The sequence below is a fragment of the Aulonocara stuartgranti genome, assembly GCF_965226115.1.
Source record: "Aulonocara stuartgranti genome assembly, chromosome: 1".
Lineage (NCBI taxonomy): Eukaryota > Metazoa > Chordata > Actinopteri > Cichliformes > Cichlidae > Aulonocara > Aulonocara stuartgranti.
The window spans coordinates 24512504-24786624 of NC_138939.1; the positions used below are offsets into that span (position 1 = coordinate 24512504).

Below are 274121 nucleotides of genomic sequence, written 5' to 3' on the forward strand. Positions count from 1 at the left end.
GTGGCAGACATGCTGCAGCCCAGCGTGAAGGCCTTGGGGTATTCTTCTGTCTTATTCACCATGTGAATGACTATCGAGTGACCAGAGGGACTTAGAGTTGAGAGAGAGTCCAAAATCTCAGGTTTCTGCTTTATTCTGTTCCAACTCTCACAACTACTCATGACTCATCACCAAAACACTGCAGATTCAAGGTGTCGACATGAGGCCACAGTGCTGGACAGTGAGGGGCTCTCACTGTGAGCTCCTCAAACCACCAAAGCCAAAAATGTCAGCAAAACTGTTTTACATAAACCTGAAAAAAGTAACAATGTTTACTTTGATAACTTTATCATAAAGTGTTAACATGTGCTCTCATTTATATTTAAACGTTAGACACTTACAGACACATATGGATTACTTTTCCAAATGTCCAGGGATGGTTGGAAGTTACCGTAAGCCTGGTGAGGAGCAAAACAAACTGTATGGATGACAGCTGAAAGCTGGAAAAACATGCTTTAATTTAAGTCATGTCGTTGAGTAATCATTTCATTTTTTAAACTGCTGATATTTGTAAAGACAGGATTGTGGTAAAAAAAAAAGCAAACCAAGAGAGCCACAAACACAAGCAGGCAGAAAAAACAGACAACTTGTAAACAGTCCAAGACTTTATTCAGAGCTGAAACCGAGTAACTCGTGATCACTGCAAAGGATTGCGGTGCAATAACTATGGCAAGTACAGTAGGTCAAAGCTAAACCTGAATCTATTCCGTTAACAGCGATTGATGTATAGTATGGACATTTAGTTATTTTACAGTTCGACTTCAATCTCTTGTTCTTCTCTTCCAAACCCATTTCACTTGACCTGATGGTCCGACTGGGATTCTCGTAACGTCTGACCTATTTTTAGAAATGCAGTTGAATTCCAGTATCTAAGCAGTCACTTCAGTGCCTTATTATAACAGAGTGAACTGACAACATGAAAATTAAGCCCCAGATGTAATGAAAAACGTGTTATTTTACATGTCGTACACACATTTCATTTTGCAAATTACACATTTTCTCTCCAAACCGGATATTAGAAAATAAACATGTTATTCAAGAGGTTCTGGCATGTTGCAGTGACAGCTCAATGGCACCTCGTTGGCATCACTATCAGCCTCTGGCCCCTTACCTCCCTCCTCTGGATGCCAGTCTCGCTATGTAGCAATAAAAACTATATAAGACATCCTTATATATCAAATCCTTTCTTTAAGTAAGGAGAACCAGTATAATCTGGCATCTCTATTTAGCCTCAAGGCACCTTTGTCTCTGCGTCTGCCGTATGTCATTACGAGGCTGAACACATTCTTCAGGGGTGTCATTAACGACAACAGTGCTAACTTTGAGGGAAGTAACCTGTGATATAATTGGTTTGAGGCAGCAGTTGTGACTTATTATGAAGTCAAACGACTGCCTCAAGTTTGTTTCCAAGTGCAATTGTCATTTGGGAATCTCGCCCAAGATCAGAAGCCACAAGATAAGACACTAAATCGATGCAAGAAATGATGAGTAAAATGTATACATGTTTATTAATCTTGAGACTCAAAGCTTCCAGCTAGTTAAACAACCTTGAATGCATTAGAGTCTAACCTGGCGTATAAAAGGTGAAAATGGCCAATGAAAGCAATTAGTGTTCACGCTTCCTCACAGCCGCAGTCTGAGCAAGGTCGCAGGCTTTTAAAATATGACCGTATATGATCAAACAGAGCACCCAAGGAAATTATATTTCAGCTGGAAAATAAAAAAAGCTGCGACTGAAGAGGGGATTTAAGGTGAAGCTAAAGAGAAAATCCAATTTGCACTTTGCGCCGCTAAGTTCCACATTAAGATGAGCGGTGAACAGTCATGGGTCTCACATACATTTCTCAGCACAAATTAATTGTAATATGACTTCATAAATTAATTTCACATCCTCCTAACAATAATCATTATTGGTTATTACTCCTATTAAAGTATATTGTGGTAGAAATCTTTCTGTACACTCGAACCATTGGAATGCCTCAGTTACACCGCGATCTATATTTACAGTAGCAGCTTTAAGGTTTACCTTTACTTCTGCAATGTGTACTGTATGTATTTATGTGCATATGCTAAATATAGTAGTGACATTTTAGATATAAAAATGATCATTTTAGCCACTGGAGAGAGCTCCCTAGGATATGTGAGCAAAGAGCCTTTATTCAGCACCACTTTTCTCTCTCAGCCACTGAGAGACCTGCATGGCATATGTGAAACAAATCATTTTACTTTTCTCTGTACGGAAACCTGTCAGCGGCACAGCGACGGTATGCAGGCAGGTAGAAGGTAGAAGCAATTGGATTCTTCCTCACCAGCGGCTCCAGGAGCTATCAGCCCCTATCCAGGCCTATGAAGGCAGAGGAGGATTGAGTTTGAAAGATGATAATAGACTCCTGAGGAAATTAATCTATTTCTAAAGAAGAAAGGGGTATAAATTCTCTCACTTGCCCCCCACGTCCACCTGCTCACCGTTTGCCTTTCATTGTTTCTCTCCGCATAGCATCACAGGTCAGTTTTACAATTGAAGTATACCAATTAAAAGGATCCTGGACAGCAAGGCAGCTATTATTGAAGAGAAGCAGATATTTCGAGTTCCTTTTTTGTATTTGTTATTAGTAAGATGTAGAATATGTAAGTTATTGAAGGTTTCAACAGTGATTTGAGCACTTTTATATTATTAAAAAAAAGACTGCTTTTAAATGAAATACTGCATGTACATGTAGTTTGATTCTTGTAATTAAATGCTTTCCACACACCTTATGTTGAATATACAGAAATCCAACTTTACAACATATGCGGTAGCCGTTAGTTTTTTGACATCACCTTTTATAAATAGGTCATGGTTAGTGTTAATGAATGCCATGTAACTGATAAAAAATAATTCATACATTTCAAAGCCACCATATGCTTATAGGAGACACTGAGTCTTGTAGTTTCCACACAATCACTCCTGCCCTGTCCTCCTCTGTGTGGAAGTGAAGGTCCATGATTTATTAGAGCTTCCACTGGCCCTTTTTTGGATAAATAATCTTGAAATCAAGTCTGAAAGTTTCAAGCTGCAAAACAGCAGCTGTTACAAGGCCAGGAGCACATGTAAACAAGGCAATCCCAGGACCCAGATGGCTCCTGTCAGTCTGAAGCTCCTGGATCTGCCCTTCACTTCTGAATCCTTGGCAGGATGGTGATAATGAAGATGATGTTTGTGATTACCGGTCACATCCGGGCTCACTGAGGAGAGAGCACAAACCAAAATGCCAGTCAGAAGGAAGCTCATTAGAAACATGACATCATTGGAAGGAATGATGCGGTTTGTCAGTGAAAGGATGAGACTGATATATTTCATTTGCTTTATCATCAACAACTGCCATGAAAAAAAAACAACAACAACAACAAACCAACAAATCATCTCCCTGCCTTATAAAACTGCCCAAACCTTCTCCCTTTTTTGTGTATTTTCCCCTAAATTCATTTAATTCTGCTGGAGATTCACAGATACACAACTGCATATATGTCACTGTTTAAGTACATAAGCACTAAATTTGTTGTGGAGTATTTTCAGCAGTAAATTAATGCAGATTTGTTGAGTTCTAATGCCCTCATGTTCACTGCAATAAAGTAAGACGTAGTGTCGCTCTGTTTTAGGTTTTAATAGCTTTTGGAGGGCTATGGCATAGAGATGTCTCGGGCTTTGGATCTACACAAAATAATTAGGATCAATTTGTTGTTTATTCAGTGTGCTGCTTGCTGTTCTTTAGCTAGCAATGAATTGATTCTGCATGGGATGTTTTTTCGAGCAGCAACTTCTGGAGCTACAAAGTAAGGCTAACATGGAAGTGCCGAAAAATGGACACTTCAAGCTGACTGATAGGTATATGCTAACACAGGTGGATGTATGAATCACAAGCTAATTCCTGTCACTGACCTTGAATTATAACTGTATAACTTATAATTGTAACTGGAGTGTTTTTTGGTATTTGCCTGCTGGAGAAGTTTGTACGGCAGTTCTGGTAAGAAAGATTATTTAGTTTTATTTTAAATGTTTATGTTAGCAAACACTGATTGGAAGACTCTTTGGTAGTAAAAACTTTACAGTCTAAGGAAGCACTCTGCTAACCAAATCTGCTAACTTTAATTTTAATCCAAAAATACTTCTGCCTCCTAAAAGCATGTTACTTTCTAAAGAAAATGTCGCTGGCATTTAATTATAAGTCAAGTTTGCACATCTTTATATTATATTGTCAATATAGACTACATTAAAAGATACATTATTACCTGAGGTCTAATGTCTTGCATACATCTAACAGCTGCAATACAGCAATGCTCGGACTATGTCATTAGGGGAGTTGGTTAATTTTCCACTACCCTATTTATAATCAGCTGATGCAACTACAGTGCACCTTCAGCCTCTGTGTCATCCCCCCCAAAGGTGCTTTAAAAGGCATCTTGGGTGTTCCTTTGTGTCAACAGCCATTAATATGTTTATGTCAATGTTTTAACGGTGAACGCATCATCATCATCATAACACGCTATAAATAGTAATCCTCAGATGGATTACAGGAAGTTTTTTTCTTCCTTCAGTTTCTGTGTGCACTCCAATTTGGGGCATCTCTAAATTACCTATAAAATTCTTTAGAGCTTTAAACACACACACACACACACACACACACACACACACACACACACACACACACACACACACACACACACACACATATATATAGTAAAACATGCCATAGTAAAACAAAACAAAAAGTACAGATACAAAAAGTTAGAGTGAGAGAGGCATAATGTGCACACAACAATGCAGTAATAGGGCATTTGTTTCAACCATGAAGCTATCAGTTTGAGTTTACACACCACCCCAAATAATGATAACATGAGTCTAATGATGTCATATTTGGATGCTAAATAATTTGTAAATACATACAGATACGCTCCATAGACGACTTACTTTTCCCCCCCACTTTTACACATAGTGATCTAGTCTACAATTCCTGATACATCCATCCCTTTTCATGACTGCTTCTCCTCTTTGGGTCACACAGATGCTGAAGCCTATCCCAGTTGACACTGGGTAAGCAGCAGAATTTGGTGGGCAGGTCGCTAGTCATTCAAAAGGCTAATACCAATTTAGAATAACCAATTAACCTCAAGTGTCTTCAGACGGGAGAAACCCCAAGCAGCCACAGGAAGCAACCTCCACTGTGAGGCAACAGAGCTAACATCTGCACAACAGTGCCACTCACTTTACGATGCAAATCATGCAAAATTAAACATAATTCTAGGTATTTAGGATTTATTTTGCACATATTGTAGTGACATTGTTTATGTGTATCCACATGCTATATATTTATGGCATGTGTGTGTTTGCTGATTGCATGATACTGTAGTCCTTTGCATGTTGTAATATCTTTTATTGCCGTTATTATAAGCGTCACAGTGATTTTTGCTACTGCTAATACTGCTGCTTATTTGGACACTATGTCAGAGTCTCTATTATATTGCACTTTTTCATCTAAGTAATTAGAATTTTCACTCAGATTGTGCATAAATCAGAAAGCTGTAGAGCAGTATGCCTGTGGTATTAACCCTCTGGCTGTTCACGCTGGTTTCACATTTTCTGAAAGGTGTATCATTAAACTCAGTCAAACCGGTGAATAATACTGAGCCTTTAAAAGTAATATCCTGGATATCAATCCATCACAGTTGGGCAGGTTAGTGTAATGGTGATCAAGTATCCCCGATAGTGGGCCTATGGTACAGTGTGCAGGATCATAATTTAATAAACTTTAAAAATAGAACAACAGCCCCTGGATCCATCTTTTTTACCCCTACCTTTAACATCATAGAACTTAAATATCCTAGACACCCCCTAAACACCCCCCTGTGTGTACACCTTTAAAAAAAATTACACCTCAACAGATATCAGTTCAGACAACTGCACCATGCCATCTGTCAGCGTATATCTTGCTGTTTACACCTCTCTTTGGAGACTTGAAGTGTTCAGGGGGGAAATTCAATGTCCCTTGCCAAGTGAAATAGAGCATCCTCTTTAGCCTAGCTGAAGTTACTTCAGGATACCTCAGACTTCATCCCGGTTCATTCCCAGAGGGAGAGAGTGATGCTGAACTCCAATAGATGACCAGCTGCCCCAGGACTTTCGAGTTTCTTGCTTAGGCCCAAGAGTCATAAGTCTGTCACGGGCAGGATTAGTCTAACCCAGACCTTTTCAAAGTCTATAAAGGCTGTGCTATCAGAGGGTATCGTACAAGCAGAAATATAAGACTAGCTCCAGAGGCCATCTGTACTCTGGGGATTTAATTCTGATTTTTATGGTGCAGCAGAAATTGACTGCAGCTCTTTTCCCCATAGCAGCAGCACCCACAAAAATTACTAGTTTCTTTACCAGCAATCATAATCTACGAGTTTAGTCTTATTTCGTAAAATAACAAGAAGATAAAGGTAAAAACATATCATTATAACTAATATAAGATTATATCATTATATTTTGTATCTTTATGACCAGTTCATTATTCTAACTTGTTGGATTTCACCAATTTTTTTGTCATGTAATGCAATGTTGCAGTAAGTGACTACACCTACACACAGGAATGACTTTTAAAGCTGGCTGTGATATGAAGTTAAGTATGCATTGATTCACTGTCCCCAGGATAGCTATTTGATGGTATACAGCTTACAGATAAGTCTTTGTGCCCAAGAGGACCTCAATCAATTCCTCTTACTGTTCAGACTGCTTCCATCAGGAAGGAGGTTCTGCAGCATCCGGTCCCGTACCAGCAGACTGAGAGACAGCTTCTTCCATCAGGCCATCAGACTGCTGAACACTTCATAGACACCTCAGCTTCACTACTGGAACTTCAACATTTTGCACATATTCAACTCTGTATATTTTATATATTTTATTATTATTATTATTATTATTATTATTTTATTTTATTTTTTTACTATTTAATTTGTAAAAATGTGTATACACACACACACACACACACACACACACACACACACACACACACGTAGGAAAATATTTAGTATACACATCCAGAAATGCATACACTATTATATATTGTACATATATTTATTAGTTTCAGGTTGGCCATTCTTGTATTTTGCTCGTTTGTGTTGTTGTGTTTGCACATCTCTGTTGCTTGTGGGGCTCGCACACAAGAATTTCACTTGCATGTGCTGTGCCAGTGTGCCTGCACATGTGATGTGACAATAAAAAGTGATTTGATTTGGTGATTTGATTTGAAGCTTCAAGGTTCAACTGCAGCAACAAGCTGCAGACTAAATCACAGAATGTCTTTCTGATGAATAAACCGTGCTATGCTGAAAGCACTCTTTACTTTCTTTATTTTAGCTGCAGAGGAAACATCCAGAGACTTATTGTATATAAAAACTTAAAGGTACAGACATGATGTCAGATTTCAAGAAGCATCAACAAACATAAATGTAAATAAGTAAATACATAAATGCAGTGAATATATGTGAGGATTCAATTGAGAACTGAATGTATATAAGAAAAAAAAAGGAACCAAAAGAATATGTCATAAACTGTAAATTTAGTGGATATACGTTATATTTTGTAGAGCAAAAATACTTCAGTAGTAAAGCAAAACTTTAAAACATGATTTTTTTTCATTCCTTAACCAACATACGAAAATAAATGGAAGCAACCATATAAATAAGTACCCTCCCAGAAAAAGAACAGTAACATCAGTTATATAACAGCCCTCAAAAAGCTGTAAGAATGACCTGATCTTGTCCAACAGGAAATTTCCTCACCTGCAAAGGTGCCTTCCTGACTCCAAAAATGAGTCAAATTCGAGGTAAAATGCCTTCGCAGCAGACATAAACATGTTTATAGACAGGTGCAGGACAACAGCACAGGTGGAGAATATTTTATTCAATGAATTACTCATTCAAATTGTAGACATGCATATTTTTAGGCCTGGCCACAATGAGTGACAGTGGTTCTGTCTATTATTATCTTGCTCAGCAGGATTCAGTTTTACCTAAAGATACTCTGGTAAGTATATTTGGTTTATACTTTTGTTTTGCTAGCCAAAATATTTCATATTCACATTTAATATCACAGTGAATTTGAGATAAGCTCTGCTAATCAGGCTAGCTGTCGAGAACTAGCATTAGCTGCTAACCGAAAAGTGCAAAAATCAAGGCTCCTAAATCCTAGCTGACAAACCAGCACCACCTTAACATGATTATGTCAAAACATAAAAGTTCAAACATACTATGTTTGAACTTTTTCTTTCATGCTTTCTTTTTACCATCTGATTATTATTGTAACTGTGACTGGAGAAGTCCTCTAACGTTAACAAAGCAATAATTTCATGTTGTGCTTCAACCAGCAGCCTCAGATCAGATATATCTCTTCCATTAAATGTGCAAAGTTTACAACGAAACAAATGCGGTATTTTTGTTGACGTTGTTAGAAACCAATTAAATTATATATCTTATCGCACCTTATTGTGTATTCATGAACTTGTAAGGCATAATGAATCCTGGTACAACACAACAACTCAGTGCAAAATGTAACTGAATTCACTTTGACAGAATGAGCAAAAGCTGAACAATGTGGAAAACATAAAAGTGGGATTCAGAACAGAACTAGACTGTATTAGGATGCACAGGGGTACATAGTGACACAGTCAGTGGTTGGATTGACTATTATGGGATGTGGATGAGGTTTAATTTGCATTACTGACTTAATCACAGGGTGCTGTGTGTGTAGTCTGTGATGCCAAAAGCAATGGCCAGAAATCTCTTTTGGGGGAAGGAATGAAGAAATGAAGACGCAACAGGCATTTTACATTGCCAAGTTTTGCAAGACACTGTTAGGTTTCATGTGCAAATACAATCAGACAAGGGAAGGTTGAGGCTGGGAAACCAAAAAAGGGAGCAAAACTAAACAGTTTCATGTAGCTGGAGTAGATAATTCTGCAGTTTAACAGTAAAATATACATTAAAGGTCATCTTTAAATTCTTGAAGTAAATTCTCAAAACTGCTTCTTCACTTTGCACCCACATACTTCATTACAAAAAGACTAATACGTGTTACTTAATCGCTCATATATGCACAAATATTGACTTTGACTGCCTTCCAGCTATTAATATCCACCATTATCTGGCTATACATTAAGTAGGTTCTTTTTATGAACAATAAGGAAGGCCTACACAAAAGAGCAAATTATGGCTCTAAAAGGAAAACTACATCCTCAATGTACAACAGACAATAAATATTTCTTGTGGTCGGTTCAGGAGGCAGCCTATCTAGTCTCCAAAAACTATTGGATGAAAATAGATATAATGGGCTGCCTTTTTTGGAATCCAAGCAGAGATGATTTTGGAATTTGCTTGGAAACTGCTCCTGTAATGACATGTTTTACTAAACCCACAGAAGAGAGGTTAGAGGGTTGGAAAAGGTGCTTGGGCTGAAGAGAGACATAGGGCAGAAAGAGAGGCTTACAACTGAAGTGAAATCAATACAAGCTGATTTCCCGAGGACATGGACCAGCAATGATCAATACCACACTAACAGCACTAGGAAAAAATACCTAACAACTGCAATGATAGAAAGCGCCTTTTGTATTATTATAAGCGGTTCAACCTTCAGAGTTTTTACGTCCAAATCTGGTTTAGTAACAAAGTTTTATGTACAGCCTGATTTTGACAAACTCCATCAGAGCTTGCTGTAGTTTAGAGGTCTTATTACTATGTAGAGTTATCTTCAATGGGAAGTGTCAGTTCATCCATCACTCCAGTTCTAACCTGGTGGCCAAACAATTCAATAAAAAAAAGAAGAAAACATCAAACTTCTCACAGGGTGGCACGATAGTGAGTTTGTCAAATTTGGTGAAAGAAAATGCTCCAACTGTCTCCTGTTTTCAAACTTAATGACAGATTAGAACTTCAGTGATGCTACTAAGATGTTTTTAAGTAGATATTTAACTACTAACTGAAACTAGTAAGAGCAAAGTTGTGTGGGCAAGAGTTCAGTGAATTGATTTTAAAATGCATTTTCGTAAAATACGTCAAATAAGTACATCAAAGGTACATCAACATCGAGAGATTCAATTTAAAGCTCAATCAGGGATAGCCACCTAAATATTGACCGTATAGATGTTTGACAGTATACAGCTCACAGATAAGTCTTTGTACTAGACTATTTGTGTGTGTATGTGTCTTGGGTACAAAGAAATTTGTGTGGAAGCACAGTTCCCCGAAAACATGATGGATTCCAATAAAATGACTCTAAACATACTTGAACATGAAATAAATGTAAATATCAGTCAATGTCAGTTTGTTTGAATTGGAGCCTTTTCTCTTCTGAACTTATCTTTAGCTAAGTACATTTCATCTCACTTAGGTGCATCACTACCTTTTAACCACATTGATTTCTGTTATTGGGCAGTGCTGCTAGAAAACAAGCTGCCAGATGGAACAGCTTGTTGTTTATTTTCAGTCTGTTGTGAAACTGTAAGTTTATAGAGATTACACCAGCATTACAGAAAGGCAGGAGCAAAAACCAGTGATTCGGTGTTCCAGTGTTTTACCACCACGCCCATACATGCTGTTATGGGTGAGTAAACAACTATTCCCCTGAAGGTTATTTCTGAGTATTTTCAATAAATAATTAAGAAGCCAGCATCTAAACTATTACTTATATGAGATTATATGATGGTATCCTATACTATACTATAGTGAAATATATATACTATATTACACCATAATGACAACTTTCATTTATGATTTGAGAGAAGTCTGGATATGTGGAGTGTAAAAATGAGTATGTGTGTGGTTTCAAATACATGTGTAAGTACCTGTGTTTTCAAAGCTAGCTGGTCTTAAGTGTTTCCCCAACGCCTCTTCACACCTTCTTCAAAGTCTCTTAGAATCCTCTCACCAGCAGTAAAGTGTGTGATTACGAATAGCTAAATCATATGTAGTGGTTAGCCTTGGGATCAAGCCTTTACTTCTGGAGGGAAAAAAATCAAGCTGTACAAAAGTCATTCTTCTGATCAGAAGCAGATGATGTGGGTACAAAATGAACACAACAGAACTAAGTAATAAAGTATTTAAGCAACTAGAAAAAAACAGGTGTAGATTTTTTTTCCTGAGGTAATAAGTTGTATAACTCATGCGTTTGGATATTGGTAAGGCTTACAGTTATGGTTGTGGCTCTTTTGATTGACGTGTGTGCCAACAAAGGGAGCTATAACTATGTCCCTAATGTTTTGGAAAAAGATGCAGGTTTTAAAATTTTGCCTTGGTAAACCACCACAGTTGATTTTAAATCAAACAGTCAATATGTGGATGAAGTGTAAACTGTAAATTTTAATTCAAATGGTTTTGTTAAAATTTTACATCAACTGCTGAATTACAGCAGGTTTATACATATTTGACTGTTTTCAGTGGATCAAAATCAACTGGACAAACCAAAATGATCTTAAATACCAGGTGTGTGTTGATAGTGTGTAGTGTGGATCCCAAAACTTTTTCTTTTTTGAAAGATTCAGTTTTCTACAAAGGTGTAGTGATTAACACATTCACTTTGTGAGGGAAAGGTTGCTGGTTTAATTCCATTTACAGACACAGATCCCCACTGGGGTACCCAGTATAAAAGTCTGCCAAATCCACCTTCAACCAGCAGTGGCGACCCCTTGTGGCATGGAGCAGAAAGTGATGTAGACCAATACCAGCAAATTTCACTTCAATCAGCATTTAGCACAAGTTAGCTATTCCAGTAAAACAAATTCAGTCTCTTCAGCTTGGTTAATTTATAATAAACACAAGTGTATCGACATTAAAACCACCTTTCACCAACTCCTTTCAACCTGGACCTGCATCTCCAACCTGAAAAGCTGAAGTTTGTGTCCCAGTGGCAGGTGAGTCACAGAATGGCCTTAACACTTAAGATATGACTGGAAAGCATTAACAATTCATAACCGACAACCTGTCTTGCTTGTGTGTGTGTGAGTTTTTTTACATAACATTTTCAAGGAAATACACCACTTTCTTGTATTTTGATTAGAGTAAGGATTTAAGATTGGGTTTTTTCTACTTTTTAAGTGGGCCGCAGCACTCTTGGCTTTGGGAATTGTTGCTATAGAGGCTTTTTAGAATTCACTGTTTTGTGGCTAAACCTTTTCGTTTCACATCGAGTTCCAAAATTGGCCTCCCGTGAACTCCACTCTGTTGTTGACCTTTGTGATATCTCTATTAATCTTGAAGGTAACGGCAGCTTCCAGAAATTTCTGGAACCTCTCTTTTATTTGATAGAAGCCTCTTTGTGAAAAAGAGGCTTCCATCCCCCAGTTTTGTGTGTACAAGATGAAATGATATCGATGTGTGCTGTCCACATATCTCCAGTAAAACGATGTTTATCTCTTGTTTTAGCTCCTGGTGTGGTCGTAAATTTTCTCCTGACCAAAGGCTGCTAATCACACCCAGAAGACTCAACAGCTGTGAGTGTCGATAGAAAGCGGATAAGCTAATTTTTCAAAGTGTGAAACCCACACAAGTTACGTTAGCCACTCTCACATACATATGGATGGCATATGAACGATTGAAGAGTTTGCACTTAAGCTTCGTACAATGAATTTCAGTGATTGCCGTAGAGCCCAATCTACAATATCAAGCATGACAGGCAGGATATGTGGAAATAATAAGACGTATGCATTTTTCCAGCCAGTTGTTTTTTTCCTCCGGAATTTTGTTTACACAAGAATGAGATCAACTGAGGAGAGAAACTAAATGAAGAGAAACCACCTGAGACCTCTTGCAGGGAAGGCTGAGTGCTCCCATTCTCAAACAGAACAATTGAATATAGCTCTGTGCCGGAGACATCATCCTCTTTCAATTAGATTCAGACTCCCACAGAAAACGGAATAAATTACCTCTTTATCCACAAAAATAATATCATTTAATAAAACTTAATTCATTTAGTTTGCCCACACAATTAATGATTAGCTAGTTTATGATCACTGATCTGCTATAAATGCCACTTTCTTCTTTTTGCATTTTTTTCCTACATCTGATTTTGTCTTTATCTGCCACACATCTTCACTTTGGTGTCTAACACCTCAGTCACAATTAAATGGCATTGAACAAGTGGTCTCGCAAGCGCTTTAAAAATACAACAAGAAATGATGTATATTTCTAGGCTATATAATGAACCTACAAAACAAAAAAATAATGCAAAGGCAGCTTTTTTGGCACATAACTCTATTCTGAAAGAATCAAATGTTGCTTCTCTAATTTTTTAGCAGTGCTGATTGTGTGACTTTTGGGATGATTCATTAATCGGGTCACCAGTTTGGTTCGGACTGAAATGTCTTGTTAACCATTTGGTAGACTGGCATGCAATTTTGGAAAGATGTGGTATTTAGAGGACTCTTAATGACCTCCCAGGTGATCCTATGACAGTACCTCCAGCATCACCTTGAGGATGATACATGTAGCTTTTTAATCGTACATTTTTGACCTGAAATTTGTTTGTCAGACCTTTATGTTCCTCTTCGCAACTCTGGGGATACCTTATTTTGTTTTTATGGCCAGGTAAATACTGTCATTCACATAAGCCTCAACTGCTTTGTGTTTAATGGCAACAAGAAAACATTTGCATGCCAACAATTTGAAGTCAATGTTAACACTTTATTAGGTTTGTCACTCTGATTATGTTGGTATACAAAAATGATAATTTAGCTTAGAGCATTGGCACGCACTACATCTTCTGTCAGCTGCCGGTATTGTCTAAGTCTAGATTATGTTATCAGTAAGTACTGAGAGTAGAACAGTAAATCAACAGTAAATCTCAATCAGTCTTTTTCAGTCTGTAACATATAGTCTCAGCCTTAATGGTTTCTAAACAACTTTAAATCTTTCACTGTGGGTATCTAAAATAATAATGACCAGTGTAGTTGTAGCGTACATTTCCAGACACAAGAAACTGTGTATCTGTTGGGAACTATTTTCTCTAGATATACTGAGTATGAATATTATATCGTAACGATCTCCGCTACGTGACCCAAAGCTCCAACTTGTCCAAATATAGACACATGACCCTTGAGGGAATGGAATGTGGAATGAGGCGCCAACATATTAGCAGCAATCCTGTAAGTCCGGTTAATTCGAGGGAGATCTCCATGGATCAGACACATTTTCCCTGCACATCCCAAAGACCAAATTGGATTGGCCAACTTTAGAATTCTGAGGTTAAGTAAACACCTTGAACTCCTATCCCACAAATCAGTCCTGAACACTTTCTGACATGTGGTAGGGGGCATTTCCCTGCTGTAGGAGGCCCCTGGTGTAAGCAGATATGTTTTCCATAAAGGGATGGACACTGTCTGCAACCATGTTTGAGAAGGCTATCTGTCAATGTATCATCCACTTAAATACCAAAACCCAACATTTCCCAGCAGAGTCATACTGCCTCAACATGATGAATGATGAGAAGATGGCATCATACTGCCTTGTTTGTTTGTTTTGTAAAGCAGCCTACTGTCATACGTTTCCACATAAACATACATGCAGACCTCTTGATATGAACTTTAAAAAGGGGAATTCAACAGAACAGGCCACCTTCTTACTCTTCTGTGTTATTTCCAGCATTATGTGCTATAGTGGGTGTTTTGTGGCATCGGACCACATAGGCCAGCCCTAGCTTTGCCCGCAGTGAACCTTGGTTGCCCATGACCCGGTTGCTGGTTAACCAGTGGTCCTTTCTTGGACCGCTTTTAGTATCTGCTAACCACTGCATGCTGGGAGCACTCCATAAGATGTGCTGAAGAAGTTCAACCCAGTTCAGCCATCACAATTTGGCCCTTGTTAAAGTAAAGAATCGACTGTTCACTTGCTGCCGAATATATCCCATGCCTTGACAGGTGCCATTGAAACAAGATAATAAGGGTTACTCACTTGGCCTGTTTGTGGTTGTATAGTTGTGGCTGCCTGGTGTAAGGCAGCAGATGAGTGACTCAAAATAAAATACAGCATGTGTAAGGTCATGGTAATGAAGATACAATGCCTGCTGTAACATAGCTCTATATTTTAAATGAAATATTTGTTATGATAATCAGTTAATTGTTGGTTTTTTTAAATAGATTTGCTAGCAAGAGGCAACAAATCAGATATTAGCAAGCTTATATTTTGACGCAGACATAGACTATGGTTATAACATAAATCATACGTCTTAGGAATGACTGAAGGAAAAGTAATGTCCTCTCTGTTTGAAGAGAAAGCTAGACTATTTGATGGTATATTTACTTCCTGTCTCGTAGCCATAGTGAAATGCAATCAGAGACTGGCCAGGCTGGTAAACACAAACATACTGTGTTTACTGACCACACATCGCATGGCTGTTTGGAAAGCAACGATATAAACAGATACCTATTCCCCTTCCTTGCTTGGTTGTCATCATAGCAGAATTAAACACACAACACTGTAGTACACTGGCACAATTACATTATCAGTGAAGCAAAGACAAATGATGAGTAGCCACGTGCACTCTTTTTAATGACTAAACTAGAGAGAGAAGTTAGTTCTAAGTTAAGCATCCCTTAATAGATCAATCACTTTGAATCAGCTGTGCCTCCCTTTTGTCTGATTTAATTTACTTTCTGTAGTTAAAGCTAAAGTATTTGATATGTCTGGTCTGACCCCCAATAAAGCTAGCATCCATCCTGTTTGCACAATTATAGAGAAAAGGAGGATCAATGGGATCTAATTTAAGACAGAAGCATTATTCTAAAACACAGAGCCCAGTGCATCGCTACATGGAGCCAGCAGAATGATTAAGTGCCTTGGTTATATCCTGTATGGCTCTGCTGCACATGCCACAGGGAGAGTGTTCATGTCCATGAGCTCATCACCCCAGCCTCTATTACATCCTCAGAGCAGTCAATACTGGGCTCTGACCACCAGTCACTCTCAGGTTGCACACACAGGCAGAATACAAATCAGCTTGGAAAACTGCGAGCTCTGCTGTGTCCAAACCTTTTCTTAGCAGACTGCTCTTTGGAAAGACATGTTCCTACAAAGCTAGTGGGTCACACAGCAAACATATCCATTAATGGGGAAATAAGTAACAAAATCAACTAAGGGTAATATTGGCGTGATAATGTATAAAACCATAAAGTTACCGATTGGGGCCTGAGCAGCAAAGCTGCACAGTCGCTCGTGTTACTTCAACAATTTCTCAGATTTTTTTCAGAATGGCCAAAAACGTACCCACAAACTAAGACTTGTAAAAACCGTTAATGGCTTTTAGATTTTGACTGTTAATAGCCCAACAAAATAAGCACCAAAGACACCCACACATTAGATCCTAGACAATATTTTATCTGGTAATGCTAAATGTTGATATAGACAGAACCTGCCATCCTGAGACTGTCCAAACACAACATACAAAATGGAAAATCTTTGTATTTGTGTTAGCTTTCCAAAAGTTTTCCTTCTATCTGGTCATATCTAACTGTAGTAGATCCCATAAATAGGACCCAACAACCAATTTGTTGATTGGTTAGTTACCTATCTGTTTAATGCATATGCAACATGCGCACAGCGCTGCAGGCAAATACTTGTGCACAAGGTCACAGCTTTCTCCTAACATATCATTAGCATGTCATTTGCAGTTCATAAAGTCAGAAATAAGCATCTGCCAGTTGAAAATAAACACCATCAAATCTTTCTCCAAAGGTGGCACAAATCATCCTCTGAGTAGTCCCCACAAAAGTAATCAGACAGACATTTATTTTCAAATTATTTATCTGTTCCACACAAGTGAGAGCACATCGTAGCATCTATTGATCACAACACTGGAAAACATTCATAGGTTTCAGCTTTTTTGTCACAGATGAGAGCGGCTCCATATCGTAGTAGTTTATATTTTTTAATATAAACCATATATATAACTATATTCAAAGTGAATGCCTTTAACTGATGTTGGTGTATCAGCTTGAGATGTTGGAAATATTTGACTAATTACAGACATTTTGTAAACAAATTGATTGAGCCTTGATGAAAATTGTTGTGACCTGGAAGATCAGAGTTCCTGAAAATAAAATCTCAGATAAATTAAACAAGAACAGTTTAACTGGCATAGGCAGCAAGGTGGCACGGTGGTTAGCACTGTTGCCGCAGTGCTATAACCTGAGTTCAATTCCACCATCAGGCCGGGGTCTTTCTGTGTGGAGTTTGCATGTTCTCCCCGTGTTTGCGTGGGTTCCCTCAGGGTACTCGGGCTTCCTCCCACCGTCCAAAGATATGCAGCTTGTGGGGATAGGTTAACTGGATAATCCAAATTGCCACTAGGTGTGAATGTGCGAGTGAATGTGAGTGTGAATGGTTGTCTGTCCCTGTGTGTTGGCCCTGTGACAGAGTGGCGACCTGTCCAGGGTGTACCCCGCCTCTCGCCCTATGACAGCTGGGATAGGCTCCAGTGCCCCCCACGACCCTGAAAAAGGATAAGCGGAAGCGAATGGATGGACTGGCAAAAGTAGAAAAAAATTCAAGGGTTCATTCCTGCCAACTGATAAACAAAAGGTTGAAAACAGCCCTGTTAATATTGTAACAGAAGAAGTCAGAGAGTGTTAACAAAGGGAAGAAAGTTTTCAATTTTTCATGCGTAGTTCCTTTTTTCAACCGAGGAAAACAAAGCACAGTGGTCTGCTCAAATTGACATGTGCTGGTAAAGGTCTCTGCAAACTTGCCCTTCACTATCTTCCCCTTCTTTCTCTTTATAAGCTCACCTCACATCCTCAGAGTTAACCCTAAAGTCAACTTTATGCAAGAGCAAACCGACCTCCTCGGCTGCCTTATAAGAAACAGAAGGTCATCCAACTATTTCTTTGCTATACTCAGAACTCCTATGTATGAGCTTCGAGTTACTAAAGTCTCTTGCAATTTTTCCTCAGTGATCTTCAGAGCAGAGGAGTCCCACATGAACTCTACAATCTTGGCTGTTTTGTGAAAGAGATTCTCTGTCATGTTTCTGTCAATCAAATCACTTCTAACCAAAGCTATTTTATGAAGACCAGACAGACTTCTGATTAATGTATCTGTAGCCTTAAATATTGCTATACTACAGAGAAATCTTTGGGTGCTGAATACAACCAGCCTTGCTAAAACTACTTTCTGAATGATTAAACATTAATCAGTAACTCAAATGTAATCGAGTTCGTTTGAGGAAGGCATATGAGCGCTTTGCCAGTGTATCATTTCTCATCTGGTTGTATTTGTTGGGAACGTTGACTTTTGATTGACAATTACATGATATACGCGTTAAATGCTGAGCTCAGCATGTGGTTAACTGTATCAACAACCTATAGGAATGCACTGGTCCCAGTTTAGATTGTATATGTAATAAAGTCTGCACACAGAGTCAAAAAACAGTTGATTAAAAAAAAGACGAGATTGCTAAGTCAAGCGTGTCTCTGTCTCTTCAGTAGGTGTTGATGAAACACCTTGATCGAGACTTATCTGATGGTGTCTGTAATCAGCTCATGTAAGCTTAATATAAAAAAAACGGTTATTTTTCAACAAATTATACCTCAGATGTGTCTCTTTCAACCAATGTGGTGACAATCTGCTAATTAGTATGGCCAGATCACGAGCAGATACAGTATTACTCTTTTCACAAAACACAATTTCCATAATAAGGGTTTTGAATTTGCACCGTTCCTCTTATTAACCTTCCATTAACCTTTAGATAAACACAGGGAGCTCTGAGCATTATTCCCTGGGATCACACACCAAAAGCCTTGGCCGAAATTCATCAGACCATCTGTGGAATTGCTCATGGGTGATTAGGCCACTGATAGCTGCTTGCCTCAGTGAAGATGAAGATCTCATAGAAACTGCTCGGGAGCAAGTAGACTGCAGAATAGCAAAAACTTTGGTCCAGCCTGCATGTTTTCCTTTACATTAGCAATTTAAGATAGTCAAAGGTTTAGGATTGCTGAACTATTTTGAGGGGAATATCTGTTTATTGCAAAAAGTTATTCAGCAGAAATATATATAAGTACATGCTCATGCTACAGTATGGTTTGGTCTGTAATTTTAGTCTGTCTGTAGGTGGTTGCCAGGTACAATGATGGCCCAATTAAGTACCATGCAAAAGTCACGTTTTGTGGATACAGACTATGTTAGCATAATGAAATAAAAAGGATGCAATGAGTTTATAAGGTGTTACAGGTGCATGAACGCCACTAATGGGCCATTTTATTGGTTGCTAGGTGGTTGCTATGTAACATATTGGCATCATAATGTGTGATATAGATAATAACCTTCTGGCTAAGATGTACTCAGATGTACTTGTTTGTCAAATTTGACTGCTAAACGCCTGAGTGTGTAGAATGAGTTTGCAGACAGGCAGAGATTATAGTAAGATTTAAAATAAAAGCAAATTATTTTAAAGAAAGAGGCAAAAAACATAGCAAACAGTTACGTATTCTACAATTATCAAAAAGAAGATAACATATAACTTGAAAAAAGTCTGATTATGAGTGAGGGCCTTAACAATTAAAAAACACATACATGTTTGGGTCTCAGCAGAACTTAACTCATAAGAATGATTCATTAAGCACAATGAGACAATTCATCAGCGTCAAAGCCAAAAGAAAAGTTGTTTTTAAAGGAGAAATTAGCAAGTCAAAAAATCATCAACAGCTTCGTCTGCAGAGAAACAAACCAGTCTCTAATTCTGATCCATCAGAGGGACTGAGTGCAGCTGTGGCTGCGTACCACAGGCTTTTAAGGTGGCTTTAATTAAATTATTACTTGAAAAGCCTTTACTTGACCCAGGTGTCTTAGCTAATTATAGGCTCATTAGTCATCTTCTTTTTATTTCAAAAATTCTTGAAAGTAGTAGTTGTAAAACAGCTGGGTGATCATCTGCAGAGAGATGGTCTAGTTGAAGATTTAGTTCATCACAGCACTGGTGAAGGGCACTGATCCTCCTGTGGCCGACAGTGGAGTCATCTCTGTGCTTGTCCTGATAGACCTCAGTGCAACATTAAATACTACTGATCACAATATTTTTACCACAGAGATTAGAATAATTGGTGCTAAAATGTAAACCAGCGCACTGCAGTGGTTTCAGTTGTATGTATTGGATGGACTCCAGTTCTTCTTCACAAATGAAAGCTGGTCAGAGTTCTGCAGGGTTCTGTGCTGGGACCGATACTTTTTACATTATACAAACTTCCTTTAGGTAGCATTATTAGAAAACATTGCCTACATTTCTATGCAGATGATAAACAAGATTATTTATCCACAAAACGAGACAACATAAACCAATTACTTAGGCTGCAGGCATGACATAAAGACATAAAGGCCTGGACGACCTCTAAAGTCATACTTGTAAATTCAAACAAAACTGTGAGTACTGTATTTAAAAAAAAATCAGTAAAATGGCGTTTAGTAATTAGTGATTATTAAGTTTTGGCCCTCTTCAGTAGTGTCTCTTTTGTTGTGTCTGCTTCTGCAGTCTTCTCCTTCCCCTCAACCCTGTGTGACTGATGCTGCCTTCCCTTAAACAAGTTCTGCTGGAGGTTTCTTCCTTTCAAAAAGGAGTTTTCCCTTCCCACTGTGTCATACGTGGTTGGGGGTGGGTTATCTGATTGTTGGGGTTTTCGCTTTAATACTTTAGGGTTTTTACCCTATAATATGAAGGGCCTTAAGGTGACTGTTGTTGTGACTGGTGCTATATGAATAAAACTGAATTGAACTGAATTAAAATTAAGTGAACAACGTGAAAGACGACGTCACACGTGTGACTCGACTGCTACTTCGAAAAACATGAAAAAAAGAAAGATGAAAAAGTGTTTGCTACTAAAGAATGCACAAAATAATAAAAAGATAATTAAATAAAGCTGAAGAAAGGTTGGTCCCATGTGCACTTCCTTTTATAGAGTGACGAATTTCATGCTTGGTGGAACAGATGTGCGCATCTTTTCTGCTACCATTATGGCAATTATATGCAAATCTTACAGCTTTGAATGCAAATAAGTATTTGGTTAAATTTATTCATTCCTTGTTTTAGCACACACAATCACTACACTGACAACATACAAAGGCTGCAGACACTTAATTGCTGAATGCATATATAACTTGACTGCAGCACCTATACGTCCATCACCCCAGTTTTTGTACTGAACATCTGCGCTTCAGTGAATTTCACCGATAGTCTGCCTCCTGTTTTATCCTATGTTATATTTCACACTTTAAAGCCTAGCTACTAATTTTTACTTACTGTGTTGTATTTTTTTATGCTGTGTGTATCTTTGTTGCTTTTCACAACAAGGGTTCTGATAAACATTATAGGTATTCTTATATATTATAACAAAAAAACTGTACCAGATTCAGTTAAGCTAACATTTACATTAAATTTTGCATTCATAAAGATTATGAAGTTTATTCGTGTGTGTGTGTGTGTGTGTGTGTGTGTGTGTGTGTGTGTGTGTGTGTGTAGGTGTGTGTGTGTGTGTGTGTGTGTGTGTGTGGGAGATGAATCCAGTCTAATGGTTCAACCTCCTCTCCCTACGGTTGATTAACTTTGTGATGCATTAAGTGGCTTCATCCCCTCAGTAGGGAGAAAGTGCCCTCCAGCCTACCCTCAGAGGATTAGGGGAATCCCTTACACATCATCAAAGGAACTCCAAGGTGAACCATGCCACTGACTTTCTATGAAGTGTCAGTGAAGAGAGCAGCAACTCAACTGATTAGGCTCAGATTTTAGTCTCTATCCAATGCAAGTGTGTTTGAATAATGTAGGCGGTGTTAGCTGTAACGCATTCCAAAGTAATGGATTACTGTAATCACGTTACATTGCTCAGTAACCCAGTAATGTAATGTGTAACAGTATAAAATTCAGTAATCACATTATAGCTACAATTACATTGTTACTTGTGTTTTCAGTGTTCTGTTCATACATGTGTCCTCATTAGGATAGGCATTTGATTTGTACTGAGAACTCTGAAAAATTAAGGATTTATTGTGACCTTTTGCTTATAATTCAAGATTCAGTGCAATATCATCCTTGAAAAGTCAATATAAAATAAGTATGAGCTGTGAAAACCTTACATAAATAGAATATTTAAGAAGATATTTCTTCATTTTAACCTTATTGGCACAGTATGAAAGTATTTATTAACTCATACGTTCTCTATGTAGAGCACTCACAAAGTAAACTGTTGAAAAGTAAATGTGTAAGTTCTCTATAGGTTGTGTTCATCAAAAGAACAGAAGCTTTATTTTTAACAGTTACACCGAGGAAAAAAATAATCACAAAACAATTCCAAAAAATATTGAAAATACCAAAAATAATTTCACATTGCAGTATTTCGCATGTCACTCACATGATCTAAGTCTTTTTTTTTTCTTTTAATGCTGACACTTTCCCAAACCTTGTGTGTTATTATTGATAACAATGTCATTTATTATTGTTATTTCAGTACAACTATAAAAATGTGCAACTTAGTTCTGCTCTAATGAGGACGGGATACCAAAGAAAAAGATCAAAACAACAGCGAAGGTCTGATTAGTGTAAGGCACGCACTGAAGTAAAAGCACTTTGATGATGTGTGATTATGAGGACACTGCAATTAACTGTAATTATGTAAATTTGATTAAGTTCGTAATGAAGGCATTCGTATTTTTATGAAGTGTGAACTTTTCACAGGTAACACCTTCCCATCTAGTATCTCACCAGGCATCATGTACACTGTCTTGCACAGCCGCATTTAAAATCACTAAAGTTCATTAAATCACATATTTATTTGCTTCTTATTTCAAGTGTTTCATAATTTTGTCAACAGAATGATCTAAATTTGCAATCAGATACAATCTCTTTTTATTCTTTCCTCGCTATAAAATATTACTGTGTACAGTAATAAAACTGTAGTTTTTCCTTGTGCACTCCCCGTAGAAATGAAGTCAGAATTCATAGGACCCACAATGCTTCAGTCGAGCAGTGCTGTGAGTTATATGAAACTGCAAGGCCACAACTTTCATTTTAACTTTCCCTCAGCGAGCCCAGACAAGGTGTGAATGTGGCATGAAATGAGGTACGGAAGCAGGGCCAATTGATATTTAATTAATGCTAGGCCTGACTGGAGGGCCCAGGCTCATCTGCTGCATGTCTCATCCAATATACATGATTTACAAGCAGGCTTCTTGCCACAGCAAACTTTCCACGCAATAAGGAGCATTAGTGTGAAGTGGTGTACACAGCCAGCACAGATAGAGGAGTTCTGGAGCGCACGAATCATGACAAATTCCATGTGAACTCTGCCATCATGCTGCACATGCAATGCAAAAGAATCTGAGAGCATCAAAAATGTTAGAGGATTCCTGCTGCTCTCTGCCCTACGTCATCACTGTATTTTAGGATTAAAATTTTTGCTAAAAAGCCTGAGTAATTTTATTTAAAACATTTATAAGCAAAGCACAGCATAAACACCGTTGCTGTTTTGGGAAGCTCTGAGTTGCAGAGGACACCTTTTTTTTTTTTTAAGGGGAAGCCTCCTGTTTTATTGATTCATGTGCTATATTAAAATGAAATTGATGTTGACTGACTCAAGATAAGATTTTACAAATCCCCTACTTACAAAATACTATCATTAAACTGTTTGACACTCATTTGGCAATAAACCCCTTTCTGATTCTGATTCTGATTCTGATTAACCCAACTACTGTTATTGTAAGCACTCTGGATCGCCTTTCCTTACATTATTGTGGATAGAAGGCTGCAAAAGGATAATTTCTGCAATATTTGAGAAAAAATACACTGAAAATACAGAAGAGATACAAAGTTCCTATCAAACAGGACTAGAAATTTAATCACAGCTACATGTTGAGAGCTTTATTTATTGGATCAATTTATGTTTCTATCATGTCATCCCAAACAACCCAGATGTTCAGCCAGTTTGGATGACTTTTCACTTTAAAGGTGTTGACAATGACCTTTAAAATGAAGGGGAAAAAGACAATGTAAAGTCTAATTATACAATAACTTTGGAAAGCACTGCATTGTTTTAATAATGTTTTATCAACTGATAGCCAAGAGAATTTTGGATAGATGTACACCAGGATTTGCGTGATGCTATCACTAATGTAAAATGTTTCATCTGAGCGAGTACTGTGGGTTCTAGAGTATGCTTCACAACACATATTTTTCATGTACATATTTTATTTATGCCGCATATTCAAGCCTGCTCAGGTTTTTCTGTGATTTACCTGACTGAAAATCTAATGTCTTCACATGGATAATGACGTTAAAGATGAGTTTGCAGTGATAAAAAAAGGTTTCAATGTTCTTGAACACAATAAAACAGATATAAACAACCCCAGTCAAACAAAACCCCAAAACATTATTCTATGTGTTACGTTTCCCTAAAAAAGTACAAGTGATGAGGGAAAGTAACAATGTGTCCAGGTTGAAAAAAAGGAGACAGAGAGGCAAAATGGTTAAAATAAAGAGTTTTGATACTACTTGTATTAATAACTGAACTAAAAGAGATGGACAAGCTGCTATCACTATTTATAGAAACAAAACGAAACGTAGGTGTTGTCAGTAAACTGAAAAGAGTAAGCTCACTAGCTGCAAAGCAACAAAGCTCTCACCCTGGAGCTCACCTTTCTCTGGCCTTAAATGCTTCTAATTGCTGATGGGAGTCAGCTGTGTAGAAAAAGGGTGGCACCTAAGGCAGGAGAGACAGCAGGACACACCCACCCAAGGGCCCTGCTGGGGCCTTAACAGCTACTTTTTAAAAAAGTAAATAATGCATCAAAAATAATGAATGATCAGGCTTTACAGCAACATATGTTATCAACAATTAACTATTGTGTTATTATCCCAAAAAGTTGGTTCTGTTCATCTGGACGGAGCGTTTTCAATGGGAGAAATATTTTGTCACTCATCCAAGTGACTTCTTCATTGTAATTAAGAAAAATATAACAAAATGGAAACATGAAGGAAAGAAGAAGCCCTCAGAGGCCTCATTCCCACAGGCCAACAGTTAGTGATCTCTGGTTCCTGGAGAAAATGTGTATTCCCCAAAGTTGGCAGAGAGAGTGCTGCGCTAAAACTCTTCTTGCGACTGCTTTGGCCAATAGCAAATTATAGCAAATAATCAGCAACTGTTGGCCGAGCAGTAGTAAAAGTTGAAGGAGTTCGATGCACACCAGAAACAGAGCTTTTCAAAGACTACTTTCAAAATAAAAGCTTTGCCTTACCACTGCTTGGTGTCTAACCAACACATTTCCAAACTTGTGTCATACTTCACAGTTTCACTACCACTCGGTGAGTAGTTGGTGAGTGTTTGCAGAGAAATCGGCTTCTTCTATGCAAACTACAGGTGAGCATAGCAATATGTTGGCAACTAAAGCAGTTGCAATGTTATTTTCAGCACTGTATATCTCTTTGTGAGCAATTTAAACTAGGAACTGACAGCAACCACCACCATCTGCTCGGGGAATACATTTTTCTCTAGTGACTGGAGGTTGTTAAAGCATCGCTGACTGGTCTAGACTTGTCTAACTGGGACTATAGAAACAGATTTCCTAACTAGCAACTATTTGTTGAATGCTATTCTCTAGGCCTGAGTGACTGACATTCTCCATTACATTATCCCAGTGTTTCAAGGAACAGGTTTTTGTTTTTTCATCCAGCGACCTCCCTCTGAATCCTTTGTGGTAAAAAGATGATATCTTTCAAATGTTCAAATGGTTGTAAATGCTTGAAGCAATAATTTCCGAGTCCATTTAGGAAAGCTTATTAGTAGTATGAAAAAAATGGAGAATGAATATTATAGTATATTCTTAAAATTAACTGAAGTTAAGCTAATGTGGACCCTGATTTATATTCTCTACCTGGATTCAGTGGATGCCTGTGGAATTTAGAAGTTTTATAAGCCTTTATCATATATCACATTTCCAAACATGCACACAAAGAAAATAAAAACTCTTAATTTACGTTTTGATCCCTACAGAACGTTAAAGGGAACAGATTCTTTTTCCTCCTCAGGCTGATGTCCTGTGAATTCAGCAGGCAGTGGAAACAGGACATCGTTTTTCCTGCCTGGGCCATCTGTCAGCCCCCCAACATTGCCCATGTTACATTAAATAAATGCCTGTTTTTTTCTCAGGAGCCCATAGCCGGGTTATTAAACTGCCTACCTGTATTATGATGATAGATCTCCCCAAAACTTTGGATGCCCAGCGAGCCCTGGTTACCCATAAATGCAGAGTATAAAGAGATTACTTGTGCGGACAACCACTGTAAGCAATGAAATCAGGCTCCACACAGCTGACTGAGTTTGTATGTGAACCGAGGGCAAATGGATGGGATAAAAAGACTTTCATAGCATTCATTTTGGGTGGAACTATGCAGTACAACACAATGCAACACAGTTACAATAACAGTACAGCAATATAAATACAGGCCCCAATAGTAAATTAAGCACATGGAAGGAGAAATGTCTTTGGAAAGAAAAGCTCACATTTATAATGACTGAGGTAGTTGAAAGGTGTTGACATTTCAAATGTACCAAAATAGATAATTGCCTGGAGGCCACACAACCAAGAGATGGCATTACATGTCAAATACACCTCTGCTTGAGTAATATTTCTTCAAAATTTAAAAGGGCAAACCAAAAAATATTTGCCTTTTGGCTTCCTGGCTTGCTACTCCTGGCATGATTGCAGCAGATCCATGTGCACGTCCCATAAATTTTTAACTTTAGTTCAAAACGCCCAACTTAAATACATATATATATATATATATATATATATATATATATATATATATATATATATATATATATATATATATATATATATATATATATATATAAACAGTGCTCAAGACACACATAAAGAAAAAACAACACTCCAAAAGTGAGTCTTATTCCACAAGCTTAATGTAAATTATTAAAAAATATATATATTATGGCTGGCACACAACAAAACAGCACAAACCTTGTACATATTCTCAGTAGCAACCCATACAGTATAGACTATGGCTGATTAATTATGCAATAGCTTGCTGACAGAAACTGGAGAACCTAAGTCTGCCTCTGCCTCACAGTCACAATCATGTCTGCTTGCCAATTTCCCACCAGGCCTTAGTGACACGGCTGTGGACGGCAAGTGTGATAATGGATCGTTCTAATGGTCAAGCCTGGACCGCACATTAGGAATCTGGTCGATGCTTGGTATTGCAGAACAGGAAGTGCTGCCAGCAATCAATGCTAGGCTAATGTGCAAAGAGGAGTAAGTTGAATGTCAGTGTTGCTGATCAATAACTATTCATTTTCAGCAACCACATTTCCACAAATAGGACACTTAATATTGTGTGATTGGATAATTACCATGCCCAATTAAGGATGTGTGACACTAAGCGATGAATAGTGGATGGAAAACATCTGCCATGAGGCGCTAATGGAGACACGCGCCAGACTCTGATCGACAGCTGGGAGATGGATCTTGATGTCTGTAAACTGTGGGACGCCAGCTGAACCTGCAGGAGTCAGATAATCCTCTCTCTACCTCCACAGCACCAGAGATAATGGATGTCCATCCTCTCAAATTCTGCTCTAACAGGAATACCCTGCTCCAATGGATTTTCAACTATTGCTGACTTTTTTCATAGAAAAACAAGAAATGTCCTCAGAATTTAGTCAAAACAGAAAAAGAAATCATCTATGAGTTCTCCCTATTTAAGCACTATTGTTTCCTCTTATGGTGATAAAACGTGAGCTGATGCAAACATATTTTGGGACCAAAGCAGCAGAAGGTCAGAACAGATTATCTTGTAAGGGAATCGAGTGACGTCTCCATCTCGTTCCTTCCAATCCAGCTGAATCCAGCTCTGTCCCTGCTGATAATATTAACGTATTTAATCTTTATGAATCCTCACAGACACATAAAGTGAAGTACTGTAGGCCAGCATGGCATTCAAGCATTTGATAAAACATCTAGCCCACTCAAACCATCTGACTTTGTGACTCTGGACGCAGCGAAACCTTTGCACATCATGTTTTGCCAATAATCCTCACAAAAAGGATTTGTGTCTGATGAAAGGTCATTGCCGCATGACATCTTTCAAGCTCCTTTGCAAACTCTGAACCAACGTGATCAATAGCCTTACTTTAATGTAACAATACTGTGGGATAATGCTCTTAAATGCACAAACTGTAAACACACTCTAGCTTCATAACTCCAAAGCAGCAGCTACTTCACTTTAACTGTTTATGTCATGTGGAGCAGAATAATTTAAACTGTACATCTTTGACCAGTACTCACAGACAAGTGAAGCAAAATACGTCGGCATTCAGAGAAAGCCTAAAGAGGCCCATTACAATTGTGATAAGAGTAATTGCTATTTTAGTGATATCATCCTTTGGGTAATCTAACTCTTGATTGTTTACTCTCAGCTGAAATGTAACTGGATTAGATGCCTGATGTGATGAGCGTTTATCCGATTGTGAGACAGGAAGCACTTTGATGGACCATTACTGCCTGATCCTCTATGGAGAACGCTCTTAACAAATAAAATGTTTATTCTATATACAAAAAGGTTTTTTATGAATTGTGGGAAACATAGGTGCAGACTTCAGTGATGCATTTGACATTCTTACTACTTACATACTTAATGTACTTTTTTTGTCAGTGTTGTTGTTACTTGACATTACACTCATACAGTAAACGATGATTTCATACATTATTAAAATGTAATATTACATTAAATTATTATTATTATTATTAATTATTAATTAATCACATGTAATTAGTAAATTACATTTCATAAACATTTCTATAACATTAAAGATTCGTTACAGTGAAGTTCATGTGCTAAATGATGTACCCTAATAAGGATACTGTAACAATCACAATCTACAGATATGAAAAATTAGTTTATTCAATATTTGCTAAATTAGATTTTTGTGAAATAAAATGACATTCTAACCCAGGGGTGGGAAATTCCAGGCCTCAAGGGCCGGTGTCCTGCAGGTTTTAGATCTCACCCTGGGTCAACACACCTGAATCACATGATTAGTTCGTTACCAGGCCTGTGGTGAACTTGGCTGTATCCCAATTCAGGGTCTGCAGCCTTAAAGTACGCAGCCTTAACGGTCCACAAGGGCCGCGTACTCAAAGACCGCTAAGGCCGGAAGTGCGAGGCTTGTGAAATGGGACGGTCTAGCCTCCGTCGCGCTGCCCAGGTTGCCTAGCAACCATGAATCTAACAGCTGGAAACGTGTCATACAGCTTTGTTTGACAGAAATGAAGGAGAAAATCTTTTGTTTATTTGTTTGTTTGTTTCTACATGAGCTTTGATCTTTCTCTGTAAGATTAAGGTCAGCTATTGAACGGCGTATATTTTAAAGTAAAGGCTTTAAAACCAAGTTAGTACAAACGTCACTAATGTCACATAACTTTGCCGACATGTGGCCAACAGTAATGTTTTAATGTTCTTCATTATTAAACATTTGCACATAAATAAGTGACATAATATTCAGTACTTAAAGTTTACTCTTCGGGCGCCCCTCATCCGCCGTTTTTTTCAGCAAAATTATCCACACCCACCGCCGCGCTATGCATTCTGGGATATGTTGGGCCACGAAGTCTACACCGCCACATCCTTAAAATTCAGGGAAATGAAGGACGCATTTGAGGGCCGCATTTCGTGCAGCCTTTGAATTGGGACAGCCTTCGTCGCATCGCTGTGACGTAATCGGCCTTAAAATGCAGCCTTTAAGGCTGCAGACCCTGAATTGGGATACAGCCCTTCAGGACATGTTGAGCAGTTAATTTAGCCATTTAAATCAGCTGTGTTGGATTAAGGACACATCTAAAACCTGCAGGGACACCGGCCCTCGAGGCCTGGAGTTACCCACCCCTGTTCTAACCCACTGGCAGCAACTAAGATGTCACTGTTCACCACATTTGCTTAACTCCGAATAGTGTAGAAGGAGTTTGTGGACGAAAAGTAGGACAGATTAAAATTTCATCTATTAAAGCAAGATTTAGAATCAGAATCAGGACCTTCTTTACTTTTAAAATGTTCATTTTTCAGCTCTTATGAATGTAGATACCAAAAGACTGGCCCACCAATAAATCGGCCAGGCTCTAAATTATATAATAAATTACTTTGATTTATTGTATAACACAGACTTTGGAGGCTACATCGTGAAGCTGACTAAAACAGTGAGTTTTATAACCAAGTCTGTCCTAAATCTCCACAAAACAAAATAAGAAATAATAATTGTATTGGCCAATTCAAATACAAGTATTTGAATTCAATCATAGCTAAAGCAACATCATGTAGGTTTCACATCCACACACCACCTAAAATCCTCATTATTTTGAGTTGCATCATGGAAATTAAAAAGAGAAATCGCACACAAAGAATATGATTAGAAATCTGTGAGAGAAACTACAGTAGAGGTTTTCAGGCCACAACTTCACGTACTTCCAAGGTGCACAGAGAGGAGATTACGATTTGACCGAGTTAAAGCTAAATCAGCACAGGCAGAATAAAGAATGTTACTCTTTCACCAATGGGTTTCTGCTTCTGGCTTTATCTGTCATCATAAAACACATTACACATTATGGTAATGCATTTCCATAAAAGCAAAGATGCTACTAGTCCCATCCCTCCCTAAAAAGAGCCAATCATCTGCTTTATAACCGCCAATCACAAAATGTAAGTGAACTGTGTTTTTAGACTTCAACTGGCTAGTTGTATATCTGCTTGTTACAGTATTAAAGTATACTGACGTATATGTCTCATTTTTTAAATTTTAATAAGCAATTCTAAAAATCTGTTTAAGCCAGGAAACTTACATGTTAGGTTTGATTGTTGGCAGGAAGCAGGTTGATGCTATTAAACAGCTTGCCATCGTTGTTCCTATTAACAGGTTTTTACTAACACACAGTTTTATTACTGAGCTTTTTCCTGTTATGGATTTGGCAGAGGTGGACACGAGAAGACTAATTCTCTAATTCAGTTCTTTAGAAAAAGGAACTTTGCTATTCCACAATGTGTTAGACGCTCAAAGTTAATTGAAATGGAATTTAAAAAACCTATTGAAGAACCCATAAAAGAAAAGTCTTCTGTGTATGCCAACTGCTTGAGTTTTGGTTTTTTGCTGCACATTCATTCACTGGAGGCAATCAATTGAAAATATGAACGTTGGCCTGAGATGCAAAACATTTTCTCTGACTCCAAGAGGAAGCACAAAAACAAGTTAAACTGTTTGCTTTAATAAGACTGATGGGCTGCTCAGCTTTGCAGTTAAATTATTTATAACCCTACTTAAAGTCCAGCTTCTGCAAGAACCGTTAATAGTAAAATTTTAAATGAATGTAATCCCAAAAATATTGGGAAATTTTTTTTAGATCACCAAATACAACTACATCCTTACTGATTCCATAGGAATTAAGAGAGTAAGTAGCAGCCAGGTGCAGCTAATCATCTCTATAAAAGAAGTCGTTTTGGTAGTTTGCTTTCTGAACCATTCCAGTATAACACAATACCACAATCTTTCCAGGAGTTGAAGTCCTAGCAATCATTCACTCCAACGTCAGACTGTGGAGGTCTCAGTGAAACCTCAAAAAAAAATTAAAATAAAATAAAGAGCTACATTTCAGACTCTGCAGGCCTCAGTTAACGTGTTAAATGTTAAAGTTCTCGACAGTACAATAAGAAAGAGACTGAACAAGTATCGTTTTATTTGGAAGGGTTGCCTGAAGAAAGCCTCTTCTCTCTAAAAAAAAAAACATAGCAGCACAGCTTAGGTTTGCAAGGTTGCATTTGAAGAAACCACAAGACTTCTTGAGCAAATACCTTTGAAACCAAAGTTTGCACCAAGTTTGGAGAAAACCAAACAGCATATTAGCACAAACACCTCATATCAGGAGTCGAGCACAGTGATGGAAGGATTATGATTATGGCTTGCTTTGCAGCAACAGGAGCTGGGTGTCTTCCAGTCATAGAGTCCACCTGAAACTCCTCTGTATGCCAAAGTATTCTGTAGTCGTATGTGAAGCCATCTGTCTGACAGCGAAATCTTGGACCAAACTGGGACATGAGGATAATGATCCCAAGCACAGCCACAAATCTTCAACAGAATGGCTGAAAAAGAATCAAGGTGTTGCAATAGCCCAGTCAAGTGTCAACCAGATTAAAATCCTGTGCTTTAATCTGAAAAGAGCTTTGAATGGATGAATAGCCACCAATTTCTGAAAATGAACTGTGAACTGAAACATTGTTGCCAACATTCCTCCACAATAACGTAAGAGATTGAAAAAGTCGTAAAGAAACCGATTTCTTCAAGTTATTAGTGCTATAACTCGTTCTACAAGCTACTGAATCATTGGGGTCTAATTTACTTTTCACAGGACTCCAGTGGAGTCTTTTTTCATATCACTGTATATTTATGTGTGTGTATATGTGTCTGTTCACATCTGTGCTCCCTAAAAGAGTACACACAAAATTAAATTGAAGAATTCAATTATGAGTGACTTTTCTTCCAACAAGCACCCAAACCGTTCAAACCAAAATTTCTAACTGAAATGAAATCACTGCAGTTCCAGCTACTGTACCATGATCTCTTTTATATATCAGCTGGGGAAGATTAGTGAAACTTGCAATCCAGTCCCACCAGCTTATCTGAATTAAGCAGCAGTATGTGAAACATATAAATGTAAAGCTAAATGTAGTAAAACTGGCAGTGCGAAAGAGACAAGGAGATGAGTAAGCAAATGTTAAACAGATTTTTTCCACATTAAAATTTGAACATAGTTAACATTCTTCACTACTGCTTATGTAACATGTTTATAAATATTTTACTTGTTGTTTCTCCTATTAGGTAATGCAAGTACAAATTTCCATATCAGTGTTTGCAAAATGGAGAGGAAGACTTCATAAGCACCTATTATAAAACAATATATCAATATGTTTACTAGTTCTACAAGAAGAGTGAGACTGAAGGCTTGTATATATAATGGTTGGCAGTAATAAATCCTCCTTCAGCGCTGAAGCATGAAATGATGAAGGTGAGCTTTGTGCAGTTTTCCTCTTCATTTTCATTTTTCACTGTTTCTTATCACAGGAAATAAGCACTTGTTTGCAAAGTTATGTAGTGACAAATTATATTTTTTAAAGAAGTGTTTTTCCAATGAGCAACTTTGACTTAAAACTCAGCATAAGTGCACTCACATCTTAATCTCAAATGTATTATTTAAGATTAATATTTAGTCAAGGCTGAGTCATTGTGGAAATTTTTATAGTTTATAGTTAGTGTTACTTGAATTAGCCTTTTATAAAATGCATTTCAATGTAGTATAAAAAAAACTAATATCCACGTGCTGTGTGTGTTTATGCATGTGTGTGTGCGTTGTGAAGTGAGAGGTGCACACAGTGTTGTGACATTCAATCACTCTGATGTTGGAAAATGAGTAATTGTGGGTCTTGAGGAGGCAAACCCAGGGAAAAAAGTGTGACTCCCAAAGGGGGATCACAGATCACTGACATATCTGCTCGCTGGCACTCTGATATCTGACTGATAGGATCATGTGGTTGCAATACTGTTGCAATACTGCACACTTTCTGTTCTAGATTGTAATCACTGAGAAATGTACAGTCTTGTTCGCAGTCCCTGCAGATCAAGGAGCAGATGTTTTTTTTCTTTTCTGGTTCATTTGTGAATTTCACATTTTGAGAGCTTTTGCATAAGTACTGGACCAAAATAAATGGCTGCAAATTAACACAGTATTAGAGGACGTAAAACGTGGCCGTGAAGTATAAATCAGAAGAGCGTAGATGCAGTGACAAATGTGCAAGCTGTTTCCTTTTCTGAGATATTTATTCAGCCCGTTAACTACAGTCTGAAGCACCTGGAATGGTTAGAAGGGGGGAAAATGTAGCGTGATGTCAGTGGCAATTTGGTACAGTGGGTGAAAACATCTCATCAGTAAGTGAGGTCAAAGGAAATTGGCAATAGTTGTTCACACTAACAGGAAGGACATGAGTTAATGAATAAAAGTGCAGTACAACGGCAAGGTGCAGGGGAGCATTCACTGCCACATCTTGTTGAACCTTGAAAATGTGCGGGTCGCCGCACCAAAAGACCCTACAAGGTTCAACTGCTGTCTGCTATTGGGGAGGAAATAAGGACAGAGAGAGTCTATGTTCGCCAGACCTACAGTACACTGCGCATGATGGCATAGAAGTAAACATTTCTCACACAGAAAACCTCTGATTTCTGTTGCACCATGTTGCTGTGGGATGAGAATTTATTGCAAATAGCATCCTGGAACTATCCAGCCTGTGTCGGAGGAGCAAACAATGGTGCTGTAATTCTGTTAGCACTGTTTCTTGGCATATACTAGGCCACCTAACGCCAAGTGAGCATCATTTAAATGCTACACCATTCTTAGCTGCTGACCAAAAGCATCTCTTCATGGCTGCAGTCTACCCGTTTTCAATAGGACACCTCCAGCAGAATAATGAACTATGTTACAAAGCTTCCATTATCTCTGCAAGCTTCCAGGGAAATCACAATGACTTCAGTCTACTCAACTGGCCAGGGATCAGCCCAGCACAGCACCTTTAAGCTGTAATAGAAGATTTGCCACATGAATGTGTAAGGGACAAAACTTGGAGGAACTGAAAGATGCTATAACCTGAGCATTAACTCAATTTCTTTTCTTTTTTTTTTTGCCTGTCCCATTTGGTTCTTTAGCCGTCAAAAAAAATGGATTTACTTTGTCAAATGGATCATCACGGCCTTGCCGTATTGGTCCATTTGATCGACCTTTGTTGTTATTATTTATTTTATTTTATTTTCAGTTGTTACAGATGGGACAGACATGACTGAGGGATAGGAAAGGGGGAAAGAAAGATGAAGGAAAAGAAAAACAGAAGGGAAGAGGGACAGTGAGAAAGAGCACTTAAAAAGAGAAAGAAAAAAAATCTCCTAGATCACCTGTTGAGAGAAAAAGAAGAGAAAACAAACATAAAAAAAACACAGCAACATACTAAGCACAACACCATCACGTTAATCTAGCTAAGTGTAGACAGCAGTAAATACTAAATATTGAATGTTGTTGTGTAGCAAGCAGGACCGACAGCGCTTTATTGGCTGCTTGGAAATAGCCAATAAAAGTGTAGTTTATGTCTATGAACAGTGAACACCCGTGTGCACACCTGTGTGGATCAGCGCGCTTGTATTCAAAAGGTTTCCACATGTAATGGTCTGCTAGAAGATGTAGAGAGCCATAGCCCTGTCCCCCAGGGCATGAAGCAGGCATGGAGGAGATCCAGGCTCCAGACGTCCAGAGGCCCCAGAGTGCAAGAGCCCAAGGAGGACCACCGGAGGGGCATCTGTGCCACCCTCCCGGGAAGAGCTGTGGAGAGCCCCAGATGAGGGGTCACCCAGTAGCTACGGAGCAGAAGCCAGAGGGGGCTGCAGTGGCGTGCCCGCCAGGCTCTCAATTTCTATGAAAATTCCTTATAAATTCATTTCTATGGAGTGTTTTTTTCCTAAAGATAAAAAAAATAAGCTCTGAATAAAAATAAATAGTAAATTAAAAGCCTCTGGCTCTAACTCCATTTGCACATTTCACAATAAAAGCCTTGTTAGGAAGACATTTCCATCCATTGCAACTGTAGAGATTTAAATTTGAAATTGTCACAAGAAGATTTTTTAAAAATTAGCTTAAATGTGATGCATGCCCTTGCACAATGAGATGCTAAATATCTGCAGCGTTTACAGTTGCGAGGCTTTATGTGTCTGTGCATGTGTGATATGAGCAAGGAGACAGGCAGACGGTCTGTTGACAGTTTTTTTTTCCAACGCCGTAGTGTCAAAACCGTGCAATCGAACTGCACAGGTGTGTGCTGACATTAAAATGAAGGCCAACTTCAAAGGAAGGACTTCATGCCCCCGTACCGCTTTTTTCTTATCTGCGAGTTGGTTTGAAACTAAGAAGTTCACAGTTAAGAGTTTTATAAAGCATCTCAAAGGCCACAAAATTAATTTTTTTAACGTCATTTCGCTAACGTAGACCTTGAAAACAGGCAATTACAAGCAGATTATTTAATTTGTGTGAATCTGCTGAAGCTAGACAACAGTGAAATTGGATTTTGTGTTCATAGCAATAATGTGTGTCTATGTGATAAATCTCAACCACCATCTAACCCCCAAAAATGCAACATCAAAGCTGTCGTCTTAGCTCATGGCCATGACAAACATCAAGTTGCTTCACCAATGTTTCATTCCTGGATATCAGCTTTTTCCATTATTTCTCATCCATTATCACTGAAGGTCAACACAGGACACCAGTCTGAGTAGATTCAGACACCTTGTTCCTGTTGGGCGACTCAGATTTTCACCGGTTCACCTGGCTTGTCTCTGTCAGCGAGTGTGCATAGCGTATGTGTGGGAGTGTGTGTGTGTGTGTGTGTCCATGCATGCCTGTGTATAGATGTGGCTGTGGGTGTGCATACTATTGGAAATGAGGGTGAGCAGAGGGCTTCTGCAACACATAGACTAGTTTTCCTTTCTGCCTGGCAGGGCAGGCAGACGGAGAGGAGGGATGATGGGAGTGCAGTGCGTGGGTCTGCCAGGGCTGCTGAAGCACATCTAAGGATGACCTTGAAGGTCCAAAGATGAAGGCTGAGCGAAATTTTTAGAGGACATGAAAAGGAAGGAGACAAAACTTGCCTGTCATGTCACTTTGCTGACACGCAGCGTGGGTCTACTTTCATGTCCCGCAAACTGCGATTACACTACACTGTAAGAACAAAAAAAAATGATAACATTCGTATTCAAAATGATGACTCATGTTTTTGGAGGTGAAGAGTATAAGTTAAGAGTGCAATAAGACGTCCTCACATGCTGAGAGTAGAAGTCCTTATGCAGTCACCACAAGTCAACAACTGTCCATGTAGAAAAGCCGCCATCACTCGGGTGAGAGTTTCTGCATGGAGAGTGCTGGAGGGTATACAGGCTCTCTGCTCTCAAAGTTAAAGGTAAAGTAACAAATTTTTTGAGATTGTTTAATAGAAAAAAGAATACTGTAGTCATAAATACATACTGAATAGTGTTTAATTACGTCTCCCTACAGACTGATGCACTCTCATAAAATTAGAATTAATCCATTAACACATTAGAGCAGGTGCCGTTTTGTGCAAGCCGCCATGTTGCCCGCCATCTTGAATACAGTGACCGAGATGGGCATTCCACCTTATCATGTTTTATGACAATTTAAAGGTCACAAATGGTTCTTTCTAACTAGAGCTAACCATTTAACATTTGTACATGTATATTTTCATAATCTCCTTCTTATTATGTCTTTCGCCTCCACCTCCTCCCTCACTTCCGCCTCACCTCCAGAACTGCAGTCAGGGCTCTATAAAAATGTGCATAAACACGCTAATTTATTCTCACAGTTACTTATTGTCAGCAGATTAGACATGCAACCCTCCCGCCTCCGGACGGCAGACAGCGAGCTGGCTAAACAACAACAACAGCTGTTTTAATCTAATTTTATTCCAGCTAATGTTAGGCTCGGCTCGAGTGTCACAAAAATCACACTTTCCCTCTGATAAACCGCTGATTAATTCTCACACCACACCGAGTTTATTCGCCGACTGTCTGAGTCCAGCAACGATCTACTTTAAAGAAAGTTTCACTAACACTAGCTAAGAACCGCTAACAGAGGTTAACAGAATAGAATAGAATAGAATTCAACTTTATTGTCATTGCACATGCACAGGTACAGGGCAACGAAATGCAGTTTGCATCCATCCAGAAGTGCTTTAGCCAAAAAGATTTTTTAAAAAAACCCGCTAAATAGCAGATTCTGGAGAGACACTGAGCCTCGCGCTGTTCACGCGCCGCCATCTTGAATCAGAAGCTAACCATATCACTGTTATCAGTGTTGCCAACTCCTCAGTAAGGAAAATCGCTATTGGCTGTCCCAAAAATCGCTAGAAGTCGCTAAAGGATGTCATCGCCTAATTTGCATAATAGGTCATGCTAATGTAATTGTAACCTACGTTGTTAAAGTTAAAGTGAGTAAAAAAAGTCCTAAATGCATTTCAGCAATTATTGTTTTTTTAATGTCACAATTCCAACCCTGCTCCTTTACCCGGGCTTGGACCGGCAAAAGTGACCCGAATTGGCACTCTGGGAGAGTTACTTTGTGTGTGTGTGTGTGTGTGTGTGTGTGTGTGTGTGTGTGTGTGTGTGTGTGTGTGTGTGTGTGTGTGTGTGTTTATTAGTAGTTTTAAACCTTGTGATCCACAAAACAGCATAACAGTAAAAGAACTGACTGCATTACAGTCGTTGCTCCCGCAACGAAACATCTCCTTCCCTGATAGCAGCTGGGGGAGGACTATCCTCCACCTGTGGGCGCTTTGCCAAAGCACTGCTGCTTGTTGAGAGTAAGAGCCATGTGCGCTTTCACGTCAAAAAGTTGTCATAAATATGTCTCCAATAACACCAGAAAAAGTCGCCAGATTTGTCGCTTTTTTAGAAAAAAAAGTCGCTAAGGGGTCTGAAAACTCGCTAAATATAGCGACAAAGTCGCTAAGTTGGTAACACTGACTGTTATTGGTCTGTGACACCACTTAGAACTTGAACTACAAAACAGACTGCACACTGACAGAGAAGAAGTAGAAAAGCACAAAGTCTTAGGTAGCAAAAATAGTATCCCTTGCCAACAGATTCAGATGGTATCTAATTTAAATCAAGATCTGTGATTAGCAGCGCTATTGTTAGCGCTACTAAGCTAAGCTCAGGGCTGGTTATTTTAAGAACTGCTACCCATTTGCTCATTACACTTAAGTTACTGCAAAATCATTTGCATTTAGCAACAATACTAAAATGTGCATCTGAAAGCCTGCCTTAGAGTCAAAGCCTGTTGATCTTTACATGCTTGTTTTACCAAAAGCAAAGGTTTAGCATTCCTTCTAGAGGAGAAACTAATGAAAAAATATGAAAAAATATTAACACAAGGGGAGAAAAAAAATACATAAATCAGAAAATTACATTAACAGCAGTAAATATAAAATATGTGACTCTAAACAGCTCGACAGTCAACATTAGGCCAATGCTCCCAGTGACATCGCATCATAAAATAAGATTTGCACTTGATCTTTCATGAAAATAAATATTCATGGGAAAGCTAATGAACCATTTTAGGATCACAGTTGAGCTTGCGACAGCAAATTTGTGGGAAGTCGGTATAGACTTGAAAACATGAATTTGGTAGCACATACAGTTGAGAGAGAGAGAGGGAGAGGAAGAGTTGGAGAGATGAAGAACAGCGGCAGAGGGAAGACAGTGATTGCTGAACTATCAGAAAATAAGTTGTCTAAATAAAACATTCGGCATCAGTGCTTACTGACAGAGCACAGTTTTGGTAGACGGCGCCATGTGTCTGACACTGGGCTGATTATTAAAACCGTTCACACAATGATGTGTGCTTGCCCTTTTCATGGTTCATTAACACGATGAGATGTCCTTCCACATTCAAGCCGCAGCTCATTAAGCCAGCCATTAAATCATGCCAAGTATGAGAAAATGATTGAAAAACAAGAATGTGCCGCTGAAGATAATGACAACTTACTGTGGTTAAAAAGCTTTGCTTGTAAAAAACACAAACACCTGGGAGGGAAATGATAAAGAAAATGCAAGGTTTCTATTATCGTACAAGAAAAATGTCATTATGTTTACTGTGGCAAATCAAAAAGCAATTGCATTTCATTTTCATCCAAGCATGTTTGTGTCAGAGCAGGCAATGATGGTCAAAGCGCACACGCTAGGTGTGTATTTCATCTGAAGGAGAATTCAATCTACGCTGTGACCATATGTTAATACATAACTGATATTAATCTGTACGCTTTCATCTGCCTGCTTTGATGGTTATTGGTGTGAAGCTGTGTTTTGTTTTGTTGTTCTTCATGTGAGTAAGCAACCAAAAAAAATGTATTTTACTGTATATTTAAGGAAGGGAAAGAAGTATGAAAAAAAAGCTTAAAGTTGTGGGCAGTTTTGTCAAACAAAGTATGTTTTTGATGACATGTAATTATGCTAAAGACATGTAACAATAAACCAAGACATAATGTTCTTACAGGGTCACTAATTTGGCAGAGTCTTGCATTACAGAGGCGTTTTAATGTGCATTTAAATGTGGTTCTGCAGTTTGATATAACTTTAATGCATAAAATCTTGGATGTTTAAAAATGCCAGCACAGCTTTACACAGCACTGTTATTTTGCTTACATCACCCTCCTAATTTCACTTTGATAACGACCATTTTGATTGGTCTCACACATCTGTCATTTCCAGTAGTTGAAAGCAGGCTTAGTTAGAGAAAGGTGCATGATTATCCATATAAGTTAGATAAGCCCACAGAAAACGGGGGAGGCATTCGTGATGAGTCACAAGAGACTGATTACATAAACTAATCCCACCACAGCGAAGCTAAAACCTTGAACAATCTGCAGATGAGTAGGAGGTAGTGGGGTTAATATGCTTTTGGAGATAGTTCAGTAATCTAGGGCATGTCAAGGTAACCTAAATGCAACTGAGAAAGCAACATTAACATAAAGCACATCACGTGTCCACAAAAAATAAACGTGGATCGAAAGTTACCAAGGAAACAACCATGAAGCTCATACTCAAGCTCTGGTGGAGAGAAGAAAAGTGAAAATCACAGGGAAGGTGTGTTATGTGTATTTCCTAATTTATTAGCATTTAGAAAATGAAGGCGACACAACTTAAATCATGTTGTCCTTTTTTGTCTTTCATATCTGCAGACATTACAACTGGTTAACCCTGCTGAGTTTGAATTGAAATGTTTGTGTAATTTATTGCTCACAGTAGCATTGCATGTGTCTGACTGCATACATCAGGTTTTTCAGGGGGGAAAAAACCAAATCAAATCACACTGACGATGTAGACATCTCAAAAAAACTCAAATATGTTACTCCTGGTGTTACAGGGTTAACCCTTGTGTGGTGTTCGTATTTTTGTTACTCAGCCAGTGTTCATGGGTCTGGTGGACCCGCTAGAGTTTTGGCTTTCCAAATTAACACTATCAAACAATTTTATGTTAAATTACTCAACAGATGTTTACTTCATCCCAATTACAAGACATATGAACAGCAAACATGGTTAATTTTTTCCCTTTACCTTTGTTAGATCACATTTATGAATTAATGTGCTTCTCGTTTTTCTTTTATATAAAATGTTATAAATAAATCAGTTATAATCAAGTGGAGTGAGTGGAAAGACACAACACATTTACACGTGAAAAAATAATTAATTGTTTAATTTTTCTTTTGAAAAAAACTGAACATGGGTCTCACAGACCCGAACACCATACAAGGGTTAAGCAGCAACACTACTGAACAGCCAGCGGAGTGTGTTCATTTTCCAATAACTGGCAAAACCTTTTCCTCAGTTTTTTAAGATCAAGATAAATCAATTGAATATGAGGGGTTGTATCTCTGGCTGTGGTATAAAAACAAAATAGATTTTTAAACATAAATCAACACTATTTGATGTCCATCACATTCAGGCCAACAAAGGCCAGAGCAACTTTTTCCTTCTGCTGCCTGCTACATTTGAGTACGAGCACATCTCTTCACTTATAAATAACAGAGCCTAGTGAGGCCTGTCCACCACACGGACCTGGCTGAAAGAGTTTTTTTTTCTTTAATTTGTTCTCGGTCTTTAAAATTTAAACAGGTATGAATGCTTTGCCTGTGCATTGCCCCAAATATATTTCTAAACAAAAATCGATGGCACGTTTGTACCTGTGCTTGTAAAAAATAAATAAAAAGCATGTAATTAAAACACTGCCAGACGAACTTCTCAAAAATGCTGAATTAAGAATATATACTCATGATAAAGTCATTTGCTACATAAGGCACACACCCCCGCACCCCCACCAAATGGCAGATGGTGTCTTTTTCTGGCAGTCTCTGGCAGCCACATCATCTGTCTGCTGATGACAGGAGCCATTTTACTAATGTACTCATGAATGCTTTGTATGTCACACAGCGTCCTTGACACTCACCCCGACTGTCTCATTTACATTTATATAATTATAAATATAATATTAATAATACAGCTACAACTGTCTCCTTATTTTCTTTGTATAATACCATCTAACTATTAAGGCCTTATATACCTAAACACAGTGCCTTTGCTGGCTTATTTAGCTTTGAACACCCAGGCTCCTGCAGATGTCCTGCCACCAATCTGTTATGTGGCCTTTTGATAGCTTGCCCCCTTCAGTTCTAGTTATTCTCCCTCCATTTGTTTCTATCCAGCCGGATGTTTCCACTCCAAATAGCTTTCCTGTGTCATTTCTGCAGATCCTCCTGTCATTCAGCTTGACAGTTTGCGTGCAGACGACTTGACTGATGGTTGCCCTCCCCTCATAAACCTGTACCCTAGTCTTCATGCGGGTCTGACTGAAAGGGTTAAAGCACAACAGCACAAAGGGGGCACACTTCTTTAGTTTCTAGGGAGTCTCTAAGTGTGTTGTTGACCTTGTATTCTGCAAGTCGAGGGCTGTGCTGTCTTATGGTTGTTCAATCAATTTCACATCTGGCAAATGATTTATTGCAACATATTACAACTGGTCAAAATCCTTTTAAAATAATCAATCTAAGGATCATCTGTGTAACACTGACAAAGTTAAATTTTCACATTTGTTTTTTTTTATTAATCATGGTGACAGATACTGTGTACATAGTTTTAGTAGCTGTGTATTATTTTGCAGTATCCCCTTAAGTGCAAAGTGCATAGTGAAAATACCTCTATTATATCATCTATTCCACTGCCTACCTGTGCCACTGTTAAAGCTGCTATCATCAGAGTTATTACTTATCTATTTATAGTTTCAATTATGATAGAATAGAGCATATTTTTATACTCTTTTATTCTAATAGTATGACTTAAGTCTGTATACACGAGAGCCAGCTCTAACTTCACTAAATAGCAAAATACTACATAAATATGTGTTGTGAAATACTTTTTCACAGCATTACTTTACTGAATTTTTACTGATACAATAATATGTAAGTAACACCATAAATAGTGTAGTGGATCCATAGTGAGGTGGTTAACACCTGTACCTAACTCCTCCTCCAAGAGGAGACACAAATCCCAGATTTTAAAAAAAATCTGCCAAATCAACTATGCAGATCCACCTTGTGTGAATAAGGGAGCAAGTGAAAGAAGCTTTAACCCATAAATAGTATAACTGTCACATGGAGCTTTTTCTGATTTATGAGTACTTTAATTTTCAGAACTGTTTTCATACTTTTAATTAAAATCTTCTCTCACTGAAAACAAAAAAACGCTCAAATGATAGACTTGTAGTTAAGACCGCCTAATCCGAGACCAAGACAAGACCAAGACCAGAGGGTATCGAGACCAAGATAAGACCAAGACCAAGTTGAGGCGAGACCAAGATCGAGACCAAGACCGGGACAAAAAAGACTAACTTTTGTGTGCTTTTGAGGGCTGACATGATGGTACTGACTGGCCCCAAAGTCATCTGACAAAACAGCGATCACCTCCAACAACTGTCTAAAGAATGGGAAATATGTAACTGGTTTCAGTTATACTTTATATATAGATAAAATTGTAACATCAAACTGAGGATTATAAACCACAATGTGGAGGGATTTGAGCATGGCTGAGCCACTGTGTGTCGCTGTGTGACAGCTGAGCAGTGAAAGGAAATTAATTGAGGAGCCGGCTCTCGCTCAATGGGAGTCGACTATTCTGATTCACTACAAAGCACTCTCTAAGCACGGCTCTTAGAGCTAAAGCTTTTGCGCATGATACATTATCGAACGTTACGCTGTGTGTCATGGATACTGTTGACTCCAAATCTCCCGACCGCTATGTTGATCTGAGACAGCAAGACCGAGACAGCGAGATCAAGACAAGACCGAGACCAAAGTCCGTCGAGACCAAGACAAGACCAAGACAAAAGTCCGTCGAGATCAAGACAAGACCAAGACAAAAGTCCGTCGAGATCAAGACAAGACCAAGACCACGTAAAAGTGGTCTTGAGACCGGTCTCGAGACCAAGACCGGTCTCGAGACATCCAACTCTATAAAATGATAATTCTAAAGTAGTAGTATCACCAGAACCAGTATCAGAAGCATAAACCTACAAGTTCTAGCATATCCTTACATGCTAAAGACGGAGGACAAGAGCAGTAAAAACTACATGAGGCATGTGGAAGATGGCAACTAGTGCAGCTGGCGTGACAGCTCCTTCCTGACTCATTCAAAAAAAAAAAAAAGGTGAGATGGTGGGGTAAGTATTTTGTGCTGTTATAATAAAACACAGATTTTATTTGAGACAGTTGCTTTGCTGTTGTGCAATCAGTGTCTGATGTTAGTCAATGACTAACGTTATATAAACACTTACCGTAAGCTGATGTAGTCCTGTTAACATTAACATTGTTAACATTTTACATAAATAGTTTCCCACCATCAAGTCAATGATTTACAATGGCATGTTAAACGTTTAAATAGAAGGGATAAGGATTTAGCTTTTACAGTGATAATAGTAAATCATGTCATTATACTGGTACCATCTCTTAAGCTTCTGGTACTATGATTCTTAGAGAAGGAAACAAGACTTCTGTAGCTCATCTTGGTTCTGTTTTTAGGATTTAACGAGTCTGACCAATCACATGTATTTTCAGAGAGGAAGAAATTCAGTTGGCTGTTGAAAAAATTAAAAAGGGCAACAACTGCCTAACAAAGCAAAACAACCAAAAACAGAAATTGAGACTTACCCGATCCCAAAAAAAAGAAAGAGAGAGAGTCCTAAATACAGTCTGACATTAAAAGCAATTAAATATGTTGATATGAAAACTGACTTTGAGAAATGGAGTGAAGTTGGTGACTGTCTCAAATTAGATTCTTCTTCTCCTGGTCATGTAAGCTGATGACTACATTTGAAGGTAACATTTAGCTACCTAATAGCCACAAACACAACTTCCTGGGCTAGGTTGCCGGCAGCTACCTCTTTACAGTCTATTATTCAACCATAGTGATAGGTAAGACGTAAGCCTCGGGAGGACTGCTGTATTTTAATTTTTTCCTCCTCATTTTCTAACTTTCTGCCTACTGCTCCCTAAGGTTATATTTTTTTATTGCAGGGCTTATACTCTAAGTATAAGCCCTGCAACAGGGTATTATGTAAACTGAGTCTTATTGCAGTGCAGTGTATGATGTGAGTTCTTCTACCACCACTGTCTAATCCAGATTGTATTCTAGTTCATCTGTTTCAGCTTGAAATTGTTGCAGTGACAGTTCTGTCTCTGTCTTCAGTAGCTGCTGCGTCTTTGAGCCTCTGGTGTTGTTTTCTATCCCCCACTGAGCTTTGTGCTTGCACTGACACACCTGTCCCTTCAACTTCAAGACTCTGATGTCTGACAGGAATTTTCACGGCACATACTAGCTGGATTGTGCCATTGCCCTGTCAAGATTTTTAACGATCTTTACTGTCCTCACTTGGGTGTCAGACTGAGAGTCTCTTGTTATTTAACTGGTTCATTTATGCAGCTCTGTTTCTAGTCTTCAGCCAGTAGGTGTGGATTGTTTCAGCACCCAGCTGCTGCTATAATGGTGATGGATTCCTGACCGCAAAGTTAAAGAGGGCCTGTTTGTGTTCATTAGCATCTACGTTATTAGGATCACTTATTAGGATACCAAAACATTCAAATTTAGGTTTACAGGTCAAGTCCAAAAGTTAAACCTTGTCATGTTACAGCTCCTCAATATTAATCACATTCAACACAATCTGAACTAAAAACTACAGGAGTATAAACCAAGGACACTGTGAATTTGAGTCCATCTACGTAAAATATATAAGTGATGTCGAATAATGACTTGATTGTTAAAAATTCATTAAATTTTAGAAGATAAACAGATAAATGTAACAGCAGAGACTAGTTCAGTAGGTCAATTTAATTGAGTGATGATGAGGCAACCCAGGAGTCCGCGCGGTGAAGAGCACTGGTCAACAGCTTATGAGAAACACTTGTGCAAATGATTCTGATCCCATTATATTCAGCTCAGAGGAGGCAGGATAAACATCTTTATAATAGGTGCAGCCAAGTACTGCTGGACCTGGTAGGAAACTCCAAAGGGCTCACTGTGATCGCCCTATTACCGTATACTGTATGTCCGACAAAATGGCCTTGATGTAATTCTCCATCTCTCAGATCCCTCATTTAAGAGCTGGAACATATACAAGACTGTAAAGCATGATGGAAAATTGCTTTTACTAAATGTGTGCTCATCCCCTGTTGACTGCTGTTATGGCCATTATCGCTTAACATTAGATAGTGGAGGAGTTCTAGATACAACAGCTAGTGTAATTCCCAGTCATTTAACACAGGCCTGAGTGGTATGAGCTCAGATAACGCTGAACGTTATCCTGCTGAGACACTACTGGTTAATAAGAGTCACGCTAAAGGAGCCGCTTCCCTTCCTCTCGTTGTGCTTATTTGCTAGAAATCGATTTGTGTCTCTCCTGCTGCCAATGCGTCTGACAGTTGTCTTTTTGCATTCACGCTGCAAGCAATCACACTGACTCGTCTGACTGAACTAACTGCTGCAAGCAATCACACTGACTCGTCTGACTGAACTAACTGCTAAGCTATTCCAGGCCAGATAGGAGGTCTCTTATTGAGTATTGGCATAGGAGCACAAAAACGCTCACAGATGTTCTCCGCTGCAGGTATTGTTTAAAGGTCATCCGATTCTAAGATTAGTTTTGAATCCCAGGAAGTCGACGAGCCCCTCGTTGCTGCTTTGCCTAGAATGGATCTGTTGTAATCAGCTAAAAGCAGCAGATAAGTTTGCAAGAAATACCTTGTTAGCTGTCCAAAGCTACAGGGGTTACATGTCAGTCTGTAGGACACAAACTTCCGTTTAAAAGAATTTTTCTTCTAGCAACAGGGTTTAGGGTTTTCCATTATGCTGTGAAATATCCAAGCATGCCCTGCAGGGCTCTCTGTAAAAACAGCATGTATTGAAGCATGCAATACAAGGAACAATCAGTACATAGCAAAGTGATATTAGCACCAAGCTAGCATAGCTTGCAAGTCATCCCATCGCCTACAGTGTTAGCAGAAAATAGCCAGGCATACAAGATTGTAAGGTCACATTTTCAGCAAAAATTAGTTTAGTTTTGTTGTAAAAGTTTCAGTTTGTGGTTCAATTCATATGTCAACATGTGCAAATTCCAGTATATTGAACTACATCAATTCTTCATACAACTTTCCTGAGGGTAGCAGCATGTGAACGCAAAAGCCAAAGTAGATAAAAGCATTGCTAAAACGTTCTATCGGCAAGATCTATCCAGCAAACCAAGACTCAGAGGGAAGCAGCTTTTAGGGGGTACACATTTAGACACAAGAAGCCCTTTCCACAGATGGTGAAGGGAGAAATAACACTCATGTCTGAAACATTACTCACAGTTGTTAAAGGTAAACACTGTTGGTAAGTGTTAGGTTGGCTTATAGCTGAAATATATGTGCTTTTTGCACCAAAAGAAGAGCATTATTTACCAGTCATCACCAGTTTTCTGTGTTGCTACTTTTGTGTTTTTATTAAACTGCCCCGTCTGTAGATGGCATTGAGTGGGACATGACCAGGTGCAAACAGTTTTCACCGTGATGAGTCAGGAGCTGCCCACCTAGCGGCTACTTTAACCGTTCAGTGTCAGTCCTGTGGAGATGGAGATTATGATAAAATTATCCTTTACAATGCAGCCGCACAGAGGCAGGAGCATGACTGTAACATTGCTTGTTCTTTTGCAGTGTGTGATGAATAATAACTAAATGACTACATTTGCAAAACTGTATTTATTATATCCAAAGCCAAGCTAGGCAAAAGTTCTTATGTGAGTAACCGAGGTGTATAATGATCTCATCGGGTTCATAAAGAAAGGCTGCAGGAGGTGCCCGTTAGAGTCTCTGACTTCACCTCATTTGGAGACATTAAGGTCTGGATATCAAAGCTGGAATCAGTCTTCCTGCTGTTTTTTTTGGGGAACGTAAAGGGGTTCAATTATTCTGAGATCTGAATTCGTGCAATAAAAACATAAAAAGAGTTTTACCTCGTGTCTGTGGAGCCGCATCGGTTCAGGCTGTGGCTGTGCGTGCTTTGTGCGAGTGTAAAGTACAGCTTTTTTTTAAATGAGTATTCCAATTATCAATATTATAATTGGTAGTTATGATGCTGGTTATGATGCTTGACATGCTCTGCAATCAGCTGCAATACACAACAATTTGATCTTACAATGGTTTTTAAATTGAGGTACTCACTAGCATCAAATGTTAATTTAATTTAATTAAGGACTAAAAGTCAGATGTGTGTGCATGTGTGTTTAAAACGAGCAGGTGTGAACCAACTGTAAAAGCAGGACCCGATGTGGGGAACAAAACATGAAGCACTGTGAATACATGTTCTATGTATTCAGAGTCGGTGTTAGCCAATGAGCTGTGAGAAGTCGATGCACCTCCATGTTGAACAGGGTGAAGTGAATCAATCATCTCTTTCAGCGTGTGCTTTACATAATACACCAAGATCCAGACACAGCTAACTGCTCTTTCCAAAATGGAAACCTGGAACATAATGCTTCACTTAAATATTCAAAAATCCTTCAGATTTTCGAACAATGCGCCGCTCCGCTCACACCGTCACCTCTTGTCACATACGTAACATTTTCACAAAGCAGTCATTCTGCATAATGAGGATAATCCCTTAAATCAAGCTCCTATTGTCAGTATTGAGCTGATCCCATTTGATTTCCTTATCACGCTGATCTATCGTCAGCATGTTCTGCTGATAAAAATCAAAGACACAAAGAGGTTGGATTATGAATAATGGCAGAGAAGGAAATCTAATCAAATTATAGATGGTGTTTAAGCTCTGAACTGACGCTCAAGGACTTCAATGTGACAGTTTACTCTGATAGGCTGGCGTACTCGTTATAAAAACATGTGCATTATATGCTGCATCTTTTATGGTTTGTAGAAACAGTGGGCAAAAAAGGTTAGTACACAAACCACAGCATTACACTGCTTAACAAATTTATTAGACCAACCATGGCCCGGTGTAAGGACTATACCACAGTTGCCCTAAATTAACAGTATTGGTGATTAATGTTGTTATCCATTAAATTTCCAATTTACAGTTTTACAAGCAGAACAAGTAGTAAAATACTTTTTTTTTTATTAGGATGCTAAATTACTGTTATTTACTTGCATTTATGGGCAGAAAAATTAGTTTGAGAGGTTGAATGTTAGGCTTAATCACCCTCTCAAATCCCAGAGATGTCCAGAGTGCCTCCAATTTGGGTATAAAAACAGGAATTCAGTCATTTTTAGTTTCTTACAAATATTCAGAAATCATTTATTTTTCTGATTGCTTTTTTGGCATCTCACATGCTCGCTGTGAGATTTTAACAATTTCTAAACAAGTTCACATAACTCCAAGTTCTGAGCTCCGTTTGCTGGCGAGATTTTACATGAACATTAGTTTTGATTTCACCTGGGTGCATATTTTTTGGTTGTATTTGTTTCTGATTCTGCAGTTTAATATTGTATTTTCATCTCTGCGGCTTTCTGTTTCTGAACTTTTGCACACGGACTCAAATAAAAACCGACAGCATTCATTAATAGTGTATCTAAACCACTGTGATTTAACCTCGTGGCAGCTAATTTATGAACTCTGTAGCTCCGGCATGATGTAGCAGCTTCGCAGAACTAAAAATTGTATTCCCAGCAGCAAGCAAAGCTAAATGAATTGCTCCACACATTGAGAATACTGTTAACATGCTAGCTTTCCAGCAATTGGAAATAACAACATAGCTCATTCCCATTTGTACTACAAGTTTGTCTGATAACAGTCTGTCTTAGACAAACTTCTGACTGAAGTGAGAGCTGAGCACTGTAGCACATCAGACTCAGGGACCAAAAAAAAAGTGAGAAAAAAATGTGATAATACGAACAGGCGGTCCTTAGCGATGAACCTTCAGAGGATTCTCAGCTGAATCTGCAGCTCTCTGTCTTTGCAGAAATTTGAAATCAGCCTCTGCTGTTTGACTGCGTCTTCACCAATCTGGTTACATCTGCACTGCACTAAACAGAAGCAGCAGATATTTATACAAAGCCAAAAAGAACTGAACTTTTTTTCTTTTAAACAAGTTAAACTGTACACACATTTATTTCTGGTGTAAAGTTTGACATATTAGCACGGAAGTCTGTGGGGGTTCGGATCGCTCAAGAGGCCAGACGAGGCACGGCGCGCTTTTGGCATTTTCATATTGGTTGCCGTTGGTTACCGCAAAACTATTATAAGCTTGCGACAGCTTTATAAATTCCATCCATCCATCCATTTGCTTCCATGGACAGGTCGCCAGTCTGTCGCAGGGCTTGAAGGACGCCGAGTTCACCAAACTGCAGTCGGAGAACCGCAGACTCAACGGCGACCTCGCCGACCTGCAGAGCCAGCTCGAACAACTGGAGGCTCTACTGGCAGAAACCAAGAACCATCAAAAAATTATGAGAGACAAATCCTTTTCTCTAATCAACAGGTTCAGACCGTTTGCAGCAACATGACAGTCGTGTGTGCTGAGGGAGGAAAACTCTTTCTGCTCACTGCATTAGCAGCCCAGCTCGTCTGTAACGTGCTCATTCATGACTAATACTCTCATATCACTGGTCAAATGAGGACTTAACACATATCCATTAACCTGTGTCTCCAGTTATGTTTTATTTGTTGTCTCGATTTTAGCGGCAAACAATGGAGAATGATTCAGTGAATAGTGGGCTGCCTATTTACCAGTGACCTTTTTTCACTCCTACAAGCTGAAGAGGTGTTTTGGATTCAACCCCATGTATTACACTTTTTTTTTCTCTTTTTTTTGTGCTTGAGATGAATCAGCATTTGGATCATTTTATAGCCTCAAAAGCTTTGGACTGGCTGTTTTTGTTGTTGATGTTGTTTTAGGAAAATTCTTGTTTTTAGCTGCTTTATCTTTGGCTTGTAATTTGTAATAACTCTAAATTTTACACAACAATAGAACCTAAAAATAAGAAAAATAAACCCCAGATCATTAAGGGGGGAAAAGAGAAGAACTAAAAACTTGAAGTCATAACTGACTGACCAGAGGTGGTGCGGTTCAGGAGGGGGAATCCACAGTGTTTGTGTTAGGGTCAGGTGGCAGGGGACAGATGCTTGACAGAGGTCAGACAGACAGGTCATAAATATGGTGGACAGGCTAATCTGGCCTATGACAAGTAAAGGGTGGATCTGCTGTAATGGGTGATAAATGTCAGAGCCTCCCTGCAGCCTCAGATGAGTGATTGTTAAGCAGCTTCTCTCAGCCCAGAGCTTCCAGCCAGACTGACAAGCAGTAGAGGAAACATTTACACGGACAGAATGGCTTGTTTGGACAACCACCCACCCCTCCTGCTCCCTTTTCCTTATTGTCGCCATAGGCAAAACGAGAGAGGGGAGATTAATCAGGCTGTTAGCATGTTTGATGGAGAGGAGAGGAGGAATCTGTGTGCAGAGGAGAGTGTAAAAGGTTAAAAAAAAAAAGAAAAAAAGAAGAAGAAGAGGAGAGTTGTGATTCATCAGGGGTTAGTGATCCACTGAGGAGCAATCATTTTTAAAGTAACAGGCCTTGATTACAATAATGTCCCCATAGCAACTATTATCTTTAATGACTATTATTATTACTGTCATAAAGTGGAGAGTGGAGCAAGTCTTATTGAAATATGGTGTTATGCAACTGCGCTTTTGAACGGTTTCGCTCATTAAAAAAATAGCTTTCCTGTTAAAATCCTGCAACTTTAAACATGCAGACGGACAAATGGCATAAATGAATGTGTCCTTCATATAAGGTGAAAGGCATATGAAGACATATGTATGACTCCATAAAGGTGCTACATTGCACCCAATTCAGTCTGTTTGTTTTATGAAACATTTATTAGATTTATTTGTCAGGTTTATGTTGGTGCTCGTGTGATGACGGATGAGTAACAACGTTACAGAGGGGAGCGACTTACATTTGGAGACTCTGGAGACTTTCCTCTTGACCTCACCAGCGCCTGAACCGGCACAACCATCCTCATCGTCACAGTCCCCGCTGTACCGCCCCTCTGCATCGCCGCTTCCTGTTTCAATCTGATCCAGTGAGCCCAGTTTAGGGATCGACTTTCCCTGCAGCAGCTTTTTGAAAAAGAGAGAGACAAAATTAGACGTTTTTAGTAGAAAAAATATATAGAAATGAACTGGAATGCTTTCACTTTGAGCTCTAGGTATCTATGAGTATGTATTATTATGACAGTATAGACAACAGGAATGCGAAAAAATCTTGAGCTACCTTTTATTTTTTTACATATTTCTTCAAAAGAGCCAGACTTCTCTCAATTTCTTTCTTTTAAAGTTTGTCTTTAAAAATTGGCAATTCTCAGAGGAATGTTTTTTTTATTGAGCCACTTAACTGACTTATGAATCATTCACCTAACTCAAAAGATGAAGCCGGTACAATTCTAAGTTGTATCTTTAGACAAAAAGACATTTCTTCCCGTTTTTTTAGCCGAACCTACAACAAATGCCAAAGAATCATTTCCAATGTGATTCTCAGAGAGCTGTCAGCTGAAAACTTTGTAGTCTCTCCAGCGTGTCCTTAAAAAACGAGAAAAAACTGGACAAGTGGAGGACGAAAGAAGAAGTGGTAAACTAAAACTAGACTAAAAACTAGATGAGTTACCTAGAACAAAGATATTAGCTAGAACTTTTAAAAAAAAAGGATTTGATGAACTCAGAAAACTAAAATCAAAAATACAGAGAGGAAATAGTTTCAGCTTTTGTTATTTTGGTAAAATCTATTATCACAGAGGCTTGGATGCAAATGTTTGTGAGTTAACGGCCGTGTTTTTATTGTAATACCTGCACTGATTTTCTTAAATCTTGCAACTGGCATATGCCCCTAATACAAAAATAATTAAAAGCACTAAAAACTAACTCTGTAACTCACAAAAACCAAAACAAATCTTAACACAAATAATAATACCAAACTGAAATAAAATAACAGCTGATTAGAAAACACAACACTATAATAACTTTGGTGTCTGTCGCTGTGTTTAAAGTGGAGGCAGTGTCATGGTTTTGGGCTGGACTTCAGACACACAAAATCTATATCTGACAGAAATCCACTGTGAGATATAGACCCAGCATACCAATTTGACTGGGAATGGCTTCATTTTTAGTGATTCAGGACACACTGCAAGTGCTGTTATCTTAGCAAAATATGAAGAAGTGAAAGTCAGTTAAGACTTTTGCACGGTAATGTAGGTTGTTGTGAAGTAAAGAAAAGTGTCAGGGTCCTGGGACTGGGCGACCTAGGACTCCTGGGCAGTCATGGACCTGTATTATTATTATGTATTTTTGGTGTCGTTTCCCCTTCTCTGTGCGTGTACATATGTGTGTGTTTTTCTGTGCTGTGCTAGTCTGTGTCCCACTCATATGTTTAGGCGAGGTATGGGTGTGTATGTCTGCGGGTGTGCCTGGAGGATGGAGCTCGGCCACCTGCAGGCCTGAGGGGTGTGGCCCTGCGGAGGGACTGGCCACACCCGAAGTCACACACCTGCTGCTGATCAGGCCTCGTCGGGGGAGCTACTTAGGAGAGAGTTGGAGCTCCCACCGACGCGGGATCATTTCCTTGAGGCTCCACGTTAGTCGTCCTGTTGATTGAGTTAGTGTGTGTGTATGCCCGCAGTTGTATGTGTCCTGACGGCTGCGTCTATTGTTTCCCGCAGGAGGAGCGTGGAAGACACGAGAGCAGCGAGCACCGGGGGGTGCTGACACGGGAGCGGAGAGCACAGAGACACGGACTATTCACGGAGAGACACGACACGGGAGTCTGGGAAAACACGGGGATTTATTGTTACTTTGTTGCACACTGTAAATAAACGCACTGTTTATACATAGAGCACCACGCCTGGGTCCTCCTTCCCCACTCCTTCCACGGTTTGCCATGCCATACCGTGACAAAAAGATGGGAAAAAATGTGAGAAGTTGCTCATTATGTTGCCAATCAGCCTGAATCCTCCAGTTTAAAAAAAAGAAATGCATAAAGAAACAATGAATCCCCACAGCGACTGCACTGCAGCTGACTTTTGTTTGTAAATAAACACTTCTGCCCTGAATTTTTCAGCGTCCTGATTTTGAATAAGATCTCTTAAAAAGAAATACTTTTAATAATGAATAAATACATAGTAAAATGTCCTTATTTGTTTACTCAGGGATTATCACCATCAGCTATGATGTACACTTCACAGAATCCATATATGAGGTGTATGACAGTCGTCCTCCTTGGCCGCAGTGGTCTGCAGGCTAACCTTTCTGATGCATTGCTGTGCAGCAGAAACCCAACGCCAGGGGAAATGCATTCGCTAATTGGTTCATTTAAATTCATGGTGCGTCACTGGAAACAAGAACGATTTGTGTGTGTGTGTGTGTGTGTGTGTGTGTGTGTGTGTGTGTGTGTGTGTGTGTGTGTGTGTGTGTGTGTGTGCCTGAGTCCGTGTGTGCACTGATCAAAAAGGTAGTGTCTATGCTAATTAGTTAGTGCTGTGGTTCAGGGCTGAAGAGGGAAGGAGTCAGAGTTGCTGGGAAGGCTGAGCCAGGACATGTGTGTGCTGGTCTGAAGTCTCATCTGCTGACTGGTGACAGGTTAGATTGGAAAATCTAAGCTTTCCCTCCATGTGTGTAATTAGCATGATTTTCTCTCTAATTATGTCAGAAATATGGCCAAATGTTTAATAGATTATGAAGAATAATGGGTTTCTGTGTTGCCTGAAATTAGCCTGGTCTGGAGGTTTGAATCTGAAGGAGGCAGAGCACTGCTTGAGGGCTCATTATGTGGAGTTCAAAGGCTGTCAACTCGGAGCCCATTTTTAAAGGAAACAGCATCCAGCAGTAATTAGTCTGCACATGGGAAACAATACACGACTCAAGATTTAAGATTCTATTCATCATCTGCATGGAGTTGAAAGGTTAATGTCTATATATACATAAACATGTGTGCATGTGTGTGGCTGAGAGGGAAAAGAACTGCTTTCTTACACATAATCGGAAGAATTCAAACACATGACCTTCAGTCGTCTCAGGTCACTTCTGTATTCTGCAGAAACTTTTCTGTTCACAGTTTACTCTAATTGATCGGTTTGTCAAAAACTGCAGAGGGCCTGAAACTAAAAATAAAGGCAATAAGCAACACATTTTCTGTACTGTTAGCCAAAGATAAAAACCTGTTACAAAATATACTGATCTTCCTCATGAAGTGCAAAGCTAGTGTCTGATATCTTATTTCTGTTGTTGATTAGAACACACTAGCTGGTGCACACTTCCTAATTTTATATGTACAGTGCAATTCTTAAGCCAGACCTGGTTTCTTTACATTTTACTAAGGAAATGGGAAACAGGTGCAGTGAAACATGTGGAAACTTGTATGCAAATACAGTATTTAAGACAAAAACAGTGTTTCGACAATTCTGTAGAATGCTTATCTTCAGGCATCTCGATGCCTTTCGTTCTGTTTTTTCCCCAGTTTTTACACACAGTCCCAACATGTGTCCAGTTTTTGGAAAAAGCTCACCTTGCTGGTCCATATATAACATTTTATTTTTGTCAAACTGTGTTATCATCTATGTTTTGATTGAAAAAAAATGATGCATGACAGATCTTGGCTGTACACACTCGCTGTATGAGACATGTGGCCACTATTATCAGTCTAGTTCGGGTGTAATTTGGCGTACTTCAGCCTTTTCTCTGTGTTTTCGGTCCTTTAGAAAGCCTCCCTTTCACTGAGACCATTTCTGATAAAGTTTTGATGACCAGTAGATGGATCAGCTTCAGGGCCTGCATCAGGTTTTTGCTTTATTTATTACTATTTCTTGAAGTTTTCTTTCTTTTTTAGGCCTGCTACTTATTCTTTTGTCTCCCACTTGTCCCATTTCCTGTAATTTTTCAAGGACACGCAGCACACCATGCTGAGATATGCCAAGTGTTCAGCTAATAGCTCTTTGGGAATCACCATGTTGTTACAAAACTCTTTGGGATCTTTCAAAGGTTCAACTAAAGAAACAATATCTGTATTTTTGTGAAAGAAAATGGTTTACTTTAATCGTTTCTTTGCTAAAGACACAACACTGGATCGTCCTTTGAGTCAGGTGTCTTTTGATGCTTGATTGATTCACAAGTTAGTGTTAAGAAGTGGTTTATCAAACAATAAAATTATTCTACAATATAAGGACAGCACTGGCTGCTTTTTCACTCTTTTCAATGTCCAGAGAAACCAGTCTGGCTCCTTGGGAGCAGCATATAAAGAAATGGACGGTGGCTCAAGACTTTTGCACAGCTAACACAGATAACCACAGTATTGATTTTAAGTTGATCCCATATATGCATCATCCTGGTTCTGCAAACATACATTATATCCACTAATAAAAAGAAAAGGCCCAAAAATCTCCACTCCCTGTAAGTTCTGTTTTTCAGGAAACTCACTTTTTTTGTAATGAGAGTTTATATTCATGAGCTGTGCTTTCAAGACATCAATACACTTCAAAAAGACCCAATGGTGGTATGAGCTGAGAGCCACAGCAGGATAGGAAAGTCAGAAAGTGCTGAGAGACTGACTGACCCTAAATAAACATACACTAGCCTGCAGCTATAAGCTGGTTTTGGTCTTTTCATGGGATTTGCTGCCAACAATGACTGTATATTGCCAGCTATAGCCTGCTGTAAGACAATGATAGGAAAATAATAAGACTCAGATGAAAGCTAAATATAAAAAGGTTAAGGTCAGGCAGTGATAATATGAAAGTAGCTTAATTTGCTTCGTTATTTATAGACATCTTTATTCCTGTACGACAGAGTTTCACTCTCACGTTTTATGTGCTTTTGATGTGCAAAAGCATGTGCGTTTGGTTTTTATAAGGTCACTGGCAGGTGACTCGATTCCCCAAACGGCGCTAATCAATGAATCAAGCCTTATAAGCTAATAATATTTCACAGCTAACTCATTTGTTCCTTCAGCTGAGGAAACATTCATCATGCCTGACCAAGAATGTCAATCAGCAGGCTACTTGATTCTTCTGCTTTTCCTGTGCAGGAAAATAGCTGCCCTGCGTTGTTGGATTGTATTGAACAGCGACGCTGTTCTTTCTGAAATACAATGAAGTGAGCCCAAATTGCCTAACAGTGTTATTAGCCTCTCCTCTGTGAATGACATGAGATTTTGTCCAGCACTGGCAGGGAGACACGTGCTTTGATTCGCTCTAACCCATGGTAGCCCCCCTTGGGCAGGCCTCTGGCTGTTACTGGAGTGTGTAGAAAGTTAGAAATGACCAAATAATATCAAGGACTCTATGCACAAACAAAACTGTCTTTGTGTGAAGCAACTCTACTACTACACACGTTGTATGATTTTTTTTTTCTTTACAAAGGTATCACCAATTCATTGCCTTTTTTCCCCCTTTTCTTTGGAAACTGCACAACTATTTAGAGCCGGTAAAAATGATAAAATTATTTTCTACAAATCCACACACCATTCCACTTTATTAACAAGAAGAAATTAGAAATTAGAAAAAACTATTAAAGTGTGCTACATGGAAACGTTTGGGCTTCCCAGTAGGTCACAGCTTTCACCACGGCTTGCAAACACTTTTTGTAACCAGCTAAATTACAGAATTTTTACCTGCTGCTTCCTGATATGAAATATATCCAAACTTTTGCTTATAACAGCCTGAATCATGAGGAAAACTGGACATTTATTTACATCAGATTTAGCACTGCTTCGTGAATCCATCGCTACTTACTTTAATTAACTAGAGGTGGGCGGATCAATCCGAATATCAATGGTATTGATGCCAACACTAATATCGGTATTAAATCAATACTAGCGCGATAAATCTGTGATTTAGTGATCATCAAAACATGTTCAGAATTAGAAAATTAATGGTGATTCATCTCAAACCATGAAGCACTGGTATTGGTATTGGTACAATAATGGCCCTGTATTTACTTAGTATTGGATCAATACTGAAATCTGCAGTATCTCACAGTCTAATTAACCAGTATAATTAACGACTGTCTTTAAAAATCATGTCCTTCTGAAAGTCTCACGCCTTCATTTGTAAGCCTGCATTTCTTTAAGGTAACTGGCTGATTTGAAAAACAGGTACAATGTTTGGCTTCTGTGCTATGATCCTAAGTTACACTGTACAGTAAAAGGCTATTATTTCAAAGGGAGACAGCTGTGCCCAGAGTGGCTGCATCGAATAGGATTCTGTCACAGACAGAAGTTCGGCTAGCGATAATTTAACTGCCAAGCAAAATGGCAAAAAGAAAAAACAAGAAGAAGAAAGAGTTCCTTTTGTGGCGTTCTGAACTCGCGGAGTAAAGTAACTCTGCTCTGCTTTTTTAACTCAAAATCAGTGAAACGTTTTTCAAGATTGGCAGAAAATATCAGAGGACACGGGATGGCGAGGTGGAAAGCGAAGACTGTGATTATTGCATTCTTAATCCTGGTTTGTTTATTTGTGGGATTTTGTGTCGCTCTCCATTCTGTGCTAAACCATTTGCTTTGGCGCCTTCAGACAGAAACTGGTGTTACGCAATATTCAGAGGCCAGTGCAAGCACAGTCATGCAGTGATTTAGAAATGGCTTTTTATCTTCAAGTTGCAAAACAACACCTCGGTGACACCGAGGCTCATCCACCGCTCGCTTACCAAAGCATTTTACAAACCAATCAATATTAGAAAAGCAGCAGAAAATGAAACATATTTTCACTGTTGCGGTGACCACACAGCTCCTGTTCAAAGCCCTGAGTTTTAAATTGCATTTATGAGGAGTTTTATCGTGCACGGTCTGCCTGTCTTTCTTCCTTTTGTTTTTATTACACATCCATATGTGGGGAATATAAACACAAATCGCAAAGAATTCAGAAACTCACATCACAAACAACATGCAAACAAGGTAGATTAAAATTCTGCTCTTAAAGCTCCAGTAATGATAATAAGGGTCTGTCAGTAACTCCACTAATTTGGTCAGGGCTTAAATATCAATATTGGATGGATTTTAATTAAATTTGGTACCAATATTCATTGTGCCCTGAGGTTGAATTTTAAAGAGTGGTGTGATTGCTGGACCATCCTCCAGCGTCATCACAGGGTCAAAATGTGACCTTCTCCCATACCTTACATCTCAGACCCTATGGCCATATAGTCCCTCCAGCTTCAATGCTAATCAGAGGCCTGGCACGCGACCGTACCTGCTAAACATCGGGATGTTAATATCGTCTTTGTGAGCCTTAAAGCAAAACCTAACCCAACACGCAAATGTGAGGAAATGCTTGTTAGGTTAATTGATGATTCCAAGTTGGCTGCAGGTGTAGATGCGAGAGTGTATCGGTCTTTCTCTGTGCGTGTTGATGTGCCTCTCCAGCGTGTAGCCTGCCTCTGGCCCTATGTCAGCTGGGAAAGGCTCCAAATTTTCTCACCCATTTCCCCAAAGCGATATATACACTGATGAGCCCTGTGAACTGGAAACCAATCTGAGTGCACCACCTCGCAGGATGTCTCAATACCTAAAAATGCATCTGGAGGAGAAAAGAGCAAGGAGAGCAGAGGCCTGCAGGAGCTGTGATGGAGGATGGACAGTTGAATGCTTCACAAATGTAAACCGTTTATCTGAAGAAGGCATGTGACACACAGATGGGACATCCAAATAGGGGCAGGAAGACGAATTTATCAATAAATATTTCCTTTTAAGTCATTTCAGTTATTTAGGGTGATCTACTTCATGATCTTTGTGCCTTTCCACGTTTGCGTTTGTGTAATTGTTTTAAAAAATGCACGACATCTGTACATTCGTGTCACACTGAGGCACATTGTGCATTTGATTAAAAGCAGGCCTGGATCTACAAGTGTCATGAACACTGTTATGCTTATCTGACATCGGAGATAAAATACAGCAGTAGGCTGTGACAAAACAATAAACATAGGATACAGCTGCGCTACATGTCACACTGCTGTCACATTGCTGTCACATTGCTTTTGAAATGACAGCTCAGAAGCAAGGGTGCCTCATTTGTCTGTTGCTTCCACTCCTCCGCTCACATCTCTGGTGGGAAGAACTTTCATTGCGTCTTTCTCATTGAAGAAGAAGAGGCACAGAAAGAAACTGAGGGTGTACAGTCTCAAAAGATGAAGAAGGGTTGTTTAGCTGCCTCTTGTTTTTTCTTGTTCTACCAAAAAAAATGCAGCTGGAGCCTGGGGAGTTCAGGGGTGTCCCATGGTGTCTGGTACCATATTAACAGAGGATTCTTTGGGTCCTGTGGGTTGCCAGGTGGAGCCTCCATGGAAAGGATTTGCCCCAGTATATCCCACGGGTGCTTGATCAGATTGGGCTATGGAGAGCATGAAGACTGGGTCACTGCCTCGGACACACTTTGTGTCCTTTAACTGTTGAGTGGTGGTTCAGTTTCCTGCAGAGGAGATGGGAGGTGCTGCCTGCCATCGGGGGCATGGTTATTGGGCAGAGAGTGCGTGTAGTGCGTGTCAAAGTAACAGCCACATGAAACAAGATTTCCCAACTATAACAACATGATAGCGATGACTATTAATAACTTCATATCCGTGGTTTTAATAATATATTTAATAATAATGTAAATATGCAGTATTACAGGAGTTTGCCAAGGATCCAATGGCTAAACTATCTTCTGATTTCTTTAACGTGGTCTGAGCAATACTTCTGCGGGCATCCTGCAGGTCTTTCAAAGGTTTGTTTTTTGTTTTGTTTTTTGGACATTGGCTCCTTTTTTACTTAGTTTTAGTCCGGTCCTTGTACGTGACCATTATCAGAGGAACGGTTGTTTTTAAGCCACTTAACACTGAGCCATGTATCATTCAAGCATAAAGAAGGCGCAACAGATAAAACAGTATTGTGTCGACAGAGAACAGAAAACTTACCAAAGAGCCCATTTTAAATTGGATCTTTAGGCACTTTGTCACTAGCAGCCTGCCACAAAAACACATCATTTGTTCCCCTTTCTTTAGTCGAATCTATAAAAATTCCAAGAATAACACAGCTTTACCATATCGTAATTGACAAAGAGCTGAAAACTTGGCGAGAAGTCTGTCTACAGAAGATGAAAAGCATCTGAAAGTCAAGTCGTTAAAAAAACAGAGAGAAAATCCAGCAAAGACCTGACCCAGGACCTGAGAGACACATTTGGCCCTTCAGCTGTCCGTCTACTGTTCACTGAAGCCTCATCAGAAATGGCCTCAGTGAAAGGGTGCAAGTCATTCTTAAGGAAGAGAAGCAGGGAGAAAAGGCACAAGAACTCGACTGAAAACCGATGGCCACAGGTCTCCTGCAGTGAGGGTGTTCAGGCATCTGTAAAACGCAGTGGAAGCTTGGTCATGGAACAACAGGCAGCCAACATCCGAGGAAGACATTTCAATGTCCTTTCAGAAGTGTGAAGAACTGAAAACTACGTCAAGAAATTACAGGAAAGCTTGCATAAAAGAGTTCAGAATAAAGTTGGTCATAGCAATATTGATATTCAAGCTCATTACAGTTGTACAGACGCCATTTATGCCTTATATGCTGTATCTGTATACATGTAAAGTGCTGTACCTATTCCCAGTTTCATAGCAAAATCTAAAGGAAGGACGGATGGCCCAAGACTTTTGCACAGCACTGGGCACACATACATTTCACTGTGTTTAGCGTCCTCCACTCCCCGCCCTTAAAACAGTCCTGGCCGCCTGATGTATTGCATTAAGTTCCAAACTCGCCACAGTGCACATCACAAACTTTGTCATAATGCCAGCTGCTTCCTCCACCAGCTCAGAAAATCACAACAAAGACTCGAAGTCGTAAGGTGACTTAAACGAGTTGGCATGGGAACCGAGCTTTTGGTACTCTGACTGGCTACATCGCACTATATATATTGGCAGTTTCAACTGGACAGGACTGAAAACTGCTGCTAAAGAGAGTAAAGCCTGCCTCAAAAAAAATCATAAAAAAATCTGGCACACACTTACTTATGATGGGCTTATGATATCTTCATCACCTGCTGCATAAGGAAAGCCCAGAGCATCATCAAGGACACCAGTCAACCAGCCCACACACTTTTCTCACTCCTGCCATCTGGAAAACGCTACCGAAGCATTAAATCAAGCAGCAGCTATTTCAAAGACAGTTTCTCCCCACAGGTAGTGAGAATAATGAATACTTCCCACAAACAAACCCCCCCCCCCCCCCCCCCCCCAAAAAAAGCTACAAAAAAAAAGAAAAAAAAGCACACATACATAAACTAAAACAGTACCTAAAGCATGCAGCTCAGAGTTTCATTTGCATTTTCTGAAGTATCACTCAGTTATACTATCTGGCACAAAGTGAGGTTTTATTAAGATGGGTATTGTTTGGCATCTGCTTTTGGAGTAAATGTGACTGAAGCAATTGAAACAAATAAAACATAAGAACTAGAGCTGGGCGATAGAACGATAACGATATGTATCGCGATATAACTTTTACTCGATAGAGAAATTAAGCTATCGCGATAGAGCTCGCCGCTCTTGTCCTCAAAGAAAAAAAAAAAAAAAAGGTCAGCCAATCCAAATTAAGTAGCGCAGAGCCGAACCAATCACAGCCGCAGCGTCACGTCGCGTGGCTTGTTACGTACAGCACAAGTGCCAAGCCGCACGTGTGTTTGTTTGGGAAGTAGCCAGCGGGTAATGGAGGAAATGAGTGTGCCGACTAGAAAAATCAACCGAGCGTGACCGAAGAGAAAAAAGATGATGGTTCCAATGCCGAAGAGATTGTCGAACGGAAGAGCCATAGAAGTTCCGTAGTGTGAAGGTATTTCGGCTATTTCAAGTCTGACAAAAAACAGAGTAGCGTGCACTGTAAATTGTGCCGAAAGCAAGTCTGGAAATACAATAAACTGGTGCATGCGTCACACTGTGCGCCACGTTATTGTTTCGGTGAAATGAATTTCTACAATACTGTTAATTCTACTCTCTGCAGTGTTTAAATGCTTACATATACACACAGTTACTGTCCCTCCACACATACAACTCGGTTCTGCTTCTATGCCCCAGCTTTGTTTACTTTTTCCCACCGAGGCTTCTAGACTTCTGATTGGCCAACATTTCGGCACGGTTAGGAATCTAGCGCCACCTGCTGCTTTGGCATGTTCATAGCAGCGTTTTCCTTCATTTCTGCCTTTATGTGTGGACGGGATTATTTTTTAAAACGAAAACGGAAAATCTCAGTTTTCAAAAATACCCGTGTACGTGTGGACGTAGCCTGAGTCTCTGACTGGAAGCGCTAATTCGTCATTCGGCTTTTGTCAGACTAAAGTAACTGTTAAAACTGTTTGAAAAGCTCAGCTATACAACAAGGAGAGATTGAGAATTTCCTTTTAGTGCTCAGTTTATTTGATATTGACAAAAGTTAGTCAGTTTTGTCTGTTCTTCTGTAAAACAAACTAAGATTTATTTTTAGAATTAATATTTTGTTTCTAAGTGGAATTGACAATTTAGTCTGTTTCGTTTGTTCTATTTTGAAACTTAAACGCTTTAGCGGCTGCCTTTTGTGTAGTTTGCAATATTTGCCTTTATTTATCTGAAAAAGTCTCATGTTCCATAAGTACATCTACCCTGTTGAACTTATTATGGGAAATAAATATTTAAATAAAAACAAGCTGCTGATTATTTCACATTTTACTTGTGAGCAACGGCACATTTAAATCTTACAAATATAGTTATTTGGCTTATATCGTGATAGATATCGTTATCGCCTGAAATGAAAAAAACATATCGTGATATGAAAAAATCTCATATCGCCCAGCTCTAATAAGAACTAATTAAACTCTGACTGTAGTTTCATTTGTTTGACCCGCGGCGTCTTTAAACAGCGAAACCATGGTTTCAGCGAGCATTATGCAGACAGCAGAAAATGTCACCGCGATGCTGTCAATTTTCACTCAGCTGTCAACTCCAATTTGTGACCTCGCACCATTAAGGCACGCACTTCAGCTGCATCTACAGTAATGGAAAGAGGTGACTGCCATGTAACAGCATCTTGTAAATGTTAGGGCATTATCATTATATTTATCCTGCCTACACAACCACTCAGTCTGCATTTCACAGACCAAAGTACATACACTCCCCAAAAACACTGCCAAAGAATTCAAAGTTTCAGGTAAACTGTCACAGACAACTAAAAGCATTTCATTTCCAGATCGCCTCTCGTGTGCAGGGTACATTTCCTAAAGAGGTACAGGGTGTCATATGGCAACATGAATCACACCTTCAGACATCCAAGCAATGAATCAAGCCCTGTGCAGATTTTTAAGCTCATTAGTATTCCCTTTGAACATGTTCTGCTATCTGTAAATAGAGGGTGGGGGAAGAGATCTTACAATGATCATTTTTGCCAGTCGGAGCAGGGGGGAGAAAAAAAAGTGTCAGTGTGCGAGTCGGCTCCCGAGATGCTCGCTGTCATCGCCCATCTTCCTCTCGTCAGCAGCGGCGCTGACAGTGTGTTTATGCAGAGCAAGTGCATCAGCGACAAAGAGGCAGCGGGTCAGCGATTGAGTGGTCAGAGCAGATATTAGACTACAAAGTGAATATTATCATTCAAGTTAAGCTCTCCTATGAGTCAGCTTAAATAAAAAAAAGACACTGCTGCCAAACTGAGAATGCATTATTTATTTATTTATTAAGTTGCTTTATTTAGCCACTTTGTTAGGTACACCTGATAACCACTTTTAAACACAAATATCTAATCAGCCAATCACATGACAGCGATTCACTTCATGTAGGCATGATCAAGATGACCCTCTAAAGTACATTTAGGAATATGTAACAAAGGGGATTTAAGCGATTTGGAATGTGACATGGCTCTTGGTGCCAAGCAGGAGTATTTCAGAAACTGCTGCAGTTCATGGGCTCAGACATCAGAGAAGAATGGCCAGACATTCAGAGAGGCAACAATATCCCAAATAACCGCTCATTACAACCAAGGTATATACAGAAAATAATTTCTGGGAGCACAACATGTCGAAACTTGAAGCAGATTGGCTACAGCAGCAGAAGATGACACTGGCTACCACTCCTGTCAGGTAAGAACAGGAAACTGAGGCTTCAGTTTACACATGCTCACCAAAATTGGACGACAGAAGATTGGGAAAATGTTGCTTGGACTGACGAGTCTTGATTCCTGCTGCAACATTCAGATGGTAGGATAGGAATTTGCCAGAAAACAAAATGAAAGCATTGATCTATCCTACTGCGATGATGTGCAGGTCACTTTCTCGCCACACTTTAGGCCCTCTGAGGAATGTTGTCAACACCTTGCTGCACGGTGAAGGATTAAATATGAACAAGGTGTACCTAATAAATTGTCCAGTTACTTGTTAGCTGTTCTAAACGTTCACATCTGTTACAGAAAACAGTTCAGCTTTAATTAAAAGCTAAGCATAAGCACTGTTACTGTAGCTGACAGCATCAGGTCACTATATTTGAAATGAACACTGTATTTGCAGAACGTGCTCCTCCACAAACCAAATCAACTACACACAAACGCAATTGAGAGGCGGCTCTTAAAATTTAGTATGAACGTGAATTAAAATTAAAAAATGTGAATTATTCATGTGTGATTTTGGACTTTGCTGTGCTGCAGAACTTGAATTTCACAACCTATGTCCCAGTGCACGAAGAGGATTATGCTGCTGTTGCTTAAACTATAATCACATACATTCACTTAAGATAAACTTATCTGCGTGTAGGCAGCTTAGCCGGATTTGTCTTTGAATGTTTTAAACACCTTGTGTGGGTAAAAAAAAAAATCATTATCCTGCAGGTTCTGGGATTTTTCTCTAATTAAGACACACTTGCACAGTAATGACATTTATGACTTTACACACTCCTTCGTAAGCTGCAACAGGAATTAAGTGGATGTGTTGTGTTAAAAATAAATCATCTTGAGACTTGAGGATAATGGTAATAAATAAGATTGGGTTTAATCCCAAACCGGACTTTCAGATGCTGCATTTTGGTATACGCGTTCAGGAGCACAACAAATAAAATGTGAATATATTCGTAGCGTTAATCCTCCTCTCCTAAGAGGAGAGACGATATGAATAATTCAGAAGCAAAACTGCTGGTCAACCACCACATCAATGGCTGGTAAATAATTCAGCCGGCAGAGTGGGTGAGGAGCTGCTTGCCCCTGATTTTGATTGAGAGACACTGGGACAGAGCCTACTTATAGATTCTTGATGGGTTTTACCACATCAAGAGGAGAGGACAGGCAAGGAAGGAGAGGAGCCCACAAATAATTCATAGGAAAGAGCTGCTGATGAGCAAGATGATGAAATCTAGAGTTTGTACACTCAGATTGTATAATAAATTTGTCAATAGATGCATTGCCGTTTTGTGTTTTCTGCGGTCTCGGGTGCAGAATAGTAATGATATATTTCCATTTGGTCCCAGGGAAACTTGGGGAAGCTTCTGTGCTCTGGTTAGTCAAGGTCAGGGGCAGATGAATGAAAACATTTCTGATATGTAGATGGAAAACATGAAAATCAACATTTGCATGGCTATCACTCTTATCCTCATACAAATGCCCAACAGCAGCGTCTTTAAAGATAATAGAATGCCACCTTTTGCCTTTCAGTGTACACTTCCTTCTTTCTCTAGAAAAGAGATTCTGGGATTTACCTGCACACGTAGATACTTTAAGACAAGTTTCATCATATTAAGTTAACCCCCGCTATAATGATTTGCATAATGCTGTTTTATGTAGTGGATATGCAGATGTGCACACAGCCACTCGTTTGTACACTGCAATAAATAATTGATGTTTCTGCTGGTCACAGACTCATCCCTCAACACACAAACACACACAGAAATTCAGGATCAGCATTTAAAAGTGACTGAATTTGAAATATGAACCCAAATATCCTTCCCAGGACCAAGTCTCCTTTTTAAAAAGCCACACTGGCTGTGAATCGCAGCCACTTCTTAGCACTCCTTGGTGTGTAAAACCATGCTGCATGCTCATAACATGAAATGGTAGAGAAATAAAGTCTGACAGTTTAAAATGAACGCCTGATGGCAATTCAGGTCATACACTCTCGCTGACACTTGTGCCACACTTCAGCAGCTAATGACATGCCAATCAGAACTATTTGCAAATCAGACCCATTTGCAAATCAAGTCCCAGCCAGATGATAATAACTAGACTGAAGGATTGTGAATGCACAAGCTGCTAGATGAATCGTGCCAGATGTATAATTTAAAGTTTTTAGATACAAGATCATTTGTAAAGTTTTACCTTCCTCCATTGCCGACTACTACGAAAACACACAGTTTCCATATTTCTCCTTTCTCAGAAGTAAAAGCACAAGCCCTTAAGATGCCATTTTGCTCTCTTACAAATTTACTGCTTCAGAAAGTCCGAGCTCAACATTTTAAGTGTGATTGTCCAAACATTTGTACCAACCAGCCTCCCTAACAAGAGAGTTTCCATGAAAACATAAAAGACAGCTCATTTCCGCAAGTTCTCATCCTGAAAGCGGAGACACAGTAGGGGAAATTTATGGCAAAAATTCAATAATGTGCTTTACAACACCCAAAGTGGGAAACATGTGGCCCTGATGCAAGCGCAGAGGTGATGTTTAACTGTATAATGGATGGTTTTGTATTAATGATATAGGTACTATAAGGGAATAAAGGTAAGGTTTCTTTCCAAGTACTCTGGTGAGATGACATGCACATCGAATCAAGCCATAAATAAAGCTTTGCAAATGCACAGTAGAAGGATAACATGTAAGAATAAAAAAGGCTTTTTAAGGAAAAGTCTCCAAAATATTTTTTTCCCTTGAGACTGAACTTGTAATTCTATACAAGCAGATTTTACAGCCCGGTCAACACTGAAACTCCAGTAATGCTTCACTCCCTCATTCATTTAGGGGCCTGGTCTCGTTAGCCTGAAGTAACTGCCCAGAGGCAGTTCCAAGATAGGTGTTGAGTGGCAAGGCTTACTTCCAGAAGGACTTTGATAAAACTAAAAAGCAAAGTTGACTGAAGTGGTTGTGCCATAGATTGACTAACTGAGTATTTTCTTTCCTTTTTTAAAAAGCACTGCAACACCCACACTGCTGAACATGAAGGAAAACATGTCTCTCAGTTAAATATCTGAAAAAGCATGCTTGACAACAGGTTTTTAATTCTGCTGATTACTGGAATTATTGTGTAAAAAATATCAATTAGCTTGGCTGGTAGAATAAATTACAGGCTGTGGCGGGTGCTGCAGGCAGAATGCACTCTGATTGATTAGTTATTAACTGATTTTGCTAGCTAAATGCTTTATGTATCTGATTGACCACTTACATCCATTTTACCTTGTATGTGCATCTCCACTGACGTTCTCCTCTCAAATTGACTGCTAACCAATCTGCCCCTTTTTTGCATCACACTGGTTTGTACTGATGGATTCTCTGCTGCACTAACTGTGCATTACAACCGTGTAAAATAAAATACTGGCAGCCGCCAGTGCTACCCTTAGCCTCCTAGTAGATCCACCTGTGATATAAATGTGAAAATTCAAGGTGAATGTTGGAAAATCAGCCTGAGATTCAAACTCATGTAAGATTTTTAGTAGATTTTGAGTATTTGTTGAATTTCGAAATCCTGCGTTGATTTTCAGAAAACTCGACCTCCGACCTTGACCTTGAGGCCTCGAGGACACCACTGGTCTAAGATTTTTAGTTGATGCACGTATGGTGTCATTTGGAAATCCTCTGCCACCCTATTCTCGGGTTATTGTATTCAAAATCTTGGATGTCCACGCCACCCGCAATTCCCCACAAACCTCTTGCAGCTGAGGGGTAAAAAAAAACAAAAAACAAAAAAATCCCCATGAAATCCCTGCTTTGAAGAAAAGGGAGGAGTAAGGGTCTAAATCAAAATCTATATCTGGAGACTTGTATTCAAGTCTGGACACTTTGGAGACCTTTTGGTTTTCTGTCGCTGTTTGGATAGATTTGAGAATGTCATCGTTTGGGTTAAAATAAACTCTCTAGAAGCTTCTCTACTGTCATGAATAACTGAAATCCAACCTCATCTAACATATGATTTGTATTACCAAGTTTAAAAAAAAACAGGTTGCAGCCATGATATGTGCTAACTGTATTTTCAAGGCGTTTAAAGCTTCTGCAGTCAGAAAGCTGGTTTAGATGATCTGAATGGCTGTTCAGTCTCCTGCCATTGTTAGTTTTTATACACATCGTGTTTTGCTGCAATCACTATTTGAACAACAATGTTAGCATTTCTATTTTTCAAGATCTTTTCAGTAGTAAATCTCAGTGAAAAAAGTCTGAATATTGTCTGTACTGTAGCTACTGAAATCTCTACATACAGGAAAGCAGTAAGAAGAAAGCGTAAGGACTGATATGTTATTATTTTTAACTGATATGAAGCAATAATAAAGCACTTCCATTGAGAATTAGTCTGACTCAGTATAACTTTTACTAAATGTGTCGGTGCAGGGTCTTTTCTTCTTGTTTTTTTGTTCATTTACTTATATCTTGAATTCATTGAAACAAAGCCGGATAAAAATCTAAAAACAGGACTGATGTAGATGGTACCCATCGTGACTACACACGAATAGGCAGGGGTCAGCATTTACCCTGCTGCATCAGCACAGAATCTGTATTTTTATTTTGTCTGCATGTGCCGGAGGCTGTGCTGGCACACACCACGAAGACTTGGCGAACAGAGCGTGTGCAGAAGGGCAAATGTTGTATTTAAACACGAGTAGGTTTTAACTACAAAAATCAGACTGTCAAGGGCTCTCCTTTCCACATAAAACTGCTTATTGAACAGCCATCACAGTCAACCAGACAATTGTGGAACATCCAGAATTAGCCAATTTAAAATTGACTTTAGGAAGCAAAAGTAAAGGGGAAACTGGCAGCACAATTTCAAAGCTGGAACGCGGCGGTGTTTGGGCCAAAGCGGCGTTGCCAAGTTTGTCCTGAATTACTGGAGACTGATGTCTCCAAGAGGCTGATCAAGAGGCGTCTTTTGCTTTCTGTATTACTTCTGCTTTATCTGTTCAAACATGTACATTTTTGGAGAAAGTCACAAACGCACTTTCCCTCTGCATCCTTCCACGTTTGCAATCAGACTTTAGTTTATGGTCCGCTTAGCCAAACGAGCAAACTAATTAATGTCACGAAAATTCTTGCTGATCACGATAACAGCATTTGTTTTCACACTTTAGTGGAAGACTTTTTGCTTTACAGTGAAAATGATATTATTAGCAGCAAACACAAAAAGGCGTCTGTGTTTAACTCTGTTTAATTAACAGAAAAACTTTTATTGTCAGGCATTTATCTGGATATTCATACTCTATTCATACTCCCTGGGACTCGGTGCCATCTGTGATTTGCTAACATTTGTGTGCTGTGTAGTCAGCGTCGATATTCTTGAAACACCTGAGCGAGTAAAGGAAGCTTTGTTCCAAGAAACACGTTTGTGGGCAGAGTTGTCTGAACATTTTATTGCACAAATTATGTTCATCAGATTCACGCTGACCCGCAGATCTAAAGTAGGCTGTGATGTGTCAACACGTTTTTCAGCAGTCTGTCTCATACAGGTCACGCAGTAGATGCATATTTTAAAGTATCCCAGATGTTTACACATGAGGCGAGCTGCTTACATTTTATTTGCACCATAAACTTGCAAACATGGCCCAATATGTGTTTTTACATTTATGTTCATACTGAGGGGGAGACAAAACTTTAAAACACATTTTAAGAGAAGCCATCCAATAGCTCTCAAAGCATTTCATTCAAAACTGTGAACTGCACACCTCAATGCCTCTTTGTGACAGCTGATGAGAGAGCAGTGGATACCGCTTGTGCATGCTAAAAAAAAATCGTTTTACGAGGATGCTGCAATGGTGCCTAACTCTGTACGCAAAACTAATCTCAAAATGTATTTTTTAAGCTTCAGACTAGAGATGTCAAATTCATTTCATATGAAGAGGTCTAAGGAGCTTGGAAAGAAAAGCCTCTGGACTTCTTTAAGTTGCTTGAAGATGTTTCAACTCTCATCCAAGAAGCTTCTTCAGTTCTAGGGTCAAATGAGGAAGAGTCCCAGATTTAAGCTCTATTCCAGTGTCCCCCCAAGAGGGACATGGACCCCCTATTGATCCTCTACCTAATTACACGAGCCAAGGTGTGAAAATGGCTGTAGGTTACAATCAGCCAAGGTTTCGGGTTAACCCACTGTGAAACTAGCCCCATCCTATCGTGTGATTTACTGAGGTCAAAAGGCCCAGGATGTGGGTGGGCGTTAAGGCGTCTGGGAAGGGATCTCAAAACTGGATTATAGATGGCAGACAGTTGGTGTCGTAAACCATCGCCTCTGTTCAAAGATGGTCGTTCACAGTGGACATAGATGGTTTCTTTCATATCAAGATCCACATACAGCCCACTTTGATCTTAAGTGGGCCAGACAACTGACACTCCCCTTTCAAATGTGCAGTTTAATTCCCCTGTTGAACTGCACATTTAATCTCTGAGATAGTTTAATTGTCCTAGATTTTCCATGTGATATAGAAACTCTGCTACGGTAAAAGAAAGAAATCTGTCAGCGTGACTCTTTGGGCTTCAATTTTAAAAAAATGTGTAAAATTACAGAAAAAAAAAAAAATCACATAGCTCATTGCCCAGAACGTCCTGTAATTATAAACAGAAAGTTTCTGTAAATTCACAGGAAATGTCCATTTTTTGGACCCCTTGTAAAAAAACAAAACAAACAAAAAACAGAAGCTTATATTGTCATAGAGAGAGCAGGAACTTTTCTGTTATTTAATAGTTTATCTGTTTTTTTAATTACTGTGCTATAGTATGAATGCCCAAATTATTTACGCTCCCTGTCATATTTTCCAAAGGCAGATTGGAGTCTGTGCCAGGCTGCTTCTGTTCCCTGGACCTTATGTTTGACACCCTCGCTTTGGACATTACTTTGTGTACAGCATCACTGCATGTTGCAAAGTTGCTTTGGAATAAAATTGATCAAAGTTCACGCTAATTTTATTGAGTAAGTTCTGTAAATGTATTTATTTCAGTAATTTAACAACTGGCTTTGTTTAAAAACAGCCAGCAGCCACCAAGTCTGTGTTATATGTCTTTTAATTTAGTTTATTCCAAATACTAGCACGTTAGATATTCAAATATAATTGAAATAACTAACTTTTCACAGAACTCTTATTTTTATTGTTCCAGGGATTTTGTCTGAAATGTAAGATCGTACAAAGACAGATTATTATTCAAAAACAACAGAAAAAAAACTGTGACTCTGAAATGACACCTCACATTGTGTGCAGTTCCTGAAAATCAGATGTACCTCAGTAAGTTTCTTCACACGCCAAAGATTTGATTCTTAGATGAGAGAGTAATGTGATAATGAGCTACATGTCAGTGTTGTGCCCAAGTGTCACTTTTTATCACTGTTTGTGATGCCACAAATGAGGTCGCAGACTTTCTCCTTTTTAAAACGCGGCATAAGGAAGAATACAAGTGACACTTGAAGAGAAAGGAGAAAAGAGACGAGGAAGAAACTGAAGAGAACCAGCATTTTTCACCATGTAAACAAACTGAACAATTAGTCATTGGTATATTTCACAGGGAAAAAGCATAAAACTCAAAATAATTTTTATAAATCAATCACAGTATTTAGCATCTTTTTTGGTACTTTAAATACCAACAGTTAAACTTAGACAACATTAACAACATTTAATAGACTCCTCAGAAAAAATTAGTTGATTAATCAACGTCTTTAAATATCAATGCAGCCAGCGCTACTTCAGTTCTGTCTTGATTAAACTGAAAGAGACTGAAAAGCACAACTTTCCCTTCCATATGCGTATACAAAACCTGAAATAGACGGCACAGCAGCAAAAACACCCCTAAAGCAAAGAATACAGCAGGCATCAACAAAAACAGGCATAGGTGGGTTTCAAAGCAGCTTGCACAGGAAGGTAAGTAGGTTTGTTATGCCTTTTGGTCAAAAGTCAGTAGTTAGTGCATAGTCTGATTAAGTTACATAAGCAAAGTGATAAATAAGTTCAAAGTTAAGAAATATTATAAGTGATTCATGCTAAAAACAGTTAAAATGTATGGGTTCGTAATTTGCTCAGAGTGAGACATCGTTATCACAAGTGATCTTTGTATTCTATGTGCGGAAATGGGAGCGAGGGAGCGCTCTGATCATTAACCTATCTTTGACGTATTTTCTCCGTTAATGCCGTGAAAAGTGCTTCGGCAGTATTAAAAGAGTGAACGAGTTCATGTACACGCTAAGAGTGCCCTACACGCTTGTACCTTGGGAAACGTTCGTCTTTGTGAGTATTAATATGTTCAGAGATAACTTTTATATGTGTTTACATGGAGTGAACTGCGATGCTAATGTAACGCACGTGTTAAGCTAGGCTAATCAGTAAGTTTGTCATTAAGATGTGTGTTAGCTAGCAATTTATTTTCATTTTCTGTATGTTTCAGTTACAAATGAGAAATAGCAAGGAGAAGCCTTGAGAGAGATAAGGCTTTAAAGGATCTTCATTAAAAGCAAGAAAGGCAAGCCTTGTGTGGAAGATCTCCTCTATTTTGTTCGCTAGCTGTCTAGCTTCACATGGTCACGTGTCGTGAGGGCAGCATAGTAAAAAGACGAAGGAAAAGACGCCTACTCAGCGGGTTCAAACATACAGAGCTACTTTAAGCAACATGAGTCTACGCTCAGGAAGAAATTACCTAAAAGACTACGCTGCTGAAGAGCTAGACGAAGCAGCCGGTGGTGAACAGCAACCAGACGTCGCCACTCAACCAGCTACAACGCAGCAACGGTCTCAGCCATTCGACACCAAGTCGCAGCAATCCAGAACATCGCGTTCTCAACGGACATCCTCATCAACAGCTTCTGCAGCTGCAAGGGCCTATGCCAAAGCTCAAGCAGCACGAGCTCAACTGGCCTTCGCTGAAAAGGAAGCTAATGCAATGAAACAGAGAGCTGAACTGGATGCTCATCTACATGTCCTCCAGTGCCAAAAAGCAATAGCCGCAGCTGAAGCAGAGGCCTCAGCCTATGAAGAAGCAGAGATTCAGAGCGGGGAGCTCTACGGAGAACTTTGTGAGGAAGCTGAGCCCATCAGTACAGTGCACCGCACTAACGAATATGTTCAACAACAATGTGAGTTACTCTACCCAGACACTCAGCACAACCCAGCACAGCCTCCTAAAGGAAATTGCAATGAAGTAGATGCACAAGACAGTACACAAATAACTAATCCTTTTATAACCAACACTCAGACGAAAACACCACCTGTAAATAGAGAAAGGAAACAGGAGCAAACAGTGAACACATGTGTAGTCGACACGTACTGGTCCAACTCCACAAAGCACACCCCCAACCTTAACAACTGCGTACCTGAATCAAGTGAAATGCAACAGTTTGCAAAATACCTAATTCGCAAAGAACTAGTTAGCACAGGTCTTTTGCAATTTGATGACAAACCTGAAAACTATTGGGCATGGAAAACCTCATTCATCAGCGCAACCAAAGACCTAAATTTGTCTCCAAGAGAGGAATTAGACTTGCTAACAAAATGGTTGGGTCCAACATCATCCGAACAGGCTAAGCGCATTCGTGCTGTACACACCCTCAATCCTGCTGCAGGTGCGAAGATGGTCTGGCAACGCCTTGAAGAGTGCTACGGCTCACCTGAGGCTATTGAGGACGCACTCTTAAAAAAGGTAGAGGACTTTCCTAAACTAACAAATAAAGACAATGTTAAGCTGCAGGAACTTAGTGACATCTTATTGGAGCTACAGTGTGCTAAACAAGATGGTGCACTCCCAGGACTTGCTTACCTGGACACAGCTAGAGGAGTCAGGCAAATAGTGGAAAAACTTCCCTTCAACCTACAGGAAAAGTGGACAACTGTAGGAACACAGTACAAGGAGACTCATAGTGTGTCATTTCCTCCTTTCTCAGTTTTCACACAATTTGTCCAGCGGCAAGCGAAAATGAGGAATGACCCAAGCTTTGCTATGTCCAAGGCCAACACCCATGTCCCTTCTCCCACAGAAAAACTGAGGTCATATAGTCGCAAACCTACTGTGTCAGCACACAAAATGGACATTACGGCAGAGCCGGACCAGAATAATCTCAGTCCAAAGAAAATGGAGGAACCGGATCGCCAGTGCCCAATCCACAAAAAACCACATCCACTCAAAAAGTGTAAGCTCTTTAGAGACAAACCTATTGAAGAAAGACAAGCCTATCTCAAAGAGCACCACATATGCTACAGATGCTGTGGGTCTGTCCAACACATTGCAAAAAACTGTAAAGCAATGGTTAAGTGTATTGAATGTGACAGCCTCAAACACTTATCTGCAATGCATCCTGGTCCTACTCTTGCCCCTAAGAGTACTACACCAGGAAACCACGACAATGAAGAGCAAATCGAGAGCTCACCTTCAGTCGAGTCGAAGTGCACAGAGGTATGTGGCCAAGGTGATAGCCCACGTTCATGTTCTAAGATCAGTTTGGTCAAAGTGTATCCCGCAGGCCAAAAAGAGAGAGCTATAAAAATGTACGCAGTAATAGATGATCAGTCCAACAGGTCACTGGTTAAGTCAGAGTTTTTCAGCCTTTTCAAAATCAATGCCAAACCCACTCCATACACCTTAAAGACTTGCTCTGGCAGAGAACAAACCTCAGGTAGGAGAGCTGTAAACTTCTTCCTCGAGTCTTTGGATGGAGAAGTCAACATCCAGCTACCCCCTTTAATTGAATGTGACTCTGTGCCGGACAATAGATCTGAAATACCCTCTCCAGAGATTGCCCAGCATCACCCACATCTTCTTCCAGTGACAGATAACATCCCACCTGTCGACCACCATGCCCCAATCCTTTTACTCCTTGGAAGGGACGTCATCAGGGTCCATAAGGTACGTGAGCAAATCAACGGACCCAATGATGCACCATACGCCCAAAGGCTAGACCTGGGTTGGGTTATTGTGGGGGAGGTGTGTCTAGGAAAAGTGCACAGTCAGTCAGAGGTCAATGTCTATAAAACACACACCTTAGATAATGGACGTGCATCCTATTTTGAGCCTTGCCCAAACACAATTCACGTTAAAGAGAATTATGGGGTCACTATGAATGCAACCTGCATCACAGACGATTTGGGACACTCTGTGTTTGTTAGATCTGAGGGTGATAACAAACAAGCCATGTCTATCGACGACAGAGCATTCCTGACAATAATGGACAGTGAAGTTTATCAAAACCAAGAGAACAGCTGGGTTGCACCTTTACCCTTTCGCTCACAGAGAAGGAGGCTCCCTGACAACCGAGAACAAGCCCTAAAACCCCTCTGCTCTCTCCGAAAGACTTTGGAAAAGAGACCAGAAATGAAAGATCACTACATCCAATTCATGCAGAAAATGTTGGATAACGACCAAGCCGAGCCTGCCCCTCCTCTGCCACTAAATAAAGAACATTGGTATCTGCCCACGTTTGGGGTATACCACCCACAGAAGCCACAACAAATACGAGTCGTGTTTGATTCAAGTGCAGAATGTGACGGAATTTCGCTCAATCAAGTGCTTCTTGGCGGACCTGATTTGAACAACTCCCTATTGGGAGTGCTGTTGCGCTTCCGCAAAGAGCCCATAGCCCTGACAGCCGATGTGCAGCAAATGTTTTACTGCTTCGTTGTGCGCGAAGACCACAGAGATTATCTGCGTTATCTGTGGTATGAGGACAATGACATTACAAAGAGCATAGTTGAGTTTAGAATGAAGGTCCACGTGCTTGGAAACAGCCCGTCACCCGCTGTTGCCATCTACTGCATGAGACAGGCAGCACAGCAGGGAGAACGAGAACACGGATCTGATGCAAGACAGTTTGTTGAGCGTCAGTTTTATGTTGACGATGGTCTCACATCAGTCGCCACGCCAGAGGAAGCAATCAACCTGCTCACAAGAACGCAAAACATGTTGGCAGAGTCTAACTTGCGCCTCCACAAGGTGGCATCAAACTGCAGTCAAGTCATGGAAGCTTTCCCTGTTGAGGATCGTGCAAAGGACCTGAAAGATTTAGACCTAGGAGTAGACCCTCTTCCAGTTCAGAGAAGCTTGGGACTCTGTTGGAACCTACAATCTGTCAGCTTCACTTACCAGGTGTCAAATGAGAGCAAACCATTCAAACGGAGGGGAGTATTGTCGACAGTTAATAGCCTCTATGACCCTTTGGGATTTGCTGCTCCCATAATAATGCAGGGCAAAGCATTACTCAGGGAACTGTCATCTGATGGAAAAGACTGGGACACACTCTTACCCCCTGAGAAACAGGAGAGGTGGGACTTACGGAAAGACTCTTTGCAAGCCCTTGAGAACCTCCAAATACCAAGGTGCTACAGCCCAGGTACGTTAAGCACAACGAAAGTGAAAGAACTTTGCATTTTCTGTGATGCCTCCACTGTCGCTATAGGTGCAGTAGTCTATCTGCGTACAGTTGACAGTGAAGGACAGTGTCATACTGGGTTTGTGATGGGGAAGTCTAAACTCGCACCCCGCCCCGCACACACTGTACCACGCCTGGAACTATGTGCTGCTGTGCTCGCGGTGGAAATGTTTGAGCTCATCAGAGACGAGTTAGACATTAAAGTAGACAATGTGACTTTTTACACAGACAGTAGGATTGTGTTGGGGTACATACACAACACCTCCAGACGATTCTACATGTATGTTGCCAACAGGGTTACGCGCATTAGAGCATCCACCCATCCGAGTCAATGGCATTATGTACCAAGTGAGTTAAATCCAGCTGACCAGGCCACTTGGTTCATTCCAGCAGCAGACCTGCAGAACACTACCTGGTTCTCAGGTCCACCCTTTCTGTACTCTGACCCACACACAGAACCACACACCGGTCCTTTCACGCTCATCGAACCTGAAAAAGACAGAGAGATACATCCGGAAATAAAAGTAATGAAAACTACTGTAGCAGAGCCACAGTTAGGTTCTGGCCGTTTCAAAAAGTACTCAAACTGGATCACTCTTTGCAGAGTCATAGCCAGACTCATTCATGTAGTTACATCCTTTGCACAAAAGACAAGTGGACAAAGGGGATGGAAAGGTTTCAGTGAGACACCGAGCGTCCAAGAACTCACCCGAGCCCAAGCAGTCATTATTCGAGCCGTCCAACAAGAAGCTTACAAAGGGACGCTTGAAAACATTAAAGAAGGAAGGAAGGTCAGTGGCATATTTGATGCACTCAAAAAGCTCAATCCTGTAGTGGACAAAGACAGTCTCTTACGAGTTGGTGGACGTCTTTCCGCTGCCGATCTCACAGAGAATGAAAAGCACCCTCTGATTATCCCATCTACCAGCCACATCGCCATGCTAATTGTAACTCACTATCATGAACGAGTGGCTCATCAAGGAAGACACATAACTGAAGGAGCTATCCGTGGTGCTGGGTACTGGATAATTGGAGGGAAGCGGCTTGTGTCATCTGTCATTCATCGGTGTGTCACATGTCGCAAGTTGCGAGGCAAAATGCAGATCCAGAAAATGGCAGACTTGCCTGCAGACCGAGTCACCCCTGAACCACCCTTTACCACTGTAGGCCTAGATGTATTTGGGCCATGGACTATTGTGACGCGTCGTACAAGAGGTGGTTGTTCCCAGAACAAACGTTGGGCTGTGTTATTCACATGCATGTCAACTAGGGCTGTGCATATCGAACTGATAGAGACTATGTCTGCTGATAGTTTTATCAATGCATTAAGAAGGCTCTTCTCTATTCGGGGCCCGGCCAAGTTTCTGCGCTCGGACAGAGGCACGAATTTTGTGGGCGCTTGTAAGGAATTAGACCTAAACTCAGGAAACAAAGCAGTAGGAAAGTACCTGCAAGAGAGAGGGTGTGTTTGGACTTTCAATCCCCCTCATGCGTCTCATATGGGAGGCTCGTGGGAGCGCCTTATAGGCGTTGCCAGGCGCATTCTGGATGCAATGTTGTTACAAACTGAACAAACACGTCTTACTCATGAAGTGTTGTGCACCTTCATGGCCGAGGTGATGGCAATTATTAATGCAAGGCCTCTTGTTCCCATATCCACCGACCCTGACAGTCCTGCAGTACTCACTCCAGCAGTGCTACTAACGCAGAAGATGAGTGCTGTGTCCGCCCCACTTGGGAACTTCTCATCAGGGCAGCTGTTTGGGAAACAATGGAAACATGTTCAACTCCTCGCTGACACTTTTTGGAAAAGGTGGAAAGGAGAATATTTGTCCACCTTACAAAGTCGTGCAAAATGGACAGAGACTAGACCTAATGTCAAACAAGGAGATGTGGTCCTGCTAAAGGACCCCCAAGCCAGCAGGAACGAATGGCCCATGGGACTAATAGTAAAAACATTCCCCAGCAGCGACAAGAAGGTCCGAAAAGTGGAAGTGCGGACTGTAAAAGATGGGACTGTTAAAATGTTTCTCAGACCAGTTTCAGAGATTGTTGTTTTGCTTGCAGAGACTGAATGAATATTCTTCAATGCTAAATGATGTTTGAATATGTTGTATTGATGTTTATTGTGATATAATGTGTGTATATCAAGCGGGGAGTGTTATGCCTTTTGGTCAAAAGTCAGTAGTTAGTGCATAGTCTGATTAAGTTACATAAGCAAAGTGATAAATAAGTTCAAAGTTAAGAAATATTATAAGTGATTCATGCTAAAAACAGTTAAAATGTATGGGTTCGTAATTTGCTCAGAGTGAGACATCGTTATCACAAGTGATCTTTGTATTCTATGTGTGGAAATGGGAGCGAGGGAGCGCTCTGATCATTAACCCATCTTTGACGTATTTTCTCCGTTAATGCCGTGAAAAGTGCTTCGGCAGTATTAAAAGAGTGAACGAGTTCATGTACACGCTAAGAGTGCCCTACACGCTTGTACCTTGGGAAACGTTCGTCTTTGTGAGTATTAATATGTTCAGAGATAACTTTTATATGTGTTTACATGGAGTGAACTGCGATGCTAATGTAACGCACATGTTAAGCTAGGCTAATCAGTAAGTTTGTCATTAAGATGTGTGTTAGCTAGCAATTTATTTTCATTTTCTGTATGTTTCAGTTACAAATGAGAAATAGCAAGGAGAAGCCTTGAGAGAGATAAGGCTTTAAAGGATCTTCATTAAAAGCAAGAAAGGCAAGCCTTGTGTGGAAGATCTCCTCTATTTTGTTCGCTAGCTGTCTAGCTTCACATGGTCACGTGTCGTGAGGGCAGCATAAGGTTTTCAGCAGCTTAAATAAGTAACATATAAGACTCGCCAGCTGGATGCACAGAATGGTATCAGCTGATCCACAAGCCTACAGTGGGGCAAAAAAGTATTTAGTCAGCCACTGATTGTGCAAGTTCCCCCACCTAAAATGATGACAGAGGTCAGTAATTTGCACCAGAGGTACACTTCAACTGTGAGAGACAGAATGTGAAAAAAAAATCCATGAATCCACATGGTAGGATTTGTAAAGAATTTATTCGTAAATCAGGGTGGAAAATAAGTATTTGGTCAATAACAAAAATACAACTCAATACTTTGTAACATAACCTTTGTTGGCAACAACAGAGGTCAAACGTTTACTATAGGTCTTTACCAGGTTTGCACACACAGTAGCTGGTATTTTGGCCCATTCCTCCATGCAGATCTTCTCGAGAGCAGTGATGTTTTGGGGCTGTCGCCGAGCAACACGGACTTTCAACTCCCGCCACAGATTTTCTATGGGGTTGAGGTCTGGAGACTGGCTAGGCCACTCCAGGACTTTCAAATGCTTCTTACGGAGCCACTCCTTTGTTGCCCGGGCGGTGTGTTTTGGATCATTGTCATGTTGGAAGACCCAGCCTCGTTTCATCTTCAAAGTTCTCACTGATGGAAGGAGGTTTTGGCTCAAAATCTCACGATACATGGCCCCATTCATTCTGTCCTTAACACGGATCAGTCGTCCTGTCCCCTTGGCAGAAAAACAGCCCCATAGCATGATGTTTCCACCCCCATGCTTCACAGTAGGTATGGTGTTCTTGGGATGCAACTCAGTATTCTTCTTCCTCCAAACACGACGAGTTGAGTTTATACCAAAAAGTTCTACTTTGGTTTCATCTGACCACATGACATTCTCCCAATCCTCTGCTGTATCATCCATGTGCTCTCTGGCAAACTTCAGACGGGCCTGGACATGCTCTGGCTTCAGCAGCGGAACACGTCTGGCACTGCGGGATTTGATTCCCTGCCGTTGTAGTGTGTTACTGATGGTGACCTTTGTTACTTTGGTCCCAGCTCTCTGCAGGTCATTCACCAGGTCCCCCCGTGTGGTTCTGGGATCTTTGCTCACCGTTCTCATGATCATTTTGACCCCACGGGATGAGATCTTGCGTGGAGCCCCAGATCGAGGGAGATTATCAGTGGTCTTGTATGTCTTCCATTTTCTGATGATTGCTCCCACAGTTGATTTTTTCACACCAAGCTGCTTGCCTATTGTAGATTCACTCTTCCCAGTCTGGTGCAGGTCTACAATACTTTTCCTGGTGTCCTTCGAAAGCTCTTTGGTCTTGGCCATGGCGGAGTTTGGAGTCTGACTGTTTGGGGCTGTGGACAGGTGTCTTTTATACAGATGATGAGTTCAAACAGGAGCCATTCATACAGGTAACGAGTGGGGGACAGAAAAGCTTCTTACAGAAGACGTTACAGGTCTGTGAGAGCCAGAGATTTTCCTTGTTTGAGGTGACCAAATACTTATTTTCCACCCTAATTTACGAATAAATTCTTTACAAATCCTACCATGTGAATTCATGGATTTTTTTTTCACATTCTGTCTCTCACAGTTGAAGTGTACCTCTGGTGCAAATTACTGACCTCTGTCATCATTTTAAGTGGGGGAACTTGCACAATCGGTGGCTGACTAAATACTTTTTTGCCCCACTGTATGTGCATTATCAGCAGTTATCAGCTGGTGCACTGCAGTTGTTAGGGTTCACTTGACTTTCGGGCGGGCCTGAACTACAGTTATGGTCAGTTTATAAACTGCCAAATATAAAGTACTCTAGGCAGTATGGGTCTGTTCTGGGCCCACCTCTCCTTATGTATGTAAATTGGGGGTAAAACCTGAGGACAGCAGTGAAGACCCCCTTAAACAACACCCAGCACTTTCACAAGGTTGCATGGAAGGCCAGGGGAAACGTGAGCAGCAGACCTCCAAATGGCATTGCAAAAAGCCTGTTTGAGCAACGTGACATGCTGTAAGACCAACTGACTTCACACAGATTTCCTGCTCTGGGGTAACATAACAGTGATGTAACATGTAGGTATATATGTGCATGCAGTAGAAGCTAAAACTGGAAAAGATGGCAACTCACTGGCTTAATTAGGGAAGCTGCCAACGACTACATTACCAGTCAATTAAAAGTCAGTAAGACTGTAAAAACAATCAAAATTAAACGTAAACTAACGAATTAGATCTGCATGTAGGAGTCATCTGAAGCAGCTAAACAGCAAATCCTCAAATATACTCATATTTGAAATGTTGCTGAAAATATTTGGCTTTCTGCACAGTGGAAAAAAAATTGCAGACATAGCTGTTTGTATCGATCAAAGTGCTGCAGAACCCCATGGCTACCACCAGTTCTGCTTTCACTTTTGCCTCTTTACAATGAGAGATGGATGCTGCCCGGTATATTGATTTCAAAAGGTGATCTAATCCCTTAATTGGAGATCCCTTAAGGTCTATTTAGGCTTTCTTACTATCTATTCATTTTCTTCCACTTATCCAATTCAGGATCGCAGGGAGGGGGCTGGAACGTAACACACAGAGAGACAAACAGCACTCACATTCACACCTATGGGCAAGTTAGAATCACCAGTTAACCTCACTAACTGCATGTCTTTGGGTACAACATGCAAACTCCACACAGATGTTGGCTTCGAACCCAGGACCTTCTCACTACGAGGCAACACTGACCATCGTGCTGCCTCGGTGTCAAACTACATGTATGCCATTTTTTTTATGCACTGCACAGAGAGCCAAAAATTTCTGCAACATTTCAAACATGAACATATTTGAAGATTAAATGTGCTTAGCTCAAATGACTCCTACATGCAGATCTGTTAGAGTGTGCTTAATTCTGGCTATTTTTAAGACTCTGACTTTTAATTGACTTTTAATGGAGTCAAATGACCAAAACAATTTACTGCCAAAAATGACTGCAGATTTAAGCGGTGTGTTTTTGCAAAGACAAAAGTACAGCGTGGTTCTTGCAACTGTCGCCAATGTTTCTGTTTATTGTGTTGTTGTTCCGTTTGATAATCGTTTCCTTATGAATGCTTCTCATCCTTAGGTCTCTCTTGTAAAACAGACACCCGAGAGAGAATCTTAATGAGACTGGCTGATGAAATAAAGATTTCATAAAACAAATGTGCCACCGTTAGACACAAATCTTTAGCCATATGTCATGAAGTTGATGATATTACTGAAGATCAATCTTGCAAACTGACAGAGATACAGAGGATTCAATGAGCAAAACGCTGATCATCGTTTGGTTTTTAATTCTGGCTGAGTCAAAGACAGCAGACTGACAAAAAAAAAACCAAAAAAGTGTGCTAAAATAGCCGAGTGTGCTACATATAGGATTTCAAGTTACATTAACTCCGGGGATTATGAATGACTGCATAATATAGGCTCAGCCGCTGATCATCCGTTTCATACTTACTTGGCAGCAGAAAAACAATTTCTGAGTCTTTCTCCATTAAATAAAACATTCACAGAACCACAAGGTAAGAAGCACATTTAAGATGCCAGCAGCAAAAAGGCACACACCAAAAGATAAATACATAGTGAATGTCAACGAGGCAGATCAGGGACTCTCAAATGGTTATGATATAGATTTATGTGTTCTGACATCCCACAGATGGTGTGAATTAGTCAGAGAGGGGGTGCCAGCATGAGGTCAAGAGAGATGACCTGGCCTTCAGCCTGCCACTTGGGAAACCAAAGCAACAGACATGTGAAGCTGCCACTGCTGCAGTGGAACAACCCAAAGGGAAGCTATGGCAGCTGTTATTGGAGCTGCAGAAGAGAGAGTGCTCCCGTAAACTGTTCTAATCTCATCATCGTCAGAGGTAAACAGCACTGAAAGGAGCCACAGCAGCACAAACGTGCATAAAAGCAGAGGGGGTGATAGAAAAGCTACATTGATTTTGACAAAGAGCAGAAAAAGAATTGTGTAAATATAAGGACACACAAAGCGGATCAAATGGGTTTCTAAACGTGTAATGATTGATTTTTTTTCCCATTCATTGCCTAGAAATGATTTTGCATTTGAGAATAGTTTTCAATAAGCCAGTGCTTACCGGTAATATGAAGGATGATATAAATGAATTAATTTGTTGAGAATCAAAGGTTGAGGCCTTCAGCTTTACGAGCAGCTAACAAAGGACGCCTACCGTAATGTCTCATAAAGGTGCCGAGAAGCACAGAGAATTACCAGATTGCCTCAGGAGGCAGTTCCCATATGTCTGACAGAACGAGGGGTGGGGATGTCGACTTTAAAGGAAGGGAGAGACCCGTTTAATGATGAAATCATAAAATCCTGTGTAAATATGTACAAAGCACTGGCGGCTCTTACCTGATTGATGTGCTTGAGCTTGTCAATGATCTGATTTATGACGGGGTCAGCTCCTTTCACTTTGACTTCGGGGTTGGCGATCTGAGCTTTGATTCCGTTTCCGACCACACGGAGAGTGTAGCTGTGAACACAAGAACAGAGGACAGAGGGTCTGTAAATATATTCAGATATCTTCCAGTCATTTTAAATAATACCAGTGAGGTACATTTCACAGATAATTCATATAATATAGTTTTTATAGCACTTTTTTTTAACCTGTGCAGCGTTTACATGTCTTGCATAATGTCCAACATATTGAAACAATTTCACACATTTTCATCAGCTGGTTTACAGACAGAACCACATCTCACAAGAAACATGCAGCTCAAAAAAAGGTCTCAAAGACTTTGGAGTCAGACCTGTTACAGATCGTCAACTTTTCTTTAATATCAGGTGTGTTTCCAGAATCACTAAAAACTGCTGTAATTAAACCTATACTGAAAAAGGACAATCTTGACAAGACACAAATGAACAACTACAGGCCGATCTCAAACCTCCCATTTTTAAGTAAGATCATTGAAAAAGCAGTTTCTCAACAGCTCAATTACTTCTTAAAACAGAATAACTGTTATGATGCCTTCCAGTCAGGTTTTAGACAGAACCACAGCACTGAAACCGCTCTGACCAAAGTGTTTAATGACATATGTCTGAATACAGACAGTAGAAAAATATCATTCTTAGTCTTACTGGATCTCAGTGCAGCATTTGATACAGTTGACCACAACATATTACTCAAACGACTGGAGAACTGGACAGGTCTTTCAGGAACTGTACTAAACCGGTTCAAAACATACTTAGAAAACAGGAAATACTTTGAATCAATAGGTAACTTCACATCTGAGCAGACAAGTATCACATGTGGAGTTCCCCAAGGTTCCATCTTGGGACCCCTTCTGTTTAACATCTACATGCTCCCACTGGCACAGATTATAAAGAACAACAAAATAAACTATCACAGCTATGCAGATGACACACAAATATATATCACAATGTCACCAGGAGACCGAGGCCCTGTACAGGCTCTTGGTAAATGCATTGAGGAAATCAATGACTGGTTGTGCCACAATTTTCTCCAGCTAAACAAAAACAAAACTGAAGTAATAGTCTTTGGCGCCAAAGAAAAATGATTACAGGTCACCAGAGAACTTCAATCTATACATCTAAAAACCACAAACCAGGCGAGAAATTTGGGTGTAGTGATGGATGCAGACCTAAACTTAGAAAAACACATTAAGACAATAACAAAATCAGCTTACTATCACCTCAAGAATATATCAAGGATAAAAGGTCTGATGTCTCAACAGGACCTGGAAAAACTAGTCCATGCATTCAAAATCAGTGACTACAGGTAAATGGCCTGCATTTGTATAGCGCTTTTCTAGTCCATAGGACCCCAAAGCGCTTTACACTACATTCAGTCATTCACACACTGGTGATAGCAAGCTACATTGTAGCCACAGCTGCCCTGGGGCGCACTGACAGAGGCGAGGCTGCCGGACACAGGCGCCACCGGGCCCTCTGACCACCACCAGTAGGCAAACATGGGGTTAGTATCTTGCCCAAGGATATTTGGCATGCAGCCAGGATGCAGCCTGGGATCGAACCACCGACCTTCTGATTAGGGGCTGACCTGCTCTGCCACCTGAGCTACAGCCACCCACTAAGTCTGATGGAGTAATGAATCCACATTTGAAATGTTTGGTTTAAATCGTCATCAATATGTACAGAGGAGGAGAGGACACTGTGAGTGTATAAAACCTGGTTTGGAGCTGCATTTCAGCCAGTGGTGTTGGGAATATTGTCAAAAATGATTATGAACACAGAAAAGTACCATTAGACTGTGATCCACCATGAAATACCATCTGGAAAGCGTCTGATTAGCAACAGCTTCATTGTTAAGCATCAACACTCATTGATTGGCCTCTCAGATGAGATGCTAACATTTTTGAAGCAGGGTGGGATCATCTTGACAAAGAACAGAACAAAAGGCAGCCAACATCCAAATAAGTGCTTTAAATGTCCTTCAAGAAGCCTGGAGAACTATTCCTGAAGACTACTTGATGAAATTACAAGAAAGCTTACCTAAGAGAGTTCAGGCTGTGTTGAAGAATAAATGTGGTCACACCAAATACTGACTTTCCAGCTTGTTAGAATTGAACAAACTCTGTTTTTTTTCTTATTTACTGTATTTCCATGCATATTTCAATTAATATCTGCACCAACTTCCCATTTTCCCAGCAAAATATGAAGAAATGAGCTCAAAAGACTGCCTAGTTTTAACAGTTACTGCAGCAGAGAAAATAAATCTACAGCATAGAATACAGAGACTAATCAAATAAGACAAGAAAAAACTTTACATTCTATTTATCTTCATAAGTAGTTGGGAAATATACCTTATTGACTTATAAAATGCAATAAAATGTAGTAATAAAAAGTCAATAATATATCAGGGAATTTTCTCCATCACGTATTTTCACGTTCAATTTAAGCACATTTTACAGTTCTACTAGCAAACACAAGTGTTGCTTTATAGTGACAGAGCTGAATGAAAATTCATATGAAAACCACCTTATATGAAAACATATAACCTTAACACAATATTACAATGTGTGAACATTGTAATATTGGTACTTAAAGTTTAATTAAATAAAGTATCAAAAAGTACTGTCAGCAGTAACAGCAGAAACTTTCACACTGGAAGAAAATTCTAATATCATCGTGTCTTCTAATGGCAAGTAATACTAAACAATGATAAATATTCTGAATTCACACTAAGGTGACAGTAGAATTACTTTGCAGCCATACCCTGAGGTTAAAGAGGGATTTGTGGTATGGAAGAAAACATCATTCACTGCACATTTGTGCAGATGCTCATATGTATCTAAGCGGCTATCGCATTTATGGTTTATGAAAACTATAGCCTGTATGAATCCTCATAGAAATGAAACGAATATGTAGCAATATAGCTGTTCAGCATACAACATCGGCCCTTGTTTTAAAGCCGTTCATTGTTGTCATAGCTTGGTAATAGGCTTCAGTTTACCTCAAGGACTCCTCATTCTTTAGCCTGACTGCAGTCTGTCAGCTGTAATGCTTCTGACTGGACACAATTCACTCACATCTCAATTTACAGTGTATCATTCAGTCAAACTGGTAGATCAAGGTAAAGTCAGTCATTGCTGAACAATTGCTGAGCTCTTTGAGCTTGTCATCCGACACAGAATGAGGTGCCGACCCGGGCGATCGCTTTGAACTTCAGTGCTCGAGAGTTAAAAATAAAACAGAAGACGCAAGCATGCTGCTGAGGTGGCGGCAAACTCCAGCTGAGTGTGATCATCAAGAAACCCAAGGTCACAAAAAAAATACTCTTTTTTTAAAAGAAAAAAGGCCTTAGTTATTTAAATGCAAAGGTGACGACACAATTCAAATTTAGTCAAGAAGCAATTTTAAGATTAATTACCTGCAAATCAGAGCCTCTAAATGTAATTAGTTTGAGAAGAAATGCTGGCCAATCCATGCCCCTTCTTTACTTTTAATCAGCAGTTACACTGTTATCATTCTAATTACATTATCAACATATTTTTTTGTTTCTGCATTCTTTCTTGTCTTCACGTAGTCTCTCTGCTGTCTGTCTTCTGACAGCAGCTTACAAAGAAATGTCAAAGTCAACATTTAAAATATGTGGACAATAGAGCTATTAAAACATCCAAATAACAAAATGAACCTCAAAGATTCTCCATCATGCATTCGTCATGTCATTAATCTCTTAAAAATAAATTATAATATCAAAAGTTAGAAGAATCATATTGTTCCTCATGCAAAGGATGACGTGATATAAATAAAGGGGATTTTGGTAGGGCGGTCATTGTCAGCACTCCTTGCACACCATGTAATTACCGATGCATAAATAAGCTATCAGGCAAACAGTCTAATCGGGAGGCGAGCAGTGTTTGACACGAACTCATCAGCAAACACCTTTTGCACGTGGATAAAATTGATTCCTTTTAAAACAGCTCTTCCAGCTTTTGTTGTCTGCGTGCTCACAATTTTTACTATGAACCACAACAAAAATTGATTTTTGCTCCGGGTACTTAACATCATCTTTTGAAAAACAAAAAAAACGTCATTCAGAAGCACACGGCTGTTTTACAATAATGGGATCCAGCACTTTGAGACCTTTGGGTTTTTTTTACCAAATGGCTTTAAAAGCAAAAAATAAATAAATACATCTAAATTGTTGTGTTAAATTTACTCCTGCAAAATTCAATGTCTATAACCAGCAGCGCACTCCTCTGTAGGCAGCCTGAGACAGCACAGACACCTCGCTGGAGTTCACATGTGATGTTGGTGTCTTTGTAGGAGCTGCTGTGATAAATCCACGTGAGGGCTACGCAGACGCTTCTGTGTCCATCAGCCATCGGCGGCATTAAAAAAAAAACTTCAACAGCATCAAAAATGCAACAGTGACAAAAGTAAAGGAGGTCATGTAACCATGTAGGAAGTAAACTAACAATTTACTAAAAGTTTCCACTTTGGTTTTAAAGTTTGTTTGGGTTTTTATTTATTAGTTAGACTTCTTAACGCTATTTAATATATCACATTTTCAAATTTGTATTGCATGTTGACACACTCCTCTCCATTCATCCATCCAGCTCTTCCACTAGGAGCCAGTACGAGCTGTCATGGGCCAAAACTATTTTATGTATCCGTCTACTGTATATCCAATAACTGCAGTGCTGTGTTAGCTCAGCTTCATGCTTTGGGACTATAGCTGCAGCTGAATCTTGTACACTATAACTATGATCCACCTGCTTCCAGCTTTGTTTAATCCCTGGACACACCTGCAGAGATTGAAATTGTGTGTAGGAAGTGGAAAGAACAAAAGTCCTTGTTGGGTCTGCCCTACCGTGAAAGGTCCACAGGAAAAGTAAAAAAAAATAAAGTCAGTATTAAAGAAAGATTACTAGGTCCACGTGCACTTGTAGCCTTTGATAATCTCATAAAATCCCCCTTCATTACCTATAATACTGTCTTTTTCCCTCTTTCTGATTGGCTGCATATTGAAGAGATTACATCAGAGCCATCTGTGCTCACGTCCACCCAATGAAAATGTGACAGCTACATTTCTGCATGAGAAAACATGAAGGTGAAATCTGCATACATCCTTGAATTGGGATGTAGTTAAATATGGATTCTAATATAAAATGGATGTCCATACATACCCACACACATACTCACAGAGTCAACTCATCTAGCATTCACTAAGAAATGTATTTCATTATGCCACTGGGATCCATAACCTGAAACGCATGCAATCTCTTGTAACACGCTGCACGGCTGGCAATGCAACACTAAGGCTCTCGGGAGGTTGCAACACCAGAATATAAGAGGTGAGCTCCTTAAAAAGTGTCAGAGATAAAAACATTGATCATAGCCATCATATATTCTTCAGGGTGAGTGAAAAAAAAAAAAAAAAGCACACCGTAGCACCAAACACAACCTGCAGGAGGATATCAAACAGTTGAGCGATTGCCTGTGTCTCTGTAGACCAGCAGCAGGATCCTATAATCCATATCACTCTCCCCAAAGGGACGCTTGGTTTGCATCTCATCTCTGCTCGCCCTGCTGTTCAGGGTTAGATTGAAAATTTCAATCATTCTATTCGTGGTTCCCATTCCTGTCCCATTCAACTACACTGTACTGTAGGTGCAACACATTCACATCCAGAACAAAGCAATCTCAGGCCTCTTTTGCTTTGTTCCTTGACTTCAGGACAGAGTAGGATAGGTACGTCAAAGTAATTTACTCTGATCACAGCACAGGAGGAGCATGACTCTTCTGCAGACATCAGCAGCACAGTGCACTACAATACCGGGGCCTTGCATAAAACAGATAAAAGCCACCGTGTGTGATTTGATGCGTTCCTTTTGTGCAATCCATGTCCCATATTTTGGTCCTTTTTGTCCTTTGATTAAGGCTGTGATAAAAAACTGGACCAGAATTTGGCTGAATGTAGCCATCTTATTTTAAAGAACATGCCTTTTTTTCTAAGGGGATATTTCTTCCCACAGCTTAATGAAGATTCGGTGAAGAAAACATTACTGGTTACTTTAGGACTAATGCATTGCTAAAAACTATTTGCATTTACTATATTAAAAATGCAGGTCGCAGGGACCTTTCAATGAAACTCTTCAAATCTATATCTTACGTTAAGACTAATTTAATGCCTTCACTTTGGCATGGAAGGAGATTTTGCAGGAAGCTTTAAAAAAACTTCAATGATGTTTACTGGAAATAAGTTCAGGCAATATACTTGGCCGGGTCATAGCTGTAATATTCTTCTCCTTCCAGGCTTCTCAAGACTGGGAGACATAACCAAAAGGCATCTCTATAAATGTCATCTGCAATCACCTTTTGCGCTCATGAAGCCCCAGATCATCGTATTACCAGATTTATCCGTCACTGCTGGAAGTTTACACTCAGTATAGTAGACCTGAGGACCTGAATTCCAAACATCCTGGATTCAAATTAATCTTGATGAAAATGTATCAATTTTTTTTAAACTTTAATCTTGCTTTTTTGTTAAGTGCAAATAGTTGTTTTCTTCTTGAACACATGTATAAGGCTGAGAGGTACTGAAACTTTAAAAAAAAAAAGGTGTGGCACAAACCAGAAATGTAAATCTAAAGAATTGTTCTTTAGCGCTGCAGCTAAGGATGGGAATCAAGAACCCAGGAGTTCAATTCCCTGGAATTTTTTAGTCCGCCTGCCTGTCGATCCCGATTATTGGTTCTATTTGAGCGTGTGCTACAATCATCTGATTTCAGTTCATGTGTTGGAGGAGGAAAATAGCAGCACAGTCTACAGCGTGGATATGGACTTTACTTTTATTGCACAAAAGGACGAGAGTGCGATAGTAAAGCGGTGGTGAAGACAAAAACGACTGCATCGTGCTGCTAACCCAACTTCGGCTCTTCGCAAGCACCTGCACAGACAACATGCTAACGCTAAGCTAGCCATAAACCCAGAGTGATGTTAAAGCAGAGTGAATGTCGACCCCAGCCCAGCAGCCAAACCCTGAACTTTAACAGGTAACAAACTGATGAGCAGTCAGGCTGGAGCCTCTGTTTCCACCTATTTTAAAGCCGTTAAAGCCTCTGTGTGGGTTTTCATCTTTGCTTTGTGCCGTCGGCTTTGTGTTCATACCTAAATCCAAAGAAAAAGATCATATGTGTGTCCTCATTAGGATAGGATTTGTGTTGTGTGTGGGACTGTAGGCTTTATACTGTCAACTGATAATTATAAGACCACAGGTTTCAGGTCATTTTGCAGAGACATGCAAAAATAATGTAACATGTATAATAGCAAATTACTTTCTCCTTGGAGTAATTAAGTAACATACTGCATTAATTACATTAAGTACTTAATACATTAAGTATGCTTTAAAGAGAAGCGTTCTGTGTAATAAATGCATTCTTGAGTAACAACCCCAACACTGATCACAACAAAGGGGGGAAATGCCTCCAACATGCACAAAAACATTTGACCACACAGCACGCAATTAATCTGCACAAATGTAATGCCTTTGATATGCTGCTTAGAGATGGTGGTGGCTCTCAAAACAGTGATCAATCCCCATCCCTAGCTGCAATCAACACATTTAAAAAGGTAAAAAGTTTTACTTTGAAACTTTCAGGAACCTCCAGCAAACACGCAGCCGTTCAGGGAATGGACATTTTCTCCAGTTTACTGGTCTGTAGGCCAGTGTGAGTGGGGCATTAATATTAAGTTGAAATTCACTCTAGGAAGCTCAAAATAGTTGAACTAACCCGTAGGCTTGAGTGAAAATTCTGAGCAGTAACGCCTTAAATGTCACTCTGTTGTATATGATGCTGGATGCACTTTAGATCTGTATTTCTATTGGTCAAGAGAGTTGGTTCATAATTCAGCCATAATTCAGAATGGTGCTCCTTTTATTTATTTATTTTTGTCCTTAATTTACATTTTAAGCTTCATTTTTCAAAAAATTCCTGCAAACTGAGGCACAGCACTCCACTTGTTGTGATTTCTGGAAGCAGTTTGGTGATAACTGCCAAACACTCATCGTTTAACTAGCAGGTCACAGGCTGCTCGAGCTACTTTAGATCAATTAGTATGCTTCTGACGCCTCGGAGATATCAATCACGGGTTGCAGCTGAGCATCCGTCTTAAAATCATATAATATATGATTGTATTTTATATAACGGCGATAAATAAGACAGCGTTTGTTATTTTAAGCAAAAGCTGTCAGATTTATTTTTTTCCCTACCCTCATATGATAAGACGACTGCTTAAAACTATTAGAAGATAAACAGCCATCAGTGTTCATTTGAATTTGAATCTAATTTCCAGCGTCTTTCCATCCATCTATACAGCTCGTGTGCTCTTTGTTTTTTAACATTACGCCGTGAACAACAATCAAAAATGATAAAGGGAAAAAAAAGAAAGAAAACAAGCTGGCTGTAAAAACACAGAAATGTCTTTTTCCTGAGAGCACTTTCATCAAAATGTTATGGAGCGAGTAGTTCAGCATCCCAGGAGACGAAGGAGGCAGACCACGCACACTGTTCATGGTTGGCTGAGTGAGAAACAAAGCAGGCCTGCAGTTAGTAGGCTAGAAGGCAATACCTGCCTTTCAGTTGTCACAAAGAGAACAAAAGTCCTTCTGGCTCATTGCCGAGTGTGGAGAAGATCTGGGGGAGCCCGGCACTTCAAAGGAGCCTGTCCACTTAAGCTCAACAGGACAGAAAATACTTCAGGCATAACAAGCGAACATATGCAGTTTAATGTATAAAAATCAACAATAAGGCTGCGCCTCGAACAAACATCTGCTCGTTACCACAAAGCAGACTCGATGTGAAAATAAGGCAGAAGAGTCTAATTAAATACTACATCGAGACTACCACACATCCTACATAACACAGGAACATGTTTAGGCTCCATAACACATACAGTCAGTCAAGATCTTTCAAATATCTGCAAGAATGTCACATTTACTTCTGACTGACTCATGAATTAATTGACAAAAACCTTCACAGACAGACAGAAGGGATTAATATAATCGGGATTATGGGGTTTGCCAGTATGTGTATCTGAAACTGTGTACCTTTACTGAGAACTGTGACAAAGAGGATAATACAACAGCAGTCAACTGTGCTTCAGGCAAAGATTTTGCTCCAAACATCACTACTGTCATGTTTGTTCCAATTACTAGAAAGCCCTGAGCCTTGAAGTTGTATTGACTTGTGCCAGAGAGACACCATGGAATTAGCCAGACAGAGCTGTTTGAGCAATGTGGCAGCGGTAATTAATATGGTCTGGTAGTCAGTCAGTGGTTAATGGGCATTTTGTGTCAGAAATCTGTACTTACACTGCTCTTGGATACTGGAAACTGCTCATATGAACAGACAGATTAATTATGGATTTATAAACAAAAAGTTGTCCAGGGCTAAAGAAAATAAAAGGCAGACTGTGTAAGTGCACTCTAACAGCAGTGGAGCAAACACACAAAAGCTGGAGTTCTCAAAGTTTTTGATGACTGAGTGCCAATTTAGGGAACCAGCGAATGATCAAGAGTCTCAGGAAGACACGCAAAATACTTTCAGTGTTTTTGATGTGTCGGTTCAGAGGCTGATGGCTGATGCTGGTAATTGTCCTTGCTGTGATTTCTGCAGGGTTTGGTTTTTTTAATCATCAGTGAGGTGACTGTTAGATTTCTTAAAACTGGCTCTGTTTGTCAGAGCTAGGAAGGGTTAGTCTGCTATAATGGCTACAGCAAGAAAGCGTAAACACAGCTATATCATATATCATATGCGCAGGCTTTTACTGATGAGAAAATGAGAACAAAAACACTCTTCAACACAGCCTGAACTATCTTAGGTACGTTTTCTTGTACTTTCTTTAAATATTGTTCAGGGATATTTCTCCAGGCTTTTTGAAGGTCATTCAAAGCTCTTCTTTGGACGTTGGCCCCCTTTTGTTCTATTCTCTGTCAGGATGATCCCACCCTGCTTCAACAATGTGAAGACTCTGGGGAGCTCAATCCATTACTGATAGTGTCTCATTGCATGTTTTTCTATCCAGGTATGCTTTTTAGTGTTCACTGTCACGCTGAGAAATGAAGCTGTTACCAATCAGAAGCTTTCCAGATGGTATTGCATGGTGGATCACAAACTGTCAGTATTTTTCTGCATTCATACTTCCATATGTTTTGACAAAATCCCCAACACCACCGACTGAAATGCAGCCCAAAAACCAGTGACACAGCCTGCACCATGCTCTGCAGATGGCCGTGCACACTCACTGCTGTACCTCTCTCCTGACCTCTTCTGTACATATTGATGATATTTTGAACCAAAAATTTCAAATTCATCACTTCACCTGTTGACACTGATTTTCAGTCCAGTTCTTGTGCATCTTGGTACACCTCAGCCTTTTGAGGAACAGCTTCTTGACAGCCACCCTTCCACTGAGACCATTTCTGATGAGGCTTCGGTGAACAGCAGATGGATCAACTGAAGGGCCAGAGGCATCTTTCACGTCCAGTGTCAGGTCTTTGCTGGATTTCTTTCCCCCTATTTCTTAAGGACACGACTTTCAGACACTGCTGTAGATGGATTTCTATGTCTGCCACTTCTTTTTTTTTTTTTTTTTATTGACACACTGCACATCATGGTGTGTTATGCAAAGTTTTGGGCTAACAGCTCTTTGGGAATCCCAAAAAATTCTATTTTATGCCAGTCAAACTGTGTTATCTGCCAAGTTTTATAGATTCAACTAAAGAAATTTGAACCATTTTTCCCCCAAGAGACTGCAAGTAACAAAGTGCTTCAAGGTGAATCTGTAAAATGTCTTATTTTTCCTCTGTTTTATTTCTTTGCAAGTTTTTATCGTCATACTGATTGAATCACACAAAGAACGGGATTAAATCGTCTCAAAGTTAAGTACTGACTTGGAGCATAAGGAATTTTTGAATGTTTGAATGTTTAACCAAAACTCAAAGTCTTTTATTGGCCTAAACTTGGACAGCATCAGCCTCAAGCCTTAAAATGTGCTCTGTTCATCAAAACTCCAGTGTGATCCTTACAGCGCTCTGTAGGACTGTCAACCTTTGGCTTTTAATGTCTCGTGTCCTCCTTTTGAGAAAGGTGGTTTTACGCTTTGTGCAACCGGCAGAGTGTGTTACTTTAGTTCTGATACTCTGCACCGTTTATGTGTAACATTTACTGTGCGACTGCCACGCTTGTCCGAAAGCACATTTCCTGTTGGGGAAAAATACGAGAAATCTTTATTTTTTGACCAGAAAACTTGCTGGCTTGGAAGAAATGCTGTCAGTGGTTATAATGCAGGTAGCAATTATTCAACCTCGAGAATGTATTCACATGGTTTTTTTTGTGATAAAGGTGGATTGTCAGGGATCGTGTGTGTGTGTGTGTGTGTGTGTGTGGGTGTGTGTGTAAACAAAATTACATTTATTGAGTTACACACCTGACTGCACTTCCATTGTGGCCGTGTTTGTGTGCCAGTGTGGGTTCTAACAATGACACAACAGCTTAGGATGACAGGCACTCTTTCTTTACTCAGTGTTAACTTGTTTGTTTATTCATTCATGATTTTGCAGCACACTGTACTTGGGGGAAATTATAATACACAACCTTTAAGTGGCAACGAGCCCTGAGATCCCTGAACAAAAGGAGCGCGGCGCAGGCTGCTGGAGTAGACCGTATGCTACTACTCCAGGGGTCAAGTATATGCCCGAATTTAATGATTCAACAGTTCTCCTAACAACAATATAATGCCATTAGTGCACTTTGATGTTAACAGATGGTTATGCCAAAGTCAGTAACACATTGCACTAAGGCACCTGCACTTCATGCATGCAGGTGATGTCAATCAGCTGCTGAGCGAACACTGACTGCCACATATTTACTTTTATTGCGCCTCCTTGTTTGCGATCCTTTTATTATCGCCATCAAAGCCTCCTGGTGCACCAGCCTCACTCCTGAGCCTCATTTATAACATGTTTTACACGTATTTACAGAAATAAGTGAAGAAATAAAAGATACATTGTGGTAAAACGACACCAACCTAGCATTCACAGCAATCCATTATTATAGTTGTAAAGCTTGCGTTATATTGCACTGATAATCTTCCCCGGTAAAGCTAAGTGGCTCTTTGTGCTTATGAGCAACTGCATCGTGCACACTTTTAATGCCAAATAGATATCAGGAGTCCTCAAACAGCGAGTGAACTTTTATAACACCTCTTAAATATTTGATTTTTACGGAAGGTAATAAGGACAAATGGAAAGCTTGGCTATTGCGGAGATACAATGGCCTCATAAAAGCAGATGGTCACCAAAAGAGGGAAATTTTAAAGATGTTAATACCCCATAAGGGCAATAATGTTCAGGATTAAACAGATGTCGTAAGAGCAGGGCGGATAATGAAAAACTCATCGGAGCTTTTATGATATCAGTGATCATCATACTTACATCCAAAGTAATGTCCTGCTGTATTTTCTTTTTCTTTTTACAATGGATAAATACTGTCCTGTCTGAAACTTTCATTTGAGTGCAAAATACAAATAAATGCTCTGCAGAATTTAATACAGTGATTTTCTGGTCTTATTCCAGTGCAGATTATCAAAATCATTCCTCTGATGAAAAGATTTTTCCTCTCTGGCACAAAACTTAAGAGGCTTAGTCATCTTTTCCATCTTCATCCATTGACCGACATGTGCCCAGATTTCAACACCTGCTTCGTGGAGATTCAGAGAAAAATCAGAAACAAAAATAAATAAATAAGTCACTGATTATGCATTTATGAAGAGTTCTGTAAACATTAATAAACAAATCAGGACTGCAGCAACAACCTTATTTCCAGGCTATCAAACAACCGGGGCAGCGGGGATGGCAGGCTTAAAGTAAACACTTGAACAATGATTGGACTTCCTCTCACAGTAGCACTGTTTCATAACAAGGTGTCTATCCAGTCAAGTAGCAGAGCCAAAGGAGCACGAAAATATAATAAGCAATGGAGAAGCCACACGCTTGTCTGTAAGCAGGATGTTAACGTAACGTATTTCAATGCCGTCCCTGGCAGCACTGCAGTTCCAGCAGCCTGTATAAAGAAGCAGATCACACCTGCAGCGACTCAACACACATCAGCGTGTTCCTCTGATAGATCCGTGCCTTTTCCGTCACATACTGGCAGAAAGTGCGCTCTTAATATACATATCTTAGCTTAATGTCACCACAGATATTTCACATTAAACCAGTGATACAAGAAATGGTATTTACTTATTAAAAACAACATATTGTATATAAAACACTGACTTTGCCTCTATGGCATCACCTGCTGAAACAAGGTCTGCCAAAACGACTGTCACCACCTTTTTTCCTGGAACAAGCCAGAGGGGAGCATATTTAAGAAAGACTAACACAAGCTACCTTGGTTTGTAAGGGTGCATCTGCAGAGTGTACAGGACCATCAAAACAGACACAGAAACACGCCACAAGTGCAGCTTATAAACAGTTTTAATCGCTAGAATTTAACCCATTGAAAAAAGGAACAGAAGTTATAGACTGTTGGATGTCCTGGTGGTAAAATTGCACAGGAAACCATATTATTTGTTAGATAACTGCTTCAGAAGGCAGAAGGCGTCCAGTTCACCTGGTCCGATTGTCACTGTCGACTACAGTCAGTTAGTGTCAGCCAACTTGAGAAACACAAGCAGTGTAAATGATAAATAAAAGAGTTGCAGTGAAACATTTCTGAGGTCAAGGGTAGTAATTATTACCAAGAAAATGTAATTAAAGTATATGTTAATTATTCCACATGCTCACTGTGCGTTGTCAGTGAAGTTCAGGCTAACTTTTGTTACACTGACACATCCAACGAGGTGTCCCCCTCGACTGACTCCTGATTTCGTGCCAGGCCTTGTATGTAAAATCTTAACATTCAAAAGTAACTGCATGCTCTCACAGGGGTGTCAATACTTTACAAATGTGTGTATCCTTTTTCTTCGCATCCTACCACTAACATCTTCTGTCACATCAACCCTCTGCATGTTCTCCTCGTCTGAGGCCTCGTCTCTTTTTCTCATGCCTGGCAGCTCCATATTCAACACATGTCCAAACCATCTCAGCCTTGCCTCTCCATCTGTGTCTCCAAATCACTGAACCTGATCTGCCCCTCCGACGTACGCATTCCTAATCCTGTCCATTCTGGTCATTCCCAGTGAAAATCTCAGCAACTTTAACTTTGCCAGCACCGTCTCCGCCACCTGTCTTTTTATGCCACCATCTCCAAACCATACATCACAGCAGGTTTCACTACCAACATGGTTTCTTCCCTCTCACTCTTGCTGATATCCTTATGTCATCTCCACCCATTCCACTATGCCTGCACTCTTTTCTTCTCCTTTCTCATGTGCTGTCAGCTGCTTTGGATGGTTCACTCCAGGTATTTTAAACTCATCTAACTTCACTACATCGGCTTCATGCAGCCCGTTTCCCTCTCATTCACACAAGTCTTTCATTCCTCTTCTTAACAGAGCATACCTCCTCCTCTCCAGACTCTTTTCCACCTGCTCCCAACTCTCACTACCAACTATGTCATCTGCAAAGATCATAGCTCATGGAGACTACAGCCGGACCTCATCTTTTAACCCGTTCATCAGCACTGCAAACAAAAAAATAATAATTTTCTACCTGTTATATTTCAGGGTCCAGCTTTTGAACCTGGACATAAAGGCAGTCTGGGTAACTTTAAACTTTCTAGTATTGGATGGATGAAGGAACATATCAGACTTGCAGCAGCCAGATTATTGGTCAGTACTGATATTCTTTCAGCACCCCCCACCCCCACCCCCCGCCCCCCCAGGTGGAGTCACTACAACATGTTAAATCGCACAAAGCGCCTCATTGTTAGTTAGCCGAGATCTTTTCACTGTCGCTCTGTGTTACAAAGTGATTGCAAGTATGTAAACAGTAGTGCGCTAGGGAATTAAATCTGTCTGATAATGTATGAGCTATCCATCTAGTGTTGCAGCAACGATATAGATAAGAGAAATCTGACACCCAATCGAAATCTGTGCCAGCAGAGGCGCATGCAGTCCTTGTGTCAAACACAAAACTGGCCACAGCCAGATAATAGACAAAAACCAAGGACTGATTAGAAAATCAGAAACTAACTCTGGTAAAAGAAAGGGAAGAAACGTTGGGAGGAAAAGGACCAGTGAAAGAATTCATTTTAGCAGACTGTCAGTACATTCCTACTCTTATGTTATACCGTTATACATTTGTTCAGAGACTTTTTTGCCACAATAATCATTCCTCCTCTCCATTATGTCCATGAAGATAATCCTTCTAAAATGAATAATTCTCAAAGAAAAGAGTAGAAAATGCATGCAGAAGCTCAGGAGCTTTAAGAGCTCTTAAAGTGGCTCAAACGTTTATTTTGTAGCAACAGGCCACATGACTACATGGAAAAGATGGTTTGTAAAGATGTGAATCATCAACCAAAAATAAGTCAAATCTACAGCTTACGTCAAATTTTTAAAACATATCAGCTCACTGAACAAAACACCTTATGATGCCATCGACTAATTCAAAGCTCCACACAAACAGCAGTGCAGTTTGAAACTGCAGATTGTACCGTGTGTACATGCTGCTGTCCACACATATTTCTGATTATTTTAAACACAGCTGGCAGAAACAAGTGGCCACATCTGCTGTCTCGCCAGCCACAGACAGTGAGATCCGCCACACTGTCACAACACCTCAGAGAAAATACTGCAGATCCACAGCGGTAAACAACACTTAGGCAAAAGGACCGAAATACCAACAGTCTAATCACCCCTGTGAAGCAGTTTGTGGATATTTGCTCTCAGCCCCATTCTTCTTTTCACTCAGCCTAACAGCGACTGAATGGGTCGAAGGGAAAACTGCTTCTAATGGCAAAGCAGCTCATAAACCTCCAATGGCTCTCCAAAGCTCCAAGGTGAATGACAGCTGCAAAACACCATTGAAATTTGAGTTGTGTTTAGGGGTTCTTAAGATAAAGAAGTCTGTGTCATCAAAGCTAAAAGAATGACAGTCATCCTTGGAAGGCTGAGTGCAACGGCATCGAGGCAGACTCAATTTAGAGCGTGGGTGGATTTTTTCTTTTTTTTATTCAATATATCAGTTCAGCATGAGCCTTGTAATGTTTGGTAAAACATACACAACACAATAGAGAATTTTTTTAATATATGGAATTCAAACACCATATTCTTCTCATCCTTTCAGTTTCATTAGAAAACTTTCAGCACTGAAATTTCTGAATATGTGTAACCGCCTCGCAAATAGTTCATAAACAACATTTCTGTAACTCTCTCTGTGGATTTACACATATACTATAGTACAGCACCTCTCCTTGTTATAGTATTAAAGTCTTTGCTCCTTTTTCTAGAAAAAAACATCTTTCCATGACGACTAAGACAACTCTAGCTATTACCCATTAAATCACCACTCATGCTGCAAGAATTAACATAAACAACCCAAAATTTCAGGAGTTTTGGTGACACCGACACACGTATACAGGGAGAAAACTATCGAAATCTGAATAAGCAAATGCAAACAAAGGAGCTTCCACATGAACAGAACTGAAAACTACACTGAAAGCATAAGTGTATACTGCGAATGAAGTTCAAGGAAGGTCAGCCAGATCAGCCAGGCTTTCTATTTGCTAGCTAACTTGACAAAACCTAAAACCCCAGTCTGAGATAAAAGGAATCACAACGGCAGTTATCAGTTTCACAAAAAATGATCCCTGCGAGTGTTCCCTTCTCCGATGTTCTCAGAGGATGATGTTAAATTGTGATAGAAATCTAAGAAGAACATAAAAAATAAAATGGTTAAATGCAACACTGTTGCAAAAAAGAAAAGATTAATACTGCACAAAATCATTAATATTAATTGTCGAACCAAGTGGTAACAAAAAAATGTATTCTGGGTTAACTGGCCTATTTTACTAGTTAGCATGTCGTAGTCTCGTTCGTTATGGGAATTAACCAGACAAATTGCTCCACACACTAAGAACGGCCATGCACCTCCCACAGAATCGAGAAAGAGCTATCAACCTGTCGATCCTTTCCATGTCCGGGCGGGGTGAGGTTTCCCGTGTTGAGACAAATTAAGCAGCAGGCTCCACTTCTCCACACCTCACAGCAAGAAGGTCCTGAGTTCAATTCCACCATCAGGCTGGGGTCTTTCTGTGCGGAGTTTGCATGTTCTCCCAGTGTTTCTCCTCAGGCTTCCTCCAACACAGTTAATATGCATCTTAACGACTTTAGATATAAGCCATCTTTGATCATCTGAATAAATAAAAGAATCAGTGAAAACACTGCACTCCCAGATGATTTTAAACCCAAAGTCTGAACATAACTTTCTTCCAAACAGGTACAGCAAAGTTACCATGATAATTGAGCCAGGTAAAAAAGAGAGAAACCTTCATGTAACAGAAAACTCTGACTTTAAGCTTGGTGTAGCTCTCTAACCCTTTAATTTAGCTTCGTAGTACACCTCTCTACTTCCAAAGCATAATTCCACTCTATCAACCTGGTGCATGTTTGATGAATGTGGTCACTGTTGCTCTGTGGGTCATGTTAACCTTGCACTTTCCAGCTCTGCTGTTGTAATTTGAGTAGAATGTGAGATTAATCTGTTTGATGATTAAATCAGACTAAGCATCTTCAGAGAAAGACCTCTGAGAAAGTTAGTACAATAATTACTGCAAACCCCTGATTCTGTGTTTACATTTGGTTAGAAGTCTAAACTCACTCTTTGGTAAAGCTGCAGGAAGCTCACGCTTTTACCCCAATTCACTTTGACTCTTTGTTTCCAAGAATCTCCTTATTTATGCATTATTTAGACATCCTTCACTTTTACTGCTATAATCCGACCACTGACCCACAATAAAGACCAGATAGGCTGGGTCTGAATAGAGATTGCTTCTTTAGATTCAGACGGTTAAGTCCATGTCCATCCATCATGGCCGCAACCGAGTAAGACACAGTTTACCCAGCCTCAACACAGCCCTGATTTATAACCTCTGGGAAACAGGATTTATTGTATCAGACTGCATATGTTTAAGTCGACTGATTGGTTTGGTGCTTAGTGAAGTGTAGAGCTCAAAGCGAGGCACCATACTGTAGTACCGCTTTTCTTACATGTGCTCTTCCCCGAGAGAGACTGTCAGTTTTAGAGTTCCCCTTCTCCTTCCTCTAATAGGCTTATCTGTGTTTATGTTTCCACACAGTATCTCCCCACACTCTTGTGGCCAGTCGCAGGAGATTAACACAACCAACCCTTACCCTCAGTAGAGCTCTAAAGACTACTGCAGTACTCCCCCATCGTCCATCACGATTATGCCCATCTCTCAATGTCTCTCTGCTTGATCCTAAATAAGTCAATATGTTTCTCCCCTCAGGTGGAGCTTACGATTTAACTTGTAATTAAGGAAATGTTCAACAAAACAGCTTTCGCATGGTGCGCTCACAGCTGTATTCAATGTCTTTGACAAAAAAACAGGGTTTAAAAAATGCAATTGTTGTTTTAAGGAGGGATGAGAAGTGATATGCAGAAACAAACAAGTACAGCTGCAAAAGAAAAAAAGAAAAACGATGCAGCGGCTTTTGTGGCAAGTTCAGAATTAGCATATTCAACAAAACATTAACAAACAGCCGCAGCGGTTCTGGATGATGTGCTCGCACAGTTTTGCAAAGATTAAAGTTACATGATTATTCATTTGAAGAGCACAAACTGGGCTGGTCCTTATTAGCACAAACTATGATATGCTTCCTTGCTGAATATAGATTTGAGGGGGGAGAAATAATTCTTTCGCACTGTCAGCCTTGTACAAATCAGCCTACTTAACTCTCTAAAGATCACCATAATTTACCCAAGAAGGCTGGTGCATTGCACTCCATCGCAACTTTTCAGATACATTAGAAGAAAGAAATCATTTAACAACAGCTCCTGTTTATGAGTCTGAAACCACCTACACTTTTGCAAATACCACCGCACGCCCTCAGCCTTGATTGCATGGCAATGGTTTGATGGGTTAATTCAGTTGGTGAAATTTTTAAATAACAAGCCCTAGGGTCGGCCGTGAAGTTTTGCGATTATCATCTGTCGTGTTACTGTGCTTTAACGACGTGCCCTCGCCGCTGGGCAAAGCCATTACGATTCCATCGCTCCTCAAACAGACTAATTTATCGATGCCACAAGGTCCTTTTATGGCAGCATAGTGTCGGCGCAATTTAAATGTCAAAACAACATATTCACTGTTATTTTATACGGGCAGACAAAGTAATTTGCTTCAGAGTGACAATTCATTTCCATTTTACAAGCTTGACCCCAAGAACAAATTTCAATTTAACTGTATTTTTCACATTTGAGATTAAGTAATCAGCTGAAGTTAACAGAAGAGAGCCACTAGATATCAGTGAAGTATGCAGTCTAAAGTCATTTTATGGTTATGTTTACCTTAATGCCCCATCTACTCATTTAGCTGCTAGTTTCCTGAATTACTTCTCGGACAAAATGTGTCAATTTGAAAAATTGTCAAGTCAAATCTCTGTTGTTTGCACAGCTCAAAATCTTTCCTAATCCTCACAGCCTGCCAATCATAACTTAAATGAGCAAACATCAGTTAACAGAAGAACTTTATTCATCTGCACAGGGTGAACAACACAGAGGATATGAACGTTTTCACTCATTGGCCACTTCATTTGGGTTCAACTGCTCCTAACACAAATAATAAGCCAATCACACGTCAGGAAGTCAGTGCATTTAGGCATGATGGTCAAGACAACTGAAATTCAAGCTGAGCATCAGAATGGCATGCTTGTTGGTTCCAGGCAGGCAGATCTGAGTATTTAAGAAACTGCTGATCTGCTGGGATTTACCAATACAAACATTTTTTACAGAGAATGGTCTGAAAAAGAGAAAATATCCAGAGCGGTTCTCTGGGTGAAAAAGCCGTGTTGGTGGCAGAGGCCAGAGGAGAAGGGCCAGAAGGAGGCTCAAACAATCAATCAAATTATGTAAGAGCATAATTTGCATGTATAACGCTTGAAGGAGATGGGAGACTGCATGAGAAGATTACACTGGGAGTCAGCGCTGTCAGCTAAGAACAGAAAACTGAGGCTAAAATTCAAACTCCTTAGAATCGGACAATGGAAGACTGGAAAAATGTTGCCTGCTCTGATGAGCTTCAATTTCTGCTGCAACATTCAAATGCATGAACAAAGCACGGATCCATCCTGCCTTCTATCAGCAGTTCACGCTGCTGGTAGTGGTGGTGGTAGTGTAATGGTGTGGGGGATATTTTACTTTACTTTTGTACCCCTTAATTCCAACTGGGGATTGTTTAAACACCACAGCCTGTCTCAGTGTTGCTGCACAGTTCACTTTACTCAAATGGCCTCCAAAGCTACCAGATCTCAATCCAATAAAGCACCTTTGGGATGTGGTTGAACAAGAGATTCTCATCATGGATGTGCAGCCGACAAATCTGGAGCATCTGTGTGATGCTGTCACGTTAATATGGAGCAAAATCTCTGAGGAATCCTAACAGCACCTTTTTGAATCTGTGCCCTAACAAATTAAGGCAGTTTTGAAGCTAAAACAGGGTCCAGACTGGTATTATGAAGGTGTAAGTAATGAACTAGATGGCGAGTGTACTCCCACAACAATATTTTTTTGAAAAAGAGGGCACTGAAGGAGTTCTAAGAGCCACAAACCAATCAGCTTGTAAATTGAATGTTGCAGACAATAAAACCAGACCTTTTGCTTACTAAATGAAAACCAAAGCTTCGACCTTGATTAATCTCCCAATTATTTATTCAATTAACTAATTAATTAAACTTCAGAACCTTAAATCAGGTTTCGCCCTGCTGTGATAGCCACATAAACCATTTATAAATTCAAGCATCAAACATGCATGTCTGAGAAGTTTTGACCTGTTTCACCAACCAAAAATTCAGCTGAAGAAAGCTTGAAGAATTATTTGAGAAACACACTCATATGTCAAAGAAAAGGCATTCAACAGTTGCACAGTTGTGGTGTTAACAGGCCTTCTAAATCATTTTAAGGAGCATCTTATGCATCTACAAGCTCTCACTCAACACACTGAAAAAGCTGTTAGAGCAGGAGAAAAAAAAACTTCGGGAGAAAAAAAATAAAAAATCCAGCCAACAATTCACACAGCTTGAGTTCAGGTGTTATAGATGTGTTGTGATAAGAATTCATCTTATTTTATAACTCGCAAAAAAATGTTCCCTCCGTGCAATTCTGTAAAACGTCAGAGTGACGAATGGAGCATGCAGCGTATTTGGGTTTGCTCATTTTTGACTGAAGCAGGTTTCCAGGCTATGCAGCGAGGACCAGCGCTAATCTTCACAACCTCTTCACACTTCTTCAGCTTGTGTCAACAGCACTGTGAGTCAGTTAGCCATTCATATGCTGCTACAGATGGTCTCATCCTTCTTCTTCAGCTCTGCCGACGACATGATTCATGGGGCTCTGTGTCTTGATTTAGGGTCTCTTTCATATTTCTACTCGCCCACAGCAGAGAGGCATTTCTCTAACATACCCCTGAGGCAGTGACCCTGGTCTGCCTGGCCTGTCTGCCTGAGAGGGAGGGAGGAGGGGAGCACTGCTGGAATCAACAAAATGCACACAAAGCACACACACAGCTGTAGGTGAGATGCACATATAAGCTAAAGCGAACTTGTATGCACAAAGGCAAACGAGTCAAAGTCTCTGTGACTTTCTCACAAAATGTGCTGTAAAGTCAACAACGAAAACACATCAGGATCAGGTGGACAATCCAAGCGGGGCAAATAAGCGTTCATTTGAAGTCAGCGCCTCCACCAACTCATTAACAAATGACAAATTAGACCTCTGTACCCTTCACTTTACACACTGCAACTATTATCTGTTATTATTTCCACACCAAAATCCAAATAAATCAGCACATCTTAAAAAAATTAAACCAGCAGCCTCCGGTGATTGTTTGCCCACTCAATCTCAGTTTACTAGATTTGTATAATAATAACCTTGCATGTTTCCCTTCTACATGGAGTCGAAATTTTCCTCCAATTTAGCCTCGATGGGCTTCAGATTGCCTTGTCAGAAAGGACTATAACGAAAGACTGTGCGCACCACTTCCTTATCGCTACCAGTAAATTACCTCAGGATCAGATACAGGCTGCCAACTCGCAGAAACTCCACTCAGCAGACACAGAGAGAGAGAAAGAGGGAGGGGAAGATAGAAAGGAGAGAGGGCGGGAAGAAAAAAGTGTCAAGACATGACAAGAGCAGGAGAGTAGCCCCATGGAGACTGATTTCAGCTGCTCTCAAAGGCCATCTGATGTTATCTAAAGATCATCTACAGTCACCTACACTCACCTTTTTACACTCCACCCAGCAGCTGGAGTCAAGCACCTGTCAATCAAAACGTTCATAACCTGCGGCCACAACAAAACGCCTTTGTCTTTGCGGTGTAATTAACAGAGGGGGTGATTCTAACTTTGACAAAATAATGTTAGGGAGAGAAACGAAGGCAAAGATCTCCTGCAACAGTTTGTAAAACACGTGATCAGACGTTTCAGTTTTAAGGAATGCTGGAGTGACCATGCACTGGTGTTCCCAAAGAGACAGACGACTCGGTCATTTGTAATTTGTCACTTTGAAATGTGTTATTAGTCACATTACGTGAGACTTTCATGAGCATCAAAGAAGCAAAACCCAAAATGATCTTTTTTGCTGTCGATGTTTTTGCCACTTTTGATCAAGAATGTATTTAAGTAATGATTAACAGAAGAAAAAATATATTTCAGCTCTAATGTTGTGTGTACAAACAGGATAAATATGTGACATTTAAAAAAGCATATCTAACAGAAAGTCTAACAGAACTGATTTCTTTATTTTTTTGGTTGCTAACAGAAGCAGAGTATCACAAATCAAAATCTGTAATATTCTTTATTTTATGGGTTTTTTTGTAGTTTCACCTCTGCACAAAACCACAGAGAATTTTAAATTGAACAATCAAGATTTGATCCAAGTGCAGATTTTCAAAATTAATTCAAGAGGTTTTTATAAATTACAGCCCTCTGTTTTGTACAGTCCCCCTTTCTCAGGGGCTCAAAAGCACTTAGGCAATTGACTGACAGCAGTTTCGTGGAAAAGCGAGACTTGTTCATTCTTATTTCATGACAAAAAAATTAAGTGCTGAATTTTAGAGCTTTCACTATAATTTTAAAACTGAGGCCCAAGGAGATGTCAGGGCAAGTCTGACAAACCAGAGAGCTCCTAACAATCTATTTCCACGGTTAAGAAAAATAGCTTCACAACATCTAACCAAGCCAAGAACACTCTCGAGGAGGCAGGTATCATTGTCAAGGTCTGGTCAAGAGTAGAAACACAAAGGTTACACTGGATACACTCAGGAACAGAAAGGCCAAGTTCGACTTTTCCGGAAAACATCTTAAAGAGAGTTTGCATGGATGAAACCAAGATGAACTTGTACCAGAACGATGGAAAGGATAAAGTATGAAGAGCATGATCTGAAACATAACACATTACCTGTCAAACATCATGGAGGCAGCGTTATGTCATGAGCATGTGTAGCTATCAGTGGAACCTGGTCACTAGTGTTTATTGATGATGTGAGCGCTGCTAGAAGCAGCAGGATGAACTGTGAAGGGTACAGGGTTTTACCTTCTGCTCAGATTCAGCCAAATGCTAGAAATGCTAGAGGTTCATAGTACAAATGGAAAATGACCCAAAGCAAACTGCAAAAGTGAGCCAAGAGTTTCATGAGCTAAAGAAATGGGGAATTCTTCAATGGCCAAGTCAGCAGAGCATGCCTTTCAGTTACTGAACACAAACCTGAACGCAGAGACCCACAAGCAAGTAGGAGGTATCTGTGTTAAAGGCTGCTTCTTAAAGAAGCAAACAGCATTTGGTGATGTCCACAGGCTCAGACAAGCACTGACTGTAAATGAATCTCATCCAAGTATAAAAAACAATCCTTACATCTAAAATCACCTAAGTTTGAACCTGTAAAAACAGGGGACTCTGCACAGACACAGCTAAACAGTTAATGTCTTAAACGTCTCAAATTAAAGCTACATTCACATCTTCATCATTTAATTTGAAGGAAGCAAAACTACAAAAATTGTCTTTGTCCGAAAAACAATGGATTCATTTCATTAGACTCCTCAACAGGGAAAATTACTATATTCATCTAATCATTTAAATAATTTTTCATCACACATATCAGTTCTTTGAATTCAGCTGAAGTGTGTTATTATACTGTTTTTAAGTAAATATATTTGTTTAAATGAGTATGACATATAAAAATAACCACTGCGTGCTATGACAACATAGTGTAGCGGTTTACACATCTTCTTAACAAACCAAAGATCCACCGTTAGATCCCAGGAGGAGACAGAAATCCCTCGGGGGGTTCCATCAGGAAACGCATCCAGCATAAAAATCTGCCAGATCAAATATGCAGAGCTACCTGCTGCAGCGAGCCCAAAGCAGCTTCCTTTATCAGATCCAGTTACAGTTCACATGCATTTCACGCCAGCAAATATGCTGGTATTTTTTACATGAAATGGACTGCTTTTAAAAACACTTCTCATTAAATAAATCCTTAAAACTTTAGGACTTTGTTTAGGAAAAAAATAAAATAAAACTCCAGGGAGGATGATTTAAAACACATGCACTCCTTTCATGGTGCATTTCAGGGGTTCATCTGTCTGACAGAGCATCATTTCCAACTTATTTTCATAATTTATATCTTTCACATGACCCCTGACTTTTGGCATGCTTCTCAACTAAAAAACAAAACAGAAAACAAAACTTTTGACCAATCCATAACAATTAAGCAGCCAGGGTGATTAATGCATCGATATTAATTCGATTCAATTAGCTCTACTAGCAGGCGACTTTACTGAAAAGTTGCAGGGATTTTTCCACTGGTGACCACTATCATATCAGCCGACTCCTCCTGACAGTTCAGGTGATATATTAAAAAAAGTGGCCTCAGAGACTTGTCACTTTTGTAGCTTTGGGGTGTGAAGGTATGATTAAACTCGCAGCAGAGTCATCTGGATGCAGGCGGCGGTCGAGGGACACTGTGGTACAGACGTGCCTCGACTCCTCTCTGCAGCATTGTGGGGAGCAGCTCCAGCGTGGTGGAACCGAGCAGATGGTGAACGTATGCGGCGCTCATGCATGCCATCATCACCTTCATTAGTTGAAGGTGACATGTGACATCATCGGGCCCGTGTGCATTATGGGGGCCAGAAAGAGTTGTTTGCTTCTTTTTCTTCTTTTCATTGCTGCGTGGTTCAAGGTTGTCGATGGGAGGTATTGTGAGTAATCACAAGGCGAGTGCGTGCACGCACACACACACTCGCACACACACGCACAGACTACATCTCGAGCCTCCCCCACTCTCACCTCCTCCCAGCATTAAGGTAAATAAGGGCTTCCAGCAGAGAGCCAATGAGCACGGGCCACTGAGCAGAGATGCATGTTTGTGTTGCCTTCCTCCCAGGACCCTGCTCGTTTATCTTGGCTGTCAGGTAAAGGGCAGACTCAGAGAAGGTGAAACTTTTTTTTTTTTTTTAATAAGGCCGGGCTTGGTTTCCATAGAAACTGCAGGACAACATTACAGGGACGATGATAAGAGAGCAAAGTCTGGTCTCAGGGCATCCCGCAGTGTGCCACATTGTTGCTGGAGACATTTGTGTTTACGTCAGAGAAATGAAAGAGCTATTTAGATTAATTTTCAGGTAGCCTCCAGACTCAGACCTTTTACTGCAGGAGGTGAGATTAATGAGAGCGTATTCACACCCAGCTTTCAGCTTAGGTCAGGAGCTAAGAGGGAGGTTTCCGCTTATAAAGAGGTGCTGAGTCTTCTGTGGGTACAAGCTCCCTGATAAAGGCAGAAAAACGACCTCCAAAGACTGCCCTGCTGTTATTTTATTTATTTTTTTACTTCTATGATAAGGAAATGATACAGCTGGATTTGCCTTTTGAAGAATACCTGAAAGATATGAGGCTAAATTACTGACTGTAACTTTGAAAAAAAAAAATAAATAAAATAATGGGGGGAGAAAAAAAAGGGCTCCATTCTAAAAATGTCAATATTGCAAATGAGAGCGACCCACGCAGTCAGAATATTCTCCCAGCTAAAAGAGCATAAAGAAGAAACAAATTGCACAGGTAATGAATACTTAATGACTACTACATTTTTCACTTTGTGGCAGTAAATGGGATGCATGTTTAGTTAACAAATGAGAAGGAAATCAAAGGAACAGAAGGTAGCACATGCACCGTCAAAAGCCTGCAGCCCAGAGATAAACCAAGACAATGATACAGAGATATGAGAGTCTTTTGTTTCCAGCCACAACCCTGCGAGAGAGAAAATTAAGTCTCTTCTGGAGCAGAAACTCAACATGGACATCGTCCACGAACCGCCATGAAGTAAATATGAAACGAGGCCCCCGTGATAAGGCAGCAAACACGTCTAATTCTTGTGCAGACATGCTCAGAGCCACTGCTGAAAGTGCCGAACTCACCATTAGGCTTTTTTGTCATGCATTCAATCGACAATACGACCATCTCAGTGACAGAATAAAAAACACACACAGCTCTCTGCACATGAAACAAACACAGAAATATCGGGAGGTTTATTGTCAATGTCCACTGCTGAAATAGCTCTATTAAATTGTTTACTGGTCTGATTTTCACAACTATTCCCCGCTATGAGCTGTGATAACAGCTTTTGTTATCAAAACAATATTGCTGTGTCCTTGCGATTAAATCACGAGGCAGGACTTCTCCGTCAGCCTCTCCAGCTCTTTATAACATTCTTTTACGACTAAACAAATAGATCAAAGGCAGGGCTTCTCTCACCGCTGCTCCTGTTTTACGAGCATTAACTTCACTTTTTTTTCCTACCAACTCTATGTTCCCTGTTTTTCAGCGGCCTGTGATTTATACCTGAGCTAAAGAGGAAGAGCGCTCCGCGGGGACCGACTCTGCGTTTGCTCGACGGTGGGCGGAGGAGGCCGAGAGATCGCGCGAGGGTTGAGGGTGTGCGCTCTGACAGCTCATCAGTGGACAATGAGGCCTTGGCTGTTAATGTCCTGCTACCTGGCATGCTGCAGGGCCGCAATCTGCTCCAGATGCTGGAGGCAGGCGTCCAACGTCTGGTGGCAGGGGAGGGGGGAATCAGTGCATGAGAGGCAAATGGAAGCAGAGTTGCTGAAAAATGAAAGGGACACGCAAACACGCGCGCACATACAACATGCGCCACCTGCCGCCAGTCAACTATAAATTTACAGTTTCTTTGGCGCGGTGGTCTCACTGGCAGTTACTGTAGCAACATCACTGATAATATCTGAGCACAAATAAATGAAATCTCTTTTCCAGGAGGCTGGATTGAAAAATTTATCTGTTCAGAGCAATCATGCATAATTCGAGAACAGGGAGGGTAAAGCAGACACACACACACACACACTCACAAGGATACAAGAGGGACTTATGAACTCAATTTAGGCAGCCAGACAGAGTTCTTGATTCTGTCACTTGGGATAATCGTCAGGATGTGGTACTCTGACCGAGCCCCCGCGTCTAAACCCAGGCAGGATATAAGGTCATGTTGGAGTGGAACTCTAGCCATGCAGCACCCAGACCTCAAGTGCTCCAGTGGTTTTGTGGTTATCTGCAGCAGCCAGCTGTCGCACAGAGGAGCTTTTCAAGAACGTCCCCTCTCCTCTTCCTCTGCTTCTCAGCTTTCTCCCACTCTCCCTCTCTGCCCTAATCAAAACCGTCCAATCAAGCCCGCCCATCTCCGTCCTTCTCCCGTGTTTTAACTTTGGGAAAGATGGGTAAGATGTGAATTCATGTTTGTTGCTAAATTTGAGCCTAACACAAGACACTAATACAGCTTCACAGTCTGTTGGTAGCTTCTGAGGTACTGGTGAGTCAGGATGTTTGGGGTTTTTTGTTTTTTAATCCAAGGTTTGAAGGGAAGCAGTTCTCTTACTTGCATGAAAGTGACTAAGAGGACAGCTATGCATAATATATTTGACAGCGCATGTTTAAAAGGTTATTCCTTCCTGTTCAAAATTAGGTCAGTCCATCGCTGCAAACGAACGGAGGAGGCGCTGAGACTCGATGTTCTGCAGCGTGTCTGTTTATCATTTAAATTTTGTTTTCTGTCTGTCACTGTCAGGGACAACATGGATAAAAACCGCCGTTCTACGGCATACATCATCAGAACTGAGGAGCAGAGGAGTGATCAGCAACCTGGCATGGTCTTTTCTTTGGCATGGGTCTGGAACCCAAAGTGGGAGCTCCACCTACTGGCCAAAGCGAGGCAGAACTACCTTTAAAAAAAAAAAAAAAGCAGGCCTGAAGCTGAAAGGTTTGGATTTACAACTGTGGTGACAGCTGAATGTGACACGACTGCTTCGCCGGCAGGTTTATTAATGGATGAAGAGCGGGCGTAGTGTGTGCACTGAACAAAGAGCCAGCTGTGGTATCATGTTTATTTGAGGCTGCACAGCTGGAGAGCTCTTTAATACATGCACATGTAGAATGACTTTGGCATAAGGTAATTATTTTCAAATCTTGTGTTTTGTTGGAGGGCTCGACACAGACCTGTTTTATGCAAAATAAATAACAGTTGCAAGTATTTACTCTTGCGACTTTATCAAAACACAACATGAGGAAATGGGCAGAAGTTGCAGCTTTCTTTTTTTTTCTTGAAATTGATTCACACGATTGATCAAAGCCATCTAAAGCAGACACAACCCTGAAGCAGCAATAGAGAAGCATTTCATGTTTTCTAGGCTATACAGCAAAATATTTAGACAGTTTAGTTGGTACTGAACTTATGAGGGAAAACAGTTTCAAAACTTTTAATAAAAGACATTTAAATTAAGTTAACTGAGACTTTGGAAAGTAGCTTGTCAGAGATGGTGAAAAGTGGATTCTCTAAGTGCATCTCGATAACATTAGGGTATAATTATAATAAAAAATATAATAAAACAATACCTCCTAGTAGATGGGCCTATGGTATAACTTTGAAAATTTAGCTGATTGATCTTTGACCTGGGAATTCAATGTCTTCTGAGATCTTAAGCAGGTGCACCTGTGTTATGACTTTCAAAATCCTACATCACCTTGTTCCCGAGTGATTTTGTTCCTGAGATTTTCAGAAAACCTGACCTTTGACCTTGAGCTCAAGGTCACTGGGATTTGAACTCAGCCAAGTTTTTAAGTAGCTGCACCTATAGCATCAAGATGGAAATCCTAGATGATGTACTTCTTGAGATATTGAATTCACAAGATTTTCAGAAAACTTGACCTCTGACCCTGAGGTTGAGGTAACTGAGATTCAAATTCATTTGCGATTTTTAGTAGATGCCCCCGTGGTATGAATTTCAAAAATCCTGCAACATCGCCTTGTTTTCGAGCTAACACATCAATAAACTTGGGTCTCCACCCCACCTACCCGGCTGGGTGACAACAATACCCCATCAGCCTTTTACAGCTGAGGGGTGAAAAGGTCAAGGGTACCCAGAGCTCTCTGGTTTCCCATTTGACTTCTTTAGTCCAAGTTCTACTGATCATACAGTCCATGTGGAAGGAAAGGAGAGATTGCATTTCCCAAAAATTAAGTCTCAAAATCATGATGTGATAAAAAATAGCTTAATAGCTGTTTTTTTAATTTTGGTGATTTTGTAAACAACAAATGTAAGAGGATGTCTTAGTCACAGATATCTGCTGCGAGCACAGGAAGCCCCTGGAAACCTGGCCGCTGGCACCAAAGGCTAAGTCAGCAGACCAGCCGGCAGGTTTCCAGCGAGGCTGCTCGTTAGATGTTAGAGATTAACACAAACATCAAATGATTCCATCAGATTTTGCTCCACTTGGTGATTTCTATGATATAACCGCGACTTTGATTCTGATATAAAAGGGAGGGAAAAAAGCATTGCTCAGAGACACATGCAGCATGGGATTAAGGGTCACCAGCAGTCATTGCTGAAGAAGTTGGACAGTGCTCCCATATTTTAATATTCGGCGTATGTTGTCCCCTCATGGGAATTTTGCACTGAGGCTGAGACAATCCTCAAATGAGCTGCGTTCCCTGAGCAGGCTGGGATAAACTAAGCTCTTGATGCTTCTTCAGTGGATTCCCATTAGCAGAGCTTAAATGCTGTCATTTCATCTAAGCCAGGGCAAAAATCACCTGAGCTTCACATCTAGTTGGGAAATAGATGTGAAAATGAGCCAAAATTATAAGCAAACGATAAAGGAGGAAAACTGAAGTGAGCAGCGAGGACCTTCACATAAAGAATCAGTCGGTTCCTCTGCTCACAGAGCACACATTGAAGACTCCAGGGCTACAACTCCAGGGCTCTTATTACCATGTGATTAACCTCTTCAGGATTAACCGGGCAGCAAAGACACGGCAAAGGTCAAAGGTTAGCACTCAGACAGCCACTCCAGCATAAAAGGTGCCCTATTAAATGAAAGGCCACGCTGAAATCTGCCCGCCTGTCTTCAAGCATCTTTTTGTTACACACTGTGGCATTCATCCCGCTGTACTCATCACTACATGTTAAACTCCAACAGCATGCAAGGTCAGTTGCCTTATTACCGTAAAAATACCAAAAAAAAAATAAAAAAAATGTTGTACTCAATTAGAAAAAAGCACTTTGAAAATATAAACACGCAGCTAAACACCTGGTGTGTGTTGGCAGCAGTGAGAAAGACTGCAGGTGGGGAGGAATTAAAGCGAGCCTACGCCGGAGGAGGTAATCATGAATAAAATATCACACTCTGGTACTTGTTGAGGCTTTCTAGCACTGGTATAACAGCTGGTTGTTTTCATCCGCTGGTAGGAATTGTAAGAATGGGAAAGTATTTACTACATAGCGATGGGAGCACCTGAGCCATGATGCCAATCAACAGGCTGATGAGTACTGAGCAGTCAATACTACTTTATTACACGAGTACTCAGTACTGACCACGATCAGCTTTGAAATTAACATTAATAAGTTCAAACTCTGCATTTTACATGGTTGTGAAACCACTTAAAATCCTTAAACTGCCTCTGCGGTGGTTAATGGAACAGCAGATATCTTAACATTTGCCTCAAATAAATGGAGGTAAAAGAGCACCAGCTGAGGACTAGTGCTTGAAAACAGGACTTGAAAGAAAAGAAAAGAAAAGAAAAGAAAAGAAAAGAGCCTTATAAATACAGGCACAGTAAAAGAAAGTACACCCCCGTCGGCTCTGAGGTTTTACATATCAGGACATTTTAAAAGATTATCCAGGCTATATTAATGTTAGGTCATTAAAGCTGTGATGAACAACAACACATGACATACTACGCTCTTTTTATTCAGAGGTGGCTGTGGCTCAGGTGGTAGAGCGGGCCTTCTACCAGTCCATGTGTCGAAGTATCCTTGAACAAGATGCTGAGTCCAGATTTGTCCCCAGTGTGCCCATCAGAGTGCGAATTAATGTAAATGTTAGATAAACGCAATGTATGAAAGTGTGTGCGTGAATGAAAAAGCACTACTAGTGCTCAAACTGAGTGGAGGGTGTTCCATAAGGATTCGTCTATTTACAAAATCCAGAAGCTGAGAAAAGCTCATGATTCAGGATCCTGTAGAACCAGCTTTTGTAGTAACAACCTGAAGTAACTGTTTTCAGTCTCTCACATTGTTATGAAGAAATTCTGAAATTCTCTTCAAGTTCAGGTTTGCATTGAGGCTCAGCTCTCCTCTTCAACATTTAAATCAGATTGAGATCTAGACTTTGACCACAGCAGCACGCTGATTCTTTACTTTAACTGATCCTGTTGTAGATTTGCTGATGTGGTTGGAATCATTGTACTCTTGCATTATGTTCACACGCTGCTTCTGCATTGGGGCTTAATTTTTACAAAACAACACAGTATAATATATCCAGTTCAAGTTCATCTGAGGTTGTAATGACCTCATTTTAAGGACCGGACTTTTGTCATGATAATATCTTGAAGCATAAAACCTTAACATTTAAAGAGGTTGAACAGCAGCTGACCGAAAAATGGTCAAAATTCTGCTTTAAACCTGAACAATAAAGACTACAAAGCATTCAACGCCAGTTAAGAGACAGCTTGCATGAGAACATGTTATTACAGATCAAAGCAGCAAATTACGAGGCTGACTGCTCTGCAGGGATTGTAAATTGAATAAGTTTTTCTTATTCTTGTCATATTTGAGGTGAAGGGACCAGAGGCAGCAGCAGCAAAAACATCGGACAGCAGCAGCCCAAGCCTCATAGTGCAGGAATATGAGGTGAGGCGCACACTGAGGGCAGTGAACCCCAGGAAGGCCACCGGACCAGATGGGGTAACCGCAAAGGTCCTAAAAGAGTGTGCAGACCAGCTGGCTGGGGTCTTCACTAAGATCTTCAACACTTCACTGTCCCAGTCCTGCATCCCGCCGTGCCTAAAGTCAGCCACAATTGTCCCACTGCCAAAGCGTACTAACATTAGCAGCCTCAACGACTACCGACCAGTTGCTCTAACACCTGTTATAATGAAGTGCTTTGAGAAACTGGTCCGACGTCACATCATGTCCTGCCTGCCACCCACACTCGACCCGCTCCAGTTTGCATACAGAGCTAACAGATCAACTGAAGATGCCATTGCTACAACGCTCCACACCACCATCTCTCACCTGGAAGTGCAGGGCCGTTACACCAGGCTGCTCTTTGTTGACTTTAGCTCTGCTTTCAATACGATACTCCCGGACAGACTAATAGATAAACTGCTGGAAATTGGACTTCCTTCCACCACCTGCCGCTGGATCAGAGACTTCCTCTCAGACTGTGTACAGAGAGTTAGAGTGGGGCCTCATCTTTCCTCAGCCCTCAGCCTCAACACCGGCTCTCCACAAGGCTGTGTACTGAGTCCCCTACTGTACACTCTGTACACACATGACTGTGTTAGTTCCCACCCAGACAACACAGTCATCAAGTTTGCAGATGATACCACTGTGGTGGGGCTCATCTCAGGGGGAGATGAGACTGCATACAGAGCTGAAGTTCAGAGGCTGTCAGATTGGTGTGCAGACAACAACCTGGACCTCAATACCACCAAAACAAAAGAACTGGTAGTTGACTTCAGAAGGAGGAAGTCCGAGCTGCAGCCTGTCAGCATCAACGGGGAGTGCGTGGAAAGGGTCTCCAGTTTCAAGTTTCTGGGTGTGCACATAGACACAGACCTCCAATGGAGCTCTAACACCTCTGCGGTCTTAAAGAAGGCCCAACAGTGTCTCCACTTTCTGAGAATCCTCAGAAAAATGGACCTGAAGAAGGAGCTGCTGACCGTCTTCTACCGCTGCTCCATTGAAAGTGTGCTGACATATTGCATCGGTGTGTGGTTCTCCAGCTGCACCACAGCACACAGAAAGGCACTCCAGAGGGTCATCAACATGGCCCAAAAAATCATTGGACATCCTCTTCCCTCCCTGAAGGACCTGTACAGCACTCGCTGTCTCAAGAGGGCACGCAGCATCCTACGGGACGGTACACACCCAGGACACCGGGTGTTTAAGCTGCTGCCGTCTGGCAGGAGGTTCAGGCTGCTGAGGTCCCGAACAAATAGACTCAAGGACAGCTTTTACAACAGGGCAATAGCCCTGATCAATGTAAATAGCTGACCTGACTGGATACCTCCCTGGACTTTTTAGGGGGAGGTAACAATGTTTAAAACGATAACAATAATATTTATATTTATAACAAGGTGCAATAATAATTAATGTGCAATAATAACAGTGTGCAATACACATACACTTATTCTTCTTTTTTATACTAAGTTAATATACTGTGTTGTGTTGTTTGTTACGTTGTGATGTGTCATATCGTGTCGTGTTGTGTTATATGTAGTGCCGACGTAGGACAGTTTTTCCAATTTCATTGTACTACTGTACTATGTATGACTGTGCAATGACAATAAAGAGTTATCTTATCTTATCTTATCTTATTTACACATCCACGGCTAACACATTGCTTCTGTTCCACACAGAGCCTCGCCGTGGGGTTATAACAGGTGAACTTAGCTGTCACCAAAAGAAGAAGAGAAAAAATCTGTTTATTATCTATAACACAGATTAATTCCTCTTGCGATTTCTTTCCCTCCCAGCATGAGCGACAAACCGGGAGACAGAGAAAGAATGGGAGAACTAATTCCCCCTTGAAGCAAGGCCACGTCATCGACATGAGATAAAAGCGGCTTGTGTTTTTTCTTTTATGATCTTATCTGATTGTTCTTTATCTCTTTGTTTACCAGGGACCGTGATGAGGACATGCATTAAATCTCTCTTAAATCTCAGGCTCCTGTGTCATGTTTTTTGTGCTCAGCCTTTTTATTAAAAACGACAAAGCTTTGGTTGCCTTAGTCCTCCTTTAAGACCATAAAACAATCTGTGCCAGCACACACAAAGAGCTGTTATAAAAGGCATCCGTGCACAATCCAACGTACAGTTTCAGACACGTAACACGCGCACACGAACACACACACACGCGCACCAACTGCACTAATCGTTTAAGGTCTCAGAGGCCTCGATAAGCTTCTGTAAATCAGCCACCAGCCAGCAGTGAGTTTTATTCCCCTCTCTCTCAGTGGATGTTGGGTTATGACCCGTAGGCAGGAGGTTATTTATTGCTTTTGTCTCAGCTTGTGTTGACTCCCAGCCACTCATCTATGGTTCTAGGCTAATAGAAAGCAGCACAAGATTGCAGATCTGCAGGAAGGCTGCTAAGCTGCAGGGACTTCGCTCGATGGTCTCCTCGGAGCCCGGTCTCCCCCGATTCTTAATGTCTCTCAATCCTTCTGCTTTTGCAGTAATGGCAAAATCAAAATGAAGTGAAGCTGTGAGTGAACCTGAGGTGAAGGACTCCCTATCAATACGTGTTAGCGTGAAAGTGGAAGAAAGAAAGGAGGGTTAAACTGCAGAGGAACGCCCACAGACCATAAGCATTTCCCAGCGGCTGCTGCCAGACATGATAGACAGGCTGCAGCCTGCTGGCCTGCCTCTTTCTCCGGCACTTAACCCTTTAAGACCTACCATAGAACCAAGTTCGCCAGAGCTTATATTATATTTTTACATGCTGTGGAGCCATTTTTGGGAGCATTTCAAGTTGCTATACATCAATACAACCATTATAGCCCAAACTTTAATAATATGTCTGCATTAGGTGCATAGTAATTACATAAATTGCAAAAAAGTGCAATAAACTACAAAAAAATTGAAAATCGTTTTTGTTTTTTTAACATATATTTCTAGTTAGAGAAATTTAAGAGGCTTATCCCTCAAAACTGTAAATACAAAAAAGTTACACAAACTAGTTTCCCACCACAGGAAATTTATTTTGAGTGTCTTCATAGTTTTATTTTTGAAATACACCAATTTTTATATACTGCAGGAAAAACGAAAATAAATATTATAGTGCAAATTTGCAAAATAACAGCATATGCATCAAAATAAACTATTTCCAGCAGTGCAATATGAGTCTTAAGCATCCCAGAAACGACACAGAAAGTCATAAAGTCAAACATAACTTTTTAAAACACATAACAAGTAAAACACAAGCTCATAAGGCCCCGATCGTAAAAAACTACATTTCCGCAAAATGACGTCACTTCCGGTTTCGGGCAGGTCATGCGGTCATGTGATAGTTCGTGCTGATGGACGCAGGAAGTGTTACAAACAGCTGATGGATCGGCGAAGCGTGTTTCTGGAATATCATGTTTTTGTTGCTGCAAGTGATTTTTATGCAGTTTTTGCAAAGCTATATGTGGAAGGAAACTGTGACCTAGGACAAGCTGATGGCATAAGATGTAAGTACAACTCCTCCAGTTTCATATGCAAAAAAAATTATTGCGCTAGCTTACTTGGTTGCAGAGCTACCGGGATTTAAAAATAGTTACGCAAAACAGAGCGTGCCCGCTCCGATCGGCTGTAAAGGGTTAAGAAACATCTCTATTCTCAGAGATGGCTGCACTCCATTGCGATGGAAACCCGAGGTGTTAAGGCAAAAAATAGCAGAAGATGAAAAGAGTAAATTGTCGACAGCAGAATGAAACTTAACCTTGATACTCCGTCTCCATAGTAATGCCACTTCTGATAAGCAGCACTGAGCTACTTTCTTAAGAACTCTGAATCTCTCCGTTTGCTGCGAACGTCCTTTTCCCCCGCTCCTTCCCTCTTACCTTCACACGGCGCCGCGAAACAATATCAACACAGCTGTCATCCTTTACAATAGACCGTCTAACCTGAACTGGCAACTCCAACCTCACTGTGGCTTGAAATACAGGCCCACCTGTCGTTTCAGCAGCCCTGACAGCAGCTGACAGTTAAGAGGAACAACCGCAGACTGAGAATATATGAAGGGGTCCTTGAGTGATGACAGCACGGGTAAGATCGAGAGCTGTGATGTAATGGAGACAAGGCCACTGACGGATACCGTGAAAGAGGCCAGGTTGTCTGCTCCAGCTCACAACCATTCATATCCAAGATCTATGTGTGCGGGCAGTAACAGCTAATAGATTAATTCTACAGTGGTGTCATGGTGTTTGTAGGGGGCAATATATACGAGCAGGGTCAGATGGTGCACAAACAGCCTATTCATGACAGGAAAGAAGGAAACCTTTGACCTCATGTAAAATGGGATTATACTTCATGTTTCAACAATATTGCATCCGTCGTTTTAAACAGTTTAAGAACCTTATTTGGGCAAATTTAAATCAATCGGGGAGATAAGTTTATCTTTCCATCCACAGCTGATATTTTCAAATCATTACCTCAAAGTCCGCTTCAGTCCTTTTACACTCGAGCCTCTTTGATGCACACAAAATTCCCTCCAGTCTCTCAAAACAGTGACTCTTCAATCTGAATTTTGGGAACGTTTCTGGAAGAGCAAGTAAAGGGACGGGTATACTGAGCAATCACACACACATTCATACAAGCACTTTTTCCTGTGTCTCAGCGCTTGGTCTAACATTTGCACACACACACTCGCACCGGGGGAAACTCAGATACGGTGACAGGCAGACTGCAGGGATCTACCGACCTTCCAGTTGGTGGGCGACCCGCTCTACCTCCTGAGCCACAGCCGCCACTGAACTCGTGGATCGCTTTTGGGCTCAGACACTGCAGATTCTTCAACCGTAGACTAATGTTTGGGCTCTGTGTTGTAGCTAGAGGCCCAGCTGTCATCAGTGAGAACAACTGTTCATATGAAAGTTTGAAAGTTTGAAATATGACAGTTTGAAAGAGATCAATGTTTGGTCTCTGTAAACGTTTGAAGTCCATGCTGAAATCCAGACTTGTAAGTGTCATAAAGTCATAAAAGGACAAATTTAAAGAGAGCAGTAAAGAGATGCACAAGAAGACAACCTTAAAGGGTTTTTTTTTTAAAGCAACCAAATCTTTGAACTACATTATTGTTTTATTCTTGTCAGTTCATTTAACAGTTAGTCTTCCTTGCAGGCAGAATTCTCCACCCAGGGTGTCATGTTAGATTGCACGTGTGGCTTCAAGTTTAGCTGAGACATCACAGATAGCGCCTGCATGTAGGTATGTTGGTCTCAGCTGGGTGAGACTAACATACTAGCAAGAAGATTGCAAAGAAACTTCTAGCAGACGAATGTCAAAGCAGCCTCCTCGAGTCAAACCGTGCACGTGCATGAATCTGCAGAGTGAAGCTAAAACATCACATCAAAAAGTGTCACTTCCTTCCAAACTGCTGTTAGCAGTTTTCTTTAAGTAAGCCTATCAACCAAAAACAAAACTGTTTTTCAATTCACATGCATCTTTTAGGCATTTGAAAATACCTGCAGTACCATTTCTAATATGAATTTGATGAATCCTTTTGTATCACTGAGTGTTGGCGTGTCTCCATCAGCATGATGTCAGAAATTAAACGATAAAATTATCAGTGACGGATTCTGACAGCATGCCCGCTGGCTAAATAAACTACAGATGGGAGACAAATTAAAAGAAACACCTGAATATCACATCAAATTTTGATGATTATCTCTCCAAAAACACCCTTGATCCCTCTAAATTAATTTCAGAGGCTTACAAAAAAAACGTCTTATCTAATGTGTCACCCCGTCTGTATGCATCATTTACATCTTTAAAACAAACCTTTTAACGATTTCTGTTCCGTTCCAGCAGGACAGCGCGTCATTGGATGCGAGGTCGCTCGCACACAGCTGATCAGCCAGGCCGCCGTAGTAAGTGAGGTACAGACGCAGACTGCTTAGAAAATCCCTGCAAAAGCAGCAGCCACATGGAAGTGCGCAGCTAATTAACTTGTTCAATAAAGCGTTGTGCATTTTAATTGTGCATAAAAACCATTTAAAAAAGACGAAGAAGAAGTAGAATGGCACCATTTCTCCACATATCTGACATCTTCCTCCCACTTACTTTCTCCTGTTAGCGAGTGAGCCTCCCGGCGCTCTGACAGACGCTTTAAGAGGGATGGATTCTCTGCTGCTGCTGTGCTGGATGCTGACCGACTGAGCAGGCTTCCTGCTTGGTGGGCCACACAGTTTGTAAACCTATAACCCGATGAAACAGACAGAAATTAAACACTCTAAACACTGAGGGAGAAACAAGCATTTAAAGAATTCGCTCGTTAAACTGTTCTGGCGCATAACAAATTGGCCTTAATTTAAAGAGGTGAGTGGCACATGTTTATACTGAAGCCATTAGTGCAGCCAAGCCTATCATGTCCAATTTTTGAATCTACTGTATGTGCAGGGTTGTTGAGCAGCAGCAGCTTTAGTTGACCACTAGATGGAGCTGTGGTGCCTCAATTAGTTCTGCAAAGTTGATGTGCTCAGAAGCAAGCACCCCGGGGCTTCCAGTTCCCAGCAAAAGCTGCCTGAATTGAGCTACACGTCAAAAGAAAAAAAGTGCCTCTAAAGATGTTCTCATAATATTGAAGGATTTGCAATTTCTGACCAAACAAACACTGATGTACCTGTGAGGAGTTATTTAATTTATTAAAGGTAATTTATCCTATTAAACCTAAATAATACCTTCAAGACTTTTTCAAATTCCTTATTAATCTCCTCTTAATCTCAGACATTAACAGATCTACAGTGGACACCAGTTTTACCTCCTGCAGAACCTCAGCACAGTTTGAACTCTACTCATCTCAAACAACATTAAATCATTCGTCATGATCTAAACCTGTGCCGAGAGCCGCGGTCCATTTTCCTGAGCATGCCTGACAGCATCACGAACGAGCCTGTGAATTCCCAGAAGCACTTGCTCCAAATCCTGAGGTCCATGCATCCTTGCTGACAGGCCCTCCAGCGAGCGTACAAACTCCCTCCAGTGGATGTCAATCTCTGCCATGCTCGCCAAACACCCTCGCATCACGTTGATGCAGTAGCCCATGCAGGGCTTGGACTGGGTTAAGCCCTGTGGAGCAAAAATTACAGAGCGATCAGTGCTGACGATAAAAGAAGTTTCATTAATTCAGATCGATACGCTTGCTTCAGAGAGGTCCATCCGTACCTGGCAATGAGGGCAGTAGTGCATCTTAAGCAGGGCCCGTCTGCACTCGCGGCTTAGCTGTAAGTGGTCCGTGGTATTGATGACTTCGATTCCCAGGTGCAGCGCCTGAAGAAGAAGCTTCCCAGAGACCCCGGAGCGAGCAATCTGATCGGCCAGGTGACCGGGCACTCCGCCAAACGGTCTGACGCTGCGGCTTAATGACCTCACGCACTCGGCGTGGCCCAGCGATACGCCGCTGAGGCTCGGGCTGATGAGGTGATCGTAGACCAGAGGGAAGAGCGCGTCAAAGAAGCGCTGCACTAACTCATCGACGCTGAACTCAGAGCCCAGCAGGAAGAGGCTGATGTCAGTGAAGAGTTCCCGCACGGGACCCGCAGCCTGATCAGCCATGCTGTGGTACAAATCCTGGAAGAGGGTGGTGGTGTAATTCTCCGCCTGCCACAACAAGGCCTCGAAGGACTCTGAGATAGACAACAGGAGAAAGAAAAAATTCAAAACTTCATATTTCAGCACCTTTAATTTGAACTCTACACTAGGAGTAAAAGATGTGAAAGATACCTGCTATGCAACAGTCATCGTCACGCCTTTATTGACATATACTGAGGTGTCAGAACTCATCATTAAGGAGGATGTCAAATATATAGAAAAGGGTTAAAGCCAACAAGAGCAGGATATTCAAAAGGAAAAGCCTAAAAATCCTCCAACAGAGCTTCTAATAATGGCTAAAACTGCTCTGGCATGAACAGAGCTACATACACAGTACAATACTCTTATAGAACTTCTGCTTCCATTAATACCAAATCAAGAGAAACAGAAAGGAAGACGAGTCTCTAGGGCTCCCAGCAGGGGCTGCAGCTCCCCGCGTCTTTCCAGAAAGAGCGAGGGGAGTACGTGCAGGGAAGCAATTTGTTCTCTAATCAAAAGTTGAGCTGACAAAGAAAAATGGCAAAGAAAGAGACTGGAACACACTGAAGTGGGGACTGCTGTGATACATAATGTGAGTGGAGCTTCCGTACATACGCAGTGTTTAACCAGTGAAGCGATTCAATTCATTTAATTCAATTCCTCTGTGAAAAAGGAAATTGCATCTATCCAACTTGCACACAAAAGGCACGTATATTCCAAGACCAATTAAAACCATGTTTGACTCTTTGTTTCTTCTTTCCTGGCTGAACACGTAAAAAGTCGCACGTGAGCGTAAGATTTCCTGAACATGATGTGAGAACGCCTCTGCGTTTTCCCTACAAGACGGAATAATCCTAGCACAATAGGGCATGGTTCACAAGGGCAGTAAGCTGGCCTTTATCCCTTTGTCTCGGCTTATACCTGAGCCACGGCCTTTCTCACATCATGTGCTTGTCATGAGTTGTGAGGCAAAAGTAAGGGCGAACGCCTGGAGCTACCTAGAGGGGGGGGCCAAGAGTCTGAGAGTGAGCTTAGACTGTCCAATGCTGCATAATACGCACCGATGCAGAAAGATTGACCGAAGGCCCCCTGGTGAGGGCGACTGCAGGGCGGACAGAGAGGGATCTGGCATGCCTACAGGCGCACCATCTCAAGAGGCAGCACTAAACACCGAGTCACCAGGAAAAGAGCGTGATCACAGGCCTTCTGTGATCTCGAGACTCAAAGATGTGTGTTTGTGTGTGAATGAGAAAAAGAAAGCCGCGCCTCCTACACAGCAAGTGCTCTGGTCAGAGAGCAACATGAAAAACAGGGAGAGAGCGTGTAAAAAAGACACACAAAAACGGCACAGACAAGAGCAGCAGCTGTTGGAGTGTAAGGTGTGTTTGTGCATGCATGTGTGTGTGTGTGTGTGTGTGTGTGTGTGAAACAGACACGCATGCAGACTGTCAGAGAAACGGAAAGAAATATGTGCTCACAGAGTACAGTTTGAGATTTTTACTGCCTCAGGTGTGTGAGGCAGAGCAGGCAGAGTTATGAAGGGTCCCACGGGGATTATAGTGCATGCTTCGGGGAGGGGGGGTTTACCACGTTAGATTATGGAGTTAATGAATCCCACCTGTCAAAGCACGTAATGAATATCTGTGGAGTAAACAAATTTGTCTCTGTTTTATCTCTCTCGCTGCTTTCTTCTCCCTCTGTTCCCTGAAATCTCTCATCATAGGTACATTAAAGCGAACTTAAAAGGCTTGAATAATAAAGCTGATCACAAATTCTGCTAGTTCACAGCACCGACACAAAAGCTGCCTGACATGTTATTTTTCATTGAAGATGGTGAGTGGGAAGCAGAGCCTCTCACATGAAGCCCTTGTCCGACGGCCAGGCTTCTGGGTAAGCCTGAGGACAGAAATAATAAGGAGAGCGAAAAACTGGAAAGATGGAAGGAAAGTGATGCGGAGGATGAAAAGAAGGTACATCTTTTAATATTTGGGCCTGTTTAAAACTGCTGAGATCGATGGTTTCATCAATAAAGGAGGGCAAAAGGTTTGACTTGGTGGCAGATCGAGGTTCAACCGTCAACACTCACATCTGCTTCAGAGCAAGAGAGAAATCCACAAGCAAAATCCCAGGACGACAAAGACAGCAACCAGCTGGCTATCTTACAAAACTGGAGTTTCATTTTAGACTTTTCATGTCCGCTGTTTGGTTAGTTTAAGGCAAAATTAGAGCCTTACCAACACATAAGCAAGCCAATATCAGCCATCTGCAAATCGAACGGCATTTGTAACTGTAGGTAAATGAAAATGTAAGAAGTAAAGAAGACAGCGGGAAACACCCTTCAGCCACGTTGTTAGTGTTGATGCTGCGTGGCCCAGCACAGCTGATAAATGAGTAAGCAAATAACAACACAATAGTTGGTTAGGTTAATGAAAGGTCAAATCCTCCAACCCACAGGCGATTCAAAACATGCGGTATTCTGCAGTGGAGCTGCAAATCTTTTATTTCCATCCTGCCTAAATAAAAATGCACTAATAGATGTGCAGTGTGGATGATATTTCTTTAAATGTTCTAATTGCCTATTTTCATATAAAAGCATTTTAATAGAAACTTTAGAGGGTTTGTTTCTGTCTGTTAAAAACAAAGCCGAGGATGAGACAACGTGCCCGTCCTGCCCGTGTGTATTCTGGCTGTCAGTGACCCTCCCAGTCATGTTTGCATTTCTGGTGATGGGAGGAGGAGATGCTGAAGCAGCATGATTGAAATCACTGTGGAGTGACTTTTAATGAATGTCTGCTCTTCTTAAGTAACTACAGCAGCTTGATATACGTGTAAATGCTGCCTCACAACCACACAGCAAAAGTAAGACGGGCAAAAAACTTTGTTTGACCAGCTATGGAAAATATTACGTGAGAGATAAAAAGCAGCACGGTGGCACGGTGGTTAGCACTGTTGTCGCACAGCAAGAAGGTCCTGAGTTCAATTCCACCATCAGGCCGGGGTCTTTCTGTGCAGAGTTTGCATGTTCTCCCCGTGTTTGCGTGGGTTCCCTCCGGGTACTCCGGCTTCCTCCCACCGCCCAAAGACATGCAGCTTGTGGGGATAGGTTAATTGGATAATCCAAATTGCCACTAGGTGTGAATGTGCGAGTGAATGTGAGTATGAATGGTTGTCTGTCCTTGTGTGTTAGCCCTGCGACAGACTGGCGCAGGGCTACTGAAAGGGTAGCCAAATGCTTACGCTCGGGTGAAAGACTGCATCGATATATAAACTTCAAATGTAAAATTGGGGAATGAGAGTTTGAGTGAAATTCTGCCAAATGGAAAAGAACGGGAAAAAAAAAGTTAGCTAATGTAAAACAAAAAAGTGTAGTTTTCAATGTATCATGTGCGTCATTTGGAGGCACTACAAGCCATTACAGCATGCCACCCATCAAACTGCACAGATGCCTCCCTCGCCTGCTCGCATGGTAAATAAACTGATATATGAACATTTCATGTTTGAAAGCTCGAAGGTCCGCAGCTATCATCCAGATATATTGGCTATTATATCACAAAAGCCCCTCAGTTGAATTCCTACGTAGCTGAGCCTTTCTCCATGTCTAAAAGGCTTTTAAATTTGATCCCATTTCCCTCATTTCTTCCATAATTGCTGTTCTTCTCTAATTTTCTTTAATGTAGGATGATCTGGTTAACTGTGACAGGGGTAGCTAACAGAGTGATGAGTTACACTTGAGGTCGGAGCCTCTGGCACTTCACGCGAAACCAAACAAAATCATTTTCCTTCCACTCCCTCGTGTTGTCTCCCTTTCCCTACATCTCTGTGCATCTGATTGTGTCAGGGAGTAACACAGATATTGTGATAGCAAAAAAGCAGATGAGGCATCGGGTTCACATCTAAGACAGTAAATCAATACTGCTGTTACAGTAATACATAAAAAAGTACATGGTCAACAAGTTGAAGATGTAGTAAACTGATAACAAGATGCTGATTGGTTGCTTCTCCACCAGAGGGAGACATTTTTTTATTCAAATATGAATCTGTGAGATCAGCACAGCCTGTCGAAACTGACCTGTGCCGCATGCTCCCGCCAGCTACTGCCCACCAAGTGATTGCTAATCCAGATATATCAAAACATAAAGGAAAAACAGCTCCAGTGGCAGATTTGCTCACATACACTCACATTCACCTGTGAGTAATCCACTGCCACTGAGCTCATACCCTGAGCTACTGCAACCACAGGATTTTTCTACAAATTAGACGTTATTTAATATCAAGGTCAGAAAAGGTTGAGCGGCTCAGACAGACAAGAAGAAAAAAAATCCTCTCATAATAATTTAAATACTGATGCGCGGCCTTCAAACCATTCAAAACTGCAAAACCAACAAAGTCAACAAGCCTCCACTTCTTTCTAAGCATATTTGCATTCACAGACGCATCATTGAGGAAAAGGATCACTCAGCAGGATGAGGAATAAGACGAGCCTTTGTAGTCAGAGACTCTTTTAAAAGCAGACAATAGACCAAAAAGCTGCGGCTCTCTTTCACACGCGCTCGGAATAAGCAGAGGCATGTTGATTCAGTAAATGCACAACACTCGAGACGCATTCCTCAATGTGCGGCGTAACGCATCAACATCGGCGACTTTGTTTGAAGCTCGCCACTTTTTCAGGTTTCAAAAAGCTTCAAATGCCACCAGCTGACCTCAGCTGAGCTGCAGAGCTATGCAAAGATGGCTTTTATTAATGTGATTCATCTTCTGTGAACGGCTGTGTGACCACAACAGAGGAGCCCCGGTGACATCTGATAGGCTGCAGAAAAGGCCACTCTCCATCTAGAGAGGATGAGTCACTGGTGCTGTGCGCTCGGCTCATCCCAGAGCAAAAGACACACAATGAAAGTCAATGACTTTTAGGGTGGCACAGTCAGTGCAGTCAACAGAAAACTACGCCTTCACTGTGGGATATTAGAGAATGACAAAGAGCACCAGCACACTTTGATGTTCCAGGATGGAGTCTGATGGCAGTGTCAGAGATACCACAATAACCACAACACAAAAACAAAACAATAAAGACATACAGGGAGACCGGGCAACAACTTGTGTGTGCGTGTGGAAAAATGTACGTGTATTTTCGGCTCATGGTTCATCCCAGTTTGCAATTTATTTATGAGTCATTTCCAATAAGAAGTTATTTCTCTTTATGGGATTTAATTGCATCTGTTGACACATTCTGGCGTGTCGAGTCGAACGGACTCAAGATTGCTTTATGCTCACAATTAAGGAGAACATTGTATTTACCGGGGAATAAATCACAAATTGCAAGCCCATAAAAACAGTGTTGCCACATGCTTCTGCCTGATTATGTCCCTTTTTTTAATACTTAGCCTAAAAATCAAAAAGTTACTTTAGTGTGCCTTTATGTAAATCACCCAGAAACGTGTTCGAACACTCCTTTAAATGGACCTGGTAATAAATTAGGTCTATTTTAACATGTGACCTGCTTCCTCTCAGGCTGTAAACTGAAAGCTGGTTCAGTCAGAGTTATCCTTAAAAAAATGAATGAATGAATGAATGGACTTTTAAGCTGCTGGATATAGAGTGTAAAAAAACTTGCCTTTAATCTGTGCAAGACGCACCACTGCACACACTTTTACCCACCTAAAGTACTTACTCACCAAAATCCACTCACTGCAGGACCGTCGGGGGGGTTGATAAGAGTTTAAAATAGTCTTATTTTTGCTTTTCTGGCATGACAAACATCCACACAAGGATGCTGCCATTATCACACGGCACAGAGCTTCCCAAGTCTCTGCTGGGGACGTAACTGACAACCAGACCTATTTTTTATATGCTGGGACATGAGCGAGCCGGCAGCTCAGAAAAACACACGATCAGAGAAGTGTCACAAAAAAAAAGATACCGTAAGGCAAACAAATCAGACTTTGCATCAAAACACGAGCAAACGTGCAGCAAATGAGTCTGGAGCGCTGCTGCAATTTACGAGGAGATTGAGACGAAGCACAAAAGTGTTATTCAGTGTGCGTGAGTGAGCACCTGCCTGCTCCCATTTACAAACCACCAAGTAAAGCCTTTCATGTATGTGTGTGTCTGTGTGCTTTTGTATGCGTTAGGGCATGTTTAAGCGCGTCTGTATGATGGTGGTACCTGGAGTTCATATCTGGCTGAGCCATTATAAAGTATCTCTTATTGAAACCTTTCTCCGACTAAGTTTTGACTTTCTGGATTGCCAATCTGGCAACTGCAGCACCGTAAACACCAGCAGTGCGACCACCTTGGCCCGCAGATGACCCGGGGGGGGGGGCTCAGGAGGAAAGAAAAGCGCTGGGATGTTTTCTTATTCCTTCTGTCTTTAGTTTCAATAAAGGGGGCATTGTTTAAAACTGAAAACAGTCACCCGCTCTGAGGTGTTACGGAGGTTTGCTCTGGCTCAGGGTTTTCTCAAACAGAGACGGGGAAGGGGAGAGAAATGTGATTTATTTGGAAAGGAAAGGAAAGGAAAGGAAAGGTTCTGCAGTCGTGAGTCGTGCATCCTAACATGCACACTCTCAATACAGACACCAGACAACAAATAAGTAGGGGTGCAACGATATTCGTATCGATATTGAACCGTTCGATACAGTGCTTTCGGTTCGGTACGCATATGTATGAACAATACAACATTTGTAATTTATTTTATCAATTTTCCTTCTGACGATGCTGTCTGTGTTGAGCGCTCAGTGAATCTGTGTTCGACTACTCCGCCTAGGCTGCACTGTCGAGCGCAGATCCACTGAGCGCTCAACACAGACAGCATCGTCAGAAGGAAGAGTGCAGGGCACCTCCCCCACCCTCATTCAGATCTGGCGTTTGGAATTATTTTGGTTTTCATGTGACGTATGACCCTGAAGGTAAGCGAGTCATGGACTAAAGTAAAACAGTATGTTGGATGTGCCATGCAATGCTCAATTACATTGGTGTGAACTAGTGTGTTAGCGCAGTTAGCTCGTTAACGTGTTGGCCGTCTAGCCCCATGCACGGAGCGATCGGCGGTAGCTCGTTAACGGAGATTTGCCGTGTTGTGGCGCTAAGGTCATTTCAACGAGATTAACCTGAAAGCACTAGTGGGAACACAACGAATATGACTGCACATTTACGCCGACATCATCCTAGTGCAAAGACAAAAACAACAAGCATGCTACTAACTTTAGCCGAGTCATTTAGACAGCTGTTAGCACATGATTCTCCTTATGCTGCTGAGAATATAGCCCAGAAGAAGCGGATAGTATAGCTTTTATTTTGGAAAGAGCCATCTCTCTGTAATAAACTCTCTTTTCCAAAGATGAGTGATTCCTCAATCAGATACAGGGCTTGCAATATCGCTAGCCCGACGTCCCGGAGCTAGCGATTTTTTCAGTCGGGCTACCAAAATCTATCTCTTCCCTGCCCGTCGGGCTATTGTAGGAAAAATATATGTCAATGCTTTTGCATTCTTTCAGAAATGTAGCTGGGTAATTATGTCATTGGCATCGGTGAGCCACTGTCAATATGTGACATATTGAAGTCGCGTTTGAATTTGCGCTTGTTTTTTTGCTTTCACTTTGCAATCACGTGAACTGTGTATAGAGAGCGACAGCACTGATCTGTGAGTGATGATAATTTGTGCACCAATTTCTCTGACATCGTCTTATTAATCGTTAGCTTACTATGCAAACATGACAAGTGAAATCTCCCGCAGCTTAAACATGTGAGAGGTTGATCGCGCAGAGAATCGCTGAGCTTATGTGAGTGCGTGTGTAAAAGCATTTCAGTTCTGCTGAGCCAAATAAGACAGGTCAGGGTGAAGAAGTGACAGCCAAAGAAAAGCTTACCACAAAACGGAGAAGTTATGACAAATCAGACTATAAGGCAAAAAGAAAGTGCAGCTTTATGGTTTCATGGACAAAATAATTTCTGTGGCTGCAATATGACGAGCTATATAACCAGGGCTGCACATAAGTGGTCCGCAGGTGTGCATTCGCTGTCAAAATAAAAAACACGCACAAGGGTTAGGGTTAAATTTAAAAACTGTACTTTTGAGTTAAAATATATATTTCTAATTTTAATAAATGACAAATTAAAAATGCTTGAACATTTTTTTGTATCGAAAAAATATCGAACCGTGACACCAAAGTATCGAACCGAACCGAACCGTGAATTTTGTGTATCGTTGCACCCCTACAAATAAGCATAGCACAAAAAAACTTTAAAAACTGAGTCATGACGGCTGGGAGAAAGCTGTTTTTAAACCATGCTTTTCTGCACTCTGGGACCCGAAATCTTCCTCCAGAAGGAAGAAACTGAAACTCAGTGTTCAAAGGGTAGCTAGCTGTCAAGAAAAACCAGAACAAACCCACCGCTGTAACCATCTGGCGTACAGGGATGCTGTGTTCTGCTGTGGTTCACCAATCAGCCTGTTAAGATCTCTTAACAATTTGATTGGGAGAGTTTCTGTTTTCTACAGATAAATATTCAAACCACGACACCGAGGGGAAAGGATAAAACAGATCGAGCAGAAGCATGCTGAAATAAAACCATCGTGGTTTTATTGGCGTGGAAACGAGAACGCTTTCTCAAACACGAGAGTCTCTGGTCCCCATTTTTGCACGCAGCTTCAAAGCTTGATTTAAAATTCAGCTTTGAATCAATGATTGTTCCAAGATATTTATAACACCAAACACATTCTACAATGGAACCCTTAATGGACGTGGTCGCTTGTGCATGAGTACACGATCACATCTTTTGTCAGAATCATCGTTGAGTGGGACGCGGCTGGTCACGTGATCCTGAAGACTCGTCTGCAGACTTTAAAATGTCCCTGTTTTTTCAAACCTGCTCTGATACATTTGTGCACAAGATAAATAGCGAGGGCGAGAGCACGCATCCCCGACTGGACAGGGTCCCATGTACCCGGACTCTTTGACTTCAGCTTGTTAAAAAGTCAAGAATCCAGCCCACGAGATTTTTATTCATGCCGAATTGTTCTAAAAGCCATCTTATTAAAATACGAGCCTGAACTGTGTCGAAGGCTGAACGGTAGGCTTTCCCACTGGTGTTTAACAATCAGGTTCAACAAGGTTACTGTGGCATCGTTCACTCCTTTGGGTGGTCTGTAAATAAACTGCATGGAGTCATGCCTGTGCTCAGCTTGCATTAAAACCCCTGACTTCACCAGTTTTTCATGCATTTTCTAAAGTCATTTAAAGTTTTGAGATAACTAGATTTAGGAACAGCAACTTTCCATACAATAGGTACATAACGTGCCTGCAAAGACTTATTAAAAATGTAATGAAACCCAGTACTAAGGAAGGTAAAGGAGCATTATGACAGGATAAATTAAGACAGATTAATGGATGGAATCAGGCTCAGCTTGCCATCAGGCCTTATCTCTGTTTACTTCCTCCTCCACATCTCGATATCATATATATATATATATGCTCCCCACCTCATAGCAGCTGACAAACGCATATTTATCCAACGCAAATTCAGTCATCCTGCCATAAATCTAACTACGCCCACCTACAACAAAGAGCCTTCTCTCTATCTGTCCATATCTGTGCGAGGATTGCTTTTCTCCATCTCTCTCTTTTCCCCTCTCTCACTCTCTTTTCTGCAGCAGGCTTGAGAGTCAATATTTGAGGATCTGTTGCAGCACTTGAACACTTCAAAGAGAACAGAGCTCTGCTGTGAACATGGCCGTTCAGGAAAAGAAGCAGAGAGGGTCAATAAAAAAGGACCACAAGTGCTTCTTTTGGGGAGGGGTGTGTGTACCTGTATTACTCACGTTGTGAGGATCTCTCTGTTTACTCTCTGTTTATATTGACAGAAATATAAAAGTCTCTAAGTTTAGGTTCGGGGTTATGTTTGGGTTAGGGAGGCAGCATCGTAGCAGCCACTGAAATGAATATAAGTCGATGTAAGGAGACAGAAAAACAGCTGTGTGTGTGTGTGTGTGTGTGTGTGTGTGTGTGTGTGTGTGTGTGTGTGTGTGTGTGTGTGTGTGTGTGTGTGTGTGTGTGTGTGTGTGTGTGTGTGTGTGTAGAGCAAACATCTATTCATACGCTTGCAGAAACAAACATCAGGTTTAGCACACTTTGACTTTTTCAGAGGATTTTCAAAGTGACTCACACATGCAGAAATGCAGACAGAAAGAACGGGAGCGCGAGCTGTCACCGTCTTAGCAGCCAAAGTGAAAATAATAATATCATAATAAAGCTTTCATTAGCTTTCAAAGGTGGCTCTGTGTGAGGCTGTTCAGCGTTTCCTGCGGCTGGCCTCAGGGAGCTGTTAGATGCCAGCGATGGAGCCAACAGGGCTGTCATAAACCTGAAAAGAAGGCCTAATGCACGCAGGCTGCCAGTGATTACTCTATTGAACTGGGTAATTACATTAGATTTATATAAAGACCACGATATGGAACATTAGGTTGTAAGGTCTGAAAAGCTTTGTAATCTGACCCCACTGACTACCCTACACAAGAAGATAAACTTTTAACTAAAGTAGCCACGTAAGAGTGGCAAAGAAGAGCATGTGATCCCTGGTATTCTGCATTAATCAGTCTCACAGTCATCATAATCTCTGTGTCTGCACTGAGCATGCCCATATCACCAGTGCAGAAGGAAAAATAAATAAAACAAGTAAACACTTGGATGTAATAACATCCAAACTAAGAGATGCACAGGAAGAACTTTCTCCCATGTTTTCCCCCCTCTCACAGATATGCTTCAGCTCAGCCGTGTTTATCAAGATGTCTGGAGTGAGCGGCTCTCTTGATATCATTCCAGATGATCTCTAAGGTCTGCGCTATAATTAGGCTGCTCCAAAACAAGGATTTCTTTGGTTGAAATCATTCTGCTGGAATTTTACTTTGATGTTTGGGGTAATTGTCCTGCTGCACGATTCTCCTGCTGAGCTTCAGCTGGCGGCCTGCCACCTAGACATTATCCTGTAAGACAAATGACTATCCATGACAAACTTAGGAATTCATTTTCGAAAATGTCCAACGCAGTGCAGCGAAGAACCCCAAATCATCACGACGACTTCTGCCCAGCCTTCTTCCCCTCACCCCCGACTGGTGGTGGCAGATGGCCACCTCTCCCAGTGTGAAGGAGTTTTCACCAGTGTCCTTTCAAAGTGATTGTTGGACTTTCTCTGTACTACTGTAGGTCTTTACCTTACGATATAAAGCTCCATTGTGCAACGTTGTGATTTGGAGTTATATAAATAAAAATTCAACTAAATTAAATTCTAGGTCCACAACACTAAAGGATCTTAAACACAGATTAGGAGCACCACGAAAATAAAATGAACAATATCCCAAAGGCCAAGTTAATAGCATGAAAAGTACATTTTCCAATTTGTCTGTTTTTAAATTTTATTTCATTTAATACTTTTCTTACTATTGAAAATCTTTTTCCTTTTGCTCGCTCCTCAGTCATTTAGGGAACTCTAACATTGGAGCCCGGTCAATATATCAGCATCTATAACAATCAATAAATAAAAACTGCAAAAGTACAAAAAACACAAGAGAAACACCCTTCAAGCATGTTATCAGCACTGATGATCCATGCCTTGTCCACCAGAGGGCACTCTGTAACATCGTTGTTGGCATTAATGGCCTAATATATATGTCTATATATATTTAAATATAAAATCACTGACATTGGTCATTGGTTGAGTCAGGTTCTATCTGAAATACTGAAAAATATGCTTCTATGAAAATAACCCCACACAAGCAAAAAAAGATACCTACTACATGCATTTAAATGTGACCCCAAGCGCTCCTTTGCGAGAGGACCACCAGCTATTGCACAGCACAGCCACCAAAGCACATCCTTCTGGGAATACAAGCAGTTCGAACTGTCCCTTTACAGCAATCAGTCAAACTAAAGAAGCTGATACTTCCGAGGGGGCTAATCAGAGGAGGATTACAATGTTTCTATTAGACAGTTTTATCAGCTGTAGTGAGCAGGACACCAGACACTGGACGTCCCCGCCCCACAGTAAAAACAACATTCATTTGTCACTCATGCCAGGATACTAATGATAAGCAGGACAATTATGCCATTATACCAGTATGTAGGGGGGGAAAGGACAGGATGCAGGGGAAGAGTGTAAGAGGAGTACAGACAGTAGCCTTGGTGTGTTGCTGTGTTTAGGATTCTATCACACAGATGACTACGCCTAATCCCTGAAGACTCCTTCCTTACTTAGGAAAAACTTCCTTCCATCCAGCTGACAGAAGAAGTGATATGTCTTTTCTAAAACAAATACAGGAAAAAGGAGAAAAAACAAACACTAACTCTAGTGAACTGCAAGAAAAAGAAAAGAAAAGAGTGAGCCAGGCAGCAGTATATGTTCTGTTTTGTGTATCTTAGAAAGCTACAACCATTACACTTGTATCCGATCCTCCTTTAAACTGGACATCAAACTTATTTAAAGAACCCCGGTTTAACTTGAGGGCTACTTCCAGAAAAAGAGACTATTACAGCCCCAAACCATTCACTTAACATACCACCAAATCAAAGCAACATGGTTTTAGTGGGAACTGGTGAGTGTGAGCTCAGGCTTTGCTGTACACAGCAAAGACTTTTTTTTAAGCTGCACCGTCAGCTTTTCTGCGCAAACTTCACACTGCAATATTACCCCGCTGCCCTCCTCACTACACTATGTAAATCCTAAAAACTGTGTAAACCTGTCACCAGGAGTTCCTGTTTAGCAGTGTAGCACTGTGTCATCTAATCTAGAAAATGGCCTTAAGACAAACAGCCAGCAGCCATAAATCTACATTTCAAACGCGAGTACACAGGAGACAATGTAAAGTGCTGACAAGTGTGGGTATTTTTAGGGCTCATCTCTATGCATCGAGTGACTGCAGTGTGTGTGTGTGTGTGTGAGAGAGAGAAAGAGAGAAAAAGTCAAAGATCAAATGCCAAGACAGAAGAGAGTTCACGTGCACATGTGTTCATGCTGGCAAGCCTGCGTGACTGCTAACGTCCACTTCTGGAAGGCAGTAAACAATCCAGGATTTGTGGAAATGTGTCAGCTGAAATAAATCTCCGGAGCAGCAGTAAACTGAACACACACGGCAGCAGAATGATGGAGAGTCCGCAATTAGTTTCTCGTCTGACACTGTAACTGCACTCGTGGGTTTCTGCTGGAATGTCAGATGAGGATGTTGGGTAGTTAAAAACAAAAGAAAGGAGTATTTATGGAAAAAAGACAATATAAAACAGCAGTTTACATGCTTTAGGTTTCTGTGGTTCAAAAGACTAAAACTAATCTAAATTCCAATCTAAAGAGACAAAATAGAGCTGTGTGCTGCAGTACATGATGCTGCTGTTCAGGTTTGCTGCAAACAGCAATGAGAACGCCAAGTAGTTGAGCAGAAGAGCCATAAGGAGAAGCACATTTTTGCCTTTCACATCCACCTGAGTGGACAAAAGATTTTTTATTTACTTTTGTTAAATTGTTAAAGTTTGTTTTTGTATTTCTTATTTGCTCCCATCGTGTTAAACAACACAAGGACTGCAGATAAAAGAATAAAAACTTTTTTTTCCTAATGTGACACTAATGTAAATATTAATTTATTGGAAAAACAACTGTAATCCATCATAAACTGCTAAGTTAATGGTACTCTTAACCTACACAGTCAGCATTTTTGTTAAATTTCCTTCCTGACTTCAAACAGGATAAACTTTATTAATATGCTAGTTCTTTTCCAGCCTTACAGAACAAAAGCACTTAACCCCCTTAATGCCACCGTGTCATCACTGTGATGATGTTAGGCATAGCCCCCACCCACCCCGCCATAAACAAATAAGCAAAAACAAAAAATTAAACTATAAATGACACAAATGAACTCACATATTCATACAGCTCTTTTAATGCTAACGTCCTGCACAGCACTGTTGCTGTTAGACACTCACACTCTGTTGCTTTGTGTGTTTTTGTACTTATTATGTGTTTAACCTCTTCAGATTTTTCTGACACCACTGTTTTATCCTCTTTGTGAAATCAGCTGCTCTGCTATCAGTACCCTTGCCCCTGTATGCGACTTTTTAGATGCCAGCTATGAACGCGTAACATAACAATATCTTCACTTATCGAGATTAGAAGGTATCAGCTTGATAATCATCTTCATGCGATTGCCAAAGTCAGTCTAGATTAACCCATACGACACGAAGATATCAGAGACCAGAAGCACAGACGTCAGACTTCGGTGTCCCAAAACTTAAAACATTTTAGTGTTTGTTTCTAGAGACTGCACAGACTCCAACGGCAGAAGAAAAGAAGAAGATAAAGAGGAGCAATCTATGATAAATGGCGTACACCGTGGAAACATTTTCAGATAACAGCAAGAGCGCAAAAGCAAAAAACAGAGCTACAGGCCGGCCAGCAATTACACAAGAACTACAAAACATCAAAAACAGCTAGCTTTGCTTCAAAGCTCTCGAGTTAAAACAATATTTCATTGTTAATTCATGCGAGGATTACACAAACATGATGTAATATAGTCTTTAGTTTTGGAGTTTCAGATTACCCTGGAGCCAGAATAGCGGTTTCCTTATTTCTAGTCTTTAAGTAAATCAGTTATTGCCTGTTATCCCATTATTTGACAGATTTTACCGCACAAGTGGCATCAATCTTCTAGTAAAACTCGCTGTCACACAACTAAATACATACACGCTTCAAAATGTCATATAATTTCTGTACCTAAGGACAATGTCAGCAAGATTAGAAAACCTCTGTGTTAACCAGCATGTCTGATACAGGGCTTGTAATACATGACAGAAGAAATAGCCACAGTCAGTCTGACTATATTGTTTCCTTGCAGAAGCCCAAACGCCTGGATTGTTGGAGGGTATTGACTCTGAATAATCCTGCTTCCCTCTAAATCCTCATCCTCTGACTTCAAACACTGTGCAAAGACTTTCAATGGAATCTGGCATCCTCCCAACTTTCTCTCCTTCAGTCGGTCATTCTTCTTCTTCTTCACATTCTTTTTCACCCTCTGTCCTCCCCTGGATCAACTGTCCAGCCTTGAATCACAAAGCCAAGCTCAAATTCTGTGGGAATTTCGCAGAGAGGCCCCTGCGATGGTTCACACACACACACACACACACACACAAACTCTGGTAAGGGTGACGACAAAGAAAGGACGCCTGTAAACCGGGTGGACAAAGAGTCTGCTAAATGAAAGGTCCCACACAAGGTTCAGGTTAAAAAAGATTCGAAGTCCACTATTTGAGCTATTAAATCGTCATTCAAATCCAACCACGTCTCAGTGTATTCAATTTATGCAAGTATTCCCCGCACATTCATGTTTCAAGGTCCACCAGGTTAGCATGCCTTTACACCTTTCTAACCTCCCAGGTTTCCAATCTTTCATTCGCCCACATAAAAAGATGCACTCGGGGCTTTTTATATTTGACAGAAAGATTTGAGGCCATGCATAAGTCCCCTTGCGTACAGGCTAATTGTTTGATAACATTGAAAGACGAGACCCAGTCTAAGGGCATGCTACTGATGGTACTGTGAAGCTGTTCTCGAGTTCACGGTGAAGTTAAAATACATTGTGGTCCCGCTCTTTTCAACGTGTGAACAGGCGATACCTTTCCTTTCATCACCTTTCATCAGCATTAAACCCAAAGTACAGGTGTGGGAATGTCAACAGGATCCACCTATGCCAAACACTGGAGACACAGATCATTCAGCATCACAAACTTCGGGCTTATGGTGCCGCTCCACGAATTATCAGGGCATCATCTGCATTGGGGGGGGGGGGGAATCAGTACTCCTAGTAATCATTTTGATGGGTATGACTTTATTCAGGCATTTGTCAAAGACGACAAATACTGGCAACCACCAGTGCTACCCCTCAGCCTCCTAGCAGACACACTTGTGGTATCAACTTGTCAACTCATCGTCTCATTGTCGAGCGGCATTACCAAGATTTTCAGAAAACTTGACCTCTGACTACCTCATTGGTCCTTTACAGCTAAAACAGACCAGACTTTTTCTAGAAGTTCCAATCTGCAAATCACCAAAAAGCACCACAAGAGGGCGATCATCACTCCAAGGAGGAAAAAAAAGATCAGAAAAAAATATTACTTATTACTTAATATTAATAATTTTAAGTATTTCCCAGGATAACTGAAATCAGCGTTACATTGTTACAGTCATCAGGATTTCTCCAGAAGGGAGCATGACTTTATTAACAGACATGTCAGTGTGGAGGTGGAGCAAACAGTAAAATAGCACATGCATCTCCAAGACCTTCAAAATTGAGGGTGTTGGTTAAATATCACCACAATATAAAAGCCAGATGGAAATCTCCCCTTTTATTCTGCAGCTCCAAGTGCTGTTTAATAGCCAACACGGTTTCTGACGTGAAGAAAACAAAAAGGCAGCTTCTATCTGAGGCAGCCTGGTGTTTTCGAAAGCAACATGAGGAATGTTCATTTCCAAGACAAAAGATCCTAAAACGCAGGCTCCTATAAAAAGCAGCATATTTCTCCCTGACTGAGGCCGGCAGCCAATTTGTGACCAACATAGAAACTTTACTGGAAGCAAACACTGTGTTACTGTAGTCGCTGATGCAGTGCAGCCCGGAGCTGGTCGCAGCGCAATATCTGACCTTGGTAAGAAATTACTGAGAAATTCTTCAAGAAATGTGGATGGAAAAGGAGCCGTTAGTTCAGTGTGCTGGCTGCTCTGGCTCTGCACCTCTTTGCCCCGGCAATCACAAAGGAATATCATCACAGAAGAAGAGTGCCTACGCAAGATTAAGACTCCTGAAGCAACAAGTCAGCAGCACAGACGAGCGCTTTCTATACACCTATTAAATAAAGAACCATTTAATCTTAAAGAGTTCATTGGGTATTTTGAGGTAGAGCTGTTCATGCGTCGTAGTGTAGATTTAAAATGCTACTGAGAAACAGGCTGAGGTGGAAAAAGCGATTTACGTAAGTGATGCAGTTGTGTTTTATTACCATCATAACAAGTGCAGCCTGGCAAACTACAATCTGATTACAAAGGAGCACTGGAAAGAGCAGTAATTGCAATGAGTTAACCTCGACCCCACTGGCTTCACCTACAAGACAAAATAAATTAATAAAATAAGGATTTATGAAAAAGCCATTAGAGATTTGGACCTTAGCTGACCCTCTGATAATAAATACAAGCTGCGTTTTGTTTTGCATTACTAGCTCGGGGGCTCTAAAGATGGAAATGTCCAGCACCATTTTATATTTCAACTAGATTGCTATACAAGACAGGGAACAAATAATAATGCAGCACCTGCCTTTAGGCCCAAACACGCTTGATAAAAGAAAATGGGGCGTGGAGCTCCCCAGGGCCTGAGGCCCAAGGGAAGCTGCTCGGTTGGTAAATTAAACTCACCTCAAGGGGTTTTTGGAGGAGCTTATGAACTCTTATGGGCTTGCAACAGCCAAGTACATTAGAGGAAAAAGTCACAGACTGCTAATTACCTTCATGAATTCAATAATAACATACAAAACGAGCCAAACTAAGGGAGGAAAAGCACAACAGCTAGAGGCAGATATCCAGGATTGAATCACATCTAAACATACCAGAGAATATGTAAACAAAAATCACCTTACTGAGATTTTATTCTTCTCAAAATAGGGATGATTAATGTGGATGAATTTTTCTCATTTTTCTGTAAAATCAATATTTATAGGCACACTGCATGAGTTAGAAAACTACAGATTGAAGCAGGATCCCCCTCGAAAACTCCAGTTGCTAAGGAAAAATGAATATTCCCAGTTGCCAAGTAATTGCTGGCTGTCACCAGTTGATATCAGTGGCAAAGACACTAAAACAGCAACCATTTGGAAACTGGTTGGCGGAAGCACGTTTTCCCCTATCAACCTGTCACCACTGACCAGTCTCTAGCCCTGCATGACTTGGACTAAAGCAATCAATTCACTCACCAACCAGTTAGAGAATACACATTCTTCCTTGATGACCGGTGGCTTGCAGATGGGTCTCTAGGCCGGTGCAATCGGGACCTTAGCATTCCTGACTTCTTACTTTACCTTCCTTAGATTCACCAAACTGAAATGTAATTTTTCAATCACATTAAAAATGAAAAATACTCTTTTTATCCAAATCAAGCTCAGGATCTTGTAGTTTCCAAAAGTGTTACCCAACTGAGTAATAATTTTACTTTACTTGAACAGAATTTATACACTGAAATTGTACTTCAAAAATCAAAATTAAACCCCCCAAGTTACAAATATAATGTGTAATTGGAAGCGATTAAAAGCAACCTTACTTCCCTCCTACTAAGAGCTCCTTGTTTGGCACAGAGCACATTTAACTAATTTGACAGCTGACCGCGGTCTCCTCTCAGTCAAGCTGTGGGGCCGCTGCCATTCAGCTGTGTTCCTTTTATCAATTCAAAGAGCAAAGGATGGGCAGTGGATCCTTTAAAAGCTGGTAAACAGAAACACAATTAGTATTTATGAGAGCAAATTGCAAGTCCTGAGAACAACAGGCTAGCTTTCCACTTCAGCGATACCAGCAGCCAGCCCTGCCTATTTAATGCTGCATTCATCAGCACCAGTGGAGTTCCTGACAAAATAGTAGCTTGCAATTAGAAGCAAAGGCTGACTGACTATGTCTGCTGGATTCCTGTGTCTCGTTTTTTTACCCAGCCTGGAAACCAAAATGACACACTGCCTGGAAGGAAGACCACAAGCCACAGAGTGTTAATGGTCACAACAGCTTCACGCCACAAACATTGATGTAAATTTATAACAGCCGATCTCAGCTGTCTTATCAAGTGGTCATGTAGCATTCATTAAAGCTGGAAGATGAAATATGGCCTTTTCCCCTTCCTTGATTTACCAGCTGCAGTCCATATTTATTCATTCATGCTGTTTAAATTTTGATTTTTGTTATTGTGAAATACAGACTCTCTATCTTTAGATCTTGGTAAATGTACTATTGTCATAAATAAACTTGCTGTTTTTCTAGTTAGGACTTCTCTACAGTCAGAAGAGACAGTAAAAACCACTTTAATGACTGTTTGCATGGAGAAAGGAGATCATTCCTGAGCTAAAGACATACAGGAGACAGTTCAGCTACAATCAGGAAGGTAAAGAGGCATTAGCTGAGAATAATGACTGGAAAAGATTATAATATATAAGATTATATGAGGTTGCTAAAGCAGGAGACTCCACATGTTTGATTTTCTCCTTCTCTCATTTCTTCATGCAACACCAAAGGGATTCGTATTTCCTCCAGGGATCAAACCAGGGATCTTTCACTTCTATATAAACCACTACAGTATAAAGATGGAAAGCACAAGCAAAACTGCCAACCTGGCTCAAATGTGCTTATTAACGTATCTTATGCTCTCTGATTACCCCATTTTATCTCGTGTGTTTAATGTACCAAAGTTCCTGTTGTCTTGAGAAGCTCTCAAAAATTATATTGCATTTAACAGCGACATACAACCCTATTCAGGTACAACACTATCATGAAGAGTGAGATGATTCGCCTTGTAGAGGCAGCAATATTTAACAGAAATAACAATATATAAAGTTTTGGTTACAGCAGCAGTGAGCAGTAGTGTGGGCTACGTAAACAATAGATTCCAGGGTTAAAATAAAACTTATTGCTTTATTTAAAAACTATAGCTGCAATTCTAACATTTGACTCTGGGCTTTATTTACCTGAAGGTCCTTTTGTGCTTTTCATTGGTGAACTCACTGCATGCGCTTTCACATGATTCGTGTGTAGGTGGTAGAAGCAGTTTTTGGCGTGTGAGCCTCGACTTATGCCGACCGGTAAACGTCATAATTTGCAAAGTATAGTTTTCTGGGGTGTGTCAGACGTTTTCGTGACCAACCCGAATTTGTGCTACAGAGGTAGAAACAATCTCCCAAAATTATCATGGCTGGACCTTCTCCTGTTTGATGCTATGCAGTTCTGTCTCGCAGTCTTAAAAAGTGCATGTAGTACTTTGTAAGACTGCAAACAGTCATTCAAGGGATGGAAAAAAAACAAACCAAAAAAAACTACTGTACACTGTATTTTGCAACACCATGAATTATAGGATTTTACATCATCATCTGTATTTAACCTCATATTGCACAGCCTTAGTAAAAAACAGAAAAACAATAAAAACAGAAACCAAAAACAGACAAAATGAGACTGAAATATGACACAACTCTGTGTCCATTTTTGGAGATGTCTCCCTATTCAGCCTATATGCCCCTGTGCGGTCCAAAAAAAATCCAAGAGCATGTAGCTCAGCTGTGCATCAAATGCTGATTGGTTGACAATTTGGCCAGAACTGATGGCAGAGTTCACCAGGAACAAGAGTAGCAGAAAGAAACCCCATCAAATATCACATGAAAAGAGTATCCCACAGACCTTTTACACCAGAAACTTTGAGTTCTGCCTCCACCTGGCAACAGGCACTCTGTGCAGATAGACGAGCTGTCTGCTCCCTACGGCCTGCCAACAGAGAGCCACATTAAGCCCAGCAGGGCCCTCATCCTCTGCCACGGTCAGCAGGCACCCGAAGACACTGCAGTAACAGCATACCTAGCAGCTGTAGCTTCATATTTAACAGACAGATGTGGATCAAATGAAAGAAAAAGCATGCTCCTCAGAACAAAACAAACGAATCTTTTGATCGTTCACAAGTACAAAGTGCCACCATTATCATTTGTAGGCCAACCTCTGTGATGTAGCTGCACTCACACATGTACAGTAGTGTGTCATCAGCACACACATAAATTGAACTCTAGAGGAACTACAACTGTCTGCTAGACCAGCAGGGAGTCATTACAAATTCCTGATGATATTATTTACACAAACAGTTCTCCAGCAGGCGCGATACAATACTCCACTTTTCAAATGCCCCAAAGAAAGAAAATCAAACGCTTCTCCTGGAGGAGAGCATTGCTCTCATCTGCTATCTCAGACTGCTTTGCTATGATTTGAGCAACCCGACTCAGAAACTCTTCTCAAGCATCTCAACAGCTGATTCATAGTGGGTTTTGTTTGAGGTTTATGTGACTCCATCCCCTGGGGATTGCACAGGTTGGTTGCCATGGATGTAAGACAAACCTGCGCGAGATGAAAAAAGATCTCCCCTGAAGCGCCGCTCAGCAGGCTGCATATTTGTGCGTTGTGTGGACCAAGCGCAGGAAAACCTCACAACGCTGAATGAAAACATGCAGTCCTGGGAGACTCGCTGACAGACCGGCAGCTGGAAGAGGGGGGGAGGAAAAAAAAGCGGAGAACTCAAAGGCTGTCAACTCCATCTTTATTGTTTTTTTCCTCCACTTCCTAGTTGCTCAGCAAACTTTTTTTTTGCTGTGAAATTACCTGACAGGCAGCAGTCAGGTTTGTTTAAGAATTAAAATGTTGTGAAAAAATTGTCTTCAGAAATGTAATGAACCATTCCTGCAGGATGAATTCTGCTTTGACGCACTGCTCACAATTAACAGCTCAAGAGCTCGTTTTCATTGTCTTAAACCACCAATTGTTTTCTTTTCCCCTCACAAAAGATGCCCTTGAAGATTTTTTTAAAGAATAAAAATACACCAGAGTTCACCAGGGGAAAAAAACAAAAATGTAAATAGCATTTTATGGGTGCCTTTTATTTCTCGGTGTCTCCTAAGTGTTTATCCAGCTACATTCCTCTAATTTCCTCATCCCCCTCTCCCTTCAGCAGCATCATATAAAGATGCCTAATTGAAGGCTTTGCACAGAACAAATGACCACATTAGCCGACCCAGTTTTAACTCGTGCTTCTTCCTGTCTGTGGTTGTAATGCATTAGACACTCTGCATGTTCTTTGTTGTCTCTCAAATTACAGTGCAGGCTGCCAATCATTTGGAGACTCCGTCTACCAGGGTTGTTTTTGCTCCACACCCCCACCCCCGGCTCTGGAAGATAAAGCTTGCCTGTCCATTTTTTTCTTTTTTTTATTATATACTATAAACATGAAGCAGAACAGCACCACAGGAAGTATTGAGAGTAGTTTTTTCCCCAAAGATGCTATATAAGGTTGCTGGCTCTTTGCTTTACTCCCATTATAACCTAAAGACAGTTGAAAGAAGTCCCACACTCACACAAGACGAATGAGAAATAATTCATTCATATTAATTCAGCATCACTGAACATTCCCCAGATAGGAGCTACGGATTAAATGCTTGACTTGGGATTCTTTTATGTCTGCACATGAACTGCAAAACAGTTCTGTTTCCACTCTGTTAAGATCTTAAAAACCTGCCAGACATTTCTGTCCCTCCGTGCTTCCCATACATATCGTGCCACAGTGAGTCTTCTCAGTGTGACAAAGGCTCTTAAAGCATGTACGCCAAATAGAACAATGCCACGTGGGTGGCTCTGGTGTGTGTGTGTGTGTGTGTGTGTGTGTGTGTGTGTGTGTGTGTGTGTGTGTGTGTGTGTGTGTGTGTGTGTGTAAACAGACACTTAAGGCTGTGAGCCAAAAAGTCTGTGTCTACATTTGAGCAAATATCAGCTCTGATTAGCACAGGTTCACCTCAACAACAAGACAAACAACATTCAACAGGTGTTCAGAGAAGAAGTTAGGTTACAATGAACTAAACGTCTCTTTTTTTAATCATTTGCACTTTATTGCTTGTTATGTTATCTTTCATATTTATGAGATATTATTTTCTAAGTAAACAGTAACTTTTAGAGAGTGATGTTTTGATAGGAGCAGTGTTTTTAGGTTTTTGTTTTGAACATACTTCAGATCCACAGACTGTACATAAAACACAGACATAACTTCCTCGGTATCGCCCACCAGTCTGTAGACCTATTAATTATTAATTATTATATTGTTAATGTGGATGCTAAATTTAGTATTTAAAAACAATGCACGATAAGAGTGAAGTGTTGGTTTCATTCATAAATTATCATAATAACGTTGGTTCAGGATCAATACTGCAACTGACCAATGGAGTTGTCTTAGCATTTAGTTAGCATTAGCCAAACTTTGGCTAATGCTATTAAAAACAAGAGCACTCAGAGAGCACAGCTTCCCCAAAGGGTGTGATCTAGACCTGAGTTTCCCATAAGTTCAACAAACTGTTATTTGTATCTACCATCACACAAAATTTTAACATGATATCTTACAAACTCTGGACACTACACAGCTAACAAACACACAAACAAACTGAATCAAATACATACTCCCTGCCTTCGGAGCAAGAACCATCACCACTAAACCAGCAGGAGTGATGTAACAGACTTTTATATAAACGCAGGCAATGTTCTTTTCTTTTTTTCCCCACATTGGAAAGCTATGAAATCACTGCAATGTGATTGGTCAGTTGGAATGTTGATCCTAGCATTATTATGACGATGCAGGAACAACACCAAATCAGCTTAACTCTTCACCCCTTACTAGGAGTAACCCTTGAAGCTCTTTTCTCTACAACAGAATGATGACAGAGATGAAACGTTACCTACCGATCAGTTAAAGCTGCCATGCCCCTAATAATTCAGACTTTTAGTGTTCATATCTTTCTAGAATACAACAAAATAATCCTTTGTCTGTCTATATATGTATGTTTGCCCATGAGCTCCTTCCGCACCATTGGGGCCCTTTTCCAGGAAGGGCAAACTCTTCAACAATGTCTCAGATTTTAAAAACAAACTCTGACTTCATTGACTGTTAGATCGGCCACTCTGATCTTCCTGCTCCAGAAAGGCTAATCAGAGTTAGTTCAATCAACTCTGATCTAAGTGCACGCAGAAACGAAGCCACCATCATTGGAGCGCCGATACCAGGATTCACCATGGCAACTGGTAAATAAAGAGCAGAGCCTCCATTTTAATTCAGTGTACCGAGGAATATGGACGCGTGTTTATTGACCGTGATATTTACCTTAAAGAAAGAGGAATGACGAAAAAAGTCCTTTTAATTAGCTTGGTGCACTTCATCAAAGAAAATGTTAAATAAAAAGCATATTTTTATAATGTCTGCTGACATCGTTTGCCCATCAAGAATCTTCATTAGATGAAGAATTTTACATTTGATTTTTAAATCTAATTATTCAGCTGTAAACAAAGCGTAAGTGACAGAAACTGAAACAGATGTGATATCAGTTACCCAGATAGCAACAGACTGTGGGGGCGGAGCCGCCCTTAGATAAAAGCTGTTTTTGCTCAAGTTTATGACCCTTTTGTTTTTTCAATAATTATTCAGTAAAGGTTTAATGTACTAATGGGCTGTAACAACCTCTTTATTTTATTTTATTTATTTTATAGAGGATTGCATTATTTCTGACATTATTACTGGACAGAAATGCTTAATAAGACTAAGAAAAAACGTTTTAATGGTTTCCAGTGTATGCATTTATAACCTGATCTAATATCAGGCTTCACTATCAGACACTGGCTCTCTTACAGTCATGGCAGAGATGTTTTACTGAGTTACTGGTAGCCTAACAGTAAGCATATGTAATGAGTGTGTTATACTTACTAAAAATATTCACAGCAGCTTTCCAAGTATGTTATGAAGGTCAACTTGCAGTAAAGGAAAACATGTTGTAAGAAATATAGTAACAGAGCAGTCTACATCTATACTTTAAATGAGAAGATCATGTCAGGATAAAGTGAGCTGCTATGAATGATGATGGGATGAGCTCGCACAGTCACCAGAGTGAAAATGGATCCAGGCCTGATCTGATCTGAATCCATGATCCTTATCAGTTTTGTATTCCTCTTGCCGTGCAACCAGACTCCAACAAAGGGATGGTTCAATGATCCGTTATAGGGCCAACGATAGCTACTTTCAGGCAGATCTAGTTCTGGGTTGACCCAGTGAGGCTGACTTAGGTGATTTCAGTGGAAAATATGTTGAATTTTGTTAATAATTTGATAACTCAGTCTGAATCTGTGAGTACATGTCAACAGGAAATGTAATCGCCTGACTTGCTTTTAGTATTTATGCACCTATAACACCTTATAAATGCACCTTATCATTTTAATTTAATTGACTGGTACTTATATAGCAATTTTCTACTCACTCTCAGTCTATTTATGTCTAAGCACTTTTATCTAAAATTCGTACGCACACACTCACACTCAGATGGATGCATCAGGGCCACTTGGGCTTCAGTATCTTGCCCAAGGATGCTTCAACATATGGAAGGAGGAGCCGGGAATTAGTTGTTAGAGGACCCGCTCTACCTCCCCCTCCACCAATTTCACAAGAATATCTAATATGTAATATCTATATCTGCAAAAGTTGGATTTGCCTAGCAACCACCTAACACATCTAATACACCGTTGTTGTTGTTGTTTCCTTTTCTCTGTTATTAAGCATACCTGCCAATCGCCCAAAAAATACTGCAGCATGGACATGTACTAATGTTTGAAATGGGCACATCATTAATAGAAAGAAAGAAAGAAATCACTCTCCTTAAAGCTGTCACAAAGAGCGAAGTTAACAATTTGTTCCAGACTATAAGCATATTTTTTTCTCCTCTAGAGTTTGACTTGCTGGTATTGACTCGGTTTTACATCCTGCGTCAAGTGGCCACTCAAGGAACTGCAGTTTTTGGCGGAAAATAAACAGATTTGTCAGATGTCAGAGATTCAGAAACGTTCATTTTAAATGACGTTTACTAAGAAGAAACATTGATGGGAACCATTTCTTTTCATTAAATTTTATGAACTTTAGTTTTCAAAGCTATATATGATAATCAGAATATTAAGAATGAAAGAAACAGCTTCATCTGTTGGCAGCCCTGATTTAGTCTGAAATATAAAAACAAATAAAGAACCCAAACAGCTCATCAGCTTTGCATAATGGTGTAATATGTGAAATATTCAGTAACAATGCAGCTGTGACTCTTAATATTCTGAACGTCTGTTGCCACTTGTATTATTCAGCCTGGATGCTGGCTGCAGTCGCCGCTGTTTGTTTGTTGACTGATGCAAGCTGATGTTGACAGGGATCTCTGTTTAGTTTGGCACAAGCTCACTCTGGCTGCCTTTCCACAGACCAAACTATGAGAGTGCTGCTTATTTTCAAGCAGCTACTGGTTACCACAGCTGACCCCGGAGTCCAGAGGCTTTAAGGAGACCTCTGGAAGAATACACAGATTGACATTTAAGCAGGAGTCTAAATGCAATTTTTGTTTTGTCATAAAAAGAGCAATAGCTTGATCCTGCTAAATATGTCTGTGTGATTCATGTCTAATGTGATCCCTCTGTGCCACAGGGCTCCGATGTCCTTTATTACACTGAAGATGGACACAATGGTTCATTTTTAGTTTGATCCCAGGTTCCTGCAGCTAAAACTCCTAACTAGATTACCAAATGTACAACACATTGATGAGACTGTTATTAAAAACTCCATAACTGAGTGAAACTTTAACATTTTAGTGCCACGGGGAGTATAAAGCAGCTGCTACAATCCTTACACTTTCCCAGTGTCAGCAGTTTTAACTGTTTCAGATGTGTCATCCTTCATAAACTTCTGAAGAAAGGCTACAGTGTGTACTTTCTTTCAACTTTTCAGCCTTGAAAAAGACACAAGAAACATCTGATGACAAAAACAGGGCAATGCCCCTGCAAACCGCGACTGAAACACTGTGATCATGCAAGTCACTCCTATAAATCTCTGGAGCGTCGGGGGAGGATAACAGCACGCCTTTTTTTTTTTTTTTTAAACTGAGAGACATCATTAAACTGAAGTGGCTTAATTGTATGTCTGAAATTGTACATTTAAGTCATAAGCTCTAAATTTGTTGCACACCCATTCAGCCATTGTATGTCGGCTATCAGCCGGAGTGAAGGGAGAAAAAGGAGAGCGTGCAGAGCGAGGCAAGTTGCTACCTGTAAGTCATTGTTGAGTGAAAGGATGGAGAGGAATGAAAAACAACACAGCGATGGAAGGATACATCAGTTCCTTTAAGATGCGTTTATGATGAGACAACTACCAAGGCCAGCACTCCGAATTCGAGATTATGCAACAGTCTTGATTTATTCCCAGGCACACACACCTGACAGATATTCACCCCTACACACGGCCTCTCTAGGCTCTAACAGAAACAACCGGCATATCTAATCTGAAGATCGCATGGTAGCTGTAAGGAGGACAGAAACTCTCTGTCTGCTCTGATGTGGAGTCTTACTGCACGCAAACTGACTCACCCCCTGTTTTGACAGCACCCTCACAAACCTTAACTCCTTTAAGTATACTTCAGCTTGAAAACATGAGAAAACATCTACGCACATGTTATAACGATAAACATTTGAGCTCAGCGCGTGCTTACGAGCACGACGACTGAACACAAAGAAAGAAGTACCCACCTTGAAAAGCGGCCACGTTGCGCGCTATGAGAAACTTCAGGCTGGAGCTGGACGTCTGGAGAAGGTTCTGGATGTCTCTCCGGGCTGCCACCTGGTACCTCTCCTCCATCTTTTTGGTGCAACATGTGGAGTTCTTGGAAACACACACCTGAAGGTCTGAACCTAAGATTCATCAACACTACATGTTAGTGAAGCTTGAAGCTTTACGGATTAAAACATGATAAAGCTAAAACGCACAGAGGGGAAGTTGAAATCTTTTGCCATCTTGCTTTCAGATTTAAGGGATTTGACAGCCCACGCTACTATTAACACATGGTCACAGACGTAAGACATAAATTACAGGAATTGCAGCCATTTTTTATTTCCAGAGGCTCAACTTTAATTAGACAAACAAGCACGATTTTAAATATAAGGACTGTTTTTAGTACTTGATGAAAATCCTTTGCGGTCACTGTCTGCCTAAAGTCTAGAACTCGTGGACATGTAAGGCCTTTACTGCAGCCACCTTCAGTTGCTGCTTGTTTGTGAGTCTTTCTACCTTCAAATTTGTGTTCATTAACTCAAAAGCATGTTGCATCAGGTTCAGATCAGGTGACTGACTTGCCAATTTAAGAATATCCCATTTATCCTTCCCTTTTCTTTAGCTTGAGAAACTCCTAGGCTGTTTTTGCTGTTTGCTTTGGGTCATTGTCCATTTGTACTGCAAAGTGCTGTTTGATCGGTTTCGCAGTATTTATCTGAATCTGAGCTGAGAGTAAAGCCCTGTACACTTCACAATTCATCTTGCTGCTTCTATCAGCACTCACATCATCAATATCACTAGTGGCTGTTCCACTGACAGCTGTACACGCCTATGCCATAACACTGCCACCATGACGTTTGACAGATAATGTGTTATGTTTTAGATCGTGAGCCGTTCCTCTCCTTCTCCATACTCTTCAAGTTCATCTTGGTTTCATTTGTGGCCTCTTTGAGTTGTTTTCTGGCAAATTCTAATCTTGCCTTCCTGCTCTTGAGAGTAACCAGTGGTTTTCACTGTGTTGTAAACCCTCTCTATTTACATTCATGAAGGAGTGTCTTGATTGTAGACCTCGACGATGATACGCCTACCTCCTCGGGAGTGTCCTTGACTTTGTTAGAGGTTGTGATTTTGATGTCTTCTGTGGTCTTTTGGCCTTTTGGTGCTTCTGAGCTGATCAATGTACCAGATTGCTGATTTGGCCTATCCTAAAGTTTTTTCTCTCTCTCTCTCTGATAGGGTTATTTTGTTGTGATGGCTTCTTTCACTGTCAACAGCATCACTCTGGGCCACATATTTTAAATTGCAGCAAAAAGCTACAAAATAAAAATTCCACACTTTAGATACTAAACTTTAAATGGTGTATCTGCTTCATTTGTCATGCAGTAACAAGGGAACAGGACCCAAACAGCCACAAAAAGGCTTGTCGGTCATCTGTCTAATTACTATAGTGCCTCTGAAAATGGGGGACTATGCAAAAAATATCTCATAATTTCGCAAAAAGTTAAATCTTTTTTGCAAAACCCCTTGAATTTAAACTGTAAATCTGCATTTTATTCACATATTAATTGTTTGATTTAAAATCCCCTGCAGTGATGTTCAGAGGCAAATCCACAAAAATTGTGTCTTTGTCCAACAAATTATGGACCCGTCAATGGAACTTTAATTCTATACCAAAACATTTCATCTTATGGCCTTCATCTTGGTCCCTGAAGAAGATGTTGCTGGACTTCTGACTTGGAGGTTTTTTTATTAATTGACTTCTCCTTCATGCAGCTTAAGTTGGGTTAAAGTTGTGCCAGAAACCTATGCTTAGGCTGGACAGTGACCTCAGATATGGCTGATGATGATGTTAAATTTTGCAGATATCTGGTCTGAAAACCAAAGTATTGGATGAATACATCGACGAAATGTGCTAGGCCAACAATTCATGTGGTGAAGAACCAAACTGCGGGGCAGTTCAATAGCTCTTGAGGTCCATTTCAGCAAATCTCATGCATGTCAAGCTGATGGAGGTGCAATAAGATGTCAGATTTAGTAATCTTCTGGGAACCATAAAGACCAAACATTTCAGTACAATACTTTAATGTGCACTAAAGCAATGGATGAAACTAGACCACAATAGAGACACATCAACAGGATGGATAAAAATGCATGTGCGCATGATAAACATTTGAAAACCTACTGATCAAAACTCTAATAAGAAACAGCCTACATATGTGAAGCATCAACAGCTTATCCTGAGAATTATTTCAAAGCCAGCGGACATTCGTCAAACATTGGTTAAGAAGACATTACAACAAGGCTTTTCTAGCAGTGCACAGGTTGATAAATGCTTTGCTGAAGCAAGAAACCCAAAACAACGAGATCCGGAGGTAAGATCTGCGTCAAAGCGTTATCGTCTCACTCAACTGATGTCTTGAATATGCCACTGCTGCAAAACACTAGCAGTCTTCCCACATAAGGGACAATCAAAACATCCTCATAGAGCCCTAAAACTCTGCAACAGCCTTCCCGACATGCCTAGGCAGAGTGTGCTGAGCTGTTGCCAGAGACACTATCAGTGCGCTGCGAGCTTCAAGAGTGAGGGGAGGAGAGCAGAGCAGGCGATGGCACACGTGGAGGAATTCAAAGTCTTCCTGATAAGACGACATGAAAGTGCCCCAGGTCCTGCTTTTTTAACCTAAATGCTTTCCGGAACTATTTCCACTTCCATCACTGCAGTCAACAGCATTTGACTTGCTGCATTTTGACCCGAACTGGCACTTCTTATCAGGCAGGCACTGTCAAACATGGAAACAGCTCTGTATCTTAGATTCCTGGAATTTCTAGGGGCTATTTTTCCACAAACCTCAGTTCAATTACAGAAAAAGAAAAAAAAAACTTTACCTCTCACTATCTCTCATTACACTCACCGATGTATGTCAGGACAATAATCTGAATCCATCAAGGGAACGATTTACATCTTCCCACTGTCATGATGCACTTTAAGCCCTGAGGTTGTTAGAAAAGTGTGAGTTTTAAAGAGTGGCAAATGTTTTCACAGGGTTAGGAGCCACTGAATTAAGAGTTTAGAATGCTTAAAGTTAAGTTTGCAGCAAACCCTAAATCCACACAGCCACACAGGCTGGTTTGAGGGGCAGGAGTGATGATGATAAAATAAGGGTTATTTAGAGGTTTATGAGGCATTTGAGGGTTTTTCAGTCATTTGAATCATTTTTCCTCACTGCAGCAGGGAGATGGGGTGACGAAGTTTATAGGGAGCAGTTTGTGGCAGGATGGCAGTCAACACCATTAAGATTTACTTTTCCAGGAAGAGGTCAGAGAAGACCAGGAGCAGGAGGCGGCAGCCATCCAGTCAATGACAGCCTACATGAAATACCCACACCCATAATTCCCCCCGTCTTGAGCCGAATTACCATGGCTGGCGTTCAGAAAGTTAAGTGAGTCCTAGTTTGCCTAACTTTACTCACAATAATTCCTGTTTATCTCTCCAAGCCACTTATCTGCTGTAAACACCCGAAAGAAAGCTTTTCATCATGGCCCACTAGTAATCTCAGCAGCTTCAGCTACTGGTTTAGTGTAGCTGAAGCTGCCTGATTTATGCTTCATTTGCACTGGTATGTCTGCTTTTTTTTTTAAATAATAATAATAATAATAATAATAATAATAATAATAATAATAATAATAATAATTAGAGGCATTTCCAAATTTATTTATGCTGAGTAACACTTTCAAAATATGACACTAACAGATGAATGAGTGGATTTTGTCTGAATCTTATATATCTTGATCTAAAGGTCACAAAGCCACATGTGAGTCCTCTTCTGTCATGACCATAACCGCACACACACACACACACACACACATGAAAATGTATTTAAAATGCACGTTTTGTCACAGCAAAGACGGAAAATGACAGGTTAAAGCAGCTACACAGCAGTTAATGATTTCTGTACGCGGGTCTTCATTTCCTTCCAATCAGTGTTTCTTGTGCTGATTGGGTGACGTGAAGATGTAAATGAGGACATAGTCATTTGCATTACTGTCTATGTTTTGTGAGATTTCATCTGGAAGGAAACCTCTCAACGTACCTGGTCTTGGATTTGAAGGCAATAAGTGACTTGGTCCGATTTGTCTGAGTTGGAAAACTTTGCGCACTTCGTCGCATTTGTTTGCGCTGCCGAGTCCTGATGCACAGCAACATGCCAGGAGGAAAACACAGCGGACCCACAGCGCATCCATTTGTATAAAATCCTGGGTGAATGATCACAGGAAATTTAAAAAAATAAATAATGTAAAAAATAAATAAATAAATACTTAAAAAAGTATTTTTGGAAGTTGATATTTCTCTTCAAGCTAGAGCGCGTCGGTTATCAGGTGAGTCCACATCTCAGGGTTGAGCGTGGGCACGTGTCGGGTTTGTTTCCGTCGGGGAAACGCTGCGGATTACCCTTTAAATCCACACGCAGAGACAAAGTTACAGCCGTGTGACTTGACGCTTTCAAAGAGGCATGTTGGCCAAGTTGGCTGGACCGAGAGCAGAGGCGGTACCATAATGTTACCTGCACCCAGCGGTTGAATCCGCGTCACAAGCGCTACCAGGCAGCGCCATCTAGTGGGCAGAGCTCAGCATTGATCCGTCTTTAAAGCCTTCTCCAAAACTTGGAAGGATGTCAAACTAATTTTAATATTTTAGGATTAAAATTAAATGAACTATAGATTTTCAGACTTTTTATTTATTACGTCCTCAATGAAGTCAGAATGGCTCCTATTCTGTAGGACATGAGCTTCTTTACAATCGCCAGGCTCGATAAACTAAAAAAGTACGAAGTTGTGGTTTTAATGACGCGTACGCCTGTGGTTTAATTGTGAAAAGATAAATATTTAAAAGCCCGTTTGTGTGCTGACTTTAATGTAAACTGGTGTGCCTGTCCCCCATTCATTTACTTCATTCATTCACAATTTTGCATGATGTTTAGGATTTGTTTCAACTTCATGAGATTATAATCTATGGCGTCTAACTTTAAGCCCAGGTATGCAGTGTTTCAAAAAGAAAAAGAAAAAAAAAAGCAGTTGATCGCCATGGTACCTTGTGCTGCAGAGCTAACCCTAGTACAGATTATCAGTGTGTCAGTGCGCCCCAGGGTGGCTGTGGCTACAATGTAGCTTGCCATCACCAGTGTGTGAATGTGTGTGTGAATGGGTGAATGACTGGATATGTAAAGCGCTTTGGGGTCCTTAGGGACTAGAAAAGCGCTATATAAATACAGGCCATTTACCAGGCCAGATTATGTTTAAAGTATGAAATTCCCACCAGTTGCCTAAAAGAAAAAAAAAAAAAAAAAAAGGCCCTCAGTGCGCTCAAGTCTTTGCATTTCTGCATTACTGAACGTCATTACTAAAGCCTGATTCTTAGACCTGAGAATAAAATGTGCTTGTAAACGTTTATACCAGAGCAGTCCAATTCAGGCTTTATATTCAAGCCTTTCACCCCCTTAAACACCAACAGGGCTGCAAACAGAACATGTATGGTAATCCACCAGATTCTCCAGTTTCTGAATGACAGATACTCTTTACCTACAGTCAGCATTTATCTTGCAGGCTTTCCTTTGTGAGTTCAAATAGGTTGAACCATTTTCCCCCAGAGCAGACCTTTTTCCAAACTGAGCAAAGCACGCACACACACACACGGTTGCTTCCCCCCCTTGTCCACTGCTCCCGTAATACTTTGCACTGTGTAATCAGTGTCAACTTATCCATGTTTGTGATTGGTCAGAAGTCACCAATGTCCCCTCTTTCATATGAACTCGCTCAGACGCAGATTGAGAAACCCCATGTTGATTTATCTAGTGAATGGCCACCTTCATGTGACTGTGCCTGCACTATAAATGCAGGTCTTTAGTTTTGTGTGCACAGGGAGAGCCTTAATATGTAAAATTAAAACATGTCCGTTTTCAACTACAGAGCACAGCCACTTGTAACAAAGGTTTCTGGCTTGCAGGGGACTTTTTGATCACATGCTACAGCAACACGAGTAATGCCAAAAGGTAGTCCAAAGACTACGATAAGGTTTTGAAAGCCACGAAGTGACAAAATGTGACACGTCACGATTTAAAGCTAATAGCAAAATAGTTACAAGTCTAGCCAAAATCCATCAACTTTGCAGTGTTTAAACCTTTAACTGCCAACTCAGAGATTAGCACAGAGTCAGAGGAATGTGCAATAGAAATTTAATCTTTCAAGAAGTGTTACAATAACCACCTGAAAATTTTAAAGCTAACACTGTTAACAAATTGATGAAACACCAACATATCCAGTTAAGATTCAGGTCCGTTCCATTTCCTCGTTTCCACACAGGCCGGGACAAGTGCAATACCTGGAGGAACACAGCATTGCTACCGATCCCCACCTACACAGAAAGGGATGTCTTAGAGTCTCCGATCACATGCAATAAAACCTAAAGAACCTCTGATGAAGTCTGCCAGTCCCACTTAGCAGAATATAGCTCATCAACTCAGTCAGTTTTGCATGGATTTGCACAGCAAACACCATTAAAGCTGAATGCAAACCAGCAAAACTGACCACGCGACGATCAACAGAAATCCACCTTCGGCCATTCCACAGAAAGATGCAGTTAGAAGTACTTCAAGTGCTTACATTGCAGTAGATTGTGCAAAACACTACCTGCACTATAAGCACTTTAGTACTGCTGAAACTGAGTTCATTGGACGATTACTGGCAGACACTCCCATTTGGTGTTTTGTTTGTTTTTTAAACTGTCATAGTTGAATTTAATCAGGCTGATGTGACACCAAAATTTTAAACAAAAGCAAATCTAAACAGGTGGAGAGCAAGCAGGCCACCATCAGTTTTGCATAGATTTGCACAACTCATATATTCTTGTAGTGCAACTATGCAAAACTAGCAGAGAACTGCGAGATATTTGAGCCCAATTAGAAGTTCAAAAAAAAAAAAAAAAAATTGTCTGGTGGCGCTTATCACAGCCCCTTATGCCAGAAGGAGCACTTAGGGCAGTAGGTGCTAGTCTATTTCACTATCTGCACTAGATGCACCTTAGCACAAAGACAGTACTTCAAAGAAGAAAAAAAAAAAAAAAAAAAGGACATGAAATATCAGAAGACTGTGCACATCAGTGTCAGGGTATTGCTGTAAGTGCCTCCACTGCAGTAGGTATTCCATAGTACTACCTGCACTGTAAGCACTTTGGCAATACACAGACCATTACAGCATCACATGGAAGGCCAGCCATGCTGCTCCACGAGGCAACTTTGATTAGGGGGAGTCCTGCACCTCCGGGGAAGGTCGGTTAATCTGAAAACATAAGAAAGCGCATTAGGGGAAATCAACGCATTGCAACAAGTTCCACGTGTAAGTGACTTTTACTTAATTAACGACAATTCGGTCTTCCAGACATCGAAATAGCGCATCAGCGCCCCTGTTTAACAGTTCTTGCACGAGATTTTTGTTGTGGCACGAGGAGCTGGGACTTATTAGAGCAGCACGAGGTCAGCGAAAACATGAATGAGCAGCACAACCTGCGGCCCGCGTTCGCTGCGACACGGGAGCGCCTGCGCATCGAGCACTGTTGTTCACCCCTCCCCCACCTTCTTTAACATGGCGCCTCGAAGTGCGCCAATCTTAGCATAAACGACTCGAAAAACAAGCACGCAAAAGCCAAATGTCGTAGCACACATTAGAAGAGGTAGCAGTGTGTTGCTTTTTTCCACGTGGAGAAAGCCACGGCTCGCGATTTCGGACGTCCTAGAAAACAAGGCTATCGTCAGTGTTAGGAGCCGAGGCTAGCAGCAGGCAGCAGCCGTTTGAGCAGGTAGCTTAGCTGCTGCGAGCTGGTGTTAGCTTCCCGAAAACATGGGGGGGCAAAACCACGCTACGTTTTTATAACTGCCCTCACACCAAGGGCTAGCGTAACGGTGCAGGTGCATTCGTGGGGGTTCCAGTAAAACTAGTTTGCTTTTAATTGGCTTGTTTTTCTCCTGAAGTCAGTTTCGAAAGCTAATAAAACTGAAATTGAGTTTAAGGACGCTGGTTAGCCATTAGCTAACAACAAATGAGCACACGCTCAAGTAAAAGAAATTGCACCTATGGCACATCTGCCCCTCTGAATTCCGCAATTTTACCCCCACATCTTTCTCAATAAACCCGCCCTGATAGTGTTATGTTTGGAGCTTAACCCTTACAACTCTTACATTAGTGGGGCTAGGCTAGGCTAGCCAAGCTAAATCGCGCGGCCTAGAACTGCCCCATGTGCTGCTGCTTTGTTCTGGGGGGCACTTTAACTCACACACCACTGCACTCGAGAGCGAGCAGCCAATTGTCCAGATTTAAAAACTAACTTTTCACACGTTGAATCAGTGTGTCGATATAAACTCATCGTTTATTAACAGGAGACCTGGTATTTTTCCCCAACTAGTTGCTAAAACGCAGCGGGGAGAGCTCCGTACAGCTTTTCAAATCTCCCTCATTCCCTCAATGGTGGAGCCGAGGATGCCATGCGCCTCACGTTACACTGTTTTCATGGCCAATATTTTCATTTACGCGTTAATGTTTGGATCTCGCCGCCAGCACGATAACAAAAGACGCGTAAAAATAAGCGTAATGCGCACAGCTTAGAGTTTCATTTACCAAAATCGAGATTTTAAAAAATAACCCTAAATCCGACTTCCTTGCCGATAAACATGCGCTCGGTAGACACTCACCAGCCGAAATCCACCATCTTCGCTCACTTGCTTGGGCTGCCGTGTAGTCTCTCACCGACAAAAGAGACGAATAAATACACAACTATCCCGCAAACTTTTCAAACGGCGGACACAACGAGACGTGAAGTGAAATCCGAGCCGATTGCGGGTCAATTTATAGCCCAGTTACACTGCTTAAAAATGATAGCGAGCTTAGGAAAGTGGCGCGAAGACGACCCGTTGGTAACCATGTGGGTGAATGAAGGGCGTCTCCCACTGAACGTAAATATCTAGCTACAACCCCCAACTCCCCTATTAGCATACATAAACTACGGTACTTCCGACCCATATCTCCAACCAAACAGCCTCCACCTCTCCAGAGGAAGAAGAGGGAAACAGTCGGCGATCACAGCGGCTTTCAGCACCTATTTATTGAAAATTAAATGCACGCATAGCGGAAAAACAGCTTCTCTGTGGACGTTCGAGTTTCACATTTATAACCAAAACACCTATAATCTTCCACCCTGGACTCATTTGAGCAAAGATAACGGAGCTGGATAGCAAAAGTAATTCGTGCTGATTGAATTTAGTCACGTGCAAAAAACAGCAGAAAAACAAAACTAATTAACCTGTTGCTGATTCACAACTCATTAAGATTAGCCTGCAGGTTATTATTTTTAACATACACCGACTTTCAACCACATGTGTAACAAAAAAATATTCTATCACTACCACTAATACATACATTTTTTTTACTATTTTCCGAATAAAATCGAAAATATGTTTACAAAGCTTACAGATTTGCTGATAATTAATTAACTTGGCAAGTTATAATTCTTTATATATTTTCAGTAATTTGGCCAGTATCCAATGTAAACTAACAACAACAAACAACCAACAAAAATATATAAACAAAGTCATCATAAAAGCTAAAAGTTATTTTTCACTCCAACAATAGGAAGAAATATTTATTTATTGCTTGTTTTTTATGTAAGTAATTTATTTATGTAATTAAAATGTTTAAATAACAGAACATAAAACATTATTGAAATAATCAGAAAAGGCTTGTACATTTATTTAAGTTGGGTTAGAAAAGGAAAAAAATAGTTTTTATGTGTTGGAAATTGTAAACACAGTTTTTAACAAGTAAAATAAGCTTTTGATGCAGTTATTGGTTAATCAGACTGCAAGTTAGACATAAGATGAAAGCTGTGTGAAGTTTGCATATCTAACTAAGACAGTGTGGCTGTTTGACAGCTGACTCTGTGACTGTCACAGCAGGAGATGCACAGGTGTAAAGCAGGAATGAAGTTAAGAACTTTAGCATTTGAATGGAGCACAGCCTTTGTTAATGTTATCAGCAGCACCTGTGCTTCTCTAGAATAAATATCTGCTGTGGAAAAAACAAAAAGACCCACTGATGTTTGTGTTCCTTTTCTATTCTATTATAGTTCAAAGCAAAATTTTAGCTACTTTAAAAAAAAATGAAGTTGCAAAGATTCATAAAATTTTATTGCTCATAGAGAGCTCGGAATATGTTGCACCCAGGCCTCGCTTTCTTCTCAGATTTCAAAGATAATTAAGAGACTTTACAGCCAAAGGCACCAAACCACATCAGGAAAGTCTGGTGCTACATAAAAAAAATATATACAGAAATAAAAAAATAAGAATGATTCATGGCCTTTACTCGGCATGTTTTCTGCAGGCAGTTTAAAGCTTTCTAAGGACTTTAACAGCCGTTTCGTTTAAATTTGTGAATTTATAGAACTGCTCAAACGCTTTCTGTATAGCCTGTGCACCAGAGAAATTTATGTGAAGTGGATGAGCTTCCAAAACCTGATGTTTTGTCATTTTAATTGATTAAATTTGTACATGCATGAAACTAAATCTTAAATATAATTGTACCTTTTATTTGATGGTGGTAATTTTCTTTTGACTCGAGAGGAATGTGTTTATTTTCAACTGAAACTCTAAAGCTACTACTGCAGAAAAAGCTGTTTTTTAACTCCACATAAGCTATTTTTAATTTTAAAAAAATATATAAAACAAAGTGCAAACTATGTTGTCACCTTTCAAATTTAAATAATTTATTAGCAGTCCCAGAGGTAAGCTAATCCATCGCTGTGTTTACTGGTATATTTACTGAAACAGTAAACCTTTTCACACCTTCTTCTACCGCTGCAGCTTTAACATTCAAATGAGGCTTTTGTTCATAAAGTAAACATGCAAATGCAGTTAAATAAATGACAAAGAACTCCTTATACAAAGAAGCTCAATCAACATAGAAACAAGTAACAAAGCCAGTCAGCTTTGAAAACTTTCAAATTTGACACTCCTTTTGGCTCATTAGCCTCACTGGGACTAAAGAAAATTATAAAGTTTGAAGCAAATTAAAATGATTTTCACCTTTCAGAGCAAAGTGCTAAAGATTTATCGCAGCTCATTGTCACTTTGTTTCTTACTATTCTTTTCTTTTTAAGTGTTTGAAGGCACATGTGCTTGTGCTTGAAGGGTGTATATTCTGCTGCTGCAGCATGGGTTTTTTTTTTTTCCCAGCATTTCTTCAAAAAACCTTTTGAACTGCACACATGCATGTGAGCGCAGTACAGTATAAAAGCTGGCCAGCAGAGGGAACTAGCAAATTAAAAACTGTACCATAATGACATGATTTGCTGCTTAACTGTAAGAGGAAACTGTAACCACTTCCTATCCCTGGAGTTTCTCTTCATTTTGCATCCCAAAGTAAACGAATGAATTCATGCCCACCAGATTATTATAACTTGAAAATTCCAGCTATTCACTATGAAGCTCGAGCCTTTGAGCTGTACTGGAGAAGAAAAAATGGAAGTTGTGCATGTTTTAGTCCAGTTTTTCTGGCGGTGTGTTTGTGTATTACATTAGAGCTTTAATTCTCTCTGTAAACTGGAAACATTTGAAACCAGAATAGCTGCTCCTCTCCACCTCTCTGAGCACATGGTGGGACACACTGTGGGAGTGCGATCGCTCAGTCATGACCCCCAACCCCCCACACAAAGCCAGTTCCTCTGCATATGGAAGTGAGGTGGGGGGTGGGTGGACACAAGGAGGTTGTAGACCTCACATCGTCCCATGGGGTCAGATAAAAGCTTACGACTCTCCTTAAACGACCCACCCCCACCCCCACCCCTGCTCCTAGCTCTGCACTCTTTGCACAAATAATAGTTAAAGATTTATTACGGCATCAGCACACTCTTCATATCACACATCATCATTTTTTGATAGAGGCATAGGAAAAATGCTTTAAGCATTAAGGAATGGGGCTGTGTTGGTGTAATATAAATTCTTAGAGGAGACCTCACCGATAGAAACTTACAGCACCACGCTGCCACCACTTGTCCTACTAAAGCCTGTATCGAGATCCAAACATCCCCTCTGATGCATGGACACTTTAAGGCCTCTTCTTTCCAAAATGGCCTACCAGAGCCAAAGCCCCGCCCACAACAGGGGCCATAAGCACAGGGGCCTCTGTTTTTTGTTCTTCCCATAGAAGCCTGACCACCATTGTCTCGGCGTGACCCTGAGGTCAGCTGAACTCACCTCGCCCAACCACGGCCCATTCAGCTGCGGAGCTTCACACAGGACAAAAACATCTCTAAAAAGCGAGCATCGCTTCATGCGAGGAGGGGGGTGGCCGTGAAGGGACACATGGACAGACGACGGCCACGCTCTGCAGTGTGTCAGATTCACAAGCTGAGCCGTGTTATTTCTGTTTTTAAGTCTCCGGATCAGGTAGTTCAAGCCGAGGTATGAATCAGATGCGATCCAGTGCAGCGTGGCTTATAACGTTATAGTCCGGCAGATAGTCAGGATGATATCCCCATCAAGTACGAGTGGTTTAGACCACGCTGAGTCTATTAAAGAAGTCAATTATAGAAAGTTATAATGAAGTTATATTTGACACGTTTTCTATTAATTCACCCTCTGATAGTTTAAATACACATCTTGCCGGAGGGGAAATAAAATTTTGCTGCAGGAAAAGAATGAGGCCGTCCACGCCTGTCATCTGCAGGCCTTCATTAAAGTGTGTGTATCGAGCCAAATATAAGTGGTGCAGTAAGGAGGTTTCTTTTGACAAAATACTCCATATTTTATCAAAAAACCCACATTATATGAAAAGCATGATATGTATTTATTTGTTTGTTTGTTTTTTACTGAAGAGAAAAGCAGATGGTGAATGTTGATACTCACGCTGGTATTGGTATTAGATTGATACTCGTGGATTAAGATCAATGCTTTGTTTCTGTCCTCTAAGTTCAGCATGTAGCCTGGCACATTTAGATTCCACGTCTTAAAAAAAGCATTTCAAAATATATGTAAGGCTGAAAGGTGTGATGGCACGCAGCTCTCCCTGCATAAGCTGCATCAGTATCAGAAATGCCAGCCCTGTATTGACTTGGTATCAGATTGATACTAAAATCTGCAGTACTGCACAGCGCTGATAGACAACCTGTTTAATTTTAGCTCGAGCCTCTAGCATGGCATCGTGCTTTCAGAGACAACGGTGTCCCTGGTGGAGGGGAAGCTCATGGAAGTTGGCAGGTTGAAAATGTGCAGCATGATGTGGCTGAAGGAGCATGAAACATGTTCACAAATCGATGCTTCGCACGGTGCCACGGGAGAGACGAGAGTCACAATTGAATGTTGAGTGTTTTGTTTTTTTTTAATAAATACGTTTTCTTTTTGTTACAGATCATTTCGTAGCTCGGGGATATTACGCAAAACTGCCGACCTGTTATTAACCCTGAGGGGAAACTGGTAGAGAGTAAGTGTTAGGTGCTTGTTTTCCCATTTGGCTTTAACATTTAGGCTCTTTTTATTTTTTCTTTTGAGCCCTACTCATACCATTAAAGTTTCTAAGTGTTAATTCTACAGCCATCTCTTCAGTTTCCAGTAAACTACATCTAACTCTAGTTTCTATGATGTCATTTTTGTCTATTCAACCTTAAAACATGTTTTGTTTTGTTTTTTAAAAATGATGGTGTTTACCCCAGAGTGAAAGTCAGTTTCCCAGGAGCACCATTAGAGGTTTAATGACGAGAAAAGCTCAGAGCCTAATTTCATTCATCCAGCACCTCCCCCTGAAAGCCACTCAGAGAGCAGCTTAAGGTTAAACTTAACTTTACCAAAGCAACTGTTTGCATCAAAGCATGATGTAGGGCAAAGACAGCTGTCTGCTAATCTAAGGGTGGCTTGATCAGCTTGCATGTCCATCAGCGTGAGTGTGTCTGATAAATAAAGAGCGGTAAGTGTTGAATTGGGTGAATTTAGTTTAGTGTAAAAGCACTGAGTGATCAATAAGACTAGAAAAGCTCTGTTAAGGCGATGGAGTCTATAAAAGTACTTGAAGTATAACTGAGTGGTTATATTTAACAGATCGGAGTGCTGTTGTACTCACTGTGTAATATTAGTATCTAACCACATACATCACCCTTTTGTTCATTTACAACACTTCACCTTTGGGAAACTGAAGACACTTACTTTATTTTACGGTGTCCTAAAAGTAAGTTAAACACCTTTTCCCTTTAAACTGATGTTCACACGTGATTGAATCCTTAAGTAGAAACAGATCACAAAGACTGGTTGAGGAGTCCCTTGAAACACTTTCATTTTAATAAAATCCACAAAATCATGACTTTCATTTCGGTTCAAACAAAGTCAACACATCTCGGCTGTGAAAAACCTCAAAGTGCTCATGAATTTAATGCTCTGCAGTGCAGTTTTTAAGCTTTTTCCCCACTTTTCCTTAAACCAATTCATCAATAAATTAATATTAAATACACATTTACTGTACATCTAAAGCTGCCACGTGTTGGTGGCAGTAATAAAGAATTTCTTATAAATACATCCCTCCCCCATTTCCAAGCATATCTGACAAAAAACAAACTGGATACAACTACCAATGATATGTTAAGACCCCAGTTTGCTGTCTGATTGTCTTGTCACTTCACTGAGGAGCTCTCGCTCTTTATCTGTATTTTTTTTTTTTGGACCGCGCACAGCTCTCAGATTGTCCTCAGTAACTGAGATTCATGATTACCCTCATATCAGCAGAGAAGTGTCATCAGAGCAGCAAGCATTAGACTTTGTAGTAGATGTTGGTGGGACTCTGGGGCATTATCTCCTGAACTATGTACACAGGGGGCCCGTAGTCACTGCTCACGCGCTCAAAGTGACGGCAGATCATGCTGTCGGAAGCCCGCAGAGGAAAGACGACGTCGCTGCGGTCCGAGCCGTTGTTGTCGCTGCTGATGCTGTCCCGTTTCGGCACGCCCAAAGTGTTGAGGGACACGGAGGCGGACTGCTGCCCATCTGGGACGCAGCGACGGTGACGGTGCCTCCACAACACAGCCAACAGAACTATGATGACCACGAGCAGGACCACACAGCCAGAGACAACCCACGTGAAGAGTCCTGTCTCCGAGCCCACATCTGTCAGAAGATAGAAAAAGAAAATTTAAGGGGCAAGAGACACAAAGGTTTAAAAACAACTTCACTCACTTAATGCCCCGGCACGGCCTGATCAGCACATGTTAGCGTGAAAAATCTCAGCTGAAGCTGGACACAAGAGAATATGCTTCATCTTAAGTGTCACCCTGTTAGAAAACACAGGCCCTTTTTTTGGCACACGACAGACTCATGATCACTTGAGGTTTGAGTGCAAACTGGAGGACTCAGTGAAATGTCATTGTGATGAACAGTTTGCAGCATTGTTTTATTCTTCTGTCCGTCTGCGGAGTCACACGATGATCACGAAGTGGGTCAGAGCAGAATAAAAAGGCTGCTCAGACAATTTCAAATCCAGTCTTCTAAGGGTTGATGAGTTTGGTTTCTACCGATCGTTGTTAGCGACAACAAATTACACAAATCAACTCAAATATTTCAATCAAGAGCCAATATGTAGTTTAAATGTTGCCTTCATTTTGCTTTTTTATGAGCTAAAAACACTATAATCACTTTCTAATGTTGTTTTATTGTTAGTTATTTACTACTGAGAGCATAAAAATGTATTCAATAAACTGCAATTTGTTCAGCAGTGTTGCTGAAGCTGCCCTACAGAAGAGTTTTGTCCCATGAGGGCTGAAGCGAACACAAGAGTCCTGGGGTAGAAATTGCAAACAGACTTAATGGTTAATTAAAAATCTGTGAACATTATTGGGTTCTTTTGATATGTGTGGGAAACTCAACATTAATGCACAAAAGGAAGGTAACTGAAAGGGCAGGTAAAGGTAAGGCTTGCACAGTCTGCTCCTGTGTGCTAGAAATGCCCATGATACTGCTGTACATGATTCCCCAGGCTGTATTTTTGGTTTGTCTTCATACCAGCTTTACTTTTTATATCCTCTTCTTTCATGGAGGCGTCCTTGGCCTTGGACTTTGGTCGTGTAGGTGGGAATCTGGTGGGGGACTCCTGAAGTGTTGAAGGTGGATCTGAAGAGTCTGGAATAAAAACCACACAGACTGATATAAGCTGCAAACCTCACACCTTCCAGGTTACTGTAATGAGATTTATTGGTTCATTCAGAATCTAAATAAAGAGCTAATTTCTTTCTATTTGTTTATTGATTTCGGATCAACAGTCATTCAGATAAAATTGAATCACAAGACAAAGAGCGAAACTTGTTTTTTTCTCAACGCAGCCAGACCACAGAAAGCTGGGTTTTGTGTCACAGCTGCGATTTTCTTTTTTTTTTTCTTGACAGGAAAAGCATCACTAACATGTTCTCCTTTTTTCCCCACCCACTCACACATAACATATACATATGAGTGACAAATTAAAGGAAGAAAAACAGCCTAAAGTGTCTTACTAAGATGTTGCCGGAAAAACTTTAATGCTCTGGCTTTTCTGTGAAACTCTGCTGGAGGATTTTTCAAAAACTCTTTTTTTGGAGGATAAAGGTGCTGAGGGAGACCCAAACCACAGTAGCAACGCTACAGAGCCTCTAGATCAATACACTGTAAGGGTCGGTGGTACAGGTTTGCCCTTAATTTATCAGATGGAGCCATTTTAAAAAAAATTCCCTCTGGTTTTTCCAGGGGGACTTTTCTGGAAAAAGACCAGCTGTTTCACAGTTACGGATTTTCCTCTGTGGTTCATTAGAAATGTGATCAAGTCTGAGAATATAGAATTAAATGAGAACAATTAAGTAATCAAAAGAAACCCCGTCTTGTTTTTAATTGGTTATATTTCCCTTTATGATACTCTCTGTCAGTGAGAAGTAACTAAATCCATTCAATCAAGTACTTAAATATACTTTTGAGAAGTTTCAGCCACTTATGTATTGGGGCCGCCATCCTTACAAGTTACTATTAGGATGTTGGCTCCACGCTCTTCCACTTATCTAAGTCAGGGTCGCTGGAGCCAATCCCAGCTGTTAAGAGTTGCGAGAGGCAACAAGAGACAGCGGATCTGAACCTACACCTTTCTTTCCTCTAAAAAACAAAGCACTGTTAAAAAGTCCTACTTCTGCTTTAAACTTCAATCAGGGTTCCTCCTGATTTACTCTTCATTACTCAGAGAATTAAAACACTTCAGTGTCGTCCCAGGAAACCATAACAATGAGATCTTTCTATCTTAGTTTTCTCATAAACTCCCCATGAATGATCGCCATAGTCACCTGGTTTTGTCTTTAAGCCTACCCAGAACCAACTCTTTGTGAAAGGAAAGGAGATAACGCCATCACACAGCTCAGTTTGCATTGGTTACATCTTACATTAAATTACACTTTTAGCATTAATTAAATAAACTTCAGAGATGCTGAAGTCATTAATGGACTGGAGATAAAGTGGATCATCTACTAAAGAGGAAGAAAAAAACAGAAGTAGATATCAGGCTGAGCAATACTTAATAAATCCATTTCGTTTCACCATTGGTAGTAATGATAGGCAACCTTGAATGTGGACTGCCTTTGTCAGATTACAAAGCACACATTTTTCTTTGTTACACATCACATTATTCAGGGCTCCGTGTTTAGAGCAAACCTTTCATCATGGTCAATAGCAACAAGGATTTGTCTACTTTTTCTTCTTAAAATAGTGTGAAAAAGGTTTATAAAGGACTCTTTCTTAATATCTGCATTGCTTTATTAGTAATTTATATTATTAAAAAGGAACTAAACTAGTCTTTCACCAATAACCTTTCAGGTTTCTCAGCCTTCAAAAAGTGTAGTTCTTAATTTTAAATTTGGCAATTTATGGGATAATGTGCAAGCCTTCAAATGAACTGGGTTTAACAACAAACATAAAAGTATGGAAGCTTGTTTCTGCCACTGGGGGAAAAAACATTTGGAAAAAAAAGAACATCCTAAAGTCAAACATTTTAGTTCTCATCTCAAAAGTTTAACTCTGTAACTTGAAATTTCAAGGTTTTTCTCAGATGTTCGTATGGAAGCCCGTTTCCGCCACTAAAAAAAAAAAAAAAGCTAGTATCCATAACTCGAAATTTCGAGTTATTTTCTCAAAATTTCGAGTTATTATCTCGAAATTTCGAGAAATATAACTCGAAATTTCGAGTTACTTTTCTCAAAATTTCGAGTTAGCTCTGCCAATCAAAAATATACGTGAATGAGGTCGCTTTCTTGTTACCCGGAAGCATATGGCGCAGGACCGCGCACTCAAAAACGGATCCCAACAAATTAAAGTATGTTTGCTGATAGTAACACCATGTGATTCAGCTAATAACACAGGGATTTCATCATTTGTGAAGCCAGGCTGAAAACACTCAGCAATCTGTGCATTCACGACTGGATGTAATACCGGTAGCTTAGCTGTAGCATTTGTAGCTGAGGGCTTCAGCTTCCGGGTAACATGGAAATGACGTCATTCACGTAGATTACTGATTGGCAGCGCTAACTCGAAATTTCGAGTTGCTTTTCTCAAAATTTTGAGTTAATATGTCGAAATTTCGAGATAATAACTCGAAATTTCGAGAAAATAACTCGAAATTTTGAGTTATGGATCCTTTTTTTTTTTTTTTAGTGGCGGAAACGGGCTTCCATATGTTTGAGTTGGTATGTTGAAGTTTTTTAAAAGTTTATTTTTTATTAAGTGGCAGAAAGAAGCTTCCACATACCAACATAAAAAAGTGACAGTTTAACGTCTAAATACAGGAAAGAAATATTGTGATCTTTGCTCAAACATAAAAATAAATACTAAAGTAAAAATGAAATGTTATACCTTAACTGGGACTACATGCACATTTGAGTGTTAGTTAGCTTAGTTTGAACAGCAGTCATTAAAGCTTCACTTCAGTGTCTCATTCATTCATCACTGATGTTCAAATTTCCTGCCAGCACATTTACTGTGAACGTAAAAAATATGACAACACGATTAAACGTTCAATTTAAAAAGCACAACGTATAACTCAAAATCTGACGCTTCCAACGACTCGTCGTGACTTTTAATATATGCAGAAATTAAAACTCGATAACACCTAAAAATTGAACTTATTAATATTTGCTGTCGCTGTAAAAAAAAGATGTGTTTACACCAGTAAACACAGCGGGAGAACAGCCCCATATTTCCAGTTATGATCAGTGGAGAAATGCACGAAATGCTGATTTTTTTTATTTTTTTTTTCATCTCCAACTCAAACTCCTGAATTATTTATGTAGATACCACTTCACATTTCAGAGGTCAAAAAAATAATATTTATTTTTTAGGCCTTTCATTTATTTAGCTTTTAAAGTTTCTGGAAAAACACACAGAAACAGCAGCTGTCATGTTTCTGTGATTATGTGGAGTTAAAGAAGCAAACAAGCACACTATAAACACTAGTTTCTTCATTTAGAGAGTATGGCTTGAAAATTGATAAATAGTGTGTCGACAGGTAGCGTACACCTGTGTGCCTGTTGTGTTTTAAAGAATGATGCATCCTCAAATTAAACCAGTTATTGTGATGTTAATATGACAAAAAATAAATAAAATAAATACCACGGCAGTCTCAAATGATCACATGCATGATAATAGCGGCTTTAAGCTGCTAGTGCTGGCTTAAATTAAGGATTTGGAATAATTCATGACAGAAATCTCTCTTCAAGAGAATTGATGGATGATCACAGGATTATGTGACCACTCAGTAATTCAAGTCTGGAGATGATATTATTGCTTTAAATATGACCTGAAATAAACAGCTGGTTCTATCTGTCAGATAACTACATGTGTATGTATATGTTTGTGTGTGTGTTCATGTCATCCACACATGCGCCGGCACAGACACGTGAAAGCAAAGCTCTTACTCTGGCCGACTCTCAGCACCAGCTTCATGGATTTGGTCCTGCACACCCCTCCATTAGTGTTATCCAGACCCTGCAGGAAGCCCGTGGAGGTGGCTGATAAACACAGGGAGGAGGCAAAAATTAAACACTTTTTTCTTCCCTTCCCCAAGTTTCGTGTAAATCATAAACGATTATCAGGGAATGCATAATTACGCGACGACTCCTTTGCAGACAAGTTGGGTCAGTTGCCAAAAGTTGCATCACTTATGCAACAAAATGCCACACATAGCACAAGCTGTGATGTTATAAACAGCAGATAATCACACATGTGAAAACACCACAGAAGCTACAGAAAATGCTGTGAGGGCTGAACCAAAAAGATACTTATTTTTTTAGTGTATATTCTTTAAAAAAACAAAAACAAAAAAAAAGCTGAATTGCTCCCAAAATACTTAACCTCCAAAACATCTTGAAGAAAACCTGAACAGAGTGAGAGGATTTGTTGCAGCATGGTTGCATTAGTTGCAGTTAGGTGAAGCCAGCAAACTGGAAATTGAGTGTGATGTTGCTGAATGTACTAACCAGTGAACTGACTAAGCATTGCATCTCAAAATGCAACACGGGAAATGAGACGAATGGAGAATATTTTAGCAGCTATCCTTTTGAATCAATAACCAACACTCGCATGAGACACACACACACACACCAGGAACTCTCACTCACCCCTGTCATTCACACACATACTTGTTAGCAGCATTTAGGTCAGATAACAACATCTCGCAGGCTACAAGCCACGTTGCCATGTAAGCTCCCATCAAATCCGCCTGATGCTGTAAAAGCCTTCTGTGATTTGGGGCATGTAAGCCCTTGGAATCACACAGGCCTGCCAGAGCGAAGTGTGCTGTCAGAGCGTGGCGAGGTGGGTGAGGCTACATGGTCAGACTTGCTCTCTATCTCATGCATCACTTGCCTCTTAAGATGCTGGTTTAACCGACGGCAGTCCAATAACGAGGCCACGTTTTTTTGTGTGTGTGCGGGGTTTTTTTTTTTTTTACTTTGATTCTCACGCAAACTGACAAATTGAGAGGGAGCCAAGGATGATGGTGTCCTCTTTACCCAGAGAGAGAGAAGGAGAGAGGGCAGGGGAAGGAAAAAGGAATCAGCTTCTAGCCTGGATTTAAAGGCTGTTCCACCTGTAGGAACCAGCTGCTTTTCCCCATCATACTGAGTTTAATTAGAACGTGTGCCACACGTTTGGCAGCCATGGCTTCAGACACAAAAAAACACTCACAGGTTATGTAATAGTCCTTCCCCTTGAGGAACTCCAGACCCCACAAGTTGGGGCTGAATTCCTGAAACTTGAACGTGAACTTTACATCACGGTTTGGTTTGTCGCAGTTCAGCAGAGGCGTGTCAGTCTGGTCAATGGTGCAGCTCTCCAGCTGACTTCGCGAGACCAGGAAGACTCTGTAGAACTCCTCCTTTCCCCCAGAGGAAGCATCTGCCCTGGGGCACACAATGTCCATCTTGTCCCCTATCTGTGGATACAGAATGAGACCCTGACCTGGAGTAAACCTGTGATAAAAGAGAGAAACACAACACTTTAAAAAAATATATATATATATAAAAATCCTCTTAAACCGGCAGAGACTGGAGCATCTTCACTTTATGCAATTCTCAGCTTGAACTTGATGGATAATAAAGTGGCCACATTTTAACTTCAGTGATAAGAGCATTTCGACAAGATCTTGGAGGTTTTCATTTGTTCACATCAGACCAGTTGCTTGTTTAGACTGAGGAACAAACCAAAAACAAACAGCGCAGTCATAAAGGAAAAAAGATTAGGTGATCAATCATGAACTGGATCAACAGAATATTAGTCTACAGTAATCCCTGGAGCTATTTTTTTAAAGCTCCCCAATTCCATCGCTTCAGGGGATTTTTTTGTGTTATGTAAATATCTGAAGAGCACATGCAGAAATGCATTGGTTTCATCACCAGCTAATAACATGGCGAAGATAAAAAGTCATTAATTAATACAAATCATTCTGTTTAGTTTCAATTGGCACAGGAGAAGAGCTGGAGCCTGGCAGTGTTCGGTGCTTCTGTGTTATCAGTTACTTCTCAGTCATTATAAATCACTTCTGGAAAATGTCACTGAGCAGATTTCTGTCAGTCCACAGCAGAAAGTTGTATTGATCGCAAAACTGATTCCTCCACTTACTTGGCATTGGAGCTGCTCCAGTGGATAGACTCCAGAGTGGTGGCACGGCATGAGCAAACGATGGCCAGCAGGAACAGGGCACCGCAGCTCCATGCGCTGCTCCCCATCCCAGGAAGAAATCGGAGACTGGCTACACGGAGGCTCGGTATCATAAACCGGCTACAATTTCCTGTCCCTGCATGTCTCCGGTTGCTCCAGGTGCGCGCAAAGGACACGTTCCCGAATGAAATCCCACCAAGTTGCGAGTTTTCCTCCTGCGGCTGTTTGAAATGTTCCACATTGTGCGTAATTGGCTGGAAAATTATTCGTGTGACGAGATCCGTGTATTGAGGACAGAGAGAGTGTGCAGCGTTTAAAGCCATCAGCTGACCAGTCCGCCCATACGGGCTCGTGCGTAAGAGAAAGCCGGGGCTGGTGGGCACATCGATTGGTGAATTTTTATTTATTTATTTTTTTCACATTAACATACTGTACATTGCGTTACATGCACGAGCCATAAAACAAGCGCATTTTTAAAAGCGTGTTCAACACATTTGGGGGAAATCCAAGTCTGGCTGTTTTCCAGACGATTAAATAATAATAATAAAAAATCCAGAAATTATTGCGCTTACTTTTCTCAGAAGCTAGAAGTTTCATAGTAACCACAGATCTTTATCTGTTTTTTCTTCTTCTTCTTCTCGAAAGTGGGTTTGGGAAATATTAAGGGTCTAAACCAGCTGTAAAACGGTTTGGAACTAATTTGTATATTATAAGGACGTCACCTGTAGCGTTTAGTGTGTAGCGTTAGTTTTTTTTAGAAACATATTTGTGTCTTGTATGATTGACTATTTGTCACTATTTCAGGAGATCTACATTTAATTAAAGCTTTTTTACATTTTATTTTAATATTTTAATTTAATTTTTTTACTCCACCTTCTGTGGCCTGCTATGTGTTTACGTCACAGGCCATGAGGAATCTGGGGTAGCATATTAATTATAATGGTAATAATAATTAGCAGATGGATACATTAATATTCTATAATAATAATAATAATAATAATAATAATAATAATAATAATAATAATAAACGCTGTTTAATTAATTAATTAGATTATCATACTGTTGATTGGCCAGGGGGCGTAGCTTGTGTTGATCTTGTGACATGATGTGTGCTTCCTGTCAGTCAGTCACAGAATGATTGTTGGGTTCTTAGCTTTAGGAACCTACTTATACAGACTTAATGTGTTTGTAGAGCTCCACTAGACTAAATGAGGGTCCATCACCAGCTCTCATGAGCTCCTGTCCCTTAGGAAGCCTCAGAGGACGGGAGCAGAAGATGCTTTTTTGTAGGCTTGTAAAAACTGGTGTGAATATTTGTGACACATCCTGTCACACCAATAAGCCCTAGTGCAGTTTGTCTTGTGTCCTTAGTCCTCTAGAAACAGCAGTGATAACCTGGCATTGTTTGCTATGAACACTGAGAGGAAAAAGTCTCTGGAAAGCAAAAAGAAGAAAGAAAAATCATTGGTCCGTTAAAACTCAGTGTCTGATGGTAAGTGTGTGGCGTGTTTCTTCTGTTGCATGTTATAAAATGTGTGTTTTGTGTTTGAGGCACAGGCTATGACTTCTTGTGATTATCCTAATGTTGTAACATTGTGTATGTAGACGACCGCTTTTGATCTCAGAATCTTCACAGATCTGCATCTTTTGCCACTTCTCACGGTCACATCTGCATGACAAACATATGTTTGTATTATATCTTCATGCAGCTGTGTTTCTTAGATTTATAGTGTACATATTATTTATTTGTGCAATTTGCACTACTCCATATCTATTTTTTTAACAAAAGCTTCAAAGAAAAAATGGAAGCGCTCAAATTATTTTCTTGTTGTTGGGCTGCTCGTTCGGTGCAGTCCTGGAGAAAGAAATAGAAATACACCCGGTTCTATAGAACAGTTGTTCTAGGGGAACAGTGTTGCACATCTTAATGAAAAGTTAACACACAGACGGCCACAGTGCTCTGCAGCGAGCGAGAAGTGATGCAAATGAGGGAAATCCACAGAGTGGACCAAACTAATGACTGTTTTTGATGACCAAATTGTTTCAGTGATGATCTATTCTTACCTGAAATGTATTCGTTTAACCTCAGAGCTTCTCCAAGTCTGCTAAACCAGACATCGTTATTGACTTATCTAAACACACACATCAAAGAGGGTTTTGGCCTTTTGCCAAAGGAAAATTACCAGGACTGTGACATAAATATTCTTCAACCTGTACTTTTTTTTACAGTGGGCTTTAATTTACTCAAGTTTAAAACAATTTATTTTGTTTAGAAAAAGGCCGAAAATACCAGGATAACGCATAAACTCCTTTTAACTAAGTTAACAGAGACGCCTTCTTATTACCATTATAATTAACCATATGTAGAGCAGAAGCTGTTCTGAGGCAGGAAAAACCCCGTTCTGTTTGTGTGTTTTACTTGTTGCCTTGCTCTGAGTTCATAGTTGAAGACATCTCTGCACTCAGAGAGACTTAGCGGTCGGTTTCATCTGACCTGTGAGTGTTTGAGCCTGTGACCACGTTAAACAAAGAGGGCAGCCAGCCGGAGACCTCTCAGGCAATTAGAAGTTAGGATGAAAAGCAAAATGTGTCATTCTTAACTTGTCATCGAGTCTTTCCGTGTGTCTGACATGGCATTGCAGCATAATTGTTGATGACTGGCTGTTGATGTCCACATCTCTGCGAGCATGTGGACTGTGGTGCGGCAGAAGTGAAACTCCGGCTTGGTCGGCACATTAATGGTAAAGCCCTTTAGCACCAGCAGAGAAGATCTCAGCCACCGCCCTTCCTAACATCCACACACAAATCGGGGAGTTTTTCTCTTTCTTTAACAAAAAAAAAGTCAGTTATGCAAGTCCTACCGAGAGAATGACATTTATCCTACAATCAAGTTTCTATTCTTCTCAGTGGACTATTTGCAGAATGAACCTCAGGACAAGAAAGTACTGGTTTGAAGGATCATGAACGTTGCGGTTCAGGGGAAACACTGATGTGGTGACGAGTAGAAAGGGTAAAGGAGTGAAAGCTGTGACTCACACTATCACCTCGAATGAACCTGCTGTATCCAGGACGCGCAGACTTTAATGAGGTCAGGACATAAAGATGACCACGAACTGCTAAAACAGATGTATTTCTACAGAACCTCATGCAAATGAGTACAAGAAATCGTGCACATGGTGGATCTTCTTTAAAGTCATCTGTACGTTCTGCACCCGAGACTCTAATCCTCTGATTTTCAAGAGAGCCCGCGCTAATGACAAAGATTACACAGGACTTCTGTCACAGCTATGAAGCGCCACAAGTGACGGCTGAACTGCCCGGAGATGTCTGCATCTCTGTCGGGACATGACTGGGCTGTAAGTGTTCAAAGTACAGGCAGCATCTTTCAATTCATTTAAGCCTCAACATGAGAAAGCAGACTCTGAAATGTTTTTTCTCTCTCTCATGTAAACATTCAATTCATACAAGTCCAACTTTTCCTTTTCCTGAAACAAATTTAAGGCACACAAGTCTCACATGCTTTGTAATTGGTTTTATTTTCTTGTCATGCAACTTAGAGTAAATACACAACACAGCTTAAGCTATTTACAGTCCGTGTTAGCAAAATTTTCGGGATTTCTCAGCTGATCTGTGAAATCAACAGAAATATAAAATTGAACCTTTAACCGTTTAGTTTGCTTGATGAGAAACTGGCTTCCTCTTTCTCTTTAACCGCTGTCATCTCTAGCAGAGCTGATTCATCTGTAATGCTCACATTTTAAAATTGTACTTTTTCCACTTTTTACTGCATCCATGCACCTGTAAATACACTGTAACAGCAAAGTAGTAAGGTGGAAATTATTCTTTTAGTTGGTAGTTTTGTGGAGAGCTCAACAGGACTCACTGGAAACATTAAGGTGTTAGGCTAAAAGTCAGAGAAGCAGAGAAGAGCACTGACTCTTTAAACTCAGATGTAACGTTGTGCCAAGGCAGAATTTAAAGAAATTGTGGGTTCCTCAAAGATTCGATGAGCCAGATGCAAAAACAGAGAATTGTGATTAGAGAATTTGGTCTTTTTCTTTCTGCACTACTTCATATGTAATACAACAGGAACTGCAGCTATTTCATATTTCCTTGCAGGTGTCGCTGCACCGCTGCACAAAATGCTCCCAACGGGCACCAAACTGACAACCCTGGAGTTATAACCATCTAGACAGCTTAAATTACAGCCAGTGACAAAGAGCATGTGCTTGACTGAACGGTTATTCCCCTGCAGCTTCGCTCTGTGCCTGCAGATGCGTCATATTCCTCAGTGTCATGATGACTCCTCTTTTTCGTCGTAGCAGTGGCCTTCAGCTTTTTTTGTCCTGTGAGATCTCCCAAAGTGAAGCTAATGCTAACATGTTAGGTGTCTGTTAATAAGAACAACCCCTATCACGATTAGCATTAACCTCAACCTGGGACCATGCTTGAAGGCTCCCGTGCTTTACTCCCATGCTTACCTCAATGTCGGCAGTGTTGAAGGTGTCCTGCAGGGGGTGACAGACAGTCTGATTAGAGAGCATTTATACACTCCAGCTGCAATGTTTCCTTCACTACAGAAGCTACAAAGCGGCACAACACTGTGACTTTGTGGAAATCTCGATTTTAGCTGCAAATTTTAAAGATTTAAGACGATCTGCTTTACGTTCTTTCTCATTCTCTCTCATAATTAAAAAATACTTCAAAATGAGGCTTTAAGGCAGAAGGACTGTGCTGATTGTTCAATTCTGATTATTCTTACTCCATTAGTTGGAAATCAAACATATAAACTGATCACTGCCCTCAACACTGAGCTCTTTTCCCCTCTTAAGTTTGACATTCAGTTAAATTGAACTAAATGTCATAAACTCATGTGTGTGACCCTCTAAATTCTTTGTCTGTACCTGAACTGGGCTTTAAAAGACCAGGTGTGGCACAGCTGGAAGTAAAGTTATGTATCTGCCGTAACTCCCCAGAGACACCGCGAGCAGCAACAGGATGTAGCAGGTGCTGTTATGTTGACTTTGGTTAAGAATCAAGATACTAATCTTGGTTAACAGGAAGCAAGTGTAAGTTTGTGTGTGTGTGTTTGTTATAGTGGTAGTTATGAAGCTACTGACCTGTCTCAGCAATGACAAAACACTTCCTCAGCAACCGGTCTCTCTCTCTCTCTCTCTCTCTCAGTTTCTCTCTTTGTCCTTCCTCGCTTAGCTCTTCGCTCTCCTCAGTTTCCTTTCCTCCCCTCTGTCTGACTCGCTTGTTTGCTCTTGTGTAAGTGTAAACCAACTAGTGGGTATTCTTGACTTTTATAGGTATGCATGACTCATGTAAAATCCCCTTTGCTATGAGTATGACTATTAAAAGACAAGAGAATCACATAATACTTTTCTGAAAGTTGCCATTTATCTGTTATGTAAATGCTGCCTACATTGGATGAATATGTGTCGATATTTTTTTTTTTTTTAGGATTTCAAGCATTTACTTATTATTATGTGCACTGTGAGGATAGCAGTAAAGGCTAACACAAGCATGATGGCAGTTTTACCTTCTTCAGTCTAAATTTAAATACATATTTGAGTCACAAACCTGAAGAGGTTGAATAAGGACACCGAAATAATTGGTGATTTTTTTTTCCTAGAAAAATTAAACTGAAGCTGATAGCAGTTGGGGTAAAAACCAATAATTATTTATTTCATGTTCTCGAATACCTTTTTTAGGGCTCTTTATGTCTGGTTTGAGGTAACTTTACTCACTTTTTCAGAGTGTCTATACTTTGTGCTAGGGGCAGTGTACAGTGCTAAAGAGCTAACTGTATGCTAATAGACTGACAAGCAGCTCTGTTCATTATGTTAGCATGCTAACAGCTGCCAGTTACTTCACAAGTGACGCTTTAAAAAAAGAAAAAGAAAGGAAAGAAAAACAGAAAAAGAAGTCATATGATCTTTAAAATTTACCTAAAAGGAACTCATGAAAACAAGTTTAAAGGAATCCTTTCAATAACTGTGGTGGAACTTCCCTTAAGATCACAATCATCAACTGAGTGGAATGGTAGGGAAAAGGCAAAAAAAAAGAAAAGAAATCACCATTCATCATCTGTGAACCATGAATTTTACATTTCCCAGTGCTGGCGGCCTTTTGATTTCATCACTGGGGCCCTGATGTAAGTTACTAAAAAAAAAAAAAAAAAACCCTAAATGTTGACTTCATGCTGTCACTACAGGAGACGTTGAAAATTAATTTTCCCAAGGGACAACATGAGAAAATGGGACTGCCATGGCCACACCAATAAGATGAACTCAGTTCTGTTTCTTTTTATCTCTTTATAAACTGCCACTGGTGAAATTACATGCTATAATTAGGCAGTGGAAACATGACGTAAGCATGGTAAAAACACCAACATTCTTGGACGTTAACTGTTTTAGTTACATCTTCAACATTATGGTTCATTTTTAGCACAGACTTACACCTGCTGGTGTACAACACAATCAGATTTGGGCAGCCGTAAGTTGTAACACCTGTCCTATTTCAGCTCCAGTCTATCCAAGAATGCAGGTACCAGTGTGAACAATCACTTTCTGTTGTCCCTTTCACTGAGTGCATTGCTGCCAGCTCTTTCATATCTCAAACTCTTTTGCTATCCCACACACAAAGATGATTAACTGGACTCTGTCGCAGACATTACAGCCAAGGGGAGAGTCAGAATTGTCAGATTTGTTCTCGATCAGTGTTGTCAGTGTTGGGGAGTAACGGAATACATGCACCGCCATTACGTATTTAAAATACAAAATATGAGTAACTGTATTCCGTTACAGTTACCGTTTAAAAAGGTGGTATTTAGAATACAGTTACTTTGTTGAAATAAATGGATTACACGGCGGTATTTTCCTGTTTCATATTGTCGCAGGTCAGGATTGTTTGGGTTCTGTTGTTCCAGGCGGCAGCGTTACGGTTGTCATGGTTACAGGGTTACGCTGCTCTCTCTGCAACTGTGTGTTTCCTGGGTGAGAGAGCGCCTTTTTGTTGTTGTTGTTGTTGTTGTTGTTGTGCTAAGCTAAGGTCTTTAAGTCTGACGTCACTAGCCGTGTCTGGGCTCAAACTCCGCTGCAGGTCCATAAATCAAATGATCACTGTGGCATCACTGAGAGTTGAAAAACTATCTAAAGTCTTTCATCTGTAATAAAATGATCAGCGTTCTGCTCTACTGGGTGTAACAATTGAGTTTAACATCCAGGCATCCATGAAAACGAAACGACATTTAACGGAGTTAGAAGTTAGCAGCAAGTTAGCTCGCTAGCTTCCACCTAAATACAATATAGCATGTCCTGACTGAGGGATTTTGGAAACAAATTCAAACGTACAGCTCTGCTATCACTTCCAACATAAATGAAGACAGAAAACTAGACAGCAGTGACGTTTGTAGGGTTACTGAAGTTTGGCTAGCTGGTATATAACGATGTGCTACGTGACCGCTAGCTACAGCTATGTGAGCATAATATAAACACGCTAACTTTTTTCCACTTGATAAAAGTCAACGTGAGGATTCTCGGTGGTCAGGAACAAATGTAATCTCATTGCAGGTTGCTGTAAACAGACCAAACTTCAGCCAGGAGAACAACTGAGATAATTCATCCACAAGGATGAATAGGGTTAGTCATTCATATACTGCTGCATGGGCTGGGCTGTAGCTCATAAGGTTTTAAAAACTGAGCTTTAAAATGATTAGTAGTAATAAAAGCCGAGGGAGGTCAACAGTGATCACTGGCTGTTTTTAGGAGCTTTTTAAACATTTAACATGTTAACAACACAAAACCCATATTAAACACGGACTACTTTAGGCACGGAAGCAGGATTCGTCACGTCATCACTTAAAGACCGGATAGGCAGAATGCTACAGGCATAGCCACATGGGCAGTGTAGTCCATGCTGCAGGGAGAATGGACTGCCATACCCGTTATGTGTCTGTGAGCGCGAGGAGGGAGAAAAAGGAGAGTGGAAAACTACAGTTCGGAGCCGCAGACCTTCAGTAATAGTAATAAATCACATTCATGTAGTTGTAAACAGCATGATAATATATTAAGTAATCCAAAGTATTCAGAATACGTTACTCAATGAGAGTAACGTAACAGAATACGTTACAAAATACATTTTGGGGCATGTATTCTGTATTCTGTAGTGGAATACATTTTAAAAGTAACCTTCCCAACACTGAGTCTAACATCTAAAAATGGAGCAGGTAAGACCAGCTTTGTGATAGAGAGACATTATCTGATGGGAGTTTATCAGAGCATTTGATGGCTGAAATGGGACAGACTGCATGATGTATACTTGCCTACATCTGAATCCCAATTCCCACTGCTTAGTCAATGAACAATGTCCCGGAAAAATTCAGTTTCCTTTGGGGAGGGGTGTAAGATACTTCTTATGACATTTTCATACATTTTGTGGCTGTCACAGAAGTCTCATGCACTCACACTGTTTTTGAATTTGCACCTTTACTCATACATTTATTGAAGATCCATTTCTTACCAAATGCCAGCAGCATCAGTGATCGTTATGACTGTGCACAGCTGAAATGACAGTGTTTTCTGTTTTGTCAGTTATGGGAGTGTCACTGGTGGGGATTTTGAACGAGACCCTTTTCCACTAAATGACTGATCCTGCGTGTAAGATCCTCATTACATATCTAAGGTGGCGCTGTCCCATAATGCTATTGCTTCTAACGTTGGCTTGTGGTAACCCAGTAAAGAAGTCATACTGAGAAGCAATATTTCTGAGAAGGCAGGAGCCGCCCCATTCTTTCTGACTGCCACTCTGCCACTACTCCAACAATGACAACAGCACCGCGCGGAGCTGGTCTGTTGCTTCATGCAACCCGTTCTTGTTTGGTGTAACAAACTCTTGTCACATATAAATCATCATTCCTTTGAGCGTGTCAAAAAGGAAACAGAAGATAGAGTGATGATGTATTAGTTGAAGGGAAAAGACTGAAAGTACACGTGGAGGCGGGGGAGAAACAGAGAAGCGCAAAAGGGACCACCCCCTTTACATACTGGAAATTTATGCGTTTCAAAGCAGTCCTCACTTCTTCTGTCTCGTTTTCAGTTTTACCCCCCCCCCCTTGCAGATTACATATTTAGGAAGTGAGGTGCTTTGTATGTTTCCCTTTTTGCCATTTTTTTCTAAAGAGGCTTTGTACAAAAGAAATAACTGTGTGTTGAAAGAGAGAAAGTGTCTATAACATTGAATTGAAACCAATTTCACATTTAGGTGTTAAGGGGAAAGCAGATCCTAATCTTCTGTAGAATTGAAGGGACAAACCATAAAATTTTGTGAAGGTGATATTTAACGCCTTCACTATTACCTCATCTGCTTGCAGTTCTTTTCTAAGCTACTACAAAAGAAACTATAAATGAAGAATAACTTTCTCTTCTCTCTGTGTGTCAACGAAAGACAGGTTTCCACGTGGGCGACCAGAGCGCCTCTGTTTTCCTGTCATATGTGGGATATGTATGAGAGGCCTCGGCAGATGTACAGCTGATATGATCTGATGGCACTTCTGTCCTCCGATGACGTCATCCCGTGTTGGCCTGCGTGCCCAAAGTCTTTGACATATGTAGCGCCACAGGGAAATTTTTGTACAAAGGCCCGACAGACGACGTTTGTGGAGTAGAGGTTTCCCCCAATCAAAAGGCATGCATCTAAAATTAGCTGGTTTAGAGGAAGTGTGCGAAGTGGAAAGACCAACACTGGTTATGAATCAATTCCACAAACTGCTTTAAATATTGCACACCTCTCTGCTTTTTTTGTTTTACTTATAGGAACTAATTCTCCACATCAAAAGATTCCCTGAAATTTTTTTCCAGATCATACTGTTACCCTAAAAACTTTGCACTGTTTGAGCAAAAAGATTTCCAGACTGAGGGTTTTCAGAGGGTTTGCCACCAGTTAGCATACAGCCAATTTTTATGTTAAAGGTTAGTATTTAAAACTGTGATGATTCTATCGAAACAGAAACTAAATTAAGGGTTTTTGCTCAATATTTGAAATTCAAAAGCTGTGAAACACATAAAAAATGAAAAGTGTAGTTTCCAGAACAGTTTAAGAGCACTGCACCTCAAGAAATGTCACATGGCCTGTGCAGTACAAGAGCACTACTTATGGGTCCATTACATCTGGTGTTTTTGCCCTGGTGATCAGCAGTGTGCGACAAAAGTGACGTCACAGCCATTGGCGCAAGCCGCCGCTTTGGCCGACTGTTTGCGTCTCATTTTTGTAACGTCACGCATTGTGCCAGTGCAGCCAGGCTGAAGACATGGGCGTATGATTGTGTTTTAAAGCTCAAAGATTCACAGAGTGCACAGAGGGGTTGTTGCAAGTTGAAACTTTATGTAAAAAGAGATTTTGTGTGGCGACACTCATCATTCAGGAGAAGACCTGCTCCCTAAGATTTGCTGTAAATGGTACAGAGCTGCAATCATATCACCATAACTGAGCACTTAGACTCAGGCTGTGTGGTTGGAAACCTCAGTCAGTCAAAAGTCACAGCAGAAGATTCCCAAACTGGAAGATCAAGCCCATGTGAAAGCTATAAAATGGCCACTAATGGCCACTAGAGGCGGTCTCTAAAAGCAAATCAGTCAGACACCAATGTTAACGTGCCCAAATTAAGAGCTTTGAAAAGCATATTTATAGCCTAATGCAGAAACCATTTTGGACTTCCACAGACTTTGTACATCAGATGTGGTGGGTGAAATTTTAGTTTTATTAGGCTGCGCCCACACTGGAAGCAATTCACTCATCGCTTTGAAGATGACAGTTGATTGCTAGTGGGCATTCCTGGTTCCGGTTGCCAAGGTGAACCTGTAATGTACTTACTATACATTACAGGTTCACCCCTAATGTACACTTTCACTGGTTTGCCTGCAAGTTGAAAAAAGTTCCTCTTGGGTCTCGCCTACTTCCTGACACCCACAGTTATTACTTTCTGTGGTCTCTGCTAGCCACTTCACTGAAAATTACTTCCAGTATGTACGTAACTTTATTTTCTTACATATATATGTACAGTAGTGCGTTGCAACGGTACAGTTTATAAATGCAGCATGCGAAACAAACTAGCCTATTCAGGAAAATATGGTAACTTCTGGCTCCAAAGAAGACCCACCATGTCAGCCGCTGAAACACTGCAGGTGTCATCATAGTGTTTTACACCATAATTGGTTATTCCCAAACCCGGAGGCATGAGCATTCATAACTTATGAATGGTCAGACATACATCCAGGCAGTGAAGCTGCCAATCATTTGGACAAGTCAACTGTGTCTACATATATGCAGGATGTGAGTTAAATTTATTTTGTTCTCCCTTGGTGTGAACAAAAGAAGAAGCATGGGAACACAGACCTCAGTATTATACACACCACTGCACGTTTTCTTGGTAGCAACACTCAGATGACAAGTGACGTCATTGAGCAAAGTCCCAGGTGAAGGTAGGCGGTGGTGACTGAACCCCAGAGTCTAGATGCTTTTGGTGGTGGTAGAGCAAAGTAAGCAGATAGTAAATGGAGATTTTTGAACAGACAACCTGAAAGAGGTGGAGACATGGGAGAGCTGCACAACACACTGCCTGAAAGGGAGAGCGACAGAACATAGATGAAAGAGCAAGGATTAGGGGTTGGTTGGCTCGGAGAACATGGGCAGGTAGATTATTTGACATGAAATTTTGAATGAGCTGAACTTCAGAGCGTGGGAAGGGGAAGTAACAAAGAAAACTGAGCAGCAAGCTCATGAATCAATCAATGAAGACGCTATCTAAAATGTAAATAAAAACAGAATCTCAAACTCGCATTTTATCCACAGTGGAACAAAGAAAACTTGAAATGTTTTAACCGAGAAAATCATTGTGAACTTGATGGCAGCAACTCAATAAAAGGTTGGAAATTTAAGATGTAACAAATCATTAAGATGATTGGGTGTAAAAAGAGGATTTTGGAGTGTCAGAGTTTCTCAGAAGTAAAGATTCGCAAAGGTTCAGTAATCTAAAAAAAACTGCGTCTATAAATTTTGGAACAATTTCAGAACAATGTTCTTTAACATCCAAAGATTCCTAAAATCTGAAGAAATCTCTGTGTCAAAATCAGTATTAGCACTGTAAAGAATGATCCATTAAATAATAGCTAGATATATTTGTTGTTGTTTTTTTTAAATCGGATTGTTTATTGAACCTTCAAACAATTAAAAGAAAAAAGAAATGAAATAGCATCACTTCCAATACTCATTATCTGTGAACACACCCCCATAATCTGATTTATATTTCTCACTTTCAAGAAAAGGTCTGACACGACGTCTGTTCAACATGGCATTAACAACGCCCATCTGCAGTTCAGATTTTGACCTGGGAGACGACCTCAAGGTTTCAGTGCCCAGCAGACAGGGCTGAAACCTTGAGAAACCTGAGCACTCTGCTTCCTGTGATGAAACCCTTGATGGGGGTGGTCTCTTCTGGGAAGTTGGTGCCCCTGTTCCCCTTCACGGGGCACATGGCGCCACTAAAGGGTTTGATGAGTATGAAAATGACGTGACTCAGCCCTGCTGAACCCAACTAGATTTGACTAGATTCTCTGAATCTTTTAATCTGATATACAATAAATTATTAAATCTTCAAATTCACTGAAATTTACAATGAGTAACATACTGTTAAACCTTGTAACCTATTTACCCACACAGTTTTCACAGTGATGAATCCCCCATGCCCCATCATTATTTCTAAATGAGTCAGCAATTTGCTCTTTAACATCAATAGATGTCACATGTTTCACCAATATTGTTTGGGGTTTTTTGGTTTTTTAAATTAATAAGTCAAATTTCACAAGAATTCTACATCAATAGAAATCTGCATTCTGTGGTTGAATTAGTTGTTAAAGCAAATTCTTTGTTCTCGACAAATTATTTCACGCGACAGTGACAAAGCTGGTGTCATTACGTCAGAAGAGCATCTGATCTGAATTTTTAAAAGCAAGAAACATGTTGGCCCTAAAGTGGAAGGTAAATAAGACCCAGCAGGTTCAACCTTACATGTGCATGTTTGTGCAACTAGTAAAGATCATGAGGTTTTATCCCTTTTATATCATGAAGCCTTTATAACATTTTCCCCGTCCAACTGTGATTAACCAAATCACAGTTGGTTAATTTAGCTTTTCTAGTGTTTCTGATCAAAAGAATTAAGGGAACACAAAATAAGACATCCTAGATCTAAATGAATTAAATATTCTTATTAAATACTTTGTTCTTTACATAGTTTAATGTGCTGACAACAAAATCACAGAAAAATAATCAATGGAAATCAAATTTAGCAACCCATGAAAGTGGAAAAACACACTACAGGCTGATCCAACTTTGATGTAATGTCCTTAAAACAAGTGAGGCTCAGTAGTGTGTGGGCTCCTGTATGACCTCCCTACAATGCTTGTTCCTGATGTGTGGCGGATGGTCTTCTGAGGGATCTTCTCCCAGACCTGAACTAAAGCATCTGCCAACTCCTGGACAGTCTGTGGTGCAACGTTGCATAATAATAATAATGGATTTATATAGCGCTTTTCAAGGCACCCAAAGCGCTTTACAATGCCACTATTCATTCACTCTCACATTCACACACTGGTGGAGGCAAGCTACGGTTGTAGCCACAGCTGCCCTGGGGCAGGCTGCCATATCGCGCCATCGGCCCCTCTGGCCAACACCAGTAGGCAAGTAGGGTAAAGTGTCTTGCCCAAGGACACAACGACCAGGACAGAGAGCCCCGGGATCGAACCGGCGACCTTCCGGTTACAGATACGCTTCCCAACCCCCTGAGCCACAGTCGCCCTAATAGAGCCCTAGACATGATGTCCCAGATGTGCTCAATTGGATTCAGGTCTGGGGAACGGACGGGCGAGTCCATAGCATCAATGCCTTTGTCTTGCAGGAACTACTGACACACTCCAGCCACATGAGGTCTAGCATTGTCTTGCATTAGGAGGAACCCAGTGCCAACCACATCAGCATATGGTCTCATAAGGGGTCTGAGGATCTCATCTCAGTACCTAGTGGCAGTCAGGTTACCTCTGGCAAACACATGGACGGCTGTGCGGCCCCCCAAAGAAATGCCACCCCACACCATTACTGACCCACTGCCAAACCAGTCATGCTGAAGGAAGAGCACAGGGCACCAGTGGCGAAGTTGCCAATCTTGGTGTTCTCTTGCAAATGCTAAACGTTCTGCATGGTGTTGGGCTGTAAGCACAACCCCCACCTGTGGCCACCCTCATAGAGTCGGTTTCTGACCGTTTCAGCAGATACATGCACATTTGTGGCCTGTTGCAGGTCATTTTGCAGGGCTCTGGCAGTGTTCCTCCTGTTCCTCCTTGCACAAAGGCGATCCTGCTGCTGGTTGTTGCCCTCCTACGGCCTCCTCCAAGTCACCTGATGTACTGGCCTGTCTCCTGGTAGTGCCTCCATGCTCTGGACACTACGCTGACAGACACAGCAAACCTTCTTGCCACAGTTTGCATTGATGTGCCATCCTGGATGAGCCGCACTACTTGAGCCACTTGTGTGGGTTGTAGACTCCGTCGCATGCTACCACTAGAGTGAAATCACTGCCAGCAATCAAAAGCAGTGTTGGGACTAACGCGTTATTAAGTAACGCGTTACAGTAACTACGTTATTATTGTGGTAACGAGCACAGTAACTAGTTATTATGCCAAAATCAGGAACGCGTTAGTCGTTACTGGGATTTAGATAGGCTCGTTACTTCGTGTGGTGGCTATCACGGAGCTTCCACAGATTCAGTAACATTAGCAAGTGGTGGAGGCCAGCAGGTGGATGAAGGAAAAGGGACGCAGAAGGAAAAGAGACCCGAGGCGGCCGCCGGTCCAAGTGTGAACTGAACTTCAGGTAAGAAGTTATGACCTGCAGTCTCTCTGGGTCAGATATAAACCAAGTTTAGGTGGAGTTTATTTTCGTTATTCTGACTTTTTCCGTACTGCGTACTAGCTAGCATGACGGAGTTTCTATACAGCTGGGTGGTGCTATGAAGTTAATGATGTTGAACTTTGTTTTGTTCATAAGTTATTAGAGTTGCCAACCGTCCCGTCTGGTATTCAGAGAAAATATTACGCGTTTCTTATTGAGGTGAAAAGGAACAGTTTGTCCCGGACTTCAGCTACAATGAAAAAGGCACAACGCTGGAGTTATTCTGTGTTTACGCTGCACAGCTGCCTCTCATTCTCCCCCCTCCCTCTCCTGTTTCTACTTCAATCATGAAACTGATCAATGATCAGCTGATCGGCTTTTCTCTCTTGTTTGTTTATCGCTCACTTTGCGCCGAAAGAGGAAACCAGCGGATGTTGCGCTAAACAACAGCAGCACGTTTAAGCTTGATCAGCTGTTGTTAGAATTTATTTAATATTAATTTCTAGTATCAGCTGATGTTTGCTGGAGCCACAGCTGCAAAAAAGCTGCTGGTCATGATATGGTTTGGTTATCTGGTGAGAGGGAAACATGAAGATGAAACCAGGAGATGTCCTTACTGGATCATCAGAGCTGTGATGGAGAAACAGGTTTACCTTTTAGGTGACATGAATGAGTTGAAGGGAAGTTATGAACTGTTTCTGAGAGACAAATAACCCCAGGATCCTTTTTTAGGTAGCTGACAGCTGGTAACTGTGCAGGGGCGGGTCTAGCAAAGTGTTGTTTTAACGGGTCATGTAAGGCATTAACAGGGAGAGGGGGGCACAAAGAAACACTTTTCTTTCTTATTCTCATTTAAAATGTCTAGCTTTTAAAAAGTAATTATCTGAATCTTACAACAAACGATTGATAGATTGATGCATATATACCATCAAAACAGTGTACATCACTGTCACAACAGCGTTTGTTTTCATTCAAAGGCTTTATGATTTTTCCTATAATGGTGGGCCGGTCTCTAGTCAAAATGCCCAGGACGATTTTTTTGTCCCAGTCCAGCTCTGTATGCAGCTCATCTGCAGTCTGGTGTTGCCTACATCTTCCTATTCAGAAGGCAGAATTTCCGAGTTCTGAGTACAATCGAAAGCACCACGACTGCAGTTTTTGTGTTGGATGTAAAAGGCGCACATGACGCTGTGACGTAGGCTAGAATCATGGCAGCAGTCAATGACGGTCCAGGCGGGGGATTTCTCTCGTGGAAATATACACATTATCTTTTCCTTTCTATTGGTAGGTGGCACAGTGCACTTGTGGCAAGTAAGCAAGCTAGAAGACTGCAAAGTTATGGAAGAAACACATTAACAAGACAATTCTGAGTAAAACCAAAGTTACTTTCCCTAGTAACTAGTTACTTTGAAAGTAACGAGTAACTTGAAGTAACTGAGTTACTTTTGAGAGAAGTAACTAGTAATGTAACTAAGTTACTATTTTAAAGTAACTTACCCAACACTGATCAAAAGTGACCAAAAAATCAGCCAGAAAGCATAGATACTGAGAAGTGGTCTGTGGTCACCACCTGCAGAACCACTCCTTTATTGGGGATGTCTTGCTAATTGCCTATAATTTCTACCTGCTGTCTATTCCATTTGCACAACAGCATGTGAAATTAATTGTCAATCAGTGTTGCTTCCAAAGTGGACAATTTGATTTCACAGAAGAGTGATTAACTTGGAATTACATTGTGTTGTTTAAGTGTTCCCTTTATTTTATTTTATTTTTTTGAGCAGTGTATATGTATTTAAAAGCATGAAATCCTTGCAGACATCACATAATCTGTAATCAATGTGCAGGAAATCAGTTTTGCTTTGTTCAGTCTTTCAGCTGTTATGATCCAATGTTGTCAGTGTTTGTTTTATGTGTAACTCCTCCCACCAGAGGATGGCTGTGGGTTTTTCCCCTCTTCTTTCTTAGGAGGTGGACACCTGGGCGTGCCTGCTGAGTAGCTAGGTGGAGTCTCTGCCTATCCTCGGATTGGATAATTGGTTGATCACCTCCAGTATATAACCACCAGATGACAGCAACCTGGCCCCTTGGTTTGAGGGGGTTTTTTTTAGTTGTTTTTTTTAGCGTCGTTCCAGACCAAACCCCATACCAGTTGGTGGCGGTAATGCACCTTTCAATTGTTTGCCAACCGCCAATATAACTGTAAGAAAGAAAGAAAGAACCTGGCCCCCTCTCTCCTAACCTCCGCAATCCAACAAAGAACCTTTGTTTTTGATTCGTTGCTGTGTAGAGTGTCTTTGCAAGTATCACCTGAGCAGACACCTCATTGCTGCTTGTCCGGTTCTCAAAAGAGAGGAACAGACCAGGAAGGGTAAATATCCTTCCCCAATACAGACCAAACCTCATGCCTTAGAAGATGTGACTGTAATTCAAAGTGATAAAGTAGATGAAGAGTTCAAGCCTTTTGTGTCAAAAGGTTTTGTCTCATTGATGGGAGAAGAAAAGAGGGTTCCTGTCAGTATTTTGTGTGACATTGGTGCAAAACAGTCGCTCATTCGTGAGGGTGTCTTACCGTTCTCAGCTCAATCCTATTGTGGTGCCGATGTGTTAGCGTGGGGAGTTAGAATGTGTGTAATGCGTGTGCCTTTGCACTTTGTGCAGCTCTCGTCTCAGTTTGTGGCGGGTGAGGTTAAACTTGGTGTGGGACCCCAGTTACCGGTTGCAGGCATTGACATCATCCTTGAAATGATCTAGCTGGCTGCAAAGTTTTTCCGTTGCCTGAGGTAGTTGAAACACCACTTGCAGACACCAGTGGTTCTGATCTTGCCGCATCCAAACAGATCAGGGCAAAAATTGGTCATGACAGAGCTCGGTGTTAACCATCACAATTCCAGCGCGTATCACCTGGAGAGTCAGGTTGCATTAGAAAGGTTCCACCAAACTCTAAAAAACCTGCTTCACAAACTTTGCACTGAGTCAAGCCGTGAGTGGGATGAGGGGTTGCCACTACTGTTGTTCGCTGTCAGGGAGACATGCCAGGAGTCTTTGGGGTTCAGTCCAGCTGATTTAGTTTTTGGCCACACTGTGCGCGGTCCACTACGTCTTTTGAAAGAGAAATTTCTCTCAGGCATAGTCCAAGAGAAAACATTCTGGACTATGTTAGTTCGTTTAGAGAGAGGCTGCATAATGCCTGCAATTTTGCTCGTGATGCGCTAGCAAATGCTCAGGTCAGAATGAAAACCAATTTTGATAAAAAGTCTGTAGCACGGATGTTCCAGTCAGGTGATCGCGTGTTGGTTTTCTTGCCTGTCGTTGGTTCGCCCCTGCAGGCAAAGTTTTCCAGTCCGTTTGTCATTGAGCGCAAACTGAGTGAAACCGATTAAAAGGGCTTAGAGAACATCATGGCTGATGCCCTCTCTAGGTCATGAATCAAACATTTCATTTGGGGTTAAACGTTTGATTTTTGGGTGGGGGGGAAATGTTATGATCCAATGTTATCAGTGTTTGTTATGTGTGACTCCTCCCACCAGAGGATGGCTGTGGGTTTTCCCCTTTTCTTTCTTAGGAGGTGGACACCTGGGCTTGAGTAGTTAGGTGGAGTCTCTGCCTATCCTCGGGTTGTATAATTGGTTGATCACCTCCAGTATTTAACCACCAGATGACAGCCACCTGGCCCCCTCTCTCCTAACCTCCACCATCCAACAAAGAACCTGCGTTTTTGATTCGTTGCTGTGTAGAGTGTCTTTGCCAAGTGATTTGCAAGTGTGTGTGTGTGTGTGTGTGTGTGTGTGTCGTTAGTACCTTAATCTTGTAAATAGATTTGTAAAGTAGCAATTGTGTATTTTGTTCACCTTGTGTGTGTATATATTGTTCACTGCAGCAGCCTAGTAGGTGTGAGAAGCCATTTTTGTTAAGTTTTCTCCTGTTTTTCGTTTAGAAAATTAGGTAAGTGAATTGTCTTTTGGTTGGTTTTCATTTTGTGTAGGAAAGCGTAGGGTCCATTAGGGAGTTTTGTTTGTTATTTTTTGCACTGCTCACTGCTGAAGCAAATAAATGGCTGCTTAGCACTTTAAAAGATACTATTGGTGTTCTTTCTTGGGTGGTGCGTGAGTGGGGCCAGTTTCTTGTTGCGTTCAATACACGCCTAGACTAAGAACGTAACACAGCATTCAAACAATTTCAGCTTTACTTTCTGTAATGATCTAAATAAATAAACCCAGCAATAAAACACTTCAAACTGATACTGACCAAATAAATACACATCTAAATGTTTCCCCCACACACTGATATAGATCTAATTTTAAACAAGTCAAAATATATACTGAAAAATTATTTTGTACTTTTCTGCTAAAAATGAGACTTTCTCTGACTTTCTTCATTGGTGTTTTGTTTTGTTCTTGTTTTTTTTTTTAATTCCCAATTAATTGACCAGAAGGTGGCACTGAAACATAAAAACTTAATGTAGCTGCATTCTTGCTTTTAGTATATCTGGAATAAATTCTGAATGAAAGTGACACATGGGGCAACAAGCCAGTGTACAGCCTTTAGTACAAAATAGTTGGACATATGGGAAAGCTGTTTCATAAATATGTGTCATATATGTCAAATGCAACCGTACAAACAGTCCAGGATCTCTGGAGAAACACATCTACGGACAGTAGATTCCTTGACACCGGAGTCTACAGTAGACTACTGTAGACTCCGGTGTCAAGGAAAACACTCCTAAAAAACACAGAGGGCAAAACCTCATTGTTATTTACCAAATAAAACAAATCTGTTTAAATGAGAAGACGAAGGAGATGATTGTGGACTTCAGGAGGGGCAGACACACACACACACACACACACACACACCCCTGCACGACGGAGGATCTGCAGTCGAAGTAGTACCCAGCTACAAGTACCTGGGTACGTACCTAGATAGCAACCTCACCTGGAAAAACAAAACTTCCAGCCTGATCAGGAAGGCTCACCAGAGGCTCTACTTCCTGAGGCGGTTGAGGCGTGCGGGAGAGCTCAATCCTCATCTCCTTTTACAGATGTGCGGTGGAGTGTTCTGTGCTCTGGCATCAACGTGTGGCACGGAAACTTCACTGTGGCAGAGAGGAAAGCGCTACAGAGGGTGGTGAAGGCTGCACAGAGAGTTGTCGGAGGCAGCTTCCCAACCGTAACCGACAAATACACCTCCAGATCCAGGAAGAGGGCCACCTGTATCATGAAGGACCCCACTCACCCAGCACACACACTCTTTGTCCCGCTCCCCTCAGGCAGGAGGCTGAGGATAATTAAATGCAAAACCACCAGACTGAGAAACAGCTTCCAGAAGCTGTGAGACTTCTCAATGCATAATGGACAAGAACTGTTATTGTAGCACCTTAATCACTACTGACACTTACTGACACCCTCACTTTATCAATGCTGGTCATCATGCCCTTTTGCTGCTAAAGCATTTATACCTATATTTATACCTACATTCTGTATCCATACTCCATACTGGTACTCAGGTTGTGCACTCAGTTTATTGTATTATTCTGTTATTCTGTTTTGTTTTTAAAAAAAACTTTTTAAAATTCTGTTTCTTCGTTATTCTGTTTCTTTTCGTTCTGGGACCGTGTGTACATAATTTCGTTCCACCTCATGTAAACATGTGATGCAAATGACAATAAAGCTCCTTGAATCCCTTGGATCCTTGAATAAGCAGCACTGCCATCTGGTGGCGTACTTTTGCAAGTAACTAGACAGGAACCAGGCAGCTTGTTTACTGCGCAGACACTTTATATGATCTACAAAAAAAACTATTTTTCAAAAACTATAAACCTCTGCAGTGCCCTGGTGTTTTAGGAAATTGTCTTAAAAAAAGTTCTGATTCAATTGCTGGGCTTCAGGCTGAGATCACAACACTGGTTTTGTGTGCTCATTTAGGTCCATTCAAAAGAGCCTGAGAAGCTTCAATACAGCAAAATAATCATTAAAGATTCTGCAGTGAAATGTGAGCGTGCTGGTGTCGCTGACCATCCTAACACCTCTGCACATGTGGCCAGGTGTTCTTGAGTTACACCCTTCCATTGACATTTCAATCAGATGACTCATTAAGTTGTTCAAGTAGTCTGCAGTGCGTCACTTTTTACCCATTGTTCAACTGTTATAAAAATGGGAGTGCCCATATTTAGCTTCTAAATACTTTTCAGGAGAGGACACATGGCCACATGCTTGGCATAGGCTCAGACACATCCACATTTCAGAATGGATGACTGCAAAAAGACCACGATAACTGCTGAATCTGAGTTTGAGATGTCTGGCAGCTACAGGAGGGTGCATGTAGGAGATAAACAGGAGACATAGTATTATGAAAGTAAATGAAGCGCCCAGTCATGTTGAGGAGAATATGCAAGTCTGAAGTTGTTTAGACTTTGGGACCCTGCTTGTCCAGATTGAGATTTGATATCCGGAAGGTTGTAATTTGAAAACTTATATAATAAAGTCAAACACTGGGCCCAATTTTTAGCATTCTTCCTCTTCTTTAGGGGTCACCACAGTGGATGATCTTCCTTCAATCACCCTATCCCTAATATGCTCCTCTGTAACACCAACCGTCTGCATGTCCTCCTTCACTACAACCATGAACCTTCTCGGCGGTCTTCCTCTTTTTCTCCTACCTGGAAAATATTGTCCCACACTCTCTCCTCTGCACGCATCCAAACGTCAGCCTGAGCTGTCCCTCTGATATACTCACTTCGTTGTTCTCAGTGCCACAGTCACCATAGCTGGTCTCAGTTTCAAGCCTCAAACTGAGAATCTGGCTATTACAAATTTCTTGGCATTTTAAAACTAGATGCCATGAGCAACTTAGAAACAGAGGACACTGCACACTCACACAGCGGCAACTAATCAGTTAGAAAGTAGCCACATACTAAAGCATGTCCTGCTGTACCTTTGATTTTAGTATAAACGAGAGCAAAATTTGTAAAATTAACCTCACGTTAAACTCAAAGAGACTTCAAACTAAGCGAGACCATAAACTCATCAGGAAAGTCTTTATAGAGGTTTTATAACCAAGTGAGCCACAGATCCCTCGGGGACTGTGTCAGGAAGAGCATCCAGTGTAATAAAAAATAATAAATAAATCAAAAACATGCAGAGCTATCCTCTGTGGCGAACTCCTGCGAATAAAATACCATTTTAAAGTAGCTGTTTAAAGAGCCATGCGCTTTCCCATAAGACTTCTGTACCAGGGGTGTCTAACATAAGGCCCAGGGTCCAGAACTGGCCCATCAAAGACTTGATTTTGGCCCACTGACTTTATAAAATGTGAAGACATGCATAGATTTTGAACTTTTAACTGAAATTTTATAAGTTGTTCATTAACATCTTTTTCTATTGACAAAAACTGCTCATGCTCAGCCGTACTTAAATTACACCAAATTGATTAACTAAGAGATAACAAATTTAATTTCAGTGAAGTTCCTGTTTTTCTACTATTAGTGACTCCGTAGTTAATTAACAATAACTTTTTTCATAATTACAGATCAGTCTGTGCAATGAACTATCATAAAAAGTTACCACCACTCCCGCCCACTTTACATGAAACAACTATATGTGCTGTATGTGGCCCACGATGTAAAATGAATTTGACATTCCTGTTTGACATTCCTGCAGGGTGCGTACAGTTTTAATGTGTGTCTACTTCACTTTTCACACACTGAGCCTACCTCAGGGAAGCTTTAGACCCGGCCACTGCAAACAAACGTCAAATGGCACGCACAGGCGTGATCTGGAGCGTCTCGTGAAAGCAGAAAGCTGTGTTAGATAAATAATTTTCAATTATCACGTGAGTGTTTTGCTGTGAGGAGCACCTTCATCAACCAGCCGGCCAAAGTATTACCAGAGTCCCTGATAAGTTTAAAGCAGCTGACCCTTGACACAAACACAGCTGAAAATAATACGAATTAGCTAAAATTATTTTTCAATAGCATTTTCAGTTTGATTGTGCTCTCCTCATTTATAACGACAGATCCTTTTGGCTCAACAACATTCATTTGTTGTGTTTTGTTAAAATTAGCGTGTGTTGTTGTTTTGATGTAGACTGAAAGCTTCGGTCAAGTCCAAAACTGTTTTTTCGGGTGTTTAAAAATGATCTTATACTCCACACAAAGGAATGCAAAACAATGTGACAGACATAATAGAAAAGGAAGTAAAGCAAATCGAAATCTAGATTGATGACTATCTGAACGCGGCACTGGCAGCTCAAGAGCAGCTGGGGTACGTTTCCTCTCACTGCCAGCTATGAAAAACAAAGTGCCCACCAAAATGTTAGAAATCAAGTTTCATGGAAAAAAACAAACAAAAAAACAACTTTGTGGCAATTTTTTTTTTTTTTTAAAGAGAGACGTGGCAGTTTTATCTTATTCAGTTTTTACCTTTTATGCCTCTGAGGTTAACAACTACTCATGTAAAGCAGCTGATAAAGCCGGAGGGAAACACTTGAAATGGCTTTTCACTATCAGAAGAAAATGATGATTGACTCTGAGATGTTGTAAATATGGTTATAGGAAGGATTGTGTGTCTGTGTGTTGCAATCACAGACAGGAAAGAGAGAGAGTTAGGCAGATAGGCACTCCCTTTTTATTGATATGCTACTCCACTTCTTCCACCCACAACTCAAGTAAAGGAGGTGAGTAAAGAAGTCTTTGAATTAGATTTTAATTTTAATCCTGCTTTTAGATTTTAATTTTATTTTTTAAAACAACCAACTTCAAAGCGTTTAATCTCCACTGATTCACAGCTACTGATAACTCTGGTGCAGGTTGGTACTGATCTGGTTAGTACGGGCAGCAAACTAAAATTGGAGTCAGTTACAGCACAAATGCTGCTCATTGCTTTTAATACTTAACATGGAAAAAGGAAATTTTTTTGTGATTTGTGAAAGCAGAAATTCGCTTTTGCTTTGAAAAAATGAATCCATACCAGGGAGATAAGTTCACTGATACATGAATGTTTGCATGCAGCAGCAGAATAGCAGACCCCGGGGTTGCCTGAATGTACGTGTAGCAGATTCCTTTCTCGTTAATCACTGCTGTTGCATCTGACGTGCATGCTGTGCTTTCATGTTTTTATTATTCACGCCATGGAAACAAAAAGCAGCACATAAAGTCAAACTGCCTCTTGAGATAAAAGCTGACATTTGCACTAAAACCCACAAAATTGTCAAAGTTAGAGTACAGTGGTTACGATTATTCATCCGATTAGAAAATGCCACCTAAGTGATAGATGATTTTTTTTTAAAAACACCCACCCAGGTGATTCAGACTCGAGCGCTGCACTCACTTTGTTTCATTCGCTATTTTTAAGTAAGGAACGTAACTTTAAGAAACAATGCAAAGCTGAGCAAACGTACAGAAGGAAGTTTGTGGCGTCACCTTGCTGTGTGGTGTGGACATCAGCTTGTCAACATTTTAGGCAACCAGCATATGTGAAATCTGTCTTTCAGTGCAACAGTTGCATATTTTCCTTCTCCATCAGTGATGAAATTGTTTATTGACAAACAGCCGCAGTACTTTCTGTATTTAACTAACGTGCTGCATTACAGCCCAGTTTCGTATCGGCCCGATGGCTGGCATGAATGGGACACAGGTGGAAAACCTATCTAGCTCCAACAGCAGCACCTGGCAGGCAGAGGCTTCAAGAGGAACCCAGATTGTAGTTACGCTGCTTATCTTCTTGGTGAGAAATCTTCTCCTTTTTTTTACTTTCAGTTCATGAATCGTTTCCGATGTAAAATTCACATTCAGTATCAGTTCCACTTACATATATACATGTGGAGTAAATGCTCCATGTATTGCAGCTACAACAGGCAGGGAGCCTGCTCAATGTAAATGACGATTGTCATGCAAAGGCTGAAAAAGCCACCAGAGCTCATTAAATAAGACCAGCTCCATCTTCGTATCGGTTTCACAGAATGAACAGTAGGTTCAGTCTTCACAACAAGCAAATAAATGAATTCCTGCAAAATGTCAAGTTGCTGTTTCCCCGAGCCTAACTGCAACCTGGTTGTCTTGGTACCTCAAGGTGGGCGCGCCTCTGAATGGGCTCGTGGTTTGGGCGCTCGGATTTCGGAGTCATCGTCATGTGGTGCGTAGAGGTAGTAATGAGGAGACACGCGCTGCCAGCAGTTTCCGTGTCTATGTCCTGAACCTTGCCCTGGCCGATCTGGTGCTGATCCTGCGGACCCCTCTCATGTTGGGCTTTCTCATTCACAACTACAGCTGGCCATTTGGGGACACCTTCTGCCGCATCATCATGTTCCTGCGGGTCCTGGGATTGTACGCCTCTGCTTTCCTCCTCTGCGCTGTGGCTCTGGAACGATGCTTGTGCCTGCTGAGGCCGGTGTGGGCTCGACTGCGACGGCCAGCTTGGGCCGTCCCTTTGGCCTGTGGTCTCATATGGCTGATAGCTACCATCTTGTCTAGCCCCTACCTCTACTTCGCTGTCCTGCAGGAGAAATCTGGGAAACACCTTTGCTATGAGAGTGAAGGGCATAATACGACTTTGTTCGTAATCGAAACTTTAGCAGGTTTCATGTTGCCCGTGCTGGTGTTCCTGGGAAGTAACCTGGCTGTTCTGCTCACTATTAGGAGAGCTTCACCTCCAACACCCACCTCCTCCACTCCTTCAATGGCACGCAAGATGATAAGGATGTACCATGTGCTCTTTTTCACAATGCTCCTCTTCCTCACCTGCTGGGTCCCCTATTTTGTTTGTCGATTTGTACAGGCTTTGGCCAAATCTCACTCTCTGTTTCAGTCAGCAAGCTATGGTAAATACATATCTCTGTACCTGGTGTATATCAAGAGCGCCCTGAACCCCGTGCTTTACGTGTTTGCTGCCAGAGGCTTAGGCCGTGCCATCAAAGCTTCTCTGGTCTCCACCATTGACCGACTTTTCAATGATGACTCCTCAGAGTCCATACGAAGGAAGTCACTGAAAAACTCGCAGATGTAACAGGGAGGCCAATAATGTAATAATTTAGCATGTTAACTCTTCATTTCTTCAGCATTTCTTTTAACATGTGCATTTCTCCTTTTGTGGAAATTATTCATCCCCCTTTAAAATGTGAGTTGTGTAAATACAGAAGTAGAAGTGTTTGAGTTATTACAAGTGAATGTACCGCAGTGTCCTCTTTATGAGTGAAAACCACACATAATCTTGTAAATAAAATGATCATTTTTGCTTTAGTTTGACAGTTTTGCAGAGATGTGATCCTATCTGGACCATGTATTTCAAGGATCTGGACTGCTATTGATTTGTTTTGAATGTACACATACTTTTTTATTTTTTATTTTAATAGGCTATTAAAATTTTTGAGAATGGGAATGGAAAAGTTTCATTTACAAAACAAAACAAACAAACAAACAGAAATTACTCCTATGCTTTGCCAAAAAGAGCATATTTGGCTCATGAAAAGGAGATTTGGGTTTGGCTGTTGCTGCCAGCTCCTAACAAGAAGCTGCCTCTGTCTGAACATGCTGATGGCAGGGTTGTTATTCTAGGGGAAAATGAATTCATGAATCATCTTGTTCACTGGTTTATGCAACATGCACAGCAATGAAAAAAACAACATCATTTCGATGCTAACTTCCTGGCTGCAGGGTAAGTTTTATTACATGGAGTTCTTAAAAAGAAAAAACAACCCATACCTTGCATAATCCTTTCAAGAATGCTATTGTTTCCAGCACAGAGCAGATTCTCCAAATTTGTTAAAACCAAAAGTTTTCCAGATTAAACGCATTCCAGTAGCTTTAGTTAGCTGAATGTCTCACTAGGCTTGCAAAACATCAAGCAGCAAGCAGCAGCAAGATTTGGACTTGTTTTTATTCAGCGCACACTAAATCTTCCACTGTAAAAAAAAGTTTAGGCAGCAGGATTTTAATTAATTCACTGTTCAGTTGTGACTTTATTTAATTTTCAGTTGTTTAGCCTAAACTTGCCACAGAAGTTGGATATCAGGCTTTTATGTCCACCAAAAGACAAAAAACATCCACATAACAGAACACATAATTAATAAAAAACAAAGAAAAAAGTAGCTGAAAACAGGAATATGATGCAAACTCAATACCAGCGAAGCATGGTAAGCAGAAATATTCCACAGGGTTGTTATTCTAGGGGAAAATGAATTCATGAATCATCTTGTTCACTGGTTTATGCAACATGCACAGCAATGAAAAAAGACAACCACAAAGACAACCACAAATATGGAAGTAAGAAGTATCAAACCCAATAAATACTGAGCAGCAAATCTCTAAACCTCTTCTTTAATGCTACGTTTCTTCAAAACTCAGTGCACTACTATTCAATACGCAGCCGGGGTGGAAGAGCCGATCGGCGTGTTCACGTGCCCGCGCAAGCAGCACCTGGTCATCCTTGGTTGGCTTCGATTTCTGCAGAATTTGGCCCAGTTTCCGAGCTGTGGCTGCAGAATCGCTGTCTGGTATAAACTTTCTCAGCAGAGCCTGAGGAAAATAGAAAGTGGCAATTTAAATTGATTTTTTTTAAATGATCTGGTCTTCTCCTAGGGAAGAGAGGCAGTAGATCAATCAGCAGTGGGTATACACACATTACCGCAGATACAAGTACAGTTTTTAAGGCTTAGAACCAGAGAAAAGATAACTGTTACAGTCCTATGGTGCCAAAAAGTGGCACAGGTGTAATTTTCAGGTATGAAACTTGCAGGTTGTAGTGACTTCAGATGACCTACACTCAGCATGACCTGTGACATGTGGTTGATTTTTCAACTAATTCCAGGTAAAACGTATGAGTGATATGACTCGTGAAAACAGCTAGAACAAAAACAAGGGTTTATTCTGTAGCTGAGTAGATAACCAAGATAACACAGAACCTAAAAGTCACATTCTCTCTCTCTCTCTCTGCATTTCGTAACATGAATTTCATGTTTTTTCACAGAAGTTGCACCACAGAGAACATGTACAGGCTTTCCTGTTACATGGTAGAGGAAGTGCCTGCTAAGCTATTTAGAAATGCTATTCATAAAAAAAAGAAGGAACAAAATGAACTTCACCTTTAGTGATAAGTAATATTGTGCAATTTGGTTAAATGAAGCACATTTCAGATAGTGTGAAAATGTTGGCTGTGCCTAGCTCTTAAAATAACAACACTCACCTCCAATGTTTCACCTTTCTGAGAAGGAAGACAGGGAAGTTTGAGAACAGCTCGTTCACTTATTCGTAAAATCTGTGAAGACCAGAAACTGTGTGAGTTTGAAGTAAATCATTAAAAACCTTCGAGTCTGTGATTCGATATGGCTCTGGTGTAGCATTCCAGGCAATACTTGATATTTCTCCAGAATAGGTTATGTCAGATTTCACAACAGCCACAAAATAGTCACATTTCAGCCAAACATCACAAAAAATTCACTGTTATGGTGATTCTGTAACAAACGTCTAGACGAACCTGTCTAACGGCCCCATGATGGTGTCGAAACTGCAGTTCACACCACGATTTTCTGGTCACTTCAGCTGTGACATCTACTATTATTAAATGACCCATTTACTGTAATGTATGTCACATTAAAACATAGTTATATAGCATATAATAAAACCTGTAGCAGAACCTCCATAGTCTATTGCAAAAGAAAGGCAAAAAGAAAGAAAGAAGAGAGTAACGTTCAAAAAGGGAAAATTCAGATCAAAGAAATAAATCGACACAAAAGGTTCAGAATTTGAAAAACACACCAGAGGTGGTAATGAACAGTTTATCAGATAAACCTGTTCATCTGCTTGTTAACATAAACAAACTTAAACGTAGCCAGACTGATCTGAGTATTTCAGAAACTGCTGATCGGCTGGGATTTCCCCCGCACAACCATCTCTAAGGTTCACAGAGAATGGTCTGAAAAACAGAAAATAAGCAGCAGTTCTCTGGGTGAAAATGCCATGTTGATGCCAGAGGTCAACGGAGTATGGCCAGAGTGTTTTAAATAACTTGATTGCTATTTTAAGACTGCTTGAAAATGATAATAAAGTCAGCCTGGTTAAATCGCTGGTTACAATCAGGGTATGCAGAAGAATATATCTAAATACACAACACGTCAAACCAAGACCACAACAGGGGCCAACTAAGAAAAAGAAACCAAGGCTACAGTTCACAGTCTCACCAGTTGCCTGGATAGATGAATCAATATCTGCTACAGCATTCAAATGGCAGGGTCAGTAAACAACATGAAGGCATGGAACCATCAGGTTCAGGCTGGTAAGGTTGTAATGGTGTGAAGCATATTTTCTTGGCACATTGTGGACTTCATAGTACCAACTGAGCATCATTTAAACGCTACAGAGACATCGTGTGTGAGAATTGATGCATGTCCATACTTTTATGACCACCATCTTCTGATGGCTGCTTACAGCAGAAGAACGCGAGATGTTGCAAAACGCAAATCTATCAAACTGATTTCTTAAATGTATCAGTGAGTTCACTGTACTCAGATGGCCCCAACAGTCCCCAGATCTCATTCTAATACAGCACCTCTGGGATGTAGTGGAAGATGAGATTCCCAACATGGATGTGCCCTTTGCCATGACAGCTGACTCTCACAGCAGGACCACAAAAATTGCTCAGGAACAACTCCAAGAATATATCAATGAGCCTGAGGCATTGACACTGGCCAATATGGTTAAATGTTCTGTATCAGATAGCACGAGGCACGAAATGACAACATTCACATCTGCTGCGACTCCTCAGTGTTTTGAGGTTGTAGGTGATAACTTTAGTGTGAAGAGGATGATTCAGCCATGAAAAACTCAGACAATGCTGTAATGCTTTAATAGATAAATGCGTGTTTATATTAATAGCATCATTTAAATGCTCATAACAGCTGGTGTAGCAGATTTTCACTAAAATAAAAAGGTCAAATTCACACCTGAATTAAAATCAGGACAGCAGTGATTGGAGAATGTTGCAATAAAGACAAATAAGTATGTGTGCTTGTGTGAAATCATTTGCACCTCTTTAGCTTTCTCCTCTTCCTCCTCTAACTGGTCCCTCAGCTGACTGCATGAGTGCTGCAAAGACTCGGTTTCCTCCTCCAGCCTCTCCAGTGCACGAACCACAGCCCTCAAGTCTTCCTGCAAAGTCAAAAAGAAGCCCTCATGTAAAACCACTGATACCATTCTCTTGTTTTAGGACTGGGTTTTTTTTTTTGTTTTTAGCATGATATGTTATTTTTTTTCTATGACCTGTCACATCTCAGTGAAAAGGCAGAAGTTATGTTCATAGACTTTTAGACAATTTCTCCACCGTGGATTTTAAACCAATTAATTAACACATGATTAAAGTCCAAACTTTCATATTTAATTCAAGAATTATTTTTAGACATATTCCCCATTTTCATAGGCTCGAAATTTCAATTCGACTCACTTTTAACTGTAAGGCACCAAATCACAATAATTTTTTAAAACAGAATAATGAATGCACTGACCACCAAAGAGGTCTAAATGTCCACAGAAAATAGGTACAAATGACAGACATGATGACAGAATTATTTTAATGGTTAAAATCATTGAACCAAGTCAAGAACACTCTGGAGGAGGTAAGCATATAATCGTCAAAACCAACAATCAAGAGACAACTTAATGAGTAATTTGCACCTTGTTGGTCTACAGAAAGGTGAACAAGAACAAGAAAAGCTCAGACTAAATCTTTACACAGATAACACCAAGATGCACTTGTACCAAAACAAATTAAAAACGTAAAAAAAAGTAAGTAAAAATGGGTGCAGAGAGAGGAAAAACAGCTCATGGTCTGATGAATTTGTGGAGAGTGTTGTGTGTTATGGGTCACTAGTACTTAAAGATAATAGGACTGCTGTTAGCAGCAGCACGATGAACTCTTTAGTGTATTCTATTGTATTTTAATTTTGAACATGTTAAAATAGTATACAACCACAAAAGAGAAAAAAGAAGCAAAACAAAAGGAAAATGTAAAACAATTATTATAAATAACTTACATGTTCAAAAAAAAGTAGAAAGAAGCATAAGCTTGTTTAATCCCACCCCATTCCACTATTTAGTAACTAATAGTGTATACATTTGTTACATGTATCTTTATAGCCCCAGTAATAAGTCAAAAGATACAAATTTACAGGTCTATATACATACTTGTGCAACCACACACATATATACACATCCCTATAGTGAAGATAGTCGGGGAGAACACCCCATCGTCTAACTTTACATGCCTATATTCTCTGCTCAGATTGAGCCAGTTGCAGAAAAACGAATCATACAGACCTTCACAGTGCAAATAGAAAACCAGGCCTGCAACGATTCATCGAGTAATTCGCTTATAAAAAGAAGAAATCCTCAACACAAATTCTTTGCTTTGATGCTTCGTTTTAACACGTGGCTCTGTAGCATTCTGATGTGTTAAATGTATCAAATCTGACGATGATATAGGAAGTCTGACAACATAAAACCCACGCACCGTGAAGAGCAAAGAGGCAGAGCCATTACTGAGACAGTAAGCTTAGGTAGAGTGAAAGAAAACGTGTTTCCAACGTTGGTTTGTTGATCGAAGCACCTGATCAACAAACTCCGACCTGAAGAAAAGCAAACTTTGTAGCTGCTCCATCCATCAGTGTTTCTTTTACACGGTGAAAATCAGTAAGCCTCCAGAAGTTGTATTAAAATATGCAGATGAACTCTTAACTTAGCCTAATAACACATTTAAATCATACAGCTTTCTGAAGGCTGATTCAAGCAGTCTTATTTTACATGGAAGCAATGCCTGCAGCAAACATTGGCGTGTCCAAAAGGGGGCATGGGATGCACTAGATCATATTAATTTTAAGGTTTCGTAACATTATCAGATTGAACGTGAAATAGTATAAAATACTGTGTTAATTAAATTGCATTAATCTTTAAAAAAAAGAAACATTGATTTTGAAAGACCTGTGTTTTTCCTCTTTTGAATATTTGTTATTCCTCATTAGACAAAATTATTTCTTATCCAATTACCGTATTTCCCGGACTACAAAGCGCACCTGAATATTAGCCGCACAAGCTAAAATCAGGGGAAAATCCTGTTTTGTACATACATTAGCCGCACCTGACTAAAAGCCGCAGGTGTTTCAATGTTGACTTATCATATGTAAGAGAATATGCACAAAGGGAATTGTCAGGAAAGAGATGGCTGTTTGGAGACACACCCCTTTTATTAATATTTTGAAAAACAAGTTATGGGTACATATTTGCACATGTAGTACATAACAGTAACCTACAGCACACCAGAAAAATAGATTCGGCCTACCTTTTAGGCTCAGGTGCAGTGACACGGCTTTAACAAGAAGAAAAGTCAGTCATTCACCATCTTTCTCTTCTTCCTGCGCTCTAAAACCACCAAAGTCCTCTCCTCCAATGTCGGAAACGAACAGGCTCAGGATGGCTTCGTCATCCACTCTCCGCTTCTCTCCTTCGTTGTCACTTTCAAAACCAAAGAAATCCTCGTTGTCAGTGTCAGAGTCGAACACCCTCAGAAGGGCCGTGGCGGTGTCCTCCTCTCCATCATGCAGCAGTCCAGCCCTTCAAAATCCGTTGGTGATCGTGGATGTTTTCGCACTTTTCCACGCTGTCAGAATCCACCGGTGGAGTTGGGCATAACTTGCTTTTCGCAAGTTTATCGCCGCTCGTCATCCACGCCTCCCGCTGAATGCGTAGCGCTACTTTGAAGTTTGTTTTTCGCGCTACTTCGTACGGCACTACGTTGCCTGGCGGACGGACATGTGACTAACATACCACTCTTGAACACCGATCCTTCCGCCAGGCAACGTAGTGCCGTACAACAGCGGAACAAACAAAACAAATCGTCTTACGATATCACAAAAATCATGGAAAATCCATAGAAAAGCCGCACCTGACTAAAAGCCGCAGGGTTCAAAGCTTGTGCAAAAAGTAGCGGCTTATAGCCCGACAATTACGGTACTCGATTAAATCAGTGGAATTATCAATAGATTGCTAAAATTAATGACAGCTGCAGCCCTAATGGATAATAAACCAAAGCATACTGCAAAAACAACCCAACAGTTTCTCAAGCTAAAGAAAATAGATTCTTCAATAGATAAATGAACACAGTAGAGCATGCTTTCAATTACTGAACACAAAAACTGGCAGAGCATCTTAAAGGAGGAAACACAACATCTGGTGCAGTCCATTAGTTCTACACTTCAGACCCTCATTGACTGCAAAGGTTTTTCGTCCATGTAAATAATAGATCATTATATTACTAAAAATAAAATATTAAAAAAAACATCATATTATTTTTGAGCTTCTGAAAAAATAAAAATGGCTACAATTCATAAACAGTTAAAACAATGAATTAAAGCTAAAAGTCTGCACTTCAGTCTTGATTGGCTGATTTAAAATTCGCTGGGGTGTTGTACTGTGGCAAAATTTTTTAAAAAAAATCGATGTGTCCCAGTTTACAAACATATTGACCTAATTGTATCATTCAGTTTTATTGTGAGCAGTTAAATTCCTGTTTTGTTTTTTAACCCCATCCTTCGTCTGTTCTCACGTACAGAGAGCTGAGTAGGTGTTACTTCAGAGCAGAGAAACCACAGCACACAAAATGAAACAGACTTTATCTCAATGGTGTCAAAGACCACAGTCTAACCATAAGGTAGGCAGTGCAAATCATTTTTCTCATACCTGCTGAACAAACAGAATATCAACTTGCAGAAATGTGAAAACCTCTCTATATCAGTAGGTTTTTGCACAGATGTATCAAGTTCATGGCCACATAAATTTTCCACCAAGAGACAGTTTAGCTTCCAATCAAATCCTCCAAAGCAATCGAATCATTTTTTATGTTTTTCACCTTCAAGATGCTCAGATTCTTCTCTCCAACCACTGACTTCTTAGTCTCGTCCTGGTGATGCCTGGATGAGTGCTCCAAATATTTTTGTTTCTGCACTGGAACTTTGAGTTGTGCACACTGAGCCAGGAACCTAAAATGGGTCGGAAAACACATCAGGAAAAGGCAACACAAACTGCAGTTTAAAAAAAATTCTCAAATGATGATGTCTGAATTGATAAAAGAATAAAACAGAGGATTATAAATGAATAATTTAATGAGGGTTCATCCACTTTCACTCAATCCTTATCATTGTGATGCACACCCACACAGAGCAGGGCCCTGCTTTGTGTGAAACAAACACTGAGCTGATGAACTCTGAGTTTCTGGTTCCAGAAAGGCCGATCGGTTACAACACAACAACTGATTCATCAGTGATCACTGCGTTGTGTCTAAATATGCAGACCAGTTTTATTAAATAGAGATTGCTGCAGTAACATATGCCAACTGTTTCAGTGCATGGGGACAGGCTAACAACCTAATAGCTGTCTTATCTTAAACTGCACTAAAGTCACCATCTAAGCTTGTCGTGCTTTTTGTTTATTTGTTTGAATGTTTTGTGGTGCTTGTTCTCATTCTTGCTGAACACTGGTGTCGCTCCTTTTCCTGTTTAGCCCAGATTTTAACCATTATTCACTATCTGACCTACATGCAGTTGTTTTTTTGGGGGTTTTTTTGTTTGTTTGTTTGGTTTTTGTTTTTTGGGGGGAGGGGGGCACATCCACATAGGTTGCATCTGGGGTTTTTTTCCTCTCTCAAAGGCAAATATTTGTCCTTCACAGTTTTCCTACTTCTTCATACATTCCCTCACTGTCCTTACAGGTATGTGACAACTTCTTTGAGTCCCTGAATTGAAGCTATGATTATTGTTTCTTATATTGAGAACATGAATGCTGCAAAATAGTAGATGGAAGTGCACAGGTAGAATCGAGCTGTGTTGATGAGACATGTAGTGACTTTTCTAGGGGCATCCACATCAGGTTACAGTGCAGGATATGTTTTAGGGTATCAGAGGAGTTTGCGGTTATGACTGTTTATTTATCACAAAGGTATAAACTGGGTGTAAGCAAATACCTGCGGACACAAACACAGTACCATAAGTCCTGAATTACTATCCAGAGTCACAGTGTTACACCCAATTTTTTGTTTCAGGGAGCAATCTAGTCTATAACCTATAACCTAAGGGTTAACCGAAGTCATACTTTTCATTAGACCTGCTTTCTGGAACAAAGCCTGGAGCAAAGCCACAATCTGAACATCATCAAGGTAATTATGTGGGATGTAATGAAAGGGTGTGAGCCATGCCACACCTTTAGCCACTCTTCTGGTCTTAACAAAGCACCGCAAGGCTTCTAATGTGCTAACTGATGGGGTTCAAACATACGCAAACATCACACAAGGCGTGTGACGTTCGTGTGATGTGACAGGCGTTCAAGTTTAAGTGCCGCTTTCAAGTGCCGCATGTTCCTAAAACCAACCTACACAAACTTAATTTCATGTGTGACTTAAATTTAACGTAAAAAGATATCCAACTGCATGTAGGTCAGATAGTGAATAATGGTTAATTGCCGTTAATTGCTAAGATATTAGAAAAGGTTGTGGTTATTATGTTTTAGACAAACATAATATTTTTGACAACTTTCAGTCTGTCTTTCGTAGAGCTCATTCTACTGAAACAGCCCTTCTTAGAGTTTCTAGTGACATTCTGATGCAAAACGATACATTACATTTTGCATGAAAGGCTGAAATACTGGGTTGGTGTATCTGGGTCTGCCTTAGAGTGGTTCTCCTCGTTTCTCTATGAACGATACTTTTCTGTGGCGGTCTCTAAGTACAGGTCATCTTCCACGTCCCTGTCCTATGGTGTGCCACAAGGTTCTGTCCTGGGACCCTTATTGTTTTTAATATATCTACTTCCTCTCCAGCATATTTTGAGCCCCTTTGAGGACATTTGCTAGCACTGTGTGGGGATGAATAGAAAAGTATTTTATCAGCATAATATAATCTGCAGTATAATCATTGTTTTAACAATGTAACAGATAGCTTTAAGATGGCCTTAAGATGTTTATGATGATGTTAACTTTGTATTTCAGGTGCAGTTATAATTATTTTATACATATTGCATATCTGTGCTTATTTGAGTTGATGTTCAGGTTCATTAATGGTTTTGAGCTTCATCTAGTGAGAGTGTCTAGGTGATATATGCTGAGGGAAAACTAGAACATAGAAGGAATTGCAATACATGCTTACAAAACACTTATATCAGGTCATTTTATATTAAGGTTTTAGTAGAGGTTCTTGGTTAAAACATTTATTTAGTAGAAGACATACACATAGTCTCAGTGAGCTTCTGGTCTGGTGGAGGGTCGGAAGTGCGATAGGCGAATGGAGAAAGAGCATTTGAGGACGAGACACAGACAGTAGGAGGTGAAGAGGTGACACAAAGAGCATGTGAGGTCAACACATACACATACATTAGTTAGACTTATTTAGAGGAGAGATTAGTTATCTCTCGACAAGAAAGAGGAACAATTCACTTTGAGACAAAGAACGGAAAGTACCAGCCATGAAAATAGAAGATGATTTTCTAGGTGAAAAGTTATTCTGGTGTTGATCTGATCTATGTATAAAATGTACCGGTGACGCATGAAGGGGCGTCAGTAAATAAACCCTGATGTTATAAAATAATTGTTTGTGCTTTAGTAAGTCGAAGATCAATTGCTGTTTCCAGGGATCTTCCCACGTGTGAATTAAAATCTTCGTTTGACTTCACCCGGCCGGACCAGTGTGGTTATTTTTCGATCACCTCTTGTACCCTTTCTCAATTTTTGAATCTTAACATTTGGGGGCTTCGTCCGGTGGTTGAGTAAGGGAGAAAAGTGGAGGTGTGAGCGGTGGTCCGAGGTGGTCAGACGGGCAGACTTGGCCAGTGGTCAAAAGTGAGTGGACGCACGCCGGCGCATCATATTTAAAAAGGTAAGGCACTACCTAGGGCTGCTCAATTAATCGAATTTTAATCACGATTACGATCTGGGCTTTCAACGATCATTAAAAATGACTGAGCCGATTATTAGCCCCTCCCTCATTTATCCGCGACACCTTAAAGGCCGGTCCGTGAAAATATTGTCGGGCATAAACCGGTCCTTGGCGCAAAAAAGGTTGGAGACGCTGATTAAGAGGACCCGAGGGAAGCTCGGAAAGCTAAGCAGAAGTTATTTGGAGAGTGACTGCTGTTGGTTGAAAAGAGAGTTTTAAAAAAAAAAAACTTCAGTGGTGTTGCACACTATTTTATATTATTTTTTTAAAGTCATTGTTAACCCTTTAAAGCCAGTCAGAGCAGCATGCTCCGTTTTGTGTAACTATTTTTTAAATCCCTGTAGAACCTGAACCGAGTAAGCTAGCGCAATAATTTGTTTTGCATATGAAACCAGAGGAGTTGTACTTACATCTTATGCCATCAGCTTGTCCTCGGTCACGGTTTCCTTTCACATAAAGCTTTGCAAAAATTGCATAAAAAGGCTTGCAGGAACAAAAACATAATATTCCAGAAACACGCTTTGCCGATCCGATCAGCTGTTCGTAACACTTCCCACAGTGAAACAGACGTCAGCACGAACTATCACATGTCCGCCATTTCCTGGCCGAAACCGGAAGTGATGTCATTTTCGCGGAAATTGTAGTTTTTTACTTGTAGGCCTTAAACCTATACTGGTCATGTTTGACTTTTCTGTGTCGTTTCTGGGATGCTTAGAACTCGAATTGCACTGCTGGAAATAGTTTATTTTGATGCACCTGCTGTTTTCTTTGCAAATTTGCATCATAGGATTGTTTTTTCGTTTTTCCTGCAGTATATAAAAATTGGTGTATCTCCAAAATAAAACTATGAAGACACTCAAAATAAATTTCCTGTTGTTGTAAACTATTTTTTGCAACTTTTTTGTATTTAAAGCTTTGAGGGATAAACCTCTTAAATTTCTCCAAGTAGAAATATATGTAAAAAATACAAAAAACGATTTTCAATTTTTTTGTAGTTTATTGCACTTTTTTTGCAATTAATGTAGTTACTATGGACTTAATGCATACATATTATTAAAATATGGGCTATAACAGTTGTATAGCAACTTGAAATGCTCCCACAAATGGCACTACAACATGTAAAAAAATAATATAAGCTCTGGCGGACTTGGTTCTATAGTAGGTCTTAAAGGGTTAAATAAATATCGTCAAATAATCGAGATCTCAATTTCAGTGAAAATAATCGTGATTATCATTTTTGCCATAATCGAGCAGCCCTAGCACTACCTGTTGAATTATTTCCAAAGTGTGTCAAATTGGGCTGTGAAAATTAAAAGTCCGCTCACTGAAATTACTGGTGGATGTCTGTTTTGATAAGAATCTGAGGATTTAAAGCAGTTGGACTGCTGGTAATGATTGAATGCGGTTGGACCGCTAAAAGGATTTAATACGGGTGGACCGTTTAGTATGTTAGGGAATTTGCTTATTTTTTGGTTATAAGGTTGAATCTTAACAACTGCTACGCAGATGACATCCAGTTATATATTTCTTTTAAACCTGAAGATGTTTCTAGGCTGCAGATTCTAAATGAGTGCTTAGAATCCATCAAAAGTTGGATGGCTGACAACTTCCTCTAACTTAATGAAGAAAAGACTGAAGTCCTTGTATGTGACAGACATGTACCGTACCAAACATAATGAATGCTCTTGGTCCTCTTTCAACATTTGTGAAATCGTCTATCAGGAACCTAGGGGTAACCTTTGATTCTGCTCTTACTCTGGATGTTCACGTCAAATCTCTGGTTCGGTCCTGCTTCTATCATTTAAGAAACATTTCTAAATTGGGCCCTTTAATATCTCATACTGACCTGGAGATTGTTATTGATGCATTCACTTCATCGCGATTGGTCTACTGTAATTCACTGTTTACATGTCTAAACAAAAACTTCCTGGAACGTCTGCAGATTGTCCAAAATGCTGCAGCAAGGCTTCTGACAAAAACATCTAAGTACTCTCATGTAACACCATTGCTTATACAGCTGCACTGGCTCCCCGTTGAATTCAGAGTCCATTTTAAGATATTGGTTCTGACCTTTAAAGCTCTTCAAGGACAAGCACCAGCCTACATCATTGAACTTTTACAGCCCTATGTCCCTAGTAGGTCTCTGAGGTCTTGTGATCAGAGCCTACTTGTTATTCAGCATACAAGGCTGAGACTGTGGAACTCTCTTCCTCAGAACTTAAGATCTGCGGACTCAGTGGTCACTTTTAAAAAAACAACTAAAAACACATCTTGTTGCATTTTGCTAACTTTTGTCTGTTTTTGTTTTATACTTTGTGAAGCACTTTGTGATCTTTTTATCTAGAAATGTGCTATATAAATAAGAATTTTACTTACTTATGTTGTTTATTTATACATACTTTAACTGTAATTTCAGACTTAATGCTTACATGGTTTTCATTTTTTTCAGATGCTCCTGGCTTTCCTTCTTCTCTGTCCGCTTCACAGCAAGAGCTGCTCTGTGAACAGGGGGGGAACAAAGTGTCCTTACAAGGTAATTTTTCTTGCTAATATTGCACAATGTCAACAGGAAAACCTCAGCTTGAAATATATTTCAGGTTATGGTTAAAAATAAGAGCATTCTACTTCTGATGTGAGACTCACAGTACTGATAAGTCCATTATGTTCTCCAGAGCAGTGATGGAGGACCTGGACATCAGCGCCCTGTTGTCCTGCACTTTAGCTCTTTTAGGGTTAGGAGATGATCCTCTTTCAGCTTTAAAGACAAGAGCCGCATTAGAAAATACAAACAAATACGAACTTCACAGTTTGCTGTGGAATGAGAGGTATAAGAGGTTCCTAACCTTTCGTCTGTGATGGTTTTGGATGGATGATCTTGGCTTGGTCCTAAAGTAAATGAAGGGTTGGAGGTAACAAGTCAGCCTGAGCTGCTACAGATAACAACGACGACGACGACGACAGCTGGAGTGTACTTACTCACCCGACTCGATGTTTCTGCTTTTTCCTTGTTTTTCCTGTTGGGTGTTTTTGATGGGGCCCGGTCAGAACCTCGTGTGGGTTTCATGTTTGCTCGTGAAAACGTCGAACTAAACCAAAACGTTAACCTAATGTAGCTGAAACAACATGACAACGTCTGACTCCCAAAAGCGTCTTAAGTAACGAGCACGAGTTTTCTTTGAGAAACAATTAAGCCTTAATTATAAAAGGCATAAAACAAATCATAAATAGTTAAAAGACAATATAATTATTTGAAATCTAAAAATTCGCGTTATTGACGTCCTGCTTTTTCGCGCTGCTGTTTTCAAACTCCACAGCTCGCATGCGCATAAGCATTGATGGTTTAACCCGGAAAGTCGCTTGTCAGGCAGCTGTTCAAGACAATAACGATGTTGCCGTCGTCCAAAGACCGAAATAAGGGACGGGGATAAGTCTGACTAAATTATTTACTTACTGGCACATCGATAAGGTTAATTACCTTCCGTAAAAATTTAAAACAAACCCCTATGTGAGCAAAACCTGGACCAAATCGCTACCTGTGAACGCCAACTCGGGGCTAAATTAACCCTACATCCGCCATTTTGGGGAAAAGGCAGCCACCCAACGTTTGTCTAAATTTTTTTTTTTTTAACAATTGAAACAATACAGTCACAAACAACATAACACATTATAGTGCAAATGAACTCTCGTGGAGGATTTAAAAAAAAAGAACACAGTAAATACAACAAAACTAACAGCAAGGATATGGGGGGAGGGGCTAGACAAAAAATGCACACTATTAACGGGGAAGAATTAAAAAAGAGCACAGGTTGATACACAATAGAGGTAATAATCAAAACAGTAGCAAATGGGAAATGTCATCATAGATTGCGGCAAATCTGCTTGACTTCAGTTTTTTAAGTGACATGAAATAATGTTTAAAGTCATTGATGAACCATGTAAAGGATGGTTTTCTATTCCTCCATTTACAACAATGTATATGGTATTTACCTAACAGGATGACAATGTTAATCACAGTAGAGACAGATGGATGTTGTTTAGCCATATAGAAAATAATATCAGAAATATTAAACTGGGGAATATCGTTGATCTTGAGGGATAACCAGCTGTGTAGTTCTAACCAAAAGGCAGCTGACACAGGACATGAGAAAAACAAATGGTGTAATGTTTCACAGGCTGAATCACAAAATGCACACTGTTTAACCTCAAATTTAAACCTCCTCTTTAAAAATTCAGACACAGGATATATATTATTAATTATCTTGAAATGAGTTTCTTTTACTTTTGGGGAGACAGGCCACTGAATGAATTTTGAGAACGACTTTTCCAGGAGTGACTGGTCCCCACGAAGGGCCTGCAAATATCTACCTGAGTTAAACCCCTGGAAAAGAATAGATTTGAAATTCACACTGATAAATTTATTGTTACATTTACTATCATTTAGGATGCAGTTACCAATTTTTAGGTTTGGCAGCGCTGGATTGACCTCAGAGTGTAGCATTGTGTTGCGTATCAGCTGCCTTAGGGCCAAAGGGATAGCACAGCAAACTTTTCTGTATTCTTTTAATGGACAATTAAAGTCGTGTCTCTTTGAGAAAGACACGTAATCCAATAGAGCACCACTCAAATCCAGCAAGTCAGTTACAAACAAGATACCACTCTCAAACCAGTTCCTGATAAATAATGTCTTTTTGTTAGCAGTTATCACTCTATTGTTCCATAGGGTCGACATGTGAGGAGAAAAGTTGTGTGTAAACATCATTTTCCAAAAATGAAGAATCTGTTTGTGAAAATTAGAGAGTGTAACAGGTATTTTACTAGTCTCAAAGTCACATTTTAATAGAAAATCAATTCCTCCTAGTTCCTTAAATAAAGATCTGGGTATGAAACCACATGGAATCAGACTGAGATAAGCAAGCTCTGAGCCAGTTGATCTTAAAAGTTCCGATCATTGATTCAAAGTCTAAGGCTCTGACACCACCCTTCTCATAGTCTTTAACCAACTGTGATCTCTTAATATAGTGGGTTTTGTTTTTCCATAGGAATTGAAAAATAATTGAGCTGGCTTTCCTAATATTTTGGGGAGAAATATAAAGAGAATGACTTGGGTAAATTAATTTAGAGATACCTTCAGCTTTGGAAAGGATGACTCTGCCAAATATAGTGATATCCCTGGTCAACCAACGACTAAGGGATTTCTTCATGTCGACGATACGATTGCAGATGTTGTTGTCTTCTCTTCGGGACATATTTTTAGAAATCACTATACCTAAATATTTAACTTCCAATTCAACTCTTATAGAAGTGTATCCACATCCAATGTCCCATTAAGGCCTCTAAGACTTTCCAGAAACACAGTGCCATTCTCCGTTGAAAAGGTTGAATTGTAAAGGTTACTGTAAAAATGAAGTATTTCCACGTTTATTTTGTCAAGCACTGTTTGTCTAAATACACTCCTCCTCAACCAGTGTTGCCAACTTAGCGACTTTGTCGCGGGTTTTCAGACCCCCTTAGCGACTTTTTTTCTAAAAAGTGACTAGCGACAAATTTGGCGACTTTTCCTGGTGTTATTGGAAACTTATTTATGACGACTTTTTGACGTGAAAGGGCGTGTTGCTCTTACTCTCAACAAGCAGCGATGCTGCCGTGGGCACCTCACCCGTGCTAAAGCGCAAACGGGCGGAGGATAGTCCTCCCCCAGCTGCAGGAGATGTTCACACCTATGCGTCCAAACTGCAAATGAACCGTGCATGAGCGAAGCCGCTGCTCCGCACTGACTGTAACGCAGTCAGTTCTTCTTTTACTGTTATGCTGTTTTGTGGATCACAAGGTTTAAAACTACTTATAAACACACACACATAAAGTAACTCCACCAGAGTGCCTATTTCGGGTCACGTTTGCCAGTCGAAGCCCGGATAAAGGAGCAGGGTTGGAATTGTGACATTAAACAACAATAATTGCTAAAAGAAATTTAATTTGTAGTTCTAGATAAATTCTAAATGTATTTAGGACGTTTTTTTGCTCACTTTATGTCTCTTCCACGAAGTTATTTCTCTTTCCAACAGCGTAGGTCACAATTACATTAGCATAACCAATTATGCAAATTAGGTGATGACGTCATTTAGCGACTTCTAGCGACTTTTAGGAAAGCCAATAGCGATTTTCCTTACTGAGGAGTTGGCAACACTGTCCTCAACCCTACCTCTCCAAATAGTCAGTCTGAGCTTTCCCTTATTGCTAATGTTGTCCATTCTCGTCACTCCCAGTGAAAATAAGATTTTCAGCTCTGCCACGGTCTCCAGCCTCAGAACTAATAGTAAGAAAGTGCCTTGACGGTGGTTTCGCCATAATAACTATTAATGAGTAATTAATGAGTGAGCAAGTGAATGTCTGAAGGGCACAGTGTTGGAGGGGGAGCATGAACATTGTGTGCTTTTGAAGACAGGAAGAAACAGAGCTCCTGAAGCTGGAGGAAACCCATAAAAGCAGGGAGAATATTTTCAAATTCCACAGAGACGGGAACAAAGGACTCTTGCTGTGAGGGATCAATGCTAACCACTGAGCTGAGAAGCCACAAGTCAGAGATTTCATGTTCCCCACTTCAAAGTGTTGCTAATCACTTTAAGAAGACTGTAAATATTGGAGCAACCGACGCACACCATGTGGTGTAATCTGTACACTCAAATCTATATTTTCATGTAAATGTTTAACCTTTACATCTTATTTCCCCCTATTAGACAAAACTGAGTTAAACAGCTAACTGAAAATGAGCCATAGCATTACCAAAATGCCAGTGGCACGGCAGCCTGCCAGCTCACAAACCATTACGACTCTCATTTTATTTCCAGTAAAATGACACATGTGACCTAACTTTGGTGAAGAGCCATTAAGTGATCATTGTTTGCAAGTTTCACTAACATTTGACGAATACTCTTGGAGTACAGACCCTTATAAACTGTGATGAGCAAAAAAAATAGACAAAAACACCACTTTAAGAACATGATATATTTGCTAACATAATTGGAAAAACACACAAAAACCCAAAAAGATGACAGAAGATCCCGACATACAACTGAAAGATGGAGCATTTCAGAATTCCAAAATCTTCTTCACATTACAACACTATTAAATTTCAGTCCCTCAGGTGTGTCACACCCTCTGTGGAAAGTGAAATTTGCCCGTGAAGCGTCCGTGGTTGTGCAGGTCGAAGGGGCTGAGCACCCTCCTGATGCCCAGCATGTTGCCCTGTGCGATCTTCTTAAAGCTCCAGGGATTCTGGTTGTTCTGCTCCATGTCAGCTGGTTTCTTATGCAGGGCTGCTAGACTCTCTTTGCTCATTACCTGGAATAAAGACATGAGAATACTGTTACCACAGAGAACCAGTGGGTAAAAACTGCGGTCACTTCTAATCAAATCGCATCATCTGAAAACAGTTCAGACTTTTTCTCCCACCAGCGCATGCCTTATCTGTGATCTCACCTTCGCAGGAAAAGGAAGCTTCTTTGCCACTTCAGTCAAGATGTGCTCGACCTCGCCCAGCTCCACCTTTCCTCCCACCTCCACGATCAAACGTCCGTAACGAACCGGTGTCACGTAGTGGTCGATGGCTCCCTTGCCCCCACCCATGCGCTGACCCAGACCTTTCCGCGTGATGGGCTTGTAAGGGGCGTTGATGCGCCACATTGCAAACGTGGTCCGGGCGTCCATCTTTCGATTGATCGTAAGACGCATCATCTCTATATGACCCCAGTGGAGGTACCCACCTCCCAAGGCCTGTATATCAGATCAGAGAAAACAGGTCACTTAGTGTCATTCTCTATTTTTTAACTATTTAAAAAAAACATATGGCAGCACACAGATTAAACCAGGCAGCAACTCTTAAGTCAGTTTAATGCCAAAAACTGCAGTCCCTGAAATCAATCCACATAAAAACCCATTTTAAAGAAGCCAACATCGGCACAAAACATTCTGGCACAAAAAGCGGCTTTGTTTCCCATCACTCACTTTCACCATCTACCCGCGCCAAACTGACAAATACCTCACTTCATTTAAACTGTGTAAAAGGCTTAAAGTTACCATGCTGTGGCCGCTGTGTGACAGACAGGTGCCGTTTCATCTCATTTAACTTGCAGGTGTACTGTTAAGTTTTTCCAGCAAGTACTTTAAAAAAAATATCTTGAGTAAAATTAAAAAAGAACCAGGTTGAGTCACCTTTTATTTTAACTATAAATCTTGATCAGCACAGAACAAACAAAATGTCAAGGCACTTAGTCATATCCTATAAAACATGCAACACTACTGTCAGCCATATCTAAAGTAAGATAAATGCACTCACCACAATAGCGTACTGTCCCGTGGTGAAGGTATTTGCAGATTTAGCTGGGCCCTGGATATCCCACAGCTTCTTTGCCTCTTTCTTGGCCTTTTTTAAGTTCGGCACCTTGTTCAAAAACTTCAGTTTGGGCTTGTCTGGCAGCACCACATCTGTAGAGGATAAAAACAGGCACGAAGGAACATGTCACATATTTACATATTTACCTGCTACTGAACACCAGAACTGAGGGTGCTGGATGCAAATAAAAAGGTTGCTATGTGGAGAAGGGTTGGGATTGGAGCTCTAACTGCTATACTAATAGTCCACGCAACACTCATGGTGAAAACTGCACCTCCGGCACAATTTCCTCCACGGGTGTTTTGGATCAGAGGCGACCTTTTCACAACAGAAAGGAGTGAATTGACGCATGCAAAGTGTGAATTGTGTTGCCATGACACATCTAGAAGAAACCCAAACCCTAAAGATTTGTACAGCCCTGCTACAGGCACATTTATGTCAGCAATGTTTGTAGGAAAACTATAGATGTCTTCCCACTGTTCATGTTTACATCGCAGTGCAGTCTGATTGGTGACCTTTCCAAATCTACAGTGAGATGAACGTGTTTCACCTTTTCAATTTTGAACCTGTGCATAACTGAGAAAGTATTTATTACACGGCGTGCTGCGGGGAAAAGCCTGTTCTAACGTTTGAGTCTAAGGTTTATTTTTTAACACCTGGCGGCTTTTTTGCTTCTCATCCGTAAATACTCTGCATACTCTTTCACATGATTCAGTTTATTTTGAAAAGTCTCAACAGGATCTTGAGCTTTATTGTGAAAGGTTCATGTGGAAAATAAACAAGCGGACATGCCGTGGTTTTACCGTTGTTGTTGCTAACGACAACGCATAAAAACAGGCGCTTGTCCGTCTGTAGTGTGGTTATATTAAATATAAGAGAAAGAGAGAACTTTAAGAAATTAATAGAGCCATGAAAAAATATTGACGTAAACAGTTTATTTTGCGACACCATGAAACAAACTATAGCGTAAAATGAACCGATAGATGTTTTTATATAGTCATCCGATATATAAATCGTTATATCAAACAGCCCTATTCACATGAATCATAACTACTGACTCATGCACATCTGGTATATCCCTCTGCATGATTTTTGAAACAATAAATATATTTCAGGTTTTCTTAATAGGCGGAGAAATCAGCATATAAAGGCCCGCAGGTTGAGAGTTGGGGTTACTTTTGAAAGCTTCATGCTGTGATTTAAGTCATGGTTGGGGTTGTTTAATGAGAATGAAGCATGACTCTGGACCAGCAGTGTAAAGCCATAAAAATTAAACAGCCTGACACAAATAAGTGAAAAGAAGATGAATAATTACCACTGTAGTCTGGAGGGATTTCATATGTCTTCAGCCCTGCAGAGAGGACTTTCAAGTAGCTGTGCAAAGGACCTGTGGAGTAAACCACACGTGAGACAACTGTGCAAGAGGAATTTTGTGGTTTTCAGAAACAAAACAAGTCTTACTTGTGTAGGCTGTTATATTTACGAAAAATATGCTTGAAGCAAGTCTGCGGTGAACTTGTCTTCATCTGAAACTGATGTTGTCATGTCCTGTGTGGAAAATCTATTTACTGTGTGTCCAGCTTTTACAGGAAGTCAGCTGCTCTTTGTACATGTGCAGCTTATTGTTAACTGCAGGTTTCGTGTTTGGCATAATGTAATTATCATATCCTGTTGAATAAAATTAATATGGCATTTCTGTCATAGAAGTGCTTCAGTAGCCAAATGTCTAATCACTTCAATCAGCCTCAGCGTTAAGGACCTTGGGGGTCCAAGTCCTGTCCAAGTCCTGCATGCCGAGTGAAAAATTGCCAAAGCTCTGCTGATTCAATAACCTCAGAGCCCCAAACCTCATCTCCTTACCATCAGCTCAAAAACTTAGTGCAAGAGCAAGGTTTCCACAGCTGACCAAATCCTGTAGTATGCATGTGTGAGTGGCCCAGTTGCCCAGTTTTAAGGCAGGACCTCACTCATAAACTGCAAAACAAGTGAAAATGTGTTGGAAGACACCGTGCCCTTACAGTCACTGTACTAGTGTGTGGTGAGCTCACTGATCCACATCGGCACCAGAGAGAACATCTCTCATGATTTCTCTCTGTAGTCTTGTGACTGCTTCTCTACGAGCCTACTTACACCCATCCATGGATTGGTGTAATTGTGTGTATGGTGTGGTTTAAAGTAACCACACCATACACACAGTAATGCACAGCGGTGCATTACTGCACTGTGATATACGAATGAACTCACTCTTTATTTTTAATTGTTGTGTTTACTGGCTGGTTGCCCGTCTAGTTGATAACCCTGGCCAGGATCCTGTCTTCATACACTGCCTTTCTTTATGGGCTAACTGTGTAACGTTAGCATGGAAAATAAGGTTTACACAGTTTAGCTGCAGTCTCGTCTACCTAGTAGTGAATGTCGGTAACCTAATCAAAATGCCCCGTTTCCACCTTTACCTGGAGGTTAACGTTATGATGAGGTTACCATTAGCTAGCTTGTATTACCTTGTAGGTGACTGCTGGTTTGACAGATTCCGGTCAGCCCGCCGGCAGCAGCTTTAATGAGGGAGAGCATGATGTTAGCGTTGAAATGGACCCTACAAACACCAAACAGTCATTCCGTGTGGTACATATACGAGCATTTTAGGTGTGTGAATAATATAAAATTCTACAAACACCACGTTGGACAAAAGGTCGCTGCCATCGCGGAGTTACTGTAAGACTTCCGGCACAAAAAGAAACATTTCCGGTGTTCGTGTCTTTCACAATAAAAGTATTACAGCCCTCTTTCTGGCTTTTTCTTGTCATTATTATCATTAATCTGATATATTTAATGTGATATAAACATATCACATGAAAGTACAAAATCTATTGTGGTATTTGATTTATATACACATTTAGCACATGAGTTCAGAAGCTGACACAGTAAAAATCCACCTTAACCTCCTAAGACTCGAACTCTTTCATGGCATGCATTTTTAATTTCTCTTTGATATTTGGGCTGATTGGGACCTGAGAAGTTTAAAAACAAAGAATTGCCAGATTTTTTTTTTCTGACAAAAAATGAGATGCACATATGAGGATATTTGTTTTAAATTTCAATAGAACAGTAGCAGTATCATGTCCTCGTAAGTGAATATCAGGCCCTTGTAGAGCAAAATTTTGTATTTTGGTCTAGAGGACCCAAAATGTTATGTCCACATATGTGAACACCAGGTCCTAGGAGGACTAATAAGGTCAATAGATCTCAACCTACTTCTATTATCCACCTATGGGGGATTTTAGACGTATGCACACTGCTCTATGGAAGTTTTTTTTTGTGCCACTGGAACAAACAAAAGTTTAGAAAATAATACATTTTTGCCACCCATAAGTTTAAACTTTCTAAATAATCATCTGAAATTTTCAACTTACTAACTCACCTTGTTGAGAAACTTGAACTCAAAATTGAAAAAAAAAAAAAATGTAAAATTTCAAATTAAGTTGACAATTTGAGATGAAAATTTCAACTTATCTCTGCCAATCAATCGTGTTTGTTTCAGTGGCAGAAACAAGCTTCTATACCACAGTCCACTGCTGTCATCAGAAGATCAAATTTAATTACCTTACCCTTACATTAACACCAGTGATCCTAAGAAACTTGTTCTAAACAGGTAGAAAATGCAAACTCCACACAGACAGACACCTGTCCAACAGGAGGGCTGAGCCGAGAGAACGCAGAGAAAAATGATGGTTGAAATTTTATTATAACAGCAGAGCATGCACAGTGGATAAATGTGCCATCTCGCTGCTGATATACATTGGTTTACCACAGGAAACGCTAACACAGTGCATCAAAACTCACGCCTATCAAACGTGTGAAGAAGGCAGAAAAAAACAAAAAACACCAAAATTATATTTTTCACTGATAAAAATTTTTTTTTAGTGTTAACAAAATAAACTATGAAACATTTGACAAATCCCACTACAGAGTGCGCACCTGCCATTACTTAACACAGGTAAAATTTGAACTCATTCCAGTTTTTCCAGCCTCCCACATAGTTCTGTTAAAAACTGGTAGAGACTACCCTGCAGTCAAACTCTTTACATCCCTTAGGTTTGCATTTCCTATATCATCAAATATTTGCAAAACACTTCTGTTGATATCTGTTTTTACTAACCCGCAATCCTCCTTACTGTTACACTCCCTGTCTAAGTGAATTAGAAGAACCTTTAAAGTATCAGGAGTAGAAACAGTAAAGGCAAAAACACTGTCGGTAATTTGATCTCTACAACAAGAACAACAACAAAAAAAGAATAAATGTTCAACAGTCTTTAAATCGGAGGCACTTTAGTATTCCTCAAACAGCTACTTTGTGGTTCAAAGTCTGAATGTCTCTTGTTACTCATTCAGCAGCCGTCAGTGCTACTCTGCAGAGCTTCTTGCCCATCACATAATGAATAAAGTCACCGATTCTAAATCCCGTGGTAGAGGAGATCATATTTGGGAATATTTTGAGGATCTATGGGACTCTGGACGATCATTTTCCCCCGCATGGCTCCTCTGTAGATCACTTCAATCAGGTCCATGAAATCTTGCTTGGTTTTGAAGCTGCCAACGAACTTGGTGTGATCTGGAGAGCTGAAAGACAAACAATTATTAACAACTGTTGGCCTTATTCTGACTCTTTGCGCATCAGCAGTAGCTTATACTTTTGGTATGTGTTGATATGTATCCACAAAATTGACATTGATTATTCTTAAGTTGAAAGTCATGCCATCAAAATGAATTTGAAAAAAGTCTGAAATCCCTTATTTCTTTATAATTAGGAACGGAAATACAACGTTAATGAAACGTGTCAAAATAAATAGAGCATCAGAGTTTGTAAAATTCGAATGAGTTTGAAAGTCAATATTTGGTATGACCACCTTTATTCTTCAACACAACCTGAACTCTCTTAGGCAAGCTTTTATATAACATCTGTAAACAGCCTTCAGGAATGGCAAATGGCAAATATTTGTATAGCGCTTTTACTAGTCCCGCCTAGGGACCCCAAAGCACTTTACACACCCAGTCATCCACCCATTCACACACACATTCACACACTGGTGATGGCAAGCTACATTGTAGCCACAGCTGCCCTGGGGCAGACTGACAGGCAAGCTTTTATATAACATCTGTAAACAGCCTTCAGGAATGAATGTTCTGTTGTCTGTCAAGATCGACGCGATGGGCAGAGCCGTGAGTACTCAAACCGTGCTTATTGAACGCAATATGGATAAGATCTTGGAGAAGCTCACAGCTCTGCAAAGAGAACTGGATAGACCTGGGGACCAGTGATGGATATTAGATCACCTGCGAAATCAAATGCAGCCCGGTCACTCTAACCTTAAACCAAACAACCATCATCTTATTCAGCTACCCGGCCGTCAGCTTAGAAGGCTTCAAGGCCGAAAGCTGGCTGGAACAACTCCCCCTGATAACAGGACTGTGATTTGACCCTCTGGCCACATCCTTCAAGGCCAACTGCGGCGGCTGGAGAACTGCTGACTTTTGCTTAGAACTGGGCGAAAGGACGCTCTCTTTTCAGTTGATACAGGATACACACACGCACACAGACACACATAATCAGACACAGATATACAATCACCCTCCTCCCCCTCCAAGCGGCTCCGATGCACGTCCTTTATGTTATATGGTGGTGTGAAGACTCATGTGCTCTCTGTGCTGAGGTGTTTTTTTTCTGTTCTCAAACTGTCGTCCTGTAGTAGCTCAGTCTGGGTGGAGTTCTTTTTCCTCCTCATGTTCCATCATATATTGCATATTCATTGCTTCCATCCTACCTCTCTTGACATGTCTTCCCAATGTGAAGTATGGGATTTGTATGTACAGTCAGAAAGGGTCCAATCTCACTGCATATGCACGTAAATGGCTATCTATCTACATATCTAAGATGACCCCACAGTGCTTAAATAATGCTAAGGTCTGGGCTTTTGGGGGGCCAATTCATGACTGATAATTTTCCATGTTTTTTTTTTTTTTCTCTATCCAGGTATACTTGGATTTAGGGGTGGGTTTAAAAAAAACTGATTTCCTGATTCAAATCTCTTAATTTGAATAATGTGATATTGATTCATTATTCAAAATTCATTGAACCAGCAGCTAAGAAGATAAGAACTACACTTCTGTTTAATACACATTGCCATGCAGTTCCTCTTACTTTGGCAGTTTTGCTTCCACCATGATAAAAATCACACTTCCCGCACAGCTCTCTCTCTGTACTTCAAGACCAGTTTACCATCAAAAAAATCTCTGGTTTCTGCCTTATTTGGTGGCTTTTTAAACGCCAGTCTGTGTAACTTGACTTCCTACAGTTTTTTCATATGTATTTTAAGGGAACACTGCACAGCATGATCACAAATGCTATGTTTTCAGCTAATAGCTATTTGTAATACACCTTGTAGGTGAAAAGTGCCAATTAATGTCTGTTATCTTTTGCACATATCATAGATTCAATTAAATAAGCAGAGACACATAAGGTGTTTTTGCTGCCTAAAGACACAATGTGTGCGTGTGTGTGTTTTAGATTACTTCTTTGCTAAGTAATCTTTTAAGCGTTTGTTTAACAAAACAAAAAAAAACTCAAGAAAGTCTGGCAAGGAAAATGTAACTGAGGGGTAGCTCAGTGGCCCTCGATAATCACTCGGGTCACTTCCCTGGTTCAAGCTATTCGACTGCTTCAAACTAATGTCTTCTTATAGTGATTTTAGGTTAATGTCATTCTGAGCCCTAGGTCCACTCACCCATAATCGACCTTCATGTGCTGTCCGTTGAAGAAGAAGACAGTGGAGGGGATGTAGCTTATGTCGAAGTATCTCGTGTAAATGGGAGCTTTATCAACATCGACGATGTAAATGGACGCCATGTTACTCAAGTCGTGGGCCGTTTTAGAGAGCTACAACAGAAAGACAGGAGACACATGAGCTAAAGTAGAGAGTGAGCAGTTATTATTTACATTCATGTCACCGTTTCAGCTTACTATCTCGTCGAGCTGCAGACACACCGAGTCATCGTCCCTGCCGAACCGTAAAACCACGACTTTTTCTGCCACCCCTTTAATGACTTCGTCGATATCTTTTTTGCACGTTAATTTGGGCAAAAACAAACTCATTTTGAGGCTAACGAGCTAACGTCTCCCCCTGTACGGTTGTTTTACTTCCGGGAGGGAAGTGCGTCATCATTGCGTCGTGTGCGACACCATCAAATATCCGCCTTAACTTTAATTAGAGACACTGTGGAAATAATTTAAATAAGCTGTGGTTTATAATTTATTATATCATATTACCATTTAAATATATTGTATAGATTTAGCTGGCTAAAAACGGCTCGTGTTCTCTTCTCAACAAAGACAATCGATGCTGTGCCACCTCGTTGTTTCCTCTACGACACATTATAGTGTGACACCGTGACCTTCTTCCCTAGTGTTTGAGAAGCCTGGCCGTCAACACATGTGAGCACACGTCTGAGAACGTTCTGGACTCTGAGTGAGATGTTGCCGTTACTTGTAATACTTGAATAACAGCGGAAGTCTGGGAGAAGCGCTTCTGTAAACACAGTCTGGCTCTCCTGGTTTTCTAAGCAGCTCTTGTTTCGTTTCATTTGTGGCGATGTTGCTGCGGCTCTTCACTCCCAGAGGCTGTGCTGTTTTTTGGAAATGCGCTCATTCTGTGTCATTCTGCGCTTTCGGGAGGCAAGTGTGCAGTTTTAATACTAGCAACAGCAGGGCCAGCAGGCACAGAGCGTCCATCGCGGTGTCCATCCGCCTCCTCAGTGCTATCAGCCCAGCGGGGACAGATGCTGCGCAGACGAAAGCAGGTAAAACCCAGGAAACAGAGGCTCTAGATCTGGACAGGTGGAAGTCTGTGATGAGATCCCAGGCTGCATTTGATGAGAAGCAGGTTCAAGATGAAGCAGAGGAAAGTGATGATGATGAGAACCTGAAAGAGCCAGGAGATGATTCAAAGGACGGGTCTTCTCTGGAGGCAATGCGGGATCTGGTTGCGATGTGGCAGCAAGCTGGAAAGCTTGTACCTGAAGAGATGACTGATGAGGAGGTGGAGACACTGGCGAAGCTCACCACCAAGTCTTCCAGGAAGAAGTACCTGAAGTACCTGGCTATCAGGGAGCGCCACAAAAAGGCCCGTAAGGAGAAGCAGCAGCAGAAGGCAGCCAAGAGAGAAGCATCTTTGATGGAGAGCGGTGGAGAGGAAGGGGAGGGCGAGGGTGGACCCAGGTTGAAAAACACACTCTTCCTTCAATTCTGGGACCGTTCTCTGGACAAGCTGCTGGCGTGGAAGTCCGCTCAGTCCATGGTGTTCGGTCAGCCGCTGGTGTTTGACATGAGCTATGAGTCGCACATGTCCAGACGGGAGATCGAGAACACGGTGTCCCAGCTGATGGATGTTGAAGGGCTAAACCGGCGTGCCACTGAGCCCTACCATCTCCACTTCTGCAACCTGCAGCCAGATGGACTCTACAAGAAGGAGCTGCTCCAACGGTACGGTGCAGAGACTTGGGAGCGCCTACTCATCTCCACCTCTGAGCGGCAGCACGTTGACCTGTTCCCCCGCGAACAGCTCGTGTACCTCACTGCAGACTCGCCCAACGTCCTCCGCACCTTTGACCACTCAAAGGTTTATATCATCGGAGCTCTAGTGGACCGCTCGATCCAGAAAGGCTTATCGCTGGCCAATGCAAAGCGTCTGAAGCTGGCCACAGCCCGTTTACCCCTCGATGAGTTCCTCCACTGGGAGATGGGAGCCAAAAATCTGACTCTGGATCAGATGATCCGCATTATGCTCTCTTTCAAGGATAGAGGGAGATGGGATGAGGCGTTACAGTTTGTGCCTAAAAGGAAGCACGATGGCTTCCACCAACAACAGACGCAGACTACCAGACACAGAGCCAGAGATGATGGCGACAGGCCACCGAGGTCAGGAGAGAAAAGAAATATAAACACATTTAAAAACAAAGAGCACAGAGAGTCCGGGTTCACTGGAAGAGACAGAGAAAACACACCAGCTGGAACCAAAGTACGGACATCATTAAAGAGTGACATAGAAGCCAGAAAAAGTGGAGGCAGGAACAGGATGTGGTGGCATGAGGAGTGAGAAAACAAACTTTTGCTATTTTGTAAATGTAAATTGAAAGTGAATAAATGCTGCTTTAATGACAACAATGCAAAAGTAGAAACTACTTTGGTCTTTATTTTAGAAAAACAAAGGATGTACAGATATTTGTTGTGCATTCACTGCAGATGAAACCATCACTATTACTGCAAAGAGCAGTCGTTTCCAAAAGAGATGAAAGAAACAGCTCAGTTTTAAATACATATTTTCAATCGATTACCAGTTATTTTATTGTAATGTGTTTTGAAGCAAAAATACAGCCCTTATACATTTCTTTTTAAATAATAATAGACAAAACAAAAACGACATTAAATGAAGAGGAAAAAAAAAAATGAGTCAAGGTCATTTTTGCTCTTGTAGTACCATCTGTCCACTTCCAAAATACTGTATATTAATGCATTTACATGATGAAATATACAAAATATATTAATACAGTGTTTTCCTAAATAAGGTAGCACCATTATACAGAGGAAGTGTGGCTCCTGCAGTATAGGAGGGACCCTGATTCACTTTATATACAGTCACAGTGGAAGCAGCTCACTGGAGGGGTATTTACACAACATACTTTCAAGTCTCAGGATCAAACTTACAGCTGGAATATGCAAATAAAACTCAGCACACCCTCAAAACACACTAAAGACTGGAGGCTCCGAAGGAGTATTAGTGCCACATTAAGAAAAAATTGTTTTTGATCATTTTGAGAGTAAAGTCAAAATGTGGCAATTAAAACCTTCTAAAAATGCCTTGTATAGATGAGTTACTTCAGAATTGCATTCAGTAATAAGGCAATAATTTCTCTGTTACTACATAAACACAGTGTAGTGATAAATATGAGGATGGTGCAAAACATTGCATCTGATCAGAAGAAAGAAAAGCACAAACTTGAAAGAGTTGGCTGAATTTCTGCAAACCAAAGTGGCTGGCAATGGACAGATGCAAGCATATCCAATGGTTACACCTGGGTGCAATAAAGTAGGTAAGTCACAACATACAATAAGACACCAACAGATGATCAAGTTGTTTCACTAACTCATCTACACAAGGACGTCTGTAGAAGGTATCGCAGCCGTGCCAGCTGTTTGGCTTGAAACTATAATCTCCACATTTCTACTTTCTTTTTTAAAAATAAATATATTCTCTGCTCCAGTTGCCTAGGTAACCTCCAAATGCATATACTTTCAGATAATAAGTCAATCATTCTTACAGGTAGTCACTTTAGTCCCTGGCCTGGAAGTCGAGAAAAACTGATCTTGGGTTCTGTCCATGTCCATCGCCAGTGACTATGGTCACCGATCATCACGCTGCTGTGAATCGCTTCCAGCGTGCATGTTTGCATCTCTGTTCAACGCATAACACGGACTCACCTTGATGTCACATCCCAGTGAAAAGTCTAATCATTGCGTTACGATTCCTGAATTCAGTTAAAGAGCAAATAAAAGTAACAAAATAAACAGAGCCATATATATTCCGACCATCATCTGAAATGTAAAAATAACAGTCAGGGTAAAATCACAACCAGGAGAGCAGCAACTGTCTGCTGCTGTTCCAACTAAACACAAAGCTCCAGTAACCCTCAGACTACACTCAGTCCTTTGAAATAAGCTCCAACGATGTTTGTGGTAGTCTCTGTGACCTCTACAGCACCAGGATGTCTCCTGTACAGCGCTCACAGCAGTTAAACGTAATGTTCTCGTAGCGGGTGTAAGGGTGAAACCTGCCAATGCTCTTCTTACTATTGAGGAAGTTTGAGGGGGTGGAGTCACTGAGTGGAGACTCAGCCTTGTTTTCGGAGCAGGAAATGGGATCTAAACTCTTCAGCACCTGAGACAGAAAGTGAGTGACATCTGTGAGTTTCTGGATTTTCTTACAAATGTGAGAAATTAAATATGATATTTATCATAAACAAACATGTAAAACCTTCACCTTCTCGGCCATCTTCTCAGCCGGTGTGCTGCAGAGCTGCTCAGCTGCTGTGCTGCTGCTGCTGCTTTTTGCGGCATTGGTGCTGCTGCCGCCGCTGTTACCCAGCAGGTGGGCGTTGATGGCGTCTGCTAGCTTGTGATTGGCCACCGCCAGCTCTCCCGTGCTTAGGGGTTGTGAGGTGGGATAGTACGTCTGTTGTCTGCCCCACTGCAGAGACACCAGGAGCTGCTCCAGAGATCTGAAAACACAAAAACAGGTAACGTCAACACATACTGCCATCATTCACGCCAGCATCAGGGGCTCTGAGTTCCAGTATGCTTTAAGTTTAGAGTTCTTATAATAGACACTCCAGTTTATTTAATCACTACATGTGAGTCACAATCTTACCTGTGGGTGAGCATCATGTCCCTGGAGAACTCCTCTCTCTCCAACAGCAGGTCCTGAATTGCTCCTTGTGCCTCTCTGGTCTGTCTCTGCAGAGCTGCTCTGGCATTCGTTAGTTCCTCTGCCATGACTCTGAGGAGACAACACAAATTCAAGAGTTTATTCAGCAAAACACAGATAATATATATACACACACATACATTTTTTAATTTATCTTCCACTGAATTATTCTGTCAATTACCTGCTGGCCAGGAACTTGCTCCTCCAAACGTCACACTGGATACTCATTCGCTCTAGTTGCTCTGCAGTGTGTGCCAGACTCCTGCCCAGAGCCTCATTCTCCAAAATCAGCTGATTTTTCTCCCGTGACAGGCGCTCAAAGTGGTACTGAAGGTCGTCACCCACCGACGCCACCAGCAGCTTCTTTAGCTCACGGTTCACCTAGCGCACAAATTTGATAAAACCTCCTTTTACAACTGAAAACACAAATGAGAAGTTGAACTGTCTTCTCTCTTCGTATTGTAAAGAACTTTGTCATTAAAAATAAAAAAGCTTTAAGAATAACAAACCATATTAGTTACATTTTTGTTGTGCTCACCATTTAAAAAAAAAAAAAAAAGGGTCCTCAGTGTGTCTGATATTTAAATAATGCGTGTCAGTTTCATTGCAGCCTCACCTCTGTTTGCACACGGAGCTGATTGGACAGGCCTTCTTTGTCCTGCAGCAGCCTGCGCTCAGAGTTCTGCAGCTTCACCAGCTGTCCTCTCCAGTCCTCCACTAAATGCAGCGAAGGAGACCCCTGCTCCTCAGCCTGTTGCCCGGTCTCCCCTTTCGCCTCAGTGGCTCCTGTGCGGCTGCTCCGGCTAATAGCAGCACGTGGGACCATGATCCTCACAGCCTCCACCTCTGTGCAGGCCTCTCGAGTTACTTTCCCAAGGTGGAGCACTCCGAGTGGCTGCGGGGCAGCAGGAGGTGCTGGATGGGTAGATTTGGGGCTGCGCTTTGAGCTAGCTACTTTCACGAGGGGAACTTCAGATGGACCTGGTGGAAGTGTATCTGTGTTAACCTCCAGGATGGCTGGCGGTTTTTCAGTTTCCATGCCATCGCCAGGACCTCGGACAGGCACACTGGCAGAATCTGGAAGATAAAAAGGAACAAGAATTGTGATCACACTTTGCACTGAGTCCGATTCCTCTAACATGCGGACAGTGCAGTGGAATACATATGCCTAACAATGTTGTAAAGCTTTAATCCTTATGTGTGTCAGCTTTGTTTATGTTTCACAAAAACAGAAGCTCCGCAAACACCAAACAGCACAAGAAACGCATGAAGACGATAAAAAGACAGACTTCCATCAACTCTTGGTCAAGTTTACTTCCGCTGACTTTACAAATACCCGTGTGTAAAATGTGAACACTAGAGCACAAAGAAACCACACGTACCTCTAACAGCAGCAGTCATGGTGGAGGTGGTGTTGGTGTGAAAGGTAGTCTGTTTGGGTGAAACCCACGTCTTGATGACGTCTCGGGTGGCCCTTCGCCCTGTAATAACAACAATGGGGAAAGTGAAATATTTTTAACACCTGTCGTGTCCAATGATTAAAGAAGACTGCCAGTCAAAGGTCAGGGTTAACAGCTGAGGCTCTGAAAACGTAACGTGATAACGGTAACTTGGTAGGAAGCTAACTGTGCTAACATTAGCCGATTGCAGAGCAGCGTCAATGATAAACAACTTCGCTTTATATTAGCATTAGCTGTGTCATAATGAGTATACAAGACTCTTTTCTGTGTATTTGGTATCGTTTCTAGTGAGTTCACAGATATAATTGGATAACATACTGGGTAGAATCCTCCTCGCTTAACTAGCCGTAAGCCCCAGGCTGTTTGTTTTGCCACCGGACACAGTTGGCCTCTCGCGAGTTTCGTGTGAGATTTTTACCCTGATTTTTACCTCCCAGGCAAAACTTCCTGTTAAACCAGCAATACACCTTTCTAACCCGCTCGCCAGATGGAAATAACTGCGTAAATATTAAGCCACGTTTTTGTTTTGTAATCCTAAACTTGAATAGCTGTTACATTATCTACAAAATAATCGTTTTTGTCGAAAAAGTAGCGCAGGTCGCACGTAGCCTGTCAGATGTAACCCAGGAACTATTCCACCCAATTACTCCCCTCAACGTCACAACACACTGATCTCAGATCGGTTTATCTATCATTCTACTAACATTTCTTAAGCCTCAGCTGATTTATGGTCCGAAATAGATGCTGCGATAAACCGCTGGTGTAACAGAGTATTGAAACCCCTCCCGCCCCAAGCCCGGAACCTTCATACGAAGGGAATAATTGCTTTCCGGATGAAAATACAGTTGCAACAAATGTTAAAAAGGGATCCCCTTTTTCTGCTCCAGGGGTTTCAGGACAAATGCTCAGTGCTTATAGCGCACTGTGGCATTGTGGCGGTATGTTTCAGTTTGTAACACATTAATTGGACTGCTAACCATGGGAGTGCACGGACTGTGGAGGCTATTGGAGAGCACAGGGAAACCCATCAACCCCGAGACACTGGAGGGAAAGATCCTTGCTGTTGGTATCCTCAGTTAGAAATGCTGTATTTATCTTTGATCTGTCCACCATTATTTGCTTCTTCTGTCTCAGCAGTGTGTAGGTTTTACTAACTTCAGTCATAGCAGAAACCTTAACCAGAGCCCCCCTCAGACATCAGTATATGGCTGAACCAGGCGGTGAAAGGGGTGAGGGACCGTGAAGGCAACAGCGTCCAGAACGCCCACCTGCTCACTCTCTTCCACCGCATCTGTAAGCTACTCTTCTTCCGCATCAGGCCAGTCTTTGTGTTTGATGGGGATGCACCGCTGCTGAAGAAGCAGACCCTTGTAAGTCTGTGTGCCCGCGTGCATGCGTTTGTGTAGCAGGCAAGCGATTCCTGCTTAGCGTCTTCATTTTAACCTTGTTTTCCTCCTGCAGGCTCTGAGGAGGCAAAGGAAGGAGGAGCTGACTCGCGAGTCCAGAAACACCAATGAGAAACTGCTCAAAACATTCTTGAAGAGACAGGCTATCAAAGCTGCACTTGGAGACCACAGGTGAGGGACAGAGGGAGCATCCCTAAACCAGCAGTAAATAGTTCCTCCCATGTTTACCCTCCTATTCTTCAATGACATCAACAAAATAAAAATACCTCTGCTCTCCTTCTGGAGTCATTATAGTGTCAGGGCTTTGGCCTGAAATTAACGCACATTTCTTTCCTACTTCCCAGTAAGGAACCTCTCCCCAGCCTCTCCAGCGTGAGGAGAAATGAGGTGGATGACATGTATGTTCTTCCAGCACTGCCACCCGCAGAGGAGAAAGCCAAAAGCAGGTTACTGTTCACTTGCTTGCATACATAAGTTAGTCAGAATCCATGCAGGGTCTTTTCTGGGTAAACGGAATGCTGAAAAGCTCTTTTCCTCCACATGTGTGGACATGCCAGGAGGGTCAGGTGCTTTGTGAAAGCAAATGGCTTCATATCCACGACTAGAAACTTTTTGTTTTCTTGCCCTCTTCTCTCAGATAACCAAACAGTTCATATGAACCAAGGAGCAATTAGTAAAATGCATGGTTGTCTTTATTTAGTGCCATATCAAACATAGTGTGCAATAACAAACATCTGAATGTTTTCCTGTTGCACTTACAGCTCAGAGGAGGAGGAGGAAGAACGAGAGGAGGAGGAGGAAATGGTTGATAGTTATTACATGTATCAGGTAAAATGGTGTCATTGCACTCTGAAAGTGCACCAAATTGGTATCCTCTCCCCAAAATGTTAACATATTTTTGCAATTTTTCCTTTACAAGCTCTTCTTTATATATCCAGTAAAATTCATCGCCTTGTGTCTCTGTTCACATATGGGTAACTGTCTTTACGTTTATTGTATAACTGTCCTCACTGACTAAAGTGAGTTTGTTCTTCATGTCTCAGGGAGACATGTGTGAAGACCCCAACTCAATGGACATCAACTCAGAGGACTTTGCCAGCCTGCCTCCTGAAATGAAACATGAGATCCTCAAAGACATGAAAGAGTTTTCTAAAAGACGGCGGACCATGTTTCACAAACCTCCAGAGGTACATCTCACTCTCAGGCTACAGTTATTGCTAAGGCTTTTTTATTTTTAAATGTTTTAAAATGGAAATAGTTTGGTCTGGATAACTCCTCACTCATGCTTCAGTGTCTCCTGACGCTTCTTCACTCTCTCAGCGGTCCGGAGACTTTTCACAGTACCAGCTGGCTGGCCTGCTGCAGAGGAACCGGCTGAACCAGCGTCTGGAGGGTGTGGAGAAGGAGATGAACCACCGGAGCGCAGGCAGTGCTCCAGATGTCTGCCAGCAGGACGGAGCTCAGCAAAGCGTGGAGGCACAGCGGCTGGTTTCAGAAGACCATTCTCACTATATCCTTATCAAAGGTGAGGCAGTCAGTGGATTGTTGCACTACTGTCTGGAAAATAGATAATCAGTGCTACAGATTTCTTTTCCGAATCACATTTAAATGTCTGAACATTTAAAAGGTTCATTGGAAGACAAGTAATGTTCATATAAGTTCATATTTTAAACAGTTTTTTGTTCAAAAACATCATGATGTAGTTCTTTTTATCAGATTTTTATTGGTGGATCATTGTGTTTTACTTTTCTTTTGACATATCAGAATGCTGAAATGAAAAAGTACAAGCTTGCCTCTGTGTTAGTTTATAAAACTGCACTCCACTTTACCTTCATAGGCACCAAAAAGAGTGAGACAGCCCCCGAGAGCCAACCTGCAGCTGCACCCTGGGCTGGGAGCTCCCTGTCAGGCTGTCAAAGACGGCCCAAAGACAAACCTGAGCCTCTTTGGCGTCCTGTCTGTGAGGAAGAAGATAAAGCGCAAGCTACCTCCTCAGGCGACTCCAAACCCTCAGCATCAAAACCGTCTGATGGAGACGCCTCACCGCCCTCACCTCGGACATTCAGAGCTATCCAGGCTGCGATTAACGACAGCTCCGACGAGGAGAAGTCCGACCGGGTTAAGACGGATGGTGGCAGCATGTCTCCACGCACACTGCTGGCAATCCAACAGGTTCTGGCTGAAGATGAAGGTGGAGCTGCTGAATTTAAGAGTAGCTCGCCCACCAATCAAACAAATATTCATCATCGTGCCCCAAGAGCGGTCACCAGCAGCTCGGAGGAAGAGGCCAAACCTTCACTCAAAGAAAAAGGCCTTGATATGAAGCTCACGGGGCAAAGTTTACGTGACAAAGACAGGTTGTTAGATAGCAGCTCTGAAGACGAGATGGAAGAATTGATTGGCGAGAGAAATAAAGCACTTCGATTAGCAGCAAAGGAGATCAGCTCAGAAGATAAGATGAGGAAAGCAGAGCTGTCTGAGGATATAAAGACAAGCTGTCGGGCACGAGTGGAGAAACAAGAACAAGTTAATAGACGAGAACCAGAGCGCACACCTCAGGATGCTGCTGCTGCTGCAAACAGTCAAAACCCAGTATCTACAAACCTCTCTCCTCAGCTCTCTGGAAGACCCACCGCACTCTTAGAGCAGTTCACCGAAGCTCCAGAGAAAAATGGATCTGAAGTGAAATCAGAGAGCAGCGAGGAAAGCGAGTCAGAAGGTACAGTAATGGTGTCTTTCACATTGCAGTCATTCAAAATGTGTTAAATCTGTAGTGTGTTTGTGCTTCCAGATGTCAGATTTACAGGTTTAAATAAGCAGAGGGTTTTACATTTTAATATAAAATTTTGAACTGAGACGTGTTGGTTTCTGAAAAGCCTGACTTCTCAGAACAAAACCGATCACTGTATGGATAATATAATAACAGGGATGCATATAGGACGTCAAATAGACATCCTGCAAATTGGTCCTGTGCCTTGGGTAAAGATTAAATTATCTAGCTTACAGAGTAGGTTCAGTCATCAAGGAAAACCAGTCGCTTAATGTTGTATTAACCAGATTTTAAAGTGTAATTATGCCAGTTACCCCATGCTTGGTCTAACAGCGTTAGTGTTTGTTCAGGTCGTGCAGCCCTGATGCATCAGCAAAAGCCAGATGGTGGCCCAGCTGATCTAGTTGGTAAATCTGCCATAAGGCACATTATTAAGCCGCCTTTGCTTGCCGACACTTTATTAGGTGTCTGCTGCAAGCCGCTTTGCGACCCAGCCTGATCCTCTATTGTTGTTGATGCTTTCCACATATACGCGTGGTCCCAGAACATATCAGTCACTGCAGTTAGAAATAACGCCACATTTTCTCTTATGGGAATGCAAAGGTCATCTCAGTCTGCTCTTTCCCTGTTTTCTCAGAGAGCTTCATTGAGGTCTCAGAAGACGACTCAAAAGAGGAGACTGCAGATGATTCCCTCGTGATAACTGGAGAGAAAGCACATCCAGATAAAGTCCATAAAGATGACGCAAAGGAAGAAGGAAACTCAGAGGAAAGTTTAGCAGAAATTTCCTCAACTGTTGCGCTGAACTCAGAGGAAGAAGCAGAAACAAAGGCACAGAATGAGATGAAAGAGCAAACGGAGACAGAATCCAGATCAGCTCCAGCCATCAATGAATGGGAACACTTTGATGTTGTAAGTTTCTGTAATTCTGCAGTTTACTGATCTCTGATAGACAGAAAATTAGTCATCTTGATGATTCATTAGTACTCAAGCGGTACTACAAATATAGTCACACGTGGCCTACTTTCTTCTAAGACGTAAAATAATTCTTCTTTTTTCTTCTTATGTGAAACTAAGGGCTCATTTTTGGGCTCTTCAGTGCTGAAATTTTCAGAAGACTGGTATCCTTTTGATATTTTAACAGAGAACTACTCAGATCATACTGATCACTTCAGATCAAACTGTCAGATCATTAAAAAAAGGAATTATTATGATGGGCATATCCCCAAACCCAGTCCATTAATTTGAGATGGTCGTGTAAGTAAGTTTTACCGAACTGGTGTTGATTTGTCTCCTGAGGAAAGACCAGATGGTCAGAGAATGCTCAACTAACACCCTTTCGTATTAATATTATTAAGCAAACACTCATTCAGTGAGTCATGACCAAGGTTTTGCAACTCAAAAATAACACGTACGTCATGTCTGTACTTTGATTTCTTATCAGCTATATCCATTACTGTTTGTGAAGAAATGACAGTTTCAGACTTTCTGGTTTATCTATAATTATTTGTTGTTGTTTTGCACGTCAAGCATTCTTCAGCATAAACAGAAACAAGACTATAAGGAGCAGGTTGACATGCAAAAGTGTGTGTTTGTTCTGCAGGATGAGCTGGAGGCCCTGGAAAGCTCCCTGAAGGTGGAGCAGAGCAACCTGAGGGAGCAGAAACAGCAGCAGGAGAGAATGGCCAACACAGTCACCGGGCAGATGTACCTGGAGAGCCAGGTGAGAGAGAAATCACATCAGCACATACAGCCACACGCAGACCGTAAACAAGTATATATGTTTTTTAAAAAGTTGATGTGTACGCTTTAATTAGAAAAAATAGAAACCAGCATGTAAATAGATTAATGCGCTGACAGCGGATCTGACAGATCAGAGCAGGTGTTAACTCCCAGCAGGGATACATTTCCCAGCATCACCTCTGCCAGACATTCCCAGAGTCATTGCTACCTCACAGTCTTTGCTGTGTGTCTGCTGGCTCGCTCACACCCCTGAAAGCCAAATGCTGTCAGCATTTTCTCCTTCATAAAATTCACACTGAGGTAAAAGCTCAGTGTGTGCGATCTGTTTTTAATCCTGTCAGCTGCTCCTGTAATCAGCTGCTAAGAGCAGAAGTACCTCTCAGATGACCACGGAAACATCCGCAGCCTGTTGAGCTGAAAGGGTTGTAATTTTAAGATCAGAGTCTTTTAACACATCTCGGGACATAATGAGACCTAAACCCCTAAACGCCCACTCTGATACTGAGAACGCTCTACATCATCTTATTGTACTTTGTGAGTAATGACCGTTTGAAACCAGGAGCTGCTGCGGCTGTTCGGCGTCCCATATCTGGTGGCTCCGATGGAGGCCGAGGCTCAGTGTGCGGCGCTCGATTGGGCCGACCACACGCACGGGACCATTACAGACGACTCGGACGTGTGGCTCTTTGGAGGACGTCACGTTTACAAGAACTTCTTCAGCCAGGACAAATATGTCGAACATTACCAGCACAGCGACCTGCAGAGCCAGCTCAGTCAGTGAATGTGTGTGTGTGTGTGTGTGTGTGCGTGTGTGTGTGTGTGTGTGTGTGTGTGTGTGTGTGTGTGTGTGTGTGTGTGTGTGTGTGTGTGTGTGTGTGTGTGTGTGGGGTTATATGAAAAAATATATATCAAAGGATGGAATTCAAGCCTGCTTCCAATCAAATGTATTAAATCTACATACATGATTGCTGTGGAAACACAACAATCATGTTCTTTCATGGGCACATTATAGTTATTTTCTCTTAAACCAGCACACTGACCCACATGGCTCCGTGCATGGTTGATTTAGTTTTATTGGTGGTTGCAGCTGCAATGGTGTCATATTTATGGGAGTGTTGTAATAGTGCTAAGATGGCACATCACAACAGGAATTTCATAAGCTAATATTGTACATATGAGGGAGAGGTGTTTGTGTAACAGGCTGTCAGCACAGTCTTATTGCTTAGAGTGTTGTCCTTTTCTTTATTTTTCCTGTTTACTTAACAACCTGTAATCTCGCCTCCGTCAGGTCTGGACAGGACTAAAATGATAAATCTGGCTTACCTGCTTGGAAGTGACTACACGGAGGGTGTGCCAGGGGTCGGCTACGTGACTGGCATGGAGATACTGAATGAGTTTCCAGGACCAGGCCTGGAGCCACTGATACAGTTCAGGTGGGTGAGATTGCTTCTGTGTGCAAGAGACAAAGACAACAATCAGTACTGGATGTCTGTGATCTTTTGGACTCAGGTGGATGAATTAAAGAGTCTGATAGCAACAGGAAGAAATGACCTCCTGTAATGTTCCCTCAGAAAGCGAGGTTGAAGGAACCTGTTTCTGAAACTGCTCTTCAGATTGTCCAGTGTGTTAGGGAGGGGGTGGGAGTCATTGGAGTCAAACATGTCCCTGTGCCAATTTTTATTTTTTCAAGCATGCTGCCACCATCAAATTCAAATTGAGCCAATATTTTTCTCATTTTTTTAATGTTCTACTGTGAATAATGTTATTATATAAGATTTGCAAATCATTGCATTTTTTTTTTTTTTTGCATTTACATATTTTTTAGGATTGGGGTTGTGTGCTAAAAAACACCATGAGTAAATATAAATGTTATTTCTGCATTGAGCTTTCTTTCTTATTGTTGTTGCCTTTGTTCTTTTCTTTTTTTTAATTTAACTGTAGTAACTGGTGGTCAGAGGCTCAAGAGAAAAAGCACCTGGCGTCTGATCCTCGGGACACAAAAGTTAAGAAGAAGCTGAGGGATCTGAAACTGCAGCCTGGTTTCCCCAACCCTGTGGTGGCTCAGGCTTACCTGCACCCCACTATTGACCAGTCAGGCAGCTCCTTCAGCTGGGGACGTCCACAGCTGGACATGATCAAAGAATATCCTTTCTCTGTTTGTGGGAATGTGTTTGCCTGCTTTTCCTGAACGTATGAATATTTCTTAACAAGCGCTTTACATTCTGCCTGAGTCGTTTTGGCTGGAGCAGTCGGAAAACAGAGGAGACTCTTCAGCCTGTGATCAAGCAGCTCAACACCCAGCAGGTAACCAGGTTACATCCACATGTGAGCATGTCAAAGCAACAATAACCTGGCACGGAGGCCAATGTCAAAAAAGGAGAGAAAGGCGCACACCTTTGAAAATGCAAGACAAAATCTTTGTGTTTTTTTTTTCCACATGTAAACAGTTTCTTGAAGTCTTCACTCAGGAAGCAGCTTCTCCAAAGATCAGTTTTCAGTAACCTCAAGTGAGAAGAAATTTAGTGATAGGCTAAACATAATGGTTGAATATTTGCAAGTTAAAAGTAATGAGTAAACAGTTAAATGGTTAGCTGAAGGCGATCAATTGTAATGGGTAGCTAGAAGGAAAAATACATTTCAGATTACAAGCTTGTCAGTGGTGTTCCCCAGGGCTCTGTCTTAGGGCCCTTTCTCTAAAATGCATATCAACAATTTTATTCATACTGTGATTTTGTTATTTAATTGATTTTAAGGTGTCCCAGAATGTTTTGAAACAAAAATAAAATTTATTATTATTGTTAAACACATTAAATGGCCATAAAATGGCTAAAATGTTTAGCTAAATGTTAAGCTAAAACCTAAAGATACAATAAACAGTGCAGATAGTTGGTTATAATTTGGCATGTTATCAAAATGTTAGCTTAGCTAAGATAGGTTAACTAAAATAAATAATTGCCTAAATGTTTTATTAGCTAACGATTATTGATTGCTGACATAGCAGGAATCAGAATAATGAACGGTTACATATTGAGCTAAGAGCAGTAAGCACGCTAGCATTAGTTAAGTCTTAGTCTTAAACAGTACTATTATGCTGTAAATTCAAACCCGTGCATATCAAACAACCACCTGGGTCTCAGGGGTTAAATGTCTCCAGTTAGATTGTGTAACTTTTGAAAAATCAATAATAGAAACAATAAATTAAACTGGCTTGTAGCCTTCTATCGTTCATGTCTTGTCTGCTTTGGTTTAGACTCAGCTGCGGATAGACTCGTTCTTCCGCATGGAGCAACGTGAGAAGCAGGCGATCCGCAGTCAGCGACTCCGCCGAGCGGTCACCTGCTTGAAGCGAAAAGAGAGGGAAGGAGGAGCCGAGGAGGAAGAGGACGACAGTGAGGACGATACGCATTCCCTGTCTAAGTCTAAGAAAGGGAGTCAGGATAAAGGAGGAGAGGAGAAAGATGTGAGGAGATCTGTGGCAGGAGGAGGCTTTTTAGGGTCAGAGATGACTGATGAATCTCCTCTTACAGCTCTCAGAGATAGCAGTAGCACCAGTCATGACTCCCTCTCAGTAAAGTCTGTTCCTCAGTCTAATAAAACTCCACCTAAGAGAACCAGGATGAGCAGCAGCAGCTCTGGTGAGGACAGCGACGGTGGTCCTGGAGTTGCTATGGTTACAGCCCGATCTGTGTTCGAGGGGAGCCGGAGAGGACGCGGAGCGAAAAGCACGAGAGGGAGAGGAAGCATGAGAGGAAAAGGCAGGGGGAAGAAGACATGAGGACTTTGATATGTACTCCCAAATGTCTGACGTTTACATGTCTGATAAACTCAGGGTTTCCATTTTATGAAACATGAATTTTGTTAAAAACTGCTATGAACTATTAATAGAAAATTATTTTCCTGCTTGTAGATGTTTGTGTGACCACAATGAGTTCATTTTGCATTAAATTTTTGAGATGTGGTACATGTTCACCTGTCATTTGTCGCCCTCGTGTGTCAATGAAACTGAGACAGATGCAGGTTTTCAAACTCCTTCTTTCAGGTCTTATTTCAGCTTCTTTTTATCCGCGCTATCACTTCTACCTACCCTGACTTGAAAAAACAAACACGTTTAAACTTTTGCACAGATGAGAAAGAAACTTCACAATCTTGCAAGTTAAATTGTTGGAATAAGATCAAAGATTTCTATTCCACTTCCCTCTCCAGCTCCGGTTCAGCAGCCGGCGGTGCAGCTGTTGCTGTCAGTCACTGTTACTGCTTCATGCACTTTGAGTTTAAGCATGCCCAGAAAGAGCTTGAGATATCGGGTACAGTGAGCCTCGGTGTGGGAGTCCTGGACAAGAAATTGGAAAACACTTTGTTTGTGTGAAACTTAAAACCACCGAAGGCAATCGTTAACAATCCTAGGGATCAGGATCCACAGTGACCCAAATTCAAAAGACTTCAGCCTTGATTATAAACCAAGGACTGCTTTGGCTGCTATCAGATCTCCTGCGTTGGACGTTCCTGTCCTGTTTCTTCCCTTAGTCATGGAGACACAGCAACCCAAGACCATGGATGATCCCAAAAACAGACACAAAGGTGAGTCATTAAAAAAAACATATAGAGAATACATGATAAATGCTGGCATTGTGGCACCGAGTATGAATCTGATATCAGACCGTGCAAGAAGTGTGGCTCTGCTGATAGATCTGCTTACTATTTACGCACACAGAGCTCTAAATTGAGCTCTCCCTGTTCTCACTCAACCTTTGCATTGTGGCTCGGTGGGCTCCCCTGACCTTTTCTCTAAAGTAGCATTGCATAACTGAAGTTGTGGGTCAGACGCTCTGAATAGATGTGACTCACCGGCTGGAGTTACAAACAAATGCAGCAGGATCAGAGAGGCATTATGAGCTGAGATGCTAAAAGTACAAAAAAACCTCCAGTACTTCAGCAGTTCTGCTTATTGTTGTATTATTGCCTGTGAGATGAAAGTGTAGGATTTCTGCTCCCACTCTGCCACAGTGTTGCACACATAGAACAGCCATCCTGTGCTGGAGCTTCTACAGTTCTGTAGTGAATAAAAGATGGAGCAGTTGGCTTATGTTTTTGTGTGTGTGTGTGTGTGTGTGTGTGTGTGTGTGTGTGTGTGTGTGTGTGTGTGTGTGTGTCATTGGAGAAAAGAAAGGTTTAAATATATTGTAATTCAAGTGATTTTGTTCTGTCCCTTGGCTTTCATTTCATGGGTTAGAAAATGTGTAATGTGTAACATGGGATTTCAGGTCACGGGCCTAAAGCGGATACATCTAAGAGTAATTTGTGTCAAAGACCAGTCACAACAAAAAACAAACACACTGGAAATGACAAAAAAATAGACCTCACAGCAGCCTTATTTCCATAGAAGAGGATGTTGCAACACATGGTCAGATGAACCGGTGACCTTTAACAAAACTAGCATTTCCTGGAGGGTACTGTCCAGCACAGTGCTGCCTTTGCAGTCTTGATCCCTGCGCACAGAGATTTCTCCAGATTTCAGACTTTTTTTTTGATAATATTATGTTGCAGGTGATGAGATATGAGAAGTCCTCACAATTTTATGTTAGGAACATTAATCTGAAATTTGCACACTTGCCAATCAGTGATCGGCCCGTCTTTACTTCTTTTCTAAGAAAGTTTCTAACATGTTGCAAATTCACCTAATTAGTCGCAAAATGTCCCACCATCTATTTCTTATTAGTACCACTTGCTTTTCCAGCCTTTCGTTGCCTCCATTCACACTTTTCTGAGACGTGATGCTGCTTTCTACGGTACGGTACGGAGCCCCGCAAGGGACATGGGAGAAAAAGAATTAAGCCGGACTTTTGTGAGATCTCGCAAAACTAACTCGGGATCTCGCAAAGGTTTTGCGAGATCTCGCAAAAGTTCATCGTAATTTTTTTTCTCCCATGTCCCTTGCGGGGCTCCGTACCGTAGCTTTCAAATTCAAAATTAGCTCATATTTTTCATGGAATAGTTCAATGTTACTAAAAAAAACATTAAAATGTTTTCTATGTTCTACTGTGAATATAATATGAGTTTGGGGGATTTTTACAAAGCATTTAATCTTTTTTGGAATTGCTGTTGTAATCCCAGTGAAGAAAGACACATGAGATCAGAGAATTTACCTAAAATTTGTCCATCATGTCTGATGATCCTGCTTTCCCTTACTGTGAAGTATCTCTATATAAACACAGTTAATATGATACCTGCCTCTTCTGTAGATGCCTGCAAAGCAGGTTCTGCTGTGGATGCAGAACTAGCCAGCGCCATAATGGCACGGCAGTTTCACCCGCCTGTTACTGGTCCCGAGGTCTGGGAGGGATACGTCTTTTCTGGTCTGGAGATCCTCATCAAAGAGTCCACAGACCTCTATGGAGCTGTGCTCTGGCCCTCAGTGAGCCCAAAAATTGTCCTTGAGTTTAGATGTGATGTATGCTCATAATTTTGATCCCTGTCACTTAAAAAATATATACTTGGTTCCCTCTAACAGGCCATGGTGCTCTGTCACTTCTTGGAGAACAACCAAGACAAATACAACCTGCTGGACAAAAATGTGATCGAACTGGGAGCTGGAACTGGGCTTGTTACCATCGTGTCCAGCCTGTTAGGTACTCACACAAGCCAGTGATTAGATTTAATCTTGTTAAGTTATTTTTCTCTTCCTCCATAGTTATTCCTCAATTTTACTTTTACTGTCTCTCCAGGTGCTAAGGTGACCTCCACTGACCTACCTGATGTGTTGGGGAATCTCCAGTACAATGTGACGCGTAACACCAAGGGCCGGTGCAAGTACACCCCTCTAGTGGGTTTTATATTTTAAAGCGTCACATTCAGGAGTATCACCATAAGAGTTAAAGATTGAAAGTGTGTGTGTAAATCAACCCACCCACCTCTGCTTTCAGGTCACTGAGCTGATCTGGGGTCAGGAGTTGGATCAGCGTTTCCCATGTGCCACTCATCGCTTCGACTACATCCTGGCAGCTGACGTGGTGTACGCCCACCCTTACCTACAGGAGCTGATGGACACCTTTGAATACCTGTGCCAGGAAAACACTCAGATCTTGTGGGCTATGCGTTTCCGCCTGGATCCGGAGAACAGCTTCGTGGATCGCTTCCGGCAGTGTTTTCACTTAGAGGAGCTGTACGACCTTCCCAGTCTGAGTATCAAGCTGTACCGAGCCTGGAGGAGGGACAGCACGACCAAGGACCTCAGAGAGGCTGCTAAACACTGAAGGAACTGGATGGGTTTACTGTGTGTGTTTGTGTTTTTGCTCAGTCGAGCCTCTGAGGGTCACGTTGCTCATATCCAGTCTTCTCACAGCACTGGTGATGTGGGAAATAATGTTTCTGACAACCCAGAGATTTTCAATAAGAGGTCTTTTGCTATGTGACTTCATGTGTGCAGTGCGATCAGGTTTTATCACTGCTGGAAGGACTGGAGAAGCACACATCTGTGTCTCGGACTGTTTAAAGGTTAATAAAATTACACACACTAATGGTTCTTGTATAAAATATCTTCTGGGGACCATGAGGAAGGGGGATGCAACTTGTTCTCTATCACCATCCTCGGGTCAGGCTTTATATTTTTGGGATTAAATGATAGAAAACTGCAACCTTTACCTCCTTTTTTTGTTTTTGTTTTTAATGTTTTCTATTTTAAACTTTTTTAGATTGAAAATTAGCTGCTATGAAAGTTATTTCTTTGAAAATTTAAATAAAAATATGAACTCATCAAGACTATATGAAAGGGGCTGCACCTTGTGTGTGTGTGAGACTGCAAACAAGCCAAGGTGGTTCTACAGGCCTCAGCTGGCACGTTTAATGTTGAAGTTCATGAAAGTACAATTTAAAAAAGACTGAAGAAGTATGCTTGGAAGAACTGCAGGAGAAAGCCTCTTCATGATAACATAGCTTAGGTTTGCAAAATTGGGTATGAACGATGTCCTTTGAACAGATGAAACCAAGGTGTGTACCCGTAGGTAAGTCCAATAACCACTTGTTACAACCAGCATATGCAAAAGAGCATCTCTGAATGCACAGCACATCAAACCTCGAAGCAGTGGAAAATCACACTGAGTGCCACTCCTGTCAGCTAAGAACAGGAAACTGAGTCTACAATTTGCAGGGGCTCTCCAAAATTGGGCAACAGAAGAAAAATGTTGCCTGGTTTGATGAGTTGCATTTCTGCTGGATGGTGAGAATGAGAATTTGGCATGAACAGCATTGGAGCATGGTCTTGTATCAGGCTGGTGGTGGTGATTCTGGGTTCTTCTCCTGCACCCAAAAACATTAAATATTAAACTTTAAACTTTTTTTTTATTTTTTTAAGTTTACAGTGAATTGCAGGTAATTTTTCACCAGCAAACAACTTCAGGAGGTCAAATGAAAGATCACAACCATACTGGGCAGTACATACTAGGCACACATTTTTTTGTGCTTTGGAAACTCCCCAATGAGCCTTATTAGCTGCTTTGGAAAAGGAAGGTTCCCGTCACTTTCTATTCATGTGACCTATAAAATCTGATGCCTAATTTTTGATTCCAAATCTTCCGACACATCTTGGCTCATTTCTGTCCGGTCGTTCCTCTTCTTTCTGCCAGCTCAGAGCATATGCGCAGTTTGGCTGCGGAGGTAGAGGAGAGGTGAAGATCTGTTTAACAAAGCAGCTATCTAAGCTGGTGTCAGTAAATGTCACAGCCACCATTAAGAAAAACAAATACTCAACAGCTGAAGATTAATGTGGACTTGTGGTGCCTGTCATCGAGCTTAAAAACTCCCCTCTTTTATCCAAATAAGGCTGCTTGGCATCGGTAGCACAACCGGGCAATGACTTAACCACTGCATGCTTTCTATTAATGTGTCAAAGCATCCCAAGGTCCTGGATGGATTCGTGTTTTAGGATGTGAGTGGATTTAGCTGGACGATAGGTGAAACTGGAGGGTGGGGAGGTGGTACTTCATGCAACTGAGGGTGGTCTAACTGAGGTTTATATTACTGAAGCTTGCTTCTTTTCTCGGGGGCTGATCCTGTTACATCTCTGGTGAAGCAGTTGAGGGCATTGCAGGAAAAGCAGGCACAACATGGACATGTTCCACGTTACACACGTCACTTTTTTAAATAGACGAGACCACATTTTCATCTGCAAAAGCAGGTGATTGCAGGAGACGTGAACGATCAAGAAATAAAAGTGCTGCTTGAGCTTTGACCTCTTGAGGAAACATGGTGATCATCCCTTTAATTACTAATTAAAAGGCGTATACAAAATTATTAAAAGCTTTTTAATGGACATAATGCTGATGTCCTCCATTCAGGCATGTTTCATGTTGTTATTTCTGGTCTCTCTCTTTTTCTTCCTCCTTATGCAGGAGTTACAGTTGTTGACTGCCTAACAGCAGGCATGATTTGAAACAACACAAACTTGGGAGCTCTCTGCCAAGATGCCTTCAAGCCAAGCATAAATTATGTATTGGCCTTGATTCCCCTCTTGGCCCCATGTGTCTCCACTTTTTTTAGACTACTTACTATCGCAATAAACGATACGTGGACTGATTTGAACTCACGGTGGTGTTCAAGTTAATGTAAAGTTATCTCTTAACTTTAAAAGTTAGAAAAATACCAGCTTCTACAGGTTTAACATGAATTCCTAATACATCTGGGTATGGTGTTACAGACCGTGCAGGTTTTTGCAAAGTTCCAGCTTTGAGAAGTCAAAAAGTACCGGTGACAACAAACCCCCCCACCCCACCCTCAGCCTGCTGATATCATTCTGTCTCTCTCTCTCCTTTTGGCTTCCTCTTTGGCTCGTCTTTGTAGCATGTCCGCGTGAGTCTGCTTCTACGTGTGTTCTGCTCTGGGATATTGCTTGTGTTTATTTCTCATGGGTACTGCTCTAAAAATATCACCGTGCCCTTGTGATGATGATGGGTGTGTCCTGGAGGATGCTCTATAACACCTCAGTCCGAGGTCTCTGTGATGCATTCGGGTGGCTCCTGAGATCTTTCTCAAATTTGAAGCTTGCAAAAGGTATGTGAGGCACTTACAATATTTAGAGGATTGTTTAACATACAGTCCTACATGGACTCATGTCTCAGTTAACTGTCTAACATTGCAGAGCATTTTATATGGATACTTTGTCCACAACCTCTCTGGAAGAAACCATGTATATGGGAAGTGAAGAAGAAGAAGAAGATGAGGAGACAAATGGAAGTGAAGAGGAGGACAAAGGTAGGATAACCCTTGGTGGGTTATGTGTTTGATTCAGATCAGATCAGAGTACCTGACATTTAGATCTTTCAGATGATTCGCAAACAGATCAGTCATCTGTAGGGAAGCAGCAGAGACCAGCCTGGGCTCCATGTTTCTTCTACAGAGCTGGGAAAGAGGTGTACAACTATGTCGGCCAGGAGATCATCATTCAAGAGGCTCTGGACTCGTATGCTGGCATGATATGGCCGGCAGTGAGTAGCACTGTTTCCCTGATTTGAAAGCTTGCATGCAATCATTTTCTCTAATATTACCAGCTTCTGTCTTGTATCACAGACCTTCTGTATTTCTTTGACATTTTGATCAAATATTTTTGTGAAGTTTTCAACCACGTTGCATCATCATCATCACTCAGATGGACACAGAAGCTCAGCTAGCTGACTTTGCATCCATGAAATGTGTTTGTGACAACTGTGAAGAAATCTGAAGATTTCACAAGGATTATCTCCACAACAAACTTGGTGAACTCATCAGATAACGCAGTCCATTTGATTGGGTCAAAATTTTAGTTACTTTTTTATGTAAGTGCTTCAAATATTGGCAAGAAATTTGTATTTTAATCACTTACATTAACTGCTGTGAGAAGTGCTGCACTGAAATTTGCGGTACATACAAAACAAATGTCATCAGTACTTCTACTCCTCAACAACTGCAGTAAACACTAAAACAAAAAAACAACCTCACCAGTTCTGGATACCCCTGCCCACAGATTTTTGAGGTTCTTGGCAGGCTGGTTGCTGGAACAAGGGGGTCAGACACATGCTCTGTCCCCCTTGTTCTTCTTGTTGCTGAAAATAATTTTTAATGACTCTGGCTGAATGTTTGAGCTTGCTGCAGAAGGAATATGGGACAGAATCATCGAGAAAGAATGATCCTACTCTGTATTTGAATATAAAGTGCTTAAAATTGATATAGGGAGTCAAAAAAGGATGCTTAGAAAAGTAATGGATATAGAGTCTTGCAGTTCATCGTCCTGCTGCATAACCGAAATGTGTTTTATGGCATGAACTGATTGCTGGACATTCTTCTTCAGGATTTTTCTGGTAGAGAGCAGAATTCATGGTTTTATTCGTTACAGGAAGTTGTCCTGACACTCCAAAGCACTATCACGCTATCACCAGAATGTTTGACTGTTGGTATGATGTTTCTTTTATGAAATTCTGTATCACCTTTAAGGTAACAGGATTCAAATGTTGTAAAAAGTTAAACTTCGGTTGATAGTGGATTTCTCCTTGGAGCTCTCCCATTGATGCCATCTTTGCCCAGTCTCTTTCTTATTGTCAAATCAAGAACTCTGACCTGGACTGAGGCAAGTGTGGCCTGCAGCTCTCGGTTGTTCTGGGGGTGGGGGGCTCCTGAATGAGTCGTTGATGCACTCTTGGGGTAATTTTGGTAGGCTGGCCACCAGAGATGGGCAGTAACGCGTTACTTGTAACGCGTTACTGTAATCTGATTACTTTTTTCAAGTAACGAGTAAAGTAAGGGATTACTATTGCAAAATCGGTAATTAGATTACCGTTACTTTCCCGTAGGAACGCTGCGTTACTGCGTTACTAAAACCGTGATTTTTTTTGCGAGAATGTCTCATGACAGTGACGTAAGCAAGTGCGAAGTTGGTGACAGCAGCTGTGTGCAGATCAACAATGGATAATATATCGAGTGCGGGAGAGAGTATGAGCGTGCAGCGTTTAAAGTGTGGAAGTACTGACCTTACTTTGAGTTTGATTCCATAAAAAGTGACAAAAACATTAGCGTCCATCGTGCGTGGGAAGAAAACTTCTTTTTACAGCGAAAAAAACCCCTAAACTTCCGAGCAAGCACCGAGTAGCTACGACGTGATGGGAAACTCACAGAGACACTCGCGCGGATTCTTCAACTGACCGCAGCACACCTACACCAGGGTAACCCTCCGCATACCCTGCTCCTGCTTTACAGGTGAAAATAGAGCAAAAGGACCGCTGAGTCTTTGACTTTATTTATTTTCTGCTGTGTTTTACTTGCATCTGTTTGAAAGAGTGAGTGAAAACACAAAAAATATTTTATTTTATGTGCTGGAATGTGTAGAAAATAGGTTTAAATGTTAAACTAATTTATTCAAGTCAGAGAATGTTGCATATAATTAAATGTTTTGCTTGATGCATAAAGTTAAAAGATTAAAACTGATAAAACAAGTTAAAAAAAGAGACTTTTCCATTTGATTACATTTTGTATGATGGATTATGTAGAAAAAGTAGAATTGGGCTGAAAGATCTATCACTTTATCACCTCTTCAGGTTGTAAATCGTGTTTTTAAAAAGTAACTAAGTAACTAAGTAACTAAGTAATTAATTACTTTTGAAAATAAGTAATCAGTAAAGTAACGGGATTACTTTTTGGGGGGAGTAATCAGTAATTAGTTACTGATTACTTTTTTCAAGTAACTTGACCAACACTGCTGGCCACTCCTAGGAAGGTTGAGCACTGCTCCGAGTTTTCTCCATTTGTGGATAATGGCTCTCATTGTGGCTCACTGGAGTCCTAAAGCCTTAGAAACAGCTTTGTAACCTTTCCAGTCTGGTAGATGTCAATGTGTTACTTTTTGAGAGGTTTTAGTCTATTTCGCTTTGTCAAACAGGCTGACATTAACTAAATCGAACAGGGTTTGCTAATTATAAAGAGAAGATTAAATATGTACATATGTCCTCAGGGGTTGGCTCTCTGTCATTACCTGGACACTCATCGAGAACAGATCAATCTCGTGGATAAAGCAGTCCTGGAGATCGGAGCAGGAACCGGCCTTGTGTCTGTCGTAGCAGCACTCCTTGGTACATAGGCAGAGATGAAGCTGTTTTCAGAGAGCTGCGAGGTTCTACATGTTTTGTTATTTCTCTTTCAGGTGGCTGGGTCACAGCCACAGACCTACCAGAGGTCCTGAACAACCTGAGGGTCAATTTGTGCAGGAATACCAGGGGCCACTGCAGATACACGCCCCAGGTAGCAACTTTGTCATGGGGCTATGACCTGGAGCGCACTTACCCATCATCGGTCTACCGCTACGACTACGTGCTAGCAGCCGATGTGGTCTACCATCATGACTTCCTGGATGAGCTCCTGGTCACCATGAAGCATTTCTGCAAACCAGGAACAACTCTAATCTGGGCCAACAAGGTCAGGTTTGAGTCTGACTTGACTTTCACTGAGAACTTTAAAAAGGCCTTTAACACAAGCTTATTGGCCGAGGATGGAGAGATGAAGATCTTCATGGCAACAAGTAGAGACTGAAAGGCCAAAGAGGTGTGGATAGATTTCCTGAGACACTCCCATGGGATAAGCCATTGAAGTGTACGAATTGCCAGCAACTCAAATGGATCCATTGAAATGATCCAGTGTTTACTAATGCTGCTATGAGCTTGAACTAAAATTTGTTACCTGCTGTTTTATACATGTTGGTGGGGGATAAAAGAAAAATCTGAGGAGATGAGTGTGAGTTTGGATCTGCTGTGGCAGTGACGTTTGCTAAACAAATGTTCGGATACCAAATTCAAGGATGCTGAAAATGTGTTGTGAAAATCATCTGCCTTCTATGGTGCAGTCCTTTCTAGACTCATTAGACACTTTCTCGGGGGTGCGTGTTACACTGGTTGACAATAACCTTCATATAGGAAAATTTTCTATATCATGCTGATAACACACATCCTGTACACTTTTGTAGAGTTATATTACATCCCCCAACACTCTATACTCATATTTTGTAATTAATACTTAAATAGAGTCAATACACACTTACCTACCACTTTATTACTGGGTTGGACCCACTTTTTTTTCGTCAGAACTGCTTTAATTCTTCATGGGATAGATTTAAACACGTCTCAGAGATTTTGTTCCATGTTAACAACAACCACTCTGCAACTATTTGAGCTTTGGGACATTGTGGATTATCCCGATAGAAGTTAACATCAGAAGACAGGTACACTGTGGTCATAAAGAGTCAATACTTAAGTTGTGCTGTTAAAAATATCCTCCACACCATTACACCACCACTAGCTTAAACCATTGATCCAAAGTAGGATTCATGTTGTTTACATCTCATTTTGACCCTAAACATCACAGCAGAAATCCAGACGTTTTTACAATCTTCTGTTGTCCAATTTTGGTGAATCCATGTGAGTAGCCTCAGTTTCCTGTTCTTAGCCAACAGGAGTAGTGGTGGTCTTCTGCTACTGCTTCAAGGTTTGACATGCTGTGTGTTCAGAGATGCTCTTCTACATACCCTGGTTTTAATGGGTGATCGGCTTCCCAACAACCTAACATATTCACTTTCCCCCCAAAAAATCAGACTTTTTATCCTTGAAGGCCTATAGTCAGTTTAATGCAGATGGTTTTGTTGTTGTTTAGACTTGAACTGTCTTTTAAGATGACTTTTAGCCATCTTTTTCCTCAGATGGTAGTATAAGAGGCAGCTTCTCAGATGTAAAGATTTTCTCTTAAATATACTGTGTTTGGGATAAAACAAATCATCTGAACAGGACTCAGTGGGCTGTGGGGTATGGAGGGCCATAAGTGCCAAAAGGAATTATATTAAACACACCATTAAAGAACTGTGATTAATTAAAATTGGAAGTAGACAAATGTCAAACAAGTCAAATATTTAGTCAATAGAATGTCATTAAAATAGGAAAAAAATATTAAATGGCTTAAATGAAGTGAATTGAAATTGAACTTTTTCCCCCAATTTTAAGTATTTATTTTATTCATGTTCGGCTCTCTCGGCCCTCCACAGTAAGTATAAAGAAGCTATGAAATGTCTTTTTTTGGCATGTCAGCTGTACCGTTTTTAAGTCTCTTTTGCTGTATGTGCAAGTGATGCTCAGTGAACACGTGAATTCTTCCAAATATTTTTATTCAGTGTCATTTTTCTGATTGTGACTTATTCCATGTGACCACAAAATAGTGACAGTAGCTCGGGGTCTTTCCCACGTCATCAAGGAAGAATAGGTATAAAATAATACTAAGAGCATACAACCATATCTCGTAACATTTGATAAAATATTGGCATTTACTAGATTTTATGACTATAAATATAAACACAACCGTAAGAAGCTTTTCTGAAGTCTTTCTCGACACCAGCAGAGTGAGAGCAACGGATATGAGACGTCTGTTTGGTGCCATGAAGTGGACGGTAAAGTCCTGTGGTGAACGTTAAGGCCTTTTTAAAATTATTTTAAAAGTGAAACTGTCATTGGCAGCGTGTAATTGTTGATAGCAGAGCCCTGAACGCAACATCTGTCTGAAAAACAATCCAAAACTCCAGAAAAAGGAGAAAAGAGAAGATTTAAAAAAAGAAAAATGGATTCCAGCAGAGAAACCTGAGACTGCTGCTGAGAAGCTAAAAACAGAAGAATGATTTGTGACCACCGATTCACCCCCAGAAGAGATTTTTCTGCTCCCCTTGAGGACAAGAGGCTCGAAAGCAGCTGCTTTTACATTCGTAGGCATGGGGACCTTCCACTTGAGAGAGGTCTTAAAACAACATCAGGGAAAGATGAGACCATAAACAGTCACAAAATCCACACCGGAGGGTGAGGGTTCATCTTCACACGTGGGGCGTGACACCACCACCACCTCCTCTCCGATATGGTTTATGCCTTCATACATGCAGCGATGATTAAACAGCTTAACGTGGAAAATCGTTCTTTGGTTAAAGTGATGAAACAGAAATCATACTTTAAGTTTTATGGATTTAAAGAAAAAAAAGGGGGGGGGGGGGGGGGGGGGAGATCTGTCCATGTTAGATACACCCTTAAATACAACCCTTTGAATTTTTGCTGAACAGCTTTCAGAAGCATGTTGTGAGGTTTGTCTATTTTTAGAAGCATTTTTTCCATCTACACCGTTTTCCTATGCTTGCACACGGCAGCGTCGACCATTTACACATCACATCGTCACTACATGAAGAAAAAGCATGCACAAAGCCTCAGAGCCGCGCCCATTCCAAGGTAAGGAGGAGAGGAAAATAAAATGTACATTAGCTGCAAACCTCACTTCTCACACACGCACTTTTCAGCAGATGAGCATTGTGTATCATAAACTCTGAGCTCTACTCAGGCACCAACCTCGCCTGGATTATTTTGAGTAGAGAAACATGTGGCACATGGCAAATGTCCAGACCTATTAAGTTCAAAGAAAAAAAACAAAAACAAAAATCACAACTTGCAGAAGCTGTAATTTAAGGTCTGTGTAAATTAGATAAATTGGACAAAAGCACTGTGTTAGTCCTCAAAAGCAAAAAACAAAACTTATGCTCAGCTCCCCTCTAAATGGCTTTCGTTACAGTCTCGCTGGGAGAAATGTCGATGTACACAAAAACACCCTCACAAATAATATTCACTCACAGACACGCACACATGAAAACAACATCAGAGGATACCGTCAGCGATTAAAAATCATTCAAATAGAAACTGAAAATCCGCTTCCACAAAACTATGCTTCCTTACATCCTAGAAGACATGCATATACTCAAAACACATCGATTAGAATATTTTTGTGTTATATACCTATTGCATCTTAATATACTGTAAGTTATGAGTGTATGTACATTATTTTATGACACTGTGTACATGTGCAACGCCGTGACTGCTGCACAGAAACTCGTCTTAACACTGTGTGAAAGTTTTACGATGAAACCAGATCCGAACATCCTACCGCTGCCCGCGACTGCATCGTGACGTTAGTGAGGTCTGTTTTAGGTGGTTGTCGAAGGCGGCGGTGACGCAGCGAGCACGCGGCTCGTCGCGCTGCTGATACGAGCTTCGACGCATCCGTCGACACCACTGAAGGTTGATGGGTGAAAGCGGATGGGCGCCTCCTGTGGTCAAATCCTCCCCCTACGACCTGTGTTTCATCCCATCAGAAAAGGTCAAGGTACATGAAGAAAGGCACCTCAAAACTGTTGTGTGTTCTGAGACAGACAAGAATAAATGGTAGCTTTAACCCAGGCGGGCTGGACAATCAAAAGAAAAGAAAAAAGGGAGATTGAGCTCTGTCTGTGACTCCCTTTTAACTCAAGGATCAGGCGCCGTGTGTCTGCACGTGTGCAGCAGCGAGTCCTCCGTCTTCTCTCTGAAGTATAACAGCAAGCTTTGAGTAGTCAGTTTGTTTTCTTCGCTAATAAACCGGGTCGTGGCCCTTTTGTTTTGTTTTTTTACAGTATTTACACCAGACAATGAGGTTTTTCATGTGAAATGAAGTCCAGACAGCTGAGAATGGGGTGGATGTGAACGCCTCCAAAAATCTGTGGATGACAGCAAAATAAAGGACGACGACTGAGCTGCAGGATCAAGCCCACCCTCGAGAGAGTTCAGAGCTCTTAAAAACTCATTTATTGGTTGTTTTTCTTGCTGAACAGCCGAGGCTGCTCGACAACATGTTTAAAGGTAACTTCAGGATGAGCATGATCCCTCCACTTACACTCGCCGTCATCATTTATTTGGTGTTCATCAACAATTACATTTAAAAAAAAAAAAAAAAAAATCTGAGGAGGCAGCTGGTTGGTTGAATGCATAGACCATGTGACCCTGAGGGACATGATATCGTAGTTGTCATGTGATGGGACCGTGGGTGGCTGTGCTGCCCGAGCGTGCATGCAGGTGTGTGCGCGCCGTTGCCTAGAACAGCGTGTAGTCGGCGGGGTACATGACGGGGAGCCAGTTCTCGCTGAAAGCAGCGCAGTGTGTCCATCCGAGGTGACGCATGAGCTGAGGAACGAGAAACAGAAAAAAAAAGAATAATTAAAAATCACTGCAGTGAAAAAGACGTCATCATGTGCTGGCCGTCACTGCTGCCGTACCTGGATGGAGTTCTTCATGTTTTCTTTGCTGGGCTTCTCCTCCACCATCTTTGAGGCGTATTTTAAAGCCCGCCCGTACATCTTGTTCACCAGAGCGTGTTTATATGAAAACATCAACACCTGAGCAGCCAAGGCAAAGAAACACAGAAAGAAAACTTTAGCCATGACCCCAAATCTTAAAAAAAACCCAAAAAAAACCAAAAAACCCAAAACAAACAAACACCAATTTGACTTCTCTTACCTTGGACTCAGTTAGCTCCGCCCACTTCTGCACCTCCCAGAATGTATCCATCAGGGCTTTGGAAATGTTCTGCAGGATGTCATCAGAGCTGCTGGCCGCCTCCTCTGCAGGCTCTTCAGCCACCGTCTGCCCCGTGGCGACAGCCCCGGCGCCATCCTGCGACGAGGGGGGCAGGAGGAGCTGGTCGGCAAGAGCGCAGCCCTTCCTGCACAGAGCGTCGAGCAGGGACGACTTCTGCTTCTCCATGTCGCTGATACACAAATATTACCAGAGGTCAAGAGCAGCACGGCTACGTTAAGCCTAATTGTGCTTTTGTTTTATTGTTCTTCAGTTTGTCATTTTTCCATTATGTGTTTTATCCTATTGTAACGTGTCCTTGGGTGTCTTGAAAGGCGCTTTATAAATTTATTATTATTATTGTTCTTTTTTTTTTTTATAAAAAAACAAACAAATAAAGGAGCCTAAATTCTAAAATGTACTTCATGTACAACTAAGGTAAAGAATGCCTGTTTATAGAACAGAATGCCTGGAGTTTGCAGAAAAATATGAGCCAGGTCACAAAACAACATCAAGGGTTTTTTTCTAGTAGGTTTTCAATGGATTGAAGAGTTGAGCTCTTGTTTGAGCTGCCAAAAACAAACTAAACTAATAAAATTTGTTATGTGTGGAACACCTTCTCAGGGGTTCATGCTTAAGCTAGACTGAAATATTTACTAAAACTAGTTTGTGGTGTTAACGCTGCTCCTTGGAGCAACATACCTCTTGATAGAAGCGGCGTCCGGCCGTGGGTCCGTCTTCATGGTGAGGTAAACAGCCAAGGCTGTCTGGTCGATGCGGGAGATGACGAGGTCTGCTGCTGACACCACCTCCTTGAGGCGTTTCACACGCTCCTTAAACGTAAACAAAAGAAAAAAATGACTGTGAGTCAACAAGGTCGCACAGTTTAAACTCCGTCCCACGACTCCTGGCACATTCCCCGTTCCTCTTTCACCTTTTCCGAGTCCAGCTGGTGGAGCCTTTGCACATGCAGTGCCAGGTAGTCGGCGTAGTTTTCCATCAGTTCGTCATAAACAGCGCTGGAATCTAACCTGAACAGTAAAAGGTGACACACGGATGAGCGAGAAATGAAGCCGAGTTGAAGCGTTGGCGGACATAAGAGATGAGAAAGTGCACACACTTGGTCATCCACTGAATCTTCAGATCCCTCATAGCTTCTGCAAACTCGTCCTTAACGTCCTTCTCCTTCTCTCCTTCCTTGTCCTTCTCCTTCCCTCCATTCTTTGTTTTGTTGGGAGCAGGAATTAAGTGGTAGAAGACGGGAACGACATCCTGCATAAATGTACACACACACACACACACGCACAAAACAAACAAACAAACAAACAAACCAGCTCAGTCGAAATAAAGTCATTCAACCTTCAACATAATCCATCATCATATCCCAAATTCTCACCCTCTGCTAACTTAAAGCACCAAAATCCTCCCGTTTCACTGATTTTTAAATTAAGGAAAAAATACCCAGTTATAAAAGTTTCAATTATAACTAAAAAGATAATTGTATTGACCACCAGAAAACTAACTACTCTGTCGAACAATTCATCAAAGAACAGAAATACTGACATGCTTTGAAATGATAAAGCAGAAGTAACAAATCCTAGCTTAAGGCAAAGAGTAAGCCATTTCCAGATGGTAGGAGAGCAGTGGACGCTCTGTTGTACAGTGTTTCTAGCTCATCCAGTACCTTTTTAAACTTCCCTTGTCGTTTTGCTGAGGCCTGCCCCTGGTGGTCAGAATAACACACAGTAAGGAAGAGACAACACAAGCACACCAGAAAAAAGGATTCTCTCTTTATTTCATCCTCACTGGCAGACTCGGAGAGTCCGCACACCTACCTGTTGCTCACTAAACGTGTGGTCTTAGATTTAAATCTAAACACATCTGATCTACTTATTTCCTTTATTCCTGCAGCAGGGAAAACTGAATGCAATCAGTGCATTATCAGAACTATATAGGTTCTGATAATTATATAAGTATAAGTGGAAAACACTGATCTGTAAATGGCTGCTAGAGTTCAAACTGAAGTCTTTTGCGCCGCAGCCACCAAGTAAAGCCACGAACACACACAAGCTTAAAAAAAAAAAAAAAAAAAAAAAAAAAAAGGGAAAGAAAGACATTAAGAGTTGATTCACGAAGCGTCTTTAGGGAAGTTAAAGTGAGTGCTTGCAAACTAAGAAAAACCAAGAGAACAGGCTCTGCACACAAAACAAAACAATTGTAGAGCAAATTTTGGCAGGGTTATTGCAAACAGCCCCCAGGCCCAGTGGTAAGTAGCAAATCCCCCTCACATTAATTTAGTTGGAAAAAAAATCTTTGTCTTTTCCAACTAAAATTCTTCCAAATTTTCCAAACAATCGGACTCAGCTGTATTCAATGTGTGAGGGAGCCGCATTTACCACATTAGATTGATTCTGGATTGAAACAGAAGCCAAATGAATGAGAAAAAAAATATATCAGGCTTCAACTTCAACAGGTTTGTGCGTGGAGGGGAGCAATCGAGCACCGGTGTTTTCTGATCCTCAGGACTGCGAGTCCTGCCGGCTTCACATTAAATGCATCTAAGTGAATGCTTGGCAGGAAATGTGAAATCCAGCACGACTTTGGGTCCTGATGAGCAGGACCACATATTTCTTTGAAGTATCGAAGTTTACAAAGAACAAAGCTACTCACAGCTTTCTTGCCATACTCGCTCTTGGGCACGACGAGAGAGCCTGAAAGGTAGCATCCTGGACTCGTTCCCTTCGGGATCCTGTAAACAAAGTAAAGGAAGAAAGAGAATAAATTCAGAATTATAAATAAAGACTCACATATTTTAAAGGTGAAGTATTTTCACACTGGTTTGTGGTCCTGTTTTGAAGTCTAGAGATAATGATCATCATCATGGTTACAAAAACCTGGTCTGACTGTGACACCACATGCTCACTGACGAGTCAGTCATTAGCCAACGAGCTTGCAGCTGCATACCACAGAGAGTATCTGTGGTAATTGAAGTGGATGAAATGAAATGTTGCGTGTAAAGAGCAACCAAATCTATTTAGAGACCAAAAATGGTGCTGCGGTGCAAGGCCACAGGAAATAAAGAGTTTTGGAGTATGGATATGCAGACTAAATATGTCTGGCCCCTTGGTGGGTTTGACTCACTTGTCATCTGGCAGGCCTGTGACGTAGAAAGGCTGTGTGGCACCCGGGGACAAGGTGACAGAATTCACCTTCTTCTTGGCCATGAGGGCAGCGCGATGTGTCTCGTAGACATCCAGGCTGAGGGTGGTGGAGAGACGGTGAGAAACCACGAACGGCAGATCCTTAAGTCGCTCCAGCTCACTGGACTGCTCGTGGCGGACCTGCAGCCGGATAGTGTAGTCTCCCTTTTCCAGCTTTAAAGAATACTGTAAAAATAAAACATTTCTTTTTTTTAAATCCACTTTCCCATCATCATAAAGCAGGTACAACCTGCAGGTATGAAGGAACGGTTCAGAAATGCGTGTACAGGCATTCCTTGTGGCATGGTCTTCATGTGTACCTGGTGTGGATAGGCGTCACCAGAGCCCAGCAGTCTCTTGTTCTGGTCAAACAGCATCCAGAGCTGACTGTCAAACTCTGACTCGTACAGCAGCTCACACAGCATTGGGCAGCTGGGTGTAACTTCTCCACTCTTGGGCTGAAAACAAGCAGGAGAAGATTATACACACATGGCCAAAAAAAAAAAAAAAAAAAAGCTACGTTTTCCTCTTCATATGTTGTGCAGGTGGTTTTACCTGGTGAAAGCTGTAGGTGAGCACGATCTCATAGAGTTGTCTGTTATCAGGCAGAACATCCCTCATCCCCAACGCTTTTATCTTTGAACTTAAGGGCCTACAAAACAGACAATGGGCTCAATAAAGGAGCTACAACTAAAGTTAGAACCAAATTGTGCACACCTACACTCACCTCAGAGGCTGAACCCACGACTTGAGGGTGATAGTTGGAGACACTTCTTCGTATCTCAGTGGTGAAAACACTTCGAAACTCGTCACTCCCTCCGAGGCATGCTGCGCAGTCACAAACCAGAGTCAGAAAAGAGACAGAAGAGAACCGATACGGTCTGAGCAGCGTCTTAATTCCTGCTGTTGCTGTTCTCTTTGTTCTTACTATGTGCAGGGGTGACGGAGACGTGTTGAGCCCATGGAAGGCGATGGTGTAGTCCACCGTGACGTCACCCAGGCTCGCCCACCAGCGTGCAATGCAGAACTCTACCACTTTACCTGACTGGAGAAGAGATTATAAAGCACAGTGCTTATCCACACTGTTTTGTTTTTCCACATCATAATTTACATGTTGAATCCAAGCCAAGAGAATATAAATATACACACCAGAACAGGGAAAGCCTCAGTTAGTGAGCCTCTCTCCAATAGTGACGAGAACTTGTAGAACTCATTTGCTCTGTAGGCTTTCTGTTTGACCAGGTGCACTGCATGGAGAACAAACTTTGACGAGACGTCTCCCGAATGAGACGTCAGTGTGACCTCTGCAAGAGAGAGACAAGAACAGAGGTTAAAAAAACAGAAGAAGAAGCAGAAGAAGAAGAAGCAGCAGCAGAAGAAGAAGGCTGTATCCCAATTCAGGGTCTGCAGCTTTAAAGGCCGCATTTTAAGGCCGATTACGTCACAGCGATGCGACGAAGGCTGTCCCAATTCGAAGACTGCTCGAAATGCGGTCCTCAAATGCGTCCTTCATTTCCCTGAATTTTAAGGACGTGGCGGTGTAGACTTCGTGGCCCAACATATCCCAGAATGCATAGCGCGGCGGTGGTGTGGATAATTTTGCCGGGGAAAAAAACGGCGGATAAGGGGCGCCCGAAGAGTAAACTTTAAGTAAGTACTGAATATTATGTCACTTATTTATGTGCAAATGTTTAATAATGAAGAACATTAAAACATTACTGTTGGCCACATGTCGGCAAAGTTATGTGACATTAGTGACGTTTGTACTAACTTGGTCTTAAAGCCTTTACTTTAAAATATACGCCGTTCAATAGCTGATCTTAATCAGAGAATGATCAAAGCTCATGTAGAAACAAACAAACAAACAAACAAACAAACAAACAAAAGATTTTCTCCTTCATTTCTGTCAGACAATGCTGTATGAAACGTATCCAGCTATTAGTATCATGGTTGCTAAGCAACCTGCGCAGCGCAACGGAGGCTAGACCATCCCATTTCACAAGCCTCGCACTTCCGGCCTTAGCGGTCTTTAAGTACGTGGCCATTGAGGATCGTTGATGCTGCGTACTTTAAGGCTGCAGACCCTGAATTGGGATACAGCCGAAGAAGCAGCAGCAGCAGAAGAAGAAGAGCAAGAAGAAGAAGAAGAGCAAGAAGAAGAAGAAGAGCAAGAAGAAGAAGAAGAGCAAGAACAAGAACAAGAGCAAGAAGAAGAGCAAGAAGAAGAAGAAGAGCAAGAACAAGAACAAGAAGAAGAGCAAGAACAAGAACAAGAAGAACAAAGAAGAACAAGAACAAGAAGAATCAGATTCTTCAATTATTCTGAGGCGTGCGCAATCAAGATATCCACTATATGGTCAAACATGTTGGGCTACACACCTAATTGTTGCGGTGCTTTCACTCCCTTTGCCACAGATATATAAAACAATATCAAACAGCCAGCCATGCAGTCTGCCTCTATAAACATTTGTGAAAGAATGAGTCATTCTAAAGAGCTCACTGAATTCGACTGTGGTGCTGTAATAGGATGGGCCCACGGCACCAAGTCAGAAATTTCTTCCATCCTAGATTTTACAGAATCAGCGAAGAGTGGTACTGCTGCAAAGTAAAAGCATTTAGGAAACGCACCAACTCAGCCATGAAGTGGCAGACCGCTTAAAGTTATAGAGAGCAGTCACCAACAGCTGAGGCTCACAGTGCATAAAAGTCACCAATGCTCTGCTGACTCAGTAACTGAAGCATTACGAGATCTTTTCACTGGATCTAAGCTATAATTAACAGTTGACTGTGCAATATGTAACAGTGAGGAAATTTCCCGCCTGGCTTGTTGCACAGGTGACATTCTATCACATACCTTGCTGGAATTCACTGAGCTCCTGAGAGCGACTCATTCTATCATAACTGTTTGTAAAAGTAGCCTTCATGGCTTGGTGTTTGATTTTACACACCTGTGATCATGGAAGCGGCTGGAACGCCTGAATTCAATGATATGAATACAGGGAGTGCAGAATTATTAGGCAAATGAGTATTTTGTCCACATCATCCTCTTCATGCATGTTGTCTTACTCCAAGCTGTATAGGCTCGAAAGCCTACTACCAATTAAGCATATTAGGTGATGTGCATCTCTGTCATGAGAAGGGGTGTGGTCTAATGACATCAACACCCTATATCAGGTGTGCATAATTATTAGGCAACGTCCTTTCCTTTGACAAAATGGGTCAAAAGAAGGACTTGACAGGCTCAGAAAAGTCAAAAATAGTGAGATATCTTGCAGAGGGATGCAGCAGTCTCAAAATTGCAAAGCTTCTGAAGCGTGATCATCGAACAATCAAGCGTTTCATTCAAAATAGTCAACAGGGTCGCAAGAAGCGTGTGGAAAAACCAAGGCGCAAAATAACTGCCCATGAACTGAGAAAAGTCAAGCGTGCAGCTGCCAAGATGCCACTTGCCACCAGTTTGGCCATATTTCAGAGCTGCAACATCACTGGAGTGCCCAAAAGCACAAGGTGTGCAATACTCAGAGACATGGCCAAGGTAAGAAAGGCTGAAAGACGACCACCACTGAACAAGACACACAAGCTGAAACGTCAAGACTGGGCCAAGAAATATCTCAAGACTGATTTTTCTAAGGTTTTATGGACTGATGAAATGAGAGTGAGTCTTGATGGGCCAGATGGATGGGCCCGTGGCTGGATTGGTAAAGGGCAGAGAGCTCCAGTCCGACTCAGACGCCAGCAAGGTGGAGGTGGAGTACTGGTTTGGGCTGGTATCATCAAAGATGAGCTTGTGGGGCCTTTTCGGGTTGAGGATGGAGTCAAGCTCAACTCCCAGTCCTACTGCCAGTTTCTGGAAGACACCTTCTTCAAGCAGTGGTACAGGAAGAAGTCTGCATCCTTCAAGAAAAACATGATTTTCATGCAGGACAATGCTCCATCACACGCGTCCAAGTACTCCACAGCGTGGCTGGCAAGAAAGGGTATAAAAGAAAAAAAACTAATGACATGGCCACCTTGTTCACCTGATCTGAACCCCATTGAGAACCTGTGGTCCATCATCAAATATGAGATTTACAAGGAGGGAAAACAGTACACCTCTCTGAACAGTGTCTGGGAGGCTGTGGTTGCTGCTGCACGCAATGTTGATGGTGAACAGATCAAAACACTGACAGAATCCATGGATGGCAGGCTTTTGAGTGTCCTTGCAAAGAAAGGTGGCTATATTGGTCGCTGATTTGTTTTTGTTTTGTTTTTGAATGTCAGAAATGTATATTTGTGAATGTGGAGATGTTATATTGGTTTCACTGGTAAAAATAAATGATTGAAATGGGTATATATTTGTTTTTTGTTAAGTTGCCTAATAATTATGCACAGTAATAGTCACCTGCACACACAGATATCCCCCTAAAATAGCTAAAACTAAAAACAAACTAAAAACTACTTCCAAAAACATTCAGCTTTGATATTAATGAGTTTTTTGGGTTCATTGAGAACATGGTTGTTGTTCAATAATAAAATTATTCCTCAAAAATACAACTTGCCTAATAATTCTGCACTCCCTGTAGTTGAGTGACTGGTGTACACTATATTTCCAAACCCAATCTCATTTTTTTAACCTTCACCATCTTTAATATTAGCTTCCATCACTGTGACCGTATAGATATGATAGAAACGTTCATAGAATGGTACTGGGCACAAAAAAAAAAAAAAAAGCTGGTACCTGCAAGGCACCACTAAATTGCTGTGCACAAATTTGGAACCAACTATAGGAGTGATCCCGCAAGACCAAGCAATGATGCTTCCCCATGGAAATTAGTCCAACTTCTGCTACTTAGGGTTTGGCTAATGTGGGCCAGTTCTCTAAAGGGAGGCAGATCAGGCCCAGCATTAGCACAGTGTCAGTGGAAAACAGAGAGACACCAACCTGCCCAGGAGGCTCCCTGAGGAACAGTAATGAAGTGGCGTCTGATCTGGCCCGGTCTAAAGTGGACGTCTGTGAAACACACCTCATGACTACGACTGTCTATTACTCTGTAGGAAGAGAGAAGATCCATCAGACAGAGAAACACACAAACCTCTTATGCGGAGCGGGGGGCAAGCATGTACTGACTTACTTGGCAGGGATAACAACTGTGATTGGAACTCTGAATAGTGGCCCACAGGTAGAAGCTGCTGTATCATACCCACACACCTGAAAGACAAATTCAAAGTGAACGTAAGTGCACACAGACACATGAGCTCGATTTTTTGACTCATTCTCTCCTTCACGTGGTGCCCACCTCTGTGTAGTGGACTCCCTCTCTCAGTCCAACGGGGTCGATGCGGACGTTAATGTGACGACACTGGTTCATGAGCTCGAGGTGGGAGGGGCACTGGACCCACGGGGCAGCGCACGTGAGCGCCAAGTGAAGCTGCAGGTTGATTCGCTCAGAGTTTCCTGTGATGGAAGAAGAAGATAGCTACATTCTTAAAAAAAAAAAAAGAAAAAGAAAAAAAAGAACAAAAAAATAAATAAATAAAAACATGATGTATGAAAGTACCTGTGTTCTCTGGAAAGATGGGCTCAATTCCAACTCCGTGATCAGTGGGTCCAAGAACGTGGGCTGGGTCCCTGAGGTAGATGCCTCTCTGTGTTCCCACACTTACCGAGAAGCCTAGGTGGCTTGTGGGTAAAGAGGCGTGCTGAGTGAGGTAGTCTAACGCCTTTTCCACCTGAGAGGAAGACAAAACGATACATTTGTTTAACATCTATCAGGGAAAGAAATGGCAGAATATCAGGTTGAAAGTCTTACAATCACAGTACCTGGATTATTCCATGGCCCTGTGCAAACACCTCGATGTCATCAACCTTCAGAGCAGTGTTTTCCAGCGCTCTTCTCACAGCAGGAGCTGAGGGATGGATCCCGTTCTGTTTCAATCCTTTTTCACAAAACAGCAAACACCAGCATCAGCTTTGAATTCACACACATTTCTCTACACACAGCAGGCTGAATTATCACATCTCACTAGACCCACCTGAGAGGACTAGTGCGATGCCACCACAAGCGTTAGGTGATGACATGGATGTGCCGTTCATCAGCTGGGTACCACGAAGGGTCCAGTTGGGCACGGATGCAATGGCACCGCCAGGGGCGCTGATGCTGACCCCCAGGGCCCCGTCGGTACTGGGACCCCTCGATGACCAGGTGTACTGGTTCGGAGGCAGCTTCTCCCTCAGGGAGTATTCTGCCACCATCATGTCTGGCGTCACGTATGCGCCAACTCCTGCAGAATGAACAAAGCAAAAATGAAACCAAGCATGGCTGGACAGATGTTTTGATCCAGAGGTTATCAATCCGTGGTCCAGGACCCACTGCAGGCTTAACAGTTTGAGAAGCACTGGTTTCATCCGAGCGTGTACCTATAACACTGCTGGTGGTTCCTCCTGGGCAGCCGACTGTAGTGAGGCAGGGGCCGTTATTTCCCGCGCTTGACACAAAGATCACGTTGTGTTTCTGCACAGCTTCAGTGATCACCTCACAAATCCTCCTGAAGGACAAAAAGACAGCGACAAATGAGTAACAGTAAGCAACGAGGAGCTACAGAGGCAGCGCCTGCTCTCCATGTACTTACCCTGAATTGGGCCAGTGTGTGGCCTCCCCATAACTGTAGTTAACCAGGTCACACTTGTAGTTGATTACTTCAATCATCTTTAAATGACAGACAAATAAAGAATAAAATGGTGCAAACATATACAGATATTTTCTTTAAATCTATATTCTCAGGACTTTGAGGAATATACCGCGCGGATGAGCCCTGTGCCTGTTTCCATGGTGCTGAGGCGGGTGTCTCCAATCTTCAGAGCCAGGATTTGGGCACCCGGGGCCACACCATTACGTTCGGGCTCCTCTGGGAAGTAGCCTGCTGCGATGCTTGCCACATGTGTCCCGTGAGCCCCTTTAGGAGCGCACAAGCAGCATTAGATCATGTGTGAATACCCGACTATTAGGCATATTAGGAATCTAATGCGCTGGGATGGCTCACCTCCGCTGGTGACTATGCAGAGCGTGTTGCCGTCATCATAAATATTAACAGAATAGTTAAGCATCTCGACAGTTCCTAACGTGGCATACTCATGTGACTCTCTGTATGAGCTCAGCACAGTGCACTGGGACAGCTCTCCGCACTCTGAAGTGTCAACTACAGCCCTAAAGGGAACAAATCACAAATAGATTACTGGTAAACAAGGGAAGGTTGTGAAAAGAAAGGGTAAAAAAAAAAAAAAACAACAACAAAAAACTGTAAGGATACAGAAGGGGAAAGAAAATTAAAGGTGGCCGTACTTCCATGTGACGCCATCGTGCCAAAGCACACAGTCATATACAGGCCCAGGATCACTGTACTTCTTTTCTAGCGATGCCAGGAGCTCTGACTGACACTGCAACTCTTCTTTCTGCAACTTCTCAATCTGTGGAGAGACTGAAAGATGAGAGATACAGTCGAGGCATCCCATCCTAGTAAAGGGTTCCTAACTACACTTGGAAAAGGCAAGAAATGAAGCCCAATACGTTAGATCCTCTCACATTCCCTCCTTATTCCTCTTGGTGATAGCAGCTATTCTTGCTGCTCCATTTTCTTTGTCACTTCCGATTTTGATCTTTCAAAATTGTTTATCACCATTCTTGTTCAATAATCAGCCCACAATCCCACTTCTTTAAATGTATTATTTGTGCCATTCTCACTTTCTCTCCTCCAAGTCGCTCTATGAATTTATAAATGTACATATTTTCTAACATAAACGTTGCCTTTTTCTCTCTCAAATGACCTCAAGGGAGCAGGTCTGACCTGTGAGGGGTTTGGATGAGCGAGGTCAAACTCTTCCGTCTTGCGGCAAACCTCAGCGAGTGCTGCTCTGTGTGGCGGATCCCACATCTTCTCCTTTCGCTCTTTCTAGTAGTCAAAAACCACAAAAAAAAAATCCAATAACTCTCCAACACAACACACAGTCTAACATACAACTCAGGAAATAATCTGAGCTTAGGAGCTGTCAACAGGGACACTTCAATTATGTTTTTCCCATCATTCATTCATCAGGTGGGTGTATTATATGAAAAAAAGCTATAAACTCTTTACAAAACTTTCCAAGTATGGATAATCAATTCAGAATAAAGGTCAGAAATCCTATCAGTTCACTGATTTCAGATGGATTTTCTATGAGAGGGAAGAGGACAATTCAGCAAGTTTTTCTGTGTTATCGCTAAAGCTGACTGAAGTGTTGAAACATCAGGAAAAAATGCCTGTCTGTGACTCAGGTGGCCAGAAGCTCCAATGCCATGAGTCTTTTGAACAGTTGCTATCATGTCCAAGCTTAATTGTCCACGTGTCAGGCGTACTGGGCTTTGTGCTCAACACTGTGTCAGACAAAATGAAGTAATAATGTCACCTCTTCCTACCTGTACTCTTTCTTTCAGAGCCTTGGGGAAGAACTCGTAGCCATTTTTAACTCCAATGCGATACTTCCCTGATGGATTGACCCAAGCAGGAAGGATCTGGACGATGTTAAAAAAAATATGCAGTGTGAAACAGATGTAAAAGAGCGCCTATAAAGGAATGTTTTTAATGTTTGTGTACGTTGAGGTGTTTATATACTGACCTTGAGTGTTCTGCCAGAGAGGCCGGTGATTGTCCCATCTTTAGGCTCCACCACAGTGGTCATGTTCACGTCACCACTGCCTGTCGTATCAATGATGTCAACAATCTTTGGCTTCCCCTCAGTTGTAACCTAAGAGAACAAAAAAAATTTGTAAGAAATCAGCAATCCACTAGAATGCAGACAGAAAAAGGTGCAAATCATAACTGGTATCTTACATTGAATGGGGAGGGGTGTGTGGACAGCAAACTAAATGAATCGTCATCCATAAATCAGCTAAGTAACTCAGCCGGTAAAATGATACCTGAAAAAGCTCAACGTGTTTTTTAACATGAGGATTTGTTTACTACTAGAGAAGCAGTCAGTTTCAGTCTCAGCCCCTCAAGCATGACTGAAGCAAGAGAACAGAAAATAAGCTCAATGTATTATGAAAGCTACCCAGCTAGACTTACACATGTGCACTGGCAGGTTTAGACTAACATGTAGTGTTTAACACTGTGTTGGTCGGCTTATTTTCTTACGTTGTGACTTGGCAGTTTGGATAAAGTTTCAGAGTTTACGGATCACTTATCAAAACGCCAAATACGCTTAATTTACTCTGCCTTGCTACTATTAAGCTAGCTACATCCAGTCAGCGTGTAAATCTAATAGTGTAAACACTGGAATAAAGAGGGGTAAAAAAACAAAACAAAAAAAAAAAACCACGAAAATAATTCAGCGGCTAGCTTCCAGGCTGTCATGCTAGCACACATTTTAACTTACTGGCTAACTGTACGCCAGATTAGCACGGAAATACACTCTGACAGCAGGGGTAAACACACACTACTAGCTGCTTTGCCTTGATATGGTTGTCATTGTGGCGTTAAGTTAACTACTGGTGTATCCACATATGCTAAGTATCTAGCTAGATAGCTAGCCGCTGCCGTTGTATACCAATGAAGTGAATGAGTCGGCCCTTTAGCTTCGCTAGCTTCCGCCAACTAGGTCGTAGCTTAACACGAGGCAGCCGGTCAGATCTACCTGCATGCCGGGGGCCCCGGGATCCACGCCGGTGTCGAGGATGGCGATGAGCACCCCTCGGCCGTCATACTCGGGGAACCGGGTGAGGTAAGAGGCAGCGCCGGTTTCTTTTTTGGGGAGCAGCCCGTGGAAGGGGAATGGCTCTTCGGTAGAATGAGCAGCCATGATCGGAAGAGCGACAATGAAAACAAAGCAGCGAAATGGGGAAGAGAGCAACAGTACGCGTGTGGGACTGACGGGGAGGAGAGCTGGTTAAAGGGGCAGTACTTCCAGTAACCCCAGGCCAACGAGCAGGCCTTTATCAGCCTGTTAACTTATCTGCTTTAGTCTGGACTGGGTTTTTACTGTCATGTGAACTGTCTGCTGGCTGGAAACCAAGATGTGTAAATGAGCAGTGTATGACTGCATGAAAGCCAAGAGGTTTCACATCCTTCATAACATCCCCGTACGTACACACACACACACACACACACACACACAGAGGTGGCTGACTGATAAAACTCAGAGGTGTATCAGCATCTGCAGTGTGTGCAGAAAAGTTGATTTTTGGCTGTGATCATTTTTGTGTTTGTGAAACGTCATCTCCAGGTCAACCTGAGCAAAGGTCTCATCGGCCACCCGTAGAGGTGAGCAGGACTTGTACGCTGTCACATGCATCTTGTAAATCCTGGGTCATTAGTGAAAAGTGGCACTGGGTGGTGCTGTATTACCGCTGAGTGTTTGCTGCAGTTAAATATTTGTGCTCTGTAGGAACTCTGCACAGTTTATCCTCCCAAACGGGTTTATTAAATCAAGTCTTAATGCATCAACATCACCCTTAGGAGAGTAGCGGCTTGCACTAAACCACAATCCAAGCGATTTTAATAATGATTTACTGCTTTGTGAACTGAAGGCAACAAAACCATCTGAACAAGCCTATGGACAGCAATCTGTAATTTGTTGGCTATGGATGCAATGTATGCGCATATACATTTTTAGAATTTTAACCCTGCGTAGATTAGAGAAAATCCTGAAGAAACAGCACCCAGTTGTTGTTTTTAAAGTCATTAAATTTGTGAAAGATGGATTAAGGGCTATTCATATTTTTGCACGTGTTCTTTATTAGTTTTTCTGTAATGTAACACTGTTACTAGCCAACAACAAAAGTGCTGCTCTCTATTTTCTTTCTGACACATGCAGTGCTGAGAATAAGGAAGAAATTAAAAGTTACAAAATGAAAGTTTTATTTGTCTCCCTCTCACATACCAAATGACATACATTCAGATTAGATTCATCCTGTATTCATAGAGCTTTTTTTTTTATCTTCTCTCTAATACCAGGATTAACCTTCCACGTCAATCGCCATCTGTACAACTCAATATCACGTCTTTCTCTCTCAACTTATAGCACATCGATTCACATATCTAGACTGTAGGTTAATCTTTGTGGTTGTGCTATTAAAAAAGGGGGGAGAAAAAACCACAAAAGGAAGGGTTAGTCTTTGTTATTTTAAGTGTGCCAACGCCCTCAGATGCTGTTATGATGCCTGGTTTGCACGTAAAAAACTAACACTTAGGATCGTTTCACTAATCTGCCTTTAATCAGCATCTGTCTTCTCTTCCTCTTTCTGTCAATGGCTCATCGTTGTCACATATGAACACACAGAGATAACCACACTCCTGCAGTCATATTTTGTTGTCATGAACAGGATGCATATACTGTATATATATATTCCCCCCACCCACCCCCCCCCACCCTTTTTTTTTCTGTTAATAAAATCGTTGGTTTGTAAGATTCTCAGTTTTATACCTTTTGCAGAGACATACACTTACATGCACACACTTGCAGTTAAACACACTCTTGTGGTTTACCACAAGGGCGTAACCATTTAGCTGAACTGAAATAATGCACGTCATAAACATCTTTAAGGTCGTATTTTCCTATGTGATGCCGTGCATTGAGCTTCAAACTAACGGTGTTCTCCCTCTCCAGGTTTGGAGATGCGTCACAAACTTTGAATGAAATGTCTTGATAGCAGCGACCTGTGACTCTTGCACTGTAGTTTTACAGTGGGGGAAATAATTATTTGATACCCTGCTGAATTTGTAAGTTTGCTCACTTATAAAGAAATGAACAGTCTCTCATTTTTATGATAGTTTCGTTTTTTACAGAGAGAAACAGATAATCAGTTACGATAGCACGTTACCAGTGGTGTTCTTGGTGACTGTGTTTCAATTGCTTTCAGATCAGTAACAAGCTCCTTCTGTGTAGGTCTGGGGTAATGCACCACCTTTCTCATGATCACCCTCATTCTGTGTGGCAAGATCTCACAAGGAGCTCCGGTTCGATAGCAGTTGATGGGCATTTTATATTTCTTCCATTTCCAACAACAGTTATCACCTTCTCAACAAGCTTTCTGATGGTCATGTAGCCCATTCCAGCCGTATGCAGCTCTACAATCGTGTCCCTGACGTCCTTTGACAGCTCTTTGGTCTTGCCCGCAGTGGTGGGGAGGGTAGAATGGAAGAAACTGATTCTGTGAGCAGATGTGCATCATACACACAATGATATGAGATCAGGAGCATGTGTAATTGATTGATTGACGAATTGTAATCTGTGTGCCACATGGGCACGCAGCCAATCTGCAGCAGGCAGAATTCTGTCTCTGCTGAAGGCATTCAATACATATTTCACTCAGTGACATGCAAATCAATTTATAGCTTTTATATAATGTTTTTCTTTAGTCATATTTTATATCTCGTCAATAAAAATGAAGCTACCATAAAAAATAGAGACTGCTCATTTCGTTCTAAGTGAGCAAAGTGAGCAAACTCAGTTGTTACATCTTTGCATAAAACGGTATCAGTGTTCTCCAGTTATCTGCTGTGATAAATTACTGGGGAGTCCAAATCGCTCGTTGTCGCTAGATGCTCAAATGCAGCTGACAGGACATGTGCAACTTAAAGGAGTTGTATTTTATTACCTCACATGCTAGCAGGCGAGTTTCCCTGCAATGTAGTTATCTTCAGAGGTTATTTATGCAACATGGGTAATACCATGGTTATTATCTATGAAAATAGCCACAGACTCTTAGAGGCGCTATTCAAATGCAGGCAAATGCTCTTGTAAACTGCGTCACTGGTATTCACCCTCAGACACAATGTGTACATTCAGTGAGTTGGGGGGGGGCAGTCTCATTACGTGTGAGTCATTTTCCAGTAGTTTTTGATGCATTAAAACACACGCACATACAGTTGCAGATGATAAAGGCGGAGCTAATATTAAAGACATTATATAATGCTGACTGGTTTGTGTCATAATAATGCATCATTGCGTATTTGCTAATTATGATGATGGTTTATTAAAGAAAAGAAAAATCTTCACTGTAATATTCTGGTAATAGTCCTGCATTCAAATTCTCACTAAAGCAGAAGTGCAGAGGTATCAGGAAAATGTACAGAAAATGTTGCAAGAAAAACTACCTCCCTCTTTTGAGTGCTGTACTAAAATGTACACTCAATGGGCATTTTATTAGGTACACTTTCCTAGTATCTTTTGCATTCAGAGCTGCCTTAATTCATCATGGCATAGATTCAGCAAGGTGCCGGAAACCTTTCTCAAAGATTTTTGAGATGCCAAATTCTCACCCTATTATCTATCTGAATGTCGATGTAGAAACAGAGACAAGGCAATGTTTTTTCAGTCTTCTTCTATTGTCCAATTTTGGTGACCCCATTTTAACTGTAGCCTCAGTTTGCTCTCCTTAGCTGATCAAAGTGGCACCTGGAATAGTTCATAGTCCTGTTTTAATGTATTTTTTCCCCAGAATATTTTCTCTTTTTTCAGACCATTCTCTGTAAACCATAGAGATGGTTGTGTGGAAAATCCCAGTAAATCAGCAGTTTCTGAAATACTCAGAAAAA

General features: G+C 40.9%; 13 protein-coding genes and 2 long non-coding RNA genes across 22 annotated transcripts; 6 read left to right on the plus strand and 9 right to left on the minus strand.

The window, feature by feature from the left end:
- Positions 1–591: 591 nt before the first annotated feature.
- gpc5a (glypican 5a) lies at positions 592–157120 on the minus strand. Its single transcript, XM_082539568.1, has 9 exons — positions 156637–157120; positions 152524–152685; positions 124741–125201; positions 124411–124644; positions 123640–123773; positions 123358–123483; positions 84991–85111; positions 52226–52388; positions 592–3264 (listed from the first exon to the last, which is right to left on the minus strand). Exons 1-9 carry the CDS (start codon positions 156785–156787, stop codon positions 3110–3112), a joined length of 1707 nt encoding a protein of 568 aa, XP_082395694.1. The 5' UTR covers positions 156788–157120; the 3' UTR covers positions 592–3109.
- Positions 74226–80600, plus strand: LOC309710186 (uncharacterized protein). The gene is made up of 2 exons (XM_082539442.1): positions 74226–80294; positions 80452–80600. The coding sequence occupies exon 1, from the start codon at positions 74309–74311 to the stop codon at positions 79859–79861; it is 5553 nt and encodes a 1850-aa protein (XP_082395568.1). The 5' UTR covers positions 74226–74308; the 3' UTR covers positions 79862–80294; positions 80452–80600.
- A 9746-nt stretch (positions 157121–166866) lies between the features above and the next one.
- Positions 166867–175217, minus strand: LOC309710304 (ephrin-B2a-like). Of its 2 annotated transcripts, none has more exons than XM_082539634.1 (5): positions 174739–175217; positions 173806–174089; positions 172536–172628; positions 168631–168738; positions 166867–167730 (listed from the first exon to the last, which is right to left on the minus strand). In XM_082539634.1, exons 1-5 carry the CDS (start codon positions 175098–175100, stop codon positions 167378–167380), a joined length of 1200 nt encoding a protein of 399 aa, XP_082395760.1. In that variant the 5' UTR covers positions 175101–175217; the 3' UTR covers positions 166867–167377. The 2 variants fall into 2 exon arrangements, with proteins under 2 accessions (XP_082395760.1, XP_082395759.1); XM_082539633.1 differs by having other exon boundaries at positions 168622–168738.
- A 3077-nt stretch (positions 175218–178294) lies between these two features.
- LOC309710446 lies at positions 178295–180099 on the minus strand. The gene is made up of 2 exons (XR_014277719.1): positions 179898–180099; positions 178295–179285 (listed from the first exon to the last, which is right to left on the minus strand). It is a non-coding gene; the product is annotated as an uncharacterized lncRNA (long non-coding RNA).
- Positions 180100–198287: 18188 nt separating this feature from the next.
- LOC309710313 (C5a anaphylatoxin chemotactic receptor 1) lies at positions 198288–201086 on the plus strand. The gene is made up of 3 exons (XM_082539657.1): positions 198288–198387; positions 199303–199436; positions 199782–201086. Exons 2-3 carry the CDS (start codon positions 199323–199325, stop codon positions 200712–200714), a joined length of 1047 nt encoding a protein of 348 aa, XP_082395783.1. The 5' UTR covers positions 198288–198387; positions 199303–199322; the 3' UTR covers positions 200715–201086.
- On the minus strand, positions 201035–217633 carry cenpq (centromere protein Q). Of its 4 annotated transcripts, none has more exons than XM_082539671.1 (9): positions 217291–217633; positions 214651–214783; positions 214514–214556; positions 214314–214425; positions 214100–214168; positions 208599–208728; positions 204731–204850; positions 202890–202961; positions 201035–202222 (listed from the first exon to the last, which is right to left on the minus strand). In XM_082539671.1, the coding sequence occupies exons 2-9, from the start codon at positions 214732–214734 to the stop codon at positions 202031–202033; spliced, it is 822 nt and encodes a 273-aa protein (XP_082395797.1). In that variant the 5' UTR covers positions 214735–214783; positions 217291–217633; the 3' UTR covers positions 201035–202030. The 4 variants fall into 4 exon arrangements, with proteins under 4 accessions (XP_082395797.1, XP_082395798.1, XP_082395799.1 ...); XM_082539672.1 differs by lacking the exon at positions 217291–217633 and adding an exon at positions 216796–217222; XM_082539673.1 differs by lacking the exon at positions 217291–217633 and adding an exon at positions 215146–215173.
- A 1024-nt stretch (positions 217634–218657) lies between these two features.
- On the minus strand, positions 218658–222811 carry mrpl16 (mitochondrial ribosomal protein L16). Its single transcript, XM_082539719.1, has 5 exons — positions 222561–222811; positions 221375–221446; positions 220003–220151; positions 219147–219440; positions 218658–219008 (listed from the first exon to the last, which is right to left on the minus strand). Exons 1-5 carry the CDS (start codon positions 222628–222630, stop codon positions 218817–218819), a joined length of 777 nt encoding a protein of 258 aa, XP_082395845.1. The 5' UTR covers positions 222631–222811; the 3' UTR covers positions 218658–218816.
- A 971-nt stretch (positions 222812–223782) lies between these two features.
- Positions 223783–227289, minus strand: txnl4b (thioredoxin-like 4B). The gene is made up of 3 exons (XM_082539859.1): positions 227075–227289; positions 226839–226990; positions 223783–224676 (listed from the first exon to the last, which is right to left on the minus strand). The coding sequence occupies exons 1-3, from the start codon at positions 227204–227206 to the stop codon at positions 224511–224513; spliced, it is 450 nt and encodes a 149-aa protein (XP_082395985.1). The 5' UTR covers positions 227207–227289; the 3' UTR covers positions 223783–224510.
- A 92-nt stretch (positions 227290–227381) lies between these two features.
- trmt10c (tRNA methyltransferase 10C, mitochondrial RNase P subunit) lies at positions 227382–229555 on the plus strand. Its single transcript, XM_082539609.1, has one exon. It carries the CDS (start codon positions 227703–227705, stop codon positions 229203–229205), a length of 1503 nt encoding a protein of 500 aa, XP_082395735.1. The 5' UTR covers positions 227382–227702; the 3' UTR covers positions 229206–229555.
- Positions 229276–233476, minus strand: blzf1 (basic leucine zipper nuclear factor 1). Its single transcript, XM_082539623.1, has 7 exons — positions 233369–233476; positions 232973–233071; positions 232207–232667; positions 231772–231971; positions 231534–231662; positions 231147–231384; positions 229276–231044 (listed from the first exon to the last, which is right to left on the minus strand). The coding sequence occupies exons 2-7, from the start codon at positions 232989–232991 to the stop codon at positions 230859–230861; spliced, it is 1233 nt and encodes a 410-aa protein (XP_082395749.1). The 5' UTR covers positions 232992–233071; positions 233369–233476; the 3' UTR covers positions 229276–230858.
- A 416-nt stretch (positions 233477–233892) lies between these two features.
- On the plus strand, positions 233893–242928 carry ercc5 (excision repair cross-complementation group 5). Its single transcript, XM_082539494.1, has 15 exons — positions 233893–234116; positions 234245–234420; positions 234512–234627; positions 234801–234902; positions 235218–235284; positions 235500–235643; positions 235777–235981; positions 236294–237175; positions 237864–238138; positions 238830–238949; positions 239529–239742; positions 240258–240402; positions 240911–241111; positions 241189–241273; positions 242220–242928. The coding sequence occupies exons 1-15, from the start codon at positions 234029–234031 to the stop codon at positions 242742–242744; spliced, it is 3345 nt and encodes a 1114-aa protein (XP_082395620.1). The 5' UTR covers positions 233893–234028; the 3' UTR covers positions 242745–242928.
- LOC309710439 lies at positions 238834–251903 on the minus strand. The gene is made up of 4 exons (XR_014277716.1): positions 250960–251903; positions 242940–243299; positions 240293–240418; positions 238834–238937 (listed from the first exon to the last, which is right to left on the minus strand). It is a non-coding gene; the product is annotated as an uncharacterized lncRNA (long non-coding RNA).
- Positions 243306–246645, plus strand: mettl21e (methyltransferase like 21e). Its single transcript, XM_082539787.1, has 5 exons — positions 243306–243547; positions 245209–245381; positions 245478–245595; positions 245692–245789; positions 245890–246645. Exons 1-5 carry the CDS (start codon positions 243496–243498, stop codon positions 246217–246219), a joined length of 771 nt encoding a protein of 256 aa, XP_082395913.1. The 5' UTR covers positions 243306–243495; the 3' UTR covers positions 246220–246645.
- Positions 248757–254122, plus strand: mettl21ca (methyltransferase 21C, AARS1 lysine a). The gene is made up of 5 exons (XM_082539799.1): positions 248757–249010; positions 249099–249211; positions 249284–249444; positions 251937–252054; positions 252126–254122. The coding sequence occupies exons 2-5, from the start codon at positions 249109–249111 to the stop codon at positions 252509–252511; spliced, it is 768 nt and encodes a 255-aa protein (XP_082395925.1). The 5' UTR covers positions 248757–249010; positions 249099–249108; the 3' UTR covers positions 252512–254122.
- Positions 254113–270500, minus strand: tpp2 (tripeptidyl peptidase 2). Of its 4 annotated transcripts, XM_082539459.1 has the most exons (30): positions 270075–270176; positions 269418–269448; positions 269203–269331; positions 269003–269098; positions 268395–268499; positions 267893–268017; positions 267594–267757; positions 267352–267506; positions 267183–267259; positions 266971–267098; positions 266586–266834; positions 266374–266489; positions 266111–266282; positions 265850–266007; positions 265685–265761; positions 265495–265601; positions 261723–261877; positions 261502–261618; positions 261301–261401; positions 261129–261225; positions 260894–261031; positions 260515–260759; positions 260044–260122; positions 259058–259096; positions 258494–258645; positions 258308–258404; positions 258076–258206; positions 257317–257566; positions 257076–257195; positions 254113–256983 (listed from the first exon to the last, which is right to left on the minus strand). In XM_082539459.1, the coding sequence occupies exons 1-30, from the start codon at positions 270086–270088 to the stop codon at positions 256894–256896; spliced, it is 3714 nt and encodes a 1237-aa protein (XP_082395585.1). In that variant the 5' UTR covers positions 270089–270176; the 3' UTR covers positions 254113–256893. The 4 variants fall into 4 exon arrangements, with proteins under 4 accessions (XP_082395585.1, XP_082395582.1, XP_082395584.1 ...); XM_082539456.1 differs by lacking the exons at positions 269418–269448; positions 270075–270176 and adding an exon at positions 270220–270500; XM_082539458.1 differs by lacking the exon at positions 270075–270176 and having other exon boundaries at positions 269418–270009.
- Positions 270501–274121: the final 3621 nt, after the last annotated feature.

Coding starts and splice junctions, on each gene's coding strand:
- blzf1 (XM_082539623.1), bottom strand. Junction 231,972..232,206: donor AGCTCCGTGTGCAAACAGAG/GTGAGGCTGCAA, acceptor TTTGTGCGCTAG/GTGAACCGTGAGCTAAAGAA. Junction 231,385..231,533: donor GACATGATGCTCACCCACAG/GTAAGATTGTGA, acceptor TTGTGTTTTCAG/ATCTCTGGAGCAGCTCCTGG.
- mrpl16 (XM_082539719.1), bottom strand. CDS start 222,630: ATGCTCTCCCTCATTAAAGCTGCTGCCGGCGGGCTGACCGGAATCTGT. Junction 219,441..220,002: donor CGGGACAGTACGCTATTGTG/GTGAGTGCATTT, acceptor TCTGATATACAG/GCCTTGGGAGGTGGGTACCT. Junction 219,009..219,146: donor AGCTTCCTTTTCCTGCGAAG/GTGAGATCACAG, acceptor TCTTTATTCCAG/GTAATGAGCAAAGAGAGTCT.
- LOC309710304 (XM_082539633.1), bottom strand. CDS start 175,100: ATGGCTTTAAACGCTGCACACTCTCTCTGTCCTCAATACACGGATCTC. Junction 174,090..174,738: donor TGGAGCAGCTCCAATGCCAA/GTAAGTGGAGGA, acceptor CTTTTATCACAG/GTTTACTCCAGGTCAGGGTC. Junction 172,629..173,805: donor GAAGGACTATTACATAACCT/GTGAGTGTTTTT, acceptor TGTGTTTATCAG/CCACCTCCACGGGCTTCCTG.
- ercc5 (XM_082539494.1), top strand. CDS start 234,029: ATGGGAGTGCACGGACTGTGGAGGCTATTGGAGAGCACAGGGAAACCC. Junction 234,628..234,800: donor GCTGCACTTGGAGACCACAG/GTGAGGGACAGA, acceptor CCTACTTCCCAG/TAAGGAACCTCTCCCCAGCC. Junction 237,176..237,863: donor CGAGGAAAGCGAGTCAGAAG/GTACAGTAATGG, acceptor CTGTTTTCTCAG/AGAGCTTCATTGAGGTCTCA.
- txnl4b (XM_082539859.1), bottom strand. CDS start 227,206: ATGAGTTTGTTTTTGCCCAAATTAACGTGCAAAAAAGATATCGACGAA. Junction 226,991..227,074: donor GTCTGCAGCTCGACGAGATA/GTAAGCTGAAAC, acceptor TTTCTGTTGTAG/CTCTCTAAAACGGCCCACGA. Junction 224,677..226,838: donor CACATGAAGGTCGATTATGG/GTGAGTGGACCT, acceptor TTTGTCTTTCAG/CTCTCCAGATCACACCAAGT.
- trmt10c (XM_082539609.1), top strand. CDS start 227,703: ATGTTGCTGCGGCTCTTCACTCCCAGAGGCTGTGCTGTTTTTTGGAAA.
- cenpq (XM_082539671.1), bottom strand. CDS start 214,734: ATGAAACCCACACGAGGTTCTGACCGGGCCCCATCAAAAACACCCAAC. Junction 214,557..214,650: donor AAGCAGAAACATCGAGTCGG/GTGAGTAAGTAC, acceptor CATTTACTTTAG/GACCAAGCCAAGATCATCCA. Junction 202,223..202,889: donor AGAAAGGTGAAACATTGGAG/GTGAGTGTTGTT, acceptor TATTTTCCTCAG/GCTCTGCTGAGAAAGTTTAT.
- mettl21ca (XM_082539799.1), top strand. CDS start 249,109: ATGGATACTTTGTCCACAACCTCTCTGGAAGAAACCATGTATATGGGA. Junction 249,445..251,936: donor CTGGCATGATATGGCCGGCA/GTGAGTAGCACT, acceptor ATATGTCCTCAG/GGGTTGGCTCTCTGTCATTA. Junction 252,055..252,125: donor TGTCGTAGCAGCACTCCTTG/GTACATAGGCAG, acceptor TTTCTCTTTCAG/GTGGCTGGGTCACAGCCACA.
- LOC309710186 (XM_082539442.1), top strand. CDS start 74,309: ATGAAACAGAGAGCTGAACTGGATGCTCATCTACATGTCCTCCAGTGC.
- tpp2 (XM_082539456.1), bottom strand. CDS start 270,384: ATGGCTGCTCATTCTACCGAAGAGCCATTCCCCTTCCACGGGCTGCTC. Junction 268,018..268,394: donor CTCATCCAAACCCCTCACAG/GTCAGACCTGCT, acceptor GTCTCTCCACAG/ATTGAGAAGTTGCAGAAAGA. Junction 265,602..265,684: donor ACAGTTGTTATCCCTGCCAA/GTAAGTCAGTAC, acceptor CTCTTCCTACAG/AGTAATAGACAGTCGTAGTC.
- gpc5a (XM_082539568.1), bottom strand. CDS start 156,787: ATGGATGCGCTGTGGGTCCGCTGTGTTTTCCTCCTGGCATGTTGCTGT. Junction 123,774..124,410: donor GACCGCGGCTCTCGGCACAG/GTTTAGATCATG, acceptor ATCGGGTTATAG/GTTTACAAACTGTGTGGCCC. Junction 123,484..123,639: donor TCACTCGCTAACAGGAGAAA/GTAAGTGGGAGG, acceptor CTGCTTTTGCAG/GGATTTTCTAAGCAGTCTGC.
- LOC309710313 (XM_082539657.1), top strand. CDS start 199,323: ATGGCTGGCATGAATGGGACACAGGTGGAAAACCTATCTAGCTCCAAC. Junction 199,437..199,781: donor TTACGCTGCTTATCTTCTTG/GTGAGAAATCTT, acceptor TGGTACCTCAAG/GTGGGCGCGCCTCTGAATGG.
- mettl21e (XM_082539787.1), top strand. CDS start 243,496: ATGGAGACACAGCAACCCAAGACCATGGATGATCCCAAAAACAGACAC. Junction 243,548..245,208: donor TCCCAAAAACAGACACAAAG/GTGAGTCATTAA, acceptor CCTCTTCTGTAG/ATGCCTGCAAAGCAGGTTCT. Junction 245,790..245,889: donor GGTGCAAGTACACCCCTCTA/GTGGGTTTTATA, acceptor CTCTGCTTTCAG/GTCACTGAGCTGATCTGGGG.